At 39.5% G+C, this 288,358-nt stretch overlaps 2 long non-coding RNA genes across 2 annotated transcripts; both read right to left on the bottom strand.

Moving 5' to 3' along the window:
• Positions 1–22,050: 22,050 nt before the first annotated feature.
• LOC125961267 (uncharacterized) lies at positions 22,051–77,664 on the bottom strand. The gene is made up of 5 exons (XR_007471719.1): positions 77,600–77,664; positions 75,205–75,254; positions 62,660–62,763; positions 53,787–53,863; positions 22,051–22,191 (listed from the first exon to the last, which is right to left on the bottom strand). It is a non-coding gene; the product is annotated as an uncharacterized LOC125961267 (long non-coding RNA).
• A 16,897-nt stretch (positions 77,665–94,561) lies between these two features.
• LOC125961201 (uncharacterized) lies at positions 94,562–243,885 on the bottom strand. Its single transcript, XR_007471574.1, has 5 exons — positions 243,722–243,885; positions 154,107–154,153; positions 149,103–149,221; positions 105,344–105,436; positions 94,562–94,578 (listed from the first exon to the last, which is right to left on the bottom strand). It is a non-coding gene; the product is annotated as an uncharacterized LOC125961201 (long non-coding RNA).
• Between the last annotated feature and the right edge of the window lie 44,473 nt (positions 243,886–288,358).

The raw sequence follows: 288,358 nt of genomic DNA, 5'->3' as shown, positions 1-288,358 counted from the left end.
CCGTCCCCGTCCCCTAAGCCTAACCCTAGCCCGAACCCTAACCCTAACAATTCCCCGAAGCCTGACCCTCACCCGTGCCCTAATCCTAACCCTTACGCTAACACTAACCCGCGCCCTCACACGTACGCTCCCCCTAAAGCGTTGTTGTACCCTCTCCTGGACCCTAAACCGTCCCCGTCCCCTAACCCTAACACTAAACCGAACCCTAACCCTAAACCTTCCCCGAAGCCGGACCCTCACCCGTCCCCTAATCCTAACCCGTACGCTAACACTAACCCGCGCCCTCACATGCACGCTCCCCCTAAAGCGTTGTCGTACCCTCACATGGACCCTAAACCGTCCCCGAACCCTAACCCTAACCCTAGCCGGAACCCTAACCCTAACCATTCCCCGAAGCCTGACCCTCTCCCGTCTCCTAATCCTAACCCATACGCTAACACTAACCCGCGCCCTCACACGTACGCTCCCCCTAAAGAGTTGTCGTACCCTCACATGGACCCTAAACCGTCCCCGTCCCCTAACCCTAACCCTAGCCCGAACCATAACCCTAAACCTTCCCCGAAGCCTGACCCTCACCCGTCCCCTAATCCTAACCCGTACACTTACACTAACCCGCGCCCTCACACGTACGCTCACCCTAAAGCGTTGTCCTACCCTCACCTGGACCCTAAACCGTCCCCATCCCCTACCCTAACCCTAGCCCGAACACTAACCCTAATACTTCCCCGAAGCTTGACCCTCACCCGTCCCCTAATCCTAACCCGTAGGCTAACACTAACCCGCGCCCTCACACGTACGCTCCCCCATAAAGCATTGTCATACCCTCACCTGGACCCTAAACCGTCCCCATCCCCTAACCCTAACCCTAGCCCGAACCCTAACCCTAACCCTTCCCCGAAGCCTGACCCTCACCCGTCCCCTAATCCTAACCCGTAGGCGAACACTAACCCACGCCCTCACACGTACGCTCCCCCTAAAGCGTTGTCGTACCCTCACCTGGACCCTATACTGTCCCCGTCCCCTAACCCTAACCCTAGCCCGAACCCTAACCCTAACCACTACCCGAAGCCTGACCCTCTCCCGTCCCCTAATCCTAACCCGTACGCTAACACTAACGCGAGCCCTCACACGTACGCTCCCCCTAAAGCGTTGTCGTACCCTCACCTGGACTCTAAACCATCCCCGTCCACTAACCCTAACCCTAGCCCGAAACCTAACCCTAAAACTTCCCCGAAGCCTGACCCTCACCCGTCCCCTAATCCTAACCCGAACGCTAACACTAACCCGCGCCCTCACACGTATGCTCCCCCTAAAGCGTTGTCGTACCCTCACCTGGACCCTCAACCGTCCCATCCCCTAACCCTAACCCTAGCCCGAACCCTAACCCTAAACCTTTCCCGAAGCCTGACTCTCAACCGTCCCCTAATCCTAACCCGAACGCTAAAACTAACCCGCACCCTCACACGTACGCTCCCCCTAAAGCGTTGTCGTACCCTCACCTGGACGCTAAACCGTCCCCGTCCCCTAACCCTAACCCTAGCCCGAACCCTAACCCTAATCCTTCCCCGAAGCCTGACCCTCACCCGTCCCCTAATCCTAACCCATACGCTAACACTAACCCGCGCCCTCACACGTACGCTCCCCCTACAGTGTTGTCGTACCCTCACCTGGACACTAAACCGTCCCCGTCCCCTAACCCTAACCCTAGCCCGAACCCTAACCCTAACCATTCCCCGAAGCCTGACGCTCTCCCGTTCCCTAATCCTAACCCATAAGTTAACACTAACCCACGCCCTCACACGTACGCTCCCGCTAAAGCGTTGTCGTACCCTCACCTGGACCCTAAACCGTCACCGTCCCCTAACCCTAACCCTAGCCCGAACCCTAACCCTAACCCTTCCCCGAAGCCTGACCCTCACCCGTCCCCTAATCCTCACCCGTACGCTAACACTAACCCACGGCCTCACACGTACGTTGCCCCTAAAGAGTTGTCGTACACTCATGTTTACCCTAAACCGTCCCCGTCCCCTAACCCTAATCCTAGCCCGAACCCTAACCCTAAACCTTCCCCGAAGCCTGACCCTCACCCGTCCCCTAATCCTAACCCATACGCGAACACTAACCCGCGCCCTCACACGCACGCTCCCCCTAAAGCGTTGTCGTACCCTCACCTGGACCCTAAACCGTCCCCGTCCCCTAACCCTAACCCTAGCCCGAACCCTAACCCTAACCCTTCCCCGAAGCCTGACCCTCACCCGTCCCCTAATCCTAACCCGTAGGCTAACACTAACCCGAGCCCTCACACGTACGCTCCCCCTAAAGCGTTGTCGTACCCTCACATTGACCCTAAACCGTCCCCGTCCCCTAACCCTAAACCTAGCCTGAACCCTAACCCTAACACTTCCACGTAGCCTGACCCTCACCCGTCCCTTAATCCTAACCCGTACGTTAACACTAACCCACGCCCTCACACCTACGATCCCCCTAAAGCGTTGTCGTACCCTCACCTGGACCCTAAACCGTCCCCGTCCCCTAACACTAACCCTAGCCCGAAACCTAACCCGAACGCTTCCCCGAACCCTGACCCTCACCCGTCCCCTAATCCTCACCCGTACGCTAACACTAACCCACGACCTCACACGTACGTTGCCCCTAAAGCGTTGTCGTACACTCATGTTTACCCTAAACCGTCCCCGTCCCCTAACCCTAACCCTAGCCCGAACCCTAACCCTAACCCTTCCCCGAAGCCTGACCCTCACCCGTCCCCTAATCGTAATCCGTACGCTAACACTAACCCGCGCCCTCACACGTACGCTCCCCCTAAAGCGTTGTCGTACCCTCACCTGGACCCTAAACCGTCCCCGTCCCCTAACCCTAGCCCGAACCCTAACCCTAACCCTTCCCCGAAGCCTGACCCTCACCCGTCCCCTAATCCTAACCCGTATGTTAACACTAACCCGCGCCCTCACACGTACGCTCCCCCTAAAGCGTTGTCGTACCCTCACCTTTACCCTAAACCGTCCCCGTCCCCTAACCCTAACCCTAGCCCAAACCCTAACCCTAACCCTTCCCCGAAGCCTGACCCTCACCCGTCCCCTAATCATAACCCGTACGCTAACACTAACCCACGCCCTCACACGTACGTTCCCCCTAAAGCGTTGTCGTACTCTCACCTTTACCCTAAACCGTCCCCGTCCCCTAACCCTAACCCTAGCCCGAACCCTAACCCTAACCATTCCCCGAAGCCTGACCCTCTCCCGTTCCCTAATCCTAAACCGTACGCTAACACTAACCCGCGCCCTCACACGTAAACTCCCCCTAAAGCGTTGTCGTACCCTCAGCTGGACCCTAAACCGTCCCCGTCCCCTAACCCTAACCCTAGCCTGAACCCTAACCCTAAACATTACCCGAAGCCTGACCCTCACCCGTCCCGTAATCCTAACCCGTACGCTAACACTAACCTGCGCCCTCACACGAACGCTCCCCCTAAAGTGTTGTCGTACCCTCACCTGGACCCTAAACCGTCCCCGTCCCCTAACCCTAACCCTAGCCCGAACCCTAACACTAACCCTTCCCTGAATCCTGACCCTCACCCGTCCCCTAATCCTAACCCGTACGCTAACACTAACACATGCCTTCACACGTACGTTCCCCCTAAAGCGTTGTCGTACCCTCATCTTTACCCTAAACCGTCCCCGTCCCCTAACCCTAACCTTAGCCCGAACCCTAATCCTAACCATTCTCCGAAACCTGACCCTGTCCCTTCCCTAATCCTAACCAATAAGCTAACACTAACCCGCGCCCTCACACGTACGCTCCCCCTAAAGCGTTGGCGTACACTCACCTGGACCCTAAACCGTCCCCATCCCCTAACACTAACCCTAGCCCGAACCCTAACCCTAACCCTTCCCCGAAGCGTGACACCCACCCGTCCCCTAATCCTAACCCGTAGGCTAACACTAACACGCGCACTCACACGTATGCTCCCTCTAAAGCGTTGTCGTACCCTCACCTGGACCCTAAACCGTCCACGTCCAATAACACTAACCCTAGCCCGAACCCTAACCCTAACGCTTCCCCGAAGCCTGACCCTCACCCGTCCCCTAATCCTAACCCGTACGCTAACACTAACCCGCGCCCTCACACGTACGTTCCCCCTAAAGCGTTGTCGTACCCTCACCAGGACCCTAAACCGTCCCCGTCCCCTAAACCTAACCCTAGCCCGAACCCTAACCCTAACCATTCCCCGAAGCCTGACCCTCTCCCGTCCCCTAATCCTAACCCGTACGCTAACACTAACCCACGCCCTCACACGTACGCTCCCCCTAAAGCGTTGTCGTACCCTCACCTGGACCCTAAACCGTCCCCGTCCCCTAACCCTAACCCTAGCCTGAACCCTAACCCTAACCTTTCCCCGAGACCTGACACTCACACGTTCCCTAATCGTAATCCGTACGCTAACACTAACCCGCGCCCTCACACGTACGCTCCCCCTAAAGCGTTGTCGTACCCTCACCTGGACCCTAAACCGTCACCGTCCCCTAACCCTAACCCTAGCCCAAACCCTAATCCTAACCCTTCCCCGAAGCCTGACCCTCACCCGTCCCCTAATCCTAACCCGTACGCTAACACTAACCCGCGCCCTCACACGCACGCTCCCCCTAAAGCGTTGTCGTACCCTCAACTGGACCCTAAACCGTCCCCGTCCCCTAACCCTAACTCTAGCCCGAAACCTAACCCTAACCCTTCCGCGAAGCCTGACCCTCACCCATCCCCTAATCCTAACCCGTACGCTAACACTAAACCGCGCCCTCACATGTACGCTCCCCCTAAAGCGTTGTCGTACCCTCACCTGGACCCTAAACCGTCCCCGTCCCCTAACCCTAACCCTAGCCCGAACCCTAACCCTAACCATTCCCCGAAACCTGACCCTCTCCCGTCCCCTAATCCTAAACCGTACGCTAACACTAACCCGCGCCCTCACACGTAAACTCCCCCTAAAGCGTTGTCGTACCCTCAGCTGGACCCTAAACCGTCCCCGTCCCCTAACCCTAACCCTAGCCCGAACCCTAACCCTAAACATTACCCGAAGCCTGACCCTCACCCGTCCCCTAATCCTAACCCGTACGCTAACACTAACCTGCGCCCTCACACGAACGCTCCCCCTAAAGTGTTGTCGTACCCTCACCTGGACCCTAAACCGTCCCCGTCCCCTAACCCTAACCCTAGCCCGAACCCTAACACTAACCCTTCCCTGAATCCTGACCCTCACCCGTCCCCTAATCCTAACCCGTACGCTAACACTAACACATGCCTTCACACGTACGTTCCCCCTAAAGCGTTGTCGTACCCTCATCTTTACCCTAAACCGTCCCCGTCCCCTAACTCTAACCCTAGCCCGAACCCTAATCCTAACCATTCTCCGAAACCTGACCCTGTCCCTTCCCTAATCCTAACCAATAAGCTAACACTAACCCGCGCCCTCACACGTACGCTCCCCCTAAAGCCTTGGCGTACACTCACCTGGACCCTAAACCGTCCCCGTCCCCTAACACTAACCCTAGCCCGAACCCTAACCCTAATCCTTCCCCGAAGCGTGACACCCACCCGTCCCCTAATCCTAACCCGTAGGCTAACACTAACACGCGCAATAACACGTATGCTCCCTCTAAAGCGTTGTCGTACCCTCACCTGGACCCTAAACCGTCCCCGTCCCCTAACACTAACCCTAGCCCGAACCCTAACCCTAACGCTTCCCCGAAGCCTGACCCTCACCCGTCCCCTAATCCTAACCCGTACGCTAACACTAACCCGCGCCCTCACACGTACGTTCCCCCTAAAGCGTTGTCGTACCCTCACCAGGACCCTAAACCGTCCCCATCCCCTAACCCTAACCCTAGCCCGCACCCTAACCCTAAACCTTCCCCGAAGCCTGACCCTCACCCGTCCCCTAATCCTAACCCATACGCTAACACTAACCCGCACCTCACACGCACGCTCCCCCTAAAGCGTTGTCGTACCCTCACCTGGACCCTAAACCGTCCCCGTCCCCTAACCCTAACCCTAGCCCGAAACCTAACCCTAACCCTTCCACGAAGCCTGACCCTCACCCGTCCCCTAATCCTAACCCGTAGGCTAACACTAACCCGAGCCCTCACACGTACGCTCCCCCTAAAGCGTTGTCGTACCCTCACATTGACCCTAAACCGTCCCCGTCCCCTAACCCTAACCCTAGCCTAAACCCTAACCCTAACCCTTCCCCGTAGCCTGACCCTCACCCGTCCCTTAATCCTAACCCGTACGTTAACACTAACCCGCGCCATCACACCTACGCTCCCCCTAAAGCGTTTTCGTACCCTCACCTGGACCCTAAACCGTCCCCGTCCCGTAACCCTAACCCTAGCCCGAACCGTAACCCTAACCTATCCCCGAAGCCTGACACACGTCCCCTAATCCTAACCCGTACGCTAACACTAACCCGCGCTCTCACACGTAAGCTCCCCCTAAAGCGTTGTCGTACCCTCACCTGGACCCTAAACCGTCACCATCCCCTAACCCTAACCCTAGCCCGAACCCTAACCCTAACCCTTCCCCGAAGCCTGACCCTCACCCGTCCCCTAATCCTAACCCGTAGGCTAACACTAACCCGCGCCCTCACACGTACGCTCCCCCTAAAGCCTTGGCGTACCCTCACCTGGACCCTAAACCGTCCCCGTCCCCTAACCCTAACCCTAGCCCGAACCCTAACCCTAACCCTTCCCCGAAGCCTGACCCTCACCCGTCCCCTAATCCTAACTCGTACGCTAACACTATCCCGCGCCCTCACACGAACGCTCCCCCTAAAGCGTTGTCGTACCCTCACCTGGACCCTCAACCGTCCCCGTCCCCTAACCCTAACCCAAGCCCGAACCGTAACCCTAAACCTTCCCCGAAGACTGACCCTCACCCGTCCCCTAATCCTAACCTGTACGCTAACAGTAACCCGCGCCCTCACACGTACGCTCACCCTAAAGCGTTGTCGTACCCTCACCTGGACCCTAAACCGTCCCCGTCCCCTAACCCTAACCCTAGCCCGAACCCTGACCCTAACCTTTCCCTGAAGCCTGACACTCACACGTTCCCTAATCCTAACCCGTACGCTAACACTAACCCGCGCTCTCACACGTACGCTCACCCTAAAGCGTTGCCGTACCCTCACCTGGACCGTAAACCGTCCCCGTCCCCTAAGCCTAATCCTAGCCCAAACCCTAACCCTAAAATTTCCCCGAAGCCTGACCCTCTCCCGTCCCCTAATCCTAACCCGTACGCTAACACTAACCCGCGCCCTCACACGTACGCTCCCCCTAAAGCGTTGTCGTACCCTCACCTGGACCCTAAACCGTCCCCGTCCCCTAACCCTAACCCTAGCCCGAACCCTAACTCTAAACCTTCCCCGAAGCCTGACCCTCACCCGACCCTAATCCTAACCCGTACGCTAACACTAACCCACGCCCTCACACGCACGCTCCCCCTAAAGCGTTGTCGTACCCTCACCTGGACCCTAAACCATCCCCGTCCCCTAACCCTAATCCTAACCCGAAACCTAACCCTAACCCTTCCCTGAAGCCTGACCCTCACCCGTCCACTAATCCTAACCCTTATTGTAACACTAACCCGCGCCCTCACACGCACGCTCCCCCTAAAGCGTTGTCGTACCCTCACCTGGACCCTAAACCGTCCCCGTCCCCTAACCCTAACCCTAGCCCGAACCCTAACCTTAACCTTTACCCTAAGCCTGACACTCACACGTCCCCTAATGCTAACCCGTACACTAACACTAACCCGCGCCCTCACACGTACGCTCCCCCTAAAGCGTTGTCGTACCCTCACCTGGACCCTAAACCGTCCCCGTCCCCTAACCCTAACCCTAGCCCGAACCCTAACCCTAACCCTTCCCCGAAGCCTGACCCTCACCCGTCCCCTAATCCTAACCCGTACGCTAACACTAACCCGCGCCCTCACACGCACTCTACCCCTAAAGCGTTGTCGTACCCTCATCTGGACCCTAATCCGTCCCCGTCCCCTAACCCTAAGCCTAGCCCGAACTCTAACCCTAAACCTTCCCCGAAGCCTGACCCTCACCCGTCCCCTAATCCTAACCCGTACGCTAACACTAACCCGCGCCCTCACACGTACGCTCACCCTAAAGCGTTGTCGTACCCTCACCTGGACCCTAAACCGTCCCCGTCCCCTAACCCTAACCCTAGCCCGAACCCTAACCCTAACCTTTCCCCGAAGCCTGACACTCACACGTCCCCAAATCCTAACCCGTACGCTAACACTAACCCGCGCTCTCACACGTACGCTACCCCTAAAGCGTTGTCGTACCCTCACCTGGACCCTAAACCTTCCCCGTCCCCTAATCCTAACCCTAGCCCGAACCCTAACCCTAACCCTTCCCCGAAGCCTGACCCTCACCCGTCCCCTAATCCTAACCCGTAGGCTAACACTAAGCCACGCCCTCACACGTACGCTCCCCCTAAAGCATTGTCGTACCCTCACCTGGACCCTAATCCGTCCCCGTCCCCTAACCCTAACCCTAGCCCTAACCCTAACCCTAACACTTCCCCGAAGCCTGACGCTCACCCGACCCTAATCCTAACCCGTACGCTAACACTAACCCACGCCCTCACACGCACGCTCCCCCTAAAGCGTTGTCGTACCCTCACCTGGACCCTAAACCGTCCCCGTCCCCTAACTCTAGCCCGAAACCTAACCCTAACCATTCCCCGAAGCCTGACGCTCTCCCGTCCCCTATTCCTAACCCGTACGCTAACACTAACCCGCGCCCTCACACGTACGCTTCCCCTAAAGCGTTGTCGTACCCTCACCTGGACCCTAAACCGTCCCCGTCCCCTAACCCTAACCCTAGCCCGAACCCTAACCCTAAACCTTCCCTGAAGCCTGACCCTCACCTGTCCCCTAATCCTAACCCGTACGCTAACGCTAATCCGCGCCCTCACACGTACGCTCCACCTAAAGCGTTGTCGTACCCTCACCTGGACCCTAAACCGTCCCCGTCCCCTAACCCTAGCCCGAACCCTAACCCTAACCCTTCCCCGAACCCTTACCCTGACCCGTCCCCTAATCTTAACCCGTACGCTAACACCCGTGCCCTCACACGTACGCTCCCCCTAAACCGTTGTCGTACCCTCACCTGGACCCTAAACCGTCCCCGTCCCCTAACCCTAACCCTAGCCCGAACCCTAACCCTAACCCTTAACAAAGCCTTACCCTGACCCGTCCCCTAATCCTAACCCGTACGCTAACACTAACCCGTGCCCTCACACGTACGCTCACCCTAAACCGTTGTCGTACCCTCACCTGAACCCTCAACCGTCCCCGTCCCCTAACCCTAACCCTAGCCCGAACCGTAACCCTAAACCTTCCCCGAAGACTGACCCTCACCCGTCCCCTCATCCTAACCCGTACGCTAACACTAACCCGCGCCCTCACACGTACGCTCACCCTAAAGCGTTGTCGTACCCTCACCTGGAACCTAAACCGTCCCCGTCCCCTAACCCTAACCCTAGCCCAAACCCTGACCCTAACCTTTCCCTGAAGCCTGACACTCACACGTCCCCTAATCCTAACCCGTACGCTAACACTAACCCGCGCTCTCACACGTACGCTCACCCTAAAGCGTTGTCGTACCCTCACCTAGACCCTAAACCGTCCCCGTCCCCTAAGCCTAATCCTAGCCCAAACCCTAACCCTAAAAATTCCCCGAAGCCTGACCCTCACCCGACCCTAATCCTAACCCGTACGCTAACACTAACCCACGCCCTCACACGCACGCTCCCCCTAAAGCGTTGTCGTACCCTCACCTGGACCCTAAACCATCCCCGTCCCGTAACCCTAATCCTAGCCCGAAACCTAACCCTAACCCTTCCCTGAAGCCTGACCCTCACCCGTCCCCTAATCCTAACCCTAACTGTAACACTAACCCGCGCCCTCACACGCACGCTCCCCCTAAAGCGTTGTCGTACCCTCACCTGGACCCTAAACCGTCCCCGTCCCCTAACCCTAACCCTAGCCCGAACCCTAACCTTAACCTTTACCCTAAGCCTGACACTCACACGTCCCCTAATCCTAACCCGTACACTAACACTAACCCGCGCCCTCACACGTACGCTCCCCCAAAGCGTTGTCGTACCCTCACCTGGACCCTAAACCGTCCCCGTCCCCTAACCCTAACCCTAGCCCGAACCCTAACCCTAAACCTTCCCCGAAGCCTGACCCTCACCCGTCCCCTAATCCTAACCCGTACGCTAACACTAACCCGCGTCCTCACACGTACGCTCCCCCTAAACGTTGTCGTACCCTCACCTGGACGCTAAACTGTCCCCGTCCCCTAACCCTAACCCTAGCCCGAACCCTAACCCTAACCCTTCCCCGAAGGTGACCCTCACCCGTCCCCTAATCCTAACCCGTACGCTAACACTAACCCGCGCCTTCAAACGCACTCTCCCCCTAAAGCGTTGTCGTACCCTCATCTGGACCCTAATCCGTCCCCGTCCCCTAACCCTAACCCTAGCCCGAACCCTAACCCTAAACCTTCCCCGAAGCCTGACCCTCACCCGTCCCCTAATCCTAACCCGTACGCTAACACTAACCCGCGCTCTCACACGTACGCTCCCCCTAAAGCGTTGTCGTACCCTCACCTGGACCCTAAACCTTCCCCGTTCCCTAACCCTAACCCTAGCCCGAACCCTAACCCTAACCCTTCCCCGAAGCCTGACCCTCACCCGTCCCCTAATCCTAACCCGTAGGCTAACACTAAGCCGCGCCCTCACACGTACGCTCCCCCTAAAGCATTGTCATACCCTCACCTGGACCCTAAACCGTCCCCATCCCCTAACCCTAACCCTAGCCCGAACCCTAACCCTAACCTTTCCCCGAAGCCTGACACTCACACGTCCCCAAATCCTAACCCGTACGCTAACACTAACCCGCGCTCTCACACGTACGCTCCCCCTAAAGCGTTGTCGTACCCTCACCTGGACCCTAAACCTTCCCCATTCCCTAACCCTAACCCTAGCCCGAACCCTAACCCTAACCCTTCCCCGAAGCCTGACCCTCACCCGTCCCCTAATCCTAACCCGTAGGCTAACACTAAGCCGCGCCCTCACACGTACGCTCCCCCTAAAGCATTGTCATACTCTCACCTGGACCCTAAACCGTCCCCATCCCCTAACCCTAACCCTAGCCCGAACCCTAACCCTAACCCTTCCCCGAAGCCTGACCCTCACCCGTCCCCTAATCCTAACCCGTAGGCTAACACTAACCCGCGCCCTCACACGTACGCTCCCCTAAAGCGTTGTCGTACCCTCACCTGGACCCTAAACCGTCCCCGTCCCCTAACCCTAACCCTAGCCCGAACCCTATCCCTAACCCTTCCCCGAAGCCTGACCCTCACCCGTCCCCTAATCCTAACCCGTACGCTAACACTATCCCGCGCCCTCACACGTACGCTCCCCCTAAAGCGTTGTCGTACCCTCACCTGGACCCTCAACCGTCCCCATCCCCTAACCCTAACCCTAGCCCGAACCATAACCCTAAACCTTCCCCGAAGACTGACCCTCACCCGTCCCCTAATCCTAACCCGTACGCTAACACTAACCCGTGCCCTCACACGTACGCTCACCCTAAAGCGTTGTCGTACCCTCACCTGGACCCTAAACCATCCCCGTCCCCTTACCCTAATCCTAGCCCGAAACCTAACCCTAACCCTTCCCTGAAGCCTGAACCTCACCCGTCCCCTAATCCTAACCCTTACTGTAACACTAACCCGCGCCCTCACACGCACGCTCCCCCTAAAGCGTTGTCGTACCCTCACCTGGACCCTAAACCGTCCCCGTCCCCTAACCCTAACCCTAGCCCGAACACTAACCTTAACCTTTACCCTAAGCCTGACACACGTCCCCTAATCGTAACCCGTACGCTAACACTAACCCGCGCCCTCACACGTACGCTCCCCCTAAAGCGTTGTCGTACCCTCACCTGGACCCTAAACCGTCCCCGTCCCCTAACCCTAACCCTAGCCCGAACCCTAACCCTAACCCTTCCCCGAAGCCTGACCCTCACCCGTCCCCTAATCCTAACTCGTACGCTAATACTAACCCGCGCCCTCACACGTACGCTCCCCCTAAAGCGTTGTCGTACCCTCACCCGGACCCTAAACCGTCCCCGTCCCCTAACCCTAGCCCGAACCCTAACCCTAACCCTTCCCCGAAGCCTTACCCTGACCCGTCCCCTAATCTTAACCCGTACGCTAACACTAACCCGTGCCCTCACACGTACGCTCACCCTAAACCGTTGTCGTACCCTCACCTGGACCCTAAACCGTCCCCGTCCCCTAACCCTAACCCTAGCCCGAACCCTTATCAAAGCCTTACCCTGACCCGTCCCCTAATCCTAACCCGTACGCTAACACTAACCCGTGCCCTCACACGTACGCTCACCCTAAACCGTTGTCGTACCCTCACCTGGACCCTAAACCGTCCCCATCCCCTAACCCTAACCCTAGCCCGAACCCTAACCCTAACCCTTCCCCGAAGCCTTACCCTAACCCGTCCCCTAATCCTAACCCGTACGCTAACACTAACCCGTGCCCTCACACATACGCTCACCCTAAACCGTTGTCGTACCCTAACCTGTACCCTAAATCGTCCCTGTCCCCTAACCCTAACCGTAGCCCTAACCGTTACCCGAAGCCTTACCATAACCCATCCCCTAATCCCAACCCGTACGCTAACACTAACCCATGCCCTCACAAGTACGCTCAACCTAAACCATTGTCGTACCCTAACCTGTACCCTAAATCGTCCCCGTCCCCTAACCCAAAACCTAACCCTAACCCTAACCCTTTCCCGAAGCGTTGCACTAACCCATCACCTAACCCTAACCCTTACGCTAACACTAACCCGTACCCTAACACGTACGCTCACCCTAAACTGTTGTCGTACCCTAACCTGTAACCTAAACCGTCCTCATCCCCTAACCCTAACCCTAACCCTAAACATAACCCTAACCCTTACCCGAAGCCTTACCTAACCCGTCCCCTAATCCTAAACCATACGCTAACACTAATCCTTACCCTAACAGGTAAGCTCACCCCAAACCGTTGTCGTAACATAACCAGTACCCTAAACCGTCCTCTTCCCTATCCCCGTCCCCTAACCCTAACCCTTACCCGAAGACTTACGCTAACCCATCCCCTAATCCTAACACATCCGCTAACACTAACCCGTATGCTAACACGTACACTTACCCTAAACCGTTTTCTTACCCTAACCTGTACCCTAAACATTCCCCGTCCCCTAAGCCTAATCCTAAACCTAATCCTTACCCGACGCCTTATCCTAACCCGTCCCCTAATCCTAACCCGTACGCTAACACTAACCCGTACCCTAACACGTACGCTCACCCTAAACCATTGTCGTACCCTAAGCTGTACCCTAAACCGTCCCCGTCCCCTACCCCTAACCCTTACCCAAAGCCTTACCCTAACCCGTCCCCTAATCCTAACTCGTACACTAACACTAACCAGTACCCTAAAATGTACGCTCACCCTAAACCATGTTCATACCCTAACCTGTACCCTAAACCATCCCCGTCCCCTAACCCTAACCCTAACCCTTACCCGAAGCCTTACCCTAACCCGTCCCCTAATCCTAACTCGTACACTAACGCTAACCCGTACCCTAACACGAACGCTCACCCTAAACCGTTGTCGTACCCTAACCTGTACCCTAAACCATCCCCGTCCCCGTCCCCTAACCCTGAACCTAACCCCACCCGTAACCCTTACCTGAAGCCTTACCCTAACCCGTCCTCTAATCCTCAACCATACGCTAACACTAACCCGTACCCTAACGCGTACGGTTACCCTAAACTATTGTACCCTAACCTGTACCCTCAACCATCCCCGTCCCCTAACCCTAATCCTAACCCTTACAATAACATTAACCCATACCATAAAATATATCCTAACCCTAAAACATTCTCGTATCCTAACCTGTACCGTAAGTCATACCCGTCCCCTAACCCTATCCCTAACCCTAAGTGTAATCCTAACCCTTAGCTGAAGCCTTACCGTAACCCGTACCTTAGTCCTAACCTGTGCACTAACACTAACCTTTACCCTAACACTCACCCTAAATCTTTGTCGTACCAGAACCTGTACCCTAAACCTTACCCTTTCCTGAACCCTAACCCTAACCCTAACTCTAACTGTAACTCTTACCCGCAGCCTTACCCTAACCCTTACCTTAATCGTAACCCGTACACTAACACTAACCCATACCCTAACACGTACGCTAACACTAAAGTGTTGCAGTATCCAAACCTGTACCCTAAAATCGTACCCATCCCCTAAGCCTAATGCTAACCCTAACCCTTCCCTGAAGCCTTAGCCTAAGCCGTACCCTAAAGCTAACCCTTACAATAACACTAACCCATACCCTAACACGTACGCTAAAACTAAAACATTCTTCTATACTAACCTGCACGCTAAATCATACCCGTTCCCAAACCCTAACCCTGACCGTAACCATAACCTTAACCCTTACCCGAAGCCTTACCCTAACCCGTACCTTAATCCTCACCCGTACACTAAAACTAACCCATACCCTAACACGTACACTCACCCTAAATTGTTTTCGTACCCCAACCTGTACCCTAAGCCGTACCCATTCCCTAACCCTAAACCTAACCCTAACCGTAACCGAAACCCTTACCCAAAGCCTTACCCTAACCCTTTTCTTAATCCTAACCCATACACTAACAGTAACTCGTACCCTAACACTTACACTCACCCTAAATCGTTGTCGTACCCTAACCTGTACTCTAAATCATAACCGTTCCCTAACCCTAACCCTAACCATAAACCTTACCCGAAGCCTTACCCTAACCCGTACCTTAATCCTTATCCGTACACTAACATTAACCAGTACCCTAATATGTATCCTAACCCTAAAGCGTTGTAACCTAACCTGTCCCCTAAATCATACCCGTTTGCTAACCCTAACCCTAACCGTAACCGTAACTCTAACCCTTACCCGAAGCATTACCCTAAGCCATATACTAATCCTAACCCATACAGTAACACTAACCCATACCCTAACACGTTAGCAAACCCTAAACCACTGTGGTACCCTAACTTGTACCCTAAACTGTACCCATTCCTTAACCCTAATCCTAACCCTAACCCTTCCCTGAAGCCTTACCCTAACCCGTAACCTAATCCTAACCCATACACTAACACGAACCCGTACACTAACACGTACGCTAACCCTAAAAGCTTGTCGTTCCCTAAACCGTACCCGTTCCCTAACCCTAACCCTAATCCGAACCCGAACCCTTACCCTAACCCATAGCCTAATCCTAACCCATACACTAACTCTAACCCGTACCCTAACACGTATGCTAATCCTAATCCACTGTCGTACCCTAACCTGTACCCTAAACCGTACCAGTTCCCTAATCCTAACCCTAACACTATCCCTAACCTACCCCTAACCCTTATCCGAAGCCTTAACCTAACCCATACCCTAATCCTAGCCCTTACACCAACACTAACACGTACCCTAACACGTATGCTAACCCTAAACCGCTGTCGTACCCTAACCTGTACCCTAAACCGTACCCTAAACCGTACCCGTTCCCTAACCCCCACCCTAACCCTAACCCTAACACTAACCTTTACCCTAGTCCTTACCTTAACTCGTAGCATAATCCTAACCCGTACACTAACACCAACCCGTACCCTAACATGTACGCTAACACTAAACCGCTGTCATACCCTAAACTGTACCCTAAACCGTACCCGTTCCCTAATCCTAACCCTAACCCTTACTCTAACCCATACCCTAACCCTGACATATAAACTAACACTAACCCCCCTGTTTTCCACAACAGGAGAGTTCGCGACAGTGAGAGGCCCGCGCACCAGGATGATGAGTGGCCCCCGCTTGCCACAACTAGAGAAAGCCCTCGCACAGAAATGAAGACCCAACACAGCAAAAATAAATAAATAAACTCCTACCCCCAGCATCTGAAAAAAAGAAAAGCCCAACCAAGTACTGATCAACTTAAATGTACTTAGACTTATCACTGTAAAGTTTATTTACATCGTGTCCTTATGATTTCCAGAAAGAAATGGATTTTTTAAATGTTCTTCAAAAGACTCGGAATCAAATTGGTGTCAGACTTCTCATAGGTAATATGCAATGCTTGCAGACAACAGTGTTTGAGGGAAATGACTTTCAACCAAGAGAAGTATACTTAGCAAAACCACCAATCTACTGGGAGAGGGACAAATTATATACAATCTTACCATGCAAAGATTTAGACAATTACCTCCCTCCCTCACCTTCATAAGAAGTTACCTGAGGATGCATTCTAATAAATGAGACAAAAGAAGAAAGAAGAATACAAGCGATTTGGGAAATGGTACATCAAGACCCAGGGCAAGAGTGAATGAAAGACCCAGGACTGCAGCTGCAGAGCAGATCTTGAAAGCAACCAGTCCATATTGGAGCAGGATAATGTAAAACTCCAGGAGAAAATCCTCTGGATAATAAAGTGGAGACCATACTACAGTTACTATGAGTGAGAGACCAGAAATACCAAGAATGGGGAAAAGGACAAAAAATGCAAGGAAAAAAAAGACTACTTGAATTTCAAGAAACAAAATCTGTGCAAAAAATGTATAGTACATCATTGTATGAAGCAAAACACCAGTGCAGAATTGAAAGTCAGTGGCAGTCAAGTGATAATGCACATATGTAAATATGTGAGAAATGAGTCTAAAATTAAAACAAAAAGCTTTCATGTGCTCTTTCTTCATATGTATTTCACAGTCATATTTTTGTTGCCCCTCTCCTTTCTTCCTTTTACATTTCATGTAGTTAAGTTTTCTCGGTGCCTTATTTCTTATTTAAATTTGAGGCACCTGGTCTCGTATTTGTGACTTTTTCTTTCCATTTTTTAAAAGTAATTGTATTACACGATATTTTACATACATACACACAATACAGATACATATATATGTATGTATGCTTGGGAAACCACCACTTAACCTAAGAACTAGAATATTACCAACATTGCTGAAACTATCTGTGTGCCTCTCTAATTTCATCCTCTGTTCTTCTCTTTCCCACATCTAGTCATAAACACTATCCTGTGTTTTTAATAATTATCCACTTTCATTTATTAAAATATAATTTACCATATTTGTATATGACCAAAACATATAGATTGTTTTGAATTTATATAAATGGAATCATGTTGTACACATAATTAGAGACAGCTTTTTCACTCAATATCATGTATATAAGATTGACCCATGTAACTACCCATGCGTTTCTGGTTCATTCATTTTCACCAGCATGTAACATTTCACTTTGTGAATAAATCCAATTTTATATTTCCACTTTTTTCAAAAAAAAAAGAAAATGGGAGAAAAGGAACTGATATAACAGAATTAAATTCCATTCTATCACAGACAGAAGTCAGTATATAATGTCTAAAATTGATAACAGAAACAGACTCACAGATAACAGAGAACAAATTAGTGCTTTCCAGAGGGAAGAGGAGTGGGGTAGGGCCAAAATAAGTGAAGGGGATTAAGAGGTACAAAATAAATAATTTACTAGGATGTAATGTACACAGGACACAGAGTATAGTCAATATTTTATAATAAATTTGTATGGAGTATAATCTATAAAATATTGAATTACTATGTTATACACCTGAAACTAATATTGTAAGTCAATTATACTTCAATTTGAAAAAAGATAATCAGAATAAGATTGTAGTATGTTATTTATCAATAAGGATAGTACCAACAAAAGGGCTTTCTTTAAAAAAAAACTTTAAAAATGAAGTGAAAGTTCTAAAGAAGAAAAAGAACAAATGTTAATACTCATTAAATCTCAATGATAAATATACAGATTTACTATCCTCTGTATTCCTCTAGAATTACACACACACACACACACACACACACACACACACACACACACAAAGGTTGTAGAATCAAAAAGACTCAGTCAAACCCATAGCACTCCCAGAACTAACTAGCTGTGTGACTTAGGATAACTTCACTTCTCTGAACATCCTGGTTTGAAAGGTGGGTAATACTATCTATGACATATAGCACTGTTGTGAGAATTAAATGAGATTGAATATTTAAAAGGCTCAATATAGTTTCTGGCAGCAGAAATCTAAATTAACGACAGCTTCCTTCCAAAGTCCCTTCCCCTGGTGTTGATAATATAAAACTAGAACCTGAAGTCTACTCATTTATATTAACCCCAAAAGCAGAATTTCAGAAGACAATAAAAAGAGTCTCAAAATTTGTTTATTATCTAGGCTTTATAAAACACGGCCAAGGCAAGCTAAGCGTGGACCATCCTGATATAAATTTGTGAAATAACTAAGACAATCATTCAAGGAGCTCTTCATCAAAAAAGTACAAAAGATTAGCCCCTACCAGTGATGTCATAAATGTTTCTGTAATAACCCTTGTTAGCTATTTTTAAAACTCCATGATTGGGCTTCCCTGGTGGCACAGTGGTTGAGAGTCCGCCTGCCGATGCACGGGACGCGGGTTCGTGCCCCGGTTCGGGAAGATCCCACATGCCGCAGAGCGGCTGGGCCCGTGAGCCATGGCCGCTGGGCCTGCGTGTCCGGAGTCTGTGCTCCGCAATGGGAGAGGCCACAACAGTGAGAGGCCCGCATACCGCAAAAAAAAAAAAAAAAAAAAAAAACCCAAAAAACTCCATGATTCTACATAGCATATGTGCCTATATAAAGTAATTAATAAATTTCTACTAGACACCTACTAAACGCTGAGAACTACAAAATAGTGTCCTCCAGGTTCTTATGATATGGTGGAATATATACAAAAAGGTGCATACCACACCGTTCCTGTTAAGTTCCAAATGACCATCTTCAGCCTTAGACTTGTCCTATTGAATTATAATTAAGATCTCCACTGTTAACAAATACAGCCAGATGTTACAATGGAAATATCACTAGGATTGATGTCAAGAAACCTGGTTTATAAGCCAACTCTTTGGGTGACTATGTTACATCACCACTTAATCTCTCTGAAATTCAAGTTCACTAGTAGTATACCATGTAGCCCGACTACCTCAGGTGCTGTTGTGAATGTTAAAATGAGTTGACACATGAGAAACTGCTCTTGAAGAAAACAGACTCCAGCTGGGAAGCTGCTCCCAGCTGTGTCCAAAACAGTTGCTAAATGTTCATTGATTTCCCCAGAGCAGATCCTCCAGTTTTCCTGTTCTTATTTCAGAAACTGATTTTAACCTTCTTTTGTCTTTCTTTAACCTTCTTTTCTCTTTTAGCCACCTCCCCTCCTGCAGTTACAAAACACAAGATCAAATCAGCAGCATTGCCTTTCTTTCCATGGGACAGAATTATCTTTACTTATGTGCGTAAATGCCTGAGGCCAGAAATATAGCCTAGGACTCCTGACTCCCAGCCCATTACCCTTGTAATGTCATACTGCATCTCTCTCTGCTCACAAAGACTAGAGCAAGGGGAAAAAGGCACCTCCAAGTAGAAATGTAATACCCTACTACCCAGCATTACCACAGCACCTCTACTCACCCACGTGTCAAGAGGTCAAAATTATCTTAATTCCATATTTTGATGATAGTGGTTTATCAAGTAATCAACTTTTCCCTATTCTTTTCCCTTTCCTCTATATTCTAATGTCTAATGTCATTGTTTAAAGTCTGAAAATATTTATGATATATCAGTAAATACAAAGCAGTTGTATCATTGGTCTTGCGTGGTTACTTTACATGAAGAATTATTTCCTTTAGGCTAAGTGCACATGCTGGTACTACAATGAGACTTTGCAAACGTGAAATTATCAAGACCACATTGTCATCTGAAGCTCTTTAGAACTGATGCCTTCAAATCCAGAGAGTTAGGCTGAACTTTGCATAGATGATCTTATTGGTACAAGCTCTTACAGCCTCATATAACTTCACAACTTTGTTTCTAGGCAACCAAAGAGTCAGAAATATGACAACCTCATATTTGTAATGTAGAATCATGCTGGCTTCAAGATCATTTATTGTAATATTTCAGTACTTTATTTAAGCTTATAGGCTTAAATTAGGCCCTGGTTGATTTAAAAAAGTAAAAAACTATAGTTTACTTCCCTTTCAACCAACATTTATAGGATTCCAACTATATGTCCAGTACCATTTAAGGAAGAAAATTAAGTCAAGGTCCCTTCCCTAAAAGATCTTACAGTTTAATGGGGAACTCTAAAATACATATAAATATCTAAATCAGACAGTTATAATAAGTGTTATAAGGTAGGGATTTCCACACTTGCTAATTTCTTCATTTATTTATTGTAATTATTGGGAACCTCCTGCTATATGCCAGAGACTGTATTAAGTATAGGGACCCAAACATAAATGCTGTATCTACCTTCCAAGCTTACAAGGAAGGAAGGAAGTTGGCAATAAGAAACTGATTTTACATCACTATACGATAAGTACTGTATTAGATGTTCAGATAAAATATATGGCAACACGTAGGAGAAATATTTAGGCCTTGTCCCTATGCTTGAAATGCATTCTCCACCCCTTACTTTACACACATACTCTTTTGTCATCCTTGTAATCTACTTACTCTAGAGGACTAAGCTCAATTCTCAACTTCTCTGATGCCACTTTTGCTACATACCGCAGGAAAATTAGGTTGCTCTATGCCCCATACACCTACCTAATGCTTAACGGTTAGGATATCTGGAACTTTTTCTTAAAGAATGGCTTTGCAGTGAGAATACTAATGCTCTACTGTATCATTTAATTTGGTATACCATGCTCTACTGTATCATTTAATTTGGAGACCTATACCTTCTCCTTAAAGAACCAAGAAATTTTGGCTACTCACCATATATGGACTCTGATATTTAGTAGTCATTACATTCAATTCTTTACAATGTCTAAACTACATAAATTATATCTGACACAAGTACAGCTTATTTCCAATTTAGACTCTTAGTTTAGCAAGTTAATACACCCAGTTCAAAGGTTGGAGCATCATGCCTTGTAAGATCCTAAATGAACATCAAGTACTTAGGAGGTTAACACTAAATGTTTGGTTTTTTCCAGTTCTCTGAATTTAAAGAGAGAACCCTCTTCATGCTATCATACTACACATCTGTCAGGCTTACTGACTCACAGGAACTTCACATTCTTCCCATAAATTAGATTGTTAATTGCCCTAAAATATCTGATTATTGAGAAGTGACATTAAGCATCAGTTGCCTATAGAAATATTAGTCCTAGAGCAATATCCCTCTCACCAACTCTCTCTTTGCTAAATATTTTTTAAGGAGTCTATTTCTAGTTCTCTTTCCTTTGTTCCTCTTTTTCTCTTCAATAGCCTAGCTTTATTACCTTTAGATGTTTCAGTGCATGCAGTCTCAAAATTATATTAAATTACCAAATGTATAGCAGAGTTGTTGCAGATCAAAGTATTTACTTAAAATATTCAGAAGCAGTTTCCCCTCTCTTAGAAAGTCAATTTAGTTGCTCTTCGAGACCCATTTATATCACAGAGTGAAACACACACACACACATGCACTTTCTGAGCTGAGAATTTTATATACAAAACAAAAACAGCAGGAATATCGATAAATGCACAAAATTTTAAACGCAGATTTTATCTAGAAGCAACGGAATGTTATGACTAAAAATGAAACCAGAAAGCAAATAGCCTATATCTGTGTTTTGGTTACCTGCTGCTGTGTAACAAAATACCCCAAAACTCAGTGGCTTAAACCAACACTCTAGTATTCTCTCTCATAGTTCTGTGTATTCTGGGTTCAACAGGGTGGTTCTCACTTCGAGTCTCTCCCTGGATTCAGTTAAACAACATGCTGGAGCTGGGATGGAGCTATCTGAAGGCTTAACTGGCCTAGACAACACCTTCACTCACACATCTTTACCTCAGGTGGGCTGAGTGGAATAGCTGAGGAATATCCATACATCTTCATTTCTCCATGTGGCCTCACTTCTGGATACCTTGAGAGTTTGCTTATAGCATGGTGGCAGTCGGCTTCTCCCAGAGCACTTGTTTCCAAGAGACCTAGGTGAATGCAAGACATCTTATGACCTTGCCTCAGAAGTCAGGCAGCATCACTTTCACCACATTCCACTGGTTAAAAACTAGTCACAGGGCCATCCCAGATTCAAGGAGAGGGGACTGCTCAAGAATGTACACACTGGGAGGCATGGCTCAAGGGTGGGCCATCTGTGGAGACCAGCTAGGTCAGTCTCCAACAGTATTTGTTTAACAAGTGATATTTTAATTGAATTCTAAATTTTATGTCAAATGGGTGGTGCTCCAAGAATATAAAGAGACAGATAACTCAATGGATTTTATAAGATAATGTCTCACAATGATAGTTAACATTAGCAAATGAAAATGTGTTTGACTTCTAATTTTCTGTATTTATAAATAGTTCATATAAATAAAATTTATAGGTAATTCTTAAATCTTCATTTATGTCAGTATTAACAAACCCTATTTCTTTAAAAAAATAACTTTATAAAGAAGGTAATAAAAAGCATTTGTTGTATACTTCAATACAAAGGCTGTTTAAAAAAAAAGAGCACCTAATGCATTTGAGTTTTCTCTCTTTTGCTTTGGTACACATTCTAATAAGCAGTAGGCCGGCAAAAAAAAAAAAAAAAAGCATTAAACAATAACATGCCTAAAAGATGGCACAGAAAAATGAAGAGAGCTATTCCTTCCTGTTACTACTAGAAATGTAACAAAATGGGCTGCTAAGACTTGAGAGAGCCACGGATGTCAAAGAAAAACAATCTCTTTACCACAATATAAAAAGACATTCTTCGACTGTAAATTTTTATATCTCCCTCCTGAAAAGGCCTATGTTGCTTACAGTTGAGAGCAGGATGACTATGCATACTAATAATATGCCTTATTCCAGAACTCACTATTTGGTTAGAATTTATAACTTGATTTGGACCTGACTAGGGATATGATTCTGTTGACTAATCCATTTCTGTCTTAAAACAAGCAGATTATGTTTGTCAGTTTTTGAATACTATTAGGTTAATTCAATTTAGGAAAGCAAATTGGTTTAGTGTGTTATTTTTAAGAGGAAAAATTATTCCAAACCTAAGATACAGAGTAGAGATGTGTGCCTTCCTGAAGTGTTTAGAGTCAATGAAGTTTCCTTTCATAGGATGTACCATGACCCCAGGTGTAAATCGAATACCCCCAAAGTTTCTGCAGTTTTGAAAATCTGATGGGAGAGCAGAGTTTGTAGGTTGCCTGAGAATAAAGATAATAATTTTTTTCTGATTATGTTAGAAAAAGAAAGAATAACTTCTTGAACTAGGTAAGATGACATGCTTTCTGCTGGTCTATGTCTTGGTCCTCATTAAACCTAAAGATTACTCATCATACTGTGAGTTTAAATTTATCTTTATAAAACTTTTCAAGATGTCAGTTTAAACATGTAAGTGCGTGGTATTCCAAGAAATGAGAGTTTAAGAGTATTGATTATTCTGTCATTTTCAGGAATTCAGATGATGTTTTCAGTCTCTTATGCCTCAATAACTGATTTGTGTCTAAACTGTATGGACATCATTCTGTTTTCCCAGTAACTATATAACATGGACAATAGTGTTTCAACAGAGGAGATAAACCACAACCCAGATAATTTGTTGCATTATATTTTATTTTGCAAATTTTCAGGAAAAATAAATGTATATTTTCTCTTTTTTGACATAGCCACTTTCAAATTAAGTAACAGTATTCAGATATTTCATTAGCTATAGTAATAATCTCACCTCAACACATGATGCTTTTTATTACTGGTTATTTGGGGGACAGATTGTTGTGTAATATCAGAAAAAAATTGTATTAAAAGAGACAAATGTATCAGGATTAGTTTGTAGAAATGGAGTCTATTAAGCCAGTGAACATTTACAAGTCTATGTCACTCTGGAGGAACAAACAGTTAAGGACAGGAAGACTGCAGAAATATTTACTTTCTTGTGACTCTGTGTGAGTTAAGCAAGGAATGAAGTAGGAAATTGACAGTGGAACAGAGAATTTATCTTGCAATAAACCATACAGGCCTAATTCTTGGTTGTCCTGGTAACAGTGCCACCTCCTCGTAACAAGGGTATGACGATGAGAAAAGACTTAAGCAAATGAAGTAACTACAGATAAAAGGTAGAGCAATACATGGTCTGGATCAGGGTTAGCAAATTACTCACCGTGGGCTCTTCTTATGTAGCCCTCAAGCTAAAAATGTCTGTTACATTTTAAAAGGGTTATAAAAAGAAAACAAAAAAGAGAGGACAAGGAGACCATATGTGGCCCGTAAGGGCTAAAATACTTTCTGGTCCTTTGCAAAAAGAGATGGCAGACTCCTAGACTACATCACTGTACTTGAGGGACACCTGCAGGGAGGTTGAGGAGAGGTATGCGTGATAAGTAGGACATATGCATGATAATAGGAACACAAGGAGTACGGGCTTAGATTTTGCTTCAAGAAGTTAGACTGCATCTTTGTGCTTGCAAATAACTTAGGTATTGCACACCTACTGCATCTCTGGATGAATATGATTGTAGTCAATTTAAATATTTATTTAAGTATTTGCAGATATACGTTGCTCAAGCATAATAGTCTTGTAGCTACTGCAAATTATTCTCTTAAATTAGTTCTTCATTTCTTGTCTTAGGAAAAACCTAAAGACCTATAAACTACCATGCCCAGGCTCCCTTGCAGCTAAGGTTCTGGATGTAAATTAGGTTTCACTGCTTGGATACTCTCAGATGAAATTTGAAAAACAAAAACTATTGTTACTGGCAAGCCAGGTCATGGTGACATGATGGTTAAGACAGTTCTGGTGACTGGAATAAGTGCCTGAGTGTCCAGTCACCAGTTTGGTAAGTGTGAAGGCAGTTGTGAGAACAGTAATCACGGAAGCAACAGTGGCTAACAGAACTCTGTGTATTTTGTTCACAGCTATAATGATCTGCTCTTCTAAGTCCTTTTACACACTTAAATCCCAGTATTGAATCTCTTTCTATGTGAAATTGGAGTGACTTACGTTTCATGCACTAAACTCTGATTGTAATAGTGAGTCAGCTGCTACTATCTGACTACACTTGCCTCTTCACTAATTTCGATGATGAGAATGATTAAAATACCCTTTCATTCCTCTTCTCTGATGATTTTCTTCAGTCAAAAATACCTTTTTGGAGACCCTGGCTTTTAAGGTTTCACCTTGGGCAATAATATCTGTAAGCCTCCTCTTGTGGCAGATAATTGTACAAGCATCATTTTGAAGTTCATACTAATATTTAACATTAGTATACTAACATATTATGAACATTTCAAATTCATAACTCCAGTACAAGAAGTTTCCTATGTTTCTCTTCAGAAACACTCTGAAAATACAGAGCACATTGATGTGTACAATCAAATAAACTGCAATCCTACAAAATGCACACCAGAAAGGAATGAGAAACATAGGTCAAAAACACATTAGAGCAGAGTATGAGGCAGTGTGCCATAACCCCAAGTAGAAAACGTAAGCAATAATGTTTAGCAAGTGTCCCCATTAAAAAAGCTGAATGCACAGCAGCAGAAGACAGATAGTCCCTGGTGAGAAGCAGTGAGGAATATATCAGTGAGCACGAAGCAACCATGCTCTTTGGAAAACTAAGAGGCAAAAGGAACAGAATAAATCTCTTACCACCTAACAGCTATTGTCATTATCTAAAAAACATCCCATTTAAAGAGCCAGCATGGAAACAGCTATGGGTCATTCTTCGTTGCTACCTTCATACACTTGGGAAATTTTTTCCCAATAGATGACAGTACCCAATCATCTGTAAGATGCATATATGCTCTTAGTTGAAACTATTTATAGTAGAATATATAATCCCATACAACTGCATTCAGTCCCTTCCCATTATTCTCTATAAGAGCTTTAGAACCAAGATATGTAGGAGAATGACTGCTAATTTGACAATGACTTACTTTAAACTAAACCATATTAGGATACCTCTGAACTCAGATGACAGAATATTAAAATCTGAATTATGCTATGAAGCCATGTGGAACAACAAATATTAGTCTTACCAATAACACAGAGGAGAAAAACATTAAATTTATCCCTTAAGATAAGGAGTTAAAAGATGTAAATTCAATGAAAAGGTGATAACTTCCAAACACCATCAACCTGTATGGGATCTCATCTAACAAGTAAAGTGGTTCATCCTACTCCCCAAAACTAGATCACCACTCTTACACCGCATTCAACTTTTCTTATTTCTATCACTAACACTGTAATTTATTTAGCTTTCATTTATTCATTCAATAAATATTTATTAAGCACCTACCTTATACCAAGAACTGTGCTAGAAAATGAGAATACAGCAGAAAAAAGAATAAGAAAAACATGGTTGCTCTGCCTGGCTAGCAGATCTTGACACATTGTTAACGGAAAACCCACCCCATCTGCACACCCCCTCCCGAAAAAAAAAAAAAAAAACCTTTGCTCATGACTGAATTTTTGCCAATGTAATAGTAGTAGCTCCTTTTAACTTCTAGGTTTATGGAACTTGCTTGAAAATAGAGTCAATGGCTAATGTTACGAGGTTGGAAACAGTGCACTCTGCCCACTTTACAATAAGATTTTTCCATTATACTGCATTTTCTATAGCCTTGTTTATAAAAACAAAATATGTACCAATTATGAAGCTTAACAACCATCTCCCTACTGTATGGAACTTTAGTAGGGGTGTCATTTTCCTATTTGCCTCATTAGTACCTCTAATCACCATGACTCAGAGACTACAATTCCTAAAAACAGAAACTGGAAAGAAAATACTATTGTTCAATAAGAACACATTTTATCTTGGTCAATATGTCCCACAATCCAGATGCTGGAGGTTAGATATTTCCACATCTTAAGTGAATGTAATAACTCAGAGCATGCTAATGTCCCTGCAAAGACAACTAGAAAAATCTAATAAACTAGAATTCTAGAGAAGAGAGAACATTTCTTAGATGAGCTTACAATCACCCAGGGGCATTTACCAATTCTGAGAGTGGGCTGAGGATCAGGTTTAGCCCAAGAAAAAGTCTCTTCTGGAGGTAAAAGAAAAGTATAAAGACCTTAGTAGCCATGTGGAGCTGGAATAATAAATTCCAAACTTGAGGGGCCTCAAATTCACTGTATGCTTCTTTCAAAGAGTATTTGTTGAGTTTTGGAGCTGTGTCAGAGGCTAAGAAGTCAGAATGAAAGCTTATAAAGGTTAATAGTAAATCTCCTGTAGTCTCACAGTACAGATAAAGAATGTTTTGGAAAGAGGGCCTTCCTCATTCACATGCCAGTCTCCCCATCAAGATATTTGCCATATTCTGAAGCTACATGGGGCTGGACTCTGGAGCTCTGGCCTAGGAAAATCAAAAATACAGAGTCGAATCTCCTAAATGCTTTGAAGAACATAGACACAAACACTTTAAAAACATTTAGTCAAAAGCCTAGAATGTTCCTAAAAGAACATGAGAGAAACAAAAGTAGACTAATCCATATGAAAACTATAATCCCTCTTAACTCCAGTTCAGTCCTTGATGGGCTTGAAGTGATCAACTCCTAAGTCCTAAATGCCTAGCAGAGGAAAGTGAGGCATCTCCCTGATGGAAGATCATAGGGCAAACTACTGCCCAAAAATTGGAAACATAGCACGCTAATGTTCCTTCAAAGACAACTAGAAAAATCTAATAAACTAAAATTCTAGAGAAGAGAGAACACTTCTTAGATGAGCTTACAATCACCAGGAGCATTTACCAATTCAGAAAGTGGGCTAAGGATCAGGTTTAGCCCAAGCAAAAAGTCTCTGCTGGAGGTAAAAGAAAAGCATAAAAACTTTAGTCATACTAGGAATTCTAGATAATGCAATAAGACAAGAAAGAGAAGTGAAAGGTATAGAGATTGGAAGGAAAAAACAAAATTATCTTTGTTCACAAATGACATGGTTGCCTATGTATAAAGTTTAAAAAGAGTCAACAGGGCTTCCCTGGTGGCGCAGTGGTTGGGAGTCCACCTGCCAATGCAGGGGACAGGGGTTCGTGCCCTGGTCCGGGAAGATCCCACATGCCGCGGAGCGGCTGGGCCTGTGAGCCATGGCCACTGAGCCTGCGCGTCCGGAGCCTGTGCTCTGCAATGGGAGAGGCCACAACAGTGAGAGGCCCGCGTACCGCAAAAAAAAAAAAAAAAAAAGAGTCAACAGAAAAACTCCTGAAACTAATGAGTGATTAAAGCAAGTTTTCAAGATACAAGTTAAATATTTAAAACCAATTACTTTCCTACATATCATCAATAAACAAGTGGAATTTTAAATTGCAAAACATACCATTTACATTAGCACCCAAAAAATGAAATATGTAGGCATAATTCTATCAAAATATGTACAAGATCTATATAGGAAAATTATAAAACTCTGAAATTATAAAACTCTGATGAAAGACATTAAATAAATGGAGAAATATTTCATGTTCATGGATAGGAAGACTCAACATTATAAGAATATCAATTCTTTCCAACTTTATCTATAGACTCAATGTAATTCCAGTCAAAATTCTAGCAAGTTATTTTGTGAATGTCTACAAACTAATTCTAAAGTTTATGTGGAAAGGCAAAGACTTATAACGGCCAACATAACACTGAAAAGAACATAGTTGGAGCACTGACACTACCTAACTTCAAGACTCTCTATATGGTAATCAAGACAATGTGGTATTTGTGAAAGAACAGACAAATAGATCAATGGAACAGAAAACATCCCAGAAATAGAACCACATAAATATAGTCAACTGACCTTTGACAAAGGAGCAAAGGTAATACAGTTTACAGGAGAAAGGATAGTCTTTTCAACAAACGGTGCTGAAACAGAATCCACATGCAAAAAACAATCTAGACATATAATATCTGCCTTCCACAAACATTAACTCAAAATGAATCACAGACCTAAATATAAAATGCAAAACTATAGACTCCTAAAAGATAACAGCAGAAAATCTAGGTGACCTTTGTTTGGTGATGACTTTTTTTTCCCCCAGACACCATGTTTTTTTTTAATTTTAATTTTTTACATATACATGTATCTGTTCTTTTTCAAACTCTTTTCCAATTTAGGTTACTACAGAGTGTTGAGCAGAGTTCACTGTGCTATACAGTAAATCCTTGTTCGTTATCTATTTTAAATATAGCAGTGTGTACACGTGTGTACATGTGTGTACAATTGTACAATTGTGTGTACAATCCCAAACTCCCAATCTCTCCCTACCCCTCCCCCTTTCCTCCTGGTAACCATAAGTTCGTTCTCTAAGTCTGTGAGTCTCTTTTTATTTTGTAAATAAGTTTGTTTGTATGGCAATGACTTTTTAGATACAACACCAAAATAACAACCCATGAAAGAAAAAATTGAGAGTTTGGACTTTATTCAAATTAAAAACTTCAAACACACTGGAGAGGATGAAAAGACAAGAAAAAAAATACGAGAAAATGTTTGCAAGCATATAAATGATCAAGAATTAATATCAAAAATGTACAAGGAGGGCTTCCCTGGTGGCGCAGTGGTTGAGAGTCCCCCTGCCGGTGCAGGGGACACGGGTTCGTGCCGCGGTCCGGGAGGATCCCGCGTGCCACGGAGCGGCTGGGCCCGTGGGCCACGGCCACTGGGCCTGCGCTTCTGGAGCCTGTGCTCCACAACAGGAGAGGCCACGGCAGTGAGAGGTCCGCGTACCACAAAAAAAAAAAAAATGTACAAGGAGCTCCTCAATAAGAAAACCAAAAACTCAAGTAAAAACAATAGCTCGGTATATGTATAACTGATTCACTTTGTTATAAAGCAGAAACTAACAAACCATTGTAAAGCAATTATACTCCAATAAAGATGTTTTAAAAAACAGAAAAACAAACAATAGCTCGTGATCTGAACAGACATCTAACCAAAGAAGATACACATATACAAATTATACAGATGGCAAAGATGCTCGCCCTCATGAATTATTAGGGAAATACAAATTAAAACTAAATGAGGGGACTTCCCTTGTGGCGCAGTGGTTGAGAATCCGCCTGACAATGCATGTTCGAGCCCTGGTCTTAGGAAGATCCCATATGCCACGGAGCAACTAAGCCTGTGCACCACAACTACTGAGCCTGCACTCTAGAGCCTACAAGCCACAACTACTGAGCCCACGTGCCACAGCAACTGAAGCCCGTGTGCCTAGAGCCCATGCTCCGCAACAAGAGAAGCCACCTCAGTGAGAAGCCTGAGCACCGCAACGAAGAGTAGCCCCCACTCGCAGCAATGAAGACCCAACACAGCCAAAAATATAAATAAATAAATTTATTTTAAAAAATAACTAAATGAGATAACCAATATTCTGTGATAACCTATATGAGAAAAGAATCTGAAAAAGTGAATATATGTATATGTAGAACTAAATCATTTTGCTGTACACCCGAAACTAACACAACATTGTAAATCAACTATACTCCAATAAAATTAAAAAAAACAAGAAACTGAATGAGATACCACTACATGACTGTTAGAATGGGTAAAATCCATAAAACTGACTATATCAAACGCTGACTAGAATGTGAAATAAAAACAACTCTCATTCTTTGATGATACAAATGCAAAATATTACATCCAACTTGGAAGGCAGTTTGGCAGTTTCTTACAATGTGAAGCACAGTCTTGCCATATGATCCACACACCGGGTTCCTCGGTATTTAACCAAGTGAGTTGAAAACTGATGATAACCCAAAAACATGCACACAAATGTATAGAGCAGGTTTTTCAAAATTGCAAATGACTGTAAGCAACCAAGATGTCCTTCAATAGGTGAATGGATAAACAAATTGTGGTACAGTCATACAATGAAATATTCAGTGAAGAAAAGAAATTAGTTTCCAGGAACCAAAAACAAACGAAAGAACCATAAATATATATTGCTGAGTTAAAGAAGCTGGTCTAAAAGGCTACCTATTATATAATTTCAACTAAGACATTCTGAAAGGGCAAAACTATAGAGACAGTAAAAATATGAGCAGGGGCAAGGGTTCAGCAGGATGGAAGGAGGTAGGGTACACAGGGATGCATAGGTGGAACACAGGAGAGTTTAGGACAGCAAACTGTATGATACTCTAACAGCAAATACACGAAATCATACATTTGTCAAAATCTATAGACCTGTGCATCACAAAAACTGACTCCTAATGTAAACCAATCAATATTGGTTCATCAATTGTAATAAATGTAACACAGTAATGCAAGATGTTAATAATAGGGGAATCTGTAAGCTGGGGGAAGAGGGAGTTAAGGGAATACTATGCTCAGTTTTTTGTAAACAAATTGTTGTAAAAATTAAAGCCTATTAATTACTGAAATACTCATTCTAAAGTAATCTGTTAAAAAATTAATTATTACATATCCATTTGGAGTTCATATTATTTAGAACTTATGAATAAATGATGTATGCACCATATGTATACTTGGACTTTTTTTCTTTTTAAATAAACTTCAAATCTTTAAATACTTGGATATTTAGATCCTAACCCAAGGAACTAATATAGCATATATTGTCTCATAGCTCTGATATTTTGGCTAGTAAATATTATAAAAAGAAGTTATTATTACTGATTCAAAGTGAATAACATCATTTCTTACAAAATTAAAAATCATCTACACTGTTCCAACACCTAGGTATTTGAAAACACACCCAAAGATACTAATCATCTCACATGCATAATTGAAATTGCTGCAATACATAATTCTGACAAATAAAGCTCAGAAGAGTCACAGAAACTGCTAGAGACCTGAAATTAAAGACATAAAGAAAATCAAAACAATCTAAAAATGTATACTGTTGGTGAAGAAGGGAGAAAGGGCATTTAATCTGTGAGGGCAAATGATTTAAGGGAATTGTCATTTTTAACCAACTGACTCAAAACATCACACATTTTTTTCATAACCATAAAAGGAGGAAAAGTAACAAGGGAGTTTTTTCTTTTATTCTCTTTTTTTAATTGTTTTTATTTCAATCTCAAATTTATAGAAAATTTTCCAGTACAGTATGAAGAACTTCTTTGCTTCAACGAATTGAGACTAAGTTGGAAACCTGATGCCACATCAGCCCCAAAACAGTGTGTACTTCCTACAAACGAGGACTGTTGCTTTCACAACTACCATACAATTACCAAAATTCAAGAATTTGATTGATCTGATACTAACATCTAATTGTTAGAAACTATTCAAGTTTCACCAATTGTGTCAATGGTGTACTTTATAACAAAAGGATCTACATCAATCCTATGTTGTATCTACTTGCAGTGTCATTTCAGAGTCTATCAGTCTGGAACAGTTTCTCCACCTTTCCTTGATTTTTATGACAATGACACTTTAGAAATCCCAGGCTGTTTCATGGTCTGTTCTTTAATTTGGATTTGCCTGATTTGTCCTTATGATTTGATACCAATAATACACCTTTGCCAAGAATATCACAGAAGTGAGGTGTTCCTCTCATTGTATCCTATCAGGTGGCACTTGATTTTGATTTATCCCATTACTGATAATGTTATGTATATTTTATCACAATAAAAATATAGAAAAATATATAACATGCATTGATTCAATATTTAATATTTCAATATACCTAGTAGATTTAAATGATGTCACATTACATAAAAGCTTTTCATTTTACTAAAATAAAAAAGTCACTTCTTTTCCCTTAGTTTTTCCTATAGCCCTTAGTTCTTAACTTCATATTATACCAATGTACTTATTTCATAATTCATCAGATAATATAGCTACTGTTAAAAATCCTTTAAAGATCTTAATAAGCAATGAATAATTTTATAAAAGTCATTACCCCACCATCCCCTACCCCAACTAGTCTATTTTGAAATTATTGATTTTCACATGTGGAGTTTCTTAAATAAACACCTGTGTTGTAAAAACATTTTGTTTCAGCTGTCTTAAAAGTGGTGATTCAGTTGTTGGCTTGTAATCTCCTAAAGTTTTTATTCACAAAGAAGACTCATCATTTTCAAAACAAAAAGTCAGTATATGAAATAGTCATCATTCTGACTAAATAAAGATTTATAAAGGCATAACAGATTTTATTTACTGCAATTACATGAGGGCTATTTCTCACAGAAAACAAACAGAAGGTATTGCCTCCTTCACTATTATAGCATTAAGTTTTTACCAAGAAATAATTTTATTTCATGTAGCTTCATTTATCAATGCTAAAGTTTACAATGTCCAAATAAAAGAGTAATGATAATAATTTCCACCTGTAGGTTTTAAGTTTCCAAAGAGTTTCCATATGCTTGCTTCTTTTGATGAAGACAATCTTGTGACACAATTTCAGTAGGTTTTATTCATATATTTTATACATGAGATAACTGAGGTTTAAAGAATTCTAATTGGTTATCTATGATTTCACACTAAAAGACCTCCATCTTAAACCAGGATTCTGTTCACCACCTTCACACTACCTCTCACGGCTATGATGACAGAAAACCTTTATCCCCAGCTTACCACTACTTACAACCTGCTTCATTAGCAATAAAGAAGGCTGGCAGGAAAAGTGTGTGGAATTGTGTGATTCCAACATTACCAATGAAGGAACATCTCAAAGAACATATCTTATAGTAGCCATTGACATACTTTTTACATAATAATAAAGAGTCCAAAAAAAAAAAAAGAAGAGTCCACAAAAGGAGACCTACCACTTCTGCAGGCATCATCCTATTTGATCGTTACAATATACATGTGAGGTAGCAGGCAAGACAGATGTTAACATGCCTGTTTATTTGGTAGACAAAGAAACCAAAACACAACCAGTCAAGTGTGTGGCATGGCTGTGTTGGGATATAGTGCTCATGGTGCCTAGATTTTCTCAGTACAAATCCTGGGTTATTTTACTTCATTAACGTGGAAGATGAAAAAAAACAGAGTGGATTTTATTACCTACATTATCTAATATTTCTGATGCCTAATGATGAACTCCCATGTTTAATGAATATTTTCCAATCTGAAGTTTTCAATTTTTACTTCTAGAAAATATTTTTCTATTAAAAATTATTCCCAAATAGTTCTGCTTGTTTTAAGATATTCAGCTGAATTCAGGAAATCCTTCATTTTCACTGCAGACATCTGTAATGCTTAAGATCTCAAGCCAGTTAGTGAGTAAAGGAACTTGTTTTTCTAGTTCTTTTTTTCCAAAGGATAAAAATGAAGAGTTTTCTCCTGAGAAAAGTGAGAAGCTGAAATATTTTCAGCCAAAAGGAACACTATTGAAAAGGTAAGATGTACACAACAAAATCCTGAGGTAACATCCTATATAACTAGAGATCGAATTCCCCCCCTCGGTAATTACATACATCATGTTTATGGGATGCTGCTTTTCACTAAATGGATAAATCATGTTTGCTAAGGGCTGAATGTACCCATGTTCCATGTACTCCCTGTGCTCCTTCTTGAAATCCTGTTTTCTTGAACCACGAATTTCAGCCTCTGGCTGCCAAGTATTTTTATGTCTTCAATAAACTAAACTGAACCAAGCTATTCTTACTGAATTGCAAACTATCAGAAACCAAATGTAGCTGTTGGTGTATCACCGTGGGAAATAAAAACTTATTATGTTCATTTTGCATGTAACCTAGGCAGTTGCATTTGCAAGCCATCAACATTTGCAAGGGCTGTTTCAGGTCTGGAGAGATTGCATAGGAGGCCTCATCACAGTTTCTGTACATGCTTTGGATTCCTAAGCCACCTGCCACAGAACTCGTTGTGCAGGAATTAAAGAATCAAAGTCCTCTTCCAGGCTGCAATGATATTTGCTTCACTCGTTTAAAGTAACCGTGTCCTTCATGCACACAAAAGTGAGCCCTATTTTTAAAAAATAATAACAATGTATAAAATAAAGCAATGAAGGGTGGGCAATAGCAGCATGGATGGACTGCATGAGGTGAAAAGCACCAACAGATTTCATGCCATAAGCATTCCATCACCAAGGACACCATAAAAGAAATACAATTTCCAGAAAAACAATGACTTCAAAACATCTTGCTAAAGAGAAAGAAAACAATTGTTTTTCCCAACACAATATCTACTGAACAAGTAGTATGACTATTAGCTAATATCTTCAGTGGAAGCCAGAAGTAGGTATAAAGGCCAGACCCAGATTAGAGCAATTATCTACTTAATTATCAAAGTTTCTCCTAGCCAAAGAGCTAAACCATAGCTGAGTAATCCAATACAGCATGAGATTCCCAAGCTTTATAAAATGTTTCAGAAGATAAATACACAAAACTTGGAGGCTTCCTCAAATTTTATCTTACTCTCTGGTGAGAGAATAAAATTAATCTTTTCATTAACTATTTAAAGAAAGAAGAGCATTAATCTTCCGCTAATATATTTTACACATTATACAGTAACAACACATTATTCTAGTTAATTTTTCTACTGCTTCTGTGACCAAATTCATCTACTTCAGAAAGGACATGAAGTCCATGCAATAAAGCTTTATTTTTTCCAGATAGAAATGAGTTTGTATTCAAGCCTACTGACAATGATATTAGAACAATCTGAATCTATCACTTACAATATTAGGTTCTCTCCAAAGGTCTTTTTCAAAACAACTAGGCAAAAGTCAACAAATCTAAAGGAATAGGAAATCTCACTTTCCTTTTATTAAGAAGATAAACAATATTCTAAAAAGGAAACAGCCAAACACAAATAGAAAATTGAGTGTCTAGTCCATACCAAAAAATTACTGGCGTTTTCTCTTCTGGGTTATGCATGTATACAGAGCCCTCAGAGGTATTTCCAAATGATTTTAAAATGACAATTCCTCTCTTAACTGTAGTAGGCAGAATAATGACTCTCCAAAGATGCCTACATCTCAATCCCTGGAAACCCAGGAATCTGTTACCTTACATGGAATTAAGGCTGCAGATGGAATTAAATTTGCTAATCAGTTGATCTTAAAATACAGAGATTATCATGGATTGTCCAAGTGGGCTCAATACAATCACAAGAATCCTTAAAAGTGAAGAGGGAGGCAGAAGAGTTGGTCAGTGATATAATGTAAGGACTATACCTGACGTTTCTAGGTTTGAAGATGGAAGAAGGAGGCCACGAGTCAAAAAGACAATCTCTACGAGATGTCTCTACAGATGACAGCTTGCCTTGGAAGAGGCAAGGAAATGGATTCCCCCCTGGAGCCTCCATAAAGAAATACAGCCCTGCTTACACCTTGATTTTATCCCAGTGAGACCCATGTCAGACTTCTGACCTACAGAACTGTAAGAACATAAATTTGTGCTGTTTTAAGCCACTAAGTTTGTGATAATTTGTTACAGCAGAAAATAGGAATCTAATACACCAACCAAATTAAGATATTTTGAACATTTCCTTCTCTAAATTGCTATATATAATCAGAGGCTTGGAGTTTTTTTGCTTGTTTTTTTGTTTTTTGATTTTTTGCTGAGTTTAACGTGAAAAAATACATCTGTTTTTGGTTAAGAGGCTTTCTGGATGGGTCTCTATCCTGAGCCTTCTATCACGTTTCCACCATTTTCTAGGGCAGTGTTGGCAAATTTGTCTCTGTTAGTAGACAGTAAATAGTAAATAGTTTGGGCTTTGAAAAACATGCGGTCTCAGTTATAAGTACCCTACTCTGCCATTATAGCACTGAAGTAACCACTGACAACATATAAATGAATCGATGTAGCTGTATTCTAATACAACTTTATTTACAAAAAAAAAGGCAGCATCCAGATTTGGCCTCCAGGCCATAGTTATTCAACTTCTGGTCTAGGGCCTTGGAGTTATTTGTTTCCTGTCCACTTCTAACTGGCCAGAACTTAATCCCATGTTCTAATTTATATATGGCTGTGAGTCAGTGAGAGACAGCTAAAAAAGTCAGTTTAACTGGGTGACTACCAAAGAACTAACTTGGTGAACTATAGAAGTCTCTTCCATACCTTATTCATGCTTTGAGAATTTTTTTTTGATATTCCCATATGAGTTGTCTCACAGGCTCCACTAATCTTTGTACATACTACACGGTTATAGCACTCAATCAAAATCATTTAATTGTCCATTTGTCTATCTTCCCTACTGAACTATAAGCACCTACAGAGCAAAGATTCTACCAATTTACTTTTGTCTATTCCTGGAATACATCAGAGACATGAATAATTTTTCAAGGAGGGGCAAATTACCCAAAGCCTGAGGAAGACTGAAACCAGAACTACAAAGCAGAGATTTCCAGTTGGCATTTTTCTGTCAGTCATTACTTAATTACATAGCTCTATGTACAAACACCTGATAAGTCTCTTCACACAGCTACTTATTACTGTATAAATATGCACAATCTCATACTGTTAACTCCTGCTTTTTCCTATTAAGGATGTCATTTCAGACCTACCTGCCTTATTTTTTAAACAGTTCTTAACCACTTGTAACTCTGGTTTATGCAAGCTCAGAGGCATGTCTGCTTAGTCAAGCAATTCACAATGCCTTTCAATCAAAAGTATTTAACATTCACAAGCTGTGCATCTCTGTTTTTTCCACGCTGGTTATCAATCATGTCTACAGCTCTAGAGCAGATCTCTGCCCAGGGGACTTCCTTCTCCTCTCTAGAGACCAGAGCCCTCTAGAAGAACACAGGGCTTAATTCATCCACTCAATAAAGCTTGCTGAGCATCTTATTATGTGCCAGGTACTGTGTTAAATGCTAAGGATACACAATGAACAAGACAATCACAGCCATTGTCCTCAAAGAGCTGCCTATATGATGTCTAGAATCTCCATCTACTGAGTGTAAGCAAGCCCTTAGCACCTCCTGCCACTGTTCCCTCTGAAGAAAAAATATCCTGACGGGAACTCATGGTAAATTCTCCAGTGATCTCCTAACATCTCATCACTGTGATATCTGTACTGCAAAGATAAGGATACTGTTGTGGCCAAACTTTGGTTCAGATGTCAAGACTGATAAGACCATACAGGCACCATGAAGGTATTAAGATATTTATTACTCACAGAATGAGGCTTTCTGGGGAGAGCCAGGTCAAGCAGGTCTGAAAATAGCTTGATAGCAAAAAGGGGTAACTGACTTTGGCTTTTACTGTGGTTAAAAAGGTAGGGTTCACTAATGGTTCCCATAGGTGTGATGGCCTTGAGTGGTTTGAACTTCCCACCCACAGCAAAAGTGAGTGTTCACACTCTTTCTTGTCCAGATATGGGGCAAGAGGGAAGGAGGGAGGTGTGGGTCTTGAACACTGTCAGAAGTCAAATATCAAAAATGGAATCAGAGTCTTTATTACAGATATTGTCATTATTTTGTCACCATGGTGATTGCCCTAGTAACAAACAAAGCCTCTGGTAGCAAGGCAGTTTTTAAAAAGCCAATCTACAGAGATTGGAGAAAGAATCTTATGTCTCCACAGTGAATCAGTAAGTAATCATTTTGGCAGCCAAGAAAAAAAAAGTTAGTAGCAAGGATAGGGTCTGTCTGAGGAGAAGGTCAGTATCCTGGTGGACAAAAAAGTGCTCCCCATTTACATGTGTCAAGGCATAAGTCTGGTCCTAAATAAGCCAAGAAGGAACACACACACACACACACACACACACACACACACACACACACACACACACACACACACTGATACCAGTGAGAGCTTAGAAAGATCACAACAAAACCTACCCCATCTAGAAGGAAGCAAAATGGAGAGTATATCCTAGTTAAATGATGAGGAGACCTGCCTCTAAAATACTGTTGTGCTTCCATAATTGATACTTCCAATGATTTCATTCTGGATCAGAGTTTCAATGAAGTGACTATTTTAACTACTGAAACTTTAAAACATATGTAGCTCACACATCTTTGCCATGTAGCTATTGGTTAGCATTAGAATTCCATCATTTAATATTATCTGGGTTATAAGTAGCAGAATAGCCAATTAAAAAGGTTTAAACAATAACGTTGAGACTTCTGCTTCCACTCAGATGAATCTCTCCTCCTTAAATTTAAAAACCCTACATAAGCCAAAAAGCAAGCAAAGGAAGGCTCCAAAAGGAGGAAAGAAAGGAACCTTGACTTTGAGGAACATCATGGTGGTGAATTCTCTGGGTTTCCTTATCACCCTATATATCCTAGACAGGGGACTACAGAAGTCTCTGATCCAGAATTGCCAACAAGCACATACAAAAAGGAACTCTAAGACATACCTGTTTCCCCTAGCCAAAGAACTGAGGAAAGGGTACCCTAATACCAGAAAACCTTTTTGGCAATACCTAACCTACTCCAACCAAATGCCAACAGAAAAACCACATAACCCTTGCCTAGCAGTTTCAAAGGGGCCAAGGAGGGGAGTTGATCTTCATTTCTTTGCCCAGTGGAAGCAGGCGATGATCTAATTCTCCATCAGGGTGGTGTAAGAGGGGTCCTGGGATGAGCTGAGCCTCCACCTCCAGCCAATAACTAAAAGACTTAACAAGGTGGTGCAAGGCAGAGCTACTTATCCCTGGGCTTCACCACCACTCCCCCACTCCAATGTCAGCAAGGCCTAGTGAGCCTCCACCTGACATCCACGAGGTGTCCAAGGTCATGCAAATCCAGGTGAGAAAACACTCCACTTCCTCCTCTTCTGGTGTCAGAGAGGACCACTGCCATTCAGCTCAATTAAACTGAAGAAGCAAGAGGTCCCCCACATCTCTGGTGGGTAATTTCTCCTCTAAAGAAATTCAGACTAGTCAACACCAATTTCAGTGAGTTTTCTGAACTGCACAAAAGGGATATCCTGTGAGTAGCACTTCATAGGTCCACTCAATATATCACACAATACTTCTTGCACTATTCCCATTTGTTTTTTAAAAAATTCCCTCCTTTTCTTTCTCCTTCTTCACTACAGTTTCCATCAATTGTTATTACGTATTACATCTATTATTATATGTGTTATTATGTGTTATACTGAATATCAGTTATAAGTGAAAAGTCAATACCATGAACATCAAGAAGAAACAGTGATTTATCGCAAAAAATATGCCACACTTCATTTTTTAAGATCTCATGCATATCAGCCCATATGTTCATTTATTCATCCAACAAATATTTATTAGCTGCCTACTATGGATTGGCATGTAAACTCGTTCCCAGTAAATGAGTCAGCTGAGAATGGAAATGTTAATATATTTAAATGTCAATATTGCATGTCAATATTTGTCTGAATAAATGTGGCCCCAGTACAATCACTGTTGTCACAAAGCATGTGTATAGACATCAAGAAACAGACCTAGGAGGGAGGCTGGGACATACATCTACCCTGTTCCTCAGTAATCTTAAGCCCATGGAACCGGGGCTCTGTGTTCCTCTGCTATACTCCATAAAGGTTTGAAAAGTGTCTTGAATGCATCTAACACAAAACAAGTGATGCAGATTGAACTTCTGACATTTTTTTAAAGATTTTTTATTATTCATAGCAAAGATTACGTATAATATCAGATTTATTAGTAAACAAAAACTAAACAATACAGTTTGGACAAGTACCCTGATATTTACGGGTTTAAACACCATAGACAAATTTTCACATTTAAGAATGTGAAAACGCTGTCTACCAAATTATAGACCAAATGTCATATGAGGAAAGAAATGTACTAGGTTACATTGACAGTACCCTCGGCATGGGTTTTAAAGAAAATACTATGAACATTGCCAGTTTGAAGCAGCCTCAACCAGTTGCCCAGAACAGAGTTAAAGATGTAAATATAATGAGTATTCTTGATAGTCTTTCCCCTACAAAACTAGAAGACAGTTTTCTTGAAAGAATTAATTACCATATAACAGTAGTCATATTTTAAGGTCAGAAATCCATGTTTAAAAACTGTAACTTTATTTTCTGAATCTCATCTTGCTTTGGGGTTCCAATGCCCATGACAGCAGCAGGTAAGCGATGGAATAGGGAGAGGAATTTAAAAATTGCCTGTTAAAAGCAATTCAGGGTGCCAGGGGAGGGTGTGCCAGAGAGGGGCGCACAAAGACTCATTTCCGTGGGACCAGGCACCCCGACAACCTCTCTGCCACTCACAGCCCATCCTCATCCCTGCATCACTGCTGCCAGTGGGGCCCGAGGGCCCGCAGGTGCCATGCGCTGTGCCAGGCGGAGCCTGTGCAGGTGACCCTCAGAGGACCGGGGCTGCCTGGTGGTGGCGGCGGGGACAGGCGTGCCTTTTGAGGCCACCGCGCTACCCGAGTCTGCGATCGCTCTGTGTCAGAAGCAGGGCTCGGTGTGCACCCCATGCACCACCGTGGAAGGGCAGCGGAGCCGGGGGCGTGGGGAGCCGGAGGGGAACTTCCTGGGGCCAGTGGCCGCCTGCTAGTTTATCCAAGCATTTCTCAACTATTCCAGCCTGCCCTACAGTGACAAACTCATTTCTATGCTTCTGTACACCTACCATTTAGCCATGTGGATGAAAGGCTCTTGGTGCTCCAGCCAGGAGTCAGTGCTGTGCCTCTGAGGTGGGAGAGCCAACTTCAGGACACTGGTCCACAAGAGAACTCCCAGTTCCCCGTAATATCAAATGGCAAAATTCTCCCAGAGATCTCCATCTCAACACCAAGACCCAGCTTCACTCAACGACCAGCAAGCTACAGTGCTGGCAACCCTATGCCAAACAACTAGCAGGACAGGAACACAACCCCACCCATTAGCAGAGAGGCTGCCTAAAATCATAATAAGGCCACAGACACCCCAAAACACACCACCAGACGTGGACCTGCCCACCAGAAAGACAAGATCCAGCCTCATCCACCAGAACACAGGCAGCAGTCCCCACCACCAGGAAGCCTACATGACCCACTGAACCAACCTTAGCCACTGGGGGCAGACACCAGAAACAACAGGAACTACAAACCTGCAGCCTGTGAAAAGGAGACCCCAAACACAGTAAGTTAAGTAAAATGAGAACACAGAGAAACACATAGCAGATGAAGGAGCAAGGTAAAAACTCACCAGACCAAACAAATGAAGAGGAAATAGGCAGTCTACCTGAAAATGAATTCAGAGTAATGATAGTAAAGATGATCCAAAATCTTGGAAATAAAATGGAGAAGATACAAGAAACGTTTAACAAGAACCTAGAAGAACTAAAGAGCAAACAAACAATGATGAACAACACAATAAAACAAATTAAAAATTCTCTAGAAGGAATCAATAGCAGAATAACTGAGGCAGAAGAACGGATAAGTGACCTGGAAGAAAAAATAGTGGAAATAACTACTGCAGAGCAGAATAAAGGAAAAAGAATAAAAAGAACTGAGGACAGTCTCAGAGACTTCTGCGACAACATTAAATGCACCAAAATTCGAATTATAGGCATCTCAGAAGAAGAAGAGAAAAAGAAATGGACTGAGAAAATATTTGGACAGATTATAGTTGAAAACTTCCCTAATAAGGGAGAGGAAATAGTCAATCAAGTCAAGGAAGCACAGAGAGTTCAATACAGGATAAATCCAAGGATAAACACACAAAGACACATATTATTCAAACTATCAAAAATTGAATACAAAGAAAAAACAGTAAAAGCAGCAAAGGAAAAACAACAAATAACATACAAGGGAATCCCCATAAGGTTAACAGCTGATCTTTCAGCAGAAAGTCTGCAAGCCAGAAGGCAGTGGCAAGACATATTTAAAGTGATGAAAGGGAAAAAGCTACAACCAAGATTATTCTACCAAGCAAGGATCTCATTCAGATTCGATGGAGAAATTAAAACCTTTACAGACAAGCAAAAGCTAAGAGAATTCAGCACCACCAAACCAGCTTTACAACAAAAGCTAAAGGAACTTCTCTAGGCAGGAAACAAAAGAGAAGTTAAAGACCTACCAAAAAAAAAAAACCCAAAACAATTAAGAAATTGGTAATAGGAACATACATATCGATAATTACCTTAAATATAAATGGATTAAACGCTCCAACCAAAAGACACAGACTGGCTGAATGGATACAAAAACAAGACCCATATATATATGCTGCCTACAAGAGACCGACTTCAGACCTAGGGACATATACAGACTGAAAGTGAGGGGGTGGAAAAAGATATTCCATGCAAATGCAAATCAAAAGAAAGCTGGTGTAGCAATTCTCATATCAGACAAAGTAGACTTTAAAACAAAGACTATTTCAAGAGACAAAGAAGGATACTCCACAATGATCAAGGGATCAATCCAAGAGATATAACAATTGTAAATATTTATGCACTCAACACAGGAGCACCTCAATACATAAGGCAAATACTAACAGCCACAAAAGGGGAAATCGACAGTAACACAATCATAGTAGGGGACTTTAACACCCCACTTTCACCAATGGACAGATCATCCAAAATGAAAATAAATAAGGAAACACAAGCTTTAAATGACACATTAAAAACATGGACTTAATTGATATTTATAGGACATTACATCCAAAAAAACAGAATACACTTTCTTCTCAAGTGCTCATGGAACGTTCTCCAGGATAGATTATATCTTGAGTCACAAATCAAGCCTTGGTAAATTTAAGAAAATTGAAATCGTATCAAGTATCTTTTCCGACCACAACGCTATGAGACTAGATATCAATTACAGGAAAAAATCTGTAAAAAATACAAACACATGGAGGCTAAACAATACACTACTAAATAACCAAGATATCACTGAAGAAATCAAAGAGGAAATCAAAAAATACCTAGAAACAAATGACAATGAAAACACGACAACCCAAAACCTATGGGAGGCAGCAAAAGCAGTTGTAAGAGGGAAGTTTATAGCAATACAATCCTCCCTCAAGAAACAGGAAACATCTCAATAAACAACCTAACCTTACACCTAAATAATTAGAGAAAGAAGAACAAAAGAGCCCCAAAGTTATCAGAAGGAAAGAAATCATAAAGATCAAATCAGAAATAAATGAAAAAGAAATGATGGAAACGATAGCAAAGATCAATAAAACTAAAAGCTGGTTCTTTGAGAAGAAACAAAATTGATAAACCATTAGCCAGACTCATCAAGAAAAAATGGGAGCAGACTCAAATCAACAGACTCAGAAATGAAAAAGAGGAAGTAACAACTGACACTTCAGAAATACAAAGAATCATGAGAGATTACTACAAGCAACTCTATGCCAATAAAATGGACAACCTGGAAGAAATGGACACATTCTTAGAAAAGCACAACCTTCTGACACTGAACCAGGAAAAAAAAGAAAATGTAAACAGACCGATCACAAGCATTGAAATTGAAACTGTGATTAAAATCTTACAACAAACAAAAGCCCAGGACAAGATGTCTTCACAGGCACAATCTATCAAACATTTAGGGAAGAGCTAACACCTACCCTTATCAAACTCTTCCAAAATATAGCAGGAGCAACACTCTCAAACTCATTCTCTGAGGCCACCATCCCCTGACATCAAAACCAGACAAAGATGCCACAAAAAACGAAAACTACAGGCCAATATCACTGATAAACATACATGCAAAAATCCTCAACAAAATACTAGCAAACAGAATCTAACAGCACATTAAAAGGATCATACAGCATGATCAAGTGGGGTTTATCCCAGGAATGCAAGGATTCTTCAATGTACACAAATCAATGTGATAAACTATATTAACCAGTTGAAGAAGAAAAACCATATGATCATCTCAACTGACGCAGAAAAAGCTTTTGAAAAAATTCAACACCAATTTATGATAAAAACCCTCCAGAAAGTAAACAGAGGGAACTTACCTCAACATAATAAAGGCCATATATGACAAACCCACAGCCAACATCATTCTCAATGCTGAAAAACTGAAACCATTTCCTCTAAGATCAGGAACAAGACAAGGTTGTCCACTCTCACCACTATTATTCCACAAAGTTTTGGAAGTTTCAGCCACAGCAATCAGAGAAGAAAAAGAAATAAAAGAAATCCAAATCGGAAAAGAAGAAGTAAAACTGTCACTGTTTGCAGATGACATGGTACTATACATAGGGAATCCTAAAGATGCTACCAGAAAACTACTAGAGCTAATCAATGAATTTGGTAAAGTAGCAGGATACAAAATTAATGCACAGAAATCTCTGGCATTCCTATACACTAATGATGAAAAATCTGAAAGTGAAATCAAGAAAACACTCCCATTTACCATTGCAACAAAAAGAATAAAATATCTAGGAATAAAGCTACCTAAGGAGACAAAAGACCTGTATGCAGAAAATTATAAGACACTGAGGAAAGAAATTAAAGATGATACAAATAGATGGAGAGATATACCATGTTCTTGGATTGGAAGAATCAACATTCTGAAAATGACTCTACTACCCAAAGCAATCTACAGATTCAGTGCAATCCCTATCAAACTACCACTGGCATATTTCACAGAACTAGAACAAAAAATTTCACAATTTGTATGGAAACACAAAAGACCCCGAATAGCCAAAGCAATCTGGAGAACGAAAAATGGAGCTGGAGGAATCAAGATCCCTGACTTCAGACTATACTACAAAGCTACAGTAATCAAGACAGTATGGTACTGGCACAAAAACAGGAAGATCAATGGAACAGGATAGAAAGCCCAGAGATAAACCCAGGCACATATGGTCACCTTATATTTGATAAAGGAGGCAAGAATATACAATGGAGAAAGGACAGCCACTTCAATAAGTGGTCTTGGGAAAACTAGACAGCTACATGTAAGAGAGTGAAATTAGAACACTCCCTAACACCATACACAAAAATAAACTCAAAATGGATTAAAGACCTAAATGTAAGGCCAGACACTATCAAACTCTTAGAGGAAAACATAGGCCGAACACTTTATGACATAAATCACAGCAAGGTCCTTTTTGACCCACCTCCTAGAGAAATGTAAATAAAAACAAAAATAAATGGGATCTAATGAAATTTAAAAGCTTTTGCACAGCAAAGGAAACCATAAACAAGATGAAAAGACAACCCTCAGAATGGGAGAAACTATTTGCAAATGAAGCAACTGAGAAAGGATTAATGTCCAAAATATACAAGCAGCTCATGCAGCTCAATATTGATAAAACAAACAACCCAATCAAAAAATGCGCAGATCTAAACAGACATTTCTCCAAAGAAGATATACAGCCTGCCGACAAACACATGAAAGGATGCTCAACATCAGTAATCATTAGAGAAATGCAAATCAAAACTACAATAAGGTATCACCTCACACCAGTCAGAATGGCCATCATCAAAAAATCTACAGTAAATTTTTTTTACAGTAAATACAGTAAATGCTGGAGAGGGGGTGGAGAAAAGGGAACCTTCTTGCACTGTTTGTGGGAATGTAAATTGATACAGCCACTATTCAGAAAAGTATGGAGGTTCCTTAAAAACTAAAAATAGAACTACCATACGACCCAGCAATCCCACCACTGGGCATATACCCTGAGAAAACCATAATTCAGAAAGAGTCATGTACCACCACAATGTTCATTGCAGCTCTATTTACAATAGCCAGGAAATGGAAGCAACCTAAGTGTCCACCGACAGATGAATGGATAAAGAAGATGTGGCACATATATACAATGGAATATTACTCAGCCATAAAAAGAAACGAAATTGAGTTATTTGTATTGAGGTGGATGGACCTAGAGTCTGTCATACAGAGTGAAGTAAGTCAGTAAGTGAAAACCAAATACCATATGCTAACACATATATATGGAATCTAAAAAAAAAAAAAAGGTTCTGAAGAATCTAGGGGCAGGACAGGAATAAAGATGCAGATGTAGAGAATGGACTTAAGGACACGGGGAGTGGGAAGGGTAAGCTGGGACGAAGTGAGAGAGTGGCATTGACATATATACACTACCAAATGTAAAATAGATAGTGAGAAGCAGCAGCAGAGCACAGAGTGATCAGCTCGGTGCTTTGTGACCACCTAGAGGGGTGGAATTAGGGTGGGAGGGAGATGCAAGAGGCAGGAGATATGGGGATATATGTATATGTATATTTGATTCACTTTGCTATAAAGCAGAAACTAACACACCATTGTAAAGCAATTATACTCCAATAAAGACGTTAAAAGAAAAAGTTAATCTCATCCAAGAACACCCTCACAGAAACATCCAGAATAATGTTTGGCCAAATCTCTGGACACCCTGTGGCCCATTCACACTTACCTAAGTACTTACCCCAAATAAATAAATAATAAAGATACCTGCCCATACCAAAAACTTTATGTAATTTTTTATAGTAATTCATTCAGTCATCTAAACTAAAAACAACCCAATGCCCATCATCTGTGAATAGATGAACAAGGTGTGGTATAAATACAATGGATTACTGTTCAGCAATTTTTTTTAATATACAGACACATGCTACAATATGGATGAATCTCCAAATCGTCATGTTATGTGAAAGCATTCTGCCACATTCAAAAAGGTACATATGATCTATTTATATGATATGCTGGGAAGGGTAAAATTATGGGAACAGAAAAGAGATAAGTGGTTTCCAGGATCTAGGAAAGGGAACTGACTACAAAGGGACACAAGGGAAATTTGGGGCTGATGTAAATCTATATCTTGATTGTGATCGTGGTCACATTTGTAAACCGTGTATGTTTGTAAAATTTTATCAAACTTTAACATGTAATCAGAGTAACTTTTTTCCCTCGTGTAAATTATACCTGATTTAAGTGGCACAAACTTTGAAGGGAAGGAGATCCAATTCTGTGATGCTAGCTGGTTTCTTAGAATCTTCCACCAGTTGATACTTCCTTTACCTTTGCACTAAGCCTGTAAAGGACATTCCTTCTTCTAAGTTCCCTTCTCTCCCCAAAAGTGGGGCCTTCCCAATACTTCACCTCTGATGCCACTTATCTGCCAAGGCCCCTCATTTTGATTTCCATGTAGCCCATGCTCTGACCAGACCTGTTCTGAGTATTTCCCTTCTGAGAGGGACCCTCTCCTCAGGCAGTTAGTTCATCAATGCTGGGAACTGTTCTTTCCACTCCTCTATGAAATCCCCCAAGACTCCACTCCAAGAAGGCTCCAAGATGGATCCTTTGGTGTTCATTCATTTCCAAGCTCATACGAAAATTGAGGTTATAGAACTTACTGTCTCATTTTATAGGTTATATACAATTTTTTGTGTTCCCCTTGGTTCACATGATATGGGGACTGTAAAGAGATTTCTATTATCCTAACAGGTATGTTGTTCTGCATGTTAACTGTTTCAGGGGAATTTGTTGAAACTTCCTTTTTGCTTATTCTTTGATCAGATTTGGTAAATTTTCCGTATGTTCTTGAAAAGAATATGAATTGCCTTTTTATTGAGCACAGGAGCCATATAGTAGGTCAAGACTGTTAAATGTATTGATAAATTCATCTGAAGCTTACTAAATTTTTGTTTGCAGAAAAGTGTTTAAATAATCCATTAAGGGTGTAGATTTTTCAAATACTGTAATACATGTGAGTTTCCAAAATAAAATAACCTATATGAGGAAACTTTTTAACTATGAGCGCTACACACATTTATTATATTACCAGAGAAACAAATTAAATACATGACAACACTTGACATAAAAGTACCGATTAAAAATGTCCTGAAGGGAATTCATGTTGGATAATGAAGTAGGTACGACTTAGAGCATTTCTCATTAGCCAGAAAGGCTGCCTTAAAAACCTTTGCATAATAACAGTCAAAAGTGTCATAACCTTCGTATCTGTGAGTTCCCAGAAGATTTTATCTTGAACGACTACTGTTCCCAGGGCGTACCATGGATATGTCATTTTAGTTCTGTGTCTTCTAGCAAAGTCTTATTTGAGTTCAATAAATCTCAAGGAATCTTTTGGTAGAAGATATAAACCTTAGAGTCCCAAGGAAATCGATCTTCAAGGTGTTTTTTGCTTTTGTTTTTCTTTTTTTTTTGGATCATCAGGTTTTACTGATACAAACAGGGTAGCTGGCAGTGAAAGACTATCAGCAGACAGAAAAATATATATTTTAAAGGTCATTGTTTTCATTTGTTTTCTCTGTAATAAAAAGCACAGCATTAAGACAAAGATTTCAAGGAGGCCTTTTAGGGTCACTGCAAGAAGTCACAGTTCGAAGCTAGAAGTCTGAGATCAGGTGCTAGCAGGATTGGTTTTTGGAGAGGCCCCTCTTTATGGTTTGCGGACAGCATCTTCTCACTGTATCCTCACACAGCCCCTCCTCTGTGCACATCCAGAAAGAGATAATCTCTAATTCTCTTCTAAGGATACCTGTCCTAGTGGCTTAGGGGCCCCCACCCTTATTACCTCATTTAAACTTAATTATTTACATTGGGTACTCATACTTTGACACATGTACTGGGTGTAGGGGCACAACTTAGTGCATAAAAAAAGATTAGCAAAATTAAAAGAGGTGTCTTAAAAGAAACATGTAATTAACACCAAATAATCCAATACATCTGAACCATAAACTAAAAATGGTGTCACAGATTTGGCACTAGGGGTCATGCAAACTGAGCTGAACTATGTAGACAGAATTGTAAATCTAGTTGATGCCAGTCAAAACAAAACACACCACAGTTTCAGCTTTAAATGAAAGAATGTACTCTATTTTTTATTGCTAAAATGAATTCTGATAATAAATTAGGTCTAAATTAAGTACACAAGGATGCAGAGTTTTGTTTTTTTCTTTTCTTCAGAGATCAGGGGGTCATTTACTGCACTGTAGGAGTAATTTACTAAATAGCACTCCAGCATCTTACTAATTAAAGAGTGACTCAGGCCATGCACTTAAGTTCACAGAGTCCCCAGATGTCTCATAAGTCAACACACTACATAAACAACACTGTTTTGTCCTGAATTAGGTATATGGAACACTGACAAAGTTCAAATTTGTTAGAGTACATGCTTTGTAACCTGCACTCCATTTCAAGTATCTTGAGCAAGTGAAGCTAGCTGACAATCGTTTTTCCTTTGCTGATTCTGTGGTATAACATAACTGTTCAACCATGTTAATAACTTTGACCATATCCAAAACTATCTTGTCAAATTCATGAAAGCACTAGAGCTTTGCCAAGCCTTATCTCTTTAATTGGAGTCAAATAGCTGTTTCTTTGACACTAAGAGTTGCCCACCTAGATTTTGTAACCTAATTTGCTTAGCTAATGAGAACAGTATGTCACAGTACATGGAATTTATCTGAAAATGAAAGCAGCAAATATAACTGAGCTCTCTTTCCTAGGGAGGGTTACTCTGAAACCCAGTTAGGACACCACTGATTAAAAAGGAGGTAGTTTAGCTTCCACTAGCATTTCCAGTGTGTGTGTTCTTGCACGTATAAATGATGAGACCAATATACAAAGTTAGTCATAATCGAGGGGGCTGTTCACTTGTTATTTAGCTGCTCTCTTACCCTCAGGTTAATGTTATAGCTGAAAACTGACATACCTAAAAATGGCTTCTAAAATTACCCAGGCATCAGATAAGAACTTGGAGCTGAAGAAGGTATAGAGTATTTGCTTATAAAATAGAATGTTAAGACTTTCAAAAAACTATACTAGGATAGTCATTTTTCAGTGGGAAGCTTATTGAGGTTCCCTAGGGTATTTTGTAAGTAAAATTAGGCCTTAGGTGTCTGTGAAATTATGAACCTTTTCACACATTAATTTGCACGAGGATAAATAAATTTCTGAAACTAGATCTAGGCTATATTGCTGTCTCTTGACATTACAGTGTCAACTTTACCTCCTAGGAGATCATTTCAACACCAGTGTCAACAAATACTGAGGCCTTTTATGTGCCAAACACTGCTCTGGGTGTTGCAGCTGACAGTCTAGTGGAGGAAATAGGCAATAAATAAGTGAAAAAGCAGACTTAATTACAGATGGTGATTCACTCAATGAAAAAATAAAAGAGAGGAATGAGTTAAAAGTGATGGGGAATAAGGACCATAAGGTAAATAGGGTGGTCAGGAAAGTCCTCTCTGGACATATGACATTTAAGGGGGCAACTGAAGGATAGGGAACTATCTACATGAAGACATAACGGAAGAGCATTCTGGGCTGTTGAAAAATCCTGAAGTGAGTATAAAAACGTTGTTTTTAAGGAACAGCAAGGGGGCTTGTGTGGCTCAGAGTACAAGGCAAGAGTGATAGGAAAGGAGTTGAGGTCAGGGAGCTAATTTAATGACAACTGACCCACTCCTAATGCCTATAGGTAGGAAGGACATGAGGGAAGGATATAATGTGTAATTTCCTATCTAGGAATGCGGAGAATCAAAAGCAGAACTTCAAGGGCAGTAGAAGAGAATGACCTCCTCCTCTGTGCTCCCCTAATATAATTATTTTTCTTTCCAGAGCATGGGTCAGCAAACTTTTTTTCTTAAGCAGGGGCCAGTTAAAGGCCACGTGGTAAATAGTTTAGGTTTGGTGGGCCATAAAGTCTCTGTTGCAACTATTCACCATGCTGTTACAGCACAAAGTTAGCCAGTTGATACATAAATGAATGAAGGTGACTGTGTTCCAATACAACTTTGTTTAAAAAAACAGGCACTAGGCCAGATTTGGCCTGCAGGCCATTTCTATTCTAGAGTCTCTAGAGAATTTCACATCCATGCAGTTCACATCTACATCAAAAATAGTGTCATTCTAATATAGTGTCTCTTTAGTAAGGAATACTAGGTTACTGTTATTCTACCAATGTTAACTGGAAAGAAATTCTTTATGAAAGATTTGAGTTCCAAATATTTAATAGTTAAATTAATTTGTACATCCTCAACTGATATATGGTATCAAGGAGGCCCCCCACACTGTATTTTCATTATCTCACTTTGCCCATCATTCATACAGATTGCTTCTGGGTAATTTCATCCTTCATTTCAAAACTCTTGTTACTAGGCAATAGGCCATTAATACAGCACATATATCTTCCTGAAGTCTAGATGAAGAATTTAATGAAGTTATAGGACACAAAATAATTACCAGTAGAATACATTTTTCCTAAATCCCTTATGGTATTATCAGCAAACTTAATGGTAGGATATTTCCATATATGATACATATTGGGGAGGTATTAATAAATTATAATATGTAAATAAATCACTACATCAGATAAGGATTATGTGTTTGCCACGGTCAAAATACACAAAAAGGGAAGAAATCACACTTTTAAAATGATTGAGTCTTGAGCCATGAATATAGAAAAGTGCATAACTTCATGAATGAGTGTTAGGTCAGAATAGTTCTATCAAATGCTAATGTTTCATGCTCTAAAACGTCACTTCTGTTTAACCTCTAATTTTCATTTGCACAGCTCCTCACTTAGATCTCTATATGCCTGGTGCAAAAATGTCTCTTGGTTTATCTCTAAGTCTCATTTCTAATTTAGCCTGTTTTACCCATAACCCCTAGAACAATCTCTAGATAATATTTTCATCATGGTATGACTTTGTTTAAAAATTTTAGAGTAGCTTGGAAATCTTCCCCCAAAAGGCAACCATATCTTAATTGATTCCTCACCCTTCCCCTGGAACTGGCTCTATACTATCTCAATGAACCAAAATTTGCCTGGTACACCTAAGTTTCTTCCATACATTAAACCTCTGCTCAGTACAACTTTCCCACAGTGACTGATGAGCAAACCCTTTCTTGGTCCTCCAGTGGTGAAGCCTTTCCCAACCCCACCAAGCATTAAGTCACTCCCTCTTTCATCCTTCATAATGGTGGCTATACCTCCTGGTTCAGGATTATCACACTGTATTATAATTATATGTTTAGTCATCTGTCTCCCCACAAACTAACTGTTCATTCTTAAGTGGTAGGTTCACTTTCATATTTATCTCTTTATTCTTACTGTCTGGTTCATCATGGGCACTCAATATGTGATTACTGAATAAATTAACACATTAATCAGCAAAAAATCTTCAGTTGTGTCAAGTTTTTACATTCAATTTTACTACCTTGATGATAAGAACTCCTTCTTCTAATCCAATGAGTGCTATTTCCAGAATTAAAATTGATTAAGGATATGCCCTCTAGATTTTCTAAATCATAGGTGTGAAAGAAAGTCCCAAGAACCAATCCTTTTTATTAGCACCCTGGGGATTTTGTAGCAGATGGTCCATAGACAACAATTTGAGCAATTCTGCACTAAAACATTCTTGGTATTGCAAAACCTTAAGTGAAGAAATTGGGGAGCTGCCCTCAAGGGAGCACTGCTACAGGATTAAAGGCATATTGGCCCTTTATTATGGTTAACCTAAGGTGTGGATATACAAATCTGTATAATATTTTGATTCTGATTTTACTTCTGACTTGTCTTTTTAAATAGCATTTATTTTCACTGAAAACATTTAGGCTGAGCTGAATTCTGTGAAGTAATGCCTAATAAATGGGAAAGAGAAGAGGGCAATATTTCAAGAAATGTAGTATCTCAATGGATAACCTTTGAGTAATTCTAATGGCTTAGCTCTGATTTTTTTTAGAGAAAATTTTGATTATATTTTCTGTCTTGGGTTCAAAGACCCCCTAAGCTGCACTCAAATGGATAACAAGGCTCTAGCGTAGCTTTTTGTTAGAGTCTTTAAAAGGGACTTTCTATCCAGTTATTTACCTCTTATGATAATGGAGCATTATTCTGTCTTCCATAATTCGTTGGCACGCACTACAGCCAGCTCCACACAGCAGCCTCTAGGAAGAAAATCGATTCCACCACTAGAAACTGGAGTCTCAGGAATTCATACCATGTGGAAAATCCAACTTCTTAAAACTACCAGCAAATTCACCAGCAGAAATGAGGACCTTCCAATGGAAATCAGTATCTTTCTTTCTATCTAGATCTAACCAAAGGACCAGTATACTGGAAGAAAAACATACCTTTTGTTTTAAGGGGGGAAACATTTGAGATGTCTAAGTATAAAATAAAGTTTCTGAAATGCATACCTAATAGACAACAGTAGTGTCTCCTAAATACCAAACCATATTAAAGTTTTTACACATTCAAAGAAAAATGAAAAAAATCAGACTCTGAGAGGCACCAGTTGATTCCTATTCACAAAACCACATCTAGAACAAAGCAAAACCCAAATCAAATCCCTTCTATCCCTGCGTGAGTGAAGTCTCATAACCATTTCTATAATTCTGCCTTTACAGTATGTACTTATCTTAAGCCATTTTGGAAACGGCTGTCCTGAGAATTATTAGCCTTCATTATATCACCAGTACTCAGTGTTGAAGTCTTTGGTCAGTACTGATTGTTACAAACTTAATTATAAGACCAAAAGTATAAGGTCTAATGCTGGCCCCTCGAGCTCTTTGCCCCTGGATCTCTAAGGATGTCATCCCCCTGAGTCGAGGTTTAGGTGTGAACAGCCCTCACTGAGTCTTTCTTCAAGCTGACTGGTTCAGGATCACCTATTAACTCAAGTCTTAGGCTAAATGTAGAACAGATATCCAGAAAGAAAAGTGACCGTAGCATAGAAAATATTCACAAACTGATGGTTGTCTATTCATAAAGGTCTAGATTTTAGTCCTATTCTCCTATAGTCTATTCTACTAGATTCCTTGGTAGAATAAAAAACTAGAAAATATCATCATTATTATGTCATTATATCCCATCATATTCCAAACCTGATTTAAAAGGAGCCAGGAACTGAACACTTTGTAAGCACTTGTATGTTATGTGCTGTCTTGATACTTTGCATACTGTCTCACGTATCCTAACCACTTGCTATATTTTATAATTCCCATTTCACAGATGATAACATCAAAGCTGCCTGAGATTACCTTAAATGTTACACAGAAGCAATGTCAGGATTGAAATTCACATTTGTTAGACTTCAGCCCATTACACCACAATCCACTCAGTATATCAAGAAACTCTCTGCATGAGAAACTTGGATAAATCTATTTCTGCTGGTCTGAAGCTGATTCAGGTTTCGAAAGCAAGATAAGGGACCAAAATGACTCATCATAAATCTACTGGGGCAAGGGGACCCTATTCTGATAACGGTGTAATCATTCAAAGCATTTTGGATTTTTTTTTCTTTTGTATACAAATGCTTTCAGAAAACAGTAAATAAGACACATACTGAAAAGCCAATTTTACTACTTCACAACCTTAATTTTCCCTTTTAATGCAATATAAATAAATTTAAAGCAATATAATTCAAATTGAACATACAATTTTCCCCTAAGAGTTGTCTCTAAATTACTTCTAGCTATTTCCGCACACATAATCCACCATGGGAGGACAAAAATTCATCAATATTCAATATATTCAAAAGAAAATGCCACAGGCATGGTAAGTACAAGATAAGATCTCAGAAAATGACTCAAACAATAGCAATATCAATGGAATAAGCTATTAACATTCTAATATGACTAATGTAAAGGATGATATTTATTTAGCGGTAAAGGTTCTGGTAATCTGGGTTTTTTTAAAGTATATTTTCTGCACTGATGTTAGAAACATAACATGTTAGAAGCAAACATTTAGAAAATATGTTTATACTATATCTAATAATAATACTATTCTAGTGATTTCATGACTTTAATAGAAAGTTAAATTCAATTTAAAAATACTATCTCCAAAATCTGATGGAATAATAGTACGATTGTAAAGATGATGGGAGGGTGGAGAAAAAGAGAGAGAGAGAACCAAGAGTTACTATTCAATATAACAGGTACTATCCTGAATTTTGCCTTTGAAACATTTGCTTTTATGATTAATAAATCTTTTTCCTTAGTAATTTTTTATTGATTCTTGAAGTGATAATATTTTCAATACATTGGTTAAAGAAAATATATTAAAAATAATTTTATCTGTTTTTCTTTACTTGTTGGTTACTGGAAATTTTCAAATTAACATATATGGCTTGTATTATATTTCTAATGGACAGTGCAGATTCAGACAATTCTTTCTTCTCCCCTCTTCAATGTTTACAATTTCTGTGACCTTTAACACCAAGAGTTTGCTAAGAAATAAACTGATAAGCTGTCTAAATTGTTAATAAGTGATGATGACTGAGTAGATTCATTCCCAGTTAACCTATTTTCATTTTTTTTAATTTTATTTATTTTTTGGCTGCATTGGGTCTTCATTGCTGTGAGCAGACTTTCTCTAGTTGCGGCGAGCAGGGGCTACTCTTCGTTGGGGTGTGTGGGTTTCACATTGTGGTGGCTTCTCTTGTTGTGAAGCATGGGCTCTTGGAGTGTGGGCTTCAGTAGCTGTGGCACGTGGGCTCAGTAGTTGTGGCTTGTGGGCTCTAGAGTGCAGCCTCAGTAGTTGTGGCCCACGGGCTTAGTTGCTCCGCAGCATGTGGGATCTTCCCGGAACACGGATGGTACCCGTGTCTCCTGCATTGGCAGGCGGATTGTCAACCACTGTGCCACCAGGGAAGTCCCCCTATTTTCATTTTTAACAGGAGTCCCTGATATCCACGTATAAAAGAATAACTAATAGGAGGAATTTTCTGATATCTTGACTGCCAGGTGGAAAAGATACCCTTGATTATATGCCTAATAAATCTTGACTGTCATTTAAATAAAAACAAATATCTGCTATTTATAGACAGTAAGTAAGTACTAAGTATGCATTTAAGCCATAGTATTTGTAGTTTTAGATTCTAATAATGTAAGAATTCTAGCTAAAATTATAGTGATGAAAATGCAGAAGAGGAGAAACCAGTGATACATATTCTGGTGCAATCTGGTCCCATAAGTACATGATACCTCTGCAGCCATGCCCTCTTCTTAGAAAGTCACTCACAATTGATTTTTTCCCACCTAGTCCACAGGTAACCTCACAATTATTCTCAACATAACCACCCAGACTTGCACCGTTAACAGATTGAAGTTGGCACTAAAATGAAGCTCATTTCCTATCCTAGGAGATGGTACATGGTCATCACTGACTCTAGGGAAGAAATGGAAGAGAAATCTCCACGTAATTTGGTTTATCAGTTTGCACTCCCTCTATCTCCACATGCAAACCAATTCAGAGAGACATTGCAATACATGCTATTCTTAGATGAAGGGCAAGGCAGAGCACCAGTGTTGAATGAATGATTACTACATTTAGAAATTAGAAAAACTCTTTAAGCTAAACATTATTTCTTTTGAGAGGAAAATGAGGTGCAAAGATGTTAAGGAACTTAGGTTCCTTAGGTTCCAGAAATAGTGACTGCTCAACTAAGTATGCTAAGTGGGTGTAATTTGCAAATAAGAAAGCTATTGTCCTGAATTTTATTATTGTGTTTACAATTTTTCTCTTGACTTGTTTTATATTTTCCATGTATACTATAATAGCAGATATAAATAGTGATAATGTTTTCAAATGTTATGCCTCTAATTTCTGTCTTTTTTCTAATTGTAGTGGCTGGTATCTCTAAAGAGTGTGGGTAGTGCTAATAATGGAAATCCTTAACTTGTTCCAAGTGTCTATAGGAAAAAAACTATCGCTTCCCTCAACAAGATTGATGTTAACTTTGGGGTTGAGCCAAATATATTTTTATCAAGTTAAGAATATTTTACTTAGAGTTTTAAGAATGTACACTGACCTCTTTAACAGCTTTATTGGTATACAATTCATATGCCATTCAATTCAATGGCTTTTACAGAATTGTACAACGATCACTACAATCTAGTTTTAGAATCTAATTTTAGAATCTAATATTCATTACCCCAAAAGGAAACTCCAGACACATTAGTTGCCACTCTCCACCCCAGTCCCTTCCCCCATCCTAGGAAACCACCATAATCTACTTTCATTTCTATAGATCTGTCTGGTTCTGGATATTTCCTATAAATAGAAGCCTACAATACACAGTCTTTTATAACTGGCTTACCTTTAATTCTTCCATTGCTTTTTCAAAATTGGAAATTGATAAGATTCATCTTAGATCTCTTACTATGATGAAGCATATTGATGCAATTTTTTCATTAGAACCATTCTCACATTCTTGGAATGACCTCTTTTTACTGACTACTGGTTTATCTTTGTTAGTAATGTATTTAGAATTTTTATACCAATATTGTCTTGTATATTGTCTTTTGTGGTACTTTTTGTTGGACTTTAGTAACAATGTTATGCCTAGTATTTCATAGGATAGATTTATAAGCTTTTCTTCATCATTTGGCTCTGGAGCAATTTAAATAGCATTGGATTTTTCCCCTGTGTAACTGTCTGGACACAGTCCTTTTTAGAGCATCAACTCTTTGACAACTTATTTCTTCTATGCTAATTATTCTTTCAACTTTTCTCCCCTTTCTGGAATCTGTTTTGGTAAATTTAATTTTCCTGGAAGACTATCCATTTCAAATTATTTCAAATGTATTTCCATGGGGTTTAGAAAATTAGCCTTCTATGATTCATTTCATCTGCCATTGATGTTATTTTCTCTCTCATTTCTTATTTAGTATATTTGTACATTCTCACTTTTTTCTGGCCTAGTTAACTGACATTAATCTCATATCATTTCTTGTTCAAAACCCAGCTCTTGGATACATATACAGCTTTACCATTTTTAGTGTTTATCTTATTGATTTTGACTTCACCTTATTAATTTCTTATTTCTGTTTTCCTTTCAGTCTTTTTGTGAAACTCCTTTAGTTACGTGTTTAATTCATTTATTATCATTCTTTCTTATTCATTAATATAAGTGCATAATGATTTGTCCTCTGACCTTGCTTTTACTCATAAACCTCTGTGCTATTATATAGTGTTTTCATTACAAATATACTCTGCTACTTCATGTTTACTAATTATTTAAGAAAAAATGTCTAAATTTCTGTAAGGTGGGACTTTTCGATTCTCTAATTTTATTAAGTTCCATTTTATTGTATTTATATCACACAATTTTGTCTATACTATTTTATTTTATTATCGTTATTGAAGTTTCCTTTGTGGTATATGATATGGTCATTCCTTGTGACTATCCCACTGGCAGTTGAAAAGAAGGCATATTATCTTTTTTAAGGTACAAAATTTAATATGTATCAAATAAATCTACCTTAATATATCTTGTCCTTATATTTTTCATATCCTTTTTGTCCACTTGATTTTTTGTCCTCTTGATTTGTAATGGACTGAGAAAAGTGATTTAGTTCTATGACTATAGTGTTTCTATTTCACCTTATAATTTCCCTAACATTTCCTTTATGAATGTTGAGTCTATATTATTTAGGGCTTAGTAGTCATGACTATTATATATTTATTAGAAATTGTGTTCATTAGTAGTATTGGTACCTTTTTTAGTGTGTCTATTTTTTTCCATAAATTATATTTAACTAAACCCAATTCTCACTGTTAGTCCTTCTACCATAGTTTTCTCCTCATCACTTAGAAAATTTTAGTTCATCCTCTCATAATTCCTCTACAAAAATTCACGAGAAAAATATTCTCTGAGTACAGTTTGAGGCAGTGAAGGATGGACACAGGAGTGTCAATGAGTTCCAGTTTGCCCTTGCTTTTCCTGCCTCACGTCCACCTCTTCTTGACGATGGGCCATGCAGACCAACAGCGAGCCCAGGCCAAACACACAGAAGCAGAAGCAATGAGGAACCAATAATCCTCCAGTGACTTCTGCAATAACCCTCTTCATGGCCCCACTTCAGGAGCTGGATGTGGTTGCTTATGTATCCATCACCACATACTCTAAATATGTAGATTTTGTCATTGAATTTGTTGATTTTTTTCTCTCTCCATTTCCGTAACCACTACCCTGGCTTATTATATTTCATCAAAAATAATACAATTACTTCCCTACCTCTGGCTTAACTGCTCTTTCTAAAACAAATTTTACACAACTGTAAATGTGCTCTTTCTTGAATATAAATCTGATAACATCATTCTTTTCCTCAAAACCCTTCAGTTAGATTCCACTGCCCACTGGAGGACACAAATACATCTTCTAATGACATAAGATTCCCACCATGACTTGATGTCTCCCCAGCCACCCACCCAATAGGTATCCCTCACACTTTGTTCTCTAACATCACTAAAATACACACTGCTCCTTTCACCGCACCCTTTATATGCCTGAAATATCAACCCTCTGCCTGGATATCCTTCTACCTTTTCTTCCTCTGCTTACAAATTTGCACTCTTCCTTCAAGTGTCTTATGAAACATTACCTTCTCTATAAACCCCAAGGCAGATTCAGGAGCTGATTTTCCTGAGTTCCCACGACAATTGCATCTTGACTTCCCATTAAAACTGCATGTCTGCATCTAAATTAGACTGTGAATTTTTTTTTTTAAGGCAGAGACAATGTATTTTATTGTTTTCTCTAGGATTTAAAGGAAAACAGAATAGAAGCCTGCAACTTCCCTCCCTGGATTAGAGACAGCAAACCAAGAACCCAGGAGATCTTACACAGCAGTGGTCTTTGAAGTGAATTTCTGAACCAAAAATAAAGATGAATTTTTTAAAAAATAAAATAAAATACAAAAGGGGGAAGCCTCTCTAGCTGAGAGCTAAATGATAACTTTTTTTTTTAACTGTATTGCTGTTTACTAGTCTAGCTTGTCAAAGTCCCAGGGACTCTGGAGGTAGTAAACAGGTTTTCTTGTCCTCACATCTGTTCAAAGAGCACTAACTCAGTTCTCACCTGGTGCAACTGTATGCTGGGTACTAAACCACACAGATGGAACACAATGCTTGCCCCGTGTGAGCTAATCTATCATTCTATGGCAATATGCTTTTTGTGTGAACCTTTGTGCAAAGGAATAGGATTGAGGTTCAGTGACTAAGAAAAAGCTCTGAAGTGCAAGGGATTAAGAATTAATCTTGGTAACTGCTAGGTGTCATCTGTAAATATCAACAGATCTCTGCAACTGAAAATCATTTTCTGAAATCAGCAGCTCTGTAGCAAATTTTAATTGACATTCACCTGGCCCTCATAACACACTCCCTGTGATATGCTTCCACAAACTTTGTCTTTCCCTACAGCAAGCACATTCAGAGTTCCTAAGTATTTCACTCCAAGATGGAGATTTCCATGTAAAGCAAATGTAAAGTGATCATAGAAAGAAATCTATCATAGAGATTTGCCAGCTGGAAGGACTAAAGAGCAGAAAGAGCTTTAGAACACTAAGAAGGAAAAAGAGAAAACCCAATAGGACTCAAATATACCTCCTGAACACAGGAAAGGAAGAGAGGGGTACCTTCAGGGAATGGTGTGAGTTCCCATCCATCCTTTTCAACTAATCAGTAGAAGTTAATTGTGTAGATTTTTTAATGTAGGTAAACAGACTGATGACTGCATGCTCTATAAACCCACAGAAGCTGACATCAGAAATAGTTCACAGGTAGGAGGTGGGATCAAGATGACACTGGGTTCGTCTCCCCTCATGAACACATCAAAACTGCAGCTACACATAGAATATCTCTCGCTGAAATCAACCTGGGGACTAGCAGGACAACCAAGGATATAAAGAAAGATCAACACACTGAGTTTGGTATGAAGGGAGGAGAAGTGATCTGGTCAGGACCCACACCCCTAGTGGGGGACACAGAAGAGGAGGGGAATATCACAGGCTCAGGGATCTTCCCTGGGGAGCTAGGGGTTCAAGCCACCTATTAGACACCACAGCCGTGGGGTCCAACACTGGGAAGATGAGCCCCCAGGCTGGTTTGAAAACAAATGGGGCTTACCAGAGGGCTGTAAGAAACTGAGAATCTGTTCTTAAAGAGCACACACACAGATGTGCTTACTCCCAGTCACAGCAGAGGAGCAGCAGAACAAAGACCACCTGGGGCTCTTGCTGGCTTGTTAGGATCACCCAGTGTACCCTCAGCCTATACTGGGCTCCAGCTCCAGCCCCTCTTGCTCTAGTGCTGCTCCCCACTAAGGCAGAGGCTGCTATTGCCAATAAAAGTGAGCATACTTGGAGGGAATGGAGCAAGTTTAGCCCTGCCTGTGACCACAGAGGAGGCAGCCACTGCCAGAAGGAGTGTTGGTGACACACTCGAGAGAGCAAGAATAGCTCCAGGGCAGAGACCTCTATCACAGGAGCACACATTCCTGTGCACACTCAGAAGAGAGCAGGGGCTAGTTCCAGTGGGGGAGATGTGCCACTTGAAGGTACGTCCTTGCATACAGCTGTGAGGAAACCAGCTCAGTAGTGTGGCACCAACACCTCCATCCCTGAAGCAGCCTCTAACTAAGGCTGGGAAAAAGCACACACACCAAGGAAAAAGTGAAACCAGCACAGAAGTGCAGCCTCAAGCCCTCAGGCCCTAGCCACACCCCAAACCAAGGCTGAGAATGCCACCCCATACACAAGAAACCCAACACTCTGAAGGCTCCTGCTCCAGGTCCTCCAGCCCTGAAGCCACCCCCAGGAGGCAGTGACAACCACTGAGCATAAGAGAAGCCCCTGTTTACACCAGGCTCTGGCTCTAGCCCCACCAACTCCAGCTCTACCTTCCAACAAGGCAGTTCTGACCAGTACACACCAGGGGAAGATATGGTTTGTGCTTACCTTAGATGCAACTCTCTCACCAAAGCCACCAGGCACATGCAAACTGCACAAGGATACTCCCAGATAAGGACACACCTTCAAGCCAGGACAGGCAACTGTTTCACCTAATTCCATAGAGAGAGAGAGAAAGTTAAACAAAATGAAAAGACAAAAGAATGTTTCAAACAAAGAACAAGAAAAAAAAAACCCTAATGAAACAGAGGTAAATAATTTACCAGGTAGAGAGTTCAAAGCAATAGTAATAAGAATGCTGACTGAACTGAGGGAAAAAAATAGGTCAATATCACTGATGAATATAAATGCAAAAATCCTCAACACAATATTAGCAAACTGAATTCAACAATATATAAAAAGGATCATACACCATGACCAAGTGGGATTTATTCAGTGGATACAAGGATGGTTCAATATCTGCAAATCAATCAATGTGATAAACCACATTTAAAAAAGAAAGGAAAAAAAACACAATAATCTCAATATACAAAAAAAGCACTTCACAAAATTCAACATCCAGTAGTGATAAAAACTCTCATCAAAGTTGATATATAGGGAACATACCTCAACATAGTAAAGGCATTTCTGATAAACCCACAGCTAACATTATACTCAGCAAAAAATATACTTTATACTTTCAGTAAAAAGCTGAAAGTTTTTTCTAAATTCAGAAGAAGACAAGGGTGCCCACTTTCACCACTTCTATTTAACATACTATGGGAAGCCCTAGACACAGAAATCACGCAAGGAAAAGAAATAAAAGGCAACCAAATTAGAAGAGAAGAAGTAAAACTCTCACTATTTGCAGATGACATGATGTATACATAGAAAACCTTGAAGTCTCTACAAAAAAAAAACTATTAAAACTAATAAAATAATTCAGTAAAGCTGCACAATATGAGATTAATATAAAGAAATCTGTTGCCTTTCTATACTAATAATGAATTATCAGAAAGAGAAAGCTAGAAAAAAAATCCTGTTTAAAATCACATCAAAAAGAATAAAATACATAGGAACAAACATAACCAAGGAAGTGAAAGATCTATACTCTTAAAACTATAAGACACTGATGAAAGAAATTGAAGATGATACAAAGAAATGAAAAGATATCCCATGTTCATGGACTGGAAGAATATTGTTAAGATGTCCATATTACGACAGATCTACAGATTTAATGAAATCTCTATTAAAATACCCATGATATTGCAACAAAAAGAATAAAATATCTAGGAATAAATCTACCTAAGGAGACAAAAGACCTGTATGCAGAAAATTATAAGACACTGAGGAAAGAAATTAAAGATGATACAAATAGATGGAGAGATATACCATGTTCTTGGATTGGAAGAATCAACATTCTGAAAATGACTCTACTACCCAAAGCAATCTACAGATTCAGTGCAATCCCTATCAAACTACCACTGGCATATTTCACAGAACTAGAACAAAAAATTTCACAATTTGTATGGAAACACAAAAGACCCCGAATAGCCAAAGAAATCTGGAGAATGAAAAATGGAGCTGGAGGAATCAGGCTCCCTGACTTCAGACTATACTACAAAGCTACAGTAATCAAGACAGTATGGTACTGGCACAAAAACAGAAATATAGATCAATGGAACAGGATAGAAAGCCCAGAGATAAACCCAGGCACATATGGTCACCTTATCTTTGATAAAGGAGGCAAGAATATGCAGTGGAGAAAAGACAGCCTCTTCAATAAGTGGTGCTGGGAAAACTGGACAGGTACATGTAAAAGTATGAAATTAGAACACTCCCTAACACCATACACAAAAATAAACTCAAATGGATTAAAGACCTAAATATAAGGCCAGACACTATCAACCTCTTAGAGGAAAACATAGGCAGAACACTCTATGACATAAATCACAGCAAGATCCTTTTTGACCCACCTCCTAGAGAAATGGAAATAAAAACAAAAATAAACAAATGGGACCTAATGAAACTTAAAAGCTTTTGCACAGCAGAGGAAACCATAAACAAGACCAAAAGACAACCCTCAGAATGGGAGAAAATATTTGCAAATGAAGCAACTGAGAAAGGATTAATCTCCAAGATTTACAAGCAGCTCATACATCTCAATATCAAAAACAACAAACAACCCAATCCAAAACTGGGCAGAAGACCTAAATAGACATTTCTCCAAAGAAGATATACAGATTGCCAACAAACACATGAAAGAATGCTCAACATCATTAATCATTAGAGAAATGCAAATCAAAACTACAATGAGATATCATCTCACACTGGTCAGAATGGCCATCATCAAAAAATCTACAAACAATAAATGCTGGAGAGGATGTGGAGAAAAGGGAACCCTCTTGCACTGTTGGTGGGAATGTAAACTGATACAGCCATTACGGAGAACAGTATGGAGGTTCCTTAAAAAACTAAAAGTAGAACTAGCATACGACCCAGCAATCCCACTACTGGACATATAGTATGAGAAAACCATAATTCAAAGAGTCATGTACCAAAATGTTCATTGCAGCTCTGTTTACAATAGCCAGGACATGGAAGCAACCTAAGTGTCCATCATCGGATGAATGGTTGAAGAAGATGTGGCACATATATACAATGGAATATTACTCAGCCATAAAAAGAAATGAAATTTAGATATTTGTAGTGAGGTGGATGGACCTAGAGTCTGTCATAGAGAGTGAAGTAAGTCAGAAAGAGAAAAACAAATACCGTATGCTAACACAGATATATGGAATCTAAGAAAGAAAAAAAAAAAGGTCATGAAGAACCTAGGGGTAAGACAGGAATAAAGACACAGATCTACTAAAGAATGGACTTGAGGATATGGGGAGGGGGATGGGTAAGCAGTGACAAAGTGAGAGAGTGGCATGGACATATATACACTACCAAACGTAAAACAGCTAGTGGGAAGTAGCCGCATAGCACAGGGAGATCAGCTCGGTGCTTTGTGACCACCTAGAGGGGTGGGATAGGGAGGGTGGGAAGGAGGGAGATGCAAGAGGGAAGAGATATGGGAACGTATGTATATGTATAACTGATTCACTTTGTTATAAAGCAGAAACTAACACACCATTGTAAAGCAATTATACTCCAATAAAGATCTTAAAAAAAATACCCATGATATTTTTCACAGAAACTGAACAAATAACTCTGAAATTTGTATAGAAACATAAAAGACTTCAAATTGCCAAAGCAAACTTGAGTGGAAAAAAAAGAACAAGGCTGGAGCTATAACACTCACTGACTTCAGACTATACTACAAAACTACAGACTATACCATCAAAACAGCATGGTGCTGGCACAAAACATATCAATGGAACAGAGTAAAGAGCCCAGAAATAAACCCACACACAGTGATCAATTAATCTTAAAGGAAGCAAGAATATACAATGGGGAAAACAGAGTCTCTTCTATAAGTGGTGCTGGGAAAACTGGACAGCTACATGCAAAAGAATGAAATTAGAACATTTTCTCAAACCATATGCAAAAATTAACTCAAATGAATTAAAGACCTAAATGTAAGACCATAAAACCATGAAACGCCTAGCAGAGAACGTAAGCAGAACACTCTTTGACATAAATCATACCAACATTTTTTTTGATCAGTCTACTATGGCAAAAGAAACAAAAGCAAAAATAAACAAATGGGACCTAATTAAACTTAAAAGCTTTTGCACAGCAAAGAAAACCATCAGCAAAACAAAAAGACAACCTACTGAAAGGGAGAAAGTATTTTCAAATGATAAGTCTGATAAGTTTAATAACCCAAAACATATAAACAGCTCGTACAACTCAATATCAAAAAAAACCCAATTATAAAATGGGCAGAAGAACTGAACAGACATTTTTCCAAAGAAGACATACAAATGGCCAACAGGCACAGGAAAAGATGCTCAGCGTCACTAATCATCAGAGAAATGCAAATCAAAACCACAATGAGGTATCACCTCACACTTGTCAGAACGGCTATCATCTAAAAGACAATAATATTGGGTGGGCCAAAAATGCCCTGGTTTTTTAAGTAAAAATAAAATACACATTTTTCATTTTCACCAAGAACTTTATTGAACAATGTATTCACCCTTTTGTTCCACTACATTCTGCCATTTTTCAGGCAACTTCATAATTCCATCTTCCCAAAACTTTTTATCCTTTTGAGCAAAGAAATGTTCCAGGTTCCTTTTACAGTCTTCCAAGGAATTGAAATTTTTTCCATTAAGAAAATTTTGTAAAGACTGAAATAAATGGAAATCCAAAGGTACAATGTCTGGTGAATACGGTGGATGAATCAGAACTTCCCAGCCAAGCTGTTAACAGTTATTGCCTGTTCATCAAAGAAACATGCGGTCTTGTGTTATCCTGTTGGAAGACTATGCGTTTTCTGTTGACTAATTCTGGATGCTTTTCATCAAGTGCCACTTTCAGTTGGTCTAACTGGGAGCAGTACTTGTTGGAATTAATCGTTTGGTTTTCTGGAAGGAGCTCATAATAGATGACTCCTTTCCAATCCCACCATATACATAGCTTCTCCTTCTTTGGATGAAGACCGGCCTTTCGGGTGGTTGGTGGTGGTTCATTTCGCTTGCCCCACGCTCTCTTCCATTCCACTTTGTTGTACAGTATCCACTTTTCATCGCCCATCACAATTTGTTTTAAAAACAGAACATTTTCATTACGTTTCAGGAGAGAATCGCATGCGGAAATATGGTCAAGAAAGGTTTTTTTGCTTAACTTATGTGGAACCCAAACATCAAAGCAATGAACATAGCCAAGCTGCTGCAAATGATTTCCTACGCTTGATTTGGATATTTTGAGTATGTAGGCTATCTCCCCTGTGGTATAATGTTGATTTTTCTCAATTATTGTTTCGATTTGATCGCTATCAACTTCAACTGGTCTACCAGATGGTGGAGCATTGTCCAGCGAGAAATCTCCAGCACGAAACTTCGCAAACCACTTTTGACACATTTGATCAGTCACAGCACCTTCTCCATACACTGCACAAAACTTTTTGTGCATTTCAATTGCATTTTTACCTTTCTTGAAATAATAAAGCATAATATGCCAAAAATGTTGCTTTTTTTTCTTCCATCTTCAATATTAAAATGGCTAACAAAAATTCACCAATTTAGAAGTCTTTTTTTAAATGCATGCTGATATGACAGCTATCACATACCATCTAACAAAACTGTTTCGAATGAAGTTAAAGATAACTAAGTGCTACTAGAGCCATCTTATGGGAAAAAACGAACATTTTGGCCCACCCAATATATGTTGGCGAGGATATGGAGAAAAGGGAACCCTAGTAAACTTTTGGTAGAAATGTAAATTGGTGCAGCCGTTATGGAAAACAATATGGAGGTTCCTCAAAAAATTAAAATAGAACTACCATATGATCCAGCAACTCCACTCCTGGGTATATATCCAAAGAAAACAAAAACACTAATTCAAAAAGATATATGCACCCCAGTGTTCATAACAGCACTATTTACAATAGCCAACATATGGAAGCAACTTAAGCGTCCATCAACAGATGAATGGAAAAAGATGTGGTAATATATACAATGGAATATTACCATAAAAAGGAATGGAATTTTGCTATTTGCAACAACATGGATGGAACTGGAGGGTACTATGCTTAGTGAAGTAAGTCAGAAAGAGAAAAAAGATACTGTATGTTTTCACTTATACGTGGAATCTAAGAAATAAAACAAACAAATGAATATAACAAAACAGAAAAGATTCATAGACAGAACAAACTAGTGGTTATAAGTGGGGAGAGGGGAAGGGGAAGAGACATGATAGGAGAAGGGGATTAAGAGGTACAAACTACTATGTATGAAATAAATAAGATACAAAGATGTAATATACAGTACAGGGAATATAGCCAATATTTTATAATAACTTTAAATGGAGTATAATCTATAAAAATATCAAATCACTATATTGTACACCTGAAACTAATATAACACTGTAAATCAACTATACTTGAAAGAAAGAAAGAGACAGAAAGAGAGAGAGAGAGGGAGAGAGGGAGGGAGAAAGAAAGAGAGAAAGAGACGGAGGAAGGGAGGAAGAGAGAAAGAGAAAGAGAGGAAAGGAGGGAGGGAGGGAGAGAGGAAGGAAGGAAAGGAGGAAGGAAGGAAGGGTTTACAGCTAAAGCCCCCAGAAAAGACTGACAATCAATGGATAAAGTTTGAGGTAATCCTAATTCATGAAATAGCAACTATGTGCTGGATACTTCTAGGTTTCTCAGGCAGGTAAAGTGAATGGGTTCTGAATTCTCTAAAAGGCAAGATAATCATTAATCATCAAGGGTCAGAAAGCGATAAGAGTGGACAGAAATTAGAGCTAAGGAATGAAGTTTACATTCCTTGATTGACATTGTATACCCAACTTTTTCTGTTTATGTATGAACTGCATTAAAAATTCACAAAGAGGGCTTCCCTGGTGGTGCAGTGGTTAAGAGTCCACCTGCCAATGCAGGGGACACGGGTTTGTGCCCTGGTCTGGGAAGATCCCACATGCCGTGGAGCGGCTAGTCCCGTGAGCCATGGCTGCTGAGCCTGCGCGTCCGGAGCCCGTGCTCCGCAACGGGAGAGGCCACAACAGTGAGAGGCCCGCGTACCGCAAAAAAAAAAAAAAAAAATTACAAAGATTTTACGATATATATAACTCTGCCATCCTCAAATGGTTCCTTTCATTTAGGGGCTCTTCATTTCCTCTAGGGCCTCAGAGTCTCTGCTGAGTCTTCTGAATATGGTCAGCTAATGAAGCAAAGAGAGAGAAGGTGGAGTATCATACACAATGATGAAGAAACAGTCCTGGGAGTGGCAAACATTGTTTCCACGCACATTCTGTTTGCAGGAATCAGTTACATGGTCCCACCTATGTGCAGTGGGCTTGGGAATATAGCTTAGATGTGTGTTCAGGAGGAAAAAAAAAAGTCTGTGAGCATGAAGTTAGCTATCTGCCACCACTCACCCATCTCACAGAGCCTAGCAACGTGATATAAGCATTGTGCTTGTAAAAACCATAGTTGTGGTTAAATACTTCAGATTTTTATTTAAAATTTTTTCATCAACAGTTAAAATATAAAATTTCCATAGAGAATTAAAGAATTGTTAAAAACTTGGTTTCACTCATTCTTCTAAAATAAAACAAAACATTCTCTGTGTGTGTGTTTCTCCCTGTGTGTCTCTCTGTAGATAGAAAGATAGATAGATAGATAGATAGGAGATGTAGATAGATGGAATCTCTCTCTGTCTTGGATTAAGAGTAAATAAAAATCAAACCTCTGGTTTGAGAGGCTAACTGAGCAGATATTAAAGTCCCTCCCTTCTACTCAATATGTAGACAAATTACAGATAAAAATAGAAAAATCAGTTTGATATTACTGATGTATTAAAAGATGCCAGTATAAAATAATATATTCAAATTGATGGAAGAAAATAACATCAATCAAGATATAACATATTCAGTAAAATAATCATCAAGAGTGAGGGAGAAATAAGGATAATTTCAGATAAAGATGAAAGTCATTGGTCCAAATATATCATTAATTACAATAATTATAAACAATAAACTCTTACTGAAAGTTAGAGACTCTTAGTGTACATTTTTTTAATCCCTGTATACACTTTGTGGAAGAAAAGTGTAACTAAAACGTAACAGTTTAAGATTAAAAATGAAAGAATGGGAAAAGATGTAGTAGTAAATATTGTCCAAAGGAAAGCTACTATGGCAATATGAATATCGAATATAATTTTAAAATAATATATTAATGAGGGGAGGGGACACATATCCCATAACACAAAAACAAATTAGAGAGCAATTTGGTAATATCTCCTAAAAATACACATACTCAAAAACCTAACCATTTTACTTCCAGAAAAGTTATTGCATATATTGCAAAAGGAGATAAGTATAAAGATGTTCCCTGCAACATTGGGGGGTAACAGCAAAAACAAAACAAAATAAATCAACCCAAGACATGTGATACCCACTGAGTTTGTGCAGACCAACCAACTCCCAGCCAACTCAGGAGATGACCATACAGACGCATTAGTAAACCAAGCTGAGAGTAGCTGAAGGACTGCTCAGCTGAGCCCAGCCCAAATTACAGCCCCACAGAACTGAGAGTTCAAAAAATGGTTATGGATTTAAGACACTACATTTGGGGATGAATTATAACACAGAAAAAACTAAGTGATACACGCATGTACAAATGAAACTGTTTATGTAAGTTTTATAAATTCACAAAATAATGCTAAATATTGTGATGCATAAGAACTTGCATGGCAGAATTATACAGTACAGATAAAGCTATATATGTGAAGTTCATGACAATGGATAGCACTGGAATGAAAGGAGGGGAATACAGGTAGGAAGGGGTAAAGGGGCGATTTTAAGTTTACCTATGGAGGGGCTTTTTTTCCCTAAAACTAAAAAAAACTTTCCAGGAAAAAACATAGAAAATCTTCATGACTCTGGGGTAGGCAAAAATTTCATGGATAAGACGCAAAACTCACAGTTAAATTAAAAAAGTTAAATTGGACTTCCAAGTTTAAACTATCTGCTCTTTCTAAAACATTACTAAGATAATAAAGACAAGGAAAATTGGGAGAAAATATTTACAATGCATGTATCTAACAAAGGACTTGTACCCAGAATGCATGTTTTCAAAACTAGGACAAATAACCCCATTTTTAATGGACAGATGGATGATGAAAAAGTATATAATATTCTCAACATCATTAGTCATCAAGGAAATGCAAACTAAAACCACAATGAAATAGCTCCAACCATTAGAATAGCTAAAATTAAAAATACTGAAAATAACAAGTACTAGGTGAGGATATGGAGTAACTGGAACTCTAATACATTGCTGGTGAGAATGTGAACTGGTACAACCACTTTGTATAAATGTATGTCAGCTCCTTTTAAAGTTGAACACTTACTATACATCCCAGAAATTCTCCTCCTAGGTATTTAGCCCCCCCAAAAAAATAAAAACCTGGAAACAAATACCCATGAACAGGGGGATGGATAAATAAATTGTAAAATATCCATATAACTGAGCACGCTTGACAATAAAAAGAAATGATTTACTGATAAATGCAACAATGTGGGTGAATCTCAAAAACATTATGCTGAACAAAAGAAGTAAGATACAAACAAGTCATGATGTATAATTTCATCTAGCTAAAACTCTAGAACACAAATCTAATCTATAGTAACAGAAAGCAGATTAGAGAACTGGGGTGGGAAATTTCACCAGGAAAGTGAAAGAAAACTTTTGGGAGGTAATGGACATGCACTTTTTCTTGACTGTGTGGTGGTTACACAGGTATATACATTTACCAAAACTCACCACGCTAGATGATCAAAGTAGGTGCATTTATTGTGTATAAATCATGCCTCAATAAAGTTTTTTTTAATTTGAGAAAATGTGAAAATATCAATAATTAATTCTGAATTTTGAATGCTGTATCATTTACGGAGCTAGCAAGAAACGTGACAACCTCATTTGGAATTTGATGAAATTTTAAGGAAGGGAATATTAAAGGAGATATGGACAGAATTAAGGAAACCAAGCTGTATGTTGAAGCATTCAGGGACTTGCAACAACAGGCCAAGGCAAGGAGAGGTATCTTAATTACCTGAATCCAGATGAACACTAGGAGTCTCAAAGACAACCTCTCTAATCCTCTTGGACACAGAAACAGAGCCAAGGAAGGAGGTAAGAGAGAACACAGACATTTGGATTTCTTAATGCTATTGGAGAAGAGGTGCTAGGGAACAGTGACCACAGATGAGAATAAACAGGTTTTTTAAAAGAGGGAGGAAGAGGGGCCTTATAAGCCAAAATAAGGAGTTTGGTTTTTAACCAGAATTCACTTAAGAGTTTCATGTAAAAAATGCATGAAAATGATTCCATTTTTAAATGATTACTCTGCTACTAGACATGGATTTTTTTTTACTACTCTTGATTTAGAAAGAGTATGATTGCAGCATTATTAATAATTGCAGTAAAATTGTTATTATACATAAACTTCTGATGAAATGTTTTCTAGTTGTTTGTTTCTATTTTCTCCAGATTATTCTTTTTTTTTAAATTTGATTAAAACTATTGACTTTATTATCTTAATTTAATCTGCTTCCCATTTGGAGATATTGTTTTCAGAAACATTTTCTCCTTCATTGACTTTTTAAAATTTCACCCTTTAATCCATCTGAAATTAATTTTAGTCTGTTATAAAGTATATGCTATGATTGTGAGTGTGTAGCAAAGAAGCACTCAGCAGCTACTACTGTATCTTGCACATAATAGGCCTGAACGGTGATTTGTGGCATAAGTATTTGTCAGAGCCAACGGTTATAACAATTTGCCCACATACTTCATGTTATAGGCATCACTTTTTTATAAATTTATTTATTTATTTTTGACTGTGTTGGGTCTTTGTTGCCGCGCGCGGGCTTTCTCTAGTTGCGGCAAGCGGGGGCTACTCTTCGTTGTGGTGCACGGGCTTCTCGTTGTGGTGGCTTCTCTTGTTGCAGAGCACAGGCTCTAGGCGTGCGGGCTTCAGTAGCTGTGGTATGTGGGCTCAGTAGTTGTGGTTCGCGGGCTTAGTTGCTCCACGGCATGTGGGATCTTCCCAGACCAGAGCTCGAACCCGTGTCCCCTGCATTGGCAGGCAGATTCTTAACCACTGTGCCACCAGGGAAGCCCTAGGCATCACTTTTATCATTAATTACACTAGAGTATCCATAGCCCAGTGTTACAATAACAAGATGCAGTCAGTTTTCATTAATTTTTAAAATTCTGTTATTAATCATGATCAACCACCTAAAATTAACTTTAAAATAATGAGCTACTTTAAAAGTTTAATTGATTCATGAGTCATCTGTGAATTTTTAAAGGCAATGAGTGAGCTTTGTTGCCCTAAATACCAAGAAGAAACATGCTACTCAGAATGTCTCCTCCTTTACCTGGAAATGAACACCTTTGCAAATTATTTAACTAATGCCAATGTCCAATCACATGTTTTTATAGCTCAGAATCTTTTTATCAAGTACATACTAAAATAACCACAGTGGAGACATTTATGGTAAAGTGAAAAAAGTAAGCTGTTTCTCCAAGAACACCTCTGCTGCTCTTCATTATTCAATGATAACAAACACAAACATAATCCAGAAAAGTGCCTGGAACCAAATTTAGACTGAATGAAAAAATACTGATGGCATCATCAATAGCTATGTCTTAATTCCTCATCCAATTCATCAAATCTCTATACCATAAAATTTCTGCCTAGAATGATGGGGAGCCCCTCAGTTCCAGCTAACAGGCAAAGCCATCCAGGAAGGAGGCAGACCAGAGTGTCTGGGAGTAGCTGAGTCTACAGGAAAGAAGCCACAATCACTGGGCAAGAAAGAAGCTTTGAGAAAGCAAATCCCTTTCCCACTCTGGCCTTAAACGTCCTTCCTTTTAGAATAAACACTCAGATTTAGGTTATTTCTAAGCACTTGGGGACTATGATGTTGAAGAAAAAGATAGCAAACATTCTGGGCTATTAGAACAAACCAGTGAATGACCAAGCACACAATCGGGCAAAGAGACAGCATTTGAATATGTCTCCAGAAGGCTCAAACGTAACATTCCAGGCATACCGACACCTCAAGCATCTGCTGTTGATGTGGGCAATGGGGACAGGTAAGAACAGGGAAGGTGATCCTCAGCATCACCTCAACATCTCTTATAAGGATGTGGGAAATGTTTCTGCAAGCAGAGAAGCAGTCCAGGTCAATAGCTATCAACCTTCAATGTCCCTCAACACCATCCCCAAACACAACTCATTCCCATCACACCTGCTGTTATTAGAAGCAGCCATTCAAAAAAGATACATGCCCTTCCCCTCTCTACAGAGAACATTTCAGAATATTGGTGAAAATATTTCTAAAAACCATGTAAAACATGTAATGGATGTACATATTTCTGCTTTGAATGGATAATACATTTACATAGTACAAAATGTAAACAATACCAAAGGCTATACAATGAAAAATAAATCTTCCTCCTATGCCTATCCCCAATTTCCCTCCCCAGAGCCACACAATTACCAATTTCTTGTGCATCTTTCTGAAGATATTCTAATATAACAGCACACACAAACTATAAACATATACTTCTTTTTATACAAATAGTAGTATATGTACTACTACATAGTTGATTCCTCATTTTGCTTTCAGCTGGCTAGGATTCCATTGTATGGCTATATCATAGTATATATCACCAGTTCCTACGAAATTTTGTTTCCAATCTACTGCTATCACAGACCAGGCTACAGTGAGCATCTGTGTGCGTTCATTTTCTGGTACCTTTGCGAGTAAATATGGAGGATAAAACCCTGACAGTAGAATTTCAGGGTTAAAATGACTATATTTGTAATTTTTATTACAGATCATTTGGAAGACAAACAATAGCTGATTATAGCTACTTCCATAACTTTTAGCCAGATCTCGGTTCAGTTTCTACTTTTGCCACTTACTTTTGTCACAACTAGGCAAGTTAGTTCTTTCTAGATCTCAGTTTCACCATCTGAAAACAGGAATAAGAATTGTACGTGTTTTACAGGATCATTGTGAGGAACTGGTTAATAAATACATATAAAACTCAGAACAGTACCTGATACAAGATAAGCACTCAAAAAATGTTAATTCTTATTATTATTCTCTTATTAGCTCATATCACATAAAATACAAGTTTGCATTATTGAATTGTTTTAATCTTTGCTAATCTAATAGCATTTTCACCTAACTCACTATGGTTCTCATTTATCTTTATCTTCTATTTTGAAAGTACTTAAGTATATTTTAATAAGTTTGAGTCATCTATAATTTCTTTTTGTGAACTGTTTATGACCTGTGCTCTTATTTTTATTGGATTATTGTTGCCTTATTAATGAATATAAAGTCTTTACATATTAAAGAAATTAGCTTTTTGCCTATGAAATGTTTTTTTTCTAAATTTTTTGTTATTTTTTTTTTTACTTATGGTTATTTTTGCCACAGAAGTGTTATTTTCAGTTAAATTTATGGAAAAATTCTTGTATGGCTTCTGGATTTTATATGACATTTTTATATGACATTTATATGACAAATGCTTTCTTATTTGAAAATTATTTAATTTTCGCTATGCTTTAGCTTAATACTTTTATTATTAATTTTTTACAGTAAAATCTTTGCTCCATATGAAATTAGGATGGGAGCCAATTTTATTTTTCTCCAGATGGCTATTCAGTTGTCTCAGCACCATTTATTGACTAATTCATCTTTTGTCCCCTGATTTTTCAATACCACCTTTAACACACACCAAATTCACAAATATATTGAGCCTATATCTGGACATTTTACTGTTTTATTGAACTATACATTATTTATACAAGTGCCAGTACCAACCTTTAAATTACTATATAACTATAACATGTTCAATATCCTGTAGGACTAACTATCCTCAGTGAGTACATTCAAAAGCAATAATTTTTATTTCCTTTTTTAGAATTTCCCTAAAAATTATTATTTTAACATAAGAAAGTTAAAATAGTTTTTGTAGTTCATATAAAAATCTCTTAGTATAGTTATTGAGGAGAATTTTAAACATACAGTTTTACTGGGAGAGAATAAACATCATAATGATATTGAGTTTCCCTATCTAAGATGAGAAAATACCTTTCTATTTAAGTCTTGTTGGGTAACTCAGTAGTATTCTAAATTTTCATTCACTTTAATGTTTTATATTTTTTATTAAGTTTATTCCTAGGTATTTAATCTCTTTGTGACTGTGGTTATTAGGTGCTTCCCTTCAATTATATTTCTTCATCTTGTCTTAGATTGTATATAGGAAAACAGTTTTTTCTTAATATACCAACCACCTCACTGAATTTTCTTATTGTTATAATAGTCAGGTAACTCACTTGGGTTTTTAATACATACAACCATATTACCTGCAAATATTTTGTCTTCTCTGTTATAACTTCTACACTCATTTTTTCTCTAATTTTATTATGCTAGCTGGACTTCATTAAGAATGGTATCATAATGAACATCTTTCTCTTATTCCTAAATGTGAAGGAATGATTTCTAGATGTTCTAGATGCTGCTTTTTTAAAAATATGGTACAAAATTATGTTTTTATTATGTTAAGGATATTTTATGTTGGTATATTACATTGTATCAAGAGTTTCTTACCAAGAATGGAAGATGAATTACATCAAATACTTCTTCAGCTATAAAGAGATGATCCTGTGTTTTCTCTTTTCATTTATTAATTTGGTAAGTTATAGTATTATATATTTTGATATTGAGCTATACTTATATGTATACAGTCCTTAACTCAGCAGCAATCTTTACTGGCTCTAGGATTCTAATCTTTCATTTTTGTTCTATTCTTAAGGGGTTTTTTCAGGATATTGACTAGGGCAAAAATTCCCCAAATGCTACAATGTGTTAAAAACACTAGTGCATGCTTTTCACAGTATTTCAAAGGGCGTAAACTACATGCCAGAACAAGTTGGTCTGGAAGGACAAGGACCAGCCACAGCACATTTTCATAGATCAAGTTATCATCCTTGATCTAGAAAACAGGGGTTGGGGAGGTACGGTTGGTTAGGAAAGACAGAAAACTGAAGCCTAACAGAAAAATCTTATCAGTAAAACAAAAGTAGTAGATCTACTTTTTCACCAGGCATCAGTGACCTTGAAGCAGAGGTCAGGAAACAAAAAACAACAATTTAGGACACTTAGTCTTGGAGGAAGAAGCAAAAATTAAAGGTTTGTGTGAGCTAGTGAATTCTAGTTTGCAAAGTTTGCAAAACCTTGTAGAAATAAAAGTTAAATGAAATCATCAGTTTTTTTTTAATTTTGGGTTCTAAAAATGATACCTACTGGAATTGTGAAAGAGTTATTTCCATATTTTGCAGGACATTATACCACTTCGTGACACTCATCTTCTTGGGTTCTTCAGTAGTATTCTTGTTAACAACTCCTAATATAAATCAATTTCATCCTAAAAAATAAAAATGTAAAAACTAGGAGGGGGATGGAGAGCATATTTTATTTCTTGAGTTACTATTTTTTTCCAAATTGAACACTTGTAAGTAAAAGTCATGTCCCTTAACAAAATTAAGACAGATCCTCCAAGGTAGAAATGGAGGAGGAATATTTATGGGAGGAAGAATCACTGTGAATCTCCAAGCACCCAGAGTTCCCTTCCCCTGGAAATATCCCAACAATCACCTTTATCAACAGTGTTTGACCGTGAAAGACGCTATTTTCTTTTCTAAAGCTCTGCCCAAATGATTATATAAGAACTTTGGGTTTCTTTTTTTTTTAATTTCCTAAGCATGAATGTAATAAAGCAGAATTAGTCAAACAAATTTTTAATAAGAAATTAATATTAACAAAACGGAAATAAAGTTTAGGCGTTACACACACCTAGCTATCCTGGCTTATGGATATACCTTGTTCTCAGGAGCTGTCAGGCTATATCTCATCCTTGTGGGCCACTATAGGAAAAAGAACACCTCAAGGAGTTTCCATATTTCAAGCTCCAATCCCCATCCCCAAATTCCTCCTCTCACTTGTTTCCATATTATTTCCATCTTGAATTATCTCACATGCCAAAGGAGAAACCCCACACTACAAAGGTCACTTGGTCACCAGGCCTCTTTCTCATAGCAAGGATACCAGGAAGAACAAGAACATCAAAAAATAAGGTGGGAGGAAGGCATTTAAAAAATGATTTAAAATGTATCTCATGGAAGAATTCTATTTCATTAGTGACTTGCATTAGTAAAATGACTTTTCCTATTTCACTTAAATTGACTATTCTACTTTCTGGGAGTTAAGGAGGAATTATTATTGGAGGAGGAGAAATACAAAATGGTACAGAAGCTGTGGGGGTTCCGCCAGTGTTACAGTAAAGCTGTTTTTACTACACTCTTTGTTGTACACATCAGTGTGATTCCACAATTACCAGCAAAATCCTAACTGATGCCGCTAAAACTGTTGGCAATAACCTACATCACTATCAAGTCCCCACGGAGTGACTCCTTAAGCTTAGTGTTTCAGTTACCTCTCCAACCAATTCCCCATGGTCATCAAAACAGGCTCACTCCATGTTACTCTTTCCTACCTAAGAAAAATTTATACCAAGGGAAGTTTTTTGGGGTTTTTTTTTGCGGTACACGGGTCTCTCACTGCTGTGGCCTCTCCCGTTGCGGAGCACAGGCTCAGCGGCCATGGCTCACGGGCCCAGCCGCTCCGCGGCACGTGGGATCTTCCCGGACCGGGGCACGAACCCGTTTCCCCTGTATCGGCAGGCGGACTCTCAACCGCTGCGCCGCCAGGGAAGCTGTAGCCAAAATTTTTTAAACCAATTTTAAGGGGCAAGAGACAATGTGTAAGTCATATATGACATATCAGAAAATAATTTTTTAATGAAAAAGAACAGATGGTAAAAACAAAATTATTTGGGACCCTGTCATATGAGTAAGTACAAAGATAACAACATGCTTTGAACGATATATTTGTGCATTAGCATTGTCAAATCTGTGAGATAAGAAGAGGCTATTTTCTCACTTTGGTTCCACAAATAAGTTCAGAGAAGTTATGTGAGTTTCCCATACAGTCATACAGCTGTAGTGGCATTAAATTAACAAGACTGAAATGTGCACCCTAAGTCTAGTGTTCTTAGGTACCTACTGCAGCAATGACCAAGGTAAAGAGAAGGGATTAAGAGCTAAAACAATTATAGACAACCCCAGGTAATTTTGGAAGTGAATGTGAAATTTGATCTTATTGAAATTAGGCAAGAAAAGCAGTACAGAGAAGGACAAATGGGGCCTTCGATAAATGAGAAAGAAGTGTGATAATCCGGCAATCTAAAAAGAAGTGCAAAGGAAATGATGGGGGCTCTAGCAAAGTTCAAACACTGGTAGCGAATGAGGGAGAGCTTTAGACTATCATATGTAACTGCATGTCTGTTATAAGTAAGTGCGTAACTCCAACTCAACTAAACTTTATATTTTACTTCCATTACTTTTCTGCATAACACAAGAAATAAACATTCTAAAGATACCAAAATTAAAAGATAATTGCCAGGAGTTGCGCTATCTAGTCACGTAAGACTGAATTAACTACTCCACCATAAATAACTAGAAAAGTGGACAAAGTATATGAAACCACTGTTTTCAGAATTGGGAAATAGGCAGTAAAGAACTATAATCCCTAAAAGTAGATTAGAGAGGGAAAAAATAGGTAAGCCAGACAATCATCTCAGCTTTCTGCCTGGAAGCACTTTCTAGATTATTAACCCACAGGGGAGAAACGGAAACAGAGTTTTCCAATAGAAACAGACACCAAAATACTGAGATGATAAAATTATCAGACAAGGGCTACAAATGAAAAACATAGTGACTTTGATTGAAGAAAGGACAAATGAAAGTTTCCAAATTGAAGTACAGAAAGAAAAAGGGCTGAAAAAAAATAGGAACAGTCACAGAAATCTCTTGGACAAAATTGAGAAACATATAAGTGTGAGAGGAGTTTCAGAAAAAGGAAGGGGCAGAAAAATATCTGAAGACATAACTGACAAAATTTTTTCAGATCTAATGAAAATATAAACCTAAGATCCAGGAATCTCAATGAACTTCAAGCAGGATAAACACAAAGAAAACCACATGAAATCACACCATAAACAAATTATTTAAAACTAGTGATAATGAGAAAATTCACAATATTTAATCAGGTATTTTTAATAGCTGATTAAAAATCAATAAACGAAACTCTACTAAAATAGACAAATCCACACAACTGATAATCAGTCACAATTTTGTTAAAATAATTTAATTGGAAGTAGTTTGGTCTATAACATTTTTATTTTATGTTACCTTGATGTGGATTACTAGAACACGAATGCATAAAAATAAAGATACTGGCTTTACCTTTCAAGAATTTATGAGTTATCTTGCTTTATATAAGCCTGAGACTGTAGATTTAAATTTATCTTTTGAGTAGGAAATAGGATTTTTAAAAAAGAGATAAATACATTTTAAAGATAAACATGTTTCCATGTAAATTAATTTTAGAATAAAACTCAAGAAGAGCACATAAATACAAAAAAATCTTTGAAAAGTATTTTCCAAATTAAAAAAAAAAAAATCCTGGGCTTCCCTGGTTGCGCAGTGGTTAAGAATCCACCTGCCAATATACAGGACACGGGTTCAATCCTCTGTCGGGGAAGATCCCACATGCCACGGAGCAACTAAGCCTGTGTGTCACAACTACTGAGCCTACGCTCTGGAGCCTGCAAGCCACAACTACTGAGTCCATGTGCACCTACAGCCCGTGCTCTGCAACAAGAGAGGCCACCACAATGAGAAGCCCATGCACTGCAATGAAAAGTAGCCCCCGCTCACCATAACTTGAGAAAGCCCGCACACAGCAACGAAGACCCAACGCAGCCAAAAAATAATAATTAATTTTAAAAAAATCCTGAGTCTGTCATAAGACTCCAGAAACAAAGAATTTTCCTTAAACTATACCTAACAAGATCTCAAAATGAGAAGGGAAATCATTACATTTTTACTGTGCTGAAATGTTTTAAAATAGGACATATATTTTCTGCTTAAATTCTTTTGTTATTCTACGTACCAAGAATTATTTTGTGATATGACCAATGTAACTTTAACAGAGATATACAGCTTGGGGTAAAACATTTAAAATTTATCTGATATGGGGGGGAAACTTTGCACGAAGTAACAAGAGATGTTTAGAAATGAAATTAGTATTCTTAGTCATTATTCCTAATAATTTCAGACACATAAATAAAGGTGAGCCTCAAACTATAAAGTTTATCTAGGGATATTATAGTAAATATAACAGTTTCTGAGAAAGGAAAAATTACAAAGACATGAATCTCCAAGGAGAGGCAGCATGAGAACTTTAATTTATATTATCAACAGCTATTATCAACCTGTGTCCAATTCAAGGAAACAATCTTCACAAATCTATGTTTATAAAACTCTTATTGAATGAATTATCTGTTTAAAATATAATTGAGGATGATTATGAAGAGGTGGGAGTGGCCACAGCATAGTTTTTGAATCTCTCAAAATTCATGAAAAATTAAAAGTAGCAAAAATAACATCTCCTAGAGACAATGAAAGCATAACCAAAAAATATGTTCACAGAACAGATAAACTGTAATTCACCTGTGTAATTAAAGAGGCAGGGGCTTTGGGATTGACAACCATACCAGAATCACATTGATTGAGAAAGGGTGATTCCTCAAAGGAAGGAATACTGGCACACAGTCAAAAAAAATTTTTTAAAAGATGCTTGGCTACTACATGCAATGGAGTGCTGGTGAAAAAACGTTCCTGTTTTGTAGCATTTGCTAATTACCATGGTGTAAATACTCCCACCGTAGCCAATTTTAAGCTACCAATATGACATCACTAGATGCTGAATTGGGGAGAATCAGCTCTCATGAGCTCCAGCACACTAACACTACATGTCAACAAAACGATGACACTTAATTTTTGAGACAGGAAATAAAATGGTAATTCATTTCTTCTGAATTAGGAAGTAAACTCCAAAAAATAAAAAAGGCCCTACCCCTAAACCAAATATCCAAATGTTTCTCATATCTTGGCCCTGTGAATCAGTTCTTGAATGTACCTGAAACATACTCCTGGAATGGTCAAGAAACAACAATGAAACACTCTTCTTATAGGGTCAAATAAGAAAAGCATGTGTGCCACATCCACCCATATATTATCTTAGCGTGGATTCTTGGTACAGTTTTCCAAATGTCTGTTCCATCTCAACATTAATGCTTCTTATTCAACCTTCAGATATTTGTGGGAAATGGGGTGGAGGGGGACCAGAAATGAAAGACAGGAAGGATTTTTGGAAGTGATTAGTTCTTCCCATAGCTGCTAATGAAGAAAAATGACAAGCATATCAAATCCCCACTCTGTCGTACCTTGGCCTGGGTGCTAGGATACAATGATAAATAAAACCTACTCCCCATCCTTAGCAGCTCAGAGTCCAGTTGGGGAGACATACAAGTAAAAGACAATTGTTTTCTGTGCTAAGTGCACCACGGAGAGAAATACTAGTGAGAAGAGGAATTCTAGGTAAGGAGTGATAACTTTGTATGTAAACATATGTTGAATATTAAATAAATATACAGTCAAAATTTTAAAAAAAGAAAAATGACAAGCAAGCGTACAGGTCTACCAAACCCTGAAAAGATATTAAACATTTAAAAAATAGGAATAGAAATGTCTCCATAAAGCTAACATATTTTTCTACCTTGGTCTGTTTTTTTATTTATATATGTAACAGTTTAAAATCCTTTGAAAAATTTCTGGTGTTTTTATTCCTTCATATAGATCTGAGATTCCAAATTATGTAATTGTCCATCAGCCTGAGAAATTCCTTGTAGCATTTATTTTATTGAAGGTATTCTTGCAATTAATTCACTCTCCTTTTGTTTATCTGAAAATATCTCAAAATATCTTTAGTTTTTATTTATTTATGAGAAATGTTTTCACTCAATAATTCTATCATTCCATAAAACAATAAAATAAAAAAATAAAATAAAATCCTTTGAAAACTTCACTTTTGTATATTGCTTCTTATTCTTCATTACCCCAACTCAATAATGCTTTGCTAAAGAAAAAAAAATTTATGAGTATGTTAATTTCCAGCTCTCTAATTTTTTATTGAGAGAAGGGGAACAGCTGGTCTTGCTCCTGGGAAATTAACAGGAAATATTCATGGAAAAAATTCCTAAAGCAATTATTGCTGGCTTTCCTGGCAATCTAATGGTAGAAATCAATAGCTGTCTTTATGGAATATATCTCCATGCACCAAGGGAGACAAGGAGTGAATAGTGGCCTAGTTGTTTAGTTCTGTGCTGATCTCCATCCTTGACAGCTGACAGCACTGAAATTGATAACACTTGGTCCAAAGGGAAAACATTATTATATTCCATTTACCAACAAACAGTTGTCCTTTGAAATCAACAAATTAAGGTGTCCTTATCAATAATTTTGGTGGGCACAAGTTGAGAGATAAGCAATTCTTACATTTATTTATTTAACAAATGTTTACTGAATTTCTCATGCCAGGCTCTGGACTGGCTTCAGGGGATATATCACAAAATGAGACAAAACATCTACCATTCCAATCATCCATGTTAGTGGTGGAGACAAAGAACTAAACCAGAATGTATAATACATATGAGTTTACTGAGTGTTTTGGAAAGGGAAATATGGGAAATCTGGAGAAGTACAGGAGTATGTGAAAAGGACTAAAGGCACCTACCATGACCTGGGGTGGTCAGGAGGGCTTCCTGGAAAAAGTAACATCTGAGACAAATCCTGAGGATGAATAGGAGGAGGTACTCATGTAAATGGGGGTCAGGGATAGGGAATCAAAAATTCTTCAAGATAGAGAGAACGGCATATGCAAAGGCCCAGGGATAAGAGAAAATAAGGTACTTTTGAGGAAGTAACAAGAATACTAACCCCTTACATGTCTAAAAAGTATAGATACTGTAAAGTTTTCTCTGGAAGAACCTTAATAAAGAAAAATAATATAATGGCATTAAATATGCGTTTAAAAACAATGAAAAAAAGCTATCAAACAACAGCTACTATTCTGTTAAAATTTTGTACAAAACCAAGTTCTTAATAACATAAAAGCAGAAACACAAATTTCCATTGATAGAGAATGGATAAATAAAATTATGGCATATTTATATAACAATGAAAATGTATGAATTACAACTACCTGCAACGACATAAGTACAACTTGAAAACAATGTTTAGGGAAAACAAAAGCATGTCCCAATAAATTTATAGACTACAATACATTTTCATGTAGCTCAGTAAGAGGTAAAGCCAATGGGTATATTTAGGCATACATATATTTATTACAAAACTATTTTAAAGAAGCAAGGTAATAATACAAATTTAGAAACAGTGGTTGCCTTTGTCGCATACCAGGATTGCTATAGGCAGCAGAGAGGTGGGGTGATGGTAGAGGGAACTGATAGGTAGCCAAAGATGTTTATTGTTCTAGTTCTTGGATTGAGAAGTGGGTTTATAATGTTCCTTATAAAATTACCATTTGTAACTAACATGTAATATAGGCCACTTTTTTGCAAATGATACAGATTTTAAAAGATGATAAACGAGAAACATAAAAAAAAAATCATCATCTCAATCCTACTTCTAATTTCATTCAGTTGTTCAGAGAACATATCCAGTACATCAGTAGTCTCTCCCACAAATTACATGACCATCTCTCTCTATAAAGCTTTCATTTAATTTGACTATATTAATAACTTAAATAGCAGCAAAGTCCTTTTCTTGTTTTTTTTTAGTGCAATGGAAGTGTGATTAGAATTGTATTTTTTTAACTTTTCTTTTTTTTCTAACGTTTTTATTGAAGTATAATTGCTTTACAATGGTGTGTTAGTTTCTGCTTAATAACTAAGTGAATCAATTATACATATACATATATCCCCATATCTCTTCCCTCTTTCATCTCCCTGCCTCCCACCCTCCCTATCCCACCCCTCTAGCTGGTCACAAAGCACCGAGCTGATCTCCCTGTGCTATGCAACTACTTCCCATTAGCTATCTATTTCACATTTGGTAGTGTATATATGTCCATATATACACTACCACTCTCTTACTTTGTCCCAGCTTAACCTGCCTGGACCCGTGTCCTCAAGTCCATTTTCTAGTAGGTCTGCATCTTTATTCCCATCTTCCCCATAGGTTCTTCATGACCATTTTTTTCTTTTTTAGATTCCATATATATGTGTTAGCATACAGTATTTGTTTTTCTCTTTCTGACTTACTTCAGACTCTATGACAGACTCTAGGTCCATCCACCTCACTACAAATAACTCAATTTCGTACCTTTTTATTGCTGACTAATATTCCATAGTATATATGTGCCACAACTTCTTTAGCCATTCATCTGTCGATGGACACTTAGATTGTTTCCATGTCCTGGCTATTGTAAATAAAGCTGCAATGAACATTGTGGTACATGACTCTTTTTGAATTATGGTTTTCTCAGGGTATATGCCCAGTAGTGGGATTGCTAGGTCATATGGTAGTTCTATTTTACTTTTTTAAGGAACCTCCATACCGTTCTCCATAGTGGCTGTATCAATTTACATTCCCACCAACAGTGCAATAGGGTTCCCTTTTCTCCACACCCTCTCCAGCATTTATTGTTTGTAGATTTTTTGATGATGGCCATTCTGACCGGGGTGAGATAATATCGCATTGTACTTTTGCTTTGCATTTCTCTAATGATTAATGATGTTCAGCATTCTTTCATGTGTTTGTTGGCAATCTGTATATCTTCTTTGGACAAATCTATATTTAGGTCTTCTGCCCATTTTTGGATTGGGCTGTTTGTTTTTTTGATATTGAGCTGCATAAGCTGCTTGTAAATTTTGGAGATGAATCCTTTCTCAGTTGCTTCATTTGCAACTATTTTCTCCGATTCTGAGGGCTGTCTTTTCATCTTGTTTATGGTGTCCTTTGTTGTGCAAACCTTTTAGTTTCATTAGGTCCCATTTGCTTAGTTTAGTTTTTATTTCCATTTCTCTAGGAGGGGGGTCACAAAGGATCTAGCTGTGATTTATGTCATAGAGTGTTCTGCCTGTGTTTTCCTCTAAGAGTTTGATAGTGTCTGGCCTTACATTTAGGTCTTTAATCCATTTTGAGTTTATTTTTGTGTATGGTGTTAGGGAGTGTTCTAATTTCATTCTTCTATATGTAGCTATCCAGTTTTCAGAGCACCACTTATTGAAAAAGCTGTCTTTTCTCCATTGTATATTCTTGCCTCCTTTATCAAAAATAAGGTGACCATATGTGTGTGGGTTTATCTCTTGGGTTTCTATCCTGTTCCTTTGATCTGTATTTCTGTTTTTGTGCCAGTACCATACTCTCTTGATTATTGTAGCTTTGTACTATGGTCTGAAGTCCAGGAGCCTGATTCCTTCTGCTCCGTTTTTCTTTCTCAAGATTGCTTTGGCTATTCGGGGGCTTTTCTGTTTCCATACAAATTATGAAATTTTTTGTTCTAGTTCTGTGAAAAATGCCACTGGTAGTTTGATAGAGATTGCATTGAATCTGTAGATCGCTTTGGGTAGTATATTCATTTTCACAATGTTGACTCTTCGAATCCAAGAACATGGTATATCTCTCCATCTATTTGTATCATCTTTGATGTCTTTCATCAGAGTCTTATAATTTTCTGCATACAGGTCTTTTGTCTCCTCAGATAGGTTTATTCCTAGGTATTTTATTCTTTTTGTTGCAATGGTAAATGGGAGTGTTTTCTTAATTTCACTTTCAGATTTTACATCATTAGTGTATAGGAATGCCAGATTTCTCTGCAGTAATTTTGGATCCTGCTACTTTACCAATTTCATTGATTAGCTCTACTAGTTTTCTGGTAGCATCCTTAGGATTATATATGTATAGTATTATGTCATCTGCAAACAGTGACAGCTTTACTTTTCCTTTCCAATTGGGATTCCTTTTATTTCTTTTTTCTTCTCTGATTGCTGTGGCTAAAACTTCCAAAACTATGTTGAATAATAGTGGTGAGAGAGGGCAACCTTGTCTTTTTCCTCATCTTAGTGGAAATAGTTTCACTTTTTCACCACTGAGGATGACGCTGGCTGTGGGTTTGTCATATATGGCCTTTATTATGTTGAGGTAAGATCCCTCTATGCCTACTTTCTGGAGGATTTTTATCATAAATGGATGTTGAATTTTGTCGAAAGATTTCTCTGCATCTATTGAGATGATCATATGGTTTTTTCCTTCAATCTGTTAGTATGCTGTATCACATTCATTGATTTGCGTTTATGAAGACTCCTTGAATCCTGGGATAAACCCCACTTGATCATGGCGTATGATCCTTTTAATGTCCTGCCACATTCTGTTTGCTAGTATTTTGATGAGGATTTTTGCATCTATGTTCATCAGTGATATTGGTCTGTAGTTTTCTTTTTTTGTGACATTTTTGTCTGGTTTTGGTATCAGGGTAATGGTGGACTTATAGAATAAGTTTGGGAGTGTTCCTCCCTCTGCTATATTTTGGAAGAGTTTGAGAAGTATAGGTGTTAGCTCTCCTCTAAATGTTCGATAGAATTCGCCTGTGAAGCCATCTGGTCCTGGGCTTCTGTCTGTTAGAAGATATTTAATCACAGTTTCAATTTCAGTGCTTGTGATTGGTGTGTTCATATTTTCTATTTCTTCCTGGTTCAGTCTCAGAAGGTTGTGCATTTCTAAGAATTTGTCCATTTCTTCCAGGTTGTTCATTTTATTGGCATAGAGTTGTTTGTAGTAACCTCTCATGATCCTTTGTATTTCTGCAGTGTCAGCTGTTATTTCTCCTTTTTCATTTCTAATTCTATTGATTTGTATCTTCTACCTTTTTTTCTTGATGAGTCTGGCTCATGTTTTATCTATTTTCTTTTTGTCTCAAAGAACAAGCTTTCAGTTTTATTGATCTTTGCTATCGTTTCCTTCATTTTTTTCCATTTATTTCTGATCTGATCTTTATGATTTCTTTCCTTCTGCTAACTTTGGGGTGTTTTGTTCTTCCTTCTCTACTTACTTTAGGTGTAAGGTTAGGTTGTTTATTTGAGCTGTTTCTTGGTTCTCAGGTAGGACTGTATTGCCATAAACTTCCCGCTTAAAACTGCTTTTGCTGCATACCATCAGTTTAAGGCCATTGTGTTTTCACTGGCATTTGTTTCTAGGTATTTTTTGCATCTTTTTTTTTTCTTGCGGTATGCTGGCCTCTCACTGCTGTGGCCTCTCCCGTTGTGGAGCACAGGCTCTGGATGCGCAGGCTCAGCAGCCATGGCTCACAGGCCAGGCCGCTCCACAGCATGTGAGATCTTCCCAGACCGGGGCACAAACCTGTGTCCCCTGCATCGACAGGTGGACTCTCAACCACTGTGCCACCAGGGAAGCCCTCTACGTATTTTTTGATTTTTTTCTATGATTTCTTCAGTGATTCTTGGTTATTAGTGTACTGTATAGCCTCCATGTGTTTGTATTTTTTACAGATTCTTTCCTGTAATTGATATCTATTCTCAAAGCGTAGTGGTGAGAAAAGATACTTGATACGATTTCAATTTTCTTAAATTTACCAAGGCTTGATTTGTGACCCAAGATATGATCTATCCTGGAGAATGTTCCATGAGCACTTGAGAAAAAAGTGTATTCTGTTGTTTTTGGACGGAACGTCCTATAAATATCAATTAAGTCCATCTTGTTTAATGTATCATTTAAAGCTTGTGTTTCCTTATTTATTTTCATTTTGGATGATCTATCCATTGGTGAAAATGGGGTGTTAAAGTCCTCTACTATGATTATGTTACTGTCGATTTCCCCTTTTATAGCTGTTAGTATTCGCCTTATGTATTGAGGTGCTCCTATGTTGGGTGCACAAATATTTACAATTGTTATATCTTCTTCTTGGATCGATCCCTTGATCATTATGGAGTATCCTTCTTTGTCTCTTGAAATAGACTTTGTTTTAAAGTGTATTTTGTCTGATATGAGAATTGCTACTCCAGCTTTCTTTTGATTGCCGTTTGCATGGAATATCTTTCTCCATCCCCTCACATTCAGTCTGTATGTGTCCCTAGGTATGAAGTGGGTCTCTTGTAGACAGCATATATACGGGTCTTGTTTTTGTATCTATTCAGCCAGTCTATGTCTTTTGGTTGGAGCATTTAATCCATTTACATTTAAGGTAATTATCAATATGTATGTTCCTATTACCATCTTCTTAATTGTTTTGGGTTTGTTATTGTAGGTCTTTTCCTTCTCTTGTGTTTCTTGCCTAGAGAACTTGCTTTAGCATTTGTTGTACAGCTGGTTTGATGGTGCTGAATTCTCTTAGCTTTTGCTTGTCTATAAAGGTTTTAATTTCTCTGTCGAATCTGAATGAGATCCTTGCTGGAGAGAGTAATCCTTGCTGGAGAGAGGTTTTTCCCTTTCATCACTTTAAATGTGTCCTGCCACTCCCTTCTGGCTTGCAGAGTTCCTGTTGAAAAATCAGCTGTTAACCTTATGGGGATTCTCTGTGTGTTATTTGTTGTTTTTCCCTTGCTGCTTTTAATATTTTTTCTTTGTATTTAAGTTTTGATAGTTTAATTAATATGTGTTTCGGTGTGTTTCTCCTTGGATTTACCCTGTATAGGACTCTCTGGGCTTTCTGGACTTGACTATTTCCTTATCCATATCAGGGAAGTTTTCAACTATAATCTCTTCAAATATTTTCTCAGTCCGTTTCTTTTTCTCTTCTTCTTCTGGGACCCCTATAATCTGAATGTTGTTTCATTTAATATTGTCCCAGAGGTCTCTGAGATTGTCCTCAATTCTTTTCATTCTTTTTTCTTTATCCTGCTCTGCGGTAGGTATTTCCACTATTTTTTCTTTCAGGTCACTTATCCATTCTTCTGCCTCAGATATTCTGCTATTGATTCCTTGTAGACAATTTTTTATTTCATTTATTCTGTTGTTCATGATTGTTTGTTTGCTCTTTAGTTCTTCTAGGTCCTTGTTAAACGTTTCTTGCATCTTCTCCATTCTATTTCCAAGATTTTGGATCATCTTTACTATCATTATTCTGAATTCCTTTTCAGGTAGACTGCCTATTTCCTCTTCATTTGTTTGGTCTGGTGGGTTTTTACCTTGCTCATTCATATGCTGTGTGTTTCTCTGTCTTCTCATTTTGCTTAACTTACTGTGTTTGGGGTCTCCGTTTTGCAGGCTGCAGGTTTGTAGTTCCCGTTGTTTTTCGTGTCTACTCCCAGTGGCTCAGGTTGGTTCAGTGAGTTGTGTAGGCTTCCTGGTGGAGGGGACTGGTGCCTGTGTTCTGGTGGTTGAGGCTGGATCTTGTCTTTCTGGTGTGCAGGACCACGCCCTGTGCTGTGTTTTGGTGTGTCTGTGACCTTATTATGATTTTAGGCAGCCTCTCTGCTAATGGGTGGGTTTGTTTTCCTGTCTTGCTAGTTGTTTGGCATAGGGTGTCCAGCATTGTAACTTGCTGGTCGTTGAGTGAAGCTGGGTCTTGGCGTTGAGATGGAGATTTCCAGGAGATTTTCGCCATTTGATATTATGTGGAGCTGGAGGTCTCTGGTGGACCAATGTCCTGAACTTGGCTCTCCCACCTCAGAGCCACAGCCCTGATTCCTGGCTGGAGCACCAAGAGTCTGTCATCCACACGGCACAGAATAAAAGGGAGAAAAAAAAAAGTAGGGAAGAAAGAAAAAGATAAAATAAAAGTTATTAAAGTAAAAAACAAAAAATAATAAAAATACTTTTTAAAGTAATTTAGACAAATAAAAAAGAAAACAACCAAATCAAAAAGCATATCCACCAACGATAACAAGCACTGAAAACTATACTAAAAAAAAAAAACCAAAAAACGGAAAGACAGAACTTTAGGACCAATGGTAAAAGCAAAGCTATACAGACAAAATCACACACGGAAGCATACACATACACACTCACAAAAAGAGAAAAAGGGGAAAAAAAAAATATATATATATATATATCGTTGTTCCCAAAATCCACCTCCTGAAGTTGGTATCATTCATTGTCTATTCAGGTATTCCAGAGATGCAAAGTATATCAAGTTGACTATGGAGATTTAATCCACTGCTCCTGAGGCTGCTGGGAGAGATTTCCCTTTCTCTTCTCTGTTGGCACAGCTCCTGGGATTCAGCTTTGGATTTGGCCCCGCCTCTGCATGTAGGTCACCTGAGGGCGTCTGTTCTTCGCTCAGACAGGATGGGGTTAAAGGAGCAGCTGATGTAGGGGCTCTGGCTCACTCAGGCCGGGGAGAAGGAGGGGTATGGAACGTGGGGCAACCCTCTGGTGGCAGAGGCTGATGTGACATTGCAACAGCCTGAGGCACGCCGTATGTTCTCCTGGGGAAGTTGTCCCTGGATCACGGGACCCTGGCAGTGGCGGGCTTCACAGGCTCCCGGGAGGGGAGGTGTGGAGAGTGACCTGTGCTTTCACACAGGCTTCTTGGTGGCTACAGCAGCAGCCTTAGCGTTTCATGCCCGTCTCTGGTGTCCATGCTGATAGTCATGGCTCGTGCCCGTCTCTGGAGCTTGTTTAGGTGGCGCTCTTAATCCCATCTCCTCGGGCACCGCGAAACAAAGAGGCAAGAAAAAGTCTCTTGCCTCTTAGGCAGGTCCAGACTTCTTCCCGAACTCCCTCCCGGCTAGCTATGGCGCACTAGCCCCGTTCAGGCTGCATTCACACTGCCAACCACAGTCCTCTCCCTGGGATCCGACCTCTGGTGCCTGAGCCTCAGCTCCCAGCCCCCGCCCACCCAGGCGGGTGATCAGACAAGCCTCTCAGGCTGGTGAGTGCTGGTTGGCAGCGATCCTCTGTGTGGATATCTCTCTGCTTTGCATTCCGCACCCCTGTGGCTGCGCTCCCTCTGCAGTTCCGAAGCTCCCCCCTCCACCACCCACAGTCTCCGCCAGTGAAGGGCCTTCGTAGTGTGTGGAAACTTTTCCTCCTTCACAGATCCCTCCCACTGGTGCAGGTCCCATCCTTATTCTTTTGTCTCTAATTTTTCTTTTTTCTTTTGCCCTACCCAGGTACGTGGGAAGTTTCTTCCCTTTTGGGAAGTCTGAGGTGTTCTGCTAGTGTTCAGTAGGTGTTCTGTAGGAGCTGTTCCAAATGTAGATGTATTTCTGATGAATTTGTGGGGAGGATGGTGATCTCCATGTCTTACTCTTCTGCCATCTTGAAGCTCCCCCCTCAGGAACAAAGTTCTTAATCACAGAAAAGTAGAAACACTCCAAATATCCACTGACATAGACTAAAAGTATGCTATAGTCCTATAACAATTTAGTAAGTTTAACTAAATGTGATGACATATTTACAACCTTGTTTTCGCAAGCTTCCACAAAATGATTCCCTTTTTACCAGTGACCTCAGTGCTTGGCTTGTACCCATCTTTTCTCACTGCACCATCCACACACAGCCACATATCCACCAGGGATAGAAAATTGCTAGTCTTCAGTTAAAGGAATCTCACAGGACATATACATAAAACATCAAAGATCAGTAAAGTTTGACATTTATGCAGCTCAATATTGTTTAGCATCTATTAAGTCTCACACTCTCTTTCTCAGTAACACAAACACAATAGTGAACAAGCAAGATAAGGTCCTGTTTCTACAGAGCTCACATTCTGGATGAGAAAGACACATTTCCAAATAGCCTCGAGTATCAAAGTATGTACCTCAGAAATACTGGCTAGAGTTTTAAGTGCAGGAATAGTCATAAATTGTAAAATTCATTGCCAAAGAGAATAAATGTGAGGAGGAAAGGAAAAGAGAGGAGGAGGAGAGAAGAGGGTCCAGGACCAAGAGCTTAAGAGCTCCAATATTCAGAGCTTAGTTGAAGGAGGAGCCTGAGAAAGAGGAGTAGGAGCTCCAGACCCATCTGTCCAAATGCCTACTTATGATCCCCACCTGGTCATCTCATACGCATTTTAAAATTAACATGCCCAAAACTGAAATAGAGACATAATGGCAAGTGATTTAGGAGGAAGACACAAGAGAAAGTTTTCACAAAACCAAAGAGAGTAGAGTGCTTCCAAAAGGAAAAGGCTGTCATTCATGTTAATGCAGGAGAGAAATTTAAAAGAATCAGGGATCTAATATGAAACTGTGCTATCCCAAGTAAGGTTAGCAGAACCATGATGGGCAAGGAGCACAGGGAGGCTGGAATATGGAGTGTGACTTGAGGAATAAAGGGCATCAGACCACGAGGAACCGTAGGTATCAAGTAAGGAGGGAGAGTTTGATTCCTGAGGTTGATGAAGAGCCTTTGAGGCACCTGCCAGCAGGGCACTGTCTGTTCAAATCTGCACTAGCTGCATTTTAGAAATATCATTCTAACTTCACAGACAGAAGGATCTTATGATTGTAACACATAATAATACTTACTAATTATTAATATTAATATAATATATAATATTATTAATACTGTAATATTGTTATAAAACATGTGTTCTTGCCTTCTTCATTATCATTTAAGCTCTGCTTAGATGGGGGCTGATGAGATGGAGGCTCAGGGAAAGGTAGGTAAGAGGGAGAAGACAGAACTTACCCATGAGTGTGTCTCTTCCTAACACAAAAACTGTAGGATTACCTAAGAGCCAGACAACACAAAATCATATTGCCCTTTGAATTATTATGTGGAGATGCTTAAAGCCAAGGCAGGATGTACAAGTGGCGCCACAAAGAAGGAACTATGCAAGGGGATGGGGGGAAGGGGCTAAACACTAAAAAATGACTTTAGGTAACAGGATGCTTATAACTCTACACATTACCTTGTTTCTTTTAAGTTAATCTCAAATTGAAAAACTAGACCCCACTTTAAAGATTCAGTGATGGCACAGGACACACATATTTGGGTTAATTATTTTCTTTAGCAAATTAAAGTCTCAAAATATAAAATTTGGAGGATTCCAGGTGCATATCCTTAAGGAATATCACAACATTTATACTGCCAATAGCTAAGAAATTCTTCCTCAGAATTGGGGTAAACTTGTGCTTCAGGTTTCAGTAGCTGAGCATTCTCTCTCTGGGTCCCAGGAACCTTAGCAGAGAACTGCAGGTTCTTCAAAAATTCTGCTAAGCCAGCTGCTAACAGGCTAATGAGTCACATCAGAGAGCTGGCTCTGCAGTGAAAGCATTCCAGAACAGCTGCTTCTTACCTGACTGGAGTAAGCTCTGAAGTCTACTCATCCAGCTGCTGAATAAAGCAGAAAAATCAAGATCAAAGTCAAGATTCTAAATAGAAAACTTCATGGAATGCTTTGCAATTTACTTTAAGATAGATCAGTTTAAACTCCACCTTCCTGGTAATACCATACCTGACAACTCAACACCAGGCAAGAGTCTCTCAATTCTGCAGTGTGAGTTATTCTTACCCCTCTCTTGGCCCCAAAAAATACAGAAAATGGGAAAAGCAATGGATTTGGAGTAAAAAGACTTGGTTTTAAATGAAAATTGTACTCATTGACTGTCTAGCCCTGGACAAATCACTGAACTTCACATAGTACATATTTCTTCACCTATGAAATATGCATAAAAACACCTCACATTTCAAAGGACTACTGTGATGGAAAAAATTAAAAGCATCTCAAAATCCTAGGGAGGGTTTCACTTCTTTTTTTTTTTTTTTTGCGGTACACGGGCCTCTCACTGTTGTGGCCTCTCCCATTGCAGAGCACAGGCTCCAGACGCGCAGGCCCAGCGGCCATGGCTCAAGGGCCCAGCAGCTCTGCGGCATGGGGGATCCCCCCGAACCGGGGCACGAACCCGTGTCCCCTGCATCGGCAGGCGGACTCTCAACCACTGCACCACCAGGGAAGCCCAGGGTTTCACTTCTGATATGGATGCAGAACACCACCAGAGAATATCACTCTCTCCTGAACAACATAAACAAGCAATGTAAGCTACAAAATCATGGCTTGCTAAAACACATCAGAGAACTAAGAAACCAAAGAGACTCAAAGGAATCAGACTCAAAAAAGTGAGTAAAAATCTAATGTTTATCAACTAAATGAATAAATAAAATGTGGTATATCCATAAAATGGAATATTATTTGGCATTAAGATAATGAAGTACTAACACATGCTATAACATGCATGAACCTTGAAAATATGCTAAAGCCAGTTATAAAGAATCACATAGTATATGATTCCATCTATATTAAATTCCCAAAATAGGTAAATCTACAGAGATGGAAAGTAGATTAGTAATTACTAGGGCTACAGGTGGATGGAGAGGGAGAATGGGGGACTAGGGGCTGATGGCTACAGGGTATGGAGTTTCCTTTGAGAAGATGAAAATGTTCTAAAATTGATTATGGAGATAGTTGCACAACTCTGAACATACTAAAAGCCACAGAATAGCACATTTAAAATGGGTGAATTAGAGGAGCTTCAAGATGGCAGAATAGTAACACGTGGAGATCACCTTCCTACCCACAAATACATCAGAAATACATCTACATGTGGAACAACTCCTACAAAACACCTACTGAACGCTAGAACACCTCAGACCTCCCAAAAGGCAAGACACTCCCCACGTACCTGGGTAGGGCAAAAGAAAAAAAGAAAAACAGAGACAAAAGAATAGGGATGGCACCTGCACCAGTGGGAGGGAGCTGTGAAGGATGAAAGGTTTCCACACACTAGGAAGCCCCTTCACGGGCGGATACTGCGGGTGGCGGAGGGGGGAAGCTTCGGAGCTGCGGAGGAGAGCGCAGCAACCGGGGTGCAGAGGGCAAAGCAGAGAGATTCCCGCAGAGGATCAGTGCCGACCAGCATTCACCAGTCCAAGAGGCTTGTCTGCTCACCCGCCGGGGCAGGCAGGGGCTGGGGGCTGAGGCTCCAGCTTCGGAGGTTGGATCTCAGGGAGAGGACTGGGGTTGGCAGCGTGAACACAGCCTGAACAGGGTTAGTGCACCACAGCTAGCCTGGGGGGAGTCCTGGAAAAAGTCTGGAGCTGCCGAAGAGGCAAGAGACTTTTTCTTCCCTCTTTGTTTCCTGGTGCGCGAGGAGAGGGGATTAAGAGCACCACTTAAAGGAGCTCCAGAGACGGGCGCGAGCTGCGGTTATCAGCGCGGACCCCAGAGAAGGGCATGAGACACTAAGGCTGCTGCTGCACCACCAAGAAGCCTGTGTGCAAGCACAGGTCACTCTCCACACCTCCCCTCCCGGGAGCCTGTGCAGCCCGCCACTGCCAGGGTCCTGTGATCTAGGGGCAACTTCCCTGGGAAAACACACAGCACGCCTCAGGATGTTGCAACGTCACAAGGGCCTCTGCCACCACAGGTGCACCCCACATTCTGTACCCCACCCTTCCCCCGGCCTGAGTGAGGCAGAGCCCCCCGAATCAGCTGCTCCTTTAACCCCCGTCCTGTCTGGGCAGAAACAGATGCCCTCAGGTGACCTACAGGTGGGGCCAAATCCAAAGCTTAACCCCAGGAGCTGTGGGAACAAAGAAGAGAAAGGGAAATCTCTCCTAGCAGCTTCAGGAGGAGTGGATTAAATCTCAACAAGCAACTTGATGTACTCTGCATCTACGAAACACCTGAATAGACAACAAATCATCCGAAATTGAGGAGGTGGACTTTGGGAGCAAGGATATATTTTCTTTTTCTCTTTTTCTCTTTTTGTGAGTGTGTATGTGTATGCTTCTGTGTGTGATTTTGTCTGTATAACTATGTTTTTACCTTTTGTCCTAGGGTTCTGTCTGTCCGTTTCTTTTTTTTTTTATTATAATTTTTAGTGCTTGTTATCATTGGTGGATTTGTTTTTTGGTTTGGTTGCTCTCTTCTTTCTTTCTTTCTTTTCTTACTTTAAAAAAATTTTTTTAACAATTATTTTTTATTTTAATAACTTTGTTTTATTTTATTTGTTCTTTCTTTCTTTTTCTCCCATTTATACTGAGCTGTGTGGATGACAGGCTCTTGGTTCTCGAGCCAGGAGTCAGGGCTGTGCCTCTGAGGTGGCAGAGCCAAGTTCAGGACATTGGTCCACCAGAGACCTCCAGCTCCACATAATATCAAATGGCGAAAATTTCCCAGAGATCTCGATCTCAACGCCAAGACCCAGCTCCACTCAACGACCAGCAAGCTACAGTGCTGGACACCCTATGCCAAACAACTAGCAAGACAGAAAAACAAACCCACCCATTAGCAGAGAGGCTGCCTAAAATCATAATAAGGTCACAGACACCCCAAAACACACCACCAGACGTGGACCTGCCCACCAGAAGATATGATCCAGCCTCATCCACCAAAACACATGCACCAGTCCCCTCCACCAGGAAGCCTACACAACCCAATGAACCAACTTTAGCCACTGGGGGCAGACACAAAAACAATGGGAACCTACAGCCTGCGAAAACGAGACCCTAAACACAGGAAGTTAAGCAAAATGAGAAGACAGAAAAACACACAGCAGATGAAGGAGCAAGGTAAAAACCCACTAGACCTAACAAATGAAGAGGAAATAAGCAGTGTACCTGAAAAAGAATCCAAAATAATGATAGTAAAGATGATCCAAAATCTTGGAAAGAGAATGGAGAAAATACAAGAAAAGTTTAACAAGAACCTAGAAGAACTAAAGAGCAAACAAACAGTGATGAACACCACAATAAATGAAATGAATAATTCTCTAGAAGGGATCAATATCAGAATACCTGAGGCAGAAGAATGAATAACTGACCTGGAAGATAAAATAGTGGGAATAACAACTGCAGAGCAGAATAAAGAAAAAATAATAGAAAGAATTAAGGACAGCTTCAGAGACCTCTGGGACATTAAATGCACCAACATTCGAATTATAGGGATCCCAGAAGAAGAAGAGAAAAAGAAAGGGACTGAGAAAATATTTGAAGAGATTATAGTTGAAAATTTCTCTAATATGGGAAAGGAAATAGTAAATCAAGTCCAGGAAGCCCAGAGACTCCCATACAGGATAAATCCAAGTAGAAACATGCCAAGACACATATTAATGAAACTATCAAAACTTAAATACAAAGAAAAAATATTAAAAGCAGCAAGGGAAAAACAACAAATAACACACAAAGGAATCCCCATAATGTTAACAGGTGATCTTTCAGCAGAAACTCTGCAAGCCAGAAAGGAGTGGCAGGACACATTTAAAGTGATGAAGGAGGAAAACCTACAAACAAGATTCTACCCAGCAAGGATCTCATTCAGATTTGACAGAGAAATTAAAACCTTTACAAACAAGCAACAGCTAAGAGAATTCAGCACCATCAAACCAGCTGTACAACAAATACTAAAGCAACTTCTCTAGGCAGGAAAATAAAAAGGAAGAGACCTACAATGACAAACCCAAAACAATTATGAAAATGGTAATAGGAACATACATATGGATAATTACCTTAAATGTAAATGGATTAAATGCTCCAACCAAAAGACATAGACTGGCTGAATGGATACAAAAACAAGACCCATATATATGCTGTCTACAAGAGACCCACTTCAGACCTAGGGACACATACAGACTGAAAGTGAGGGGATGGAAAAAGATATTCCATGCAAATGGAAATCAAAAAAAAGCTGGAGTAGCAATTCTCATAACAGAAAAAGCAGACTTTAAAACAAAGACTATTACAAAAGACAAAGAAGGATACTCCACAATGATCAAGGTATTGATCCAAGAAAAGACATAACAATTGTAAATATTTATGCACCCAACATAGGAGCACCTCAATACATAAGGGAAATACTAACAGCCATAAAAGGGGAAATCGACAGTAACAAAATCACAGCAGGGGACTTTAACACCCCACTTTCACCATTGGATAGATCATCCAAAATGAAAATAAATAAGGAAACACAAGCTTTAAATGATACATTAAACAAGATGGACTTAATTGATATTTATAGGACATTCCGTCCAAAAACAACAGAATACACTTTTTTCTCAAGTGCTCATGGAACATTCTCCAGGATCAATCATATCTTGGGTCACAAACCAAGGCTTGATAAATTTAAGAAAATTGAAATCATATCAAGTATCTTTTCTCACCACAATGCTATGAGACTAGATATCAGTTACAGGAAAATATCTGTAAAAAATACAAACACATGGAGGCTAAACTGTACACTACTTAATAACCAAGAGATCACTGAAGAAATCAAAAGGGAAATCAAAAAATACCTAAAGACAAATGACAATGAAAACACAATGACCCAAAACCTATGGGATGCAGGAAAAACAGTTCTAAGACAGAATTTTATAGCATTACAAACCTACCTTAAGAAACGAGATAAATCTCAAATAAAAAGCCTAACCTTACACTTAAAGCAATTAGAGAAAGAAGAAAAAAAAAAACCAAAGCTAGCAGAAGGAAAGAAATCATAAAGATCAGATCAGAAATAAATGGAAAAGAAATAAAGGAAATGATAGGAAAGATCAATAAAACTAAAAGCGGGTTCTTTGAGAAGATAAACAAAATTGATAAACCATTAGCCAGACTCATCAAGAAGAAAAGGGAGAAGACTCAAATCAATAGAATTAGAAATGAAAAAGGGGAAGTAACAGCTGACACTGCAGAAATACAAAGGATTATGAGAAATTACTACAAGCAACTCTATGCCATAAAATGCACAACCTGGAAGAAATGGACACATTCTTAGAAATGCACAAACTTCTGAGACTGAACCAGGAAGAAATAGAAAATATGAACACACCAATCACAAGCACTGAAATTGAAACTGTGATTAGAAATCTTCCAACAAACAAAAGTCCAGGACCAGATGGCTTCACAGGCGAATTCTATCAAACATATAGAGAAGAGCTAACATCTATCCTTCTCAAACTCTTCCAAAATATAGCAGAGGGAGGAACATTCCCAAACTCGTTCTTCGAGGCCACCATCACCCTGATACCAAAACCAGACAAAGATGTTACAAAGAAAGAAAACTACAGGCCAATATCACTGATGAACATAGATGCAAATATCCTCAACAAAATACTAGCAAACAGAATCCAACAGCACATTAAAACGATCATACACCATGATCAAGTGAGGTTTATTCCAGGAATGCAAGGAGTCTTCAGTATACACAAATCAATCAATGTGATACACCATATTAACAAATTGAAGGAAAAAACCATATGATCATCTCAATAGATACAGAGAAAGATTTTGACAAAATTCAACATCCATTTATGATAAAAACCCTCTAGAAAGTAGGCATAGAGGGAACTTTCCTCAACATAATAAAGGCCATATATGACAAACCCACAGGCAACATCGTTCTCAATGGTGAAAAATTAAAAACATTTCCACTAAGATCAGGAACAAGACAAGGTTGTCCTCTCTCACTATTATTCAACACAGTTTTGGAAGTTTTAGCCACAGAAATCAGAGAAGAAAAAGAAATAAAGGAATCCAAATTGGAAGGAAGAAGTTTAGTTGTCACTGTTTGCAGATGACATGATACTATACATAGAGAATCCTAAGGATTCTACCAGAAAACTACTAGAGCTACTCAGTGAATTTGGTAAAGTAGCAGAATACAAAATTAATGCACAGAAATCTCTTGCATCCCTATATACTAATGATGAAAAATCTGAAAGTGAAATTAAGAAAACACTCCCAGGCTTCCCTGGTGGCGCAGTGGTTGAGAGTCCACCTGCCGATGCAGGAGACAGGGGTTCGTGCCCCAGCTCGGGAAGATCCCACATGCCGCAGAGCGGCTAGACCCGTGAGCCATGGCCACTGAGCCTGCGCGTCCGGAGCCTGTGCTCCGCAACGGGAGAGCCCACAACAGTGAGAAGCCCAAGTACTGCAAAAAAGAAAAAAAAAAAAGAAAACACTTCCATTTACCATTGCAACAAAAAGAATAAAATATCTAGCAATAAACCTACCTAAGGAGACAAAAGATCTGTATGCAGAAAATTATAAGACACTAATGAAAGAAATTAAAGATGATACAAACAGTTGGAGAGATATACCACGTTCTTGGATTGGAAGATTCAACTTTGTGAAAATGACTATACTCCCCAAAGCAATCTACAGTTTCAGTGTAATCCCTATCAATCTACCAATGGCATTTTTCACAGAACAAGAAAATTTCACAATTTGTATGGAAACACAAAAGACCCCGAATAGCCAAAGCAATCTGGAGAATGAAAAATGGAGCTGGAGGTATCAGGCTCCCTGACTTCAGACTATACTACAAAGCTACAGTAATCAAGGCAGTATGGTACTGGCACAAAAGCAGAAATATAGATCAATGGAATAGTATAGAAAGCCCAGAGATGCACATATGGTCACTTTATCTTTGATAAAGGAGGCAATAATATACAGTGGAGAAAAGACAGCCTCTTCAATAAGTGGTGCTCTGAAAACTGGACAGCTGCATGTAAAAGAATGAAATTAGAACACTCCCTAACACCATACACAAAAATAAATTCAAATTGGATTAAAGACCTAAACGTAAGGCCAGAAACTATCAAACTCTTAGAGGAAAACATAAGCAGAACACTCTATGACATAAATCAAAGCAAGATCCTTTTTGACCCACCTCCTAGAGAAATGGAAATAAAAACAAAAATAAACAAATGGGACCTAATGAAACTTAAAAGCTTTTGCACAACAAAGGAAACCATAAACAAGACAAAAAGACAACACTCAGAATAGGAGAAAATTTTTGCAAATGAAGCAACTGACAAAGGATTAATCTCCAAAATTTACAAGCAGCTCATGCAGCTCAATATCATAAAAACAAACAACCCAATCCAAAAAATGGGCCGAAGACCTAAATAGACATTTCTCCAAAGAAGATATACAGATTGCCAACAAACACATGAAAGAATGCTCAACATCATTAATCATTAGAGAAATGCAAATCAAAACTACAATGCAATATCATCTCACACTGGTTAGAATGACCATCATCAAAAAATCTGCTAGCAATAAATGCTGGAGAGGGTGTGGAGAAAAACAGAACCCTCTCGCACTGTTGGTGGGAATGTTAATTGATACAGCCACTGTGGAGAACAATATGGAAGTTACTTAAAAAACTAAAACTAGAACTACCAAACAACACAGCAATCCCACTACTGGGCATATACCCTGAGAAAACCATAATTCAAAAAGAGTCATGCACCAGAATGTTCATTGCAGCTCTATTTACAATAGCCAGGACATGGAAGCAACCTAAGTGTCCATCGACAGATGAATGGATAAAGAAGATGTGGCACATATATGCAATGGAATATTACTCAGCCATAAAAGGAAACGAAACTGAGTTATTTGTAGTGAGGTGGATGGACCTAGAGTCTGTCATACAGAGTGAAGTAAGTCAGAAAGAGAAACACAAATACCATATGCTAACACATATATATGGAATCTTAAACAAAAAAATGGTCATGAAGAACCTAGGGGCAAGATGGGAATAAAGATGAAGACCTACTAGAGAATGGACTTGAGGATATGCGGAGGGGGAAGGGTAAGCTGGGACAAAGTAAGAGAGTGGCATGAACATATATACACTACCAAATGTAAAATAGCTAGTGGGAAGCAGTCGCATAGCACAGGGAGATCAGCTCGGTGCTTTGTGACCCACCAGAAGGGATGGATAGGGAGGGTGGGAGGGAGGGAGATGCAAGAGGGAAGAGACATGGGGATATATGTATATGTATAACTGATTCACTTTGTTATAAAGCAAAAACTAACACACCATTGTAAAGCAATTATTCTCCAATACTGATGTTTTAAAAAAATGGGTGAATTATATTTCAATAAAGATTTTTTTAAAAATCAGTTATATTTCTATATACTAGCAAGGAACATTAGGAAAATACATTTTTAAAAAACAATACCACGTAGTAGAAGACCAAGTGATGGAGAGGATATGGAGCAGCTAGAACCTTCTTGCATGGCTGGTGGGGGTTTATATTGGTAAAATCACCTTAGAAAACTATTTGGCAGTATCTCCTAAAACTTAATAAATGCCCAGGCTATGAACCAACAATTCCACTCCTATGTATAACATCCATGGGGGATGAGTGCTTATGTCCACAAAATCATGTTCAAGTTTGCTCATAACCACTTTAATAATAACAAGAAGTGGAAATAACCCTTATGTCCATCGAGAGTAGAGAGAATAAATAATTTGTGACTTATTCATACCTTGAATAGTACTTAGCAATTTAAAAGAATGAACTACTTTGAAATGTACCACATTGTAAAACTTACTAGATATAACGCTGAGTGAACAAAACTAGATACAAATGGGCACAGCCATATGATTCCATTTATAGGAAATTCAAGATGAGGCTAAATTTAATCTATGTTGATAGAAGTCAGAAGAGGGGGCATGTGTAAATGAGAGTAAAAGTAAGACTCTCTAGGAACATGAAGAAGCTTCAGAAGTACTGCAGATATTTTATAACTTGATCTAAGTGTTTTGTAAATATGTAAAAATTGATCAAACTGTACACGTAAGATCTACGTACTGACGCTTCAAGTTTAAAATGTTTTAAAGAAAAATTTATATGGGAGCACCCTTTTAGTTGCTAGATGGGATGCTTCTCTGTTTATGGATTGCCTAATAAAGCCAATTAGCTCATTTTAAAAGTTACATGATTTAGCGTTTAATTTTTCACTCTTATGAAAGGAGGTTTTTACAATGGCAAATGCAAAAGCCAAGTGGTAGTAGATTGAGGAGTGGATACAGAGGTGAAGAAGTAGAGTCTGTGTGTGTAGACTAATCTTTCAAGATGTTTAATAATTAAAGGAAGAAAGAAGATGAACTTGAAAAGTAGGATCAAGAGAATAAACTTCTGTTACTGGTTCAAGGAAGGAGACACTGGTATATGCTTGGAAGTTAGGGGAAAGAACAGAATGCAGACAGCTGATGAAAGAACTAGAATTGATGGTTTAGCACCATGGACAGAAGCTTAAGCTTCTATGTGAGTCTCAACTCAGTCACTTATTCTTCATAACACTTTGCCCTTGCCACTTAAACTGTTCAAGATCAGTTCCTCAGCTATAAAATGGAAGGAAATGATTTTAACTTTTTATAGTGTTCACTTAATTTGAGTTCAATAAATACCTATTAAACCAATCCAAGGAGATTAGGAAGAAAAGAATTAAGAACACAGGTAGAGGAACTGAACTTATGAAATATCAGGAAGGAAGGAAATAATGGATTTTAAAAGGAAATGCTATGTTTTAAATAGCATGTGAGCAGAAAAACTAAGTTAACAGTAGATTCTTTACTTTTTCACAGTGAAACTGTCTTTTACTAAAATAGAGCCAAATTCAATGCTTACATAAGAATCCTCAAACCCTTTATAAGACTGAAGGAAATACTAAGATTCTGACTTTCCAGTATCATAATATTAGAATAGAAAAACCTATTTTCACTAGTGCTTATTTTCATTATAATCCTTTCCCCCTATGGAAAGTGAAGGGGATACCATTTGCATTCTAATAAAATGAAATATATGAATGATAATGTCAGTCTGGAATAAAACTATTCCAAACAATAGCTATTATAAAATATTGGAATTGGCAGTATTTACTGGTTTAATGTTTTTAAGCATAGAGAAACTACATTGCTTTACCGTTACGTGTGGAAACAAATTTTAAAAACCTATTAAAAAGCAAAGAAAAAGGGCTTCACTGGTGGTGCAGTGGTTGAGAGTCTGCCTGCCGATGCAGGGAACACGGGTTCATGCCCCGGTCTGGGAAGATCTCACATGCCACGGAGCGGCTGTGCCCATGAGCCATGGCTGCTGAGCCTGCGTGTCCAGAGCCTGTGCTCCGCAACGGGAGAGGCCACAACAGTGAGAAGCCCACGTACCACAAAAAAAAAAAAAAAAAAAAAAAAAAAAAAAGCAAAGAAAGAGATAAGTGTAAATTATACCAAAGAGTTTGCCTGTTCTGAAGGCTTGGATATTCCCATATCTTGCAATTTAAAACAATTTTTAAATGTTAAATGAATGTTTACCTTTACTTATTCCTTTCATTGGGTGCAAGAGGAAAACAAATCTGGAGGTGTCTCCTTTCAACAAGGCTTTTCTTTCCCAGTTATTTCCAGATCCTAAAGGAGAGGAGTGTGACAAGCTGAGAAATGCAGGTGCAAGTAATTGACTAGGCAAGTGTTCTATTGTCATAGAAGCAAAGCACATCAAATTAATGAGGCCCACAGAGACCCAGAAGGCTGGGGCCAGTTAGAATCCTGCCTTGGCATGCTTCAGCATGTGCTCTGGGCAACCTGGCAGCCCTTTTGTTTGTATCCCAGACAACCTAAAATTTCCGGGAAAGAGAAATCATCTTCATATCCTTACTGTGTGCAAAGATAGGTCTTCATAGAGCACATGTTTAAAGCTGAAAAGTCACTATTTGAGCTCTATGCCAATTGTAGGAGAAAAATGATTCAATGAAACTTTTTTAGCTTTTTCTTGATGATGTTTGTTAGTATAAAGTGTATTGTTTAAAATGTGAAAAAGCACCTAAGAGTCAAAAAAATTGACTTCCTAATGTTGCCATTGGCCACTTTTCTCCTTGGGCAAGTCATGTTACTACCTCTCTGAGCCTCTGTTTCCTCTTCTATAAAAATGAAATAATTGGATTGATGATCTCTTCCACTCCAAAATTCTACCAAATACAAAAATGAATTTCTAAAAAAAAATTTCTGTAGTTTGAAAAATGAATTGTCTCCTTCTTTTAAAAGGTGAGCAGGGCTTCCCTGGTGGTGCAGTGGTTGAGAGTCCGCCTGCCGATGCTGGGGACACAGGCTTGTTCCCCGGTCCGGGAAGATCCCACATGCCGCGGAGCGGCTAGGCCCGTGAGCCATGGCCGCTGAGCCTGCGCGTCTGGAGCCTGTGCTCCGCAACGGGAGAGGCCACAACAGTGAGAGGCCCGCGTACCGCAAAAAAAAAAAAAAAAAAAAGGGTGAGCAATGGTGGGTTTTTTTGGGGGGTGGGGGGGTTGGTTTTGGTTTGTTTGTTTGTTTAACATCACTACCTCCAGCCTGAAAAGCCTGTAGATCTAAAAGAAATGGTTATGGCACAACGTTTTTAAAAATTAAGATTTCAATAATATAAGATCAATTGCATATGGACAAGAATAAGACAATAATGCATAAAAGTAGAAATAATTGCTACAGTAATGAGAAAGTTTTTTTTTCTTTTAACTGATGTTAGTTGCAATAGCGTAGAGAAAACACTCTCAGGTCTTTGACTCTTGGGAATAAACTGGTACTTCTGGGACTCAGATCCAAATCTCCATTTGGCTTCTGCCTCTGTTGGCCCCAGCACACTCCATGGTAGAGGCTGATGCTGCAGCATATGCTGGAAATATTGTTGCTGCAGGTACAGATCCAGGCTCACATGGAGCTCTCTGCTTCTAGTGGTGAAGGCAACACTCCCAGGAAAACCAGAGAGTCCAGCCATGACTTGCCAAGGAAAAGAGAAAATGTATGAAGAGAGGATTTTTTTTATGGATGTCTTTCCTAAAATGAAAAGGTAAGGTTGGGTACTTGGGTAGTGAGTAAGGACCTTAAAAATTGAGTTGATTTTCTAAGGATTTAAAGTATAAGTAGAGTGGCCCAATAAGGGTTTATGCCTCTTGGAACAAAGTCAAATATAACTAGCCATGATCTCACATGAATAGTGTAATCTAAGCACATGAACAGACTGGTCCGAAATAAGAACATCGCAGGAATGATAATAACTTACCAACCTATCCCTCTGTGCCTTGGTAGAAGTGAAATGGGCTAATTAGTTGGAAAATTATTCAGTAAGTAATAAATGCTTTTAAAAATAAGGCAGGTTGTTTTCAATTACTGAAAACATAATCTCTTGTTGTTTAAGTGTTTGCTCTCTTCCTTGCTTTAGCTCTGCTAACTGGTTATGATTTAACTGCAGGAGGCAGGACTTCTGGGATGATGTTGTGAGTAACTCAGTGAAACCTCCCTCCTGGAGAGATATCTATTAAGCTGGTCAAAGTTAACAACAACAACAAAAAATTATCCAAAGTCTTTGGAGATTGGCAAAAAGGCTTACAACAAATTTAGAAGCATTTATCTAACAAAATCTATGGAAACTCAATAAGAACAGTAGGAGGCTATGGCATTTGAGAATGGGACTATACCCATCCACCACCAACTCTGCCTCTCAGAACTATTTCAGCAGGCCCAGGAGGCTCAGAAGCCAATTGGCAGTTTCCATTTCCACAGCTCTCTGTTAGAGAAGAACTATTCCGGCAGTTTCAGCAGCTAGTGGACATCAGCAGATCCCTTTCCCACAGCTCTGGGCTGCTGGGGGGCCTATATTTAGCTGTTGGTGACAGCTGGGTGGAACATATTGACTCCCACATTGACACCCACATAAGCATGAGAGCTGGTGGAGAGTGCAGCCCCCTTTTCCTGCACAGCTCTGAGCTGCTCCAGTGGGCCTGACAGCCAAGTGGCAGCTCCCATCTCTCATAGCTTCCTAGGACAGAGACCATGTGGCAGCTGGTGAATATCAGCAGTCCCCTGCCTCTCCAGCGCTGAGTTGCAGAAGATCCATCCTGGGTAGTGGCCACAGCCAGACAGTGGCACCTGTTCTTGCCTCTCCCTACCAACATACAAAAACAGAGTCCTGTCTTCATAGGATCTAGGTGGAGCAGCAAGTGAAGAATGAGTTCTCCATCCCCCAACCAGTTCCTTCTCCATAGGACAGAGGTTCTGCCCATGAGAGGGTCACAAAAGTCTCAAAAGACTGGCAACAACTTGTCTATGCCAAGGGACTTAACTGTAATTGAATCAGAATGTGGAACAACTAATGCCCCAGGGTTTATCAAAAACAATAAAGCTATCAGCTAGCAATTACTGGAAGCTACAGAAGGGTATGCTATGAACAGAGGAAGTCAAAGAGACCTTAGCTAAACCGACAATTACCTCTAATAATCAAAACTGTGCCCTCTCAGAGGAGACAGAGGCTGTGCATTTCAGGGGAAACGGATCTCACTGAACTAGTCCAACCAAAGCACTAAACAAATAAAGAAGCAAACAACAACAAGCCGGTAAGTGCAAAGGATCAGTATCCAGAGTTGCCACAATGTATGTATGGAATATATGAGAGATTCAAAGAAACACAAACCCATACACAAGGCGGGGTGAGGAAAGCAGGCAACAGAAATTGTATTTGAGGGGACCCAGATGTTGGAGTTAGCAAAGACTTCAAGGCAACTATTATAAATATGTTCAAAGACCTAAAGGAAACCAGTCTTAAGGAATTAAAGGAACAAATGATGACCAAATAGAGAATATCAACAAAGAGCCAAATTATAAAGCCAAAAAAATGGCAATTCTGGAGTTGAAAAGTATGATAACCAGAAATGAATATTTCACTAGAGGGGCTCAGCAGATTTGAGGTGGCAGAAGAATCAACAAACTTGAAGATTGTTTTACAGATTGCATAATCTCTATAAACCTGAGGACAAAAAGAATGAAGAAAAAGGAATAAAGTCTCAGAGAAAGGTGGGACACCATTAAACACACTAACATATGCATAATGGGAGTACCAGAAGAAAAGAAGAAACATACATTTGCAGATAGACAAAAAATGAGAATCTGTTGTTAGCAGACCCCCCTTACAAGAAATACTAAGGGAAATTATTTAGACTAAAAGCAAGAATATCAGACAGTAATTTGAAGCCACGTGAAAAAAGAAGTGCCAGTAAAAGGTATTCTGTTGGTAATTATAAAAGATAGTTTAATTACGTGTTTTTTTCACTTAACTGATTTAAAAAGCAATTGCATAAGACAATATGTATATAATTGTACTGTTGGGCCAATAACATATAGAAATGTAATGTATTTGACAATAGTAGCACAGAAGAGCTTTCTAAAAACAAAGCCATATTGGAATAAGAAAATGACACCAGATGGTAACTCAAAGCCATGAGAAGAAATTGAGAGACCCAGAAACAGTAGATAAGAAGGTTAACGTAACAAACTTTATAAATATATACTTGTCTTCCTTTCTTCTCTCAGCCCCTTTAATTTAGTTGTGGTTCTCCTTAACCATTGAGGAGCAAGAGGTGTTCCCAAACATGCCTGAAATTGTTATCACCAAATGGGACAACCATAGTACCTGCTATACCTGAGAAACCTTAGCATTTCTATGATGTCATATAAAATATAGTCACAGACATACATAGAATATAGATATGTTTCCCCATTTTATTTACCCAATTCCTAATTAGCAAGAGTCCTCAAACATAACTACCAGACAGTTACCAATGAATACAGCCTTAGAATGACATTTATCTGGTAAGCATTAAAGCAAAATCCAAATACTATTTGCTGCCAATATGACTCATTTTTCAAAGAACATTTTCTTCTCATTTATTTCTACACATGCATGCCACTTAAGGATATAAATATGCTCTCCCATGGAGTAAATGAGCTTTCTCAATGAAAAATGGAGAACAACGTTAGTCTCACCATGTTGGTTTTCTTCTAAGATCTGGCTTTTGTCACAGTACACTATTTGTTCCCTATCATCAAAATCTGTCACACAGTATCTTGAATAATTTTGACTTTTTTAGCTTTCTCTTAACATTATAAAATAATAAGATAGCAGTTTAGACTATTCATGTTTTGGTAAACAACTAAAATATAAACTGTCTAGACTTCCAAAAGTGAGGAAAAATAGTACTCCTTAACCTAAAATTTTTCACCTCTCAGACCATCTATAATCTGATGGAGATTATACAAGCCACATATATGTTTGTTAATCCAGCAATTCATACTTTAGGAAATCTTTATATACACTTGAATAATTAGGATTTATTGGTATCATTTAAAATGGGTCCAGGTGAGAGTTGCATGGCAAGCTGAGGTTGTATTCTAACAGAGTTCTATGGAAGCAAACAAGTCTGAGAATGTTTAGAGTATCCTTTTCTTCAGAAATAAGTATAATACACACTCTTAATACACAAGACTTAATTTAGTGGTGCATCATGGTCCACATGCTGAAAAATTTACTACAAATAACATCACCTCTTAGCTACTGTGCAGAGAAGTTTTACACACCTTAGCTGTATTAACCTTAACAATTCTAGTTCCTGAAGATGTAACACTCATATTTATCACCACATGCCATAACATAGATTAAGTTCCTTAGATACATTATATGTGGCTTGTATTTCAGGGGATACATCTTCAAGTTTGCTCTGGGTGTAATACATCTTCAAGTTACACTCTGGGTGTAAAAGCCACAAGTTGTGTCAACAAGGCTTTTACAAACATCTCTGAATTCCACTGAGCATCCAAATGAACGGAGCCAGCAAGCTGCCTTTCTCCAAATCCCAAAGTCCTGAGGGGCATGAGTGTTCATGAGGGTCAGTGAACTACAGATTCTGTAGAGATTTAAGAAGACAGAAGGTCAGTGGTAACTCTGAATTTAGAAAAGGATATCACACTGTTTTCCATTTGCCCTGAAGATTAAAAAGAGAAGAAGATTTGAGTAACAGATGCCAGACACAAAGAAAGCTGCCCACATTTTGAGTGACAAGATATAGAAAAAAAACTACTAAGAGCCACATTTGGAAAGTTCTACCTTTATCATAAGGAGACCGTGTCTTCTGAGAGAATTTCCAATACAATTCCTCTGTGAGATGAGTGATGGAGGAGATACACTACAGGTCTCTTCCCAATCTACAACTCAATGAAACTATCTTCAAGAGTAAGAGAAACCACAGACTACATCTGGTTTCTGAAGTCACAAGACCTTGGTAACATCAAGGTAATATCCCTGCTTTTGATACATATGCAGATAAAACTCTTCAAAATTTCTTTGTTTAACTTTAACCTTTACCACGAAGATTTCTGTCTCTCATTTAGCCTCTGCTCACTCAACTCTATGTACATCGAAAGTGGAGGGTAGGATGGAATTATATTACAATTATATTGTGATTACTATCATCACAATTATATTGTTTTCCTCCCAAGTTCATTATTTAATATCCCAAATCTAAATAATTAATAAGAAAGCATAGCTGTCATCTCTGCTCCATTAGTACAATTAACAAAAAATGGGATATTTAAAATATAATCTCCATTGTATCCACTGTAATGCAGTTATACTCCAATAAAGACGTTAAAAAATATATATATATATAATCTCATTTTTATACTTATCTCTTATGGAATTTTCTTAAATTTGATTTTAGGCTGGAAAAAATGTGAAATATCAAAAAACAATTATGACCACATGCCACACAGAATACTCAAGAAGAGTGTAATAGCTTATGACCAACAAAATGCTGAGTTTCAGTGATCCACATAGAATGTTTAATACCTTTCTGAAGATATATAATCAAAGTAACAAAGGTACATCATTTTTTAGGATACACACACATTTGTCTCACTAATTTGTCTCACTAGAAAAGAACCATAAGAGTCAGCAGCAGATAAAGGAAACCTCAGGTGAATTATACTTCAAGCATTTAAAAAAAAAGACATTCTACATAACAGATGTCTTTCAACAATTTGTCAAAATTCTGAAAACTATTATATCCATGAATCTTCTTATACCCCATAATCAGATAAAACTTCTTTAAAAGCATCTCTGTCTTATTAAAAGAGCAATTTATAATAATTTAAATCACATTACCAAAAGCCCATCATAGCTCTTTCCCTTTACATATCCTTATCTCAAACATAATTTCTACAGCTTGGCAGTGTGTAAAATCCTGTATTCTTCCCACAAAAAAAAAAAAATTATCAATTTCCTCACCATGGCATACACTATGCATCACACATCAGAGGGAAGAGCCCTCCCAATAATGAGAAAGTTTTAAATTATATTCAGAGTAATTTGGTATCAATTAATATTGAAGAATCTATCTAGAAGATTCATCTGAACTAATGTCCTTAACCCAGACAAGACTGCATTCATCTTCTTCCCACTTTGTCCTCACCTCCTTCTCCAGTCCTACTTTTACCTAGATTAAAAAACTCAGTTCTGGGGCTTCCCTGGTGGTGCAGTGGTTGGGAGTCCGCCTGCCGATTCGGGGGACGCGGGTTCGTGCCCCGGTCCGGGAGAGTCCCACATGCCGCGGAGCGGCTGGGCCGTGGGCCATGGCCGCTGGGCCTGCGCGTCCGGAGCCTGTGCTCCGCAACGGGAGAGGCCACAACAGTGAGAGGCCCGCGTACCGCAAAAAAAAACAAAACAAAACAAAAAAAACAACTCAGTTCTGTTTTCCATATCCAGTACCAAATTTTACCCAAGTCTACAGATTTTGTTCTTCATTTTGGCACAGACAGCAGCAGAAAGAAAAGGCTTAACTGGCAACTTTAATCCAGTCCTCTCTTCCCACAACAAGCTCACCAACAACCCCTAATAAACATAATAAAAATAGCCAATATTCATTGAGCATATTTCTATTGGCCCTGCTCTAAATGCTTCTCCTATGTTATCTCCTTGCATCTCTATAACATTTGTACAAAATAAAGACTAATATTACCTCCATTTTATGGATGATAAAACTGAGGCACAGAGAACTTGAGAAATTTGCCCAAGGGCAAACAGCTAAGTTACAACAGAACTGGGATTTGAACCCAGGCATCATCTGGCACCAGAAACTATGTTATTACTAACTATGCTATATTGACTACTGGTTTAAAAAAAAAAACCAGAACGCTTATTATGCAAACAGTGTCGAGCCATGTGAAACATGTACAGTGTAAGGTAAAACAACATATTTTGCTGTAAAAAAAAAAAAAAACTTCAAGATAATTCCTTATCTTCTTTGTCCTAATAGATTTTTCTGATACCAAAAAGCTAACAGGTAAAGTTATTAAAATGTGCTTTTATAGACACTTCAGTGGACAAGAACTACATCAAGATCTCATTAGCACTGTCTTAACAAACCTTTTGAATAAGATGGCCAAATTTTTTGAGTGTCCTATAGACTGAATGTTTGTGTCTCCCCATCACCACCCCCTGATTCATATGTTGAAACCTAATCCCCAGTGTGATTGCATTAAGAGATAGGACCTTTGGGAGATTATTAGGTCATGAGGGTGGAGCCCTCACAAATAGGATTAGTGTCCTTACAGGAGACCCCAGAGAGCTCCCTTGCACCTTCTGCCATGTGAGGCTACAGAGAGAAGGCAGCCGATTGTGACCCAGGAAACTGGCCTTCACCAGGTAACAAACCTACCAACACCTTCATCTTGGACTTCCCAGCCTCCAGAACTTTAAGAAATAAATATTTGTTATGTAAGCTACCTGGTCTATAGTATTTTTGGTATAGCAGCCTGAAGAGACTAAGACAGACAGAATGCATTAATTTTTTATCTTTCAATGGTATCTTAGTACTGATGACAGTCAAAGAAATTGAAGTAAACTGGTGACACTGTGAAAAAGAAAATTCTGATTTACCCTGTCAGTTGTCATGGATTCACATGTGCCACATACATTGAAATCTGAAGGTTGGAGCAGGTGCAGTTGAGAGAATATAAACCAGTTGAGTCTCTGGATGACTGACTGCCTTTGCAGGGTTCCAGGATTTTTTTTTTTCTTTTTTAAATTAACAGCCAGAATGCTCCTTAAAATCAGAAATGGCCTGAGATGCAGAGCCATCTGTTATGTAAAGATAAAATAAATAGAGGGGATTTTTCAAGGCCTCAACATTTAGGGTTTTCACGGTGCTAGTGACTAGGCAACAATGCAAAGAAACATCCAGTTATAAAAAGAACTTTGTCTACCACCTTGTGCTAAGAAAGCACACCTGAGGCTCAAATATACAGAACTGGTCCCTGATATAATTTTTCTTCATTGTCTCTGCAAAGGAATGACCTTGTTGCTCCCTTATTCCATACATTCTCTCAGGCCAAAATTGCATAGCTTTATCCCCCTTCAAGAGGTTTCCCAGGCAAAAACTGATGGAGGAGTGTTTGGTATTGTGGAGAGATCATTGGCCTGGGGACTGAGAAACCAGATTCTAGTTGCAAGTCACCAAAAAGCTATGTGATCTGAGCACTCTTTGTCCAAACTGGGCCTCAGTTTCCTTTATCTGTGAAATGGGAAGACTTGCAGTAAACGAAAATGAGCTCTAAAATATCTTCCACTTTTAAAAATATTTGGTTATCCTAGACTCACAACAAATAAGGGGTCAACAACTTAACTGCAAATGCTACCTCCGAAATGACTTATGCTTAGTGATCACATTTTTAGCTGATTTAAATATCACTTCCTCAGAGAAGTCTTTGTGACCACTATATGAATGGAGCACCCTTCCCCCATCCTTATCCCTCTACTCCATTGTTTTTCTTCCTAACACTTTCACCTGATGGCATGTGTATGTCCATATTCTATCTTCCCCTTGGGGAGGGTACAGACTTGGAACTCTTTCTGTATCCTCATTACCTGGGACAGTGCCTGATATTGGTTGAAATAAAGAATTGTGTCACTACCTAATTATTCTATTTTAGCAGTCTGGTTTTTAATACACCTATTTCAAATAACAATTTAATCTCTAGTCCTTAAAACTCAAAACATTAGCATCTCTTGATTATTATATATTTCATTGTCATAAGTCAAATCAAAATGAATCTGATAAAAAAGCAAAGAAACCGGGGCTTCCCTGGTGGCACAGTGGTTAAGAATCCACCCGCCAATGCAGGGGACATGGGTTTGAGCCCTGGTCCGGGAAGATCCCATGTGCGGCGGAGCAACTAAGCCCATGCGCCACAACTACTGCGCCTGTGCTCTAGAGCCCAAGAGCCACAACTACTGAGCCCGCACGCCTAGAGCCCGTGCTCAACAAGAGAAGCCATTGCAATAAGAAGCCCATGCACCACAACAAAGAGTAGTCCCTGCTCGCCACAGCAGCAAAGACCCAATGCAGCCAAAAATAAATAAATAAATAAATAAATAAATAAAATTAATTTGTTTAAAAAAAAGCAAAAACGCCAAAAAAGGTTTTCATTGGATTAGTGCTGGAAATAAAAGTAGCTTTGAAGTTGGAAAAATGTTGTTTGACTCTGGTTCTCAAGGTTTTTGTTTTTTTCCCTTACCAGTTCAGTTGGACAGATACTTCTTGACAGTCAACCATGAGGTAGGTACTAGAAGGTCAAAGATGAATAAGACATGATCTATACCTTACGTGTAGAGTTCAGTAGGAATAACAAAGAAATAGACCACTTACGTTACTTCAGGAACAGACAAAAGAGGAATTTAGAATAAATGGAGCCTTCTGAAATGTGTAGTTCTGGAAACATAACCAGTCTACTTTTCAAATTTTTATATAAGAGCAATTTCTTCCTACATAGATGTGTGAAACCTCAAATAGAAAAATGCTTCATTATTTAGCAAGGTTAAAATTTTCTTTTGCTTCTATATATGATTTTTACTATGCATTTTAGTACCCAATTTGTTCACATTAGTTTAAATCAGTCCCATTAATGATGTTGGAGGAGATTAATAGTGCAGTAATTTCCATGCTGGGTATTTTATGGGAGAGCAGAAAAAGCACCATGAAAACAATGGAGGGTACAAACACTCTTGTTGACTTAGATGGTTTTTCCTTCACTTTTCTCATTTTGTAGATGCTTAGCACACCCATCATATACTATTCAAGGGGAAAAATTTAATTACAGTCTATAAATAATAGTTATAACATATGATGTATAATTACATATACTGTATATAATTAATTATAAATCTAGACTACAATTCAAATTATATTTAATTTCTAATGCATTTTGCCACTTATTAAGAATTATAGTAAAAGAGATAAGATGGAATTCCTGCTAAAATTAGGGATTTGTGGATTTCAATTATGTCTCTAGAATTACCATGAATAGAGGAAAAAGGCAAAATCTGGAAATTCTAGTCCTAGGTGGCTAGTACAGTCACCCTTAGAAGGGCCTTTTAACTTCTCTCAGCCTAAGTTTCTTCATCTGGGGGAGAAAAAAGAAAGAGAGGTTGAAGAAGATAATTTCCATGGTTTCTTCAAGTTCTAAGTGTTCTAAGCATGTGTTACGAATAATTAAAAACTTGCTATTATCTCTCCAAATAATTGAAGTACAAACCACTACTTGTGGTCTGTGAGTGATCCAGACTTTTCCCTGTGTAAACATTATCAGCAGTATTATTCAAGGTAAGTTACTTTTGTGGAAATACAAACCTTACAACATAGAAAACTTTTTAAAACATTAAAACTTACCTATCAAAACAAGTTAAATAAGGCTACTGGCTATCAAAAGATGGCATAGGGCTTCCCTGGTGGCACAGTGGTTGAGAGTCTGCCTGCCGATGCAGGGGACACGGGTTCGTGCCCCGGTCCGGAAAGATCCCACATGCTGCAGAGCAGCTAGGACCGTGAGCCATGGCCGCTGGGCCTGTGCGTCCGGAGCCTGTGCTCCGCAACAGGAGAGGCCACAACAGTGAGTGGCCCGCGTACCGCAAAAAAAAAAAAAAAAAGGCATATACTAGTGGTGTCCAAACCTGGGTAGTAATCAGAATCACTAGGAATTTTTTTTTTTTTAACGGAATCAGAGTGTCTCATCATGGGGCCCAGGATTTTTTTTTCTTTTAATTTCCTCCTGTGATTTTGATGTGTAGTCAAATCTGTGAACCGCTGTTATAAACAATAAATGTTATGAGTTCTGAACACTGAGGGACCCCTGTGCTCTAAATTAGTTTGGGAAAGCTAATAATCATGTTTATTATTGAAATTGATTTATAATTTTTTCTTGATCAGCCAGTAATTGTACAAACAAAACTGAGAGTAGTAATTCCTTAGGGGTACAATAATCAACCAGACTTTTCATACAAGTGAATTGCATTCAAACAGACTCATATATTCTCCCTCAAATCTCATAACAATAATAAGTATTACACCTTATATCAGTATAGTGTTTTATGGATTATATTGTGCTCCACATGAATTTTCATTTGAACCTTAGTTATGTTATACCCATTTTAAAAATCAGGAAATTAAATCTCAGAGATAATCATTCCAGGATCACACAAATAAGTAGAAGCTTAAGTTTAAACAAAAGCTTTTCTGACTCTAAATGCTTATCTAATCTCATAAACAGTAAAACCTGTTCTCGACATAAGATACCATCTAAAGCCGTACCATATTAAACTACTGTTTTTATAACTTAAGTTTATATTTAATTTAGGCAGGTAAGAAATTTTTTCTCAAAGACTTGCATATACTTTTAATTTATATGACTTCTAAGTCAGAATCACTCTTACCTCAACAGCTCAAAATTAATATTCAGAGTGATCTTAATTCTACTTTTTTAAGCTCCATCCAAAAACCTGGGGAAAACTCTCTGCTAGGCATGACAGTGGGTGAAAACGATCTCTCCCATTAGGAAGCAAACAAGCCTGAATGCCACAGGAGAAAGTTTTATAAATAAAAACAGAAAACCAAAAACTGTAGCTGTCATCCAAGAGAAAATTCCACAGGGTCATCCTTTAATAAGAGCAGAGCTCCTGAGACAGAACAGAAGAGCACAAACTTTGGAGTCAGATGAACTTGGGTTTAAATGCAGGCTGTGCCACTTAATAGTTATGTCTGCTTGGGCAAGTCATCTTACAAATGGAGATATATAAGATATATCCTATTGTACTAGTTTTCTATCTCTGCTGTAACAAATTACCACAAATTTAGCAGTTTAACAACACAAATTTATCTTGCAGTTCTGCGAGTCAGAAGTCTGAAGCAGATCTCACTGGACTAAAATAAAAGGTTGTCAGGGCTGCATTCCTTTTGGAAGCTGTAGGCCGAATCCATTTCCTTGCCTTTTCCAGCCTCTAGAGAATGCCTGCATTCCTTGGTTTGAGGCCATGTACATCTTCCAAGCCAGCAGTGACTGGTCAAGTCTTTCTCTCTCTGCATCATTCTGACACTGGCTCTACTACCTCCCTCCTCCACCTTGAAGGATCCTTGTGATTGGGCCCACCTGGATAATCCAGAATAACCTCCCTATTTTAAGGTCAGCAGATTAGTAACCTTTATTCTATCTTCAACCTCAATTCCCCTTTACCATGTAATAGAACATAATCATTCACAGGTTTCAGGAGATACAAAATATTAAGAGGCAGAGGCAAATCAGAGAGAGGTCTGAGATTTTGTCTGGCACCCTAGGTTCCTTCCTACTTTGGATATGTACTCTTTGGCCCAGAATAATAGATGGGATCTCTAAGGAAACTACACATAGTGGGGAGTATTTAAGTATGAAAGATCTCCATTTTATTCCCCCAGATAGTTGTATGACATTTGCCAGGGAGCCATGCCTGTTAAATTCATAAGATTGTTGGTTGGGGTGTTTTTTTAATTGTTTGTTTGTTTGTTTGTTTTAGGATATATCTAAGGACTCAGTCACTTTTCCATTTGTCCAAAAATTAAATATAGATGATCTCTTCTGTGTTCTGGGTTTTACTGAAAAATATAAAAAATCCTCTAGAGTCTGACAAAGCAGGATTTTTTTAGGACTGTCATTGGGATCAAAATGCCTAGGTTTTCATTTCATTTACTGGTAAATAATAAGAATCTTTCTAAGTGTTCATTTCCTGGTCTGTAAAATAAAAATACTAATGACTGTGTTACATGTTTACTGTAAAGACAGAAATCATCTTAAATTACCTAATACCATTTTCAGCACATATTGGCACACAATAAGTGGTAGTCATTATTTTACCCTATAGAATAGATGTTTCTACCCCTTGACACTGTCCCAATTGACTTCAGTTTTATTGCCTCTGCTTAATTTAGCCATACTTAAGTTCAAAGCCTCCAGGAATAAAGTCTTCATGTTTTTTAGGGGAATAAAGTCCTCCTCCTCCTCTAGAGTTTACTTTCTGCTCTGAGGAACAGGATGTCAGTACCAGCAACTTTATAGATATGGAACAAAAGTGGTGATTTACCCATGATATTCTTCAAAACTGGCCTGGTGCTCCTTTTCCAAAGTACTACTCCCTGCTCTCTCAAGGACTCCAAGAGTTTATCCATTGTCTTGCAGCTCATTTCTCTTGAGCCGTAGATGAGATTAACAAACCTGTCTTACCATGACATGTATAACCACCACCCCAAATCTGATTTCCTTCTAAGCATGTTCCAAAACTAGCCTACCTTGAGACCTTATAATTTTTCTAGGAAAGAGCACATGATTCTTGCATCTAGACAACTAAGGTTACTTATCCAAATAAACTTAGCCTCAAAACTGTTAGCATAGGGAAGGAAAGTCAAGTGAGATAGTAAGACAGGTAAATAATATAGTAAATTCTCAAATATTAACAAATGTGAAGAGACATTTATTATTTTCTGTTCCCCTTTTTCTGGCACAGAAATGACTCCCTTAATATGTACCGATCATTGTACCAGATCCTTTTGTCATACACTTGTTTAAAGTTGGAATTTGGCCAAAGTCAAGCTAATCAAGTTTCCAACATAACCACTAGTCTGAAGTCTTCATGGCCATATATAGAGCCACAGGCCACTGCCAAATGACTAGTCTGATCCCTCATCAGTCAAATTCCCAGAAAGAGAATATGATCGTCCATTATCAAGTAAACGCATTGAGTGGTTTTGGGTCAGGTGTCCATCTCTATCCAATATTGAGTTGAACAGTGAAATTGCAAAAAGAACTAGGAGTTGCCAAAAAAAAAAAAAAATCTTTTAGAACTGTAATCCTAAAATTGAATGAATAAACAGTATTAAATAAAATGCATCTGAATAGAAAGTGTAACTCACATAGTGGTTTGAAGTTGACTGATATTGCTTAAAATAAAAGGATAATCAAAGGTTCTTTGATTTTAGTAGCATAGCATAGCCGTGGCTATGAATTACTTGAAAGTAAACTATGAATGCATGTTCCCAGGACCAGGCTATGTCAGAAGTATTTCCTGAAGGAGTTAGTCTTCCATGTGATACTTCCAGCAAAACATTCCCTGCCAATAATGGCTGGTTTTCCATAAGAATTGAATATTACCTCTCCCCTTCCACCAGGTGAATAGACAGAAGACAGCAGATAGCTGAGGGTAGGAATGCCACCAGCAAGGACAAGGAAGCCCTTGCAATAAAACCAAAAGAGTGGGGTCCTTAACAACCAGCAAAGCCCTGGCTTTGACCCAAAAGGGTCTAGAGTGAGAACATTAAAGTCCCAACAATTTACCTAGAAACAGGAACCTCAATTCTCTAGAGGCCAACAGCCAGAGTTTCTGAAGAAGTAGATCAAGACATTGTGAAATGGATCCAGAAATTAGGATAAAGGAGGATCCCACAGAACTGGGCCAACAGAACAACATGTGCTGCATTAAGGATAACTGGCCAGTGAAGAGATGCCAACTTTCCAGGTAAAAAAAGGTTTTGATGGTCTAAAAAGCTCACAATGTAAGCAAAAGACATGCAGACAGCTATGTCTGCTTTGTAAACATTAGTTGTAACACCCCACAAATTGTGTGAATCAAATAATTCTCTTACAATCCCTTTTGCTAGAAGGTACTGCCTTAAGTATCTTATTAGGTATTGTGGAACCTAAAACAGCTAAAATCTAAGTGGACCTAACCAGCGATATCCTTTCTGTATTGGTGTGCATGTAAAAACTGAATAATCCTAATTGATTCTACCTTTGCTCCCACCTGCTGGGTACAAAAAATAGGTTAAAATTTGCTAAGAGGGTAGATCTTACGTAAGTGCTCTTACCACACACACACACACACACACACACACACACACACAAATGATAATAAAGGGGGCAGGAGGAAACTGAGAGGTGACAAATATGTTTATGACCTGATGGTAGTGATGGTTTCATGGGTATATACTTATCCCCAAACTCAAGTTGTATACATTAAATATACACAGCTTTTGGAATGTCAATCATATCTCAGTAAAGTGGTTTTTAAAATGAAGAGTCATCCAGGAAATGTTCTGTCTCTCTTCCTGGTAACTAAAGAACAGTTACTTATAATTTCTTCTCACGTTTTTTTCAGCTGGGATATCTTAGGTAACAGGAATCGTTGCTTATTGCCTTATACAATGCATTTCTATGAAATGAAACATCATTTATCACCTTGGATAGAGACTTTTTTTTAGCTGTCAATACTTTGTGTGTTACATTCCTAAGAAACAATTAAAAAAAAAAAAACTAGCCCTTGCTGGTGTGGTAAAGTCACCATCTCATGAATATATTAGTCATTGCTGCTGAGAAACTGTTGATTGTAGATATACCCAATCTGTGTACACATATGAAGCAGGGCATTTATATGAATTGTTCAAATATTTTCAGATAAATAACTCCCTAACACCTTTATCCCAACACATTTCTCCTCTAGCTTGTTTTATTAATAAGCACACTTTATAGAATGCCTTTCTTCAAGTGCATGGTTAAGGAATGAGGGACATGGGGCAGGGAAGATATTGCTAGTACAAGTTGAATACATAAATACATTAATCACACAGCAGTTGACATTACAGTGTGAGAGCAGCTCAGCCCCTGACTCCTACTCCTATCAACTCAATACATATTTATCAAGGCCTTACTCTATACCTAGCACTCTGGTGAGTGGCTGCAGAGAAGAAAGAGAGAGGGAGGAAGAAAGGGAGAGAGGGAGAGTAAACACTGCCCAAGGAATGCTGCCCTAGTTGGAAGATGAGACATACATACAGGAAACAACAAAAGAACACTACTCAACTATTGCCATGTTCTTTCTTCCTCTGACCAATAATTATTAAATATTTATTTAATAATTATTAAATTATTTAATAATTATTCATTGTCTATCATTACTACTACAAGGTATCTAAGAGAATTGGGACTCAAGTCAGTTATTTTTCTCCTATTTCATAGGTCTGGAAAAAGTCTTAATAGGAGAGGAGGGGAAAAAAATAAAATTATTGGTAAAAAGAAAGTATGAGATTATCTATGATTGTCATTTTCTGTGTCATAACATTTCCATATTATCACAGAAAATCAAATAGCTTTATTGGGTATTATAACATTAAAATATATGTAAAATATGATATATAGATATTATTCTACATATACAAAAGTCTATTTTCAAGGTCATGGTTTTCTTTAAGAATCAGACTGAGTTACATATTTAGAATATAATAGATCCACAAGGTCTTTAATATTAGGCAGACCTTGATTTGAATACTAATTCCCTGAATTCCTTACTTAAGACTCATATAATCAAGGGGAGATAATTTAACTTTTCTGTGCCTCAATTTCCTCTTCTGTCAAATAAAGCTAACTACAGCTAGTTGGAAGGAAATAATGAAGATTAACGTAAGTGATATGAATAATTTCACCTAGTACAGAGCCAGGTTCATAACACGTAATTAATAAATGCCAGTTTCCCTTCCCTCTAAGCATACAGGCAAATATATGATCTAAAGCTTAAAAAGAGAAATATCCAAAAGTAGAATTTGTATGTTGTGAAAATTAAGAAGACAACACACTGCATTTAATTTAAAATATCATCGTGAAGTAGGCATTTAACTTTAGTAAACATCTGTAGGGATCTCCCTCACTATAGGCTCTTGGTACTTAGCACAGACCTCTCTTAGAGTACTTAATATTCTCTTTTCGTGATTAACTGTGTGCATGTCTGTCTCTTCCATCCTATAATGAGCTCTATGAGGTCGACATCCAAATCTTTTATATAACATCGCATTGTTAAATGACTGCAGGCACATGTGAATGAACAAATGCATAAAAACCAGGAGATAGGAATTCAGAAACCATCTCTGTATGAATAAGATGCACTGCTATACAGCAATGAGAGCCTATGAACTTACTACCTAACCACAAAAATGAAATAAAGTCTAAGTAAAAAAATAAAGACATCTCAATAATGAGGAAAATTCTTGTGTTAGAATATTAAGTGGGAAAAGTAAATTTTGTATATCTGGAATGATAACCATGTTGAATTTTTTAACTACATAGTGAAGAAAAAGAAAGAAACACAATAAATATTAGTGGTCAAGATCAATCACTGCCTCTTAAAGGACACTTTAAATGCTCATCTTATTTTGATCTCTCTCAATTTGACCTTGACATTTTCTTCTCACTGTACACATTTTTCCTGGACAATCTTCCTTATTCATCTATTCAATCAACATATTATTACTTAAGTGCCTCCCATGTGCCAAGCATCCGGCTAGACACTGGATACACAAAAGGGAATTAGATGAGCAAAATCCCTGCCCTCACTGATCATGCCAGGAAGACAGGCATTTTAGGAGAGTGTTGAGGGCCAGCGGACTCAGGACAGTGTGTGAGGAGAGGACCTCACTCACTTGGGGAGCAGAGAAAGCCTCTTGGAGAAGTAACTTTCAAGCTGAATCACCAAATATAAAGCCTTAAGAGGAAGTGAGGAGGAAATCAGTGGGGGCAGAGGGGGCATTTCATTGCTTTACTGCCATCTATACACTAATCTCTCTCAGATGTGTATTTCTAGCCCAGAAGATTCTTATTACCCCCAAGCTCATATGTGGCCTTCAACCACCTTATACCCAACATGTCTGAACTGAAATCCTTTGTCTCCATTTCCTCCTCTGCATTCAAAAACAAGAGGAGACGAAGGCCACACTTACTTAATATTTCCAATCCTTCCACTCACCCAATCCAGAAAGCTTACTGTTCTACATTCCTCTCCCTCATCCTCCATATCTATGGGTCACTAAATACTATTCTAACACTTCATCTCTCAAAACTCTTCATTCCACAGTCGAAGTTCCTATCCAGGTCCTCTTTTTTAAAATGGTTAATGTGGTAAATTTTGTGTATATTTTGTCACAATTTTTAAAAAAAGACAAAATAAGAAACTTACGGATGAATTGCCAGAGACCTGGAAGAAATTTCTGCCAGAAAAAAATAACTGAGGGAAAGAGTATGTGGCAAAGAGTGTCCACACCTGCTCATTTTCCCATGTTGCCACCCTACATGTTGAAGATTGCTTACTAGGAACACCTGTGTCTCCTTGCCTGTGAGATTTTTCTAGCCATGAGAGCATCTCCACCTGTTCCTGAGCAAGTTATAAGAGTAAATGTCCCAGGAAGTGGCCCTCAGCCACAACTGGATGAAGGTAAACATCACCTTCCTTGCCCCTCTGTGAGGGTGACTCTGAAGTGTGTTCTACATGCAGCCCAGAGATCCCCAGTAGGATTGGGCTGCAGTCGCCCATCCGGTAACCTGCTTAATAACACACTAGGGGCTTCCTTCTCTTCTCTGGTTCTCTCCCTCATTCCCCTATTCCCTGGAATCACCTCCCAAATAAACTACTTGCATCCAAGTCCTTATCTTAGGGTCTCCTTCTGGATGAATCCAAACTAAGACAATAAAAATTCAAGGTTCTGAGGAGAGTTCCCCTTGCCAACGGCACAGATAGGAAAAACACCATGAGAAAAACATATTCCTTTTAATATCCAAGAAGCCCAGAGTTGGAGAAAAATTAAATAATATGACACAGACTGATTTTAATACTTTGCCTATACATTTAAGTAAAACAACATATCAAATCATGAAACTTAGAAGAGTGCTTTGCCACGTATTTATTTAATAAATAGATGACTAGCTTATTTAATGCTGTATTTATCATTCTACTGATGTATCTTTAAAGAAAATCTCTTCTTTCTCAGACCCTTTTGTAAATGGCTGTATAATGACATGACTCCACTGCAGTGTACTTTAAAGCTCTCCTTACTGTATATGCTAAATGTAAGCCTGTTTGGAACTGAAAGTTTACTGAGTACTGTGAATTACTAACAATATGTTTGCTATTAGCCCTGTGTACCCCTTCTGTTGGAGAATAAAACCACGCTGAGAAAATCTTCAGTTAAATGGTGTTTAAAAGGAAAACACCACTGTCATAAAAGCTTAACAGGCCTCCTGTCTTCAGGTTAGCAATCAATCCTTATTGCCTATTAAGCCACTTCAGTGTCACTATTGGAGCAGAGTATATACCATTATCTCCTCTGATCTGCAATTTAAGTCCCAATATTCAACCACTTCTGATTTACCACTAAATCCCTGAAGTCAACACTGATCCGTGGGAAAAGGTGAATATCAAATGTGTTGCTTTAAATGAGGACTGCTGTTATTCACTTTTCCCCATCATCCTATTCCCCACTCTCCCTTGTGCAAATTCATCACTTCTGACAGGCCCCCTGTGAGGTATACATAGGGAGGCACCATCTCCATTGGAAAAGGGATTTAACCAACTATTAAAGAGCCAAAAGGGGAATGGAACCAGAACAGCTGACTCACACATCACAGCTTGAACCACTAGACTGAGCTTCCGCCCTGAGAGGGAAATGAATCAGTCAACAGTGAGTCATCCCACCAAGGTAAATATGTTTTCCCTGTGATGGAGAAGTTCATTTTAAACACAGTAATCAGAAAATGTAAAAGTTAATAAAAAGAACAGTCCATTTAAATTCAACAGCCATGTAGATTTTTCAATTACAATATACAAATATGTACTGTCACGTGATCTGAAAAAGTAATAAAGTGTGAACATTGTTCATGGAAATGTCTGAAAGCAACTACTAAAATTTCAGTTAAAAACATCAAAAAAGGGACTTCCCTGGTGGTCCAGTGGTTAAGACTTCACCTTCCAATGCAGGGGGTATGGGTTCGATCCCTGGTTGGGGAACTAAGATCCCACGTGCTTCACAGCCAAAAAACCAAAACATTAAAAACAAAAAAAACAAACAAAAAAAAAGGAAGCAATATTGAAACAAATTCAATAAAAGACTTTTTTAAAAAATCAAAAAAGAAGGAAATGTGCACTTTCACATATCTAAATCTGATAAACTAAACTCTCTAAAACCACTTTAATTTTAAAAAGTTAAACCATTATTAAAGATGACTCTTTAAGAGAATCATTTTAACTTTTGGCAAAATCACAAAAGAAGAGAATTTTTAATATAAACAAATTTGGTGCAAATGACTAGCTGAATTGGTACATTAATTTAATGAAAATAATGATAGCTGCCATTTATTGAATTCCTACTATGTGCCATCTCTAATTTTTGTAACAGCTCTCAAAATAAAATATTATCTGCATTTTATTGAGGAGGGATCAGTAAGTTCAAGGAAGTTCAATGATTTGCCCAAGGTGAAGTAAGCTTCTGTTATGGAATTCAAACTTAAGTTATCCTGGTTCCAAAACAATCCTGACCATTCGTCATTATACCATACTCTCTTTTACCTGCACCATTGGGCTGTGTATTGTAGGCACTCAAAATAACATCAGTGAATTGTACCTTCTTTATTAGCAAAAAAAGAGAATGATCTCTCTCTCACACACACACACACCACAGTCACACACAGTCAGTTATTGGAATTATGAGTTTTTATAGCAAGCTTGTTACTATTCCCACCCAGCTTATTCAAATACTTTTGCTATATTACTGTACAGTAGACTCAAGTAGGGTTGTTTAAGGTATTTCCTTACATGATTAAGAAGCAACCAAGGCTAAAAGAAGTGAATCTGAGATCACTGTACACTTCTCTAAGTTGAAACTGCCAATCTAAGCTCTGGTCACTCAAGGGTGCAGGCATATTTATACCTCTAGCCCTGCAGTTTTATTTTTAATTTGTATTACAAAGTATTTTAGCAGTGGTTTTCACACAGGCCAAAACATAGAGGCTTTACCACACTTCTCTGATGCAAGAAGTATTATATACACTAACTTTTATAAAGGCTTTCATACAAACAAGCCTAGAATATTTAAGACATTCACACTAGGCTCCTCAGGCCAATGTGATGGTGTGGCCAGTTTTGGAAAGTTTGATGGAATAGGTAGGATTATCTTATATAAATACAACAGACTACTTCAATTATTGTTGTTGTTGTAATAATAAATACATTTAATCTTCTCACCAACCCTCTAGTGTCAGTACTATTATTATCACCGATGAGTTACAAATGGATTATGTTCAAAATGTAGACAATGTGCCTTGGAAAGGTTAAGGAACTCAGATAACTGGAAATAGAGTTGATAGTCGAGGCCATAAATGCCTGCACTCCTAACCATGATGACGTACTGCTTCCCAGTTTCCAGAGAGACCTACAAGATACAATCATACCTTTCCAGTCCTTGAGGCCAAGCTTAGTTGTTCATCCCCAAAACTGCAAGCTATGTATGAGTTATAGTATAAGGACTACTGTACTTCTAAAGTGCCCAAAGAAGTATTCACTAATTATAATCAACTTCAAATCCACTTCAGAGTATGGTACTATTATGGCATGTTAGCAAGCCTATAGTAACTGGGCCAAGAACTACCACTGTCCATACCTGCGCTGCCAGAGGCAGCTATACTTGTGAACACCTGCACTCAGAGGTGGCACTGGGAGCCGTCCATGGTGCTGACTGAAAACACTTGGCTGGAGTTTGCTTTTCCGTTATTTCCACTCGGATTCTGCCTGCCAACCAAAACCCAGTCTTCCGTGTCTGTAGATCTTGCTTCTAAACAAGCCTTTATTTATCTGCATTCCTATTACAATTTTGCTTTGTCCATATCTCTGTCTGCTGACTGTGCATCTTATCTAAGTTCTGCCTGTACTGCCACCACAGATTCATTTTCTGCTTGGATTCTTGACAAGTCAGCCTACCACTGTCTTGTCTATGGTTTTCTTTAAGAAAGGAAAATGTAAACAACATCACATGGTAAATAGGAATATTAGGATTATCCTTGTCATTTGTCCCTAAGAATACTGCTTAGATATATGGGCGGGGGGGTGGGGGAAGAATCCCCCTCTGGCAACCACAAAGCCCCCAGCCAAGTGTTACTTAAAAGTTGTTATGGGAAAGGAGTCACAAGATGAGAAGGGAGGAACTGGCATGGGAGACACTGTTGGAACTGACTTGGGTTGGGGTGAGAAACAGGAGATAACAGGGAAGCTCTCACGGGGAAGCTAAGCCCAAATCATGTTATTTGTTTTCCAGTGGATATTGAAAGCTAAGCTTCAGGTCCTAACAACAACAAAAAAAAACATAAAAGGGAGAAAATAATTTATAAGTGATTTGTCACAAAGGAAAACAAAAATCTGAATATTTTATCTTTGCTTAACATACCTATTTATAGCTATATCACCTTTGCAAACATAAATTTCCAGGCCTAATTTATTAACAGAATGCTAGGTCTCATTAATTTAAATTGTCTGATATATAAATAACTTTCACAAACTAATTCAAACTAGCAATGCATGACACTAGTCTCAGAGACAGTGTGAAATTTGCTTTAAAAATTGCCGCTGGCTGTCCAATAATTATACACTGTGACATTGCAGCAGGATTCTTGCTTGGTCTCCATCTTAAATTAGAAAATGTTAAGCCAGTTAAAAAAAAAAAATGATGTACCAGCATGGTATCACCCTAGAAAATGCATACATACATTTAAATTTATTTAACTAATTGCCCCCTTGATAACCAGGTATTTATAGCTTAAATTGTTTACTTTTTTTTTTTTAATGCTATCACTGTAGGAGTCATCCCATGGTCATTCTTCTCACTACATAACAATTTATTCTAGTCACAAAGATGGGTATTTTGTTGCAGATGGGTTTACCCTAATGACCACAGCTCAGCACTATTAATTAGTATCTTAACAAAAGGTTAGTACTAACAGTGAACAAATAACATGCATCCCCTTACTAGCAAACATATAAATATAAAAATGAGTATAGGATATTCTAACTTCTTAATATAAAATCCAAGAAGTTTGAGGAACTCTGTGAAGAAAAGGAGAATTTAAGAGGAAAATGTTTCCTCTTCTGAGGACCTACCTCAAAGACAATAGGCAAACTCTTCTTTTAATGTTATGTTATTTAGATGTCAGACCTAAGTCAGGGAATATAGTGCCCTCATGTTGTGTTTTCCTGTAGGGGGTCTGCCACCACAAACACCTCCCTTTCCTTCTAGAATCCATTTATGAAATTTTTCTGTGAAAGTTCCATAGGGGTCGTCCAATGAAACCTTTCATTTCACAGATGAGAAGGGAAGGCCCAGACACACCAAAGGGCTTGTCCAAGGATACACAGGCAAAACTAGAGCTTAATGCATCTGACTGCAAATAAAATGTTCTTTCCACCATGCTGTATTACTTCATATAGAATTTGTACTTCTACCTATCTTTTAGATACGGTTAATCATTGTTATGTAGATATGGTAAATAGAATTCTACAGTAATTATGAGTGAGCCAATTGCTATATGTTGCATCTGAACTTAGACTAAGATACTTGGTTTTCTTTCTTGCTTTATACTGAAAAGGAAAAGAAATTTTCATCATGTTATTCCCACTTGTATTATTTTTCAAACATATTCTACTCCTTAACTCCATCTAGAAACTGGAAAAAGTATAAGAAACCTTTACTTTATAAGAAAGCTAAATGATTTTATAATTTTGATTGTGTAAGGAAGAATAATCTATGATCCTTAGGCCACAAACCTCAAATTCTAAGCACACATATATCTGAATCTCAGCTACATTTTTATTAAACTTGCTAACTTATCCCTTTTAAACTCTACTCTGGGCTCTTAAAGACTCTTTCCTATTTAAAGGCCAAAACAGAATATCATAAAATGTACCTAACAGTGTTTACAGGCAAAAAGATTAAATGCCCCAGCATTTTTATCTTTTGAGATAATTCACATATAACATTATATTAGTTTCAGGTTAAAAAAAATAATTCAATATATGCATATATTGCAAAACGATCCCGACAATAAGTCTAATTAATATCCATTATCACATAGCTACATTTTTCTCTTGTGATAAGAACTTTAAAGATCTAATCTCGCGCTTCCCTGGTGGCACAGTGGTTGAGAGTCCGCCTGCCGATGCAGGGGACACGGGTTCGTGCCCCGGTCTGGGAAGATCCCACATGCCGCAGAGCGGCTGGGCCCGTGAGCCATGGCCGCTGAGCCTGCGCGTCCGGAGCCTGTGCTCCGCAACGGGAGAGGCCACAGTGGTGAGAGGCCCGTGTACTGCAAAAAAAAAAAAAAAAAGATCTAATCTCTTAGCAACTTTCAAAAATACAATACAGTATTATTAACTATAGTCACCATGCTGTACCTTAAATCCCTAGGACTTAATTTAAAGCTGGAATTTTATATCTTTTGATTACCTTCACCCATTTCAATCACCCCCACCCCTGGTTTCTGGCAATCACCAATATGCTCTCTGATTCCATGAATCTGAGTTAGGGTTTTGTGGGGTTTTTTAAAGATTGCACATATAAGTGAGATCATATGGTATTTATTTGTCTTTCCCTGTCTGACTTGTTTCACTTAGCACAATGCCCTCAAGGTTTATCCATGTTGTTGCAAGTGATGGCCCAGGTTTTATACAAAGCAACAGAGAAGGATTATTAGAGAAGCATACATCTACCCCAAAAAATCCATACAATACTTTGAAAACATGTCCATAACATCATACAGAAATTTAGAAATTCCAGAAGGCAAAAGTGCAAAATTAGCAAAAGCGAGTGGCAAGGAATCCAGAAAAGAAAGAGAAGATTATGAATACTATAATCATCATATATTGGGGGGGAAAATTGTATATCATAATTTTGTCATAAGAATGTTTGGTCATCATTTTTGTTCAGTTATTATCAGAGGTGATTGGATATGTATTACTACTCTGACACCAAAGCAAAAACATTTTACTGCCTAACTTGAGACAAGAAAATTACCCAAATAAGAACAGAAATTGGGGCAAAACACGAACACTGGGCTTCCCTGGTGGCTCAGTGGTTGGGAGTCCGCCTGCTGATGCAGGGGACGCGGGTTCGTGCCCCGGTCCGGGAGGATCCCACATGCCGCAGAGCGGCTGGGCCTGTGAGCCATGGCCGCTGGGCCTGCACATCCGGAGCCTGTGCTCCGCAATGGGAGAGGTCACAGCAGTGAGAGGCCCGCGTACCGCCAAAAAAAAGAAAAAACAAAAAACAAACACTGAGTCAGTGCACACTCAAGAAGATACCATAATTTAGCCAACACTGTGTGGTAAAACTACATGATTTCCAGGTGATGAACTCTTCCATTAAGGAAACAATTCCTCTAGTTGCCATATATGCAACTCTCTTACTTCCTGGAGGACTTCAAGATGTCCAGCCCAGACTCAGAAGCTCCAAGCAGAAAAGGGACAGAATATACAAAAACTTCAGGTAAGTCAAACACAAAGACCAATGAGATCAACCAAGGCCAAGAGAAGTAAGCAGATAGTGTAGTCAAGGTAATAAAAAATGCAAAGACCAAAGAGTAGGAGGGTATAGTCAGGATCCCAGGGTTTGGATATCAGGGGACAAAGAACAGTGACTTAGGCAGAAGTCTTTCACATGGTAAGATTTTTCATAACCTGAGCCTCATTTGCCTGTTCCAGCCTCATGCCTCAGTAATACTCATGCTGTCCCTGTTTTGTGCCTCTGCCTCTGCTTGGCATTCCCTTTCTGAATTTATCCACCCATAAATTTTAACTCTCCTTCAGGACAGAATTCAACATCATTCCCACAAAAGAGTTGGCTGTCGAATTCCCTGAAGACTTGGGCACACCATCATAATGTTCCCAGTGCACTTTATGCATACCATCATTGTGACATGTATGGTATATTTTAACTGCTTATGTGCCAGTGACCCCATTAGCTAAAATCTCCTTGAGAGCAGGCACTGCCTCTTACTCACTGATTTTCCAAAAACACCTAGAACACAGTACCTGATGCACCACAAGCTCTCAAATAATTGAATAAATGAACACCTTTACAATAATATTTATATTCTGCCTTTTCCTTAAGAATAGGAGCTATCATATTCATTCTTTTCCCCTGGTGCTTAGCTCCAGTTCCGGCAAAGAACTTGTGCTCAACAAATATTTAACAAGTTAATAAATGAGTGAAAAACTCTTCCCCTTCAACTGTTCATATAGACCAAGTCTAAGAAGAATTGTACAGATAAGAATCCCAAAATGTGCTTTGAATATTGGAGTAACAATGGCAACAATAGCAACATTGCTGTGTCTCTTCAATCAAGTGACCTAATCTCTCTATGCCTCAGTTATTTTCATTAGCTGTAAACTGGGGATCATAGTACCTAGTGTCATAAATAGTCATGGTATTGTTGTGAAGATTAGAAGAGCACCTAACACATAGGAAGCACTATTTCAGTATTTGCTGCTGCTGCTGTTAGAGTTCTCAGCTAGCAAGGCAATTTTTTAATGAGAGAAAGTGAATGGCTATCCAGTCAGAAGTGTTAAATGTTTCTTCTCCTTACAGAGAAGAATTAACAGAACAGAATTAACGAAAGAACAAAAGAAAGCAATCCGAAGTCCCAGCAATAAAACTTACTAGCCATTTGACTTTGCTCAGTCCATTCATCATTCTGTACCTTAGTATCACCTTTATTCATTCAATAGTATTTATTGAGCAAGTGCTATGCAGGATAGGAGGGGTACCATGGTAAATAATACAGACATAAAGATTACAGACAAGTGAACTCAATTCCCTTCACTCTAGAATGAAAGTGTGGTTTAGAGATTTGAAATGAGTGTCATTTCCCCAGGACTTTTTCAGACTACTTCCAAAAACCATGCCCACTTCTCTTCTCTGTTGGGATCTGCAGTATTAAACCACTGTTGCTGATACGACTGGTGTATCCTCCAAATGTGTTGTGACAGGAAAGGTAGAGGATTATTAGATTAGATGTTCTGTGTGATTAATCCTCCAGTTTCAGTGTCATGAATAAACTACACCATAAAGTTATTATTCTAAGACATTATTGCCCTAAAACCACAGCCTTCACACACAGCTACCAACACACAAATGCATGCCACTGATATAAAAATAAAACTACAAAAACAGAATATTAAAAATCTATCTTTTCCACCAGCAAAACAGTTCCAAGTGTCTTTCTGTGAGTGAATGAGTTTTCCACTCTTTATAGATACATATATAAAAACAAAATAAATCACAAAGAAAAGTAATGGTCAACAGCATAGAAGAGTACAATAAAGCAAGCCCGGGAAAATGCAGTAAAGGTTTAGATGGAGGAAAGATGTTTGGGAACCAGGAACCTATTAGTAAGTTACATGTTAAGAAAAGCCAGAGTTGTAGTCAGTACAGAGGCTGGGCAAAAAACTGTTCAGTTAAGTGACACTGATCAAAATAATCCCACTAGTGTGTGTGCTATATATTAGAAACATTCACTCAAGAAAAAAAAAGTCAAGGTAATATGAGAAAAGACAATTTAAATTTCCAATATGTGCACAAAGAACAATGAGGCCAAAAGAAAGATCAGATATTTTTCAAGTGATTGATGTGATTAAAGTTAGAACAATGAAAATCCAGCCACGAACATTCAAATGAGACAGCAGAAAGACTATGTAGTAACACAGATGCTCTGACAAATGTCTTAGACCTTTTTCTTTGAGAAAAGTGAAACATGCTACCTGGTATGCACCTAGACTCTATTTTACCTTAAAAAAATAATTTGTCTTAAAGTAGGATGAACAGTTTACTTAGCAACATGTCTGAAACACCAGCAAACTCCCTTATTAAGTTTTGCAGAACCCCATGATTGTGGTAATAAAGTAGATGTATTTTTCTTTCAAAATGATAGCCCTTAAGAACATAAGTATAAATACTTCCATAAAGATGGAATAGAGTCAATAAAAACCAAAAATCTTTTTTATCCAATTTTTTAAAAAATATTTTACAAAAACATATTGTACATATATGCATATTTGTATACATATATACCCTCACACATACATAGTTCTCAAAATTACTGATAAAAACTTAATGTGGACCAGATTCACATACAGCTTTTGACAAATTTCACACACATTGAAAAAGATTTAGAAAGAACATTAACATCTAACCAAAAGTCAGCATCCTAAAATAAAACTGCACAAGTGGAAGGGGAAGCCCCATCCATCCTCTAATGTTCCCAATAAGAGAGTTGACCCTGACCAAGAAAGTAAAGAGCAGAACCATTAAATGGAGCCTGCAAAGAATGTCTTAGTCCCTCGGTATCTGAGGGGATTGGTTCCAGGACCCCTGCAGATACCAAAATCCACGGATGTTCAAGTCCATTATATAAAATGGCATAGTACAGTCGGCCCTCTGCATGTGCAGATGCAGAACCCACGGAACTCTCACCTCTTGGTCCAGTAACCCACAGAGAAGTGGCCTTAAAACAGACCTTTCACATGTTGTTGATAAAAGTGTAAATTAGAAGATCTATTTGGAAATTAATCTAGCAATATGTTCTAAAAATCTTAAAAAATTTTCTTAGCCTTTCACTCAATAAACTTAAATGTGGTTATTCATTCTTAAGAATCTATAATGCATTTTCTAAAATGTAAGACTATTCACAACTCTATGGGATGCCTTATTATCATCTAGCAGGAATAAGAGAAAGTTTAAATAAATTTGTTAGCAAGTTTATTTCTTGACATAGGTCATATTCTTTCACATGATAATTTCATTTAGACACATTATGAATGTGATGTGAGCACAACCTAAAGTGAAACACCAATTTTTATGGCAATTAGTGGCTTTCAATACTGCTAATATTTAATGAATTTAACCCTAAGGCATTTCTAGTTAATCAAAATATAAAATTGTTACTCCCGTTACAACTACTATATATAAATATCCTTTTTAAATATATAAAAGCTGTGTGTGTAGTTTTTCCTTCCATAGTCAATTACCAGTTATTTTCTTTAGTGAAACACTGCAATTTAAAGACAGGTTTTAAATACAAAAATACCTTTCACAGACATTATTTCAAAATGTTAATATACTTTTCCTCCTTTCAGTAACCAAAAAATTATCCTTGAATATTATCAACTAGTTTCATCTATGTATTCAGGATCAATCTCACTACACAATAGACAACAGGGGAGCTGTTTTTTTAATTGAATGAAAGATTCTTTAAATTCTACAGTGCTTTACAGTTTTCAAAAGTTTCACACAGATGATTTCGTATAATCTCATAATAACCCCATTTTTTTCCTCCCACACGTATATTGCCCCCCTTTCCCTCTCCCCACTGGTAACCACTAGTTTGTCCTCTATATATCTGTGAGACTGCTTTTTTGTTATATTCACCAGTTTGTTGAATTTTTTATATCCCACATGTAAGTGATATTATACAGTATTTGTCTTTCTCTGACTTATTTCATTTAGCATAATGCCCTCCAAGTCCATCCATGTTGCTGAAAATGGCAAAATTTTGTTCTTTTTTATGGCTGAGTAGTATTCCATTGTGTATATACCACATATTCTTTACCCATTCATCTGTTGATGGACATTTAGGTTGCTTGCTTATCTTGGCAACTGTAAATAATGCTGCTATAAACATTGCTGTGCATGTATCTTTTTGAATTAGTGGGGTTTTTTCAGATATATACCCAGGAGTGGAATTGCTGGGTCCTATGATAGTTCTTAGTTTTTTGAGAAACCACCATACTGTTTTCCACAGCGGCTGCACCAATTTACAATCCCACCAACAGTGAACAAGGGTTCCCTTTTCTCCACATCTTCACCAAAATTTGTTACTTGTGTTCTTTTTGATGTTAGCCATTCTGACAAGTATGAGGTGATATCTCATTGTGGTCTTGATTTGCATTTCCCTGAATATTAGCAATGTTGAGCATTTTTCCATGTGCCTGTTGGCCGTCTGCATGTCTTCTGCAGAAAAAGTTCTTCCACCCATTTTTTAATTGGGTTGTTTGTTTTTGATGTTGAGTTGTATGAGCTGTTTATACATGTTAGATATTAACCCCTTATCAGTCGTATCATTTGCAAATATCTTCTCCCACTCAGTATGCTGTCTTTTCATTTTGTCAATGGTTTCCTTCACTGTGCAAAAGCTTCTAACTTTAAATAGGTCCCATTTATTTTTGCTTTTTTTTCCCTTTGCTTTAGGAGACGGATCCAAAAAAATATTGCTACGGTTTATGTCAAAGAGTGTTCTGCCTATGTTTTCCTCCAAAAGTTTTATAGTATCTGGTGTTAAATTCAGGCCTTTAATCCATTTTGAGTTTATGTACATGGTGTCAGAGAATGTTCTAATTTCATTCTGTTACATGTAGCTGAACTGGGGAGCTTTTAAAGGACCCAAAGTCCAAGCCCACCACCAGAGACCCTGGTACAAGTGGTAGAGGTGGGACCTAAGCGTTAGCATTTCTGAAAACTTCTCAGGTGATTCTAATGCATAGCCAGGCTGGAGACGGCTGTCTTTTTTTTTTTTCTTTTTAAAATCTTTATTGGAGTATAATTACTTTACAATGCTGTGTTACTTTCTGCTTTATAGCAAAGTGAATCAGCTATACATATACATATATCCTCATATCTCCTCCCTCTTGCATCTCCCTCCCACCCTCCCAACCCCACTCCTCTAGGTGGTCACAAAGCACTGAGCTGATCTCCCTGTGCTATGCAGCTGCTTCCTACTAGCTAGCTATTTTACATTTGGTAGTATATATAAGTCCATGCCATTCTCTCACTTTGTCCCAGCTACCCTTCCCCCTCCCCGTGTCCTCAAGTCCATTCTCTACATCTGCGTCTTTATACCTGTCCTGCCCCTAGGTTCTTCAGAACCTTTTTTTTTTTTTTTAGATTCCATATATATGTGTTAGCATACACTACTTTTCTCTTTCTGACTTACTTCACTCTGTATGACAGACTCTAGGTCCATCCACCTCACAACAAATAACTCAATTTCATTCCTTTTTATGGCTGAGTAATATTCCATCGCATATATGTGCCACATCTTCTTTATCCATTCATCTGTTGATGGACACTTAGGTTGATTCCATGTCCTGGCTATTGTAAATACAGCTGCAATGAACATTGTGGTGCATGACTCTTTTTGAATTATGGTTTTCTCAGGGTATATGCCCAGTAGTGGGATCGCTGGGTTGTATGGAAGTTCTATTTTTAGTTTTTTAAAGAACCTCCATACTGTTCTCCATAGTGGCTGTATCAGTTTACATTCCCACCAACAGTGCAAGAGGGTTCCCTTTTCTCCACACCCTTTCCAGCATTTATTGTTTATAGATTTTTTGATGATGGCCATTCTGACTGGTGTGAGGTGATACCTCATTGTCATTTCGATTTGCATTTCTGTAATGATTAGTTATGTTGAGCATCCTTTCATGTGTTTGTTGGCAATCTGTATATCTTCTTTGGAGAAATGTCTATTTAGATCTTCTGCCCATTTTTGGATTGGGTTGTTTGTTTTGATTTTGAGCTGCATGAGCTGCTTGTAAATTTTGGAGATGAATCCTTTGTCAGTTGCTTCATTTGCATAAATTTTCTCCCATTCTGAGGGTTGTCTTTTCGTCTTGTTTATGGTTTCCTTTGCTGTGCAAAAGCTTTTAAGTTTAATTAGGTCCCATTTGTTTATTTTTGTTTTTATTTCCATTTCTCTAGGAGGTAGGTCAAAAAGGATCTTGCTGTGATTTATGTCATAGAGTGTTCTGCCTATGTTTTCCTCTAAGAGTTTGATAGTGTCTGGCCTTACATTTAGGTCTTTAATCCATTTTGACCTAAGTGTTCTGGTTTCATTCTTTTACATGTAGCTGTCCCGTTTTCCCAGCACCACTTACTGATGAGGCTGTCTTTTCTCCATTGTATATCCTTGCCTCCTTTGTCATAGATTTGTTAACCATAGGTGTGTGGGTTTATCTCTGGGCTTTCTATCCTGTTCCATTGATCTATATTTCTGTTTTTATGCCAGTACCATACTGTCTTGATTACCGTAGCTTTGTAGTATAATCTGAAGTCCAGGAGCCTGATTCCTCCAGCTCTGTTTTTCTTTCTCAAGATTGCTTTGGCTATTTGGGGCTTTTGTGGTTCCATACAAATTGTGAAATTTTTTCTTCTAGATCTGTGAAAAATGCCATTGGTAGTTTGACAGGGATTGCATTGAATCTGTAGATTGCTTTGGGCAGTATAGTCATTTTCACAATGTTGATTCTTCCAATCCAAGAACATGGTATATCTCTCCACCTGTTTGTATCATCTTTAATTTCTTTCATCAGCGTCTTATAGTTTTCTGCATACAGGTCTTTTGTCTCCTTAGGTAGGTTTATTCCTAGGTATTTTATTCTTTTTGTTGCAATGGTAAATGAGAGTGTTTCCTTAATTTCACTTTCAGATTTTTCATCATTAGTGTATAGGAATTCAAGAGATTTCTGTGCATTAATTTTGTATCCTGCTACTTTACCAAATTCATTACCTCTAGTAGTTTTCTGGTAGCATCTTTAGGATTCTCTATTTATAGTATCATGTCATCTGCAAACAGTGACAGCTTTACTTCTTTTCCGATTTGGATTCCTTTTATTTCTTTTTCTTCTCTGACTGCTGTGGGTAAAACTTCCAAAACTATGTTGAATAATAGTGGTGAGAGTGGGCATCCTTTTCTTGTTCCTGGTTTTAGGGTTAATGGTTTCAGTTTTTCACCATTGAGAATGATGTTGGCTGTGGGTTTGTCATATATGGCCTTCATTATGTTGAGGTAAGTTCCCTCTATGCCTACTTTCTGGAGGGTTTTTAATCATAAATCGGTGTTGAATTTTGTCCAAAGCTTTTTCTGTAAGAGACTGCTGTCTTATTGTAACCACAGACATTAAGATTAAGATTAGAACACAGCAGCAGCAAAAATGTTTCTGAAGCCAGGCCAATGACCAGGCTTGAGCTAATGCACCAACTTCTGCCACAGGTGTACTGTCACCTTTTCTACAGAGGATGAGGGATGCCTCCTACAACTGGCGTCACACTGCTGTCTCCAGGTGCTCCTCTGGCTGGGGGAGGTTCAGAGATGAGTTTCAGCTTCTTGACTGGCTTGTTGCACCTGTGTGTCATTCGTCCTGCCTTTACCACAGAAGGAATGACTCGTTCTAAGAGAAGCATTTTCTGAAATTGTTCACACAGAGATGTCCTACTTAGGACACACACACAGAAACACTCTCACATCAACCTCCTTGGTGGAATTTTTTCATTTATTTTTCTGACCAGAGAATACCTATCAGAAATTGCTAATCATACACATATTTATAGAAATGCTCCCAGGATATCTTAGTCTCCCTTTATCACACTTTCCCCACTATGGCCCCTTAACTGGTCCCCTTCAAGTACTCAGGGTTTTCATGCTCTGAGTACATCCCTTCCCTCTAAACCGGTTCTTAAGAGGTGCTTAATTGTCCCCTTAACACTAGTGTGTGTTGTGTTTGCTGTGTTGCCTCTTCAGACTTCAACTCTAATTGTGGAACTCAGGGTTTTGTCTCCCTTGTAAAATGATTCCTTGCAAGTAGGGAAGATTTCCTTTAGATGGGTAGTCTTTCCTGGCACAACTGAATCAACATACAGTAGGAAGCTATTGACTCCCACACACCATGCTAAGAATAGTATACAGCCCATGTTAAGAAGACGCAGACATAGAGAATGGACTTGAGGACACAGGGAGGGGGAAGGGTTAGCTGAGACGAAGTAAGAGAGTGGCATGGACATATATACACCACCAAATGTAAAACAGATAGCTAGTGGGAAGCAGCCACACAGCACAGGGAGATCAGCTCGGTGCTTTGTGACCACCTAGAGGGATGGGATAGGGAGGGTGGGAGAGAGACGTAGAGGGAGGGGATATGGGGATACATATATATATATAGCTGATTCACTTTGTTATACAGCAAAAACTAACACAACAGTGTAAAGCAATTATACTCCAATAGACATATTAAAAATAAATAAAATCTTATCTTAAAAAAAAAAGAATACATGCTGTTTATTAAAACCATCAGAAGAGATGGAAAGATAAAGAAAGGAAAAAAGTAACCTTTAGTCTGGTTCAGTTGCTTCCATTCAAACAACTGAAGACAAGTCTGGAAGTTCTAGGGTCACGGCTTCCTTCCACTGCTCCCAGAACCATCTTTCCTAAGTTGCCCAATTAACAGTACTTTGCACAATGTAGAAAATGAAACTATGTGAAACAGGGACTAAGAGCTTAGCAAACTTCATTTTCAAATATTTCTTCCTACAACTATGATGCTAAGGAAACCCATTTTAATTAGAAAAACACATGGGAAAACTCATAATAAGCATTAAGTAACCACATTTGCAGAGAGATTTTCTCCAGGCGTGAAGCTTCAATGTCAATAAATAAATCCAAAGAGAATTTCTGGGATGCATTGCTACTAATTTTCTCACCAAAATAAAACTTTTTAAGAGAATATTACTCACTTTTATATTTGGCCCAAGTTACTGTTCTAATAATATTTACCTGTTTGTTTTCCTTCAAATATCAGTTTATTTTGGTCAAGTAAAGCTTTTTCCTTTATGCCACATCAGCCTTACTTTTTCTTTGTTGCCTAATAATTTCTACCTCTATTCTCCTGTCATGATAGATCGTAGCTGAATATCATGTACACATTCACACATTATCCAGAAGCAAATGCATTTCTTAGTGCTTTTGTGAGTCACCAAAGATGCCATGGTTGATGTGTGTCTTCATCCTTAGCCTTTGACTTAGCAAAACAGAATATTTCTAAAGTCTTATATGTGCTTTGATTAATAGATACTTTAATGGAAACTTCAAATTGAATTTATCTACCAAGACAGAAGAAATTCTCATCCAAAACTGTGTATGTGTTAAATATATATGTATATGTAATATTCACAGACACACTTTTATACTTTTTCTAATTTCTTTCCATCAATTAATATTTATAAGCATAATAATTTGGAAGTCAATCTAAGACAGGGATACAATCTCTAGATAAGACAACACAGATGGTGGCATGCTTTCTTGCAGACTATTTTTATATTGACTCTCTTACAAGCAATCTGTTTCATCAGCTTTCCAATGAATCCACAGTATGAAAAACTCCAAAAAAGAAAATTCCAAGATTCTAAAAACACTTGGCTGTGAACAGATTTAGCGAGTATAGCTTCTCCCCCCTGCCAAGTCTCTGGAATATAAGAACTAAGAATATAGAGCATCATTTCCTTCTCCCATCCTGTTTCAGAACCTTGTTACTATATTGCTATATGCTGGTGCAGTCACTACCAAACTGACTCTAACGAAGATAGATATATGAGCTTTGGGCTATAAGGATAATGGAAATTTGCTACAGAATATGGTGGAAATGTATTAGACGTAAGAGCTATGTGATCAAGGAATGAATTAACAAACAGAATGACACCACACAAGCAATATTATAGGGTCATAGTTCAGGAACAATCTGTCTGCAGATTGTTATCTGAAAATGATCACAAGTAAACCAGACACAGAGCCTATTTCTTATACGCATATAGTAAATGAATACGCAATCACTACAGTAACATTAAGAGAACAGTCAGCTTCATGTCTACCCATTAATGATCAGTAATAAAAGTGGCAGTGTTTGTTCAGGGAGCAAGTGGGGGAGGAAGCTGTTTCCTATTGAAAAGAACACAACACAATTTAGTCAAAAGCTATTCATCTATGCGGGGATGGTGCCAACCTTGCCTAATTCAAAATAAATGAGTCTGGAGCTAAGCTCTGCTTTCAGTGGTTAAAGATAGCCTATTTCAACATGTAGAGCCTCTGAATTTTGAACTGAGGTAATACAAAAGCAAAGAAAACAAGTTAAATACAAATATGAAAGCATTACTAGAAATTCTAGGTCATTATCATTTAACTAGAAACAATGCCAGAACTTAGGATCTCACACTAACAGTTTTAACATCACTGTTTTCTAGACAAGAAGATTGAGCTCTGTTAAATAGCTAATTAAAGAAGTTGTTAAGAAGCCATTTCACCATTTAAATAAGTAACTCAATTAGCAGGCAGGCTGAGCTCAGAGCAACTGTGATATGCACAGGAAAATAAAATGAATTTTATTGGTTGGGGAAAATGTTCAAACTAAATATTAATCCTTATGGTCCCTTGGATTTCAATAATATCTGTAAAAAGTGTTTGTGGGAACATAATACTATACTATGGTATAAAGAAAAAGTCAAATGTTTTTAAAAGGGTTAGAAATTAGGACTTTATTTCACTTATAACAATCTAATCAAATTTGGAAGAAATTTAATTTTTTAGGTCAAGAAAATTGCCATAGATGGTCTAAAATTTCTAGAATCAGTGGCAAACTCAAAAAAGATATATTAAAGAGATACATACATGTTCACATAAAACAGAATTATTATTCCTCTAAAATTATCAGCAAGAGTATAAATAGAGCCAGCCCCAAAAGTTTAATAGGTAAAGGTAAAATAATCACAATTGCCCTCTGGGTGCTCAATCCCTTACATTCTTCTGTCTATGTAAAAGGGAGCCACCAACAATAGGGTAAATTTGAGACATCATTTAACTAGAAAATATAGTTTGAACTGAACCATAATGACCCTTCCCACTGTTGCCAGAACTTCCATGAGAAAACTGATTAACTATGCATTCATTTGATGGAATTGAAGGTACTCCAGCTAAGTAGCATCATAAAGTAGCTTTCTGTCACCATCTTGACTCAGAACCCATCATAGTTCTAATATATAAATGGTTAAAGGTAAGTCTTCAAATTTTAACCTGACAAACATGGACACTTCAGAGAACTGTACCAATGGGGCAAAAAACATGAAGCTCTGAGGCAAGACACTTTTAGTTCTATCTTGACACTAACTGGCCTTTTTACAGAGGATAACTCACTCAACCTGTCTGTTTGTTTTCTCATCCGTACAATGAAACAGTTGAACTAGATGATCTCAAAACATCCCATCCCAGCTTCGGTGATATAATACTTCAATCCACTCAAAAATTTACCTACCCCATTAAACACCTATTTTCTAGAATAAAAATTAAATCAGTTAATATTTATTGAACTCTTAGTAAAAGTTGGGTATTAACTATATTAATTGCTGGGGAAAATACCCCAATCTAACAATGAAATCGAAAAGAATGCCCAGTTTCAATTTTAAAGGGGGGGCAGGGAAAGACCTACAATTCTTACTTGTTTACATTCTTCAATAAGTTGAAATGAGGCATCAAATAAGAGAGTTTATTTTAATAAAATGTACTACAATAGTACTCTATGTTGTTGGTTTGTACAAAATATGACCATAATTTTAAAGTATTCCCTATTACGTTTTACAATGTTTCTTTATTCCCTAAGATATATCATACATTGAGACACAAAACAAATAATAAATTTCAAAAGACTGAGATCATATATACTCTGGCCAAAATTAATTAGAAATACAATGAGGGGAATAAATCAAATATTTGGAAATTTTAAAATACCCTTCAAAATAACCCATGGATCAAAGAAGATAACACATGGGAAAGTAGGACTCTTCAACTGAATGGTAATAAAAACATTTTGCAAAAATTATGAGATATTATTTGAAGACTTTCTCTAAATGTACAGTAATTAAGACACTGTAGTAGTGGCAAAAGAATAAAAACACAGATCAAAAGAACAGGACGGAGAGGCCAGAAATAGACTATGCAAATACAGTCAACTGATTTTGAATATGAGTGCAAAAGTAATTCGATTAAGAAGGGACAGTCTTTTTAACAAATGGTCCTGAGACTACTGGACATCCATATGCAAAAAAAAATAATAATAAATCTAAACAATACTTCACATCACATAAAAACTTAACTGAAAATGGATCATAGGCCTAAAAATAATATGTAAAGTCATAAAACTTCTAAAAGAACGTAAAGGAAAAAAAATCTACATGACATTGGGTTTGGCAGTAAATTTTTAGGTAAATCACCAAAAACCCAATCTATTTTTAAAATGATATATCACAATTTAAAAACTTATCAAAATTGGGCTTCCCTGGTGGCACAGTGGTTGAGAGTCCGCCTGCCGATGCAGGGGACACAGGTGCGTGCCCCCGTCCGGGAAGATCCCGCATGGCGCGGAGCGGCTAGGCCCGTGAGCCATGGCCGCTGAGCCTGCGCGTCCGGAGCCTGTGCTCCACAGCGGGGGAGGCTGCAGCAGCGGGAGGCCCGCGTACCGGGAAAAAAAAAAAAAACTTATCAAAATTAAAAACTTTTAATCCACGAAGATTTTAAGAGATGAAAGACAAGTCACAGACTGGAAGAAGTGTTTGGAGGTCACACATATGATAAAGAACTTACAATCAAAATATATAAAGAAAAACAAAATTCAACAATTGAAAAACAAAAATCCCACTTTAAAAAGTGAGTGAGAGAAAATTCTTCACCAAAGAAGATATATGGGTGGCAAATAAACACATGGAAAGATGCTTAACATGATTTTTCATTAGAAAAATACAAATTAAAGCCACAATGCAATACTATTATACCACTAGAATAGCTTAAAAAATCTTAATGACAATTAAAAATGCTGGCAAGGATGAAGAGCACTAGGAACTCTCATTCACTGCTGATGAGAAAATAGTAAAGCCACTTAGGAGGAAGGTCTGTATTTTCTTATAAACTTAAACAGACTTAACATACAGCTCATCAATGACATTGTTAGTTATTTACCCAAATGAATTGAACGCTTGTTTTCATACAACTGCAGGTAAATATTCATAGCAGTTTTATTCATAATCATTAAAAACTAAACAATCAAGATATCCTTCAGCAGTAAAAGGAAAAACACAGTACAACCATACAATACTGTGTATATACAGACAGAGACAGAGGAATACTATTCAGTATGCAGTGATTTAAAAAATGCAACTATTAATACCACAACCTGAATTAATCATTTTTAAAATGAAAATAAAAATAAAATAAGTGTTTCCTAAATCTTAATGAGATTTTATTCTCTAATTTTGAAAATTCAGTCACTCCAGCTTTCAAGTACAAAATTAAATATTTGTGGTATTCCATACCCAGTGGTTCAAGAAAATTTACTAAGATATTTGCATTGCTTAAAATAAAACACCAACACAGAGGACAAAGAGTTATACTATAAAATATATTTTTTCAAATCAAATTAGAGACAAAAAAAAATTTGTTTCTCCTATAATTAGAAACATAATGGTATATATGTTTTTGCTATTTTATTTTAGCCCTTAAATTTGTCTATATTTGCAAACTTTCAGTTATGAATTCTTCTGAGTCCTGGCCAAAGATTTAGGACAGTTCTGCTATTAATAGAATACATTGACCCATCTCTATTTATAAAGTCCCAAACCCCAGTTTGTTTCCACCTGACCGGGCTCCAAAAGGGTGAAGGCAATGGAAAAGTTTGCATACGACGGCACAATGGAATGACACCTAGGCAGAGAGCACATTGCATAGAAAGAGGCACAAGGGAAATGCACGTGTGCTGCAACTCACTTGCCTAGCAACTCACTTGTCGAATAAAGTAACCCAGGAAGGTACGTTTTCCAGATTATGCTAAAGCTTTACTTAATCCCTTCAGTCATTCCTTCTTTATGTTTCAGGGTAATCTTTACAGATGATTATACCATAAAATAATATGGGCATATATAAATAATATATACTGTGAAATAACACAGTGATGCTCTCAGAGGACACTGCCCTACACTGAAGAGCTCAAATTATGTATTCAGATGTATAGGTTTCTATCTCTTCCTTTGCTGTCAGGCTAGCCGCTATCTTAATTCTTTACAGTATTTATTAGCTCTATCAACTGTCTAAATGTTTGTGCTTTGTCTCAAGTGCTTCTGCTTTTTCACTCTAAGTGAAAGCCTAGAAACTCTATGTAGAATCAAATATATAATACAGACTTTGATGTCAACAATTTACACACTTATAAGTTTTTTCCTTTATTCTTTCTCAGAATCGTGACTATTTCAAGAGTTGGGGTAATTTAAATCTAATTACTAGATACTGCATTACTATTATTTGTATATATTTGTTCTTTTCAATCAATTTCTATTTTTCGAATCCTTTCTCAAGTTTCGGGTCTTGTCATTCTTGACAAGTATTGGCATTTTAATATAGCTGATATACAGAGTATGACTAAACATTATTGGAAGATTTCACAGAAGTATTTCTAGAAGAGTAGGAGAACATTGTGGACATAGAGGTGACTACTATAAGAGTTTTTCCAACTTGAGATGAAGTACTCGTAAAATTACTGGCCAATGATAGAGAAAATACAGATACTTCCATTATTTTCTATTCTTAAATTATTGACAATAAGAAAAAATAGATTACTTCATTCTTTAAATCAAAAGCATTTGACAATTCAGAATATTCTAAAGAACTACTATAATCTAAGATGCTACTATTGCATTTTTTTAATGCAAATGTGTTTGTTTTTTTTTTTTACTTTTTTACTATTGCATTTTTATGAGCACTTAAAGTTCAGAACTATAGCTATGAACAAAATCAAATCAAACATCAACCCATTTGTTAAATCAGGTGCCTTGCCATATGTGACAGCAAGATATACTAAAAGTAATAAGGAAAATCTGTATCCGTCACCAAATCTTTTCCAACCTATTAATTATAATTTTAAAGACAGTTCAATTTCCAATGGATCATCAATTGTTTTCTAACATTTCAGCTCTAGATTTCTCTGCTAAACTGGTAAGACAAACAGCTAATGGTCTGAAAAATACAAAATACACAAGAAGGGGCATTACTAAAGTAAAATATTTTTTCAGTACAAATTATTGCCCTGAATAACTGTTTCATAAACTCTGATTTGAGATGTGCTCCAGAATAAAACATGAATTAGAATTAAGGACACAAAAAGAAGGATGTTCTAGATAGAAAGTCATGCTAATTTGTCATTGTTTTAAACTATCATGAGTATTTTAAAACAACACGCATAGGTGAGTCCTATTTCCAAGTTCAGACAACTTCTCACTGTCACGCCAGTATAGACAGTAATTTGCAGTCAACAATCATATTAACATAAAACTATGAGTCCCGGGCCAGAAAATAAAATCCAATGAATAAATAAGATTAGATAGTTGTTTTATATTGATAAAAAAGGTAGAAGACATGAACCTTCATGCACTAAGCATACCAAGCAAAGCCTAATGTAAATACAAGGAGAAACTGACAGAAATCGTAAGTGTAGTGGGAGATGTACTTCTGTTGGTCTATGGCATTATAAAGTAAATGTGTATATGAGGAAAGTAGGTTTTAAACACACATGTATGCTGTATTTCCTACAAAAAATACAAGATTCTTTCAAGTGTCTTCAGAATGTGTATTTTTAAAAAATGGTATTTTGAAAGCTTTGGAACAGAATCTTCAGAGAAAAACCCAAAGTGGTAAAATATAGAGATCACACACTTTGAAGATAATGCAACTAAATTATAAACTAATAATAAAGCTTTACATGAAAAACTGATTATTTTTTAAAAAAAACAAAACTATGATCTTATATAACAAATATTCAATTTAAAAGGAAATGTAACAAAGCTAAGAACATTCAATTTATTCAAATAACATTTATTTGACCCTTACTATAGGCTAAGCACCGTGCTTTAAAATCACAAAGGATGAGAAATCTTTAATGCCTTCATGAGAATTAAAGTCTAATAAATGGAGAGAGGTATAAAAACAAACAAACAAATAAGCAAAAATAAAGTGTGTCACACATGCTCTGACAGAATACATAGAGTATGGTAAGTATCCAAGGTAACCAGGGTTTAATTCTACTTTGGCTAGGGAATAAGTTTCATGAAAGTAATAACCTTTAAAATAATTTGTCTTGAAATAGGAAGAGTTTTAAGAAAACTATAGGGCTTGGTGACTTGAAATGGCAATCTTTTAAGCAGTGGGAAAAGATATAAATCATCCTGGCAGGATCAAGAATGATGGAATGTTGATCTGAGTCTTAAAGGATGAACAGGAGTTTAGTAAATAAACAGGAGAATAAAGATAGAGGGAAGAACATATGCAAAGACAAAAAACTACCTGGTATATTTGAGGAATGGCAGCAAGTTATGATAAGTAAAACAGAGCTTTGATGGTCTAGCATAGTGAAAGAAGAGACTAAAGTGGTAGGAGGCAGATAATAAAGAATTCTGGGTGTCATGTATGAGAAATTAGACTTCATCTTGTAGGCATGGTGAACACCCAACAACCTACACATATCATCAATATGTGCTTGTTGAGTAAATGTATTAATCATCTTTTGCTGGTAATTAATTACCCCAAACCTTAGACACTTAAAACACCAAACATTATATCAGTGTTTCTGAGGGTCAGGAATCCAGGAGTGGGTTAGTTAGATGGATACAGCTCAGAGTATCTGATGAGGCTGCAATCATCTCAAGGTTCAATTATGGCTGGAGATGATGCTTTCAATCTCATTCAAATGACTATTGGCAGGAGGTTACCATCCTCCGCAATGTGGGCTTCTCCATAGAGCTGCTCACAACATGGCTTCTTCCAGAGTAAGTGATCCGGGGAGTGGAGTACAGGCAAGCAACAAAACATCCAGAGAAGACAGAGAGAATGGGGCAGAAAGCTTACTCACAGAAATAATGACTGAAAACCTCCCTAACTTGGCAAAAGAAACAGACAGCCAGATCCAGGAAGCCAAAACAATATCAAATAAGATGAATACCAAAAGATCCATGCCAAGAATCATTATAATGAAACTGTCAAAATTTAAAGACAAAGAATCTTAAAAACTGCAAGAAAAAAGCAACTTGTTATGTACAAATGAACCCCCATAAAATAATCAGTGGATTTTTCAGCAAGCCAGAAGAGAGTGGGATGATATATTCAAAGTGCTGAAAGAAAAATAAACTGCCAACCAAGAATACTCTACCCGGAAAAGTTGTTCTTCAGGATTGAGGGAGAGATGAAGAGTTTCCAGAACAAAATAGGCTGAAGGAATTCATTACCACTGGAATGGCCTTACAGGAAACTTAAAGGGAGTTCTTCAAGCTGAAATGAAAGGATTCTTATTATTAATATGAAAACATATGAAAGTATAAAACTCATCAGTAAAAATAAATATAAAAATTCAGGACATCTTATACTGTAGTGGTTGTGGGAAATCACTAACGACTCTAGTATAAAAAACAAAAGTATTAAAAGTAAAACTATAACTCAATAACATGTTAATGGATACACAATATAAAATATATAAATTACAACATCAAAAGTATAAAATGTGGGGTTGAGTGCAAACATGTAGAGCTTTTGTATGTGTTCCAAGTTAAGTTACTATCAGCCTAAAATAGGCAGTTATAACTGTAAGATGTTTTATGTAAGCCTTATGATAGTCTCTTCATCTTTAATAAATAGTGTTGGAAAACTGGATATCCACATGCAAAAGAATGAAACTAGACACCTATCTTACACCACACACAAAAATCAACTTAAAATGGATTTAAGGGGCTTCCCTGGTGGCGCAGTGGTTGAGAGTCCACCTGCCGATGCAGGGGACAGGGGTTCGTGCTCCGGTCCGGGAAGATCCCACATGCCGCAGAGCGGCTGGGCCAGTGAGCCATGGCCGCTGAGCCTGCGCGTCCGGAGCCTGTGCTCCACAACGGGAGAGGCCACAACAGTGAGACACCCACGTACCGCAAAAAAAAAAAAAAAAAAAAAAATGGATTTAAGACTTGAATGAAAGAACTGAAACTATAAAACTCCTAGAAGAAAACATAGAGAGTAGGTCTCTTTGACATTGGTCTTGACAGTGAATTTTTGGATTTGACACCAAAAGAAAAGGCAACAAAAGCAAAAGTAAGTAAGTAGGACTATAGCAAACTAAAAAGCTTCTGCACAGCAAAGGAAACCATCAACAAGACAAAAAGGAATGCAATGGGAGAAAATATTTGCAAGCCACATATCCAATAAGGGGTTCATATCTAAAATATACAGGAAAATCATATAACTCAATAGGAAAAAAAGAATAATAACCCAATTGAAAATTGGACAAAGGACCTGAATACACATTTTTCCATCAAAGACATGTAAATATCCAACAGGTACATGAAAAAGTGCTCAACATCACTAATCATTAGGGAAATGCAAATCAACACCACAATGAGCTATCAACTCACACCTTTAGGATGTCTATTAACAAAAAGATAAGAAGTAACAAATGTGGATGTGGAGAAAAGGGAACCCTTGAGCACTGTTGGTGGGGCTGTAAACTGGTACCATCACTATGGAAAACAGTATGAAGTTTCCTCAAGAAATTAAATTAAAATAGAGTTATCATATAATCCAGGAATTATACTTCCTGATATATGTGGAAAGGAAGTGAAATTATTATCTTGAAGAGAGATCTCTACTCCCATGTTCACTGCAGCATTATTCACAACAGCAAAAGTACAGAAACAACCTAAGTGTCCACTGACGAATGGATAAAGAAAATGTGGTGTACACACACACACACACACACACACACCACTGGAATATTATTCAGCCTTTAAAAAGAAGGTAATCCTGCCATTTGCAACAACATGAGTAAACCTGGAGAGCATTATGCTAAGTGACATAAGACAGACAGAGAAAGACAAGTACTACATGGCATCACTTACACGTGGAATCTAAAAAAATAGTAAACTCATAGAAACAGAATCTAACGGTGGTTGCCAGGGACTGTGGCTGGGGAAAATAGGAGAGGTTGGTAAAAGTGTAAAAAGTTTCAATTATAAGATGAATAATGTCTGAGGATCTAATGTACAGCATGGTGACAGTGGTTGATAATACTGTATTGTATAACTGAAATTTGCTAAGAGAGTAACACTTCCGTGTTCTCACAAAGAGAAAAAGAAAAAGGTAAATATGTGAGGTGATGGATGTGTTTATTAACTCAATGGTGGGAAATCCTTTCATACATATATATGACATATATAAATCATGTTATACACTTTAAATACATTATAGCTTTACTTGTCAATTATACTTCAATTTAAAAAAAAAAGCATTTGACACAATTTAACATCCTTTTATGGGTACAGGCCCAGATAATTTCATTAGTGAATTCTAATTAGTATTTAGGAAAGAAATGTTACCAATTCTACACAAACTCTTCCAGAAAGTTGAAGGCCAAGGAATTCTTCCCAACTCATTCCATAATGCCAGCATTATCCTCATAAAAGAACCAAACAAAGACATTACAGGAAATAAAACTACCTAACAATATCCTTCATGAACATATTTGCAAAAATTCTTAAAACCTGAGCTAACTGAATGTAAAAATAAATAAAAAGGATAATACATCATGATTCAGTGGGGTTTATTTCCAGAATTCAAAGTTGGTTTAACCTTTCCAAAAAAATCAATATAATTCACCATATTAGCAGACTAAAAAAAAAAAAAACCATATGATTATCTCATAGATGCAGAAATAGCATTTCACAAACTCAAAATGATTCCTGATAAAAACTCTCAGAAAACTTTGTGAAAGACTAAACTTTCTCTCTAAAATCAGGGACAATGTAAGGATGTCACTCTCTCGTAAACACTGTACAAGAGGTTTTAGCCAGAATAATAAGGCATTAAAATGAAGTAAAGGCATCTAGATTAGAAAGGATATGGTAAAGCTCTCTTTATTTTACAGATGAAAGATCATCTATATGGTCAATTCAATGACAACTACAACAAAAGCTAGATCTAATAAGTTAATATTAATCTAAAAAGTTAATATTTTTAAGATATTAATTCTCCCCAGATTGCTCTAGAGATTCAATGCAATTCCACTCAAAATCCCAACAGATTTTTTTGTATAAATTGAGAATATTCTAAATTCATATAAATACCAATTATACCTCGATAAAGCTGGGAAAAAATGAATTCATATGTAAATGAAAAGAAACTAGAATAGTCAAAACAACATTGAAAATGAAGAATAAAATTGAGGGACTTACACTCCATGACTTCAAGACTTATTATAAAGCTACAGTAATTAAGATAAAGTAGTATTGATATACAGTCAAATAATGAAACAGAATACATGTAGAGAAAACAGAAAGAGACAGACATATTTGGTCAATTGATTTTTGAGAAGGTACAAAAGCAATTTAGTGGAGAAAGATACTATTATTCAACAAATGGTACTGGAACAATTGAATGTCCACATGCAAAAAAATAAACTTCAACCCATATTTCATATGATATACATATAACTCAAAATGATTCACAGACCTAATATAAACCTCAAATTATAAAACTTCTAAAAGAAATTAAGAGAAAAATCTTTGTGACCTTGAGTTTGAATACTTTACCAAAATCATGGCCCACAAAAGGAAAAATTAATAAATTAAGCTTCATCAAAATTAAGGGTTTATAGCAGCTCATGCAGCTCAATAACAAAAAAACAAACAACTCAATCCAAAAATGGGTAGAAAACCTAAATAGACATTTCTACAAAGAAGATATACAGACTGCCAACAAACACATGAAAGAATGCTCAACATCATTAATCATTAGAGAAATGCAAATCAAAACTACAATGAGATATCATCTCACACCAGTCAGAATGGCCATCATCAAAAAATCTAGAAACAATAAATGCTGGAGAGGGTGTGGAGAAAAGGCAACACTCTTGCACTGCTGGTGGGAATGTGAATTGGTTCAGCCACTATGGAGAACAGTATGGAGGTTCCTTAAAAAACTACAAATAGAACTACCATATGACCCAGCAATCCCACTACTGGGTATATACCCTGAGAAAACCAAAATTCAAAAAGAGTCATGTACCAAAATGTTCATTGCAGCTCTATTTACAATAGCCCGGAGATGGAAACAACCTAAGTGCCCATCATCGGATGAATGGATAAAGAAGATGTGGCACATATATACAATGGAATATTACTCAGCCATAAAAAGAAACGAAATTGAGCTATTTGTAATGAGGTAGATAGACCTAGAGTCTGTCATACAGACTGAAGTAAGTCAGAAAGAAAAAGACAAATACCGTATGCTAACACATATGTATGGAATTTAAGAAAAAAAAATGTCATGAAGAACCTAGGGGTAAGGCAGGAATAAAGACGCAGACCTACTAGAGAACGGACTTGAGGTTATGGGGAGGGGGAAGGGTGAGCTGTGACAGGGCGAGAGAGAGTCATGGACATATACACACTAACAAACGTAGTAAGGTAGATAGCTAGTGGGAAGCAGCCGCATGGCACAGGGATATTGGCTCGGTGCTTTGTGACAGCCTGGAGGGGTGGGATAGGGAGGGTGGGAGGGAGGGAGACACAAGAGGGAAGACATATGGGAACATATGTATATGTATAACTGATTCACTTTGTTATAAAGCAGAAACTAACACACCATTGTAAAGCAATTATACCCCAATAAAGATGTTTAAAAAAAAAAAAATAAGGGTTTATGCTCTGAAAGACACAAGAGAATGAAGAGACAAGCCACAAACTGGAGGAAACATTTGCAAATCACATATCTGACAAAAGAGTTATATCCAGAATATATAAAGAACCCTCAAAACTCAACAATACGGAAACAAATATCTGAATCTTAGGGAAAAAAGGCAAAGTATTTTAAGAGACACTTCATCAAAAAAAGAGATATGTTACCAAACTAGGTCTGTTTCCCTGAGGAACAGCAAACCAAACGCTGAGATGCCGAGGTTTGTGGCAAAGAAAGGGTTTAATCACCAAGCCGCCAAATCTTAAATCTGCCTCCTCAAAGGCGAGGGACGGGGAATATTTATGGGATATAGATGAGGTGTGGGAAGCGTGGGGAAAGACAATTGAAGACAAGAAAAAGTGAGGTAATCCTGGTTCTGCACAGATGCAACTAAGGTACAGGCTTCTTCCTGTGCCACTTACTCAGAAAATAGCGGCCTTACCATGCTGAGGGTGGAGCTTTTAGTCCTCTGATGTGAAAACGTCATGCCTAGGGAATAGAGAAATCAATAAAGATTATTTTCATGTTTCAATAACCAAGAATCAATACAATTCAGATGATATATGTCACTGTTTCTGGAAATAAGGAAACAATAAGAATTTCTAAAAATTTTCAAGCCAACATAATTTCAACTTTCCCCAATTATACTAAATGCACCCCAAAAATCTACCTTCTTTGAATTTTAATTCATCAAAAGAAACTAGATAATCATGGTGAAAGTACAACTTAAGAAAGCATCTGAGTTCCCAAGAATAATATAAAGGAGCTCATATTTTCACTCTTTTAAACGTTGCTTTGGTTTGGATGATCACCAAGTTCCCTCTATGTTCCTGGAGAGGTCCCTGCAATAGTACAATCATGTGTCTCTAGGAGCCCAGATGGATTAAATCACAATCACCCAACTACTAGTAAATAAATGATATGTTGATAAAGTCAAGAGAATGGAAACTTGGGTTGTCTTCATCTCTCTTACTAGTTGACGTAACCAGTATTGACCAAAGGCTCAAAGCTTCTCTCTCACCACCTCCTTTGCTGATGTGACCTAATTAACTGCAGTTGAGGACTGAAGCCGCAAAACTCTCAGAGGTCTACTTCATTACAAGAGCAATGAGAGACGGCTGATAATGCCATTTTCACATCATTTTCTTTCTCTTATTCTGCTTCTCTATCTAAAGACCTCTCAATAAAACATCCTGAGAAAGCTCCTGTAACTTCTACAAGAGACTGACTCTTTGTCTTTAGGCTAAGCAAGCCAGCTTTCTTACTCCTCCCTTTTGTCATACAAAGTGCCTGCACTTCAGAAGTCCATATAAAAGCTATAAAGAGAAAGAAATTACATTAGACTAAATTTTATCTTTACTTTAAAATTCCTCTTCCCTGGGCTTCCCTAGTGGCACAGTGGTTGAGAGTCCGCCTGCCGATGCAGGGGACACGGGCTCATGCCCCGGTCCGGGAAGATCCCACATGCCACAGAGTGGCTGGGCCCGTGAGCCATGGCCGCTGAGCCTGCACATCCGGAGCCTGTGCTCCGCAACGGAAGAGGCCACAATAGTGAGAGGCCTGCATACTGCCAAAAAAAAAAAAAAATTCCTCTTCCCTTTTCTCTCTCACATACACATTTATTTCTTTGGGGTGGGGGAGTGGGGTGCTGGATGGATAATGAATGTTATTTTCTCCCTATAAATAGAATTCCTTGCTCTCAATGCAAAGGAATCATTCTAAGGTATTTTTCAGGCAGTAACTCCTGGCAATTTTGTTGCATGCAAATTAGAAGAGCGAAAACAAAGTTTCAGCTTTTCCATGAATCTAACACAATAACAACATGGAAAAAGTACTAAGATATATACAAATAAAGATGAAAATTTCTGAATTGTGGATGTTTGAGACAGGCAAGTGTATGTCAGGAGGTAAGAGAGATTCAGGCAGTGGTGTGCTATAGCAGACCTTTATCAGTTCATGATTATACCAGCTTGTTATACCAGTTTTGCCAATTATTAAATTTTCAGAAATTTTGCAAGGTGGCAATTAAATCGTTGGTACCTTGAAATCGGCCATGGAGGAAGTACTTACATGTAAATCAGCAAATGCTACAAATCAGGGCTTTATTTTTGATGAGCCTGTTGTTAAACATTTATCAGCATACCATTGGAAGAAGGATGAGAGCAGAGTCAAATACCCACCCTGCTGTGTCATAAGTACAGAGGAATCTTACTTTCAGCCAGGTTAACTTAAAGGTACTGTTCTGCAAATTTGCAATATTTACACAATCTCTTAATTACCAAAAAGAGTGGTAACCTGGCATATTAAATGTAAAAAACAATCGGAACTATACTAAAATGACAAAAATACACTGTATAAAAAGAAATCTAGCAGTTACATTGTAAATATGACAAGCTTTTATGTCAAGTTTCTGAAATTCTCTTCCAAAAGTCATATTCCCTAGACCTATCCAAACGACCAGTCCCCAGTTGACTTCCAAATTTAGACAAACTCTAAGTTCTGCAGGTGCTGTTTATTGAGTGTTTTGGCTGCAGACTCATCATCTGTAAATATTTCAAGAGATTCTGAAAGCACAGAATGCTTCAAAACAACCACCTGAATAAAACAGAACTTTTGCAGAAGATAAAAGCAATTAGGGGATAGATTTAGAAGAAACACAGCATTCTCCCCCTTCTTCATTGGAAATCTGTGTTGGAGAATGAGGTCATTGTGGGTTGGAAATATCTTTGCGTCTCTTTATCGACTGATGAAATAGTTTAAGATCAGAGCCAAGGGAATATGAAGTGAAAATAAAATTCATAAGAGTAAGCAGTCCAATTAAAATTGTGATTCCACAAAATTTTCTGAATCGACTGTAGGAATCATAATGTTTTAACTACCAAATTTGGAACACTAACAGTTTACTAAAATAATCAATAATATTAGCCACATCATTATATACTTTCAAAATTAAATGTGGGAAATAAGAAATCCTTTTTAAAAATTATAAAAGCCCATGGATATTATGAGTACTTTTTTGCACCAAAAATGCACTCATTTGAGGTTAATGAAGTTTAAGACTCAACAAATAACAAATAAAAGTTTGACAATAGAAACCACACAATACTGAAAGTGAGATATGCCTGAAATTTTTAAATACTGGAAAATATAATCATAATATAAATTTCCTTTAAATAGCAATGCAACTTGATGCAGAGCAATTAATTTTGCTCCTAGAGACCCTTTATTTTTTTTCTGTTTGCCGCAGAAGTAGAGACTGCTTTAAACCATGTATTTAAATGTGCTATTACTGGATGGATCTGATTCATTCAAGGATAGATCAAAGGTTGATTAAATTTTAACCATAACATTCTAAAAAAAAAAAAGAAAAACTTGAAAGGAAAAAGTTTAAATCTTCATTAGGGAATTGCCTCCCTCCAAACAGATATGTGACTGACAAAAAATTGTATGAATCCACTTAAGGAAAACTCACAATGCAAAAATTCACTGTCAAGGAAATAACAGTTTAGGAGCATGATCGTTAAAACATAGTGGATATTCCGGGAGAACACACAGCATGCCTCAGGCTGCTGCAACGTCACAGCGGCCTCTGCCGCCACAGGCTCGCCCCCTCATTCCATACGCCTCCCTCCCCCAAGCCTAAGTGAGCCAGATTCCCCTAATCTGCTGCTACTTTAAGCCTGTCCTGTCTGGGCGGAAACAGACACCAGAGGGCAAGTTACATGCAGAAGCGGGGCCAAATCCAAAGCTGAACCCCAGGAGCTGTGCAAACAAAGAAGAGAAAGGCAAATTTCTCCCTGCTGGCTCAGGAGCAGATTAAATCCGCACAACCAACTTGATGCACCCAGCATCTGTGGAATACCTGAATAGACAACGAATCATCCCAAAATTGAGGCAGTGGACTTTGGGAGCAACTGCAGACTTGGGGATTGCTGTATGTGACTGACTAGTTTCTCATTTATATGTTTATCTTAGTTTAGTTTTCAGTGCTTGTTATCATTGGTGCATTTGTTTATTGGTTTGGTTGCTCTCTTTTTTTATTACTTTTTCTAATTTTTTATTTTAATAATTTTTTTTAATTTTTTCTTTTAATAACTTTATTTATTTTATCTTTCTTTCTTTTTTTTCTCCCTTTTCTTCTGAGCCATGTGGCTGAAAGGGTCTTGGTGCTCTAGCTGGGTTCAGGCCTGAGTCTCTGAGGTGGGAGAGCCGAATTCAAGACATTGGACCACCAGAGACCTCCCGGCCCCAAGTAACATCAACTGGCGAGAGCTCCTCAAGAGATCTCTGTCTCAAAGCTAAGACCCAGGTTTGCTCAATGACCAGCAAGCTCCAGTGCTGGACATCCCATGCCAAACAACTAGCAAGACAGGAACACAACCCCACCCATTAGCAGAGATGAGGCGTAAAATCATACTAAGTTCACAGACACCCCAAAACACACCACCAGATGCAGTCCTGCCCACCAGAAAGACAAGATCCAACCTCATCTGCCAGAACACAAGTACCAGTCCCCTCCACCAGGAAGCCTACACAACCCACTGAACCAACATCACCCACTGGGAGCAGACACCAAAAAACAACGGGAACTACAAACCTGCAGCCTCCGAAAAGGAGACCCCAAACACAGTAAGTTAAGCAAAATGAGAAGACAGAAAAAAACACAGAGCAGATGAAGGAGCAACGTAAAAACACACCAGACCAGGGCTTCCCTGCTGGCGCAGTGGTTGAGAGTCCACCTGCCAATACAGGGGACACGGGTTCGTGCCCTGGTCCAGGAAGATGCCACATACCACAGAGCGACTGGGCCCATGAGCCATGGTCGCTGAGCCTGCGCGTCCAGAGCCTGTGCTCCGCGATGGGAGAGGCCACAACAGTGAGAGGCCCACGTATCCCAAAAAAAAAAAGCACCACACCAAACAAAAGAAGAGGAAATAGGCAGTCTATCTGAAAAAGAATTCAGAGTAATGATAGTAAACATGATCCAAACTCTTGGAAATAGAATGAGGAAAATATAAGAAACATTTAACAAGAAACTAGAAGAACTAAACAGCAAGCAAATAATGATGAACAACACAATAAATGAAATCTAAAATTCTCTAAAAGGAATCACTAGCAGAATAACTGAGGCAGAAGAACGGATAAGTGACCTGGAAGATAAAATAGTGGAAATAACTGCTGCAGAGAGGAATAAAGAAAAAAGAAAGAAAAGAATTGAGGACAGTCTCAGAGACCTCTGGGAAAACATTAAATGCACAAACATTCGAATCATATGGGTCCCAGAAGAAGAAGAGAAAAAGAGAGGGACTGAGAGAATATTTGAAGAGATTATAGTTGAAAACTTTCTTAATATGGGAAAGGAAATAGACAGTCAAGTCCAGATAGTGCAGAGAGTCCCATAAAGGATAAATCCAAGGAGAAACATGCCAAGACACATATTTAATATCAAAAATTTAATACAAAGAGAAAACATAAAAAGCAGCAAGGGAAAAACAACAAACAATATACAAGGTCATCCCCACAGGGTTAACAGCTGATCTTTCAGCAAAAACTCTGCAAGCCAGAAGGGAGAGGCAGGACATATTTAAAGTGAAGAAAGGGAAAAACCTACAACCAAGACTACTCTACCCAGCAAGGATCTCATTCAGATTTGATGGAGAAATTAAAACCTTTACAAAAAAGCAAACGCTAAGAGAATTCAGCACCACCAAACCAGCTTTACAACAAATGCTAAAGGAACTTCTCTAGGCAGGAAACACAAGAGAAGGAAAAGACCTACAATAACAAACCCAAAACAATTAAGAATGGTAATAGGAACATACATAGCAATAATTACCTTAAATGTAAATGGATTAAATGCTCCAACCAAAAGACACAGACTGGCTGAATGGATACAAAAACAAGACCCGTATATATGCTGTCTATGAGAGACCCACTTCAGACCTAGGGACACATACAGACTGAAAGTGAGGGGGTGGAAAAAGATATTCCATGCAAATGGAAATCAAAAGAAAGCCTGAGTAGCAATTCTCATATCAGACAAAACAGACTTTAAACACTATTACAGGAGACAAAGAAGGACACTACACAATGATCAAGGGATCAATCCAAGAGAAGATTAACAATTGTAAATATTTATGCACCCAACATAGGAGCACCTCAATACATAAGGCAAATGCAAACAGCCGTAAAAGCAGAAATCGACAGTAACACAATCATAGTAGAGGACTTTAACACCCCACTTTTACCAATGGACAGATCATCCAAAATGAAAATAAATAAGGAAACACAAGCTTTAAATGATAAGTTAAACAAGATGGACTTAATTGATATTTATTAGGACATTCCATCCAAAAACAACAGAAAACACTTTTTTCTCAAGTGCTCAAGGAACATTCTCATGACAGACCATATCTTGGGTCACAAATCAAGCCCTGGTAAATTTAAGAAAACTGAAATCGTATCAAGTATCTTTTCCGACCACAACGCTATGAGACTAGATATCAATTACAGGAAAAAAATCTGTAAAAAAATACAAACACATGGAGACTAAACAATACACTACTAAATAAGCAAGAGATCACTGAAGAAATCAAAGAGGAAATCAAAAAATACCTAGAAACAAATGACAATGAAAACATGATGACCCTAAACCTCTGGGATGCAGCAAAAGCAGTTCTAAGAGGGAAATTTAGAGCAACACAATCCTACCTCTAGAAACAAGAAACATCTCAAATGAACAATCTAACCTTACACCTAAAGCAATTAAAGAATGAAGAACAAAAAAATCACCCAAAGTTAGCAGAGGGAAAAAAATCATAAAGATCAGATCAGAAATAAATGAAAAGGAAATGAAGGAAACGATAGCAAATATCAATAAAAATAGAAGCTGGTTCTTTGAAAAGATAAGCAAAATTGATAAACCATTAGCCAGACTCATCAAGAAAAAAAAGGAGAAGACTCAAATCAACAGAATTAGAAATGAAAAAGGAGAAGTAACAAATGACACTGCAGAAATATAACGCATCATGAGAGATTACTACAAGCAACTCTATGCCAATAAAATGGACAATCTGGAAGAAATGGACAAATTCTTAGAAATGCACAACCTTCTGAGACTGAACCAGAAAGAAACAGGAAATATAAACAGACCAATCACAAGCACTTAAATTGAAAGTGTGATTAAAAATCTTCTAACAAACAAAAGCCCAGGACCAGATGGCTTCACAGGCGAATTCTATCAAACATTTAGAGAAGAGCTAACACCTATCCTTCTCAAACTCTTCCAAAATATAGCAGAGGGAGGAACACTCACAAATTCATTCTACAAGGCCACCATCACCCTGATACCAAAATGAGACAAATATGTCACACGAAAAGAAAACTACAGGCCAATATCACTGATGAACATACATTCAAAAATCCTCAACAAAATACTAGCAAACAGAATCGAGCAGCACATAAAAAGGATCATACACCATGATCAAGTGGGGTTTATCCCAGGAATGCAAGAATTCTTCAATGTACGCAAATCAATGTGATGCACCATATTAACAAATTGAAGGAAAAAAATCATATGATCATCTCAATAGATGTAGAAAAAACTTTTGACAAAATTCAACACCCATTTATGATAAAAACTCTCCAGAAAGTAGGCATACAGGGAACTTACCTCAACATAATAAAGACCATATATGACAAACCCACAGCCAACATCATTCTCAATGCTGAAAAACTGAAACATTTCCACTAAGATCAGGAACAAGACAAGGTTGCCCACTCTCACCACTATTATTCAACATAGTTTTGGAAATTTTAGCCACAGCAATGAGAGAAGAAAAAGAAATAAAAGTAATCCAAATTGGAAAAGAAGAAGTAAAGCTGTCACTGTTTGCAGATGACATGATACTATACATAGAGAATCCGAAAGATGTTACTAGGAAACTTCTAGAGCTAATCAATGAATTTGGTAAAGTAGCAAGATACAAAATTAATGCACTGAAATCTCTTGCATTCCTATACACTAGTGATGAAAAATTTGAAAGATAAATTAAGGGAACACTCCCATTTACCACTGCAACAAAAAGAATAAAATATCTAGGAATAAAGCTACCTAAGGAGACAAAAGACCTGTATGCAGAAAACTGTAAGACACTGAGGAAAGAAATTAAAGATGATACAAACAGGTGGAGATATATACCATGCTTTTGGATTCAAAGAATCAACATTGTGAAAATGAATATACTACGCAAAGCAATCTACAGATTCAATGCAATCCCTGTCAAACTACCAATGGCATTTTTCACAGAACTAGAACAAAAAATTTCACAGTTTGCATGGAAACACAGAGGACCCTGAATAGCCAAAGCAATCTTCAGAAAGAAAAACAGAGCTGGAGAAATCAGGCTCCCTGACTTCAGACTATACAACAAAGCTACAGTAATCAAGAGAATATGGCACTGGCACAAAAAACAGAAATATAGATCAATGGAACAGGACAGAAAGCCCAGAAATAAACCCACGCACATATGGTCACCTTATCTTTGATAAAGGGGGCAAGAATATACAATGGAGAAAAGGCAGCCACTTCAATAAGTGGTGCTAGGAAAACTGGACAACTAAATGTAAAAGAATGAAGGCAGAACACTCCCTAACACCATACACAAAAATAAACTCAAAATAGATTAAAGACCTAAATGTAAGGCCAGACACTATAAAACTCTTAGAGGAAAACATAGGCAGAACACTCTATGACATAAACCACAGCAAGATCCTTTTTGACCCACCACCTAGAGAAATGGAAATTAAAATAATAAATAAACAAATAGACCTAATGAAACTTCAAAGCTTTTGCACAGCAAAGGAAACCATAAACAAGACAAAAAGACAACCCTCAGAATGGGAGAAACTATTTGCAAATGAAGCAATTGACAAGGGATTCATCTCCAAAATTTACAATCAGCTCATGCAGCTCAAAATCAAAACAACAACCCAATCCAAAAAAGGGTAGAAGACCTAAATAGACATTTCTCCAAAGAAGATATACAGACTGCCAACAAACACATGAAAGGATGCTCAACATCATTAATCATTAGAGAAATGCAAATCAAAACTACAATGAGATATCATCTCACACCAGTCAAAATGGCCATCATCAAAAAATCTAGAAACAATAAATGCTGGAGTGGGTGTGGAGAAAAGGGAACACTCTTACACTGCTGGTGGGAATGTGAATTGGTACAGCCACTATGGAGAACAGTACGGAGGCTCCTTAAAAAACTACAAATAGAACTACCATATGACCCAGCAATCCCACTACTGGGCATATACCCTGAGAAAACCATAATTCAAAAAGAGTCATGTACCACAATGTTCATTGCAGCTCTATTTACAATAGCCCAGAGATGGAAACAACCTAAGTGTCCATCATCGGATGAATGGATAAAGAAGATGTGGCACATATATACAAATGGAATATTACTCAGCCATAAAAAGAAACGAAATTGAGCTATTTGTAATGAGGTGGATGGACCTAGAGTCTGTCATACAGAGTGAAGTAAGTCAGAAGGAGAAAGACAAATACTGTATGCTAACACATATATATGGAATTTAAGAAAAAAAAATGTCATGAAGAACCTAGGAGTAAGACAGGAATAATGACACAGACCTACTAGAGAATGGACTTGAGGAAATGGGGAGGGGGAAGGGTAAGCTGTGACAAAGCTAGAGAGGCATGGACATATATACACTACCAAACGTAAGGTAGATAGCTAGTGGGAAGCAGCCACATAGCACAGGGAGATCAGCTCGGTGCTTTGTGATCGCCTGGAGGGGTGGGATAGGGAGGGAGACGCAAGAGGGAAGAGATATGGGAACATATGTATATATATATAACTGATTCATTTTGTTGTAAAGCAGAAACTAACACACCATTGTAAAGCAATTATACTCCAATAAAGATGTTTAAAAAAAAAAAAGTGGATAGTTTTCTCCAGATGATGGCAGAAGCGGTATTTAGAGAGAGTCCAAGTATGACTAGGACCTGAAGCACCCTTGTGGATTTGGAGATGGAGAGGGCCATGTAAGAAGGAATGTGGGTGGTTTCTAAGAGCAGGGAGTAGTCCATGGCTGATGGCCAGCAAGGACCTCAGACCTACAGGAACTAGATCCAGCCAAAAACCTAAATGAGATTAGAAGCTATTCTTCCCCAGAGCCTCCAGATAGAAGCCCAACACAGCCAACACCTAGGTATGAGCCTTGTGAAACCCTGAGCAGAGAAGCCCATCCCACCTCTGACCACAGGATTGTGAGATAATGAATGGGTGTTTTTTAAGCCACTGTGTTTATTGTAATTTGTTATGCATCAATGTCCCTATTCTGTTCTGCCAATAAAGAATGGCTTTCCAGGCAGGGTCATTTGAAGGAGCATTTCCTTCAAATCAGTTTAGTCCCATGAGAATAAAACTTCTGGGAAGTTATTTGCGTTTTGAGACTTGAAGTCATTAATGTTTCACACGATTTTAGTTCTACATAAGTTTCCAAAAGGCAGTAGAATATTTTACATAGAGAGTTTTCGTTTTGTTTTGCATTTCATGTTGAGATCAAAAAATTTCCCTGAGACAATGTTTCCAATCCATTATGCCAGTCACGGTGAAAACAATTCCATGGTCTGAAATTTGTTTTACAACCAATTTTGGGGAAAAATAAAACAGTATCATTAAATAAAGCACACCCGAATATAGGTATCTTTTTTAAAAATTAAGGATTGAACATTCTCGAATTTCAGTAGTGGAGCAGATTAATAGGAAAGAGAAAGTTTTCTGAAAACTAACTCCTACCCTTGTCCCATTTACTACAATTAGCCTTTTTTTTCCAGCCACTCAACAGAGCCATCCACGTTAGGATATCAGCTACTCAACCCGACAAATTTAAGGCCATCTTCTACACTGAATTTAGCTTTTACTAGCTTTAGACTTCCTTAGCCTGCAAGTCTACTCACTGTTCTTCTAACTTCTCAAATCTAAGCTTCTCTAGAGGAACTGCACTTTACACCAAAAGCAACTTTAAAAACTGATTTTTGTTTCCTAACCTCTAAATCCATTCCTCAAAATGCAATTGGAATTCACTCCCTACTGTCTAAGCTTATCCCAGGAGTAAAATATAGAAGATGGACTAAGTGATGTCTGAGATCCCTTCCAAATTTAATATTTGATGGATCAGGCATTTAATGTAATTGGCAATAAAGCTAGAATATAAACGTGTTTTTATAAGATTTGGGCTAAGAGGTCAAGAGAATAACAAATGCTCCGTCATAATATGATAAAATGTCCTTTGAAGATCTCAGGGATCATTAGGCTAATACTGGCTAGTCTTTGCCCACAACCAACTACAGGCTTCACATCATTTCTACCATCTCCTACTCCAACTAGATGGCTCAGGCACAAAATGTGGAACCGAGAAACTCTCCTGAGCTAAGGAACTATCCTTTTTATTTTAGGTATGTTTCTTTCAAATATTCTATTATTATCAAAAGGCAGGCTAGAAGAACACATTTTCACCCACCCCCAAATCTAGCTAAGGATTGTAACAAATTTTCCACTGGTACTTTAATTGATCTTTCCACAAAATGAAAGAGGAAGGTGTCTATTAGCTCCTTTCATTTCATTTAGCAGTAAAGTATTAAATAGACAAGAGAGAAGGATGAAAAGCAATAAAAGACAGCAAAGAAGCACAATCAGATTTTAATATGTAGAATCTGGATGACTTGTAGATTTATATTCCCAGAATTTAGGGAATTACCATATAATGATTGATACTTTGGAGAAATCATCAGGATATGAAATTAATTTCTTAACCTAGAACTTTAATTTGACAGATGAAGAATTAAGACATCTAAAATCAAATATCTTTTATTAGTCATAATTCTCCTCAGCAAAATTACTTTGTACTCCCACCCACCAACCCTCATATCCACTCTTAAGATTTTGATTTACAATATGATATCATCATCCACTTTTATTTTTAAACTAGAAGAAATAATGTAATTAAACCCAATTTCATTTGTCACTCCTACCTAAAGAATCAAGTCCAGAATTAAAAATAAGATTAGGAGCACTGCCCTACTAGACTCAGTTAAAAATACTTTCACAAGGAAGCATTTTACACATGATTTTAAAAGGACAGATTTAAGGACAATCAGCAAATTGTCAAAATGCAATTTCAGTCTTTCAAGGATACCTTTTTCTGCACAGGATATATAATTTTATGCCTCCAGGTTTTATGTCCAACTGGCCTGCAACCCCAAACCTCCCCATCCTGAACCCTATTCTTATTAATCACACATAATTTCTTCTTTAAAGTGCAGTCCAAATGCCACCTCCTTCCTGGAAATTTCCTGTATCAAGAGATCCCAGGTCATTTTTCTAATTCCTACTCCTATCTTTCTCCTCACTAGTCACAGAATAAACCTAGAGTTTCAAGAGAAATAAGAACCTATGCAAGGGTGCCGTATAATATAAACTGGAGAAGGAAACGCTGCCTTAGCATAAAAAAGCCAAGTCTTTCCTGAGAAATATTGGTAAGACACACTTTTAATATTTTAATTAATATTTAAAATACTAATAATTAACATTAAAATAGTAATTTCTTACTCAGTGTGGAAGAAAAAAACAATTCTTTGATAAAGAGGCACCCATTTCAAGCTCGCGGAGAAAGCCAACTGCCAAACAGGGTAAAAACCCCTTATGTTTTCTCTCCCTATCCCTATGCTGTACCCATTCAAGGGTTTGTCCTCACCTCTCCCTTCTGCAAGGCCAACACAGCTGAGCAGAAGAGAAAGGTCTGACATTCATTTGACAATGAGGGCAATGAAAATGCAAGGAGAGAATAATGGATTGAGACAAATATTTGAGAAGATGGAAGGGAAAAGCATGGAACATACCAAGATAAGTCTGGGAGAACAGAAGGACACTGAAGACACCTACAGGGAACAAGTTAAAGAGAAAGTGAAAAAGAGGAGGAAGTTAGGGAACAGCGAACAGCTTCCATGTGGGACAGTCCTCAAGGTTTAGGCAGGGAGCATCATTTTGTAGAATGCAAAAGAACGTAACTAGATATACAGAATGAAGCTAGAGCTGAATTTCTCCCCAGCTCAGGGTGGCTTGGGAAAATTACCTGGACCATTCAGTAGAGAACTGCTTAAACTTTCATCCAGGTTTATTAGGGAGGCATTACCCAAGACACAGAAGGTTAAAAACTCTTGCTGTTGTCATTTAATCAACCTCCTCTCTGAGGGCCACTGAACAGCAAGGGGTATCAACCACAGAGTAGGACTCCACAAGACAGCCAGCAAAACTGCCCCTACTGTCCCTGCAACCCCCATGTCCCAAAAGGAAAAGACTCCTGTGGTCTACACTTTTATTTGACATTTGTGACTTCCTACTCTACTTATTTGTTTACTTGTCTGCCTCCCCAAACGTATAGAAGTTCTGTTTCGTATTGGTGCCACACCCAGCCGTATGCCCGTAATAGTTATTGGTAGTAGACACTGTTCGTTACCTAACTAACATCCACCCCTTCCTTCCTTTCCTAAAAAACTCTGACTTTATTCAGGTAACTCCAGAGGGCATCCTGATTAATTTCTAAGCCAATCAATGCATTGTATTCCCCAGATGACTATTATTGGTGTGGAGTGGGAATGTAACCAAAGTTGGTACAACCAGACTGAAGGGAAAGACTTGTACTCTATGATTGAGGGGGAAAAAATGTCCTTTTCTCTTTATTTTGCTAGACATGCACCAGGAAATACATGGCTCATCGACACTGGCAGCCATCTTGGAATCACAAGGGACATCAGGCTTAGGATGAAGAAAACACCAAGGAAGACAGAAGACAGACACTAAAGACACCCTGGACATTGTCTTCATCACTGAGCTCATGACTTCATCATGCCTGTGCCCTGGCAGACCTCTGGACTCCCAGTTATGTGAGACAGTATCCTGTTATGTTTTGACTCAGTTTGAGCCACAGTTTTCAATACTTGACTATAAAGTTACAAATGAATTTTTTTAATTGAAGAGCAGTGAATGGCAGTTATTTATGCATACTTTATAATAGTTTTAAAGAGTTGTTAAAAAATAAAAGGTAAATATCACAACAAAGGCTGTGGGAGCTTGGGAGATGGACAGACCATATGGGACTGAATGGAGAAAACACTAAACACTAGCCCCTTAGGTATAGAGAAGATAGTGGGCAAACACAGGAACTGGGTTTCAAGAGACAAGATTTAAGATCGTGCAATGACCAGATGGAAAAACAGGAATGGATTGGGATACTGGACAGAGAACCAAGACAAAGATTTAAACACAGAGACTAAAGGCAATCTTGGTTACAGATCTTGGGCTATAAGTCGGTGGCTCGGTCAGAAGTTTTGCAAGACATACTTCCTTGAAACAGAGTATGATACCAAGACAGTTTTCAATAATTCAAGTGACATTTGAGAACCTGCTCTGTGCCAGGCACAGTGCTAGATGCTAGAAATATAATGGTAAGCAAGAACAAAGTCCCTACCTTCATGGATCTTATAATCTAGCGAGGAAGTAGGCATTATTCAAAGTTTAGAATTGTAAAATTGTACCAGAAATGTGAAATTAAGGAGAGCAACCCACTTCTGGGAGAACATTTAAGCGGGGGATTGATTTGAGCTGGTGGGATGGCAATTAAGAAAGGTCTCTCTGAGGTAGACATTCTTAAGCAGAATTAAGATCCACAGGCAGGAATTAACTAGGTAAAGACAGGAGAGAAAAGAGCATTCCAGGAAGAGAAAAGAGTACATGCAAATGCCCTGGGACAGGAGGAAAGAGGATGCTTGAGAGAGACTGGACAAAGCCCACTGTTACAAAGAGGAAGAGTGAAAGGAAGGTAGGCAATGAAGCTAAAGAAGTAGTTAGACAAGCAGGCAACATTGAGCCATGTAGCTCATAGTCTTTATCCTAAAGGCAATAAAATCCATTGGAGCTTTCTTAGCAAAGGGGGTGTATGAATTAAGATTTGTGTCTTGAAGAGATTACTCCAGGCTGCAGATGGACACATGCAGTTGAGGAGGACCTGACAGGAAGCAATTACCGTCACCCAGGGAACATATATTGTCTAGAGTAGTAGCAGTGACAAAGGTGAGAGGTGGATGGATATGAAATAATCTAGGTGATGAAAAGGATATTATATAGGTGTTATAGAGAAAGAATAAGGGAAGACCAATGCCTAGGTGAAAGAGAAGAAAATGGGGTCATCCTCTGCAAAAGGGTGTACAGGGTATAGGCCAGTGAGGTTGAGTTTATTTTTTGTCTTTAATGGATGATTATGAATTCATCAGTGGTGCTAACTTGAATGTCAAGGCCTGGAGGCATATAGTACCTCCTCCCTCAACAGAATAAAATTTGATTATTCTAGTTGTAAGGATAATAGTTCCCCAGACTGAAATGTTCACTCATGATGAACATCAACAGTTACCAAGTCATTAATACACTCACCTCCAAGCTGACATGTACCCTCCATTTATTCAACTCTCTTTCCTTCCACTTCTCTTGTTGTCTCCTGGTCTCTTTCTGAAACCCCAATAAAAATTTAGTTCTTTTATCTAAAGCTATTCAAGAACCTAGGGGCAAGACAGGAATAAAGATGCAGACCTACTAGAGAATGGACTTGAGGATACGGGGAGGGGGAAGGGTAAGCTGGGACAAAGTGAGAGAGTGGCATGTACATATATACACTACCAAATGTAAAATATATAGCTAGTGGGAAGCAGCCGCATAGCACAGGGAGATCAGCTCGGTGCTTTGTGACCACCTAGAGGGGTGGGAGGGAGGGAGATGCAAGAGGGAAGAGCTATGGGGACATATGTATATGTATAACTGATTCACTTTGTTATAAAGCAGAAACTGACACACCACTGTAAAGCAATTATACTCTAATAAAGATGTTAAAAAATAAATAAATAAATAAAAATTTAAAAATAAAGTTTTTCAATTGCTTTTTTCCCCCACAAGAATCAGGAATACTCAATGGAGACCCAAAAAAAATTTTTTCAAAGGAAATATATCACCTTTGCCAGAAGTGACAGTGATTCTTAACTGTTATTTTATATAGCCACATGGCATAAAGAAAAATTATCTAATTTATTTTAACCTTCTTACTTAAAATTTATTTAAAAGGTAAAAAATACAGTGGTATAAATTATGGCAACTACTCTTAAAGCAACCTTCTTTCCCTGGGATAATTAGGAAGCTCCTCATTTATACCTACAAAGCAAGAGGCCTGGCCCTGTCTATGCACAGAAGATTTTACTGAAATTAACAGATGATTAGAAACTAACCTAAGGTAGACACTAGATTTCTATTTTTCTTAAAGTTGCCAAAATGGCATGCATTTATGAACAAGCATCCTGACTCAAAGGACAATTGTAAAGCACGGAATTTGCAAAACTAATGGGCTCTATTTCTGAGTGGATAAGACCTCTGACTAAAGACAGTGGTAAGTATATTTTCTTTGATACAAAATAAGGTTAGCTTTCAAAGTAACTTGACTGACTTTTTTATCAATTTTGCCAATCCAAAACAACCATTCATATTCATTTAGGGATATGAAAACGTGGTAAAACTTCATTAGTGGGTGGCTTAGTTCAGCAAAAGACTAATGAAAAGTCAAATTCTTTCTTCCTTCATTGCCCTCCACTAAATCATGACAACTGGACCTGTGAATGCTGTCCCCGGCCACACATATGTCAAATTAGGGTTGAAAAATAATAATGATACTCTTTGTCAGATAGCATCTTATATGAATTATCTCTAACACCCACAACAATAATGAAAGGTAGAAAATTTTATCTTGATTTCATAAATGGAAAGAAACTTGAAGAGATAGTAAGTTGTCCAAGGCTAGAATGCCAGGAGGTGATAAAGCTGGGAATCGAGCCTGAATCTCCTGACTCCAAAATCCATACTCTTTACCACATGATACTACACTATCAACTTGAACTACCAAAGTCCATTTCCGGTGCAGCTTTGGATCCTACAGTTGGAAGAGTTAAAGTTTCAGTAGTACAAGCTCCTTCCAAAAAGGGAGAGAGGCAGCTAAATTTCGAGGCAGCCAACAAAATACGGTGGAAAATTTTTTCCTTGGGAGGCATTAGTGAAAAGCTCTAGCTCTAGAATCAGACTGAGTTTGAGTCTCATCTCTATCAATGTGTGAGCTCAAGGAAATTTCTCTCTGAGCCTCAGCCTCCCTAGTTATCTGTAACATAAAGTATCTATCATAGGGTTATTGTTAGAGTTTAAGGAAGTAAAATAAGATGTTTAGCACAGTGATGGCACATACCAAATGTTCAACAAATGTTAGCTATAATTATTTCAAAGAGTAAAACTAGCTTCACTGTAACTGGTACCTATTCATTCACCTTGGTGAATGAATGGCTTTCTGGAAAAGCACAGGATAACTCTTCTATGGCAATGAAGCTCTTCAGAATCATCCCGTTTTTACTACCGTTCTCATATGGTGTGACTTCCTGCTCCCACACATTGTTATTCAGTAAGAGATGGACTAGAGGGATCACTATACAGCTGGTTTCTATTAGCTTGTGGTCAACTTAAATCTTTTTGATATAAACAGATGTTAAGCCACCTCGGTTCATAATACTCATTTACAACTGACTTAGGAATTTAAATGCAAACATTTAAAAACGGGCTTGTTAAATATCACCTTGCTTACAGAAGACATTCACAAGGACCCTGAGATGATCCATATGACAGACTGCATTGAAGTTTTTGTGGAGTTAAAAGTTCTCAAAGCAGGACTAAACTTATGTCAACTGCCCTTCGGAGAGTGTTGTTTTTGTCTAATGCCACGATATCAGCATATCACCACAGATGGCAGCTTGAACAAATATAAGAATGTGATCTTTTCAGCTATTATTGGATTCTGTATAATACACCCCCATGGAGTCTATATATGATCATTTCAATTCATGTGGAAAAGAAGTTCTAAATCAGCATGTTTGCTGACATCAGAAAACAAGCCATTTATAGAAAGAATTCCTCTAAGCACAGATATTTGTGGAAAGGATCCTCTTCAGGTGGTAATTTGTGACACATTTTTGACTGTGTGCTTGTCTTAATTATGCATTAGCCAAGAAATATGCATCAAGTGTCACTTTATCTTCCTACATCTGATTAAAAGTTATCTGCTAACGGGACTTCCCTGATGGCACCGTGGTTAAGAATCCGCCTGCCAATGCAGGGAACACGGGTTCGAGCCCTGCTCCAGGAAGATCCCACATGCCGCGGAGCAACTAAGCCCGTGCGCCACAACTACTGAGCCTGCACTCTACAGCCCACAAGCCACAACTACTGAGCCCATGTGCCACAACTACTGAAGCCCATGGGCCTAGAACCCGTGCTCCACAACAAGAGAAGCCACCACAATGAGAAGCCCGTGACCGCAACACAGAGTAGCCCCCGCTCACCACAACAACTAGAAAAAGCCCACGCCCAGCCACAAAGACCCAACACAGCCAAAAATAAATAAATTTATGGAAAAAAAAAAAAGAAAGTATCCTCTAAAGGTAGGTACCAAAAGTTTGAACTGCATTAGCAGTTCTCTAATTGGCTGCACATTAGAATCACCTGGAGAACTTCTTAAAAATACAAATGTCCGGCTTCCCTGGTGGCGCAGTGGTTCAGAGTCCGCCTGCCGATGCAGGGGACACGGGTTCATGCCCCAGTCCGGGAAAATCCCACGTGCCACGGAGCGGCTGGGCCCGTGAGCCATGGCCTCTGAGCCTGCGTGTCCAGAGCCTGTGCGCCACAACGGGAGAGGCCACAACAGTGAGAGGCCTGAGTACTGCAAAAAAAAAAAAAAAAAAAAAATATATATATATATATATATATATATATATATATACACACACACACAAATGTCTAGACCTCACCCTAGATTGGTTAGGTCAGAAGCTCTGCAGTGGTTTTTTTTAATGGTTATTGAATTTTATCTTATTTTTTTAATTAATTTTTATTGGAGTATAGTTGCTTTACAATGTTGTGTTAGTTTCTACTGTACAGCAAAGTGAATCAGCTATATGTATACATATATCCCCTCTTTTTTGGATTTCCTTCCCTCTGCAGTGGTTTTCTTTTTTTTTTTTTTTTTAAGAGTTTATTAATTTATTTGTTTTTGGCTGCGTTGGGTCTTCATTTCTGTGCGTGGGCTTTCTCTAGTTGTGGCAGGCGGGGGCCACTCTTCATCGCGGTGCGTGGGCCTCTCACTATCGCGGCCTCTCTTGTTGCGGAGCACAGGCTCCAGACGTGCAGGCTCAGTAGTTGTGGCTCACGGGCCTAGTTGCTCCGCGGCATGTGGGATCTTCCCAGACCAGGGCTCGAACCCTTGTCCCCTGAATTGGCAGACAGATTCTCAACCACTGCGCCACCAGGGAAGCCCCTGCAGTGGTTTTTTGAAAGCTCCTCAAGGCATTCTAATTTGAGTTGAGATCAGATGATCTCTGAAGTCCCTTTCACCTGTCCTTCATTTTAGAAATACATTGAAGATTTTCCTCCCCCAAGATGCTTTCCACGATCTTGCCTACTCACGTTAAAAGTAAAAATTGAGAAACAGTATTCCGTTCTCAATAACTCTGCATACACACTTGTTATGCTTAGACTAAACATCTGCTATTTTCAGCAGAGTTTCCTCTAAACAAAATGCACTTAGCCAGAGCAAATTTAAGGATTAAGTGAAAGAAGCTTCTATTTTCTTCTTCCTGAAATCAGAAAGTACAACTCAGACCTCATTCCTTTTTCCCTGAATTGCTGCATCTCGTCCTCCTCCTTTCTCAATTCTGAATCCCTCCCACTTCCTTCCTGTGGGATCTACAGATCCTCACTACCCTTCCAACCCTCCTCCCCCCAAAAAAAGCTAGAAATCGACTGCTTCCTCCCTCAACTTCTACCCCATAAACAAAAATACTGAAGCCCAAACTATGAAATGTTACAACAGGGAAACTAAATTCAATCACGATGGTCCAATAATTTTCACCTTGTCTCTCAGAAGTCACACAGATTTTCCTAACACTACTAAACTTTTCAGAAATCAAGAATATACTAAGGGAAAGACATGCATATTGAAGTGGACCAGAATGAAGGACACTGATACCAATAACATACTTTGAAACGCATCAAAAACTGGACTGATGGATGGATAGATGGTATAGCAAAGTGATGGTAGTGTAGAACCTGGAAGGAGAGTTTGTGTGTGCTCACTCACAATCCTTTCAATGTCTCAGTGTTTGACTTTTTTTTAATTGAAGTATAGTTGATTTGTAATATTATATTATTTTCTGGTGTGTGACATAGTGATTCAATATTTTATAGATTATGCTCCATTTAAAGTTATTACAAAGTAATGGCTACTTTTTAACTAAAATATTGGGAGAGAAAGAATGTCCTAGAGAAAAATCTGGATGCATCTCACAGACATAATGATAAGTGAAAGAAGCCAGACAGCAAAAGAGTACATATTTTACAACTCCAATTACATAAAGGCCAGGAATAGTGAAATAATCTGTGGGAACCCGAATAGTGGAAACCTCGAGGTGGGAAAATATTGACTGGGAAAGGTCATTAGAAAGCCTTCTGCAGTGCTGGAAATGTTCTGCATCTTGATTTATTTCTTGTTCTGTTTCTGGATGCCTGAAGATAGATAGATAGATGATAGATAGACAGAATCCATTGAGCTCTGCAGTTTAGTACGGTTAGTTGTATCTCGATTTTTTAAGGAAAAGCTTTAAAGAATTTACCAACGAAAAGTAGTCATATGAGTTTGCTGTATTACTTTTAATAACTCAGTGTTATTCATGTGGTATTAACTTGCACTCTGGAGCAAAGAACCACTTAATCATACATAGAACTGTAACTCCCACAGATTTTGCTCAGAATCCTCCTTTTCCACACTGAAGGCCTAGGCTGGGGAGACCACAGGTGAACTTCACGGGCTGCTGATCTGCCTCTCTGGAGACCTAAAATAAAGATCACCCCAAGCTAAATGTAACCCAATTTAGAAAGTCTAAATGCAGGAAGAAAGGAGGGAAAAGAGGAAAGGAGAAACAAATAACCTACCACAGTTACAATTCTCGTCTGTGGCCATTCAATCTTTTGTGTTATTCATCCTTTAGCCTTTGTGCAGAGAGAACAAAAAGCCTTGTGGGTCTTTTCCTCCATTTTTCAGCTTAATGCTACCCAGCCCTTCCCCAGGGAAGTCTGATGGAACAGGATGAAACAACAACAATGAAGCAAAGCTGCAGAAGTGGGTGACAAAAGAGGAGCACCCTTTCCCATCAGTGTTTTTCATCTAAAAATTACAATGATTCTATGTAAAATCCTAAACAATAGGCAAATCAGATCACTTTTTACTGACTTATCATTCTGAGGTTTTGTGATGATAAAACAAAAGAGGAAACACAACAAAAGAGAGGCAGAAAAGTATATGTGATGTTCATAACAACCAACATAGAGAAGTATCTCTTGAAAAATCTAAGACCAGTTACAGGACACAAACCATGTGAAACATGTAAACAATGTGTAAATCCCCAATAATCGCTATGAAGGAGGTTAGTCACATATTTCTCTTGATATCTTCCGAACTCTGCATAGACTCAAACTTCTTTCACCTAAATCTTAAGGAGTTTAAGAACCAGAGCTTTTTCTCATTTAAAGCCACACACTAAATCAATATGCAGGAAAAAAATTTTTTTGTATTTTCCCATTCCTTAGGGGAAGAGAGAAGTTAGTGAGAGTTCTTAATTCTTTGCCTGAATGCTAAAAAGATTCTGAAAATATTTTGACTTGAGTGGGGTAATCCTCTAGAGGGAAATTTGATATTTGCACCAAAGGAACAAGATGAATATTGTCAATCTCCACCAAATTACGCTTTAGTCAGCTTCTTACTTTTCAAGATGCAAAGTATGATCTCAGATTGTCTGCTACGAAAATTTCCCAAAAAGTTCCACACTGATCAGTGTGATTGTTGGGCCCTGAGCTAAGCTGAAGAGAGCCTAGCTGTCAGGTGTCAGAGTAGCCGATTAAGACAACAAACCAAAATGAAAGTAACAGTCAAGTCTTTAATCACTTATTGCAATAGTATCAGCAAGAAGCCAAACCAAAGAAAGTGTCAACTCCTCCCATTCCATTTTCCCCCATGGAACATCACCACTCATCAGTCACCAATCGAGTGTCAGGTGAACCAGCACAGATGGGGTCATTTCACTGCCAAAGGAGCCCCAAACAAAACGTTCCTGCAGCTTTATGGGCCCAGAGGATAAGGGGAAGGGAGTGGGAAGTGCTAGGCGTGGAAAAGTACTAAGTATTTCATCAGGAGGAAAGTGTCTCTAAAGTCTTCCGCTGCCTTCGCCATAAAGAAACTTCTGCCGAAGGCCCAAGGTAAAGAGGCCTCCAAATGGAAGAAGCTGGGCTAGGGATGCAGCCATGTGTAAAAGCATGGGCAGACAGAGAGTCCCAAGCCCTGGATGATAACTCCTTTCAAAGGCGGCAATGCACTGGCCGTGCCCCAAGTCTGGTATGCGGAAGGCAGGTTTCCCCCGTGAGGCCTGCCACGTAATTACAGTTGCAAAAATTATTGATAGTCAGGCTAAAAGATCACATAGATTTTGGCAAGGAGCTAGACTCCTCAGAGGTAACTTTTGAAAAGATTTCATTTTGTTTATCTCCCACATTGACCTTTAGGTTGTGAAAGAAATTCAGTGTCACCAAGATTGGAAAGAAAAAAAAATATATATATATAGTGTGTGTGTGTATATATATATATATATATATATATATATATGGAACATACTGTAAATGTTTTCACAAGTACATAAAAACACATAATTTCACCATAAATCAAACCTTAGGAAAGTAGAAGGGAAGAAATAATAAAAATAAGAGCATAAATTAATGAAATTAATTTGAAAAAATTTGAAACAAATGTGTAAGATGGACAATTATCAAAGTGAAAATTTGGTTCTTTGAAAATAATAATATTGGACAATCCCTAAGATTGATTAAGGAAGAAAATAAGGCAACATAAATTACTGATATCAGGAATCAAAAAGGAGCAGCATCTCAGATGCTGCAGACATGAAAAGATAATACAGACAGGAAAACTAATAAAAGATGAGAGTACTTAAACCTTCAGGCCAATAAATTTGACAACTTGGATGAAAGAAAAATTCCTCCAAAAATACAATTTATCATAGCTATCAGAAGAAGAAAGAGAAAAATCTGAATAGTGTGACATTCATTAACAAAATTGAATTCATGATTTAAACTTAAACACACACACATTAGTGAATTCTCCCAAACATTCAAGGAACAAAACACAAATTTAGCGAAAGTTCTTCCAAAGAATAGAAATATAGGAAACATTTTCTAATTATTTTTATAATGACAATAAAATGTTTATTCAAAACATTTTTTTTAAATTGCAAATCTAAACATGAAAGGTAAAAAAAAATAAACTTTTAGAGGAAACGTAGGTCATCACTTTGGAGGAAAAGACTTCTTAACAAAGATACAGAAAACACTAAAACATAAGAGAAAAAATTGATATATTGGAATATATTAAAACTGAGAATTTCCATTCATGAAAAAGCACCATTAAGAGTGAAAACCAACACACAAACCTAGATATTTACAATACATATTACTGCCACCATACTCATATTAGGAATACATGAAGAACTTCTACAAGTTAATAAATAAAAGGCAAACAAGCCAATAGGGAAAATGGTCACTTCACAAAAGAGGGTATCTACATGGCTTATATGCATATGACAGGTTCCCAACATCACTAGTCATCAAGGAAATGCAAATTAAAATCACCACTTGCCAGGAACTAAAAAGATACAATGAGCCAACACTCATAAAAAGTTAAAAATAGAAAATACTTTGGGACTGTTGAAGAGGCAACCAGAACTTTGTGGGTGGGAATGTAAGTTGGTACATCTATGGAAAACTGTTTGGCAGTATCCAGCAAAGCTGAACATGGGCAGTACCTATAACTCAGAAATTCTACTCCTGGATATATATTCAATTGAAATGCATATAATGTTCACCAAAAGATGTGTAATAGAATACGTGTAGAGACATCTTAATAATAGGTAAATGTCCACCAGCAATAAAATGGATAAATAGTGGTATATCCTTACATTGTAATACAAAACATCAATAGAAATGGACAGTCTACAAATATACCCAACAGTATAGATGAATCATGCAAACAAAATGTTCAGGAAAATAAGCCAGACACCAAAGAGTGTACATAGTGACTACCTATGTAAAGTATAAAAACATGTGAAACTAACCTATATTGTTAAAATCAAGGTGACAGTTACCCTTGGAAAAGTGCTGAGGAAGGACCGGAAGAGTGTTCAGGGTGTTAGTAGTGTTCTATTTGGATACAGGTTATACAAATATGTTCAGTTTGTGAAAAACTCCTCAAGCTGCACACTTATGATATGTGCACTTTTCTGTGTACTATATCCAAGGAAAGGGAAAAAAATCACCTGTATATTTAAAAGATATGATAGGATTTATAAGTATTTAAAACACATCATGTAAACTTGCAACAATGGTTGCCTTTAAAAAAAAAACTGGGAAAACAAAGACAATTTAGGATGGGATTAATATCTTTAATATCTTTTTTTAACCACAAATTTTTCTGTATTATTTAAAATTTTACCTTTTGTACATATTACCAACTTTGCAAAAAATTTAAATACAACATAACAACATTAAATCAAGTGTTGCTAAAATAAATGCCACCAAGGCCAATAAGCACATGAGAAGATAATCTTTTATCATTAGTCTTCAAAGAAATGCAAATTAAAACCACAATGCGATACAACTACACAACCACTAAAATAACTAAAACTAAAAAGACTGAAAATAACAAGTGTTGGCAAGGATGCAGCACAACTGGAACCCTAGTTCTGCTTTGGGGGTGTAAAATAGTTCAATCACTTTGGGAAACAATTTGGCAGTATCTTATCAATCTAAACCTGCTCCTACTATCAGCCCAATAATTTCACTCCTAGGCATTTACCCTAAAGAAAAGTAAACATATGTCCATGCAAAGACTTATTCATAGCAGTTTTATTCATAATAACCAAAAGCTAGAAACAACTTGAATGCCCTTCAGTAAGTGAATGGATACATAAATTGTGGTACTATACCCATACAAGAGAATACCGCTCAACAATGAAAAGGAACAGACTACTGGTACTCACTACAACATGGGTGAATCTCAAAAACATTGTGCTGAGTGAAAAAAGCCAACTCAAAATAGTGAAAAGTTTTTAAATGATAATACCCAAAGCAGGATTAGGTGAAAAAAATTAGATATTTGTATTACTGCCTGTAGAACATAATTGATGTGATTACTAAGGACAAGGTAGTAATATGTATCCTTATTTTTTGAGCCAGTAATTTTTACTTTAGAGAACTATCTTAAATAAAAAATAAAAGATTCAGATAAATATATATAGAAAGTCATTGAAAATATTTTTATATTACATACAATTTATATGTCCAACAATAACCAAGTGATCAAATGATGACATACTCGTGACTACTTTGAAAACATTGTAATGGGATAGGAAGATATTAATTATAAGTGTTATGTGAAAATAGCAGGATTCAGCTCAGCATGCACAGTGTGATTCTCAAGATATATTTCTTCTCAAGGAAACTCCTCACCCGAACCAACTGATTAATCATTCAGCCCAAATCCATATATTTTGGTAAAACTCAAGGCACAAATGATCATTGAACTTCATTAGACTTTACCCTGAAAACAAATTTGGATCAAGTATTGACAATCATTTCTTGCAACTGAGAGAATGGTGAATAGTGATGGGCGGTTGCCTTGTTATCCTCTTCCCTACCTGTCACAACATCCTCTGGAGTAGCCAGCTGTGTATACTCAGTATTCTCCAAACAGTCAAGGTGAATAATGAATGCAATCCACCATCCTCCAACTTAATTCTTTTCAACACAGAAGGCACTCATCTCAAATCAGCAGTCCTCTATTCAGAAGCCACGAGTCTTCACTGGAAAATTATCGTGACTTAGCAAGAGTAAGAAGCACTCAAATTCATGAAAAGCAAACTTACCTGTTCATTCCTTTGCTATAAAATGTGTCAACTGTCACGGGTATAACATGCCGAGAGCTTAAAATTGGGGGGACATAAAGCATTTTTCATATACCTTCTGAACTTACGCATTACCCAATTTCTTATCATGACAAGGCATATTTGTGTTAGGTGGGTCATGCAATATTATTATTCCAGATTAAGAAATTAATTTAAGTAGTGATGAACCGAAAGTGGCAATCTGACTGTTTTGACTATCCAAGTGTCTTAACCACAATGTGAAATTAGTGGCGAAAGGGGTGCATTTACCCAGTATTACTTTTGGTGAAAGGAGAGTAAGATCCAAATTAAAGACCTAACTGATGTGGAACGAGAAGATTCCAAACAAGGAAACACAATGTGGACTTTAAAATAAAACTGCTGCTCCAACCAGCTGTTGGCAGAGAGTTCTTACACTGTGTCCTCACTCTTGTAGAATGATGCATAGAACATGACATTCTGAAGCACACAGAGCACACAGCAGTTAGAGAATATGCTCCTGGCCTGAAGTGTCTATCCTTGTCACAGCAATCAGCACGCTGCTCACTAGACAACCTGTTCATCATTGGATTCCAGTGCTCAGTGTGGAGTAAGCATTAAATATATTTGCTGAATGATGATTATATGAATGAAATGAAATCAATGAGTGACAGACCCAGGTCTAACCTATGTAATTTTATCCTAATGAAGATCTGTTTCCAAAAGTTCGTTTTGTTTGGCCAGAACTAACCAGCCAAACGGTTCTGTTTATCATTCTCCTATTAGGTCATCAGGGTTCATTATGCACTCAGTAGGCCAGTTAATTGTGGCAAGTTCTACAGTTAAAGATTGCAACATCAACTGTTCAACATAGGCACACATTTAGAATCATTAAAACTTCCTAACTTATTAAAATAGGAAAGACATTTTGTGAAAATGCACAACTGAGTGTGGATTTTGAAAATGTTTCTCCTTTAGTTCACGAGTCAGGTCCAGGACAAGATTATGTTAAAAACAAAACAACATGCCCAGGCAAAAATAGAGACACAGATGTAGAGAACAAACGTATGGACACCAAGGGGGTAAAGTGGCCAGGGGAGAGGGTGGTGGGATGAATTGGGAGATTGGGATTGAATATATACACTAATATGTATAAAATAGATAAGTAATAAGAAACTGCTGTATAAATAAATAAATAAATAATTTTAAATGCCCAAAATGGAGTCCCTTATGCTAAGCTCCATGTCAGCAAACCAAGACTTAATTACCATTTCTGCTCTCCCAGAAACAGAATCTTAAACCAATCAAGAATTACCTAACCAGCACTACTTAGGTAATCTGCCTGATGGACCCCTGCTATGCGCTAAAGGAAAGTTACTTTGCAATAACCAACCCACTTTTTTCTGGGACTTTTAAATATTCCATTTCCTAAAAATGTGAGTGTGCAGCAACTTTAGAATTTAATATGTAATTCTTACATTAAAAGTTAACTCAGTGAAATAAGTCAGACTGAGAAAAACAAATACTGTTTGATCTCACTTATATGTGGAATCTAAAAAAACAAAAAAATAAATTCATAGAAACAGATCAGATTTGTGGTTGCCAGAAGCAGGGTGGAGGTGTGGTGGAATTGGATGAAGGTGGTCAAAAGGTACAAACTTCTGGTTATAAGATAAATAAGTACTGGGGATATAATGTACAATATGATGACTATAGTTAGCAATGCTGCATGTATAATTTGAAAAAGAGTAGATCCTAAAAGTTCTCATCACAAGGAAAAAAATTTTATAACTATATGAGGTTACAGATATTAACTAAACTTAATGTGATAATCATTTCACAGTGTCTACATATGTCAAGTTATTAAATTATTTAAATTTAATACAGCACTGTATGTCAATTAAATCTCAATACAACTGTAAGGTAGGTAAATAAATACATACATATATATATATGTGTGTGTATATATATATATATATATATACACACACACACACACACACACACACACACACACACACACACACACACTTCCAGTTTGGCTTTACCTGATTTAAATTGATTTTTGCTCAAATAAACTCTTAAAACTGAAAAAAATAGTTAACTCATTTTCCAAAGTCTCATTTTACAGGATGTTCAAGGAGCAGCTAGCAATTTTCTTTAGGAATACCAATTCTGTGGCTAACTTGTCATTTTTTAAAAGCACATTACAAAATAAAAGTGGAAGTATTTAATATTTAAGACTATCAGATCCATTTTAAAAGAAAAATAGTAACTAGAGTCAGAATAAAATAGGGAAGTAGATTCCAAGTCAGTTCATCTCAGGGGCTTTCAATTACTGGGACAATTATTATCATCTATAGAACATCATTCGAAGATCCCCCCTACTAGCTTGACAATTGCTTTTCAGACCAAGTGCCAGTCTGAAATACATAACAAGACAGCTCCTTTCGCAGATGGTAATTTTCCACATTTTACTCCTGTAAAGCTGCTTTTAGGAGTCCTGAGTTCAGTAAGAAGATAAAATAGAACCAGTAGAACCAACTCTTTCTAAACTTTCTATTGAAATATGAATGCATATACAGGTCAAAAGTGTAAAGGCCAATGAATTTTCACAAACTACCTTGCACCCAGATCAAGAAACACATTATCAGCACCCCCAGGAATGCCACCCTGTGCTCTCTTCTAAGAACTAGTCACAACAATGGTAGTCAGTATCCCAACTTCTGACATCTAGGTATGTTTTGTCTGTTCTGTATTTTATGTGAGTCATCCATATTGTAATTTGTTGTTGTAAATTCTTTGCTCTTGTTGCTGTATAGTGTTGCAGTGTATGGATAGAATACACATTTGTCAAGTCTACTATTGATGGGCATTTGAGTAGTTTCCAGTTTGGGGCTATAACAAATACTGTTGCTATGAATATCTTAGTACATATCTTTTGGTGAACATATGGACACACTTCTGTTGGCTATATAGCTAAGTGTGAAAATGCAGTCATAGGAGTGCATATCTTCAACTTTAGTAAGTAATGCCAATTTTCAAAAAAGGTTGTACCAATTTATACTCCCACAGCATCACAAGAGTTCCCTATTATATCATTTATCTCATATATTTAAATGATCAATGTACATGTGCATCTCCTTAAGTGGTTGATACAAGGATGAAGGGTATGATGGGAGACACCATCAGACACAGGCAAAGGATAAAAATTAGTTTATTTATGTGAAGGAAAGTAATCATCTGCATATAGAAAACTACACAGGATAGGGGCACAACGTAGTCCTAGGTGAGGGGAGGAAAAGGCAGGCAGGTTTCCATAGCGAAGAGTTTCCAACAAAGCTCCCAGTGGACCAAATGTAAAATAGATAGCTAGGGAGAAGCAGCCGCATAGCATAGGGAAAACAGCTCGGTGCTTTGTGACCAGCTAGAAGGGTGGTATAGGGAGGGTGGTATAGGGAGGGTGGGAGGGAGGGAGACACAAGAGGGAAGAGATATGGGGATATATGTGTATGTATAACTGATTCACTTTGCTATAAAGCAGAAACTAACACACCATTGTAAAGCAATTATACTCCCAAAAAAACGTTAAAAAAAATATTACTCAGCCATAAAAAAGGAACAAAATTGAGTCATTTGTTGAGACACGGATGGATCCAGAGACTGTCATACAGAGTGAAGTAAGTCAGAAAGAAAGAAACAAATACCGTATATTGACGCATGTATGTGGAACATGGAAAAATGGTACAGATGAACCGGTCTGCAGGGCAGAAGTTGAGACACAGATGTAGAGAACAAATGTGTGGACGCCAAGGGGGGAAAACTGCGGTGGGGTGGGGATGGTGGTGTGATGAATTGGGCGATTGGGATTGACATGTATACACTGATGTGTATAAAATTGATAACTAATAAGACCCTGCAGTACAGAAAAACAAACAAAAAACTAATACTAAACTTTCTTTGGGTTATTTATATGGAAATATGTTAATATAAATGTTTCAGACACTACATGAAATTTCAAAAAATCTTATATGTTCTGGTATAATGTTATAAGTCATAATTCTAGTTATTACTTTAAAATGTATATCTCAGAAATAACTAAATTTCCTTGTCAACTGCATTATTATGAACTTTCATCAAATCTTTAACCGTGGTCTTTTTTTTTTTTTTTTGCGGTACGCGGGCCTCTCACTGTTATGGCCTCTCCCGTTGTGGAGCACAGGCTCCGGATGCACAGGCTCAGCGGCCATGGTTCACGGGCCTAGCCACTCTGCGGCATGTGGGATCTTCCCAGACCCGGGCACGAACCCGTGTCCCCTGCATCGGCAGGCGGACTCTCAACCACTGCGCCACCAGGGAAGCCCCCATGGTCATTTTTAAGTCTTTTGTCATTTACAGACAGTTCTGGGTGTACTCTGATGCTTCTGCAAAAATGTTCCTATAAAAGGGTTTCATCTTCAAGGAACTGATGGAAAAGACCCTGACAAGTACAGGTTTCTGGTAACTGACTATACTCCTGAACTGAATGAATAAGCATTTTCAGAACTCAGATGAATTCATAAAAGTGCTAACAAAAGATCAAGATGAAAAAAAATTAATTACATGGGACTGAGTGAACTGATGAGGATGATTACAATTTTTGTGACTTTCTGTTTGAATAAAAAAAAAATTTTTTTTTAATCCCACAAGGACTCAGAGGCAAAAAATATACAAATCAATTTTCACTGCAAAGTAACGGAGCTGTTACAGTGGAGGATTACTGGACTGAATGTCAATATTATGACATAGTATGAGTGTGTTTCGTGTTTGGTAATTGCAATCATTGTTGCTTTTGTTGTGGTCATCCATTTACAATGCTTGGTGTCCGTTTATTTATCTCTTGTAAAAATAAAATACAGTGTGTGTGTGTGTGTGTGAAAATAAATAAAATAAATAAAATAAAATAAAATTCCCTGACGACAAAAAAAAAAAAAAAGAATCCGCCTGCCAATGCAGGCGACACGGGTTCGAGCCCTGATCTGGGAAAATCCCACATGCCTCAGAGCAACTAAGCCCATGCGCCACAACTACTGAGCCTGCGCTCTAGAGCCCGAAAGCCACAACTACTGAGCCCATTGCCACAACTACTGAAGCCCACGCACCTAGACCCCATGCTCCCCAACAAGAGAAGCCACCACAATGAAAAGCCCACACACTGCATAGAAGAGTAACCCCCACTCGCCGCAACTAGGGAAAGCCCACGTGCAGCAACAAAGACTCAATGCAGCCAAAAAATTAATTAATTAATTTTTAAAAAGCCCCCAGTGGCCAATGATACAAATTGAGGTTCTACCAAGAATTCCATCCACCTACCTCATCCTCAGAGGATCTTACAGGTTCCTGGGTCACTACTGTTCTGGAAGCTCTTGCTAAATATTTTGTCTGCTCACCTTGGGCAGACAACTGGAAATAATCTGAGTCCCAATACATACCTGAGTGTTTATTCTTACTGTGAGAGTTGGAAAAATCAAGCCAACCCCTCAGTAAACCATATTCATAGCAAAAAGCCCACCTGAGATACTTTCTCCAATAAACTATAAACTCCTCGAGTATAGCATATTGTTTAATCTTTTATCCCAAATATTAATGCACTATATAGAACACAATGGGTTCTCAACAAATGCCCTTTGAACTGAACTGCGTAAAACAATTATTATCATTCCCACTTTACAGTTGAGCATAGTGCCAGGCACACAGTAAGCCCCCAATTATGGTAGCTTCAGCTAAATCTTACTCCAAAGCAATGCTCTCTGTACTACACCACTCTACTTGACAACACCACACTGAAAATAAGTTTATTTTGTGTGACCCCAAGGAATAAATTTAGGAAAAGAGACTTCACTTCAATATAAAAACATTTCTAATAGTTGGAGATGTCTAAATATCATTTGCTTCATAGGTTACTACTAATAAAAGCGCCACTTATGAAGTACTTACTATTCTTACTCCACAGAAGATATTTATTGCACACAGCACAGTTGCTTTGTATACATGGAAAAGCAGAAATACTTCTGGTTTATGTGTTCATCAAAGTGACAGCAAACATATAATCAAAAAAAGGAATGTGGGCTTCCCTGGTGGCGCAGTGGTTGAGAGTCTGCCTGCCGATGCAAGGGACACGGGTTCGTGCTCCGGTCCGGGAAGATCCCACATGCCGCAGAGTGGCTGGGCCTGTGAGCCATGGCCACTGAGCCTGCGTGTCCGGAGCCTGTGCTCCGCAACGGGAGAGGCCACAGCAGTGACAGGCCCGCGTACCGCAAAAAAAAAAAAAAAAAAAAAAAGGAATGTATAATTTTAACTGTGATAGAGGTACATGGTCTATGATATACTAGAAGGGTGAGGAGGCTTAAGCTAAACTACCACTCTCCCTAAGAAAGTGATATTTAAAGTTGACATCTAATGACTGGTTAACTAGAAGATAAAGGCCCCCAACCAACAGGAAGAGTGAAGTGTTTGAGGAAGTACAAGGAGACCAGTGTGGCTGGAATAGAAGGCTAAGAGGAGGATGCAAAGACACTAGATTGGGCCAGCTCACAAAGGGTTTTACAGACTCTATTAGGGATTGGGGGCTTTATCCTGATATGAGTAAGTGTGGGTTTACTCAGTGTAATGTCCTGACTTTCTCTATCAATTTTTGGTAAGCAGCAAGCAATAACAAGGACACAGAAGGTTAGTGAAGTCAGGTGAAGAATTTTAAGATTCTGGTGAGGACTTTGTTATAATAGCTAACCCTGGGATCAGGGCCAGTAAGGAAACAAATTAAGTCTGAAGGAGCAGGTAATGAGGGGGCAGACAAAAACATCGGACTGTCACGGTGCACAAAAATAATTCAATCGACAGTAGTAAATGAAAGTGGTTGCAAAGGTAAGGAAACTATTACCATAGAACAAAATTTCAGATTTTACCCAAGTTCAGAGTAATTTTTATCGAGAAGCTCAAAGTGATATGAAGGTGACTAGAGTTAAGGACATCAAGAAAATATTATGAAGCTATAATTTTAGAAGGGTTGACACCATAGAAATCAGGACCTCTGAAGAAGACTTAGGAAAGAAAGGATAACTTTCAGACAGATGGTGAAGTCCTTAAGAAATGTGATGAGAATATCTTGAAGAACAGGTCTGAGTGATAAAAGATGGAAAGGGACAAGAAAATTACCAAAAAGTATTTAAGATATTGATCAGACCTTCTCAAATCAAGTGTTAGCAATCAATTCACAATGGCAAATAAACAACTCCTCTTAGAAGAACAATTTTCAAATATTAACATAAAAAAGGGCTGTGACTATAGTTTGGGGAGCTTTGTTTTCTTTATTCAACTTCTTATTTAAGGTCATAGAAATCCAAGATCGACAAGTTGTTTGTTTGTTTTTAGTTGTGGGTAGGATGTAAACATCTAACTTTTTTTAATTATAGGAATTAGAATATACAACCCTCAAGTGATCTAAAGAAATTCCACTAAGTATTCTTCATGAAGAACTCCATGTCTTGTGCATTACAGGGTGCAACTTCTAGATCAGAGGAATCTTGACATTTTTCTAAAATGTATTGCAACATTACTAAGAATGAGGAAAGAGATGAAGGTGAAAAGCCCCGTCTGAAATGAGACCATTTTAATATCATCAGAGAGTTTGAGGAGTGAAAATTCATGAAATTCCTTTAAAATATGAAATGGTAAGAAAGGGGATTTCTAGAAAGTAATCATCCACATATATGCTTTCTTGATCAGACAGAAAGGGTAGGTCTATGTAAATCCAAAATATGAACTCTTCAAGGAAAATAAGCATCGTACTCAGGCTGCCAAGTAAATGATCACCTGCCACATGACTTAAACATTGTAAACTGACATATTCCGAAGCACATTTTGGAAACTGCTCAAAATGCAGGAAGTGTCTGCTTCCAGCCTACACGTTTGTTCTACGACTTCAACTCGAAGCATTCCATTTTTCCTCTGAGGCCATGGCTTATAAATCAGATGAGACTGGTCATCTTGCAACAAAGTGGACTTTTAAAATGTGATTTTGAAAAGATTGGAAAGTGTAATACAACAGTTTTTTCAGTCTTCAGGGCTGAGAAATGATTGTCTTATTGACCGCTCTATTGAGAATGATATTACTCCAGAGAGATGTAGACCTGTAACATTTCCAGGGGCCACAACATTAGATGTTTTATTTCAGGGACTAAATGGTCAGATACCAATTATGTGATTTATTCCAAAATAGCTTAAGGGCTCCAATCACTGCTTTTATTTCTGAGTTAATCATGATATTTTAACAAATCCACAAAGGAAAGCCTTACTGATGAATTCCAGTGAAATTTAAATACTCCAATATAGGTATATGGTTAATGACAATATAGATGGGTGGTTCACACTTTAAATGTCACTATCACTGAAGAGAAAAATCCAAAGGAATGCATTACAAAATGGTTCTATATTTGCATCTGTAGAAACAATGTATTTCTAGTCTTCAAATAAACATACACAAAATAAGGAACAGTTTTACAAAGTCAATACCTTGCTAAATTAATTCACTGTTGCCTTTCCAGGTATCCAAGCTCTAGATGGCCTTTCACCTTTTCGCCCACACAGCAGTTCAGAGAATACCCATTCACACCATCTCCCCACCCACTGGCTTGCATTTAATGACTAGAATTCATGCAAACTGGCTGCTCTTACAGGCGCATAAGGAGACGGCAAAATCTGGAACCAGGTGTATGATGGCCAGTTAATTGGCTCTTTCTTTGCCAAACACCAGGGAACAGCTGGTTTTCATTGTTGTTCTAATGAGCTACGCTGAAAGTGAAGCTGGGCACATTAGTTGGAGCTCTTATGGTGCTATGTACAGTCTTGGAAATCATGCTTATCACTGCCAGAGGCTTTTATTGTGAAAAGAATAGTTTCTATATTTAAAAAATGCAATCTGATATTAGGAGAAGGCAGCAGTGTGTCTTGGTTGCCCCATTTCAGTCCTCATGTTTCTAAATGGTCATTTCTTCTGCCACCTATTCCCTTGCATGGGCACATATATCTGATATAAGTGCACATGTCTGAGCACCACAGGCACACACACTTCGCTGGGTAATCCCCTGGGAGAAGAGGCAGTACGGTTTCAACGGAGGCAGAATCAGTTTAAGCTTGCAAGCCTGGTAGCCAGAGCCAAAGGCCAAAAGCCATTTTAAAAATAAGAATAAGCACAACTATGGAGTAGCTTTGTAAATCATACTCTTTAGGAGGCAGGCCAGTGTAGTGTTAACACCTTCCTTAAACATTTTGGAATAAAAGACGGGGAAATTACTTGGAATATTCCCATTATAAATGTAAGATTTAGGAAATGTTAGTAAATTGACAAAAATCCAGAATCATAAGGCTCTCTCCTCTCCCAATAATCCAGTCTCTGAGATCCCTCACTGGTTACATAAGTAAAAACTCAACCTTTAGCCAAGACTGCTAAAAGCAGTATAATTGGGTCCCTGTTTTTCTTTTAATGTTTAGGAGAGACATGAGATGCCTTTTTTTTTTCAATATGAACTGTTAAAATGGTTCCAAATGGTGTCAAAATACAAAAGATTTAATAAAATACTTAAGCTTTGAAAGGTTTTCTCTTTTTTCAGGACAGTGAAAAGGCACACAAAGAATGATGAAGTTAAGCAACTATGAAAATATTGATGAAACTGAAAAGTTTTCTGGCAATGAACTGTTCCTTGGCTCTTGTTTTCACAAATATCCTTTGATTTTCTCTTTTACTCTGAAATTTAAGATCTTTGCTTTTTCTCTTGGAGCATTTAAGTCTTCCTCTTAGCTACCTAGAGGAATGCGTCATGCTGCAACGTCCCCTTGTAAGAGACTCATCTAAATGATAATGAGCATGAAAAACTGATTATTTCCTACATTGAACTGGTCTTTGTGATTTTCATCTGGCAAGTCTAACAGTTCTAGACTAGGTCTCAAAGCATAAACATGCCAGCAGTTCAACTAATAAAATAGTTAGAGGCAAATCTGCAGGATGTTACCTGTTGTCGGCAAAAAGCTTCTCAAATAATAGTGATTCATATCATAATTTCAACAGAAAAAGGCCAGTGTGAATTTTTAACTTCCTATTTAAACTTGCATGTGGACTGTTTTCTTCAAACCCTCTATCCAAGGCAGAAGATAGATTACAGAGTTTTCAGGCATACCAAAACATGAATTGCAATGACCTAGTAGTCCTCTAATAAATAAATAATCTGACAAAAATATTTGATGAAAAAAGTAGTTATGTGTTGAGGCTTTCTGGATCTTCATCTTCTTTCCAATTTTCGGTCCTTAATTTTTTATATTCTCCCCTTTAAAAAAATGTATCCCCTCTAAGATTTCAACTTTATTCTATGACATTTCCCAAGCTATGGCTCTAACCTTAATCTCCCTGCAGATCCAAGTGCCCATAGTCTCCATCTGTATTGCATACTACCAAAACATGTCCTAATTCAGCAACCACAAACCATCTCCTTCTCCTGGTTTCCCCATTTCTGTTAATGATGGCCATTCATTTTCTATTACCCTGTGGTTCTCTCTATCATAACATGTTCTGCTATTTGTGATTTTCTACCTACTTCCATGGGTACCATTGGACTGAGATCTTCAAGGTAAATGATGCTTTATAGCTAGAAATTCATTTTCTATATCCTTAAATATTGTTATTTAATAATGTTGAATGAATGAATATATAGATTAATCATCCTATAGAACTTTTCTCATACTACTACTATGGGGCTATCACATTCAAATTTGAAAATGAATAATATAAAAATTCATCAATATCATCAAAAAGTGGATAGCAATTGGCAAAATTTGAATATGGACTGAATATTTGATAATATTAATGTTGACTTTTCTAAATTTTGTTATTACTAAATGTTAGAATAGCATGTGATTGTGTATTAGAATATCCTTGTTCTTAGGAACTATGTGCAAGAGTATTTAGGAGTAAAAATATTAAGAAACCTAGAAGTCACATGGTAGTTATCATTATTGTTCATGCTGGAAGTAATGACTTTATTTTTTAAATAAAACTCTTAAATAATGTAATAAATTCAGATTTTGTAGGATCTGGTCCTGTACTAAACCAGGACAATTCTGGAACCTAATTAAGGCTTCTTAATTCCTAAAGGAGTTGTCATGCCTAATCTCATATAATTCTAATATAATAAATACCTGACATCCCAAAACCAAAAATAGTCAGGATTCCAGAAGATGCTTGAGTGGTTAGATGCAATAATAGAACAAAAGTCTGCTTACACAGTCTATACCATGTATGATACATTTTTACTGAATATGAGCCTGATTTGCCTGCCAAGACTTTTGTCAAATGTGTTAGGAAATGTTAAAACCTGCAAATTGATAAATTCAACCTCAAAACATTGTGATCTGAACCCAAAAATTCCATGGGCAATAGAAACTAAGTCTACAAGCAAGAACAACTTTGCACTTTCAAATGAGACTCAGATATTCGCCCCTCAAATCCCCACCACTTTTCACCTGAGAACTTGGAAAGAAATACACATCCTCGGTTTTCATCTGTTCCAGGAAAAGGAGAGAGAAAAAGAAACAGAGAAAGAGACAGAGAGAGAAACAGAAAGAATATGAATCTTCCCTAGACAATAATTTGTCATTGATTTTCATGCCCCCCCCCACCCCCAAGATGGACCAAGATTCAAACACTTCCAGGACAGAAAAGAAACTTAATGATCACTCACCCAGAGGTGTTTCAAACTGTGTCCCAGAAATTCCTAGAGTTCTTTGGCAGACTTTAGGAGCCATGCTGGGAATTAAAGGATAACTTGACCACTGCTTCCACCTGAGCCATCCTACTTTTATATGCTTTGCATACTGAGGCTCTGGCTAATATTTCATTTGAAAAACTAGGTTCAGTTCCATCATGAAGATGACAAAACTGAGATTAGAAATGTTGAGTGACTTGTCGAGTCCACACAGCTAGCATCAGAGCAAGACTGGAACCCAGCTAGCAGATATTCAAACTCCCAGTGCTCTTACCACAGCAGCAGTGATTCCCAAACCTGCCTGTGCATCTAAATGACCTAAAGAGCTCATTCAAGTAAAGACGCCTGAGCCTTCATCCAGGGATTCCAATTCAGTTGGTCTGAGGTGAGGCCTGGGAGTATTTTCCAAGGTGTTCCAGGTTATTCTGATTCAGCCAGTCCACAGACCAGCATTTAGAAACCACTGATGCCTCTATTAATGCATGCATTAAATCTCACAACAAAAGTAATTTATATTTAATCAATGTCGAGCACGGGGCTCAGCCTCCTGCCACACAGGATCCTGATCTCAGCTGATTCAGGAGTGAAGAAAGCTTAAAAGTTAATTTAGCACCAATGAGAGAAGTGATTTATAGCGTGTGCGTGCGTGCGTGCGTGCGTGCGTGTGTGTGTGTGTGTGTGTGTGTGTGTGTGTGTGTGTGTGTGTGTGTGTGTGTGTGTGTTCCCCAGGGACAGCTCTCAGAGGCTGGAGAAACAGCATGTCCGCCTTGGCCCTAAGGCCTCTTCCAGATGGCTCCTAAATGAGCTGGAGGAATCAGCAACAGCTTTTCAAAATCCTACATACCCACCCACATGGTCTAAGCAAAATGAGTACTTTTAATGAGTCTTAGAAATAGGAAGCGAACTTACTGGGTGCAGGAGACAAATGAAGAATTGTACCAACTGTCCCCCTGGAATTCCCCTGCTCCCCACTCTCTCAACATGAGCTCCGTAGCAGAAACTCTCAGGGAGAGATGTAGCTGATAACGCTTGCAAGGTGGACCTTGTGTGTTGGCAATGCTAAACCAGCAATATGGTCCCTGCTGGGGAAAAAAGAAGAAAAGTGTGGGAAAATGCCAGCCACAGCAGCCCCTCTTCAAGACAGGAGCCACAGTCCTTTTATCATGTATATTCCACTGGGTAAACATTACAATTGGTCACAAGTAGCAGGGTCTATTCTCATTCCTGGGAAACTACTCTTTCCAGCCTCCCTGCCATTAGGCAGGGTCGGGTGACTAATTCTGGCCAATGAACGTAGAGGTACCATGAGTCCCTTCCAGGTGAAAGGGAAAAGCTCCCACTCAACACTCTGGCTCTGCTTTCCCTGTCACTGTGCACTGGAATCCATGTGCTGATATACAGAAATATTAGAAAGGAGCAGATGAGGTTCCTAAATTGCTGCTTAGGACAGAACAGAGCTACCCTACAGAGCATCAGGGTCTGCAACATATTATGCATGATCAAGAAGTGATTCTTCACTGCATCAAGTCACTGAGATTGCAAGGTTAATTTGTGTCTTGAACAATACTTAGCCTGTCCTGACTCCTCTCCTCCTCTCCCTAACCCTAGCCCTCCCTTCTCCTGATTGTGTGTCTCCCCAAGACTGTTACATCAGTATCAGGGGCTTCATTCTCGTTGGCCAGCTCGTCTTTAAAAAGTGGGATCTGAAGTATTAATGGATCCCCTGCTTTGTGATGTTATTTATCAAGATAATGAAAGAAATTAAGACTAAACACCTGTTTTAACTTAATCCACAGGTAGAAGAGAAGAGAATATAAAAGAGACAGAGGTCCCTGTGAAATCCCAACATTATGATTCTGGTTTCAGGTTCTGAAGCAAGAGTGATTGTCTTTTTAAAAAATACATAGTTCAGGGCTTCCCTGGTGGCGCAGTGGTTGAGAGTCCGCCTGCCAATGCAGGGGAAACGGGTTCGTGCCCCGGTCCGGGAAGATCCCACATGCCGCGGAGCAGCTGGGCCCGTGGGCCATGGCCGCTGAGCCTGCGCGTCCGGAGCCTGTGCTCCGCAGCGGGAGAGGCCACAGCAGTGAGAGGCCCGCGTACCGCAAAAATAAATAAATTAATAAATAAATAACATAGTTCAATCACAAAAGTAGAGGCTCAAGGCTGCTCCAAATCAGCCCAGGTCCTTGGATACGTTCAAAATCCTTAATTTCACAACAGATGCAAATACAGGATTAAGCTACTCTGAGTTAAGTCTTTCCCTTCACACTGGTAATTCACAGAATTCCCACACTTCCCTGCACAAAGGTGAACTCCCAGACCCATGCCTGCCTTAGAAGTGGCCTTTACAGGACTCAGAAAATAGGCATTAGACATGTTGATCTCCTTACAGAGCTATACCAACAAGCCTGGGTGTGTGCTACATCCAGGCCTGCCGAGCAGAACCTACATGGAAGTTGGATGACGCCTTTGCAGTTGCTGTCTGTGTGATGGTCTAAGTGAAGGAACCATGGTTCATACACACAAGAGAAACACTCCAAGGTGTACTGAAACAGGGCTTCAGGTGCCTCAGCCTAACCGTGACCTGATAAAACCAGCAACAGCAGCAGTCCCATACAAAGGTGGCCCAAGAAGTGAGGAGGAAGGACCTTGGTCAAGGTAGGCTTGCAAGCAGCTGGAAGTCCAAGTGGACAGAAATCAATATGGGTTTTTTAGCCACTCTCTCCCACAGACAACACTGATGCCAACCATGACTGTGAAATGTTGCAGACTGCTGATGGGGAACAAACGAGGGACTGGTTTTTCCTGGCCTGCAATGATCCACAATAGTAAAATCAATTTCCAAATACTAACTGAAATGCAACTACATACACGGAAAAGGAGTAGTCACTCAGAACCCAGGGTGGGAGCCCAAGCACCACCAGTGTGGTTCCAGGTCTCAAATCAAACCAAAAGAGTGCATAACTTAGTAAGAAAGTCCATTCTCCTAGGACAGGGAGTCCAGGCTTCTGAAATCAAGACGGCTTTGGCCCTAAAACCAGGGCCAGCCACAGTCCCTATTCTCAGGAACATTCCTCTAACTTCTCCTTTTCAAGGTAACTCAAAGCTTATGCAATGACTGAAATCTCAGATACCTCTAAGCAAAGAAAGGAATACAGGGGGATACTCTAGGGTCCTTTTCTAAAATTTAGGATCTAGTGTCCTATGACAGCAACTCAATGACACTTTGTGCTACTTTTCATGATCATAAGAAGCATTTTCTGCACATAACTCTACCCACAGTTAAGTACGCACAATAAATCTGCTCTGATTTCCGCTAAGTCATGATGAAATTCAAATCTAAACCTTGTGCTAAGGGATCATATATTACTGGCGTCTTCTGATTTCAAAGCCCCTTTGCCAGGCCAACTCTGAAAACATTGTTTTAGTTGAATAATTATTTAAATGTGTGCTCATAAGAAATATTATCAAATTATAGTGAACGAACAAATGCAATAAAGCTATGGCTCCTCATGAGCACATAATGATCTGAGATGTTTGGCCCCAGGAAATGTGGATAGAGTAGACATTAATCTCTGTCCACTGACCCAGGTGTGCAAAATAATCAATTTTTTAATAAATAAGCTTAATTTCTGGCTTGGCCCCCATCCTGCAGCTTGGTGAGGGGTGCCCCTTTCTCCAGGGTCATGTTGAGGTCATCTGTCTTCATAACTTATTGCTGAGATAACCCACTGTCATGAACTACATGGTCTCTTCAGATCCTGAAACTTCTTATGGCTTCTATGCTCTGCCAGAGGTAGAGAGATACATGTAAAGCTGGGAACTCTAAGCCCGAGGTCAGGCCCTCTCCTATGCACCAGGCAGCTGTTCTCTTTGGGATCTTACTGCCTCACTAATTACCACCATGAAAATGGGCCTGGGTCCTCACTGTTTCTGCACTCACAGGGCCCATCTGGGAGAATGATGTCTTCAGTCTGGTAGAAGTCCATATTTTCCTATTGCTTCTTCCAAATCAGTCTGTTTCTTCCTATAAACCTTCTCTTCTCCCTTCTATTACCTCTGCAAACCATCTCATCCTCTTGTGGACTTAGGTTTTTGGCAACAAACATGATGATGCATCACTGGCTATTTCTGTGTTCAGTGATCCAACTCAAAGAACAAAATATCTCAACCCTTGATTTGAAAACATAAAAGCAAGCCCAAGTATACAGAGCATTCTCTAATCTGTTGTGATACATTCCAATAAATACTAAACTATTTTTAGAGTCTGACCACAGAGCACAAAGCAAGAAGGGTAAAATATTAGAAGTAAATTAGAAAAAAAAACAATTTTGAATAACTATAATGCAGAGCCTATTTGATTGCCTTCTCTTCACCAGTTAGTGTCACTCAATTAAATCAGATGAATTTTCATTTAGTCCACTAGATTCAAGACTAATTAAAACAACTGAATGACTTCCATTGAGTTTTTTTTCCTTCTGCTCATATACCCCATCAGATTGGCTCACAGCCCCACTGAGAGGCTGTTGGCAGCTCCAAGTAAACTATATTCAAGTTATTCTCATATTTCTGCTAATTCAGTCTAGTTTTTTTGGCTAAAAGATAGTATCTCCAAGTGTTCATAAATATGCATACGGGAGAAATTTTAAAACTTAGAATTTTTCTTTCTTTTTTTTTTTTTTTTTTTTTTGGCCTTCCAGGAATTTTTGAAGTCACAGAACTCTGGGCTAAGAAGAAATACAAGTAGTCAATCACCATGCCAACTTTACTAGAACTCAAAGAATTGAACTATTAAACAACGACACCTACCACTTACCTGCTATGAAATTGGCACTTTTTTAAGCACTATGGAGGCATTGGTGAGACTGAAAGGAATAAGGAGGGGCACGTTCATATGCTGTTGGTGGAGGACAAGCTAGCTGATTTAGATAAGGAAGTACTTGGTGCTGTAAAGGATGAACCCCTAATGTCAGTGGCTTCGCACAATGAGTAGTGAGTAGTTCTTACTTACCTAGAGTCTGAAATAGCTAATCCTGATTGGTGGTAGGGCTCTCATCCTCTCACTCATAAAGAGAATGACAGAATCTGATGGACAGAGTCTCCACCACCTTTTGTGTGGCTTCCAGGTTCACCCGGGCATCAACACTCAGCTGATAGATGGTAGCATTCAACTTGGAAGTAACTTGGAAGCATTCAAGGTCTGAGGGATTGACTCTGGATAAAATATTCTGAAGGGACCGATTGACAAACTAGAATGCTGATTTATTCTTTTGCAGTGAAAATACACAGTGAAAAATATGCAGTGAAATTTTGCTACTAGAAATGCCTGTTTCTTTTCTCTAAGAGCTTCTTCACCCTGTTATTGAGAAACTAGGAAATCAAGTTTTTTTAATCAGAAATTATGTCATGAGCTCAGTCCTTGAAAGAAAGGGAAATTGATGTGCTTGAGACTTTTTTCCAGACTGGAGAATCCTCAGCCAACATTTAATGCACTCCCACTCTATGACATGGATTGTGTTATACCCTGAGGATGCAAAGATGAGCAGCACAGCTGCTCAGAACTGAGAGAGGACTCTGCAAGGCAGACACAGCAGTTGTGATCTGTGAGCAGAGCTTAGTGGGGGATGGCCATAAAGTGCTATGAGAAGCACCCAGCCCTTTTTCAGGGATCAGGAACTCCAAGACAACACAGTATTTGAGTTAAATCAAAAAGGATGAGAACAGCTTCCATAGACAAGCAAAGTGAGGAAGGACCTTCCAGGCAAAAGGACAAAGAAGATACTGAGAAATCAAAGATTGTACAAACACTGGAGAAATGCAAACAAGGTTCCCAAATTGAAATGGTATACAAAATATACAAAATACCAAGCCTGATGCTTGGGACAGGGTAGGCACTCAAATGTCAATTTCCTTTCTCTTCTCTTTCCCGAACTCTGAGTAACTGAAGCAGAATGGGGGGAAGGTTTAAGTTTAGTAAAGTTTCTATATATAGGGGGTTCTTTCCAAGAAAAAGAAGCTTTCAGGAATGAAGAACTTACTCCACAGCGGCAAGAAGAACTCCCTCAGCTGTGAGCTCCTACAGGGATTGCCTCAGAAGAAAGCTGCTCACCCAAGGCACCTTCTGCTTCCTGTGGTATGCTGTGAGGTGTAAAGATTACTCCCTCTGCGTAGGTCCAAGTTGACACAGAAACTGAGAAAACTAAAGTATCATCATGGGTCCCATTAGAATAGAGGTATATGGGGCCAAATAATAAACGAGGTCCTGACCCAGGTCCAGTTCACAGTCAGTGCAGTAGGTCCACTGACTGGGCTGGTGGTCATTTTCCTGGTCTCCAAATATGTAACTGGAATGGACCCGCTTCTAGCTGCCAGAACGCCCATATTGGTTCCTTGGCCTACATGATGAACACTAGAGCCATGTGGAAAGCCAAATGGTAACTGCTGAAATTGCAAACGCTTACCACCACCACCAACATAGAAAATCAAAAATAATACCGCCTCCCAGGGAGAGAGGCAGAAATCAGTAACATATTTAAATAATTCAATTCTATTCCTTTAATTAACCATTCAGATTCCCCACAAAAACGAGAAGTATTCCATAGTAGACAGGATTACCACAAATTCAACCAAGTAGTATAACCCCACTTGCAGCTGCTGTGCCATATGTGAAGTCTTTGCTAGAGCAGCCTTGGGTACATGGTTATGTGACATTTGATCTGGCATAGGCATTCTTTTCCAACTCTCTAACAAGAGAGCAGAAACAGTGTGCATTCACCTGAAATGAACAACAGTAAACCTTTATAGTCTTGCCCCAGGACCATGATAACTCTCCCACCTTCTGCTATAATATAATCCAGCATGACTTGGACTGACTGGACATCTCGGAAAACATCACACTGGCCCACTATATTAATAACACTATACTCATCAGAGCAGATAAGCAAAATCTGGCTGGTACATTGGAGGCCATGGTAAGACACATGAACTCCAGAGTATGGGAGATATTCCCTCTGAAGATTCAGGACCCCAACATACCAGTAAAAATTTCAGATGTCTAATTGACTTGGGTAAGCCAGGACTTCCCCTCCAAAGTAAAGGACAAATACTAAGATTTGCATTTTCCACTATGAAGAAGGAAGAATAAGGCCTGATAGTCTTCTTTGGGTTATGAAGGCAGCATATTCCATACCTGAGAATATTGAGAATATTGCTTCAACACCAAGTTTACAGCTTTTAGTGGGGGTCCAGGGCAGGAAAAGTTGTCAGATTTTCATTAGGATCAGAGCAAGAAAGGGCTATGCAGCAGGTCCAGGCTGCAGTTCAAGCAACCCGGCCTTTCGGACCATATATCCCAGCAGATCCTGTGGTGACAGAGGTTTCAGTGATGAGAAAAGATGTCATGTGCAATTTATGGCAAGTACCAATAGGAAACTCATAACACGGATTCATAGGGTTCTTGGGCATGACACCTGTAACGGAGAATTACACACCTTTTAGGAAATGGTTCCTGGCATGTTTCTGAGCCCTGGTAGAAATAGAGTGTAGGACCATTGGACACCAAGTTAGAACAGCCCCTATGAACTGGGGATGTCAGCACCACCAAGTCACAGGTTGGACAGGTCCAGCTATCAGATGGAAATGTACATCGGGGACTGAACACAAGCAGGAGCACAGAGCACAAGCAGGCTGCACAGCAAGTAGCCCAGACCCACATATCATCCACCACCGTGGCGCCTGAGCCTCTTCCTCAGTGCACATGTATGGTCACAGGAGTGATCCCTTTGGACCAGCTGATGGAGGAGGGAAAAAGCCTGAGCTTGGTTCATAGATGGGTCAGCTCATCATGTGGGTGAAAACCAAAAATGGATGGTGGCTGTACTATATCCCTACTCACAATTGGCCCTGAAATTCAGTGGTAAGGGAAGATCCTCCCAAAAAGCAGAGCTTTAGGCAGAGGTGTGTAGATAGACATACCGGAATAGAGACAAGGTATGACAATCTTTATACCACATGTCAATGCCCATCAAAGATAATTCATCACAGAAGAGGAAGTAAACACTCAGGTAGATAGAATGACTCAGCCAGCTGATATAAGCCACCCTCTGTCAATAGCCACCCCATGACAGATACAATGGACACATGAAAGAAGTAGTCATGGTGGCAGGGATGGAGGCTATGCATGGGTTCAAAGAATGACCTTTAACCCACCAAGGGTGATCTAGTACTGTGACTGCTGAATGTCTAACCCACCAACAGCAAAGAACAATGCTGAGTCCCCAGTACAGCTCCATTCTTCTAGGGGCCAATCACCCACTGGTAGCAAGCTGATTACATTAGACCCCTTCTTCCATAGAAAGGATAATTATTCATTTTCATAGGAACAGACATATATTCTGGGAGATACATTTACAAAAGATTTGCCTTTCCTACACTAGGACCTTAGCCAGCATTACTATCCAAAGGCTTACAGAATATTTGGTCCACTGGCAAAGTATCCCACATAAATTGCATCAGGCCAAAGAATGAATATTACAGCAAAGGAGCTGTAGCAGAAGGAACTGACCATAGGATCAATTTCTCATATAATGTACTGCAATACCCAGACGCTGAGAGCCTGATAGGATGATGGAACAACCTATTGAAAGCACAGCTAAAGTGCCAACTCAGAAAAACTACCTGTCAAGGGCCATCCTCCAGGATGCAGTACATATTTTAAATCAATGATGTTTACATGAGTACTGTGTCCTCAGCAGGTAGAATATATGGGTCTGAGAAATAACGAGTAGAATCAGGAGTGGCCCCATATACCATTATTCCCAGAGTCCCATTTGGGGAATTTGTGCTTCCCCGCCCTACAGCTTGGGGCTCTGTGGTTTTACAGGTCCTAGTACCCAAAGAGGGAATGCTTCCTCCAAGGGACACAGCAAGAGTTTCACTGAACAGCAAGCTGTAGCTTCCACCTGGGCACTATAGCTTCCTCATACCAAGGGCTTAGACCCCTTAGACCCAGAATGAAGGTCTGGGTCACACCAACAAGTAAGCCACTAAGACCAGCAAAGGTATCAATGAAGGGTGGTGGGAATCGAAAAAAAAGAGTAGAGGAGGGTGATGATGAACATCAATTGTGGCCCTAAGACTTTCTGCAAATCAGGGGCTATGGCTGTCAAATTACCTTTCTTTTGTTAAGTTTACATAAGGGAGAAAACGGCCCACTGGAATCCTAGAGAAGTTGCTTCCAGAACTGACACAAAGAAGTAGATCATAATGGCCCAATGAATGGACTATGGTGACTGTGGGGATTTGCTACCCAGACCCCCATTAGGAAAGAAGACTTACTCCCAGCCTCTGAGAGTGCTGAAAGCAGAAGCTCTCAGCTGTCAGACCCCTATGTAGACCCACCTCTGCTGAAGAGAGCTGTCTCACCCAAGATCATGCTTCCTTCCTAGGATGGCCAGAATCTACCAACTGATTGACATGGGAGTGTAATGGCCTGGTCCCTGGCTCAACTCAGGGCAACTGTGAAGAGTCATCCCAGGTTCAGAACTCCCCAGAGAGCTGGCTGAGACATCTGTTGAGATGCATCACAGCTCAACCTCTCCCTCTGCCCTGTCCTGCTTCCTGAATGTTCCCGTATGTTCCTCTTCATCTCAGAGTCTGTTTTTCAGGGAACTCAACCTGTGACATGCACCAGAATACAGGCAACCAAAAACATCTGTGTCTGCCAGATAAGTTCTCTCCTTTGAATGGTACTTGATAAACACCAATATGTTCACCGTCCAACTTGCCTACATCAGTCTCTACTAATAGACAAGCAAAAATATAACTGAGTTGTCATAGTTTCTTTTTATTAAATATAAATATTGATGAGACACTATTTACTGTAAGGGGTCAGAATGCCATCTTCCAAGGTGGTTCCAGATTTCCAGAGTTCAATTAGACGTTTTCTTCAAAGATGACTCACTACCAACCTCAGATAAAATATCTGATTCATTCTTGTTTTGAAAGTAGGTAACTGCCAAAAAGATTAATTACACTTCCAGTGGGCTAGCCCTTTCAATTACCAGGTTGCTCTCTGGTTTTCAGCAGCAATACTTGGGGTCAGATCATTGCTTGTGATTTCTTGAAGTTTCTTGTTTTAAGATCTCCCATCTTGGGCTTCCCTGGTGGTGCAGTGGTTGAGGGTCCACCTGCTGATGCAGGGGACGCAGGTTCACGCCCCGGTCTGGGAGGATCCCACGTGCCGCGGAGCGGCTGGGCCCGTGGGCCATGGCCGCTGGGCGTGCGCGTCTGGAGCCTGTGCTCCGCAACGGGAGAGGCCACGGTGGTGAGAGGCCTGCGTACCCCAAAAAAAAAAAAGATCTCCCATCTTGGCTGTCCTAGAAAAACAGAAGGCACAGAAGGACTCTCTTCTACCTCCTCAGTTCATTTTTTCCTGCAAAGTAGTCTCCTACTACCTAGGTTGGCCTGCAGCTCACATAAGCACTCCAGGATCTTTTAATTTCTAGGAAAGAGCAAGAGAGCTACTGTCTTTAACCCTTCCTATCCCTGTTCCCCAACATGGCACTTCCCTTAAAAGACTGCTGTCTTTTCCAACTCCGGAATTACACGAATTTATATGTTGATTAATTTCAGGTGGAAAAACAGTAATTCAACTAGATATGAAACTACAAATCTGTACAAAATAACAGAAAGTTCCAAGTATGACCTGGCCCTCTCCATATCAAAATGGTGTCAGGGAAATTAGGTAACTGAGTAACTTTAGACTAGAAGAGAAGAGGTGATAAAAGGATAGTTCTGTGTGCTATACCACTTATGTTACCCAGGACCTACAAATGTTCTAGTGTTGAAGATCGTTTGTTAAGACCTGGTCCTGTTCATAATCAAAATAATAGTAATATATGGCTTCTCTGTTTCCCAAGATCTCACCTCTCTATATCAAAGAAATGCCTGGACTAAAAACAATGGATTATCATGATATAAAATAACCGTAGTTAAGGCGTTTAGGGTTCTTGGCCCATATATGCTGCTGAAGATGACCCACTTTCATCTCCTGACATCTCCTTTTCATCATCTGTTTACAAAAATGGGGAAAGTAGAGGGAGGGCTAATGTTTCCAAAATATTTTCTAATAAGCATGTATTACTTTGTAGTGGAAATAATTTAAAATATTTTACTATTTCAAAAAATAAAGGTAATTTCTAAGTTTCTATCCAATGCTAAAATTTTATGAACTTGCATGTGGTCATGGTGAGCTAAATTGCATTAGCTAATCAATCTCAGCCCATATTTCACCCAAAATGTGGTTTCAGTAACAATTTATATGTCAACAACTTCCAAATTTACATCTCCCAGACATACTACTCCTCTTAGCTCCAGACTCGTATACAACTGTCTACTCCATATATCCATTTGGATATCTGAAAGACACCTCAAATGCTCCCTCAAATGCAAAACAAACTTCATGATTTTCTCCCAAAATCTGATTCTCCTCCAGTGATCCTTATTACAGTGACCAGCACTCTTGCCTAATCATTACAATAAATCAGGTAGCTGTAGTAAGACTTGACTCTTTCCACTTCCTTTACCTTCTAGTTCCAATCTATCACCAAGTGCTATCAATTTACCACTAAATAACTCAGACTATCCATGGGTCTCCAGCTCCACTTCCACCACCTAATCCAAGCTATGATGACTTCTCACCTGTGCTAGTTAATAGCCTCCTCACTGGCCCCCAACATCCTTGCTTGCCCCACACCCATTCTCCACACTACAATTTGTAATGTTTCAAATAAAAATATGATCACGCCACAGCAGAAACTAACACAACATTGTAAAGCAACTATACTCCAATAAAAATTAATTTTAAAAATAAATAAATATAAATAAAAATATGATCACGCTATTCCCCTGATTAAAACCTTCGAATGATTTCCCTATTTTCTTAGAATAATCACAAAATCTTTAACTGTTACTACAAGGCTCTGGATCATCTGGCCCCTACTTATCTTGCAGCTTCACAGTGTAAGCCCTCTATTCCTCCCTTAGAGCTCCAGCCACACTGGCCTCTCTAAGTTTCTTAAAAGCTCCCACCCACCTCAGGACCTTTGCACATATTGTTGCAGAGCTTCAGAACTCTGTTATGGATGGAATGTTTATGCGTCCCCTCAAAAGTAATATGCTGAAATCCTACACCCGAAAACGGGACCCTCGCCAGACCCAAATCTGTCAGCACCTTGATCTTGCACTTCCCAGCCTCCAGACTATGAGAAATAAATGTTATTTAAGCCACCCAGTCTATGGTACTTGTTATAGCAGCCCAAGTTAACTAAAACACACTTCATTTTCTTTGCCTAGTTAACTCCTACTTTTCCTTCAAATATCAGCTCAAAAACCACCTTTTCAGGAAGCCCTTCTCTGACTCACAGGCTTTCTGTTACAAGTTCTCATGGTACCTCATGAATTGTCTTTATACCACTTATTATAGTTTGTAATGATGAATGAAGGTAGTTATTTATTCAATATCTCTTTCTTACCAGAAATTTTTATAGGGCTAAGACTTCTGTTTGTTATTCATTTTATCCCTGACATTTCACTCAGTGCTTAGCACATAACAGGTACCCAATAAATATTTCTTTAATGGATGAATAAAAGCAGGGGAAAATGGTGAGGCATTTTTCTCATTATTGCTTTTCTTCAAAAACCTACACATTTTCCTCTTAACTTTATTGTACTTTGTGAAGATATAATTTGAGACTGCTGCTCAAATTTCATCAATTTTAGAGGAGAAAAGGTATCTACTTATCAAATTGAATTGTTAAAAATGATCGCGGGCTTCCCTGGTGGCGCAGTGGTTGAGCGTCCACCTGCCAATGCAGGGGACACGGGTTCGTGCCCCGGTCCGGGAAGATCCTGCATGCTGCGGAGCGGCTGGGCCCGTGAGCCATGGCCACTGAGCCTGCACGTCCGGAGCCTGTGCTCCGCAGTGGGAGAGGCCACAACAGTGAGAGGCCCACGTACCGCGCAAAAAAAAAAAAAAAAAAAAAAAAAGAATGATCGCTTATTATTTCCATGACAGTTATAAGATGTCAAGTAAAATTGACAGTCTTGATAGTCTTTCTGGGGGAATTATTAGCAGGTCAAGGAAACTAGAAGCTAAGAAATGTTTGGTATACTCTCCAGAAATGAGATATCAGCCCTGAGTATTATACAGTGGAAAAGTTTTGAATCACCATCAGCTTTACTTCTCTATAACTATCCTAAGTCAAGTGTCTAACATACGTCAATCTTAGACATTTAATGAGGTCCCCAAACCATCGTCTAACCTGGAGACCACTGGAAAGGGAATGAGGAATGTTTCTAGTGCTAAGTAGGTAGATAGGTACACCAGTCTAATGAAAACCAGAGAAAACACACAAAAGGTGTTGGGGGGGCGGGGCTAGGAGTGAGTATTTTCTGATTCAGCCTCTGATCAGCTCACTTCCCTATACTTATGTCCTTGGATGTGAACTTTGTAATGCAATCCCCAACTACGAATATACATAGGACATTCATTAAGTCCTTGGGACCTTGGACTCAAGGACACTTGAGTCAACAAGGCACTCCTCTTGTTTAACTTATCCCTCACTGCTGCCTTTTGGCCAGCTCTGCCTTTAGGGAACAAACTAACACCAAGATTCTAAGTCAGGTCTTTCATCAGCACCAAATTCAATTTCTAAAACCCCAAGTGTTACCTCTTCCAGTGAAAATGCTCCAGATGATGCTTTGGAGGCAAGTCATGTTGAAATTGAATCTTATGTCTAACTGAATCCCTAAACAGATTTCTCCTTCCCTCTACACCCTACTACTTTCCTATATTTCTGAACTAAAGGAGGAAAAAACAGAAAGAGGGCCAGGCAGAAATCCATCACTGAGGCCCAAATTCCCTCTTCATATGACCCAGATGAGCAGTTACTGCCTTCTCATGGTCTTCCAATGTGACTTGAATAAATCTCTCCTCCTTAAGGTAGAGCATCAGTTGGTCCTGGACTGGAGAGAAATTTACAAAAGGATGCATCAAAAGGGAAGCTTCAGAACCACACAGACAGGCACCTGAAAACAAGACCAGCCACTTGTGCCGTTTAAGATCTCCTCTCCCATCAACCTTTAGGTCCTCAGGATAAATAGTTCCCATAAGCTCGCAATGCAAAGAATGACGCTCACAGGGAGCATGCATCTGGTATAACTAAGAAAAAGAGAGGCTTAGAGTCTTTTTTTGTGAAGCCATCCATGACAGCTTTAACATACTTAGTGGCACACACACAAAGAGACACACACAGACACACACAGGCACACGTCCCTTCAGTTATCATAACACGTTTTGTATTTCTATTATATTGCTGGTCATAGTATCAGACAATTATTTTTTACACATTTGTGTACTCCACTGTACTGGGAGATCTGCTGGGGCCTGCAACCACATTATTCTACATTATAGCTCCATCACATAGCACAGTAAGTGTTCAATCAGTGTTTACTGAATGAATAAGTGAATAAAAGAATGCAGGAATCTCTCAGGATCAGCCAATTAACTCTTTACCTAGTCAATGTAATAAGTAAGATTGCTCTGCCAATTTATTCCTTTTAGTTTTTTTATTTTTTTAACATCTTTATTGGAGTATAATTGCTTTACCGTGTTGTGTTAGTTTCTGCTGTGTAACAAAGTGAATATACCCTCCCTCTTGCGTCTCCCTCCCACTCCACTTATCCCAACCCTCTAGGTGGTCACAAAGCACTAAGCTGATCTCCCTGTGCCATGCAGCTGCTTCCCACTAGCTATCTATTTTACATTTGGTAGTGTATATATGTCAATGCTACTCTCTTACTTCATCCCAGCTTCCCCCTTCCCGTGTCCTCAAGTCCATTCTCTACATCTGTGTCTTTATTCCTGTACTGCCCCTAGGTTCATCAGAACCTTTTTTTTTTAGATTCCATATATATGTGTTAGCATACAGTATTTGTTTTTCTCTTTCTGACTTACTTCAGACTCTATGACAGACTCTAGGTCCATCCACCTCACTACAAATAACTCAATTTCGTTTCGTTTTATGGCTGAGTAATATTCCACTGCATATATGTGCTACTTCTTCTTTATCCGTTCATCTGTCAATGGACACTTAGGTTGCTTCCATGTCCTGGCTATTGTAAATAGTGCTGCAATGAACATTGTGGTACATGACTCTTTTTGAATTATGGTTTTCTCAGGGTATATGCCCCTAATACTTTTATTTTTAATCTTTTTCTGTTTATAGATATAGTTATGTTTAATGCATGAATGTGCACAAATATGTGAAGACTAGCACAATAAACATTAGGGTATCACCTTTCTTAAGAAGCTAAACATGACCAATACAGTTGGAAAGTTGCTTGTACCCTCCTCCCTTACCCCCACCCAGAGGTAAGCACTATCCTGAATCTCATAAAGTAATCATTTTTAAGTGTCATTTCTTTAACTCAGCATGAACAGAGGTTTGCCTTACACAAAACTTCAGGTTATGACTGCGTTTATTTTTTTAAGTTGCACAAATAAAAACAAACTTCATAATGATTTGAAATGGAAACCAAGGGAAATATTTCCAGCCAATCTACATGCAAACAAGGAATTTTACCTATCTGCTTCAGGAAGTCTTTTGACTCAAATGTTACCATGCCCCAGTGAACAGATTTTAACCCTTTTTATCCTCCCTTCAGTGCAATAGAGATTACAGTAATCAGGAAAAAGAAGGCATGGTCATAGAGAGTACACCGGGGACTGGGGTTAATAATGTTCTTCTGAAGCCAGAGGAACAAGGTGAAGATAGGTCCATACCTTAAAAAGTAAATGCAATGGTGACTATAAATGGTGACTATTAATAGGTAACATAAAGAACTACTTACACAATTCCATGTATGCATGTGTCTGTGTGTGTAGACAAAGTGCAAGAGAGAGAAACTGAGAGAGACAGAGAGAAAGAGAGTAAAACTAGCTGGAAGGGGAATGATCAAGCATCCCAAGGGAAATAAGAAAGCAAAGCAGGATCAGATCACTTTTTTTAAATTAGTCATTGCCAAACTGTTTCCCAAACTGGCATCCTTTCACAACTCCTAGTAGCAGTGTATATGAGTTTCCACTGTTTGTCATCCTTCCAATACTTAGTATTGTCAGACTCACAAATTTTAGTCTATCTGATAGTTGTGTAATGGTATCTCACTGTGGTTTTAATAATTTCCCTAATGCTTAATGAACCCCATATTATACTTATTGGCCATTTGGATATCCTCTTTTCTAAAGTACCAGCTCAAGTATTTTGCTCATTTTTCAATTCAGTTTTTTTTCTTTTTCTTATTAGCTATTCTTTATAAGTCTTTTGTTTGTTATATGTGCTACAAATACCTTCTACTTTCTCTTGTCCTTTTTCTTTACAACTTTTTGAGATACAATTGACATATAACATTACATTAGTTTCAGGTATAGAATATGATTCAGTATTTGTATATATTGTGAAATGATCACCACAATAAATCCAGTGAACTTACTGCTTTAAATGAGTTCAAGTCTTAAGGACCACACAAATTCTACTTCAAGAGGATGAAAGATTACCCAGGTTTTATCTCTGAACCACCAAAGATATCTTTTGAGGAATAATTAGGAAAAAAGATCATTGCTCCAATGTATCAAGAAAAGAAGTAAAGGATGAATCCCAGGAACACCAGAGAAGTTTTAGACCAACTTATGAAACAATGGATTCATGAATATACAGAAAATAATGTGTTAGTAATCTCTAAAACCATTTCTATAATGATTTTTTTGGACATGAAACCTAAGGCACAAGCAACAAAAATAAACAAGTGGGATACATTGAACTAAAAAATGTCTACACACGGGCTTCCCTGGTGGCGCAGTGGTTGGGAGTCCGCCTGCCGGTGCAGGGGACATGGGTTCGTGCCCTGGTCCGGGAGGATCCCACATGCCACGGAGCGGCTGGGCCCATGGGCCATGGCCGCTGAGCCTGCGCGTCCGGAGCCTGTGCTCCGCAACGGGAGAGGCCGCAACGGTGAGAGGCCCGCGTACCGCAAAAACAAACAAACAAACAAAAAAAAAATGTCTACACAGCAAAAGAAACAATCAACAAAGTGAAAAGACAACCTATGGAGTGGGGAAAAAATATTTGCAAAGCATCTATCTGATAAGGGGTTAATATCCAAAATATATAAAGAATACAACTCAATAACAAAATAATAATGATAATAATAATCCAATCATTCAGGCAAAAGACCTGAATAGACATTTTTCTAAAAACAATACAATACACGAATAGCCAACAGGTACATTAAAAATGCTCAACATTGCTAATCATAGAGAAAAGCTAATCAAAACCACAATGAGATATCATGATTAGAATGGCCACCATCAAAAAGACAAGAAAGGGACTTCCCTGGTGGTCCAGTGGTTAAGACTCCACACTCCCAATGCAGGTGGCGCGGGTTCGATCCCTGATAGGGGAACTAAGATCCCACATGCTGCATGGTGCAGCCAAAATAAAAAGACGAGAACAAATACTGGCAAAGGAAAAAAGGAAACCCTTGTGCACTGTTGGTAGGATTATAAACTGTAACAGCCACTATGGAAAACAATATGGAGGATCCTCAAAAAAACTAAAAATAGAACTATTATACGTCTCACCAATTCTACTTCCAAAGAAAATGAAAATGCTAACTTGAAAAGAGATCGGCACCCCATATTCATAGCAACATTATTCACAATAGCCAAGACATGGAAATGAGCTAAGTGTCCATGAACAGATGAATGGGTAAAAAAAGTTGTGGTGAATACATATACAGTGGAAAGTCATGCAGCCAGTAAAAAAATGTGGAAATCCTGCCATTTGTAACAACATGGATGGACCTTGAGGGCATTATGCTAAATGAAGTAAGTCAGACAAAGACAATTGTTACTGTATGATCTCACTTAAATGGAAAATCCAAAATAAAAAACTCATGGATCATATTTGTGGTTACTGGTGGTAGGGGGTGGAGGGTGGGGAAACTGGAGGAAGGTGGTCAAAAGATACAAACTTGCAGTTATAAGATGAATAAGTAATGTACAACATGATGACTACAGTTACCACTGCCATATGATATATATGAAATTTGTTAAAAGAGTAGATCCTAAGAATTTTCATCACAAATTTTTTTCTTTTTCTTTATATTAAATCTATATGAGATGATGGATGTTAACTAAACTTACTGTGGTGATCATTTCACAACATATGTAAGTCAAACCATTAGGCTGTACACTCTTAACTTATACAGTGTTGTATGTCAATTATATCTCAAAACAACTGGAAGGAAAAAAACATTGCTAGGTCACTAATAATGTATGGTAATTTATTCTCTTTTTTTTTCCTTCATAAAGCATTTGACAAATTCGCCCATACTGTTTCTGGATAAGATGATAAAATGCAAGTTAGATGATAATGGAATTATAAGGATTTAAGCTAGTAGAACTAGAAATCAGGTAGAGAGATGACAGATAGACAGATAGATAGATAGATACAAAAATTTAAGACCACTGCAAACTGATCCATTCTGTTGCTTGTTCCTTTATTTCATCAAACATTTCTTTGGTTTCCTGTAGGCTGATTGCCCATTCCACAGCCAACTCCCTATTTTCCTTGGTAACAAAACAGTGATTTTGTTTAGACAGTAATAGTTCATTTTCCAGGCAATCAATCTTGGTCTACACCAAGCATAGCAATCTCAATCCATTTGGCCCAGTGATTTGGCCCAATAAGAAATAAAAAAGAAGTCTGCTGGACAGTTCTGGGAAAGATTTTCCTCTCTAAAAAAAGAAAGGTGTGCAAGAAGAAGGTTGTTTTCCCCTTCATTCCTGCTGTGGATATTTTTATGCAAGAATGTGATGCTTGGAGCTGTGGTGGCCATTTTTGAAACCAGGAGGTCACAAACATGAAAATGAACCTAATCCTCTGAAGATAACAAAGTAGAAAGAAGAAAAGAACCTAGATCCTGATGACATCATTTATCCATCAAACAAGACTGAGATCACATTCTTCCAAGCTTCTTTTAAGTAAACACGAGATCTCCTTATGGTCTGAGTCACTATTAGCTGAGGACATCTTAACTGAAATATTTGTAAATACTCAAGAAATGAGAAAATGACCTAAGAATTTGCAGTTAGCAAAAAAAGTTTTGAGAAGCTTCTAAAACTAGTGAAAAAAAATGTCTTGGTGTACATATTTATGTATCATATAAATCATATATCACTGGAGTATCATGGAGACCAACAGTAACATTCTATAGTCTCTTGGTTCAACTTCATTTAGTAAGTTTTCTTTAGATCAGGGTAGTATATGTTAGGAGGCACAGTGGAAAAGTCAAGTATAAGTAGCAATTAAAATGATGTATGAACAAAGATATATCTTAAGAAAATAGATGAATTATTTGAGGCTGTGTAATAAAAGACAAAAAGAATCATGATGGCTAATTCAAACGTCTGAAGGTTTTTGATGCTGTATAGACAAGAGAACAAAATGTTCTGCCCTACCTTGTCACAAAATTCCTCCTCTTGCTTTCTCTATCTCTATAATTACACAATTTACCCAAGTGCCAGTGTCAAAAACTGAGTCATTTTTCACTCCTCCCTTCTCTCACCTAACCTCCATATCTAGTAAATTACAAAGGTTTCTGGCTCTTTTTAGAGTCTCTAAAATCCCCCTAATTCTCACCATTTCCAATGTCACATCTTAGGCCACCATCATCTCTCACTTGGACCACTGCAAAGCCTCCTGACAGGTCTTCCTCCAGTCTCACTGTTCCCTAGTACAGCTCCCAAAATATGCTCTCTAAAAAAACAAATTTGACCAAGTTGCTCCCCTACTTAAAATCCTTTAGCGTTCCCTGCTTGCCTTCAGAGTGAAAATCTTTCATAGTTTGGTCCGTATCCTCTCTTTCCACCCTCATCTTATTACTTTCCCACAAATACCCCATGCTTATGCCAAACTACTTGCAGGCTCTTTAAAACATGCCAAATAATTTCAAGCTTCTGTGTCTCTATCTTCTCACTCCATGTCCATATGAAAAACCCCAACATTCCCTTCAAAATTCTGCTCAAAATTCTACTCCATCATTAGAGTTCCTAAAGCTTTTTTCTCCCAGACAGAGAAGTCTGAAGGACACTAGCATAGTACTGCAATATAAGTATGTATGTGTGTGTGTGTGTGTATATGTATACATATATATAAAGTATTCCAATACCCTGGATCAGGCAGGAGAGCAGGGAAGACACGGCATGCAACAGAGAGGACCACCCAGGAGGCTGGATTCAGATAAACTATGTAAATGAGACTTTGCCCTCATGGAACCAGACAGAAAGGTAGAACAGTAAATATCAACAGTATGGAAAGGAGAGAAACCAGCAAATAACCAATATCTGAAATGAACATGAGGAACAGAGTCTGAATTAACTATTGGAGCCAATTTTAGGTGTGACTATTGAAATTATGTATTGCTATTTGTTTCCCCCTTTGTTCTATTTGCTCATCTGTAATCTATACTTCCCCAAGCCATACCAGTGAAGGCATAAAAGAAGGATGAATTAACAGTCAAAACTGTTATTTCTCTGTCTCTGTTCCTACATATTCTTTGGGGATCCTCCAAATCCCTTCAAATTTCTCCTCACTCAGGAGTCCCCTAGGGGTACTCAGCTAGTCCTGTCTGTCACCATGTGCTCTCTGCCATTTCCCTTTTCTTCTGATCCTGCCCCAGCTCAAGGAGTGGTGCCTTCTGTGACAGTTAAGTCCCTCCTGTGAAACTGCTGACAGCACCAGCATGTCCAGTGAAGCTACCATGTGGATTACCTCTAGAATCCACCAGAGAAGGCAATGTCCCTGTCCTTGTCCTTGAGTCAATCCACTTACAGCTTCCTGCTGGCCCAGTCCTCTGCTCAAGTCTCAGCATTTTCTCTGCCTTTATCTAATGAGCTCCAAAAGTAAAGAGAACTGAGCTCTTCGTTGCCATCTGCTTTACAGAGGCAATATTTCTGTGAGCTCATCACTGAAATTTTGTAAAATGATTCTGAGTCTTATCTGTGGCTCCCTGACCCATGGAGGGTTAAACCAGAGGCCAAAAGAGTCTTAAAATCCTCCTCTCCTCAGAATAGTCTTTCTCATCTGACGCTTCAAGGGCCTTGACAATCTGCCTTTAGGATGAGCCTCTCATGCAAAACAGATACATTAGTCATTAGGGAAATGCAAATCCAAACCACAAAGTGAAACTACTTTACACTCACTAGGATGGCTATGATCAAGAAGATGAACAATAACAAGTGCTGGGGAGGATGTGGAGAAATCGGAACCCTCATATATAGCTTATGAGAATGTAACATGGTGCCACATTTTATCATAGAAAACAGTCTAGAAGTTCCTCAGAAAGTTAAACACATAATTACCATCCGAGCCAGCAATTCACTCCTAGGTATAGAGAACTGATAACATACATTTTCATCAAAACTTGTAGTCCTAATATTCATAGCAGCATTATTCGTAATAGCCAAAAAGTGGAAACAATCCAAATGTCCATCAGCTGATTTATAGATAAAATATGGTCTAGTTATACAATAGAATATTATTCAGCCATAAAAAGAAATGAAGTAGTGCTATATGCTACAACAGGGATGAACCTTGAAATCCCATGCTAAGTGAAAGAAGCCAGTCACAAAAGGCCATAGGTTAGGTTATATGATTGCATTTATATGAAATGTTCAGAAAAAGCAAATCCATAGAGACAGAAAGTAGTGGTTTTAATGGGTTGGGAGAAGGGAAGAGTGTACAGTGACTGCTAATGGATGCAGGGTGTCTTCTGAGGGTAATGGATTAGATAGTAGCGACGATTCAGAACTCTGTGAACATACTAAAAACCACTAAATAGTACGCTTTAAAAAGGTGAACTTTATGATACATGAATTATATCTCAATTTATAAGTGCCTCTAAAAATAATTAGGAGGATGGGTAGACATTATATCATTACAAAGTATAAATCACAAAGTAGATTTTGGTTCAATTCTTTTAAGTACTTTCTACTTTTAGAACTAGACATGCCCACCTGTGGAAATAAATTCCTCATTCCAGTAGTGAGCTGCCTATCCCAGACATTATTCAAGATAAGCTTGTCAGGGGTGCTACAGGAGGAATTCCTACACTGCATTTGAGATTGGACTATCTCATAAATTTCCTGTCATGTTAGGTACCCCCTAGTGCCCTATGCAAAGCAGGCACTCAATCATAAATAAATAAATGTCAACAAACGCCTGGTGCATAAGTTAACAAACAAATCCTCACAAAGAATTTATTAAGCATATCTTTGCACATGATGCTGTGCTAATTGGCCAACGCCAACCTTTTCATTGAAAGCTTAGTGTGTATGGAAGCCAATCTGTCCCTGATAGGCAGAGAAGTTAACTTCACATATTCTGTGTTGGGTTTTGTCAGCTGTTAGAGAAGTTATTTAGAAGAAAACCAATAATGGCTGATAAACTCCAATTGCTCAGCTGAGTGAATCTAAACACCACTGGCCAACGTGCTCACACGTCCCAATGATGGAGGGCAGGCAGCCCCGTGGAGAAGGGGGCTGGAGGTCAGTGTTAGTTTTCAAATCCTGGGAGAACAAGAGACATAATCAGAAGAACATCATTCCCGGGGCATCAGAATAATGTCAACAAAGTCTGCAGAAGACACTTCACGCCAACACTTATAGTACTCAGCCCAGTGCTGGGAGGAGAGTTGGCACTTTTTTTTTTCTCTTTCTCTCTCAAAAATAAAATTTCTTTTTTTTTACATTCCCCTACTCCTATGTTATGAGTTGAATTGTATCCAAAAAAGATACATTGGAGGGAATTCCCTGGCGGTCCAGTGGTTAGGGCTCCGCGCTTCCACTGCAGGGGGCACAGGTTTGATCCCTGGTGGGGGAACTAAGATCCCGCATGCTGCACAGTGCGGCCAAAAACAAACAAACAAAAGATACGTTGGAGCTTTAAACCCAGTGTCTCAGAATATGACCTTATTTGGAGATAGTAGGTCTTTAAAGAGGTAATCAAGTTGAAATGAGATCATGAGTGTGGGCCCCTAATCCACTATGATTGGTATCCCTATAAAAAGGGGAAATTTAGATACAGACACACACATATTTGGACATGAAGGCAGAGATCAGGATGATGCAGCAGAAATCAATCAACAATAAAGATTGCCAGCAAACCACTAGAAACTGGAAGACAGGCAAGAGCAGAGTCTCCCCAACAGCCCTCAGGGGGAACCAACCCTGCTGATACCTTGATCTTGGACTTCTGGTCTCCAGAACTGGGAGACAATCAATTTCTGTTGTATAAGCCACCCAGTCTGCAGTGCTTTGTTTCTGCATCTAACAGCACCTAGGAGACTAACACACCCTACCACTCACCTTGCTATCCTTGTCATTTTCTGCTCCTGACTTCCCCATACCAAGGGCTAAGTTTAAAACCCACACTGAATGTCCAGCCAGCCCAAGCCTCTCAAGTGTCCAAGACCATTTTCTCTTTGTGAATGTACTCCATCTAATAACCTGCAGCAAATAAAAGGGGCTAAAATGTCATGATCCCTCCCACACCCATTCTTTTTATTATATCATTCATTTTTACAGAGTGGGGGAAAAAGTTGCCCTTAAACTGGCAATTTCATGAAGTTAAGCATGATTTTGGATAAGTGAGCCCCAGGGGCTCAATAAACAAATATGAACAGATGTTCCAAACTGTGGAAGGAATGTGGCAATAGAAGAGGGAATAATGTTGCCAGACTGACATTTCATACCCAAGGCCCTGTCTGAGATCCCAGTCACCAGTACACCTGCTGCAGGAACAGCATTTCAATATGATTTAATATACTCAGTAATAAGTTCAAAAGTGCATCATGCACATAACTTCATTCTAAGGTCTGTAAATTAGAGTGCTCTTCTAATGAAGGGTAATAAGTCGCATTTCCCAGCCTGCACTTAGGAAGCCACAGCAGAGCCACTCTCTGGCTCACAGAAAAGGGTCCTTCTGCTCTCCCCTCCGTGCTACAGCCTTTGAGGTCAGACGTCCAGAGGATGGCACCCCTACCCCAGCTGCAGCCAAGCTCCTGTCCAGGTACTGGTGGATCTACAGAGCTGGTGGGAGGGGAGAGGGTACACCAGCCAGTAACACCCAAGTACTGCCCTCCCCAAGCTCAAAGTCAGAGCCTCACGGTTTGCTAAAGGCAGGAGAAGATAAAGAAGCTAACAGAGAAAGCAGAACCATGTGCCCTATGGAGAAAAAAACGTTTTGCACCCGATCATATAAAGGCTATTTCAAAGAAAACATATTTAGTTCAATGATAAGGTTACAGCTTTAGAGCAAGATAATTCCTTTGTGTGCTTCAGCAGCAGCCAGCCAATCTGTAAGTCATCCTTGCGTACCTACCATGTGTCAAACATTGTGCAAGGTGCTAAGGTAAGCCAGTGAAGAAGACAGACACAGTTGCTGTCCATGGAGATACAGTGGTGGGCATGGGAGTCAGACCCCACTAGATTCCAATCTCGAGTCCATCATTTATTCGCTGGGTGATCCTGGGGAGGTCACGTGACCTCTCTGAGCCTCCGCTTCCTCATCCGTAAAACAGAAATAGTAATATGTCCTATAGAATGTTTTGTAAATTTTCCAGTACATAGTAATCACTCAAAAATGGTAGTCATAATTATTATAAACTAATGTATAAATGCTGATGGATACACTGTCGTTGTAGATTTGTCTTTAACTGTCCTTCACAAGCATATTGCCTTCCCAGCTAGAAGTGAATATTCTTAAGGGCAGAAACCGTCTTCTTTTTCTTTTGTGTCTTTAAACTGGTTGCAGCACAGTGATGGCTAGCTGAGTTCCCATACAAATATCCCAGACCATCCATAAGAAAAATGCCAGAAAATTACATAGTTGAGAATTGTAAGCTATGATGCTTCTCAGGAAGAATTAATGGGGTACCACTGAGGTAAGACTTGTAAACTAATGATTACCATGACTGGAGTGCCTTGCTCTAGTTCCAAAACAGAAAGCTTAAAGTTTTGCTCTTCTTTCTCTTTAATGCAAAGCAGTCTACACTTAAAACAACACATTCTCTGGCCCCAGAAGCAATGAAAAGATTATTAATCCTATAGAACTTCTTGGCATTATGTAACTTCATATAGCATGTGTATGTTCCTATAGAATACTACAGTTTTGAAATCCACCTACTCCTGAATTACACAAAATATCCTTCAAACAATTTCCTCATCCTGAGATGAGAAAATAAACTGTTTCTTCTGAGAAATCAACAGCTTTCCTAAGGAACAAAATGTTCTCCAGGACAAAAATCATTCGCCTTTCAAAGAGAGACTATTTTCCCTCTTCATCAACAAGAGAGAGAGTCAGCCGCTTTTAACTCATAAGGTACATTTAACCTAAAATGGTTCAAGAATGTTCTCATGCATTGTTTGGATATTTCAAATAATTCTATGGAATATAGTTTTCCATGTTTTATCAAAAGTTACACTGATATCTTCTTAGGGAAGAATAGGAATAAATCGGGTTATAAAATTCAATAAATTCCTCCTTTTCTCAAAAATGAGGTATTGAATGATTAAAGGGGAGGTTATATTTGACAAGGGAAAAAAGATCATTAACTGTTTCCAAGAAAGTCACTGAACATAAAGGAGACTGTCACACACATTCAACCCTTCAAGAGGCTTACAGCTCCCCTAGATGCTCCTAAAAGAACTGATGAGGTAGACAGTGGCTTTATGGGGAGTAGACAGTCCATAATCTGGCCACCATTCCTAACTCTTGATTCATTCTCCAGCCTCTGCAGCTCTGCTCACTGGGCTTGGCATGCCCATTTATATACTCTCAAAGGGCCTAACCTTTCCAGACTTCAGCCAGGTTGCTCCTCCCATGAACTGCTAATGGACCCACACTGGCTTGTCCCGTCCTCCCTACACCTGGGCTCTGCCTTCAGGGGCAGCCCTGACAAGCATTGACCATGACCCAGAAGAGCTGATTCTAATAGCCAAATGCTTGTTTTGAATGATTTAATCTGCTCAAGACTAGCAACCGGAATGGATAATATTTTGAGACTTCCAGTTTCCATAATAACAATTTATGAATAAATCTTCCCACTAGAGCTGGATAGAGATATGTCCTACACATTTAAACCCCAAACAGAGAAAATATGACTGGTCCTATAGAATGTTTTAGGACCAGTCATATTTTAAACGTTAAAATATTTTAACCTCAGTCCAGACCAATTATCAACAGCAGACTAGCAGACTGGTTTAGTCCTTTCAAACTACAAGCTTTTCTATGGCATAGATGTGTCAAAAATTAGGTGAGAGGGGCAAATAGGGGTGAGAGTAAAATGAGCATCTTTATCTTAACCTAACTAAGAGCAGATTATCCCTCACCTCTGAGGTTTGAATAAAAGAGAAAGAAAGCTGAGGAAAGCAATTAAGATGGCTTAATAAGGGTCTGAGAAGGTTTTGCTGCAAGCAATAATATAGCTTGGAACATGGAAAGCAAGAAGAACATTTCAATGCTATTTAGAACCTCTAAAGCCATATCTGCATGTGGAACTGAATGAACACTGGTCATTTGTATTTGGATAATTCACCAGTTGCCACTAAGAAATTACCCTAGGGAATGTTTTCTGGGAAGGATCTGGGGGAGGGGAGCTTCATCCTTTCACCTTATTGTTCAGAGCCTGGACTCATTTGCATAGCCCTCCGAGGATGAAGTCTTTTCTGCCATTTGGTAGATTGCCATCAAATTTCAAGTGACATGATGCACAGTCGATTTACGCACTGTGAAGCAGATACTGCAGGGGTTTGGTGTATTTGTGTTTCATTTCCAGTTAAACAATACACAGGGGGCTGTCACACTAACAAGGTTTATAATGATTGACTTGTTCAGCCATATCGAGACCTTTTACTTCTACAGAGCAGAAGCCTCAATAAACAGGAAATTTATATTTGAACAGATGTCTGTCTAGAAGGGTGGTACCGTATTTCTGCCTGACTTGGTTCAGAGTGAATCAAGCGCATTTACCCCCCTCCCCAACACTCCCAAGCACAGCACACAGCTAAATTCTGGACAATTTGCAGGATCTCTGGGACACTGACATCCTACTCTTATAAAACAGAATTCCATAAAATGTCCTCTGAAAGAAGTCCTCTGAAAGAAGTTATTACCAGGCATAATTCAACATTTGGCTGTGCTCATTTTTTAACATGAATTCATGATTTTGAAAAATGCAAATATCATATCAGAACAAAAAGAAAGCATTTTTATCTCTGTGTTTTGGATCAATTTAATTTCCTGAGCCTCAACTTTCTCACCTATAAATTAGGAATAGTTTAACCTACTGTAAGGGGTTATTGTGAGAATTAAGTGAGAAAAAGTCTGAGAGTCTAGCACACAGTTGGTGTCCAATAAATGCTTGTTTAAAAAAACACACAAATGATATAAGTGACCCTCTAAACACACTTGATTTCATCTTTCACAGGTGAATTCATATTATCTGTTACAGAATTAAGAACAATCAAGACATTTAGGAACAAAGCAATGCCATACACAGAGAAGAAAATGCTTTCCTGGACCTGATAAATCCAGTGAGCCAGGCAGATATGACAAATGTGGCCACTGCCAGGGACTGGGTCCCTGAAGAGCTAGATTTAACTCGCTAAGGAATATTAAGATATGAAAGAGTCAAAAGAAAGTTGAAGAGAGTAATTTCTTCCCTTGGATTCAAAAATACCTAGATATTTGTTGAATGAATGAATGAATGAACAAGTGAACAAAAAAACACTCCTGACATAATCACCTCCTATTGGTTCAGGGTTTTTTAATGAATGATTTACTGATTCATAATATATTATTGGGCACATACCATGTGCCAGACACTGATACAGGGGTGGGAAGACAGAATAGTCCTTGCCTTACAAGCTCATAATCTAGTAGAGAGACAGATAAATAATCACATAATTAACAATAAAAATCATAGTAAGTGCTATGATGGAAAAGTACAGAATACTACAAGAGAGTTTTTACACCTTACGAAGCTAACTTCTGAGACCGGAAGTATGTGTAGGAGTTAGACAAGTAAAGAGTGGGGGAGAGCTCCAGGCAGAAGGAATACCATGTGGGGAGTCCCTGAGGTAGGAGAGAGCTTGGGTCATTCTGGGAGCTGGAAGAAGGCCTCAATGGCTGGAATATCCTAAGCAAAGGGAAGATTGGCAGGAACCAAACTGGTCAGAGTCTTACTGGCTGTGTTATATTACTTTGTAGTTTATCCTAAATGCAATGGGAAACGTCAATTTGATCAAATTTCGCCTTTAAAATGTTATTCTGACTACAGTGTACTGAATGAATCAGAACTATAAAAGTGGATTGCAGAGACCATTAAGAAGCTACTGCAGTAACCCTGACAAGAGCTGATGCCAGCCTGCATTAGGAAGTGGAGATGGATTTAGTGTGCATTTTTGAAGCAGAATTGACAAACTTGGAGTTCAATTCGCTGTGGCCCGGGCAACAGGACACATAGTGATACTGCCCACTAAACAGAATATAACAGAGGAAGAGCAGCCTGGGGGGAGGGAGTGTGGGATAAGATCAAGAACTTCATTTTAGACGATCTGAGTTTGAAATTCTGCAACCACTAAAGTGGATGTGTCTAGAATGCAGTTGTATATAAATGTCTAGAGCTCAAAAGAGAGATCAGAGCTGAAACTATAAGTTGGGGCGTCCCATGCAGAGACAAACAGTAATTAAGATCACAGAAGGGGCTGAGATTGCCCACGGAAAGTGCAGAGGAAGAAGAGAAGCAGGCTTGCATTTCAAGGTCGGTGGTCGAGGAGACTGGGAAAGAGGAGCCATGGATGGGAGAAAACCAAGAGGGCGTGGTGCCAGGGACAGCCGGAGAAGAAGGCATTTCAAATAAAGGAATGCTGAATGTTGCTACATATAAAGTAAAATGAGAATGAAAACAAGTCCATTGAATTTAACACAGGCAAGTAACCTTAGTAAGTGCAGATATAATAGAATTGTGAGAACAGAAGCCAGGCTGGAGTGGGTTAAAAAGACAGCTGTGAGGAAATAACACCAGCCATGAGCAGACTAGGCTGGTGGCTGTGAAAGTACAGTAACAGGACAGACTCGGATCAAAGGAGGGTGGTGGTTGTTTGTCATCATGGTCTTTGTTGTTGCTGTCACTGCGGTTGTTCCTGGTGGGAAATACTACAACATATGTTAATATTGATCAAATAAATCCAGGTAGATGGAAAAGGAGAGAGGGAATGGGGTTCAAACCACACATGGAGCAAGTGGCCCTGGATAAGAGGAAGGTTGTGTCCCCCCATCATAACTTGTGAAAAGAGCCTGCAGACACAGGCTGCCGTGTACATCATGCAAAGGGAACAAGCAGGAGTTTCCATCTGAGAGCTTCTACCTTCCCTTTTACATTTGAGACAAGGTCATCTTCTGAGACTGAGGGAAAGTTAGTTCTAAGGAGAAGGGAAAAGGTATGAAATAGTCCTTGAGGAAAGCAGGATGGAGCTTACTAGAAAGAGTAGTACTAAGCTTGCCACACAGTGGGGAGAAACTAATTAAGTTTGATTATTGTGAATCCATAGTGTTGGCATCTGCCAGGTTGTGTCCAACAAAGCCAAGACCTTCGGGGCTTCCCTGGTGGCGCAGTGGTTGAGAGTCCGCCTGCCGATGCAGGGGACACGGGTTCGTGCCCCGGTCTGGGAAGATCCCACATGCCGCAGAGCGGCTGGGCCCATGAGCCATGGCCACTAAGCCTGCGTGTCCGGAGCCTGTGCTTCGCGACGGGAGAGGCCACAACGGTGAGAGGCCCGCGTACCGCAAAAAAAAAAAAAAAAGCCAATACCTTCAGAGTGGGCCTGAATAAGGTTGATGGCTTGGTTCATCCAGAGCTGGAGTTTTGTCAGGTGGGCAGGACAGAAAGAGATTGAAACATGAGGGTATTTGCAACAAAAGAATGGTCATAATGGACAGTGAAGGATAACCTAGACCAAGGAATGTGAACACAATTCTGATGGGGAGAGAAAACAAAAGGGCCAATGGACTGGAGATGCAGGGGGGATGGGAGCAAGTGAGCAGGGAAGATACAAAAAGTGGCTCTCAGGGAGCGAGGTGTGGGACTTAGATACCGTGCAGATGTGGCAGTCTCTGGTGATGACAGCAATTAGGGCGTGGCTATGGGAGAGGGTTGCTTAACATAGGAGTGGAGGAGAAAGCCAATGCAGGTGAAATGTTCAAAAACCAAAAGTTTGGAATAAATAAATGTAACTGTGGATATTTACATTACCTCCGATGAGGGCGGAAGGTAAAGTTGACAGAAAGATTGAGAGTCATGGTTCTAAAATCTTTAGTGAGAGAGAGTAATACCAAAGAGATTTACTCACAAAAGAGTAAGTAAATTACGACAAACAGGAGGGGGAGAAAGTGGTGCAGCCGGATGGTTTGAGCCTCAAAAGACCAGGAATTTTTGTACAAGGAGAAGGTAGTTATGGTCTGCAAGTGTCACGATGAAGGAAGGAGGGCATCTACCCACTGTCCAACCCCAAGATAAATCATATATGAGAAAACAGTCTCTACTCAAGAGCACCTCAAGGAATATGTAACAAAAACTACAAATGCTGAGAGTGCCAACCCTGTGCTAATAACATTTTACACAGTACTTCACAAAAACTCTTAGGTATTATGATTCCCATCTTACAGATGAGGAAACTGAAGCTCAGACAGAGTTAAAGTTACTTGTGTTAGTCATATATCTTATAAATGGCAGAGATGAAGCCATAAGTACAGTTATTGAAATGTTCTCGAGGGTTTATCATACTGACAGGATGCAATGCTTTATTTCTATCCAGAGGGGTCTTGGAGAAGCCATCATTCTGTGGGGTAATGATGAAGTGATGACAGTTATGGTGGACTGCCACATCCAGGCGAAGGTGATCATTTCATCTTGTGTCCTTAGGAAAGATCTGGCCTTGGTCCTTCTCCTCCCCTTCCTTCTCCCTCTCCTCCCTCCCTTCCTAGAATACAAACATGTGAAAGCCCTATCATTCATCTTTGTCTCCCTGAGTCTGACAGACCGAGCTCCTGACACATAGTAGTTGCTCAACAAGTATTTGTTGAACTGGAACAAGGAAAACATAAAGAATAAACCAATTTACTGATTTTCTCTTGCTCAAAGAGACAAGGAGAAGGGAGAAGACATGCAACGGTTTCTCTTTACTGTCATTTTCCTGCCTCCCTAGCCCCTCAAGAACAAATCAGAAATGCAGTCACCTTTTCTGACATAACAGGAAAGTGAATACATGGGCACACTGAATCATTAGGTCTTGGTCTTGGTTTTATGAGAGGTCTCAGGCCGGGAGAGAGCAACGCAATTTCACATTGGCAAGAAATCTCTAATTCTCAGGGTTTAATCTTCATATCTTCTCCAAGGCACAGGACAGAGGAAAACTGGTTCTCCTTTACTAAGAACTTCTCACCCACTCTCCCCCATTTTCATCCTTGAAACGTCTAGGCTTTTAAAATAAAAAAATATAGGAAGAGACCTTCAAGATGGTGGAGGAGTAAGACGTGGAGATCACCTTCCTCCCCACAAACACATTAAAAATACATCTACATGTGGAACAACTCCTACAGAACACTTGCTGAATGCTGGGAGAAGACCTCAGACCTCCCAAAAGGCAAGAAACTCCCCATGTACCTGGGTAGGGCAAAAGAAAAAAGAAAAAACAGAGACAAAAGAATAGGGATGGTATGTGCACTTCTGGGAGGGAGCTGTGAAGGAGGAAAAGTTTCCACACACGAGGAAACCCCTTCACTGGCAGAGATGGGGTGGTGGGTGGGGGGGAAGCTTCAGAGCCACGGAGGAGAGCGCAGCAACAGGGGTGCGGAGGGCAAAGCGGAGAGATTCCCACACAGAGGATTGGTGCCGACCAGCACTCACCAGCCCGAGAGGCTTGTCTGCTCACCTGCTGGAGCGGGTAAGTACTGGGAGCTGAGGCTCAGGCTTCAGAGGTCAGATCCCAGGGAGAGGACTGGGGTTGGCTGCGTGAACACAGCCTGAAGGGGACTAGCATGCCATAGCTAGCCGGGAGGGAGTCTGGGGAAAACTCTGGACCTGCCTAAGAGGCCAGAGACCATTGTTTCAGGGTGCGCAAGGAGAGGGGATTCAGAGCACCACCTAAATAAGCTCCAGAGATGGGCACGAGCCGTGGCTATCAGCACGGACACCAAAGATGGGCATGAAATGCTAAGGCTGCTGCTGCTGCCACCAAGAAGCCTCTGTGCAAGCACAGGTCACTCTCCACACCACCCCTCCCAGGAGCCAGTGCAGCCCGCCACTGCCAGGGTCCCGTGATCCAGGGCAAACTTCTCCAGGAGAACACATGGTGCACCTCACGCTGTTGCAATGTCACGGTGGCCTCTGCCGCCGCAGGCTTGCCCCACATTCCAATTATGACTACGGTACCCCTAGCTCTCCCCAGCCTGAGTGAGCAAGAGAGCCCTAATCACCTGATGCTTTAACCCCCTCCTGTCTGGGCGGGGAACAGACACCTGAAGGGGGCCTACATGCAGAGGTGGAGGCAAAAACAAAGCTGAACCCCAGGAGCTGTGCAAATACAGAGGAGAAAGGGAAATTCCTCCATGCAGCCTCAGGAGCAGCAGATTAAATCCCCACAATCAACTTGATAAACCTTGCATCTGTGGAATACCTGAATAGACAACAAATGTTCCCAAAATTGAGGTGGTGGACTTTGGGAGCAAACATAGACTTGGTGTTTGCTTTCTGAGTCTGATTTGTTTCTGGTTTTATGTTTAGCTTAGTTTAGTTTTTAGTGCTTATTATCATTGGTGGATTTGTTTACTGGTTTGGTTGCTCTCTTTTTTTTTTCTTTTTTTACATCTTTATTGGAGTATAATTGCTTTACAATGGTGTGTTAGTTTCTGCTTTATAACAAAGTGAATAAGTTATACATATACATATGTTCCCATATCTCTTCCCTCTTGCGTCTCCCTCCCTCCCACCCTCCCTATCCCACCCCTCTAAGGTGGTCACTAACCACCGAGCTGATCTCCCTGTGCTATGCAGCTGCTTCCCACTAGCTATCTACCTTACGTTTGGTAGTGTATATGTGACCATGCCACTCTCTCACTTTGTCACAGCTTACCCATCCCCCTCCCCATATCCTCAAGTCCATTCTCTAGTAGGTCTCTGTCTTTATTCCTGTCTTACCCCTAGGTTCTCCATGACATTTTTTTTCTTAAATTGCATATATATGTGTTAGCATACGGTATTTGTCTTTCTCCTTCTGACTTACTTCACTCTGTATGACAGACTCTAGGTCCATCCACCTCATTACAAATAGCTCAACTTCATGTCTTTTTATGGCTGAGTAATATTCCATTGTATATAATGCCACATCTTCTTTACCCATTCATCCGATAATGGACACTTAGGTTGTTTCCATCTCCGTTCTACTGTAAATAGAGCTGCAATGAACATTGTGGTACATGACTCTTTTTGAATTATGGTTTTCTCAGGGTATATGCCCAGTAGTGGAACTGCTGGGTCATATGGTAGTTCTATTTTTAGTTTTTTAAGGAACCTCCATACTATCCTCCATAGTGGATGTACCACTTCACATTCCCACCAGCAGTGTAAGAGTGTTCCTTTTTCTCCACACCCCTCCAGCATTTATTGTTGCTAGATTTTTTGATGATGGCCATTCTGACTGGTGTGAGATGATATCTCATTGTAGTTTTGATTTGCATTTCTCTAATGATTAATGATGTTGAGCGTTCTTTCATGTGTTTGTTGGCAGTCTGCTATCTTCTTTAGAGAAATGTTTATTTAGGTCTTCTGCCCATTTCTGGATTGGGTTGTTTGTGTTTTTGTTATTGAGCTGCATGAGCTGCCTGTAAACTTTGGAGATTAATCCTTTGTCAGTTGCTTCATTTGCAAATATTTTCTCCCACTCTGAGGGTTCTCTTTTGGTCTTATGATTTCCTTTGCTGTGCAAAAGCTTTGAAGTTTCATTAGGTACCATTTGTTTATTTTTGTTTTTATTTCCATTTCTCTAGGAGGTGGGTCAAAAAGGATCTTGCTGTGATTTATGTCATAGAGTGTTCTGCCTATGTTTTCCTCTAAGAGTTTTATAGTGTCTGGCCTTACATTTAGGTCTTTAATCCATTTTGAGTTTATTTTTGTGTATGGTGTTAGGGAGTGTTCTGATTTCATTCTTTTACATGTACCTATCCAGTTTTCCCAGCACCACTTATTGAAGAGGCTGTCCTTTCTCCACTGTACATTCCTAGCTCCTTTATCAAAGATAAGGTGACCATATGTGCATCGGTTTATCTCTGGGCTTTCTATCCTGTTCCATTGATATATTTTTCTGTTTTTGTGCCAGTACCATACTGTCTTGATCACTGGAGCTTTGTAGTGTAGTCTGAAGTCAGGTAGCCTGATTCCTCCAGCTCCGTTTTTTGTTCTCAAGATTGCTTTGGCTATTCGGGGTCTTTTGTGTTTCCATACAAATTGTGAAATTTTTTGTTCTAGTTCTGTGAAAAATACCAGTGGTAGTTTGATAGGGATTGCATTGAATCTGTAGATTGCTTTGGGTAGTATACTCATTTTCACAATGTGGATTCTTCCAATCCAAGAACATGGTATATCTCTCCATGTATTTGTATCATCTTTAATTTCTTTCATCAGTGTCTTATAATTTTCTGCATACAGGTCTTTTGTCTCCTTAGGTAGCTTTATTCCTAGATATTTTATTCCTTTTGTTGCAATGGTAAATAGGAGTGTTTTCTTGATTTCACTTTCAGATTTTTCATCATTAGTGTATAGGAATGCCAGAGATTTCTGTGCATTAATTTTGTATCCTGCTACTTTACCAAATTGATTGATTAGCTCTAGTAGTTTTCTGGTAGCATCTTTAGGATTCTCTATGTATAGCATCATGTCATCTGCAAACAGTGACAGCTTTACTTCTTCTATTCTGATTTGGATTCCTTTCATTTCCTTTTCTTCTCTGATTGCTGTGGCTAAAACTTCCAAAACTATGTTGAATAAGAGTGGTGAGAGTGGGCAACCTTGTCTTGTTCTTGATCTTAGTGGAAATGCTTTCAGTTTTTCACCATTGAGGACGATGTTGGCTGTGGGTTTGTCATATATGGCCTTTATTATGTTGAGGAAAGTTCCCTCTATGCCTACTTTCTGGAGGGTTTTTATCATAAATGGATGTTGAGTTTTGTCAAAAGCTTTCTCTGCATCTATTGAGATGACCGTATGGTTTTTCTCCTTCAATTTGTTAATATGGTGTATCACATTGATTGATTTGTGTATACTGAAGAATCCTTGCATTCCTGGAATAAACCCCACTTGATCATGGTGTATGATCCGTTTAATGTGCTGTTGGATTCTGTCTGCTAGTATTTTGTTGAGGATTTTTGGATGTATGTTCATCAGTGATATTGGCCTGTAGTTTTCTTTCTTTGTGACATCCTTGTCTGGTTTTAGTATCAGGGTGATGGTGGCCTCATAGAATAAGTTTGTGAGTGTTCCTCCCTCTGCTATATTCTGGAAGAGTTTGAGAAGGATAGGTGTTAGCTCTTCTCTAAATGTTTGATAGAATTCGCCTGTGAAGCCATCTGGTCCTGGGCTTTTGTTTGTTGGAAGATTTTTAATCACAGTTTCCATTTCAGTGCTTGTCACTGGTCTGGTCATATTTTCTATTTCTTCCTGATTCAGTCTTGGCAGGTTGTGCAGTTCTAAGAATTTGTCCATTTCTTCTAGGTTGTCCATTTTATTGGCATAGAGTTGCTTGTAGTAATCTCTCATGATCTTTTGTATTTCTGCAGTGTCAGTTGTTACTTCTCCTTTTTCATTTCTAATTCTATTGATTTGAGTCTTCTCCCATTTTTTCTTGATGAGTCTGGCTAATGGTTTATCAATTTTGTTTATTCTCAATGAACCAGCTTTGGGCTTCCCTGGTGGCGCGGTGGCTGGGAGTCAGCCTGCCGACGCAGGGGACAAGGGTTCGTGCCGCGGTTTGGGAGGATCCCGCGGGCCATGGCTGCTGGGCCTGCGTGTCCGGAGCCTGTGATCCGCGGCGGGAGAGGCCATGGCAGTGAGAGGCTCGCATACCAAAAAAAAAAGAAAAACAAAAAAGAACCAGCCTTTAGTTTTATTGATCTTTGCTATCGTTTCCTTCATTTCTTTTTCATTTATTTCTGATCTGATCTTTATGATTTCTTTCCTTCTGCTAACTTTGGGGGGTTTTTTTGTTCTTCTTTCTCTAATTGCTTTTGGTGCAAGGTTAGGTTGTTTATTCGAGATGTTTTCTGTTTCTTAAGGTAGGATTGTATTGCTATAAACTTCCCTCTTAGAACTGCTTTTGCTGCATCCCATAGGTTTTGGGTTGTCGTGTTTCCATTGTCATTTGTTTCTAGTTATTTTTTGATTTCCTCTTTGATTTCTTCAGTGATCGCTTTGTTATTAAGTAGTGTATTGTTTAGCCTCCATGTGTTTGTATTTTTTACAGATCTTTTCCTGTAATTGATATCTAGTCTCATGGTGTTGTGGTCGGAAAAGATACTTGATACAATTTCAATTTTCTTAAATTTACCAAGGCTTGACTTGTGACCCAAAATATGATCTATCCTGGAGAATGTTCCATAAGCACTTGAGAAAAATGTGTATTCTGTTGTTTTCGGATGGAATGTCCTATAAATATCAATTAAGTCCATCTTGTTTAATGTATCATTTAATGCTTGTGTTTCCTTAATTTTCATTTTGGATGATCTGTCCATTGGTGAAAGTGGGGCGTTAAAGTCCCCTACTACGAATGTGTTACTGTCAATTTCCCCTTTTATGGCTGTTAGTATTTCCCTCATGTATTGAGGTGCTCCTATGTTGGGTGCATAAATATTTACAATTGTTATATCTTCTTCTTGGATTGATCCCTTGATCATTACGTAGTGTCCTTCTTTGTCTCTTCTAATAGTCTCTATTTTAAAGTCTATTTTGTCTGATATGAGAATTGCTACTCCAGCTTTCTTTTGGTTTCCATTTGCATGGAATATCTTTTTCCATCCCCTCACTTTCAGTCTGTATGTGTCTCTAGGTCTGAAGTGGGTCTCTTTTGTATCCATTCAGGAAGGCTATGTCTTTTGGTGGCAGCATTTAATCCACTTACATTTAAGGTAATTATCCATATGTATATTCCTATTCCCATTTTCTTAATTGTTTTGGGTTTGTTATTATAGGTCTTTTCCTTCTCTTGTCTTTCTTGCCTAGAGAAGATCCTTTAGCATTTGTTGTAAAGCTGGTTTTGTGGTGCTGAACTCTGTCAGCTTTTGCTCTTCTCTAAAGGTTTTAATTTCTCCATCAAATCTGAATGAGATCCTTGCTGGGTAGAGTAATCTTGGTTGTAGGTTTTTCTCCTTCATCACTTTAAATATGTCCTGCCAGTCCCTTCTGGGTTGCAGAGTTTCTGCTGAAAGATCAGCTGTTAACCTTATGGGGATTCCCTTGTGTGTTACTTGTTGTTTTTCCCTTGCTGCTTTTAATATGTTTTCTTTGTATTTAATTTTTGACAGTTTCATTAATATGTGTCTTGGCGTGTTTCTCCTTGGATTTATCCTGTATGGGACTCTCTGTGCTTCCTGGACTTGATTAACTATTTCCTTTCCCATATTAGGGAAGTTTTCAACTATAATCTCTTCAAATATTTTCTCAGTCCCTTTCTTTCTCTCTTCGTCTTCTGGAACCCCTATAATTCGAATGTTGGTGCATTTAATGTTGTCCCAGAGGTCTCTCAGACTGTCCTCAGTTCTTTTCATTCTTTCTTCTTTATTCTGCTCTGCAGTAGTTATTTCCACTACTTTATCTTCCAGGTCACTTATCCGTTCTTCTGCCTCAGTTATTCTGCTACTGATCCCTTCTAGAGTATATTTTATTTCATTTATTGTGTTGTTCATCGTTGCTTGTTTCATCTTTAGTTCTTCTAGGTCCTTGTTAAATGTTTCTTGCATTTCCTCTATTCTATTTCCAAGATTTTGGATCATCTTTACTATCATTATTCTGAATTCTTTTTCACGTAGACTGCCTATTTCCTCTTCATTTGTTAGGTCTGGTGGGTTTTTATCTTGCTCCTTCATCTGCTGTGTGTTTTTCTGTCTTCTCATTTTGCTTATCTTACTCTGTTTGGCATCTCCTTTTTGCAGGCTGCAGGTTCGTAGATTCCCGTTGTTTTTGGTGTCTGTCCCCAGTGGCTAAAGTTGGTTCAGTGGGTGGTGTAGGCTTCCTGGTGGAGGGGACTAGTGCCTGTGTTCTGGTGGATGAGGCTGGATCTTGTCTTTCTGGTGGGTAGTCCATGTCTGGTGGTGTGTTTTGGGGTGTCTGTGGACTTATGATTTTAGGCAGCCTCTCTGCTAATGGGTGGGTTTGTTTTCCTGTCTTGCTAGTGGTTTGGCATAGGGTGTCCAGCACTGTAGCTTGCTGGTCGTTGAGTGAAGTTGGGTGCTGGTGTTGAGATGGAGATCTCTGGGAGATTTTCACCATTTGATATTATGTGGAGCTGGGAGGTCCTTGTGGACCAGTGTCCTGAAGTTGGCTCTCCCACCTCAGAGGCACAGCACTGACTCCTGGCTGCAGCACCAAGAGCCTTTCATCCACACGGCTCAGAATAAAAGGGAGAAAAAGTAGGAAAGAAAGAAAGAAAAGAAAGAAAAGAAAGAAAGAAAGAAAGAAAGAAAGAAAGAAAGAAAGAAAGAAAGAAAGAAAGAAAGAAAGAAAGAAAGAAAGGAAAGAAAGAAAGAAGGAAGGAAGGAAGGAAAGAAAGAAAAAGAAAGGAAGAAAGAAAGAAAGAAAAAGAAAAAGAAAGAGAAGGAAGGAAGGAAGGAAGGAAGAAAGAAAGGAAGAAAGAAAAAGAAAAAGAAAAGAAAGAAAGAAAGAAGATAAAAGAAAATAAAGTAAGGTAAAATAAAATAAAGTTATTAAAATAAAAAAATAGTTATGAAAAAAAATTTTTAAGTAAAAAAAAAACAAACACACAAAAAAAATGGACGGATAGAACACTAGGACAAATGGTGAAAGTAAAGCTATACAGACAAAATCTCACACAGAAGCATACACATACACACTCACAAAAAGAGAAAAAGGGGAGAAAATAATAAATCTTGCCCTCAAAGTCCACCTCAATTTGGGATGATTCGTTGTCTATTCAGGTATTCCACAGATGCAGGTTACATCAAGTTGATTGTGGAGATTTAATCCGCTGCTCCTGAGGCTGCTGGGAGAGATTCCCCTTTCTCTTCTTTGTTCGCACAGCTCCCGGGGTTCAGCTTTGGATTTGGCCCCGCCTCTGAGTGTAGGTCGCAGGAGGGCATCTGGTCTTCGCTCAGACAGGACAGGGTTAAAGGATTCGCTGATTCGGGGGCTCTGGCTCACTCAGGCTTGGGGAATGGACGGGTACGTAGTGTGGGGTGAGCCTGTGGCAGCAGAGGCCTACGTGATGTTGCACCAGCCTGAGGTGCGCGGTGTGTTCTCCCGGGGAAGTTATCCCTGGATCCCAGGACCCTGGCAGTGGCGGTCTGCACAGGCTCCCCAGAAGGGAGGTGTGGAGAGTGACCTGTGCTCACACACAGGCTTCTTGGTGGTGGCAGCAGCAGCCTTAGCGTCTCATGCCCGCCTCTGGGGTCCGCGCTGTTAGCCGCGGCTCAGGCCCGTCTCTGGAGCTCCTTTAAGCAGCGCTCTTAATCCCCTCTCCTCGCACACCAGGAAACAAAGAGGGAAGAAAAAGTCTCTTGCTTCTTCGGCAGGTCCAGACTTTTTCCCAGACTCCCTCCCGGCTAGCTGTGGTGCACTAACCCCTTCAGGCGGTGTTCACGCCACCAGTCCTCTCCCTTTGCTGCGACCGAAGCCCAATCCTCAGCTCCCAGCCCCGCCTGCCCCAGCAGGTGAGCAGACAAGCCTCTCGGGCTGGTGAGTGTTGGTCGGCACCGATCCTCTGTGCGGAAATCTCTCTGCTTTGCCCTCTGCACGCCTGTTGCCGTGCTGTCTTCCGTGGCTCCGAAGCTCCCCCCGCACCGCCACCCACAGTCTCCGCCCGCGAAGGGGCTTCTAGTGTGTGGAAACCTTTCCTCCTTCACGGCTCCCTCCCACTGGTGCAGGTCCCGTCCCTATTCTTTTGTCTCTGTTTATTCTTTTTTCTTTTGCCCTACCCAGGTACATGGGGAGTTTTTTGCCTTTTGGGAGGTCTGAGGTCTTCTGCCAGTGTTAAGCAGGTGTTCTGTAGGAGTTGTTCCACGTGTAGATGTATTTCTGATGTATCTGTGTAGAGAAAGGTGATCTCCGCATCTTACTCTTGCGCCATCTTCCCCCTCTCCCTTTTTTTTCCTTTTTTCTATTTTTGTGATTGTGTATGCGTATGTTTCTTTGTGTGATTTTGTCTGTTTAGGTTTGTTTTTACCATTTATCTTAGGGTTCTGTCTGTTCATTTTTGTTTTGTTTCGGTTTTGCTTTTGTTGATTGTTGCTTGTTTTTTTATGAGTGTGTGTGTGTGCATGTTTCTTTGTGTGATTTTGTTTAGTTTTGCTTTTACCATTTGGTTTGGGATTCTGTTTGGTTTTTTGTTTGTTTTTCTTCCTTTTCTTGCGAGCTGTGTGGCTGGCAGGGTCTTGGTGCTCTGGACTGGTGTTGGGCCTAAGCCTCCAAGGTGGGAGAGCAGAGTCCAGGACATTGGACCACCAGGGACCTCCTGGCCCCACATATATCAGTCGGCGACAGCTCTCCCAGAGATCTCCGTTTCAAAACTAAGACTCAGCTCCACCCAATGGCCAGCGAGCTCCACTGCTGGACACCCCATGCCAAACAACTACCAAGACAGGAACACAACCTCACCCATTAGCAGAGAGGCTACCTAAACTCATACTAAGTTCACAGATACCCTAAAACACACCACCAGATGCGGCCATGCCCACCACAAGGAAAAGATCCAGCCCCACCCACCAGAACACAGGCACCAGTCCCCTCCACCAAGAAGCCTACACAAGCCACTGAACCAACCTCACCCACTGGGAGCAGACACCAAAAATAATGGGAACTATGAACCTGCAGCCTGCAAAAAGGAGACCCCAAACACCGTAAGTTAAACAAAATGAGAAGACAGAGAAATATGCAGATGAAGGAGCAAGGTAAAAACCCACGAGGCCAAACAAATGAAGAGGAAATAGGCAGTCTACCTGAAAAAGAATTCAGAGCAATGATAGTAAAGATGATCCAAAATCTCGGAAATAGAATGGAGAAGATACAAGAAACATTTAACAAGGACCTAGAAGAACTAAAGAGCAAACAAACAATGATGACCAACACAATAAACGAAATTAAAAATACTCTGTAAGGAATCAATAGCAGAATAACTGTGGCAGAAGAACAGATAACCGACCTGGAGGACAAAATAGTGGAAATACCTGCCAGAGAGCAGAATAAAGAAATAAGAATGAAAAGAATGAGGACAATCACAGAGACATCTGACACCACATTAAACACACCAACATTCAAATTTTAGGGGTCGCAGAAGAAGAAGAGAAAAAGAAAGGGTCTGAGAAAATATTTGAAGAGGTTTTAGTTGAAAACTTCCCTAACATGGGAAAGGAAATAGTCAATCAAGTCTGGAAGACAGAGTCCCATACAGGATAAATCCAAGGAGAAACACACCAAGACACATATTAATCAAACTATCAAAAATTAAATGCCAATATTAACAAATTGAAGGATAAAAACCATATGATCATCTCAATAGATGCAGAAAAAGCTTTCGAGAAAATTCAACACCGATTTATGATAAAAACCCTCCAGAAAGTAGGCATAGAGGGAACTTTCCTCAACATAATAAAGGCCATATATGACAAACCCACAGCCAATATCATTCTCAATGGTGAAAAACTGAAAGCATTTGCTCTACGATGAGGTAACAAGACAAGGCTGTCCACTCTCACCACTGTTACTCAACATAGGTTTGGAAATTTTAGCCACAGCAATCAGAGAAGAAAATGAAATAAAAGGAATCCAAATCAGAAAAGAAGTAAAGCTGTCACTGTTTGCAGATCATATAATACTATACATAGAGAATCCTAAAGATGCTACCAGAAAACTACTACAGCTAATCAATGAATTTGGTAAAGTAGCAGGATACAAAATTAATGCACAGAAATTTCTTGCATTCCTATACACTAATGATGAAAAATCTGAAAGAGAAATTAAAGAAACACTCCCATTTACCACTGCAACAAAAAGAATAAAATATCTAGGAATAAAGCTACCTAAGCAGACAAAAGACCTGTATGCAGAAAACTATAAGACACTGATGAAAGAAATTAGAGATGATACAAACAGATGGAGAGCTATACCATGTTCTTGGATTGGAAGAATCAACATTCTGAAAATGACTATACTACCCAAAGCAATCTACAGATTCAATGCAATGCCTATCTAACTACCAATGGTATTTTTCACAGAACTAGAACAAAAAATTTCACAACTTGTATGGAAACACAAAAGACCCCGAATAGCCAAAGAAATCTTGAGAGAGAAAAATGGAGCTGGAGGAATCAGGCTCCTGGACTTCAGACTATACTACAAAGCTCCAGTGATCAAGACAGTATGGTACTGGCACAAAAACAGAAATATAGATCAATGGAACAGGATAAAAGCCCAGTGATAAACTCACACACTTATGGTCAACTAATCTATGACAAAGGAGGCAAGGATATTCAATGGAGAAAAGACTACCTCTTCAATAAGTGGTGCTGGGAAAACTGGACAGCTACATGTAAAAGAATGAAATTAGAACACTCCCTAACACCATACACAAAAATAAACTCAAAATGGATTAAAGGCCTAAATGTAAGGCCAGACACTATAAAGCTCTTAGAGGACAATATAGACAGAACACTCTATGACATAAATCACAGCAAGATCCTTTTTGACCCACCTCCTAGAGAAATAGAAATAAAACAAAAATAAACAAATGGGACCTAATGAAACTTAAAAGCTTTTGCACAGCAAAGGAAACATAAACAAGACCAAAAGAGAATCCTCAGGGTGGGAGAATATATTTGCAAATGAAACAACAAAGGATTAATCTCCAAAATTTACATGCAGCTCATGCAGCTCAATATCAAAAAGACAAATAACCCAATCCAAAAATAGGCAGAAGACATAAATAGACATTTCTCAAAAGAAGATATACAGATTGCCAACGAACACATGAAAGGATGCTCAACATCACTAATCACAAGAGAAATGCAAATCAAAACTACAATGAGGTATCACCTCACACCAGTCAGAATGGCCATCATCCAAAAATCTACAAACAATAAATGCTGGAGAGGGTGTGGAGAAAAGGAAACCCTCTTGCACTGTTGGTGGGAATGTAAATTGATATAGCCACTATGAAGAACAGTATGGAGGTTCCTTAAAAAACTAAAAATAGAACTACCAGAAGACCCAGCAATCCCACTACTGGGCATATACGCTGAGAAAACCATAATTCAAAAAGAGTCATGTACCACAATGTTCACTGCAGCTCTATTTACAATAGCCAGGACATGGAAGCAACCTAAGTGCCCATCGACAGATGAATGGATAAAGAAGATGTGGCACATATATACAATGGAATGTTACTCAGCCATAAAAAGAAACGAAATTGAGATATTTGTCGTGAGGTGGATGGACCTAGAGTCTGTCATACAGAGTGAAGTAAGTCAGAAAGAGAAAAACAAATACTGTATGCACATATATAAGGAATCTAAAAAAAAAAAGGTTATGAAGAACCTAGGGTTAAGACGGGAATAAAGACACAGACTTACTAGAGAATGGACTTGAGGATATGGGGAGGGGGAAGGGTAAGCTGTGACAAAGTGAGAGAGTGGCATGGACATATATACACTACCAAACGTAAAACAGCTAGCTAGTGGGAAGCAGCTGCATAGCACAGGGAGATCAGCTCGGTGGTTTGTGACCACCTAGAGGGGTGGGATAGGGAGGGTGGGAGGGAGGGAGACGCAAGAGGGAAGAGATATGGGAACATATGTATATGTATAACTGATTCATTTTGTTATAAAGCAGAAACTAACACACCATTGTAAAGCAATAATACTCCAGTAAAGATGTTAAAATAAATAAATAAAAAGAGTCATGTACCACAATGTTCACTGCAGCTCTATTTACAATAGCCAGGACGTGGAAGCAACCTAAGTGCCCATCGACAGATGAATGGATAAAGAAGATGTGGCACATATATACAATGGAATATTACTCAGCCATAAAAAGAAACGAAATTGAGATATTTGTCGTGAGGTGGATGGACCTAGAGTCTGTCATACAGAGTGAAGTGAGTCAGAAAGAGAAAAACAAATACTGTATGCTAACACACATATATGGAATCTAAAAAAAAAAAATAGGTTCTGATGAACCTAGGGGCAGGACAGGAATAAAGACGCAGACGTAGAGAATGTACTTGAGGACACAGGGAGGGGGAAGGGTAAGCTGCGATGAAGTGAGAGAGTGGCATTGACATATATACACTACCAAATGTAAAATAGCTAGCTAGTGGGAAGCAGCTGCATAGCACAGAGAGATCAGCTCGGTGCTTTGTGACCACCTAGAGGGGTGGCATAGCAAGGCTGGGAGGGAGGCACAAGGAGGAGTGGATATGGGGATATATGCATACGTATAGCTGATTTACTTTGTTATACAGCAGAAACTAACACAACATTGTAAAGCAATTATACTCTAATAAATATGTTAAAATAAATAAGATAAAAAATTTTTAAATAAAATAAAATAACGAAATGTGGAAGGGTTAAGATAAGAGCCCACCACTTAAACAGAGGGAGCTTGGTCCATGATGATATCAGGTACCTAAAAATGGCAATTTATTAAGTCTGAGATTTCCGTCTTGCCTGATTCAGAATACAAGTGTTGTGTTTGAATGCTTCCACAGTGGGCTAATTGATCCCTGCTAAAATCCCACAGAAAGTTTGCTTCTCAGGAAGATGACTATGGTTCCAATAATTACCTATTTCACTTATTCAATCGGTTATCACTTCATTCCTATTCAACTAATAACTGCTAGAAGCTACAAAATGTCCCATGATGGTAATTTGTGTCACAGTCTGCCAACCTAGCAAGGTCTCCCTGACTGATGCTAATCCTGGAATGACAGTGGGAGGACCAGAAGCTTCTGCATCAGAGGTCGGAGCAGTTCATGACTACACAGATCCAGGTCTGACGTGGGAACAGTGTGGACACAGGTGTGGCCAAACTGCTCTAATTTAATCCATCTTTGTCCTACTGTGTACCTGAAAAAATATGCCAACTTCACGAAAAGGGCGGCCCTGGGGTCCCAAGGCCCAATCTTCGTCCTTCTAGGAGACTAAAATGCACAGACTCAGAATAGCTTTTCTTTCAAATGTCATTGTAATGCTAATTTCCTCTTTTTAATATTTCAGTATTTCAAGATTAGGGGGAAGCTTTGGTTGCAGTGTTCCAGAATTGTCAACAATTCCCTGCATCTCATTGCTTCTTTACTGTGAGCCTGTTTTGTTGATGAGGTTCCAGGTGTGTCCTTTCAAGAAAGATGGAGGTGGGCTGGTGGTCTGAGCCAAAGATACAGACTAAGGAAGACTGAAGGGAATAGCTGCAGAAGAAGCCATTTCCAGCAGCCACCACTTTGGATCCTTCTAGATCTTTGTGTATCTGCTCAGACCCTCCTCAGGGAGATATAAGAACACTATGGTCCATTTACCAACTTCTACCTAAATTTTATTGGCTCAGTACGGTCACCAAATAATAATACCAATGCTTACTACATGCCAGACAATTTACTGAGTTCTTCAAATGCTCATGTCGTATAATTCTTACTAGAATCTTACTATATATTATTCCCCTCCCCATTTTATATATGAAGGAAACTGAGGCACAGAGGTACTGCTAATAAGTGGAGGTGGGATTCAAACCCATACGTCTCAGGCTCCACAGCCCCAGTGTGCAGGAGCCTGGGGAACAGAATATAAGAGAACATGAAATGTTCTTGGTTTCAATCTCACATACAAATTATGAACCAGTTGGAATTCATCAGAAATTTTTTGTGGGCCAACTTTTCAGTGAAATGCTTTGCTCAGTCTGGAGAAGTGTGAAGAACTGGCAGCTGACTTGTGATGGCTTGCTCTGAGTTGAAATCTGGGTTCATCCCAGCAGCTTACGTCTCCAGGGCCCTCCGATGCCCAGGCAAGTCGGCAGTGTAACCACAAAGAAGTTTGTCACCGGGGACATCACACTCAATTAAATTGTATTTCCTTCCAAAGCACAGTACTAAATAGTGTGCTCCTCCCTGAAGGGCTACAGGCTTACTTCACAGGAGCATGTGAACAGAGCACAGCTGTCTCTCCCTCCTCAGGGAAGACACCTAGTCCTGGGTGCTTTGACTTCTGCTCCCAACTTTCTCAAGTTTCAGGTACCTCTCCTTACTCTTCATGAGTAACACAGTGAGGACAGTAAGGTGAGTAAACTGAGGCACAGGTGGGGTAGTGACTTGCCCACATCCAGGTTGTAAGTTAGCATAGCTAGGATCCAAGTCACTTCACATCACAGTCCAGGGGGTCTACTCTGCACCAGGCATGGTGTTTATCCAAGATGACTAAGGCACTGACCCATACTTGGGAATTGACAGTCTACTGGGGTGTGCTTCATCTCATGGGCTTCAAATCCAGATTTTCTGGCAACTTTTTAAAATACCATTAACTACCCCAAATCACCTGTTGTCTGTTTTGTTTGTTTGGGATGTAGCAAAACTATCTGAAATGATAGTTCTTTTCTATGGGCCATATTTCTAACTGGATTTTTAGCTCTTTTAAGGCAAAGGCATGTGTCATGAACCCTTTTGCATCCCCTTACCTAGCACTGTACCCTGCACTTAATGGGCTGGCTCAATAGGTGGGTTTTGATACTGTTGGTTGTGGTGTTCATGCAGGAGAATGTTTGCAATTACACTAGGACTGAGTAGAGAAGCAAAAGGGTTAGAGAGAATTTGTTCCCTCAATACCAACAGAAAGGTGTGTCTGTATGAACATATTAGAGGATTAAAACTAATTTAAGCAAAGCACTACAAACTAGTAACCTATAATTCAGAGTAGAGGCTCTCGAGCCAGACTGTATACATTTGAAAGCCATTCCTACCATTTATTTATTAGCTCTGTGACCTTAAGCCTGTTACTTAATTTCTCTGTGCCCCAGTGTTCTTATCTGTAAAACAGTAAGATTATTAGTAAGAACACATTCTTGTGAAGATTATATGACTTAATACATGTAAAACACTCAGAACAGTGTTTGACACATAGTAAGTCCTCAACAAAAATTAACTCTTGTATTATCTTAAGTAATTTTGCTTCAGTGCAGTTAATCATAAAGCATATAATCATAATATTGGCAGAGACAAATCACAGGATAACAAACCCTGTTCATAGATTTTTTTCCTTTTTTTTTGAAGTATAGTTGATTTACAATGTTTCAGGTGTACAACAAAGTGATTCAGTTGTGTGTGTGTGTAGGTATGTATGTATATATACATTCTTTTTCAAATTCTTTTCCATTATAGTTTATTACAAGATATTGAATATAGTTCCCTGTGCTATACAGTAGGTCCTTATTGTTTATCTATTTTATATATAGTAGTGTGTATCTGTTAATCCCAAATTCCCAATTTATCCCTCCCCCCCATTTTAAATAATAACTTCTAAGTGACATTCTGGGTTCAGTATGTATTTAGTTCAATGCTTCTTCATCTATAGAATAATAATTTATTCAACGAATATTTATTAAGCACCCATTGCGTGCTAGAGGACAGAGACATGAAATATAGCTTCTCTCAAAGAGCTCAGAGTCCAAAGGTGAATTTAGCACAGGAAGTACAGGGACAGGGGTACTGTGGTACAGGTGAATTTAGCACAAAGTATCAATACTATGGAACACAAAGAAGGGACATATAACCTATCCTAAGGGGGTCAAAGGAGGTCTCTTGGAAAGGCCACATCTGTACCAAATTTTGAAGAACAAGTATCAATAGAAGTGAGACAGATAAAGAAGGGAGAGAAAAAATGATGAAACAATAATTACATTTATAATTACAGCACCACGCATTGCCGTATATTTTTACAATTTACGAAATGTTGTACTGTCAATTACCTTGTTGGTAACTGGTCTAAAATGTGGGCATATGAGCTGCACCAGACCAAGCAGGGTCTTTTCCTGAGGATTTTTCTTAGTTTGTGCTGTGGGGAACAGTGTCTTTATCTCTCTGGTCACAAGCTCCAAAGATGGGAGGACAGAGCTGCCTGCTGCCATGTCCCCAGCTGAGCAGAGAAGCAACTTATAAGAGAGAATGAGGCTTCCAGGCAAAGAGACAGAAATGAGAGATGGCGTTTGATATGCTGGATCTAGTTGTCCCTACAGCCAGCTCACCCTGACCTTTCCACTTGGGGTTACATGCACTGATGATGACGATGAACACCTACAGTAACAATACTGCTGATGAACAGGTACTGGGTCCTTCATATGTACCAGGGGCTGTGCCAAGTTCTTCTCACTTCCAGTAGCACAAAACTCTTCTGTAAAATGAATGGCAGGCAAGGAAGGAATCCGCTGTGTGGCTATTTCTCATCGAATTGAATTCCTGCTTAGCGAACAGCTAATAACTGTGTCTCACCTAGGCAGCAGCTCTAGATATTTAGTATAGACAATGAAATCTTGTTGCTTGTTGCTATTTTTTAAATCTCCTTCCCTTTAATTGCCCTATAAGTCCAAAGATGCTTTGTACTATGGAAAGAACCATTGTTAAATATAGCCAGTTTGGGATCCCTTGCAGTCTTGTATATGGGGGGCAAAAGGAGACACAAGCTCTCACAGAGCATACATCCCAACCCACCGTCACCTTGCTAGTCTCTGACGCCCCGAAGGCCACCATCCCCTGCCAAACTCATCTTAAAACAAATACCTCTTTTCCGTCAGCAATGGCTGCTCAGGTGTGAATCTTAATACCAGCCATCTGTACATCTCAGACAAGGTGCCACCTTCTAGCAAGTGATCAGAAGGGTCTTTAAAATATTCCTGTGGTCCCTGGGACTTCTTTCCATTGCCAAATGCAAATTCTCCCTCCATCAGCAAAGGCAGTTCACTCTGCGCCACAGCTCCAAACTGCCTGCACGCTCATCCCCAAAAGTATAAATTGTCCTTCTTCAATATTCTATTTACTGCTGTTGCCAAAGACATCAGAAAACAAGTCGTACTCCACACTGTAAAAAGTACTGGAAAAATAACAGCAATAAAACCTCATAGTGTTTTAGCCCTTTACCATATTCCAAGTACGTGTGATTTATCTCATTGATTTTTTTAACAATACGGGGATTCTGTAATGCGATTTAGACAGATATTTTTACTCAATTTTACCCACACTGATTTCCTCAAGTTACCAGACCATAAGTGACAGACCCAGGCAAGGACCCCATACGTCTTTCCTGTTGTACTATCAGTAAAGGGCAATCATTATAAGGACCTGAATCCCAAACCAATAATAAAAGTCATTTAAGTTAAAGCCTTGATTGCCTTTTCCTTCATATTCCTTTCAGGATATATGATGCTTGGCTTTAATAGATGCATATTATGTTTGGAGAGAAATGATTATTTATCTCCTTTGGATAAAGAGTCCAAAATGTTCCAAATACAACACAATTTTTTTTTTCATTAAGTGCTCTATGTGGGATGAGCAGTGGCTCTCAGGCAAACCATTTCTCTTATCATACCTTGAAATGAATAGACAGCAGTGGCACAAAACTGACAGATAGAAAATGTCCATTATAAGGACTTCAGACATGGCTTTCGGAGTGATGTCTGAGTGTCTCCCATGCTTTACATCATTGTTGCTTCCTCATGGATAAGTCAGAAAACTCCAGAGAAAGATGTTTTCTTCCCATTTCCTTCCCCAAGAGAGATTTTAAATATTGATCACTTTCTCATTAGAGAAGCATTCAAAAAGGAGGACTTTCCGATCCTCTTTAAAACAACCACTACACAGCCCAAGAGAGTCAAGCAAGCAATCATCATATGGAACCATTTTGATGGAAAGGCGGAATGACAGGAACTCAAGCAGCAGCAGCTAACTGGGGACTGTACCACAGAGCCGCTGTGCCCTGTGTCTCTGGCAAAGAGAAAGCCAAAGGATGATTTCTTTCTTTAACTGAAAAGTTAAAACAATAAAACTATGCCAGTGACACTTCACGCTCTAGACTCCAGGGGTCGCTGTTAAATGTCGTAGCCATTTCTCCAACCAGCCAGCCTCCAACCATCCAAAGCAAAACAATTCTTTTCCAGCCAGAATTTCATAACCCTTGCCAAATACAGGTGACACCTATTAAGAGAATATTTTAGGACCTTGACCTTCCTTGACACATCTATTACTATTTTTTGAAACACCTTCATTATGGCTTTTTACAATTTTTTTTTTAATTTTAAGGAGAAAAAAGTGATTCTTTTTAACACCTCACAGCTAGTCCCCGTCATGTGCATGACTTTTTTTTTTTTTTTTGCAGTACGCGGGCCTCTCACTGTTGTGGCCTCTCCCGTTAAGGAGCACAGGCTCCGGATGCGCAGGCTCAGTGGCCATGGCTCATGGGCCCAGCCGCTCCACGGCATGTGGGATCTTCCCGGACCGGGGCACGAACCCGTGTCCCCTGCATCGGCAGGCAGACTCTCAACCACTGTGCCACCAGGGAAGCCCTGCATGACTTTTGAGGCAATCATTAATAATACTTTTGCTTCTTCCTCTAAAATCATCTATTTTCCAAATCTGTACAGTTTAGAAACACATAGGGAAGAAAAGGTTGAATTCAGATGTGGGCAGGAAAAAGGCCGAGAATATAACTTGAAGGATTATACTTTATTCACATATGTATATGTATATATGTAGAATATCCATGTAGGTAAGAACAGAATCATGTACTATATATTCAGTATACTTAGATGTAAGTATAGATAATGTAATGAAAATCCCAGAAGGGATATTAATGTCTTATTTTTCAATTTTCTTAACTTAGCAAGTATACAAAAGTAGCAAAATAATTTATCTTAGTATTGCTAATTACCAAGGATGCTTAAGCAACCAAAAACTGAGCAGTCATTTAAAAAATAAGCTTATTTAAATTTGTTTCTGGCCTATAACAACTTTTTCCAAACTGCATTAAGCAGTTCAGAAATGCTACAAACCATCTCCCTCTTTTGGAGAAGCACAATGCACAGAAAAAGAGCTGTATAATCTAGCATTTAACCTAGCTGTTTAACCTGGCATTTCTTAACTTATTTGACCACTGAATATATTACTCATTAAATACCTTTTAATTTCTCATGATATTTATATTGTTTTATAAATAAAAATAACAAAATATAAACACGGTTTGGAAAATGCTGACCTAGGGTTTTAATTAGAGCCCAGAAGACTTAAGAATGTTTAAATGTTGTATATATTTACTTTTATTTTGTTCTTAACTTTTGGAATTTCCTTTTGGGAGATTATCTTACCATCCAGAAAATCTATGTCAATATACATTATAATCCAAGTCTGTCCATTTTATTTCCATTTATCATGGTCTACTGCTATAAAAATTTACAGTCAAATGCTAAGCTTTACCATTTTCACATAATAGTAATATTTCATATTTCTCCAAAAGAAGCTCAAAGGATACTGCAAGCATTTCGTAACAGATTTTCATAACACCACTGTGACACAGGTGGAGATTTTACAGATGTAGAAAAGGCATCTTAGAGTCACAGGCAAAGTTGGAAATAAAACTCACTTACTGAGCCTTCAGAATGTAATCTTCATCTAGATGGCAATGTTCTTCTGTGAATTAAAAGTATGGTTCTCTCTGTGTATGGCCATCTCCTTGGAAAAAAATAAAATAAAATAAAGAACAAGTGAAAAGTGCTATCTATGGAATCTTCTCCTCAGTAGGAACATTTGATCAAGGATCTCCGCCTCAAAGATTCTGAATAACAAGCTAAGGGAGCAACACACTCCCCCCACCAACCCCTGCCCCAGGCAGGAGGAGAGAACACTTGGCGATATAATTCTCACAGGGAACCAAAGAGCTCAGTATCCATCATGAATTTACAGCCATCTACTTTTCCTTTTCAAGAGCTACAACCAGGGATTGTATAATCGTTTGCCCTAGGCCACAAAATAAAATACAATACAGCCAAATCAGTTGAAATAACTTAAAATCCTTTAAAATAATAGAATCTCCTGCATTCATTGAATATGCTGAAAAGAGTTAATGATTACTGAATCAGAGTTATTGTTATTATTCTTACCCTCAAATGTTTTGGAGGCTATCATTTAAGGAAAATCTTCCTAAAAGCTTTCCCAGTGCCTTACATCCTCTTACACACACACACACACACACACACACACACACACACACACACACACACACACACATAATTATCTTCCCGTCCCTGCCAGGACATTTCTATTCCTTCCACCAAAAAAAAAAAAAAAAAAATCAAAACAGAAACTATAGGATTTTTTATTTTGTATCATTTTTATTTTTAACATTTAACTTGGCCTTCTGGTGCATTTTACCCAGCAGAAATGCTTATTTGGGCAAAGCCATTTGTGTCTCCATTCCTAACATAATGACAATCCAGCCCACTATCCCAGAAGTTCTCACTTCCACACCTAACCGCTGCGTAGTCCTAATCTCTAAATTTAGGCTAATACTTGGCAAGTACTTTTACTTTTCAAAGGGAATTTAGGAATCCATAGGCTGAGGTTTGATGCTGGAGTAATGCTCTGTTCCTTTATCACTGGTGCTCTTCTGCCTTTTGAGGTCTCCTCGGAACCAAAGTCTAGTCCCAGAATCTCATGCCAAGGCTGGGCTCAGCTTTTGGCTACTCCAGCCCCCCCAGATGCCACCCACTGTCTTCATGGTCTCGACGGAGTTCCACCCTCTATCACCCACTGCTCTTGTGGCTGGGCTCTGCCAACTCACTTAGATCATTTCCCATTTCCAGCCTCCAGGCATAGTCCCCAGAGACCTAGTTACCCTGAATGCCATGTCTGTTCTCCAGTACCTTCCTCAGCCACCTAGACAGTCCATCAAAGTACTAAGTTTCATGCACTTGAGTATAAGCATCCAGAGCGTTCAACTATTCCAAAGACACTGCAAATCTGGAGGAACCAGCGTCTGAAAGTTTCACTAGGCAGACAGTAGACACCCACAGTGACAAGTACAGGGAAGATGCTCAATACATACACTGAAAGAACAACTTGAGAGCCCACCACTAAACACAGATACCCCCCACCCCAACCTCTGCCCCTTCCCTGTGAAACTGACCACCAGACATCAATGAAGAGAAGGTGAATGGTCAGACTGTGGTGTGGTGGCTCACTATACAGACTTTGGGTTCCGAATGCCTTGATTCCATCCCAAAGCATCACTTACTATCTGTATCATCTTTGGAAGGTGATCTTCCTAATCTCAATGTTCACATTGGTAAAGTGGGGGAGGTAATCACTTAACTCACTAGGTTTTTGCAAGGACTAAATGAATTTATCCACACAAGGCACTGAGCAAGTACCTAGGCTAGAGCTGACACTGGATAAATGTTAACTGTTATTAGCATTAAGCCCTTTCCCATCAGTTACACCCAAAAAGGGGAATAAGAAAGAAAATAAACAAAACAACTGGTACCAGAGAATATCCAAAGAGGCTGTGCCTAACTGTTGTATTTTTCCCCCACTTTCACTTTTATTCCCCACTTTCATCCTGTTTGCTAGGAGCAGCAGCCCATGACACTGGGAACCAACAGGTCAACATGGCAGCATTTCTCAGCCAAATAACGTGCCCCACAAAATTCACAAGTCACCTGAGTTCTCAACGTGCCTCAGAGGGGTGAGAATTGTGTTTCTGCTTGAGGAACTACTAAAAATCAAGATTACTTGCATCCTTGAATATTCTTGAAGAACCCTTGCCTGAAGCTGGTCAGGCTTTCAAGTCTTTATTCACTGGCTGGATTTGTCCATATAAGGTATTAGGCTGCTGGGACCAGCTTCTAAGGTTGGAGTTCTCAGTGTTCCAGAGCAAGCCAGATTTACAGCCTTGACCTCCTTCAGAGAGAGAATGCCACCTTCTTCAGGGTCCTCTAACACCAATTTCACCCTGGCTACTCCTCACAATGTGAAAAATCCTCTAGAAGGATGCCAAAATGAATAACACTGTGCAGAGGATTTCTAAAGAATAGCAAAAGCTATCCAGCCAAGGGACTGTTTTTCAAAAATGTGGGCTCTGACCCATTAGTGGGAAGTGAAGTGAAGTTGATCTCAAGAGGCTCATTTTTAGTAAAGTAGAGCAGAGGACTGGAATGGAATGGAATGGAAAGGAATGGGATAGAAGAGACAGTATCAGAATATGTTCCACATAATAAAAGCTATTGTACTGTGTTTTATAATACATATATAAGTATGTATGTATTGGATCGTAATGTAAAAATATAATTCTTACTACAGATTAAGATGAAATACTTTTTAAATCACATGTCTGATGGGATGACAATCAGCACTGATCCATTTTCTTCTGCATGTATCAATAACATTTCAGTCTAAGGAGACTGAACATTGGAAAATTACCAGGAATATGTAGTAAAACTTAGCTGCATGTCTGAAAGTTATTCAGACAGATTTAGAGGAACTTAATTCAAGACTCAGCTTATATCAAACAGCTAGAAACTAAGCAGTAGTTAGAGAATATAGGCTTGACCCCAAGCTGCAGGGACTCAAATCTTTGGCCCTCATTGGCTGTGTGATCATGGGTCAATTTCTTAATCTCTCCAAGCATAAGATTCCTCATCTGTGGAATAGGGATAAAAGTAGAGTGACTAGAAAAATTAAATGAATCAAAAATTAAATGAATTATTATAAATAGATTATACAGCTCTTAGCACAGTATCTCTCACAAAGTAGCTCTATTAGCTGTTATGATATTTGCCATTGAAACTGGTGGTTATCATTGTTGCTTATTACCTGCAAAAATACACTGTTGTCTAAACAACTTTGTCTCAGAAGATAACACCAAGCACACCATAAAGACCAAGTAGCTATATTCCTTCATTAAGCCACCCAGCCTAGTAAAACTCCTGGTGACTTGAAACATCAAATCTACCTGCACAGGCAAAGAAGTCTAGAGCTTCATTTCCAGCCCAAGCTTCCCCCAAAGTGGGTGTAAGTTTGGAGATGTGGGATCAATACTCTGATAGTTTGTTCCATGTAGTAATGGCCAGCATGGGTTCAGAAACAAATGCAAATACTATATCTAAGTGGTCATGTTTGAAGAAAATTTTGCCTTTTAATCATTTTTTCATAAAATACCAAAAGAAATTCCAAAGCTCTTTCAATTATTTCACAGCCATAATATTTGACCTGGAGCTAGTTTTTTTCCTTCTTCTTCTTTAAAAAAGAAAAGTTATTTCTCTTACCTACCTGCATTAGTGCTTTAAGGACTTTCTCCAGGGCTCAACAAGAATACTCAGCGAAGGAGGGTGAGGTGTAGGTGGGGGGTGGCAGGGTAGGAGACAGAATTGGGACACCAGAAACCCAACCACGCCTAAAGATTGATAAGGACAGCGTTTTCTTGCTCTTATTTCTTTGGTCTATTCCCACTAAACACTGTGTTCTGCTTCACAGAAGCAAGGAAAAAATAATGGAGAACTTTCCTGCTGCTTTAGGGTGGGTTGAATGTGGAAATCTTTCATAAAGAGGAAGTTTCTCCAAGACCCACATTGCTTGAGCAGTTTATAAATAAAATTACGGTGACCTAGACATGGACATTTTTAAAACATCCTCCTCCTGTGGGGCTGTCTTCATCCTAGCATGCAGTCCCACTGGCCCTCAGGTCCAGTGGCCAGTCCCCAGACAGCCAGCCAATCATATTCTTCAAGCTACCCTTCAGCTGAAGGCTAGCTTCAACGTGTGACAAAAGGAATTTCTCAGAGCAATGGCAACAGATGATTCTGTTTCTAATTTGGATACCAGCTTATAGAAATAAGCAGACATGTGAAAGAGAACTATATGCCCAGCGCTATGGTAGTATTTTATATATATATTATCTCACCTAATCTTTATCCCATGAAATATGTGTGTTTATTCCCATTTTAGAGATGACAAAACTGAGGCTAAGAGCAGCTAAATAATTTTACAGCAAACACCCCAGTCTTCACACTCGCCTTCACGCCTTCATGAAGCATCTCACAAACCTCTAAGAACAGAGGGGAGGGTGTGAGTGGGGAGGTGAGCTGAGCAGAGAAAAAAGGAAGGCCAGTGGCTATTTTGTAACTTCCTCCCATTTGCAAATACCCCCACAGATCAGGGTCAACAGTGACATCAACAGAGGCTGGGTTCTCATCCCAGCTCTGGAAAAATGTGTTCAAGAGCAGTTTAGCACCAACCAAAGTGAGAGCAAGAGAGGGTAGAGCCAGACTTCTCTTAGGAGTAGGGTGACAGAGCAGACAGGCTGGGCATTCTTAGTGGACAGGAAGCCTCGCTCAATTTTAAAGAAATAGCACTGTAAAAGATCACATTTTTAAAATACTCTCAATTTGTCATGTCTCAATAAAAATCACCTCCACTTGAAACAACAGGCCGAAGATATCATAATAACTAGTTAGTTTTTCTAGTGCCAAATAATAGTATCATTATGTTCTAGCCATGTTTGAGCTAGAGAAAAATGCAATGAAATTTTAATGAAAAAAAATCCTTTAAATTCATATGAAATTTCCTAATTGAAAATAATGCTCTGTATTCCCTAAGAAATACACAGGATGCAGACTATGGTTATTGTTTTAAGAAGCAGGCAATCCATATTAATATGCTGTCTTAAGAATCCTTTTTTCTGTTGAACATTTGCCATAACTCAGGGAAATGTTTGCACAACTCGGCATCATTCAAAATCAAAATGCATATACAATTCAATCTGAGATCATTTTCAAAGCCCTGCTCCTATCAGATGTTCAGACAGATGAAGAAATTTCATACAAAGCCTCTATTCTTAATGAAAATACATCTCTCATTCCTCACTTCCGGCCGATCATGACAAAAAGAAGCTTTTCCCTAAAGAAAGTGGATTAAGTAAGAATGTGGAAAGAGAGACATAATGTGTATTCAACCCTCTGCCTGCTTCCAGCTCTTGGGATTTAACTGGCTTTGAAATATGTATAAGCTAGGGTGATTGTTGTATTATTCATCAAAGATTTAACAGACCTTTAAACTCAATTACACATAGTGACCATGGGACACTTTACAATAACAATAATAACAAAATGTGCAATAAAATAAATCTTTTAAAAATATGTTAAAAAAGAAAAAACAGAACAGTTGTTTAAAGTTAATATCTAATCCTCTAAATAAAAATTGTGGCAAGGTTCCCCATCCCCCAACACTTAGTTTTTAAATTAATAACTCAGTATGCAAGGGTCCCTGCTTTACCTGGGGCCCCTGAGAAACAGGGTTTACCTACAGAGAATCAGCACATTCGTTTAGGAGATAAGCATTGCAACAAACCTCTGCAAAAGTCATTGTGGCCCAAAAAGTTGAATTATCCTTTAAAAAAAGGAAAAGAACAGAAAATACTCTTCTTTTCCTTTGCAGTCCTAGCATTGGTTTTTGTTTGTTAAACACAAGAGAACTTGGCAGCATCCACTGTGACTTTCCAATTGTACAGATCATACAGATGGGACTTCACAGATCTAATTGCACAGATCTGAGCCCCAGCTATGATGTGACTTGGCCAAGGTCACAACCAGATAATCATATTCATCACTTTATTCAACAAATATTTATTGAGTCCCTAGTACGTGCCAAGTATTGCCTTTTTTTTTGCAGTACGCGGGCCTCTCACTGTTGCGGCCTCTCCCACTGTGGAGCACAGGCTCCGGACGCGCAGGCTCAGCGGCCATGGCTCACGGGCCCAGACACTCCGCGGCCCGTGGGATCCTCCCCGACCGGGGCACGAACCCATGTCCCCTGCATCGGCAGGCGGACTCCCAACCACTGCGCCACCAGGGAAGCCCCAAGTATTGTCTTAAGCACCAATTATAGTGATAAACAAAACAGCCCTGGTCACTGCCCTTCAGGGGTTCAGTGGCTACAAGGACCACTAGGGTGTGTACCTCCACTGATGGTCCACTCCTATGCCTGGGACCAGGCCAGCCCATGACAAGGTTTGCACCTGTTGGAGGCAAAAGGTAAAAAAATACAGAGAGTGTAGGTTTCCATGAAGCTAGATGTACTCAGCTTTAAAAGGTATCCTTTTTCTCAAGACTCTCTTTCTTATTTTGTTTTGTTAAAATTTCCTTCCTTTTAATGAAATGATAGTGGTAAAAGATTATAGGGGCTTTTTTACATCCTTACTCAGGAAATTAGGTTTTCTTTTTAAAATCTACTGTTTTATAAAATCCAAGTCTGGGATGCTCTGCTTTGCACCACAATACCCCCTCTTCTAGGATTAGCAGATGATGATGTCTTCAAATATCACGAAAGCAAGGGCAGGAAACACCCCAACTGGGGGGTCAGTTGAAGTGGACTGGTTTTCGCAGCTATTTCTTCCTACATCTGGAACTTCAGCTTGAAAACCTGTGATAACAAAGTTAAGAAGGTGTGTCCCTTGGCTCTGGGACTAACTGCTACAGTTAATATCTGTGAAGTTCTTGAAAGTGGTAACAGGTTCTATTCATGCCACACACCATCAAGGTTACAGAAATGTGATTAGAACTGAGGGGGTGTGTATCTGCAGGACGCATTTCAGGAAATCTCTAAGGATTACATCATTAACCTAAACATAAATGAGCAAGCTCAGGAGGTGTATTTCCTCCTGAGAAAAGGATCAAGAGCTCTCCAAGTGGCTTCTCTCCCCTCTGGATGCAGGAACAGCAGTGGCCTTGTTTCTATGGTTGGATTTTCAAACTTAGCTTATCCCAATTCTGGGCCCTTCTGCCAGAGCAAAGGCAACAGCTAGGAGAAGTAAAGGGGTGGGTTCATAAATGCTTCAGCATTGAGCGTTGAAGCACAGCTCTTTTTCATCCTCTGTTGCCAAAATCCATCACTGGACTCTACTGTGCTCCTAGTGGGAAATGCTTATGCCCAAAAGTTGTGTCTTATAAAATTCCTAGAATCCTAAAACAGTGGCCACTATGGAGTGCTTACCAAGCATCAGGTCTTGTGCCAAGTGCCTTCCACACATCATGTTTTTCCACTCCCATAGCAGTTCTTACTAATAGGCAGCAGCATCCTCAATTTCTAGTCAAAGAAATTGAAACCTAAAGAGACTAAGTAACTTGCCCAAGATCACCGAGAACAGGACTTGAACCAATCCCAAAGCCCTGCTTTTAAACCATGATGTCGTGCTGCCTCCTGCAAAAGACCTAAATAAAGCCTAAGGAAAGCAGGCAGGTTTCCTCTCCAAATGAAAATTAAATTGATTGCAGTGGATGCTGTGATATAGCCGAGGTGCTCATTTCCAGGGCTGCTGGGAGTAACGTCTACTGAGAGCTCAAAGCTTGTCCCTCTACAAGCATTGCCCTCAGCCAAACTGGGGGCTGGTCCTTCTGCCTCAACTCGGGACAACTTTAAAAGCCCTCTCAGCTTCAGAGCACACCATGGGATCAACTGAGGCCTCTGCTGCTGCTGCATCCCAGTTCACCTCCCCCTTTGTCCAGTCCTGCGTTGCATAATTCCTTGTAAGAGCTGTTCCTAAGACCACTCCCCAATTAACCACTTGCACACAAATCCATCTCAGAGCCTGCTTCCCAAGGAAGCTAGAATACAACATTTATAATAACATATGATTCCATGGAACACACCTACTATTATAACAAATGCTATTCTGCAGATTTCTCTATAACAAGAAATTTGTTTTACCCAACAGTCTATGATTTAACGTTCCAAATGCCCCTTCCTGACCTGCAATACCGAAGCATGATATGCCGTAAGAAACCTCCTGTCCCTCTATTAATTATTGATATTCTATTATTGATATTCAAGCCATGAAAAGACTTGAGGACAATATTCTTGCTTTGAGTGTAGAGGCTGCTGAATGAAGGGCTGGACCACGGAGAGAGGAGGAATTTAAGCCCCATGGTGAGAGGCAGGATTTAGGGAAATATAAGAAATATTTTGAAGAAAGACCTTAATTGGTACCATCACCTTTATCATGATCCTTTATCCTTTTTATCAACAGATCATTTAATCACAAAGTTGACAATCTAGAGTTGTACTGTCCAATACAATAGCCACCAGCCAACACATACAGCTATTTAAAATTAATTAAATTCAAAAAGTTAAAAATTCAGTTCCTCAGTCACACTTGCCATATGTCAAATGATCAATAGACACTTGTGGCTAGTAGCTACCATATTGGACAGCACAGAATGTGAACATTTCCATCATGCTAAAATGTTCTATTGGGTAGCACTGGTTGATGACACAAACAGATGGAAAGTTATAACATGTTCTTAGATTGGAAGAATTATTATTGTTAAAGTGACCATACTACCCAAGGCAATCTACAGATTCAAAGCAATCCCTATCAAAATACCAAATTTTCACAGAACTAGAACAAATAATTTTAAAATTTGTATGGAAATACAAAAGACCCTGAATAGCCAAAACAATCCTGAGGAAGAAGAACAGACCTGGAGGAATCACACTTCCTGGTTTCAGACTATACTATAAAGCTACTGTCATCAAAACAGTATGGTACTGGCACAAAAACAGACACATAGATCAATGGAAGAGAATAGGGAACTAAACCCACACACTTATGGTCAATTAATCTATGACAAAAGCAGCAAGAATACAAAATGAAGAAAAGACAATCTCTTCAATAATTGGTGCTGGAAAAACTGGACAGCTACATGTAAAAGAATGAAATTAGAACATTCTGTAACAACATATACCAAAATAAACTCAAAATGGATTGAAGAGCTAAATGTAAGACCGCATACCATAAAACTCCTAGAGGAAGACATAGGCAGAACACTCCTTGACATAAATCATAGCAATATTTTTTATAATATATTTTAACTAAACTTAAAAGCACAGCAAGGAAACCATTGACAAAGTGAAAAGACAACCCACCGAACAGGAGAAAATATTTGCAAATGATATGACCAATAAGGGGTTAATATCCAACATATATAAACAGCTCATACAGCTCAACATCAAAAAAACAAACAACCCAATTTAAAAATGGGCGAAAGACCTAAATAGACATTTTTCCAAAGATATGCAGATGGCCAACAGTTATATGAAAAGATGCCCAACACCACCAATCATCAGGGAAATGCAAATCAAAACCACAGTGAGATATCACCTCACACCTGACAGAATGGCTATCATCAAAAAGGTCACATATAACAAATGTTGGTAAGGATATGAAGAAAAGGGAATCCTTGTACATTGTTGGTAGGAATGTAAATTGGTACAGACACTGTGGAAAACAATATGGAGGTTTCTCAAAAAACTAAAAATAGGCCTATCATAGGACCCAGCAATTCCACTCGTGAGTATATATCCAAAAAACAACCAAAAACACTGTTTCACAAAGATACATACACCCCAATGTTCATAGCAGCATTATTTACAATTGCCAAGATGTGGAAACAACATAAGTGTCCATCAACAGATGAATGGATAAAGAATATGTGGTATATATATACAATGGAATAGTATTCAGCCATAAAAAGAACAAAAGTTTGCCATTTTCAGCAACATGGATGGACTTGGAGGGCATTATGCTAAGTGAAATAAGTCAGACAAAGACAAGTACTGTATGATATCACATATATGTGGAATCTAAAAAACTAGTGAATACAACGAACTAGTGAATATAACAACAACAACAAAAAGCAGACTCTCAAGATATAGAGAACAAACTAGTAGTTACCAGTGGGGAGAAGGAAGGGAGGAGGGGCACTATAGGGGTAGGGAATTAAGAGGTACAAACTATTAGGTACAAAATAAACTACAAGGATATATTGTACAACAAGGGGAATATAGCCAGTATTTTATAATAACTATAAATGGCATATAACCTGTAAAAATTGTGAATCACTATACTGTACACCTGTAACATATAATATTGCACATCAACTATACTTCAATAAAAAAGACAAAAAAAAAGATCTAACTAATCTCACAAACAAAAGTCCTTCTGATATTACACCGTAAGTAACATAGAAAACTTTATCAGCTCCCAACTCCTGATAGCCTATATATATATGTATATACATATATATATATGTGTGTATATATATATATACACACACATATATATACATATATATCACTGAATCACTTTGGTTCCGTTACCTGAAACTAACACAACACTGTAAATCAACCATACTTCAATTAAAATTTTTTTTAATAAAATAAAATGGAAACCCCTTTCTAAATGAACCAATAAATATGGCCACCACTTATTGGGTGTTAACTAAATCATTTGTGTATATTATCCCATCTAATTAAATAATCTAGTGAGGTTGGTATTATGACTGCCATTTAACAGACAGGGAACAGAGCCAGAGAAATAAGGGAACTTTCCCAAGGATAGAAAGCAAGTAAGGAGGAGGGTCAGGGCTGAAACTGAGGTCGACTGACTCTAGAGCCTTAAAGGGGGATTGAAAGAGGCCACAAAATATGCTTCAGCTATTTCTTTAAAGAACTTTGAGCCACTTCTGAAGATACACCAGATTTTCCTGGAATGTAACCTCCTTCTAGGAATAAAGTGGCCTGTCGGACAGAGGATATTAATGCTCTGTGTTACTGGGGCACCACTTGGTAGTAAACTGCTGCTTTCAAATACAAAAGGACTCTGAAAGGATTCCTCCAGCTTTTCAAACTCTGAAATGAACAATGGAATTGTCTATATTCATAGAGAGTCAAATACTTTTACATGAGAATTTGTAGAAATGTAAGGAGAAGCAGGAGTGAGCCTAGAAAAGTGAAGACCCATAACCTTCCCCCACCACCTCAAACCATCACTAGGACTCCTCTGGGAGTCCCCAGCTCTACAGCCACAGGAAACTGAATTCTGCCAACAACCAGTGAGCTTAGAATACTCAGGGCCTCCAGATGAAAACGGAGCCTGGACAGCACCTTTATTACAGCCCTGTGAGGTCCTGAGCAGGAGACCAGTTAAGCTGTGCATAGACTCCTAGCCCACAGAAACTGTGAGATAATAAACATGCGTTGTTTTAAGCCAGTAAGCTTGGGGCAATTTGTTATGCAGCAATAGTAAACTAATACAGGCTCATTTCAGGAGCACACAAAACTGGCTGCTGTGTTATAGCGCAGGTTTGCAAGCATCCAGGGGTGCAGGTGTAGGACACAGGAAAGGTTTTCCATTTAGGCAGAGAACCAAAGTGGACAGGTAGACAGGGGACAAAATCACAGAACCATACCCCACTCCGCCTTGTTTGCGGAAGCAGTTGACTAAATTGTATTATTTGCCAGATGATGTCCTGGCCTTACTAGCCTTATTAACTTAAGGGCTTTCTCCTTTTCCCTCTCAGAGACTGCACAATGGCACCAGCAAAAGTCCATGAACTGGACCCAGTGTTAATATTGCTTACACCATTGGCACTTGGGAAGCAGAGCAAGACAGTGTGTGATTAGCTGCTCACTGTCTAAAGTAACAAAGTATTTCCAGTTTTATCAAATCTATTGTTTATTTGATAATTCCTAGGGTAAGACCTAAGTCCAAATTGTCCAATGCATTCTTACCGTAATTTTTTTAAACTGGCTCTGAGCTTTAAAACTTTTCCCCTCTGATTCATAAAGTACTCCACTTATTTTACCAATTTAATCTCCCAACAAATCTATCCTTATCCCTGAATTACAGGTAGGGAACTAAAACCCAGGACTATGGTTAGATTTATCCAGAGCCATCAAGTAAATTCCAGATGGGCTGGAATACCCCAAATGCTCTTTCGTCTAAGCAGTTACATAACTCTTTAGTATGTGTGTGTACGGGTATGTGTATACATATTTTACCTGATATTTCCCCAGGAGTTATTTCCACAGTCTGGGTTGTTATCTCAATAGCCTCTTATTTTTGACCCAATCTACTAGAGTTCAAGAGGTACCCAGCACAGATTGAGCTAATTATTACTAGAGGGAAGCATAAAGGTGTCATTTGATGAGGCAGCAATTCACATATGATAAAACAGTTTTTTGAACTAAAAATAAGGACACCTCAGGGTTAGACAATGAAGTAGAATATGTAAATATGAGAGCTGCCTTCAAATCTAGAATATATGTTTACACACATCCACAGATGTATTTTAAAGACATCCACACTTTTATATGTTCAACATCACCAGTAAAAAAAATACCTTGTTGAAGCAAGCCTTTGCTCATAGGTTAAGCTCGACAAATACTCCGAACTGAGTAGTTTGTGTAGTTACAGACTTGAAAGTAACACAAAGTTACCAAACAGACAACCTAAATCCCAGGAGCTGAAAAGACTAATTATTACAAGTAACACTGTCATCATCTATGCATAAAGGAAAATGTCATCCATTTGTTAAGAATTTACTAGGGAAACTGACATTTGGGGGTACCTCCTATATGCCTGGAATTAGGTTAAATGCTTTGCATAAGTCATTCCACTTATTCTCAATAAGAACCCTTTAAGGTAAATATTGCTACTGCCACTTTGCAAATACAGAAACTTAGATTCAGAGGGGTTAAGTAACTTGCCCAAGGGACACAACTACTAACTGCCTCTTGAATAAAACACACACAGGTAAAGAAAGGCCGAAACCAACAAAAATCCTACTGGAAGGAGCTCCAAGGGTTTCCCTATTTTGTTATAGTAAAATTGCATTTCACTGTTCTGGTAGAAGGCATATTACTAGCCTATCAGACCCGAAGATAAAACAGAACTGACCTCCAATTTACTTTAGTATTGTCAAGGAGTGGGAAATTTCTGCCTCTACCCCTCTTAAGTTCTTGTGGTGGGACTAATGATAAAATTGACACAAGACAGTTAACAGGAGAAAAAGCAACATATTTTAATTCAGATGCACGGAGGTATCAGAAATGGTACCTAAGAAGTGGCAAAAGCAGGTACCTTTTATACTTTTTAGACAAAGAAACAATAAATTTGTGAGGAACTGACAGGAGAAAGAAATAGGTTTGGGGTGCTCAATTAGTGAAGAATCTAAACAGTCTGGGCTTGGGATATTAAATTAAAGAAGTAACAAGGTTTGTTCACATAAGCTTCTTGACCTCTGTAAACAAATTCCCTATCTCTAGCAATGAGGGTGTCTTTCTACTTCCAAATGTAGGGAGTGCACGTTTCACATAGGAGATTTCCTGCTTTCAGAGAGACAGGGAGGAGGGTCTGAGTGTCCCTCTTGCACTGGCTGCTTTTTAAGTAATTTTGATCCAAAAAAATCAAAATGCCATTGTGGCATATTTTAGGGCTGCCCACCCTGAGTCGCAACAGTATGTAATCAAGTAAATCAAATTATATATTTAAAGCCCAGTTGGGGCTATCCCTTTCCCCTGCCCCTGTTTGGGGAGGGGGGTGGGTAGCTTTATTTAGGTGGAATCTCTTTATGTGAAAAGTATAATCTTGGAGCATAAAGAGATGTAAGAATTACAAAGAAGCTACTATTTGATGGGACAAGTGAAGGAGCAACAGGAGAAGTTGTAATAACCATAATGACTGTTGTTATTATTTAATGCATTATTTTAAGCACTTTCCATAAAATAACATTTAATCCTCACAACGATCCTATGAGGATACTATGATCATCTCCATTTTATAGGTGAAGAAACTGAGGCACAAAGAATTAAATAGCCTGCCCAAGGTCGCACTGAGCATATGGAAGAACGAACACTGGAACTCCAGAGTCTGGGCTCTTAACTACTAAGAATTATGAGGAATTAAGGTCCTCCTGGCTTTTCCTCTCACCCCCACCCCTCCACAGCACAAAAGCTCTTAACCCTTTCCTCTGTTAGGGGATGATCATGATTTAAGAATGGAAACTGGTTTTGAATAGGACTTTTTGTTATATGAAATGCAGCCTAGTCTGTTTTGTTACTTGGGGAAAACTGTTCTACGCCCACCCCACTGCAGCTTCCAACCAGACATTCTCCCTTTTCCATCCCAACCAAATAGATCTGTCTTATGTCTGAGTTACAGCAGCAAAGTATACTGATGACACAAAGCATGACACTCACAGCCAACGCATATGTGTTTTAACAGAGACCTTCAAATACTGCTTGAACCGAAAGGACAACTGTTAACTATAGAGCTGCAGGCACCATGGCAGGTTTGGGAAGCTGCATTAAGAAGAGTGGGTATGGCACTTCCCTGGTGGTCCGGTGGTTGACTCCACGCTCCCAATGCAGGGGGCCCAGGTTCGATCCCTTGTCAGGGAACTAGATCCCCCGCATGCCACAACTAAAGATCCCGTATGTCGCAATGAAGATCCCACATGCGGCAACAAAGATCCTGCATGTCACAACTAATGCGGCAACAAAGATCCTGAATGTCACAACTAAGACCGGGTGCAGCCAAATAAATAAATAAATAAGAATGGGGGTCTCATAGAGAACAGACTTGTGGTTGCCAAGGTGCAGGGGAAGGAGAGGGATGGACTAGGAGTTTGGGGTTGGTAGATGCAAACTATTACATTTAGAATGGATAAACAACAAGGTCCTACTGTATAGCACAGGGAACTGTATTCGATATTCTGTGATAAACCATAATGGAAAAGAATAAAAAAAAGAATGTATGCATGTGTATAACTGAGTCATTTTGCTGTAGAGCAAAGTCTGGAACAACATTGTAAATCAACTATACTTCAATTTAAAAATAAACAAAAGCATCAAAAATACCAAATATAAAAAAAAAAAGTGTCTCTGGAGGAATTCATCCAATTAGGGGTAACCAGAATGATACTGAATTGTGTATTATGTAATATATGGTATTATAAATATGCAAATATATGGTATTATGAAGCAACACCAATTAAATTTTAGGCTTAAATAAAAGTAAATTAACCCTAAAACGTACACTGAGGGATTCAGAATCAGATGGCAGATACAACCCATAGTAGAGGGCTTCCCTGGTGGCGCAGTGGTTGAGAGTCCGCCTGCCGATGCAGGGGACACGGGTTCGTGCTCCGGTCCGGGAGGATCCCACGTGCCGCGGAGCGGCTGGGCCCGTGAGCCATGGCCGCTGAGCCTGCGCGTCCGGAGCCTGTGCTCCGCCACGGGAGAGGCCACAACAGTGAGAGGCCCGCGTACCGCAAAAAAAAAAAAAAAAAAAAAACAGACACAATAATCTACCTTGTTAGAAGTCTGATAGTGCTATCTTTTCCAGAAGATAGTGGGGGCAGGCCTCTGGGGTAATTTCTTCATCTTGTTACCAGCTAAATGAGTGTGGATACTTGGTGACAATTCACTAAATTGTACGCTTATGATTTGTACACTTCTCTGGATGTATGTTATGCTTCATTAAAAGGTTGTTTTAAAAAACAGGTACAGTGGTTCTAATCTTTGGTGCAGTTCTCATCACCCTGAGGAAGCTGAGGCTCAGAGTGTAAGAGGCTTGACTAAGTGTTACCGGCAGAGCCCATAAACAATTCCTGGAAAATAAAAAGAGAGGCTGGGTAATAAAGTCTTACCTTTTGTTTTCCCCCTTTGTGCTTCGTCTAGTTTCACTTGCTCACAGGGTGCCACAGGCAGAGTCCTCACACCTCGCACCTCGTACCAGGGTTCCTTGTGAGAAACGGCTGCGTTGACGCCTCAGCTCGGCGGGCCGGGTGCTGAGGCGCTGCGCACAACACCTCAAACCAAGATGGTGGCTGCGGCGGGCCGTGTGCAGAGACTCCGCCCCCGAGCAGCACGGCTGTGCCCCGGCCCCTCCCCCGCTGGCTGACTAGATCCCTGTAAAGCAGCCCTGCCGCTGGAGAGCGTGTGCTCTCGAGCGGCAGCTCTCACCTCTCTATTCTTTGATCAAAGAATAAAATTTTCCTTTGCTTCTGAACTCGGCTCCATTCCATTGGCTCAAACGACCCCGGGCAGGAGGGCCCTTGTCGGGTCTGGCGACTCTGTCAAGTCGGACTATGGCCTCTTCGCCTGCACCCATCCGCTAGGCTCCGGGCTCGCCCCGGCTCCAGAAGGAGGACGGCGGAGGCTCTGGGAGGTTGACGTGAGGATGATCACCTCAGGTCTCTGAGGACACCCTGCCCAGGTAGGACGGCCGCAGCCTTCAGCCGAATTCAGAGCAACTTCTCCCAGCAACCCGTATTCGGGTGATTCTTTATCGACTGAAGTTCCACAGGCTCCCCTCCCGGGATCAGCACGGAATACCAGCTGCCCCAGTGAATGGGTGCAGACGCCACGGACTCCCGCGTACTTTCAGCTCTCACCGGGCGGGAGGTCCAAAAACTCCTCCTTTTCAACCAAAGGAGGAAAGAGAAGACCCTGCCTCAGACAGCGGTGCCAACCCCCAAGGGACCAAGTTGGTCGGGAACTCACGCAGCTGAGCTGCTCTGGCCACAGGTGGCCCCATCTCACTTCCTGTGGGACATTCTGACTGAGGAGGGGCTGACTATCTCAAACCCAGGCTGCTACAGAGTCAAGGGGGACCCCAGTTATATCAGAGTCCACGCCATTTAGACGCCTCCTACTTTGGTCTTTTGAGGAATCCATTGACCATTTGGTACTGGTTTCAAATTTCCCGAACTGAAAGTCTTATTTCAGTCAAATCTTGTGGCATTTGTGTGCCAACAAATTACTCCAACCGCCCCTTCAGTAGCTGGAAAAAAATCCAAGACAGAACATCTAACGTATGGGGAACAAACCTCCACCATATGAAGGACAGCCCAGTAGGGTGCACCCTGCAGAATCGGAAGTCTTTTGGGTATCACCAAACTGGAAGTAGACCCAGATACCCCTACCTCTTGCCTGGTTGAGATTGCCTACTGGGTATTTAATAACCTGGATGCAGAAGAGGAAAAGTCAGAGGATAAAAAGGTCCGACGCAAGCCCACCTACTGGCTGTTGCCCTTCAATGACTAACCGCCCACGGAGACGCTCGACTCCGGTGAGTGACCCCTGCCCCCCACGAGGGAGAGCAAGCCAAGGACTAGGACCCAATCAGTGTGCCATCTGTAAACAAGAGGGACGCTCGAAGGGAGGACGCCCTAGCCACCCTCAAAGAGGGAGGGAAATGGCAGATCCCAGCCACTAGCCTGGAACACAGATGGTCCAAATAGATGAAGAACGACAGGGTCAGGGGGCTCCAATTGACCCGCAAGGAGCCCCGGCTGACCCTGGAAATGGGAGAAAGCCTGTCGAATTGTTAGTCGAAACTAGTGCCACTTACTGGGTTCTGAACACCAGACTGGGCAAAACTCAGTCACAAGAGTTGTAAAATTAAGGGGTTATCAGGGAAGGCCTAGGAACAGGCATTCATAGAGCCATTAGAACGCCATTCCTTCCTTTATGTACAAATCGGAGATTGGTGTCCCCTTAGACAAAGGGCACAGGATGATAATGTTAATGGCTGAGGGCAAACCTCCCCAGACAGAGCAATTCCATCTCCCCAGAGTAAATCCTGATGTCTGGGCCCAGACGGGTGGGATGAGCTTGCAGGAGCTAGTCGCGTGATAGTCCATCAAAAACCTGGACATGTATGTCCAATAGAAAAGAGCACCCCCTTTGTCGGGAGGCCTTATTGGGCACTGCTTCTGCAATTGACCAGGGCCTTAACAGACCAGGCCAATCAGCCTGTAATACCTCCATTCTCCCTGTAAAGAAACCCAGCGGGGAATACCGGATGGTACAGGACCTCAGAGCAGTCAGCAAAGCCCCAAGGATATACATCCAGCAGTCCCTAATTCCTACACCCTGCTGGCCACTTCACTGTCCTCCAGGACCTGATATTCTGTATTAGATTTAAAAGAATGACTTCTTCTGTATTCCATTAGCCCCAGAGTCACAAGAAATTTTTGCTTCTGAGTGGCAGGACCCAAACACACAACAAAAAGGATACTGCTGGATAGTCCTGCCCCACGGATTCAAAAATTCCCTCACCATCTTTGGGGAAAATTTAGTTAACGACCCAAAAGATCTACATCTGGAGGAGGGAACCCTCCTCCAGTATATAGAACATTCTGATCACCAGCCCTACTATGGAGGCCTCTGACAAAAATACTGTAACCACCCTGAACCACCTGGCGGAGAAAGGATATAAGAAAGGATACAAGAAAAAGGTTCAAATATCACAAACTAAGGTGACCTACCTAGGCTTCATTCTCACCGAAGGTCAGAGAAGCCCACCCCAGGAAAGGAAAAAAGGCATTTGCAGCCTTGACTCTCCTATAGAAGGCAGCTTAGGGGCTTCCTGGGGATGGCCAGGTTTTTCCCCATCTGGATCCTTAACTATGGTCTAATAGCTGGATCTCTGTATGAAAAGTTGAAAGGAAAGAATGATGACCCTTTTGAATGGAGCTCAGAATGTGAAGGGGCCTTTCAAGAATTGAAAAAGCAATTACTGCAGGTCCCTGCCCTGGCCCTCCCAGACTTAGCTGAACCCTTTGACCTTTACATTCATGAAAGAAGGGGAATCGCCCTTGGGGTATTAGCTCAAAAACTGGGAGCCCTTGCTCAGGTGGTTGCTAATTTCTCTGAAAAATTAGTTCAAACTGCTAAAGGATGGCCTCCTTGCCTATGGACAGTAGCAGCTACTACAACCCTGCTGAAAAGTTAATGTTTGGTCAGCCAATCACTATATGGACTCCACACCAGGTTCAGCCTTTAGTAAGTTCCAAAGGAACAGAATGGCTATCCCCCAAAAGTTGATTCAAGTTCAAGGAATGCTTTTAGACAACCCAGTGGTTACTGTAAAAATCTGTTACACACTAAGCCTGCCACCCACAGAAACGGGACCCCTGGAGCATGACTATATGGAAACCACAGACACAATCTATTCCAGTCGCCTGACCTAGGAAGTGAGCCTGTCCCAAACACCGAAGAGGAATGGCTCACAGATGGGAGCAGTTTTATGAGAGGGGAGAAGGCTGGCAGGATATACAGTAACCTCCCAGACCCAAATCACAGATGCATGAAGGGTATCCCCACGGACTTCTGCCCAAAAGGTGAAGTTGATAGCCCTCACCCAAGCCTTAGAGTTCAGGACAGGGAAGATCTTTTTTTTTTTTTTTAATTGCATTGAAGTATAGTTGATTTACAGTGTTGTATTAATTTCTGCTATACAGCAAAATGATTCAGCTATACATATATATATACTTTTTCATATTCTTTTCCGTTATGGTTTATCACAGGATATTGAATACAGTTCCCTGTGCTATATACAGTAGAACCTTGTTGTTTATCCATCCTATATATAACAGTTTGCATCTGCTAATCCCAAGCTCCCAATCCTTCCCTCCCCCTTGACAACCACAGTCTGTTCTCTATATCTGTGAGTCTGTTTCTGTTGCACAGATATGTTCATTTGGGTCATTTTTTATTTATTTATTTTTGGCTGCGTTGGGTCTTTGTTGCTGTGCACGGGCTTTCTCTAGTTGTGACGAGCGGGGGCTACTCTTCGTTGCGGTGCGCAGGCTTCTCATTGTGGTGGCTTCTCTTGCTGTGGAGCACGGGCTCTAGATGCACGGGCTTCAGTTGTTGTGGTTCGCGGGCTCCAGAGCAGAGGCTCAGCAGTCGTGGTGCACGGGCTTAGTTGGTCCACAGGATGTGGAATCTTCCCGGACCAGGGCTTGAACCCATGTCCCCTGCATTGGCAGGCAGATTCTTTATCACTGCGCCACCAGGGAAGTCCCTGGGTCGTATTTTAGATTCCACATATAAGTGATATCACATAATATTTGTCTTTCTGTTTTTTCTTTTTTCCCCCGGCCACGCTGCTTGCAGGATATTAGTTCCCCAACCAGGGATTGAACCCCGGGCACTCAGCAGTGAAAGCATGGAGTCCTAACCACTGGACCACCAGGGAATTCCCTGTTTTTCTCTTTCTGACTTAACTTCAGTTAGTGTGATAATCTCTAGGTCCATCCATGTTGCTTTAAATGGCATTGTTTTTTATGGCTATGTAATATTCCATTGTATGTGTATGCCATATCTTCTTTATCCATTCATCAGGACAGGAAAGATCTTGAACATTCACACAGTTGCCATCCTACACATACACGGGGCTATTTGGAAGGAAAGAGGTATGCTTACTGCAGAGAATAAACAGGTGAAATACGGCTTAAGCATATTGAAGCTCTTAGAAGCAGTACAGCTTCCAAAAACGTGGCAGCCAGTCATTGTAGGGGCCACCAAAAGGGGTGGGGGGGGTTCAGAGATAATAAAGGTAAACAGAACAGATGCAACTGCCAAAAGGGTGGCCCAAGAAACAGTATCTTGGCAACAACCTCTTACATCTCAAAGACCAGATCCATGCAATTATTCCCTAATCTACACAAAGGAAGAATTAGACAAAGCCCAAAAATGGGTGGAGACCCCAATCATCAGGGAAAGTAGAGAACCAATCAGACCTTGAAACCGGCCTTAGCCAAGCTATGTCAGGAAACTCAAAAAAATTGGATTACTTTGCTTCCAATTGCCCTGCTCCACATGCATTTTAGCCCCAAGGGATAAGATAAAGTTAAGTGCATTTGAGCTCTTGTATGGTAGACCCATTCCCTAAGCCCAAAAGAAGGGACACCTTAACCCCTTGAAATGGAACAACTCAAGTATGCCCTCCAGGGAGGAGAAACCATGAAAGCTCCAGTGGTCCAGTGGTTAGAACTCCGTGCTTTCACTGCTGTGGGCCCGGGTTCGATCAATTGTCGTGGAACTAAAATCCTGCAAGCTGCACAGCACAGCGAAAAATTTTAAAAATAATTTAAAAATTAAAAAAAATTAAAAACCTGTAGTCCTGAGGTCCTATATACAAAAATAGTTTGGGAAAGCTAAAAAATTACTTTCCCAAAGTTAAAACCCTCTTCAAGGTTAAACATTTGCAGCAGTTCCTGGAAGTTACTCATTTCAAAAGAGGTAAATAGAGGCACTTGGCCCATCTGAGCTCATCACATAATGTGTGTTTTGAAAATAAAATCTCTACCTATGAACCATCCCTCTCAAAGATTTAAAATAACTCTCAGAGTCTGAAAGATCCTCTTCAACTGTAAAACAGTACATTAGCCACTGCCTCAAAAAGGACTCAAAACACTGACCCTGCTTATTCCAGGAAACCCATTTAAATGGCAAAGAAAGAAACAAACAAAATGAAAAGGCAGCTTACAGAATGAGGGAAAATATTTGCAAACAATCTATCTGATAAGGGGTTAATATCCAAAATATATAAGGAACTCATAGCCAGAAAAAAAGGTCAGAGGACCTCAATAGATATTTTTCCAAAGACATACAGAAGTGCAACAGGTACATGACAAGATGCTCAAAATCACTTATCATAAGGAAAATGCAAATCAAAACCACGAGATACCACCTCACACCTATCAGAATGGCTATCATCAAAAAGACAAAAGATAACAAGTGTTGGTGAGGATGTGGGAATGTAAACTGGTACAGCCGTTATGGAAAACAGTATGGAGGATATTCAAAAAATTAAAAATAGAACTATATGACCCAGCAATCTCACTTTTCAGTATACATCCAAAGAAAAAGAGAACAGGATATCAAAAAGATATCTGCACTCCTATGGGCATTGCAACATTATTCACAATAGCCAAGTTATGGAAACAACCTAAGTGTCCACTGACGGATGAAAAGATAAAGAAGATCTGTTTGTATATACATACAATGGAATATTATTCAGCCATAAGAAAGAAATCCTGCCATTTGCATCAACATGAATGGACCTTTAGGGGATTATGCTAAGTGAAATAAGGCAGACAGAGAAAAATAAACACTGTACCATCTCATTTATACGGGGCATCTATAAAAGCCAAACTCATGGAAACAGAGAGTAGAATAGTGGTTGCCTGGGTCTAAGGAATGGGGGAGATGGGGAGATATTGCCCAAAGGGTACAAACTTCCAGTTATAAGTTGTAATTATGTGAGGTGATGGATGTGTTAACTAACCCTACTATGGTAATCATTTTGTAATATATACATGTATCAAATCATCACATGGTATACCTTAACCTTACACAATGTTATATGTCAATTACATCTCCAAAAAGCTGGAAAATAAGTAAATAAGACCACTGCAACCTACAGTCAGAAAAAGTTAAACATACACACACACATAAACACACACACACACACACACATTCAGTTTTCTGATTGCTTCAGACAGTATATAACATTCTTCTTAATTTGTATGCTTCCTCTACCAGGAAAAAAAAGAAAATGTTAAGTGGATTCAAACCTCTTTATGTAATTCAGTTTGAGACAAAGTGAAAAATTGTAGAGCCCTCCTCTCTCCCCTATACCCTCTCCCTTCATCTCCCTGAAGTTGCCCTGGTCCTTCCCAGAAGCCTGCATCAGGACCCTGCATCAGGACCTCCCTAGAACTGCTCTCCTCGTACTGAGAGGACCAGCATTCCTCTCTCCCTCCCTCCAAGCCACCAGTGTGGCTGACTTCAGGGAGGTAACAGAAAGAAAGCAACAGGACTGAAAAACGTTCATTCTAAGATCAGTTCTCCAAGGCAGTCATATTTTAAAAGTAGAGCTTATTTATCCACATAAATTCCTACTAAATGAAATATGGATTTCAACTTGTGTGCCCAAGGAAATTAAAGAATTCCAGTACTGTGAGGAAAAGAGCGACCTTATTGTCACTTCTTAAAGAAGGTGGCTACTGCCCATGATACAAGGAGCTTCATGGTTTGACTCCTCACAGCCTTTTTTCCCATTTCTAGATTGACAAGATTTCAATAAATTATAGGCATATATTTGTGCAGGTAATATTTCAAATGTCATACCAAAATGTTGTTCAGAAACTGATGTTCAAATAAATGGTGAAAGAATTCTAACTTAGCTAGAGTATATGGCCATGATCTCTAAATGGGAGTCTGTTATTCACAATTTTCCCAGCTCCACAAACTCACTCTCTTTAAGACTGCTTCACGCTTTCCATTTCCATTGTTTCATATACATAAATACAACCACAAAGTAAAAGCAAAGCAGGAACTCGATTCATGGTCATTAAAACATCGGTGTTCTAGTGGCACTGTTAATAGAGGTCTAAACCTTTATGGTGGAATCTCTGGCATAGTGTGGGGTTACAATACCCAACCAACTTGTATTAAGCATCTACTAAATGTTAGCCATTGAGATTCAATTCCTGCTATATCCCAGTTCTTTCATCCCTGGAGAGAGATGCTGGCATTCACCCAAATGCCTTTGATCAGGCCATCACTACATATCCCCTTGGACCCCACCATCATATAGTCTAGTCATGGAACAAATAGGAGAGTCAACCCAAGTCTATACATTTAGAATATGACTCCAAAGAAGCATAAGGTAAGTGATAAGAAGGATTTCGTATTTGCAGAAAAGAGCCATTTTTAGAAGAAGAATGCTTCTAAACTCTATAATTTACATTTTCTTAAGCAAGTGGAAATCAAGAAGTGGTGCTGGAAAACAAGAGCATGTTATGAATCGAGAAATATTTTCTAACCAAATAATCACCCCCATCCTTTCTGGGAAACTCCTAGACTTTTCCCTCTCTGAGCCTGAATCTCCAATTTACTGCATTATGTCAATTGTTTACAAGATGCAGATCCAGTCAATATTTATTTAATTATCAATAGTATTTGGTATCACTAGAGTGCCTAGTACAGTGCCTGGCAAGTATCTATTGAGTAGGCACTCAATAAATATTTGTTGCGTGAATGAATAAACTGCTGAAATCTGTGACTCATATTTATTCAGCCAAAATACAAATGGTATTTTTAATTAATTCAACAACATATGGTATTGATTCTAAATGCGTTTCATTAAACTATAAGCAAGCACTGAGATACTGATACTACGAAGGTAATTCTGCTACTAGACTATAATTATACTAATGCATTACTAGACTTATTTGTTAAGTACAGACTATAAATATGCTTTAATTGGGCCTTCATTAAGTTATACAGAAATTTTAAAATGCTTAGGCTACCAGATTTCTCTTTCCTCAGGAATAGGAAGGAAGTACCTCCCTTAGACCCAGGCAAGAGGGCCCTTGTCCTGGATCCCCTATCTGGCACTTGTCCAGCTGGAACCACCACCCCTGCCAGTGACAGAGTCTGCAGGGCCAAAGGGATATGCATACCCAAAGCCCACATCCCCCCCTCCTAGAACACACTCTGGGTATCTAGGACCCCAGAGTTTCCGGGTCAAACAACCCCAAGCTACTTCCAGAACTTGTGCAGCACCACTTCCCAGGGTCCCTCCTCCAGAGGGTGGACCACACCTAGAGTGCTCATGCCTCAGCCTGAGGGGGTGAATGTACACAGTGGAGAGGGATGCCCACGTAAGTGCATGCAAGAGAGAGCCAGGGATGGGGAGAGAGGCAGATGGCCTCAGGCTAAGAACCAGGGCTTGCCTTCCCTGTGTCACCATATTTCAGCACAGACCACCAAGAAGACCAAGAATTCTAAATTCAAAGCTGCCTTCCAAAATTACTGGAAAACAGGCATCAAGGTGTTGGTTAACTTTGGAGGATAGCATTATGGGTCATTTTTTCTATGTGTTTTTTTGCCTCACGTTTCATGTCTATAAAATGGAAATAACAATAGGACATCCCCCGTCAAATTGTTATTAAGACTAAATGAGATCATGCATATAAAGTTGAAGCACAGTACCTGACGTAGGATAAATGCTTGATAAAATAATTGTAACTACAATTAGTATTACACACACGTACTAATTTTGTAACTAGGAACACAGGCAATAAATGCTATTTTAAAGTACTATTGAAAAATAAAAAGCAGACTTCTGGGTTGCCATGAAAATGTGTGTGTCAAGATGGAAAGTAAAACAGTTAACAGTTTTGTAGCTTGATGTATAATGTTTCAGAATTTAGACACATGGTTTGTGGACATCTATGTACACTAGTGACCCTGGCTTTGCAAATATTAGGAGTGCTGTCCTCAAATTCTTTTCTTGAACTTCAAATATCCAAATATCCTGAATATGCTTAATGAAGTATCACAGGTGAGAACCTGCCCATTTAAACCTTTGAGATTTCTTATGATCTCAAACTTAACCAACAGAGGGGCTTGGTCCAGATGAATAGGTTTTCTTTAAGCAGCCTATAAATGTCAACAGGGTCCATCTCGGGTGGTAATAGTATTCACACATAATAATGAAGTTTATTGAGCATTTAGCAGATGCCAGGTACACTAGCAAGTAATTTGCATACATTATTCCATTCAATTCTCAAGACTCTAAAGTGGGTAAAAATATTATTTTATTCAACAGATAAGGAAAGTAAGGTATAGAGAAGTTCAATAATTCAATAACTTGTCCGGGTTTCCACAGCGGAAGGGACAACCTCTGGGTGCCAGCTGGCTGGGCAGCCTGCAAAGCACCTGCTGTCTGCCATGTACTCCACTGCCTCAAGCACCACCATCCTCTCTAGGTCTCTGCCTCTTCTCTTCCTGAGACTCTCTCATCTTCACCTTTGCTCAACTTTGCCCCACCCGACTCAGACCTCAGGTCTCTGACCCCAGGTTATAATTGCTAATTGTGTTCAACGTAGAAATCGCTTGGGGGCGGGGGATGGATGCCTTTCAACACACGCACAGGAAAGGAAAGATACTCCAGAGTTGAAGGTACCTGGGAATCAGGCAGGCTATGCCCCATGGTGGCATGAGGGAACCAGAGCTGATTCATGAAGATTCCAGAGGGAGTGGTGGTAAGTCAGAGCATGGGGCATGTACGGTACACCTGGTGCCAGGAGTGTGCTGTGGGTGAGTGTCTGCTGTACCTTGAAAAAGAAGGGACAGAAAAGGACAGAACTGAGAAGATGTGCAGCCATGAGCCTCAGTCAGTGCTGAAGTGAGGGAAATGGGCATCCAAACTGAAGGAGAGTTTCCAGGCAGGGAGCACAGTTTGGGTTAGACACAATAAATAAGGAAAATTCACTCTTCTTCATTAAACACCAAACCAAACCTACTCTTGCTGGTTTAGTTAGATTATATCTATGTTTTTAAAAAGTGAACCTAACCTATGTGTTTTGAAATATAGAGATGGGAGAGGAGTTATAAATTTCCTCAAAACTGATATGTGTTTGGATTACAGTCCATGAGCCCGAGAGAGGCAAAATATTTCCAGAAGCATGTCACTGGATGAAATAGTTTGGGAAGGAGCAAGGGGAAAATGAAGCCTCCTTTCTCTTCATCTCCCTTTCTCTCTTTTCTTTCATCTTCAAATGCACTGACTGAATATGCTTACTCTTGGGGAATCGATTGAGGCATAATCATGACATCTGCCCTCTACGGAGAGAGAAAGATGAAAATGATATTTCATTTTAAGTCCACATTTCAATTCAACCTCACCCCTCCCCCTGTACAAAAGCATCTAGGGCACTCAAAAACTCTTACTTGCTCTTGTTTCTGTTACCATGACAACAGGCATCTGTTCTGAATGGACCAAAAGTGTAGGGAAACAAATACATTTCAACCTACTTGAGAAATACTTTCTTGTTGATAGTGTAGGGGAGGAAAACTTCTCCCTTCTCCCTTCTAGGTTCTTTGGCTGGTCTAATAATTCAATTGACATAAGGCAGATTAACAGGTGAAAATTTTAATTTCATATATACAGAAGCCCATAAAAATATGAAACTCCAAGAAGTGACCAAAGCAGGCAGCTTTTATACCTCTTAGACAAGGAAAAAATTAATTTGTGAAGAATTGGCCAAACAAAGGGGTTTGGGCTTGGGATTAGTGAAGAAGTAACAAGGTTTGTTTATGCAGACTTTGTGGCCCTGAATTCCCTATCTTTGGCAATAAGGATGCCTTTTACCCTCCTGGTACAGGAAGAGTAACTGCACATAAGAGAATTATTTCCTGCTTTCAGGGAGACAAAGGAGTGTCAGAATGTTCTTCTTGCACTGGCTGTTTCCAAAGTAACTTTGATTCAATATGCCAAAGAATCATATTTTGGGGTAGCATACTCTGCTCTCCTTCAATCCTACCTTCGAAACTTCCAAGAAGTTTCACAATTCAGAAGCCGCGTTGGCAGATTGCTCCATTATTTCATTGAATTCCTCTTTTAGTCTTGAAAATAGGTTGGTTCAGTCAAACTTATTTCAGGAGGTGGTGATGCTAAGGTGGGCTCCCAAAGTTAGGCCTGTATTGTGCTAGCAACAAGGTATTTAATAAACATTTCTAAGGAAACAAAAGAAAAACAAAAGGTCAATGGTTGGAGCAAGTTATAAACCCAATCTGAGCTTTGAGAGTAGTCAGTCAAGAAGATTTCTAGATATTGGGCTCAAAACATCTTCAGATGGAGTGAAGGCAGGCAGTGGCAATATGACAGATTTCCTAGTTTGCAGTTTGAATGTCTTTGATAACCTTTCTGAGTGATTACACAGCAACAGGCCTGAAGATTGTCCATATATGAGCTGTTGTGTTGACTTCTCTGTAGTTTATATCAAGTTGTCCACCATTAGTTTGCACAGCTTTGGGAAAAGGGCAGTTTTAGTTCTCAGTGATTCCAAGTCAAGAAGGGTAGTAGAGAAATTGGAAACATTAATTGAGAGAGCTGTACCCAAATACTGGAGGAAACTAGAAGAATTCAGGGTCCAGTTCAGTTTACAAGTAGAAAACAAACCTCCAAGACAATAGCACTAGAATCTGATATCCACAGAGGCGTATTACTGAAATGTAATGAAACATAATTTTTCTCTCTATGATTACACCCATTTATATCAAAGATAACCACAATAACACTAATTTGTTTACAAATTGAGTCTAGTTTCAATAAACTTGATTATTTACGTAAGTGCAACAAGGATAGTGATTGACCATACAGGCTCTTTTAAATATTCTTTGCTGGAACTTTTCATAAAGAATCTCAGACTGAGCTCTAAAAAGCCTCTCTTCTAGGAGAAGCCAAGCTGAGAATTTGCCATCAGACTTTGCTTGCAGTACCCATAGATTTGGGTAAATTTCTCTCTTCTTGAGGTCCCCAAAATACCCTGAGTTTCTTGCACCTGCCAGGAAGTGACCTTCCTTACTTGCCTGGTAAGGCTGCCAGGAGCCCTGTAAGCAAGGTACCAGGATGTTTTTCCAAGGGACTTTATTGGCTACTGAGTATATATACATCTCTCTCAAATATGACATTCCAATCAGAGCCTTGGTAACATAACCAATGTTTTTAATTGTGTCTTGTTACAAGGAGAACATTATTATTGAACTTATGCAAATAATTGTATTGCCATAAAAATAATAATACTCAGTGAATTTTCCTAATTCTCGAGGGATCAGGTAGGAAGACAGAGTAATTGCTTCATCTTTATTCACAAAGGTATACTTTATCAAATTGCCCTAAGTCATAGGTATCTTAAGAGAAAAGAGAAAAATGTTTCCTTAAATCTAGAGAAACAAAACACTAAAAGAACCAGCAATGTTTCAGTCATAAAAATTAAAATCATCCACCTTAGTCGTTTCAGTCCTATGCAATTAATTCTTGTTGACCTTGAACTTTGTTAGCAATTTTATGAATCCAGTTTTTCCTTAAAGTTCTGTAAATTCTTACTCAGTTCAGTTGTATGATCTGAAAGTTATCAGAAACCTGTATTCTAGAGTACTTGTCAGAGTCCTTTCTATGAATTTCTCTAAAGATGAAACACATTTGCCAAAGCCATCAAACAGTAACTGTAAATGCCAAAAGACTTAAAATGGTCATAGTTAAAGATCTGATGAGAGTTCATTATAATGCAATTGACAAGGAAATTTGATTATTTCTGTGACACACAACACTTCAAGATAATGACTAGAATTATAAGTGATAACATACCAGGAGATATCAGATTTCTAAGAATTTTATACAATTTATGGAACATTTATATTAATAACATACATCTATACAAAAGTAACCTAAAATGGTTTAGCATCACTTATTTGACAATGCTTCTCATGTAATTTAACATATCAAATAAGCCTAATTAGTGTAACATATCTCTTTTATAAGGAGATGGAACAAATCTTTTAAGATGTTTCAGGGACCCTCTGGAAAATCCCATACTTAGTTTGAGGTCAACAGGACTTCATTTAAAGCTTGATTTGGGGAAGTTTTTCAAAAATATAAAAAAGTTTTCGACACTTGACTCAAAAGGATCACAGATCATTATGAAACAATACTTAATTAGCCATTTAACCAAAGGGACAATAAAAAATTTCAAGGGCACATACAGAAAGTTACATAGTTCTGAGCAAAGTTTAGCTCTTTTAGTATCTAGAAGATTCAGTTTACTTAAGTAATCAAAGACCTGATGATAAAGATAACATGAAACACAAAAAATTATTATTATTATTTTTTTTTTTTGCGGTGCGTGGGCCTCTCACTGTTGTGGCCTCTCCCGTTGCGGAGCACAGGCTCCGGACGCGCAGGCTCAGCGGCCATGGCTCATGGGCCCAGCCGCTCCGTGGCATGTGGGATCTTCCCGGACCGGGGCACGAACCCATGTCCCCTGCATCGGCAGGCAGACTCTCAACCACTGAGCCACCAGGGAAGCCCCCAAAAATTATTTTGATAAAACACAAAACCTTTGCTTTCTTGGCAGATTACTTAAAAGGTAAAGAGAAATCTTTCACAATGTCTTATCGAGAGCAGACCCATAGTCCAAAAGAACTTTCTCCTTTTAGCAGATGAAACAAAATTAAATTGTACTTTTACATAAGTATACTATTGGTGTTAAAGCTTATTTTTAAAACCCTTATAATAACAATTCAATTTTTAGCCAACTTGACCACACAAGATTCTTTTTCTCTCTCCCCCACCATCTATCTCTCTCTCTCTCTCTCTTCCCAAATGTCTGTGTCCATAGATTTCCCTTTACACTGCTCTTTTCCTTTCTAAAATATCCAACCTTACTTTACTTCTTTTCCCTTAAAAAAGTACATCTCCATACCTCATACCTTTTCTAAGCCAAAAACACAACTTACTTTCCTTGTATACAGGGTTGCAAGGAAAATTTGCAAATATTACTATTTATAATAGTTTTAATTGCATTAGAATTCTTAACCCTTAAAATCCTTAATTTCTATTGAAAATTAAGAAGTAAGCATTTCAAAGAATTGAACTGTTACAACAGCATTCTTTAGATTTGCAAATTTATGAATACATTTCATAACCTTTAGAAATGCTTTCTCATAGTACAGTTTTTTTTTGGTAATAAGGAGCTAAAAGTGGATAAACCTATGTTTAATAACTAATGTTTCTGTATTTTATTTTATTAGGAAATGATCTAGATATTAAATAAATTTCCATCATTTACTTTAACTTAGCAAAACCCTAAGGGTGTAAGTTACCTAAGAGATTTAGGAAAATATTTAAGTAGACATATCATAAAACATAATTGTTATTGAAAAGTTCGCTTAAAATTTTTATTCCACTTGCATTTAATTCACTTGCTGTTAACAGCCATACTTAGATTACTCATGAAAATTTCAAGAGACGTTAAAGCAGCTAGTCATCATCTTATTTTTCTTGTTCACAAATTTTATAACAGGACATCACAAGCTTATTTGACTTTTAGTAAACCAAGTAAAATAAAAGTATTATGCTTAATGTTGGTAACTCTAAAGGTATGCATGTTTTAATTAAACCAAGAAATCTTAAACTAGTTTTTATTTACTGAATATTATCCTAGATCACATGAACTTGAAAAACATTTGGATTAGTTTTTATATCTCTAAGAGTGTACTTAATTTATATAGCACTTGTTTGCCTTTATGCCAATTAAATGAGCTCTTTACAAATTAATTTTAGCAGTACCATCTGGAGGTAGAAAAAATGTATATATATACATAAACATACATCCATGAATATACATAAACACAGAGACAGTATAGACAGGCATAGAGACCCTATAGCTTCTGTTACAAAATTTTAGTTGTGAATGGGGTACAATAATATAAAACTCACTAGCTAATAAATAACAGTTGAAATAAGTTGACCAGCTCAGGTGACTAAAGCTTTTTACCATTTATGGAGAAGATTTTCAAAACTTGTATTTGCCCTTGACAAATAATCTTATGGAGGCTGTGGACTACAGTTTGGGCCAGAGAGCTTTTGTAGCAGTTTGTATTTTAGAAAGCCTCTTTTCCCTATTTTTTTCCGTCAGTCCCAAGCATGTGTGAGCATTGTTTTAGTTATCTCTTAGGGTGTTTACATTTCAAAGACATGGTAAGATTGATATCTTCAAGGGACATAGAAAGAACATAAATTTTTCCTAGGAGGTTTGGAGAATATTTGTCTATTATCAGAAGTCTAGGATAATTACTATTTAAATGTTTCCTTCTCTTTCTTAAATGCTATTATACTTCCAATGTCCTGATTTTTTACAATATCTGTAAATGTCTGAAGGCAAGTAAAGAAAGAGTCTGAGTGGGCTTTGGGTTGCTCTCAGAGTTTTGCTTTTGTGTTTGTAAAGTTTCAAGTTGCAACTCAAAAATTTAACTCTTTTTTCCTCTTGCATCCCTGTAAACTATCTTCGAAGAATTGAGTGATGCTTTCATTGTAATGCTTAGAGGTTGATTAGCCCACTAACCACACAATTTTGAATCTGCCTTTTTATATCAGGGAGAAATTTTCCTACTAAAGCGAAAATTAAAAGATTTTTTATGTTCTAGAGCTTCGGGGTTTAGTGAAGTATACCTTTCAAAACTCTATAAAACGTTCAACAAAGGCCTTGGATGCTCTCCTTCCTTCTGAGTGCTCAGTTTAAACTTAGACCAATTCACCTTAGAGGGGAAAGCCTCCACTAATGTCTCTAACAGCCCCTCAATCTCAGCCTCTGGCTGAGCCATTTCCTGGTAATTTGCAGGAAGGCCTGGGAGAATTTCTGGTCATCTGTTTCCTCCAAGGGAGATTTTCTCCAGGAGGGCTGTCTGACTTATCTGATAATTATAGTCTAATATGGGTGGGAAGAACACCCCTTGGCAGCCAAACAAGGTCACTGTGAATAGGGTTTTGAAAAGCCATTAATTCCTGCTTAAATTTGGTAGAATCTTCCAAAAGTAGAAGTGAAGGGGCTTTATAATTTAAAAGATCTGCTGCTGTCTGGGGAACATGAATTCTTTGGGTGGGGTTCTAGACTATGTATCTGCAAAGGGCATTGCATAGGAAGGCCTAAAGCTAGCAGGGCCTGATTACAGAGCCCTGGTGAGTAGGAAGAGTTGTAAGGGACAGCAAAGTGAACCCCACTTCTTGTCCTGGGTGCTTCTGCTAAATTCACTTCCTGACTTTCAGCATTTATGTGAATAACCTGTATACCCTAGCTATTAGGCTGGAGTGTTCTCTGTAAATCTTGCAGAGAAAGGTAAGTTAAAACAGGCAGCAGGGTGTTTAAGGGATTTTCTGGGGAAGGTGGAGGAATTTGGGGAGCTAAGGGAATTTGCTGAGGAGACAGGGCCAGATCTTAAGTAGGGGAAATTATGTGAGATGTAGACTTTACTTTTTAAGTCTAATCTCTGTTCTTTCGTATTGTTAAGGAGTCCCTAAGGCTAGGATACTCCTTTGTAGCCATTTTTTAAATTTGGTCTTTCCACAGGTACCAATAAAACAATTGTTTAGAATGAGAGGTCTCTAAAAGAAATTTTTTTGAAATACAGAAGTTTTTCCAATTCAAACAATCTTTTGTCTGGTCATTGATGAGTAGGATCTTATATTAATTTCAGTAATGACTCAAACCAGTAAGCTTTTTTATGGCTTAACTATGGACACAAGAGACATCCCAAAGGAGAATGCAAAAGATGCAGCCCTCACAGGATCCAGAAGGTTCACCCCCAAAGCCTGTGAAAGCAAAGACCTTCACTCCCACAGGCAGTAAGAAAGTTTTAGTGAAAAGGGTGTCTCCAGTTCCTCACAAGATTGTGAGATGCCCTCAGTCACAGACCCACTAATATGTAACACTGGGCAGGTACTACTGGAATGGGACTTTTCCAGCGCTAACCAGACAATGAAAATTGAGACAACAAAGGCCCCTTGTAGACGGGTGCACCCTTATGCCGAATTCCTCCGAGAGCTGGACAATGAGAATGCTGCTGTGACTTCATGTCTCGTAACCCCAGTCTATTCAACTGGCCACCAAATGCAAGATGGTATTTGCACTTTCTAGCTGGTAGAAACTAGAGAGAATATTCTCACTGTTCACAAAGACAAGCTTTGGGGACATAGAACAAGATTTCATATGTCCTTGAATCCCTTCACCATTTTTGTGCTCAATGGCTCCCAGTACATATTCACTCCCAACTGTAAGCACCTGTGCCTCTTTTCTGGTGATCTCCCTCCCACTGTCCAAACCCAAATATATGTCCCCTGGGGAGCCTTACCCTGTATGACCACAGGTGCAGATGATAAAACGCTTCTTCTCTGCAAACTGAGGTAGACCACTGGAGGGAATGCTCCCCTTTTTGGACTTGGCTTCAGGCGACGCCCTCACTTGACCTCTTCCCCTTGTAAGTCACACTTCCCAACCCCCTTCCAGGGGACACTTCCTAATCAATAAATTGCTTTCTAGAGCATCCTCCTCAGGATCTGCTTCTAGGGAACCAACCTAAGACAGGCTAGTGTTAATGGCCGGAGTACTTGCTTCAAAAACATGGTTAGAAGTAAACACTTGGGTGAGAAATGTTTCAGTCTTTGCAAGGCTTGACACACAAGCTTTAGTATTTGAGCATTTGAGAGAGTAGCAATAGGCATTTTGTCCTTCAGTATGAAAGATGGAGGACTATTAGAGTTGAGAAGTAGAAACACAGTGATGCATTTTGGAATAAGATGCACCTTCTGTGCAGCAATCACTCCTAAGTTAGAGTAATCAGACTCTTCACTGTTGCTTGTTTCCAAATGAAATGTTCCTTAAACGAAATTCAGAATGTACCAGAACAAGCAAGGCTTTCTTAGGTGCTCAAAATTGCAAAGAAATCATAACTTTTTAAGTGAAGTACAATTAAGTAGGAGTGAAATATTCGTCATTTGAATGCTTAATGGAATTCTATCTAAGAGAATCTATCTTTAGAGCTTAACTGTGGATACAACTTGTAGACATTCAACAATGGTGTCCACCATTTCAGGGTGGGATTCAGTTAGATTAAAATGTACCTAGGTTTTTATTTATGACTAAAAAGTAAGGCAGCGCTGGTTAGAAATGATATTTGAGACAGCCTCCTTCATCATGACTTTTGCCATTTGGCCTTGGATATGAAATTTCTGATATTATGGTCATAGCATTCAGAGTTTAGAGATCATCTAGCCCTATTTTTTCTTTCCAGTGTTCTACATTTCCAGCTTTTCCACAATGGGTATATGGATATATATAATGTATATATTTACATATATGGATATGCATAGCCATGTGTGCTTTATGTATGTATATAAATATATATGTATGTATGTGTAAATATACAAAGAGAGATTACTTCTATAATTTGAAGTTTCTAAATTGGACCATGTTCAACATGTATAAGTATAGACACAAGTATAGACACTTAAAGGAATTTAAATTAGAAAAAAGAAACAATTTTGCTTATACATTATCAAAATGTTTTTTAAGTAATAAGATTTACTTGCTGATGAAGGGAAGGTAAAGCGATATGAAAGCAATTTAGCAAGAGCCTTTAAAAGGTTTGTAATCCGGGCTTCCCTGGTGGCTCAGTGGTAGAGAGTTCACCTGCCAATGCAGGGGACATGGGTTCGTGCCCTGGTCTGGGAAGATCCCACATGCCGTGGAGCGGCTGGGCCGCTGAGCCTGCGCATCCAGAGCCTGTGCTCCGCAACGGGAGAGTCCACAACAGTGAGAGGCCCGGGTACTGCAAAAAAAAAAAAAAAAAAAAAGGTTTGTGATCCAGTAGTTCTATGCCTATAAAGCTGAAATAAATAAAAAGCTTTTTGTACAAATATGCACATTTTGATAAAATTTAATAGGTTGTCTACTTTTTTTAAAGTATAACATACTTACAGAGGAGTGTACAATTCCATGAACATCCACAAACTGTACCCACCCATGTAACCATCACCCAATTAATAAGCAAATTTTTTTTTCTTTTTTAGGAATTTTTTTTTGAAGTATAGTTGCTTTGCAATGTTATATTAGTTTCTGGTGTACAGCAAAGTGATTCAGTTTATATATATATATATATATATAAAATAAAGATTCTACATATAAGTGATATCATATGATATTTGCCTTTCTTTGTCTGACTTACTTCACTAAGTATGATAATCCCTAGGTCTATCCATGTTGCTTGCAAGTAGCATTATTTCATTCTTTTTTATGGCTGAGTAATATTCCATTGTCTGTGTGTGTGTGTGTGTGTGTGTGTGTGTGTGTGTGTGTGTATCACATCTTCCTTATCCATTCATCTGTCGATGAACATTTAGGTTGCTTCCATGACCTGGCTATTGTAAATAGTGCTGCAGTGAACATTGGGGTACATGTATCTTTTCATCTTATGGTTTTCTCCAGATGGAAAGCAGATTATTACCAGCACTCCAGAATGTAATAGCTTTCTTTAATATTTATTATTTATTAGTTTATTTATTTGTTTGTTTATTTAGGCTGTTCTGGGTCTTAGTTGCAGCACGCAGGATCTTTTAGTTGCAGCACGTGGACTTAATTGTGGCATGCAGACTTCTTAGTTGTGGCATGCGAACTCTTAGTTGCAGCATGCATGTGGGATCTAGTTCCCCAACCAGAGATCAAACCCGGGCCCCTGCATTGGGAGCATGGAGTCTTACCCACTGGACCACCAGGGAAGTCTCCTGTAATAGCTTTTTAAAGTGGAAAACAATTAGTGTCCAAAATAGAGAAAATTTTAAGATGGGACAACCTGGGCAAATTTTAAGCAGTTTAAACAAAGCCATCTAGAAATCCCAAAGGCAATGAGACAAAGCAGTAAATATGAAGATCCTGTAGACCGGGGGTCCCCAACCCCCAGGCTGTGGACCGGTACCAGTCCACGACCTGTTAGGAACCAGAGAGCACAGCAGGAGGTGAGCGGCAGGCAAGCAAGTGAAGCTTCATCTGCCCCTCCCCATCGCTCCCCATCACTCACCTTACTGCCTGAACCATTGCTCTCATTACCGCCTGAACCATCGCCCCCCTCCCACCCCACCCCCGGCCATGGAAAACCATGAAACCAGTTCCTGGTGCCAAAAAGGTTGGGGACCACTGCTGTAGACCTCAGTCACAAGCTTGCAAGAGCTATATTACTGGAGGTGTGGCCAAGGCAATGGGAAATTGTACCAAGTAGCCTCTATGCAGAATGCCTGGGAGAATCATAGCCACACAAGCACTGAGTAAGCATTTGGCTCAGGTCAGGGCATGCCGCGTGGGTATGCAAATGAGGTCTTAATTGATATGCTCCCTAAACCAAATGATGAAAGTGAGTAGGCAATCACAGAGGGGAGAAGCAGATCTGGGTGGCTGTCTGACTGAGGGTGGAAAATATAGAAATAAGTCCTCCATGCTGAGAAAAGATGGAGTCCACCACTTTGAATCATACAGTGAACATTAACATCAAACCAGATTATAGCCAAAGACACTGATGAGAAGGCCAAGCTTAACTAATTGGTATAACCTGCTAGCACCATCTGGTTTATGCATAAGCGTAGCTAAATTAAACATGATATAGACCAAGTAGAAGAGGCTCAGAAGCTAGAACAAAGAAGCTTCCAGATAGGTGAAAGATGTATCAGCAACATTCCAACAAACAAACCTAACACAGTAGGACTCTTGAAGCTAGGATAGGGTGGACCTTTCTTATTCACTGATCCATGCTTGAGGGGGCAATGAGAGCACCAGGTAATAATATTAGTATAGAAAATCCAGGTTTTAGGAGAACTGCCTTAGAGAGAAGAGTGGGCTCTGAATGAAGAGATTTCTCAGGGCTTCCACGGGACCAAGGCTGGGTAAAGACAGAACTAACCTGTGCCTCCTCCTTCATCTGCATAGATTCATTATTTCTCTCAACAAATAGTTACTGAGCCCCTACTAAGTGCCAGGCGCTGTGCTATGTAGAGGATCCATTAGTGAGAAAGATTAATATAGGATCTGCCCTGAAGAGACTATCACCTAAACTGTGACAAGCAGCGGTACACATCTACCACCCAGCTAACTAAGTCATAGCTTCAGACTGCATTTCAAGGCCCGCACCTAATTTTTTTTTCATAATTGTGTATTCTGTTCTTTCGGTGAGCCCACCAGAAATGTACAAGCTTTGGGTCCCACAAAATCTGGGCCCACGTCTGTGAATGAGTTCTGTGAAGACCAGGTTCCTGTGATGGCACCTCTCACACTTCCTTACACACATTTATTTACGTATCTGTCTTTCTCTAAAACCCTGAGCCCCTTCGTGTTAGAGAGGCTTCTAATTTATCTTTGTGTCTCTGCTATTCAATGCAGATGTGTTAAATGAATTAGTAAGTGAACAGACTTTAGTTGACTTTTAGTTATCAGTATACTGAAGAATCAATTTTTTTATGCTTTCGAATATCATTTGTTCCCTTTTTGCTTTCCCTCAGTAAAGGTCCTTTTGAAAATTCCAGTCTGACCAGGCTGGAACAAATGAGGAATTATTGATTCTTATCCAGACTAGAAAAGAACAGCCTTTTTGTGGCCAGGTGAGGTCATGGTAGCAAGCAGTCCCAGGTAGCAAATCAGTGAAGTTTGGAGTTGCTGAGTCAAATTTTCACGTGCTCATGTGGAGAGCTTGTTAAAACACAGATGGCTGGGCCCCATCTCCAGAAGTTCCAATTTAGTAGGTCTCAGGTGGGAACTGGGAATTAGCATTTCTAACAAGTTCCAGGTGATGGTGATGCTGCTGGTCCAAGGGATCACACTTTGCCCTGTACCACTGATACCCAATCTTAGCTATACATTGGAATCACCTGGAGAGCTTTAAAAACTCTGACGTCTGGGACCTCCACCCCCACCCTGATATTGATTAATTGTCTCCATCACAGTCTGGGCATTATGATTTGCAAAAGCCCAGTCAAGACTTCGAACCAGTGCCCAACACCGTGATGCATGAGGCATGTGAAAAGGTGTGCAGGTCACAAGTCCTGACCACCAGAAACAAGAGTATCTGAATCCTCATCTTTGGAGAATCTTAAAAATCGGTTAGAGAGGAATTTAAAGACTCTTAAAAGCTCTCCAGACTCCCTCCCTCTGCAACATCTACACAGGATTCCTTGGAGCAATTCCAGCTGGAGGCAATTTTTCTGCATTCAAACAGCCCCAGATAGTAAAATCCAAAGGGGACTCACTTAGGCCTTGTTGCTCCACTCACAGCATGTTTCCTAGCCTTTGCATGCATCAGTCAGTGACCGCCTGAAGTGGCCACCCTAGCCCTGACCTTATATTTCTCTCCCTGCATCACATTACTTTGCATTTCCATCTTCCTCCCAGAATAATAGGAGCTCCTTGAGAGTAATTTCTCTCCCTTAGGGCCCTAGAATTTAGATCAGGTTTTTTGAATGAATGTAGAACAATGTATTTTTCAGATCTTTGACTCCTCCCTTCAGAGCAAGAGAATTTCTTACACTTCCCAATTGTCTCTCCATTTCCATATCTAATTGCTGGAGGCTTTTACCTTAGTCAAAATTTAAAGGTAAAAATCAACTTGGTAACATCTTGTACCATGAATTGCAAAACAACCAAACTAAGCTCAAATTATTTGAATGGCGACCCAGAATAGAGCCTAAAACAGAAAGCTATATTAAGTGGACTAATTAAATAAGGAAAATGAGAATTTTGCTATTGCATTACAAGTTCTTGGTTTTACCTAATGAATGTTAAAAAACAGTGTGGAAGAGCAAAATGACTTCACAGTAAAACTCTAAGCCCCAGAAGATCCTAGCATCCCTTCTTTTCTAAACTTAGCCACTGGCCCACCATGTGAATGAGTCACTGCTCTTCCTTGACTTAAATCATCCCTCTTATAAAACTTGTTAAAGAAAGACGTCACTGCAAATTAGATGTTGTAGCTAAGTTTAGCCATCCTTAGGACATAAATATTGTAACTTATGTAAATTCAATCATTTTTGGTTCATGACATATTTGGGCATGTGCTTGAATATGTGTTTTTATACGTACTGTAGATAAAGATATACCTTTTACATAGACATAGATTTTATATATATAAATACATTAATATATATACAAATATCCACAGAAACCACCTTGCACAGAAACATCCTTGAGCTATTTTAAGAGGCAGCATTATTTTACTGACAAATGTTCAGAATTTAGCTCTCCAAATTGCCCCCAGCCTAACCTCTATGAATGACTGTTCTCCTCAGAGAGTCTGTCTGAGTGAGTGTGTCTGTCGCAGGGAAGACAGGAAAACCCACCCTCCCCCGGCCCAGCTTCTCCTCAGATGATGCCATTTGCACTGAGCCATGCAGGCAGATGCCACATGGTGTGTCTTGGTGATTAACGGGGGATCTAGCAGAAATACTCCCCCACACGCTTCTCAGAGAAGCCTGAGGCTCCAGTCATCACCAGCACTCCCTCCATCCTTTAAGGGTTTTCTTAAAGAGCTCATGCATCTCACCTGGATCAGGAAACTATTACCTGGCAATGGTTGCCCATTTAAAGTCTGAGTGATTAGAGAGCTTAGTTTGTCCAATCAGCCTATTACAGCCAATTTATAGTCACTCCTTTGAGATTAGGATTCTGAAAGAATGAGGTAGAGGAAGGATACATACAGGGAGGCTGAGAAGCCCTGAATCTTGCTCTGGGAAGGAAGTCAGAAGCCTGGACAGGCCAGCGCCACATGGGGGTCTAGGCAGGAGGAGCAAGCAGCAGATGAGAGTAACAGGGACACCAGAAACCAGGTAAGTAGAAGCAAAAGGCCAACTCAGGCCAGTGACCATTGCATGGGAATTTATAGTTTACAGAGAACTTTCTCATCTCATTTGAATCTCATAAAATCCTGGTGAATTAGGTATTGTTATTTTCATACTCATTTCATAGAGGAAGAATAAGAGATTCAGAAACTGAGTGGCTGATCCAAGTTCACTCAGCTGGTATAGGGCAGACCTGGGCTGCTAACCATGGTCTGCAAAATCCAGCAACTCTTCTGGGTATAGCTGATACCCAGCAGGGCCCTGTGGGGCTACTGGACATAAAGCCTTTCTGTGACCCCCACTTCTTTGATTACTAGAAATAACGCCTTCTTTTCAGCCATAATGACCTTCCCTGAGTTCCAAAGGGCAGATTCAAGCAGTTGTTAATTAGGGAAGGGAGGTGATCCTAGACAAGGGAGAAAGAGTCAAGAGAAACAGTAGGTTAGCCTTGGGGCAAGGTCCTGGTTCCCCATCAATGGACACACACAAGATATCTTTGAGCAGTTTTGCAGACACTGAAACCCCCTCCAGGTAGGAAAAGTTAACAATTAATGATGGTATGCTGCCCACAAACATTTAAACCCCAGACCAGTTGGAACCAGAAGGTCGATGATGCTGACTCCCACTTACCTCATCACCAACCAATCAGAAAAACGTCCCCAAGCTGATCACACCCTCTTTGAACCATTACTATAAAAATTTCTCACTACCCTCTCCAAGGGGGGCACAGTTCTTGGAGGCACTAGCCTGCTATGTTCCCTCTTTGCCTGGCAAAGAAATAAGGCTACCCTTTCTTTTTCCTCCTAAATTCTGTCTCTGTATTTCTATTTGGCACCAGTGTAGAGAAGCTGAGATTTTTGGCAACATACCTTTCTGCCTACATGTGTCAGGCCAAGCAGTGGCTGTACCAAATGGTTCTGTCCCCTCCAACACACACAGATGTGGCCAGACTCCACCCCTGGGTTTCCACCTCCTGTGGCCAGAACTGACCCATGCTCCCTAGCAATAGTCTACAGGCTGCTCATATCAGGAGAGCCAATTTACCCTAAAGTGTGGAGCAAACGGCTAAAGGAGAAACTTAAGAGGGAGGCAAATAGTCAGATAGGTAAGGAAGGTATCCCTACCCTCCTAATCCAGGACACTACGTTGCTAAAATCTTCCCATGGGTCAAAGGGAGATCTGAGAACACAGAATACAGGTTCTGGGAGAGGCCTCGAGGGTACAGCCCCACCCACCCCTCAACTATCCAACCCTTGGGGTCATCTAGCCTGGATGTAAATAGTGAAAAAGAAGCATTCTTCAATTATCTTAAGAAACCCATTCCCATGTTCAGTCATCTTTTCTTTTTAAAAATGTGCTCTTTTGTGGGGGCTTCCCTGGTGGCGCAGTGGTTGAGAGTCCACCTGCCGATTCAGGGGACACGGGTTCGTGCCCCGGTCCAGGAGGATCCCACGTGCCGTGGAGCGGCTGGGCCCATGAGCCATGGCCGCTGAGCCTGCGTGTCTGGAGCCTGTGCTCTGCAACGGGAGAGGCCACAGCAGTAAGAGGCCCGCGTACCCCAAAAAAAAAAAAAAAAAAAAAAAAAAAGCCGGGGTCATATTCATTCCCAAATATCACTAATAACAGCACCACCTTGTCAATTCATTCAGTGTGGGCTCCATTCACCACAGCTCCCCTGGTGCCTTGCCCTCCCTCCTCAGCTGTGTCCCTGTGGCCCACATTGAGTGGTCCTATATATAACCCTACCCTGACCCTTCCTGAGCAGGACCGTTAGAGAGGAGAGATCCAGGGCAGCTCACAAGCTTAAAATATGATGAGAGTAACCACTTCTCACTATCACAGATGACTGGAGAATCACAGAATTTCAGAACAAAACGGATGCTCAATCTAGCACCACAACAGGAAAGAAGGAATTCGCAGTATATGTAGGTGCTCAGTGAAGCCTCTGTTGGTACAAATAGCCCAAGAACATGCGTAGGTGACTTATACATCTAGGTCTATCTGTATAAAGGGAAGCCTTACCCTCATTCACCTGCTCACAGGTTTGATCAGCAAAGAGGCTGAAGCTGAGAAAGCCATATGTACCTGAAGCTTGTTAGAAAATTTATCACTGCAGGGCCAGCAATCACTCAGCCTGCTTTCTCTCTTTTTCCCTTTGCACCTGCATATTAAACCAAGCTATTTGCTCCTCACAAAGGGAAACTATTGTAACCTGAACTTCCCCATTTTTCTCCCTGAAGCAAAACATGATTGTGTAAGTAAAAGCCCCAGAAACACCCTAATCAAGAATAAGAACTAAACCCCCAACAACTAAGATTTAGGCAAACAAGAAACAGATTGCAGAATCAGCTAAGAGCCAGCTGATGCTGCTAGAGGCATTGCTAACACACAAAAGTCAAGCCTTAGCTCTCAATAGTAAGGTCCTCTCAGCTGAATGCCCTAGGTCTCTCTGCCTGGAGGGGCTGAGGCCCTGCTGGCAAATATTTACTCAGTCTCAGAGCATCCTTTCCAGAGCGGTATTTTTCTTTACTCTGCTGATGGAATGCAGCCATGCAGAGGTCAGGGAGGCAGCACTATGTGTCACTGACCCTCACAGCGAGTCCACCGCGGGGCCTGGACCATCTCATGTTCTCCCAGAATGGGTTTAGTCCTCTGGAATGTTAGCTCAATGCCTGCATTGCCAGCTGGGCAACCTAAGATGGTCATTTCAATAGAGAGCAGCCTGAAAAAGCAGTAAAATTATTCTGTTTTAGTCATTTAACAGTTGAACACTTTCCAAAAGAATGTACTGTTTTTCTTGTTTTTATTTATTTGTTTGTTTGTTTTTGGCTGCGTTGGGTCCTTGTTGCTGCACGCAGGCTTTCTTTTAGTTGCGGCGAGCGGGGGCTACTCTTCGTTGCAGTGTGCGGGTTTCTCATTGCGGTGGCTTCTTTTGTTGCAGAGCACAGGCTCTAGGCACGCGGGCTTCGGTAGTTGTGGCGCATGGGCTCAGTAGTTGTGGCTTGCAGGCTCTAGAGTGCAGGCTCAGTAGTTGTGGTGCACGGGCTTAGTTGCTCTGTGGCATGTGGGATCTTCCTGGACCAGGGCTGAAACCCGTGTCCCCTTCATTGGAAGGAGGATACTCAACCACTGCGCCACCAGGGAAGCCCCAAAAGAATGTACTTTTATTTATTAGTGGTATTTAGACCAATTAAGACACAATGAGGGGCTTCCCTGGTGGCGCAGTGGTTGAGTATCCGCCTGCCAATGCAGGGGACACGGGTTCGAGCCCTGGTCCAGGAAGATCCCACATGCCACAAAGCAACTAAGCCCCTGTGCCACAACTACTGAGCCTGCGCTCTAGAGCCAGCAAGCCACAACTACTGAAGCCTGCGCACCTAGAGCCCGTTCTCCGCAACAAGAGAAGCCACCGCAATGAGAAGCCAGCACACCACAATGAAGAGTAGCCCCCTCTTGCCACAACTAGAGAAAAGTCCACGCGCAGCAATGAAGACCCAATGCAGCCATAAATAAATAAAAAGACACAATGAAGATAAGAGAGATTTGCACTCCCATGGTCACTGCAGCATTATTCAAAATAGCTAAGAGGTCGAAACAATCTAAATGTTCATTGACACGTAAGTGGATAAAGAAAATGTGGTGCATACTTACAATAAAATATTATTCAGCCATAAAAAAGAAGGAAATCCTGGCCTATGCTGCAACATGGATGAACCTTGAGGACATTATACTAAGTGAATAAGCCAGTCACAGAAGGATAAAAACTGCATGATTCCACTTACTTGAGGTACTAAAGTAGTCAAACTCACTGAAGCAGAGAGTAGAAGGGTGGCTGCCAGGACCTGGCAGGAGGGGCAGGGAGGGAGTCACTGTTCAATGAGTAGAGAGTTTCAGTCACGTAAGGTGAAAAAGTTCTAGAAAGCTGCTGTACCACATTGTGCTTACAGGAAGCTATACTGTATGGCACACTTAAAATTTTGTTGAGGGTAGAGCTCATGTTATGTGTTTTTTAGCCACAATTTTAAAAATCTGTTCTCCTCTACTTCACTGCCAATGGCAAACTGAATGGACAATAAAATTATGTGCATGTCAAATCACACAAAACACACACACATACACACACACACACACACACACACACACACACACACACTAAGGATAGAACATTAAGAACAAATAAAGACAGGGTTCTGGGGTAAGCTCTGGCCAGACCTGCCATACTCAGCACTCCCAAATCTAGAACCAGAGCCAGTTTCATGGCCGTATGATCTGTACACTCCCATTAGGCCCTGAGCTCAGAACAGTTCTGCGCTTGGGTTAGTACTTTGCTGTTGTCTAGAAATTCTTAATAATTTTTAAAAGGGTATTGCATTATCAT

This window comes from Orcinus orca, chromosome 15 (assembly GCF_937001465.1).
Source record: "Orcinus orca chromosome 15, mOrcOrc1.1, whole genome shotgun sequence".
In the NCBI taxonomy this organism is placed as follows: domain Eukaryota; kingdom Metazoa; phylum Chordata; class Mammalia; order Artiodactyla; family Delphinidae; genus Orcinus; species Orcinus orca.
This window is presented reverse-complemented; position numbering and strand designations above follow the sequence as displayed.